General features: G+C 34.6%; 33 protein-coding genes and 3 long non-coding RNA genes across 90 annotated transcripts; 18 read left to right on the forward strand and 18 right to left on the reverse strand.

The window, feature by feature from the left end:
- The first annotated feature begins 1087 nt into the window (after window positions 1-1087).
- On the forward strand, window positions 1088-51183 carry LOC122576384 (hepatocyte nuclear factor 4-gamma). 11 transcript variants are annotated; one of them, XM_043746606.1, is made up of 9 exons: window positions 1088-2250; window positions 3216-3360; window positions 3426-3569; window positions 41072-41273; window positions 42903-42997; window positions 43737-43873; window positions 44266-44536; window positions 47514-47666; window positions 48713-51183. In XM_043746606.1, the coding sequence occupies exons 3-9, from the start codon at window positions 3506-3508 to the stop codon at window positions 49219-49221; spliced, it is 1431 nt and encodes a 476-aa protein (XP_043602541.1). In that variant the 5' UTR covers window positions 1088-2250; window positions 3216-3360; window positions 3426-3505; the 3' UTR covers window positions 49222-51183. The 11 variants fall into 11 exon arrangements, with proteins under 11 accessions (XP_043602541.1, XP_043602544.1, XP_043602540.1 ...); XM_043746609.1 differs by having other exon boundaries at window positions 3477-3569; XM_043746605.1 differs by having other exon boundaries at window positions 1088-2053; window positions 2135-2250; window positions 3216-3569.
- Window positions 51184-53009: 1826 nt separating this feature from the next.
- LOC122576397 (DNA replication complex GINS protein PSF3) lies at window positions 53010-54692 on the reverse strand. 3 transcript variants are annotated; one of them, XM_043746640.1, is made up of 5 exons: window positions 54532-54670; window positions 54265-54443; window positions 53830-53974; window positions 53596-53725; window positions 53010-53322 (listed from the first exon to the last, which is right to left on the reverse strand). In XM_043746640.1, exons 2-5 carry the CDS (start codon window positions 54368-54370, stop codon window positions 53095-53097), a joined length of 609 nt encoding a protein of 202 aa, XP_043602575.1. In that variant the 5' UTR covers window positions 54371-54443; window positions 54532-54670; the 3' UTR covers window positions 53010-53094. The 3 variants fall into 3 exon arrangements, with proteins under 3 accessions (XP_043602575.1, XP_043602574.1, XP_043602577.1); XM_043746639.1 differs by having other exon boundaries at window positions 54505-54665; XM_043746642.1 differs by lacking the exon at window positions 54265-54443 and having other exon boundaries at window positions 54505-54692.
- Window positions 54693-54794: 102 nt separating this feature from the next.
- On the forward strand, window positions 54795-58189 carry LOC122576387 (pre-rRNA-processing protein TSR1 homolog). Its single transcript, XM_043746622.1, has 12 exons — window positions 54795-55030; window positions 55113-55383; window positions 55470-55716; window positions 55790-55987; window positions 56059-56283; window positions 56352-56517; window positions 56594-56794; window positions 56873-57096; window positions 57162-57425; window positions 57500-57610; window positions 57688-57895; window positions 57969-58189. Exons 1-12 carry the CDS (start codon window positions 54919-54921, stop codon window positions 58124-58126), a joined length of 2385 nt encoding a protein of 794 aa, XP_043602557.1. The 5' UTR covers window positions 54795-54918; the 3' UTR covers window positions 58127-58189.
- Window positions 58190-58286: 97 nt separating this feature from the next.
- Window positions 58287-59780, forward strand: LOC122576395. Of its 3 annotated transcripts, none has more exons than XM_043746637.1 (5): window positions 58287-58445; window positions 58557-58655; window positions 58783-59048; window positions 59114-59329; window positions 59407-59780. In XM_043746637.1, exons 1-5 carry the CDS (start codon window positions 58421-58423, stop codon window positions 59578-59580), a joined length of 780 nt encoding a protein of 259 aa, XP_043602572.1. In that variant the 5' UTR covers window positions 58287-58420; the 3' UTR covers window positions 59581-59780. The 3 variants fall into 3 exon arrangements, with proteins under 3 accessions (XP_043602572.1, XP_043602570.1, XP_043602571.1); XM_043746635.1 differs by having other exon boundaries at window positions 59423-59780; XM_043746636.1 differs by having other exon boundaries at window positions 58783-59033; window positions 59423-59780.
- A 1852-nt stretch (window positions 59781-61632) lies between these two features.
- Window positions 61633-64314, reverse strand: LOC122576393 (lipase 3-like). Its single transcript, XM_043746633.1, has 8 exons — window positions 63996-64314; window positions 63724-63922; window positions 63233-63347; window positions 62886-63132; window positions 62647-62802; window positions 62489-62573; window positions 62270-62412; window positions 61633-62191 (listed from the first exon to the last, which is right to left on the reverse strand). Exons 1-8 carry the CDS (start codon window positions 64158-64160, stop codon window positions 62039-62041), a joined length of 1263 nt encoding a protein of 420 aa, XP_043602568.1. The 5' UTR covers window positions 64161-64314; the 3' UTR covers window positions 61633-62038.
- A 452-nt stretch (window positions 64315-64766) lies between these two features.
- On the forward strand, window positions 64767-68637 carry LOC122576389 (pancreatic triacylglycerol lipase-like). Of its 2 annotated transcripts, none has more exons than XM_043746626.1 (10): window positions 64767-65115; window positions 65199-65996; window positions 66068-66148; window positions 66217-66482; window positions 66575-67049; window positions 67130-67381; window positions 67443-67557; window positions 67693-67899; window positions 67964-68430; window positions 68528-68637. In XM_043746626.1, the coding sequence occupies exons 2-9, from the start codon at window positions 65921-65923 to the stop codon at window positions 68046-68048; spliced, it is 1557 nt and encodes a 518-aa protein (XP_043602561.1). In that variant the 5' UTR covers window positions 64767-65115; window positions 65199-65920; the 3' UTR covers window positions 68049-68430; window positions 68528-68637. The 2 variants fall into 2 exon arrangements, with proteins under 2 accessions (XP_043602561.1, XP_043602562.1); XM_043746627.1 differs by having other exon boundaries at window positions 64769-65115; window positions 66071-66148.
- On the forward strand, window positions 68374-69490 carry LOC122576680 (protein SCO2 homolog, mitochondrial). The gene is made up of 4 exons (XM_043747341.1): window positions 68374-68430; window positions 68528-68954; window positions 69023-69228; window positions 69308-69490. Exons 1-4 carry the CDS (start codon window positions 68374-68376, stop codon window positions 69488-69490), a joined length of 873 nt encoding a protein of 290 aa, XP_043603276.1.
- Window positions 69491-69688: 198 nt separating this feature from the next.
- LOC122576399 (transcription initiation factor TFIID subunit 10-like) lies at window positions 69689-70858 on the forward strand. The gene is made up of 4 exons (XM_043746645.1): window positions 69689-69807; window positions 70047-70179; window positions 70263-70327; window positions 70413-70858. Exons 2-4 carry the CDS (start codon window positions 70063-70065, stop codon window positions 70612-70614), a joined length of 384 nt encoding a protein of 127 aa, XP_043602580.1. The 5' UTR covers window positions 69689-69807; window positions 70047-70062; the 3' UTR covers window positions 70615-70858.
- Window positions 70859-70995: 137 nt separating this feature from the next.
- LOC122576386 (GRB10-interacting GYF protein 2-like) lies at window positions 70996-79784 on the forward strand. 3 transcript variants are annotated; one of them, XM_043746620.1, is made up of 16 exons: window positions 70996-71537; window positions 72023-72067; window positions 72155-72386; window positions 72934-73104; window positions 73309-73510; window positions 73594-73807; window positions 73897-74884; window positions 74982-75332; window positions 75410-75721; window positions 75801-75893; window positions 75972-76399; window positions 76495-76696; window positions 76762-76968; window positions 77151-77553; window positions 77633-77862; window positions 77946-79784. In XM_043746620.1, exons 2-16 carry the CDS (start codon window positions 72036-72038, stop codon window positions 78069-78071), a joined length of 4191 nt encoding a protein of 1396 aa, XP_043602555.1. In that variant the 5' UTR covers window positions 70996-71537; window positions 72023-72035; the 3' UTR covers window positions 78072-79784. The 3 variants fall into 3 exon arrangements, with proteins under 3 accessions (XP_043602555.1, XP_043602553.1, XP_043602556.1); XM_043746618.1 differs by having other exon boundaries at window positions 70996-71250; XM_043746621.1 differs by having other exon boundaries at window positions 70996-71250; window positions 76762-76962.
- A 284-nt stretch (window positions 79785-80068) lies between these two features.
- LOC122576390 (phosphatidylinositol N-acetylglucosaminyltransferase subunit A) lies at window positions 80069-82261 on the reverse strand. 2 transcript variants are annotated; one of them, XM_043746629.1, is made up of 7 exons: window positions 82126-82261; window positions 81881-82010; window positions 81583-81762; window positions 81276-81510; window positions 80889-81186; window positions 80453-80813; window positions 80069-80384 (listed from the first exon to the last, which is right to left on the reverse strand). In XM_043746629.1, exons 1-7 carry the CDS (start codon window positions 82251-82253, stop codon window positions 80313-80315), a joined length of 1404 nt encoding a protein of 467 aa, XP_043602564.1. In that variant the 5' UTR covers window positions 82254-82261; the 3' UTR covers window positions 80069-80312. The 2 variants fall into 2 exon arrangements, with proteins under 2 accessions (XP_043602564.1, XP_043602563.1); XM_043746628.1 differs by having other exon boundaries at window positions 81854-82010.
- Window positions 82262-82299: 38 nt separating this feature from the next.
- Window positions 82300-92086, forward strand: LOC122576385 (neuralized-like protein 4). 2 transcript variants are annotated; one of them, XM_043746616.1, is made up of 18 exons: window positions 82300-82437; window positions 84413-84745; window positions 85262-85477; window positions 85561-86010; window positions 86086-86286; window positions 86360-86579; window positions 86668-86764; window positions 86847-87023; window positions 87136-87444; window positions 87515-87708; window positions 87779-88068; window positions 88224-88617; window positions 88692-89013; window positions 89100-89293; window positions 89365-89570; window positions 89631-90979; window positions 91051-91203; window positions 91265-92086. In XM_043746616.1, the coding sequence occupies exons 2-18, from the start codon at window positions 84563-84565 to the stop codon at window positions 91458-91460; spliced, it is 5151 nt and encodes a 1716-aa protein (XP_043602551.1). In that variant the 5' UTR covers window positions 82300-82437; window positions 84413-84562; the 3' UTR covers window positions 91461-92086. The 2 variants fall into 2 exon arrangements, with proteins under 2 accessions (XP_043602551.1, XP_043602552.1); XM_043746617.1 differs by lacking the exon at window positions 82300-82437 and having other exon boundaries at window positions 84607-84745; window positions 85243-85477.
- A 148-nt stretch (window positions 92087-92234) lies between these two features.
- On the reverse strand, window positions 92235-94642 carry LOC122576394 (guanine nucleotide-binding protein subunit beta-2). The gene is made up of 6 exons (XM_043746634.1): window positions 94482-94642; window positions 94196-94341; window positions 93800-94099; window positions 93514-93715; window positions 92934-93150; window positions 92235-92851 (listed from the first exon to the last, which is right to left on the reverse strand). The coding sequence occupies exons 1-6, from the start codon at window positions 94548-94550 to the stop codon at window positions 92745-92747; spliced, it is 1041 nt and encodes a 346-aa protein (XP_043602569.1). The 5' UTR covers window positions 94551-94642; the 3' UTR covers window positions 92235-92744.
- A 1659-nt stretch (window positions 94643-96301) lies between these two features.
- Window positions 96302-107415, forward strand: LOC122576388 (procollagen-lysine,2-oxoglutarate 5-dioxygenase). 3 transcript variants are annotated; one of them, XM_043746625.1, is made up of 9 exons: window positions 96302-96894; window positions 99658-99892; window positions 99984-100324; window positions 100387-100840; window positions 100919-101146; window positions 104708-105029; window positions 105345-105449; window positions 105778-105924; window positions 106865-107415. In XM_043746625.1, exons 1-9 carry the CDS (start codon window positions 96801-96803, stop codon window positions 107147-107149), a joined length of 2211 nt encoding a protein of 736 aa, XP_043602560.1. In that variant the 5' UTR covers window positions 96302-96800; the 3' UTR covers window positions 107150-107415. The 3 variants fall into 3 exon arrangements, with proteins under 3 accessions (XP_043602560.1, XP_043602559.1, XP_043602558.1); XM_043746624.1 differs by having other exon boundaries at window positions 96304-96894; window positions 105585-105924; window positions 106865-107001; XM_043746623.1 differs by lacking the exon at window positions 105778-105924 and adding an exon at window positions 105585-105731 and having other exon boundaries at window positions 96308-96894.
- On the reverse strand, window positions 101179-103652 carry LOC122576398 (immunoglobulin domain-containing protein oig-4-like). 2 transcript variants are annotated; one of them, XM_043746644.1, is made up of 5 exons: window positions 103275-103652; window positions 103068-103213; window positions 101814-102000; window positions 101592-101741; window positions 101179-101512 (listed from the first exon to the last, which is right to left on the reverse strand). In XM_043746644.1, exons 1-5 carry the CDS (start codon window positions 103458-103460, stop codon window positions 101354-101356), a joined length of 828 nt encoding a protein of 275 aa, XP_043602579.1. In that variant the 5' UTR covers window positions 103461-103652; the 3' UTR covers window positions 101179-101353. The 2 variants fall into 2 exon arrangements, with proteins under 2 accessions (XP_043602579.1, XP_043602578.1); XM_043746643.1 differs by lacking the exons at window positions 103068-103213; window positions 103275-103652 and adding an exon at window positions 102089-102826 and having other exon boundaries at window positions 101814-102009.
- Window positions 107416-107471: 56 nt separating the features above from the next.
- LOC122576392 (vacuolar protein sorting-associated protein 37A) lies at window positions 107472-110746 on the reverse strand. Of its 2 annotated transcripts, none has more exons than XM_043746630.1 (5): window positions 110102-110746; window positions 109535-109724; window positions 109353-109467; window positions 108744-109268; window positions 107472-108675 (listed from the first exon to the last, which is right to left on the reverse strand). In XM_043746630.1, exons 1-5 carry the CDS (start codon window positions 110188-110190, stop codon window positions 108329-108331), a joined length of 1266 nt encoding a protein of 421 aa, XP_043602565.1. In that variant the 5' UTR covers window positions 110191-110746; the 3' UTR covers window positions 107472-108328. The 2 variants fall into 2 exon arrangements, with proteins under 2 accessions (XP_043602565.1, XP_043602566.1); XM_043746631.1 differs by lacking the exon at window positions 110102-110746 and adding an exon at window positions 109829-109957.
- A 1412-nt stretch (window positions 110747-112158) lies between these two features.
- LOC122576396 (40S ribosomal protein S2-like) lies at window positions 112159-113817 on the reverse strand. Its single transcript, XM_043746638.1, has 3 exons — window positions 113694-113817; window positions 112774-113122; window positions 112159-112677 (listed from the first exon to the last, which is right to left on the reverse strand). Exons 1-3 carry the CDS (start codon window positions 113702-113704, stop codon window positions 112183-112185), a joined length of 855 nt encoding a protein of 284 aa, XP_043602573.1. The 5' UTR covers window positions 113705-113817; the 3' UTR covers window positions 112159-112182.
- A 1385-nt stretch (window positions 113818-115202) lies between these two features.
- On the reverse strand, window positions 115203-119254 carry LOC122576758. 5 transcript variants are annotated; one of them, XM_043747493.1, is made up of 3 exons: window positions 118042-119254; window positions 116394-117963; window positions 115203-115891 (listed from the first exon to the last, which is right to left on the reverse strand). In XM_043747493.1, the coding sequence occupies exons 2-3, from the start codon at window positions 116560-116562 to the stop codon at window positions 115371-115373; spliced, it is 690 nt and encodes a 229-aa protein (XP_043603428.1). In that variant the 5' UTR covers window positions 116563-117963; window positions 118042-119254; the 3' UTR covers window positions 115203-115370. The 5 variants fall into 5 exon arrangements, with proteins under 5 accessions (XP_043603428.1, XP_043603426.1, XP_043603430.1 ...); XM_043747491.1 differs by having other exon boundaries at window positions 116394-117472; window positions 117779-119254; XM_043747495.1 differs by having other exon boundaries at window positions 116394-116939; window positions 117190-119254.
- A 3401-nt stretch (window positions 119255-122655) lies between these two features.
- Window positions 122656-152905, reverse strand: LOC122576422 (myb-like protein X). 3 transcript variants are annotated; one of them, XM_043746714.1, is made up of 5 exons: window positions 152290-152905; window positions 151969-152225; window positions 129873-130176; window positions 129019-129774; window positions 122656-128307 (listed from the first exon to the last, which is right to left on the reverse strand). In XM_043746714.1, exons 3-5 carry the CDS (start codon window positions 130166-130168, stop codon window positions 127638-127640), a joined length of 1722 nt encoding a protein of 573 aa, XP_043602649.1. In that variant the 5' UTR covers window positions 130169-130176; window positions 151969-152225; window positions 152290-152905; the 3' UTR covers window positions 122656-127637. The 3 variants fall into 3 exon arrangements, with proteins under 3 accessions (XP_043602649.1, XP_043602651.1, XP_043602650.1); XM_043746716.1 differs by having other exon boundaries at window positions 129019-129187; window positions 129290-129774; window positions 151969-152905; XM_043746715.1 differs by adding an exon at window positions 135682-135861 and having other exon boundaries at window positions 151969-152905.
- A 135-nt stretch (window positions 152906-153040) lies between these two features.
- On the reverse strand, window positions 153041-156718 carry LOC122576424 (aminoacylase-1-like). The gene is made up of 5 exons (XM_043746718.1): window positions 156561-156718; window positions 155474-155643; window positions 154620-155123; window positions 154085-154375; window positions 153041-153970 (listed from the first exon to the last, which is right to left on the reverse strand). The coding sequence occupies exons 1-5, from the start codon at window positions 156655-156657 to the stop codon at window positions 153827-153829; spliced, it is 1206 nt and encodes a 401-aa protein (XP_043602653.1). The 5' UTR covers window positions 156658-156718; the 3' UTR covers window positions 153041-153826.
- A 1406-nt stretch (window positions 156719-158124) lies between these two features.
- LOC122576419 lies at window positions 158125-186513 on the reverse strand. Of its 10 annotated transcripts, XM_043746701.1 has the most exons (15): window positions 186238-186484; window positions 176818-178357; window positions 176478-176645; window positions 176015-176188; window positions 168324-170898; window positions 168135-168222; window positions 167854-168004; window positions 167619-167763; window positions 167477-167524; window positions 166741-167389; window positions 164708-166660; window positions 163092-164621; window positions 162761-163004; window positions 162519-162656; window positions 158125-162456 (listed from the first exon to the last, which is right to left on the reverse strand). In XM_043746701.1, exons 5-15 carry the CDS (start codon window positions 170585-170587, stop codon window positions 161999-162001), a joined length of 7668 nt encoding a protein of 2555 aa, XP_043602636.1. In that variant the 5' UTR covers window positions 170588-170898; window positions 176015-176188; window positions 176478-176645; window positions 176818-178357; window positions 186238-186484; the 3' UTR covers window positions 158125-161998. The 10 variants fall into 10 exon arrangements, with proteins under 10 accessions (XP_043602636.1, XP_043602637.1, XP_043602635.1 ...); XM_043746702.1 differs by lacking the exons at window positions 176015-176188; window positions 176478-176645; window positions 176818-178357 and having other exon boundaries at window positions 186238-186320; window positions 186404-186513; XM_043746700.1 differs by lacking the exons at window positions 176015-176188; window positions 176478-176645; window positions 176818-178357.
- A 286-nt stretch (window positions 186514-186799) lies between these two features.
- On the forward strand, window positions 186800-188259 carry LOC122576428 (protein MANBAL). Of its 6 annotated transcripts, none has more exons than XM_043746726.1 (3): window positions 186800-186884; window positions 187718-187900; window positions 187971-188259. In XM_043746726.1, exons 2-3 carry the CDS (start codon window positions 187727-187729, stop codon window positions 188067-188069), a joined length of 273 nt encoding a protein of 90 aa, XP_043602661.1. In that variant the 5' UTR covers window positions 186800-186884; window positions 187718-187726; the 3' UTR covers window positions 188070-188259. The 6 variants fall into 6 exon arrangements, with proteins under 6 accessions (XP_043602661.1, XP_043602663.1, XP_043602665.1 ...); XM_043746728.1 differs by lacking the exon at window positions 186800-186884 and adding an exon at window positions 186924-187062; XM_043746730.1 differs by lacking the exon at window positions 186800-186884 and adding an exon at window positions 186930-187050.
- Window positions 187763-189092, reverse strand: LOC122576429. Its single transcript, XR_006319753.1, has 2 exons — window positions 188930-189092; window positions 187763-188082 (listed from the first exon to the last, which is right to left on the reverse strand). It is a non-coding gene; the product is annotated as an uncharacterized LOC122576429 (long non-coding RNA).
- A 69-nt stretch (window positions 189093-189161) lies between these two features.
- LOC122576421 (integrator complex subunit 5) lies at window positions 189162-193417 on the forward strand. Of its 2 annotated transcripts, none has more exons than XM_043746712.1 (11): window positions 189162-189628; window positions 189712-189841; window positions 189903-190312; window positions 190417-190552; window positions 190611-191280; window positions 191343-191590; window positions 191662-191867; window positions 191939-192085; window positions 192166-192306; window positions 192388-192648; window positions 192727-193417. In XM_043746712.1, exons 1-11 carry the CDS (start codon window positions 189407-189409, stop codon window positions 192937-192939), a joined length of 2784 nt encoding a protein of 927 aa, XP_043602647.1. In that variant the 5' UTR covers window positions 189162-189406; the 3' UTR covers window positions 192940-193417. The 2 variants fall into 2 exon arrangements, with proteins under 2 accessions (XP_043602647.1, XP_043602648.1); XM_043746713.1 differs by having other exon boundaries at window positions 190638-191280.
- A 224-nt stretch (window positions 193418-193641) lies between these two features.
- On the reverse strand, window positions 193642-196928 carry LOC122576423 (protein transport protein Sec61 subunit alpha). The gene is made up of 8 exons (XM_043746717.1): window positions 196754-196928; window positions 196488-196555; window positions 196221-196286; window positions 195931-196141; window positions 195593-195850; window positions 195347-195513; window positions 194888-195277; window positions 193642-194806 (listed from the first exon to the last, which is right to left on the reverse strand). Exons 1-8 carry the CDS (start codon window positions 196758-196760, stop codon window positions 194543-194545), a joined length of 1431 nt encoding a protein of 476 aa, XP_043602652.1. The 5' UTR covers window positions 196761-196928; the 3' UTR covers window positions 193642-194542.
- Window positions 196929-197164: 236 nt separating this feature from the next.
- Window positions 197165-198473, reverse strand: LOC122576430. The gene is made up of 3 exons (XR_006319754.1): window positions 197958-198473; window positions 197550-197617; window positions 197165-197455 (listed from the first exon to the last, which is right to left on the reverse strand). It is a non-coding gene; the product is annotated as an uncharacterized LOC122576430 (long non-coding RNA).
- Window positions 198474-198622: 149 nt separating this feature from the next.
- On the forward strand, window positions 198623-200857 carry LOC122576425 (regucalcin-like). The gene is made up of 6 exons (XM_043746720.1): window positions 198623-198783; window positions 199472-199656; window positions 199745-199954; window positions 200032-200244; window positions 200327-200439; window positions 200539-200857. Exons 1-6 carry the CDS (start codon window positions 198719-198721, stop codon window positions 200767-200769), a joined length of 1017 nt encoding a protein of 338 aa, XP_043602655.1. The 5' UTR covers window positions 198623-198718; the 3' UTR covers window positions 200770-200857.
- A 142-nt stretch (window positions 200858-200999) lies between these two features.
- LOC122576427 (regucalcin-like) lies at window positions 201000-202848 on the forward strand. Of its 2 annotated transcripts, XM_043746724.1 has the most exons (6): window positions 201000-201546; window positions 201626-201835; window positions 201939-202151; window positions 202232-202344; window positions 202451-202701; window positions 202783-202848. In XM_043746724.1, exons 1-5 carry the CDS (start codon window positions 201387-201389, stop codon window positions 202697-202699), a joined length of 945 nt encoding a protein of 314 aa, XP_043602659.1. In that variant the 5' UTR covers window positions 201000-201386; the 3' UTR covers window positions 202700-202701; window positions 202783-202848. The 2 variants fall into 2 exon arrangements, with proteins under 2 accessions (XP_043602659.1, XP_043602658.1); XM_043746723.1 differs by lacking the exon at window positions 202783-202848 and having other exon boundaries at window positions 202451-202775.
- A 1429-nt stretch (window positions 202849-204277) lies between these two features.
- LOC122576418 (calcineurin-binding protein cabin-1-like) lies at window positions 204278-215923 on the reverse strand. The gene is made up of 13 exons (XM_043746699.1): window positions 215773-215923; window positions 213838-215375; window positions 213601-213765; window positions 213349-213537; window positions 213131-213274; window positions 212877-213057; window positions 211424-212808; window positions 210971-211346; window positions 209474-210895; window positions 207201-207364; window positions 206821-207088; window positions 206590-206736; window positions 204278-206330 (listed from the first exon to the last, which is right to left on the reverse strand). Exons 1-13 carry the CDS (start codon window positions 215854-215856, stop codon window positions 204648-204650), a joined length of 7746 nt encoding a protein of 2581 aa, XP_043602634.1. The 5' UTR covers window positions 215857-215923; the 3' UTR covers window positions 204278-204647.
- LOC122576426 (probable uridine nucleosidase 2) lies at window positions 206615-209452 on the forward strand. Of its 2 annotated transcripts, XM_043746722.1 has the most exons (6): window positions 206615-206679; window positions 207533-207634; window positions 208155-208341; window positions 208399-208579; window positions 208671-208921; window positions 209020-209452. In XM_043746722.1, the coding sequence occupies exons 2-6, from the start codon at window positions 207564-207566 to the stop codon at window positions 209329-209331; spliced, it is 1002 nt and encodes a 333-aa protein (XP_043602657.1). In that variant the 5' UTR covers window positions 206615-206679; window positions 207533-207563; the 3' UTR covers window positions 209332-209452. The 2 variants fall into 2 exon arrangements, with proteins under 2 accessions (XP_043602657.1, XP_043602656.1); XM_043746721.1 differs by lacking the exon at window positions 206615-206679 and having other exon boundaries at window positions 207462-207634; window positions 209020-209451.
- A 253-nt stretch (window positions 215924-216176) lies between the features above and the next one.
- On the forward strand, window positions 216177-217990 carry LOC122576255. Of its 3 annotated transcripts, XM_043746272.1 has the most exons (4): window positions 216184-216593; window positions 217365-217499; window positions 217622-217710; window positions 217814-217990. In XM_043746272.1, the coding sequence occupies exons 1-4, from the start codon at window positions 216578-216580 to the stop codon at window positions 217925-217927; spliced, it is 354 nt and encodes a 117-aa protein (XP_043602207.1). In that variant the 5' UTR covers window positions 216184-216577; the 3' UTR covers window positions 217928-217990. The 3 variants fall into 3 exon arrangements, 1 of the variants encoding a protein (XP_043602207.1); XR_006319683.1 differs by lacking the exons at window positions 217622-217710; window positions 217814-217990 and having other exon boundaries at window positions 216177-217060; window positions 217365-217497; XR_006319684.1 differs by lacking the exons at window positions 217622-217710; window positions 217814-217990 and having other exon boundaries at window positions 216177-216873; window positions 217365-217497.
- LOC122576253 (nuclear pore complex protein Nup160 homolog) lies at window positions 217755-223282 on the reverse strand. 2 transcript variants are annotated; one of them, XM_043746266.1, is made up of 10 exons: window positions 223142-223282; window positions 222595-222908; window positions 222389-222518; window positions 221770-222296; window positions 220231-221687; window positions 219426-220108; window positions 218656-219356; window positions 218336-218566; window positions 218158-218261; window positions 217755-217992 (listed from the first exon to the last, which is right to left on the reverse strand). In XM_043746266.1, the coding sequence occupies exons 1-9, from the start codon at window positions 223224-223226 to the stop codon at window positions 218160-218162; spliced, it is 4230 nt and encodes a 1409-aa protein (XP_043602201.1). In that variant the 5' UTR covers window positions 223227-223282; the 3' UTR covers window positions 217755-217992; window positions 218158-218159. The 2 variants fall into 2 exon arrangements, with proteins under 2 accessions (XP_043602201.1, XP_043602203.1); XM_043746268.1 differs by lacking the exon at window positions 223142-223282 and having other exon boundaries at window positions 222595-222716; window positions 222787-222904.
- Window positions 223283-223644: 362 nt separating this feature from the next.
- Window positions 223645-224933, forward strand: LOC122576254 (solute carrier family 35 member E3-like). 3 transcript variants are annotated; one of them, XM_043746269.1, is made up of 5 exons: window positions 223645-224145; window positions 224213-224365; window positions 224440-224522; window positions 224609-224747; window positions 224817-224933. In XM_043746269.1, exons 1-5 carry the CDS (start codon window positions 223654-223656, stop codon window positions 224883-224885), a joined length of 936 nt encoding a protein of 311 aa, XP_043602204.1. In that variant the 5' UTR covers window positions 223645-223653; the 3' UTR covers window positions 224886-224933. The 3 variants fall into 3 exon arrangements, with proteins under 3 accessions (XP_043602204.1, XP_043602206.1, XP_043602205.1); XM_043746271.1 differs by having other exon boundaries at window positions 224213-224215; XM_043746270.1 differs by having other exon boundaries at window positions 224623-224747; window positions 224817-224832.
- Window positions 224934-225622: 689 nt separating this feature from the next.
- Window positions 225623-227488, forward strand: LOC122576244 (ruvB-like 1). The gene is made up of 3 exons (XM_043746239.1): window positions 225623-225852; window positions 226042-226717; window positions 226795-227488. Exons 1-3 carry the CDS (start codon window positions 225712-225714, stop codon window positions 227346-227348), a joined length of 1371 nt encoding a protein of 456 aa, XP_043602174.1. The 5' UTR covers window positions 225623-225711; the 3' UTR covers window positions 227349-227488.
- A 176-nt stretch (window positions 227489-227664) lies between these two features.
- LOC122576243 (glycine dehydrogenase (decarboxylating), mitochondrial) lies at window positions 227665-231945 on the forward strand. Its single transcript, XM_043746238.1, has 10 exons — window positions 227665-227998; window positions 228069-228147; window positions 228632-228767; window positions 228839-229229; window positions 229298-229818; window positions 229883-230162; window positions 230238-230887; window positions 230953-231416; window positions 231503-231648; window positions 231718-231945. Exons 1-10 carry the CDS (start codon window positions 227795-227797, stop codon window positions 231826-231828), a joined length of 2982 nt encoding a protein of 993 aa, XP_043602173.1. The 5' UTR covers window positions 227665-227794; the 3' UTR covers window positions 231829-231945.
- On the reverse strand, window positions 228160-229033 carry LOC122576246. The gene is made up of 3 exons (XR_006319682.1): window positions 228906-229033; window positions 228625-228818; window positions 228160-228538 (listed from the first exon to the last, which is right to left on the reverse strand). It is a non-coding gene; the product is annotated as an uncharacterized LOC122576246 (long non-coding RNA).
- On the reverse strand, window positions 231860-236213 carry LOC122576245 (HMG box-containing protein 4). 4 transcript variants are annotated; one of them, XM_043746243.1, is made up of 5 exons: window positions 234474-234962; window positions 233213-233751; window positions 233077-233152; window positions 232799-232984; window positions 231860-232454 (listed from the first exon to the last, which is right to left on the reverse strand). In XM_043746243.1, the coding sequence occupies exons 1-5, from the start codon at window positions 234592-234594 to the stop codon at window positions 232111-232113; spliced, it is 1266 nt and encodes a 421-aa protein (XP_043602178.1). In that variant the 5' UTR covers window positions 234595-234962; the 3' UTR covers window positions 231860-232110. The 4 variants fall into 4 exon arrangements, 3 of the variants coding, with proteins under 3 accessions (XP_043602178.1, XP_043602177.1, XP_043602176.1); XM_043746242.1 differs by having other exon boundaries at window positions 231860-232523; window positions 233213-233745; window positions 234474-234956; XM_043746241.1 differs by having other exon boundaries at window positions 231860-232523; window positions 234474-234955.
- Window positions 236214-280019: the final 43806 nt, after the last annotated feature.

Consider the following 280019-nt stretch of genomic DNA (forward strand, 5'->3'; position numbering starts at 1 on the left):
TGTATTAAGAGATCGAGTAGTTCGCGAAAATAATTTTAGAACAGAATTTTAAAACACGAAAATTTGATTCATGGTGTAGTTATTGATGTCATTTATTACAGAATAAAGCGATTTGCAAGGTTAACTGTTACGGGTCATGATATATTAAAGAACATTGGAACTTTTAAACTAAATTACATTTTTCATCAATTTACCTTATTTAATAACATATGTACATTCTTTAAATATTTTAATACATATATTCTTCCGTTTTATAGGACATAACACATGAAAGAAAATTGTTATTCTAAAACGATCAAGTTTCCAATAATTTTGTCGTGCTCGTTATGAAAATTAGCAAGAACGTAGATATTCATTTATTTATTCAAGGTAGACGACTCGTTATTTTTTGCACGACTTTTTCTATCGGTCGTGTTAGAATCGTCGAAGATAGGGCACTGCATAAATAGAAAAGCTACGTAAAGAGATATAATTGAAGAATTTAAGAATTACACGTAAGTGGAGAAATATGAAACTAAATAAGAAATATTATATTAAATTCAATTATAATAAATTGAAATATAATAAATTGTAATTTTTTCAAATGTGAATTGTTTTGTATTATTTTTATTATTAATTATAGCGATAAGAATTATCTTCAAAAGTCATATTTTATTTGTTATCAAAATTCCTAAAAACCATTGAAGGAATTAACTGTGATAACTGCAATTTATTAACTGCATAATTTTTCGTAATACAGCTACCATTGTTTATTATAAAATAATATTTTATTATATTCGCATATATGTATTATGTCTTAAATTACCTTATTATTAGCTGGAACTGCAATAATAATAGAACAATAAAATTAAAGAATTTTTCGGATAATTATAGATTTCAATGAAAATATTTTGAACAGTAAATTTCTCTGCTATAATAAAAATGCAATGACATAATGGAGTCTTTAGTAATAAATAGGATCGATACGAATCAATTAATAGGATTAAAGGAATACCACTAAATTTTCTCCATTAATTTAGCTTTAGTTTCTAAATGGTTTCATTACCCTTATAAAGTTACTATAGTGATATAGCAACTTATTAAGGAGAGACATATAAAGTTATTTTTTATTGTTTCCAGACACTACACTTACATATATACACTAAATATACATATAACATACAACATAGTTTAACATACATATAGATAGAATTCATTAATTATAATGAGAAGTCCAATTTAAATGTCTACTTTGTCTGTAATGTCTCCTTCAAATGAAAAAAATTCGTTGAAATCTTGATCTATTATCAACAAATTAAATTTAAGAAATGTTCATGTTAATGATTCTAATACAACGCCGCCATACTAATCAATAAAATTTTAGTACATATATACCCTAAATCATTAACAGAATCATAAAATCTTATATCCTTTTTTAAACAATCTAAATCAGCCAACATCGACACAAGCAGGTTATAAACGTGTTTCATCTTGCCTGCAATTAATCTGCAACGTTGAATATGTAAACATTGTTCCACATGCGATCGTGTAAATTCATCGGTGGATACTAATTCAATATTACGTAGAAGCTATACAATTGACATTCGTGCACAACACACGTGATGCTCGACTGCGTAGCGTTCTAGCCATTCTAGCGAGCGTACATATATGCTCTAATGAGATGTCCAAGTGAAACGTGGACGACGGAACAGGAAACCAAATGACATTGTCCCCACGCGCGCAACTTAAAGGCGCGTCGAGCGTCGGCAACGGTCGACGCAACAGTAGTGCGATTGCTTTCTGGCTGGTCGGATTCACCTGCCGTGAATCGATATTGCGCATGCGCATGATTCGCTCCGTTTTGCCCGCGCCGTGAATTGACGTAGCGCCTGCGCATAGTGCCGTTTCATTTCGCGCGCCGTAAGTCGATGTTGCGCATGCGCGTCATGCTGTGAGTTGACGGTGCGCTTGCGCGTATCGCCATTATTTCTTGTGTATTCATCGGCCTCGTCGCATACGACAGTGGATTTGTTTCACTATTAACATGATATGACGGGGACTACGCGAACGACAAGTGAGAATGAATTACGCCCTTTTTTCGTCCTTTTCTGGGAAAACGATTGCCTGCTGTCAATGGTACTTCTTATCGATGCAGCTTACTTCGGAATTGATCGCATTGGATCGACGTTTACTTACTGAATCCTCTGATGGATTCACGTGTGTAGCATTTAAAACATGGAGGGGACGCCGCTCTTTTCATCGGCGTTATAGGTACATATCGAGGTTTGAGAATGAATAGACTATTGATCATATCGAATTATCCATGAAAAGTACTTGAACAAAAGTTTTATGCATATATTGTGTGTATTATATAAAACATTCTGAGATTTTATTAGCGCTGTAGTGAGACACGACCGTCACGATCATATTAGTAAAATCTGCAATTTTCAAAGCACATATCTGTATTTTATACTCAATCTTTAAATTAGAAATTCCCTTTGGTACCTCAAATATCAACGGATAAATTATGAATAAATTTTCCATCCAAACTGGTTCGTCACAATTATTGAAATAATAAATTTAAATCTATTTCGATTGAAAATTCTGTAAGTAAAGAAAATTTCGAAATAATGATTAAAAAATTGAGATATACACTGGCTCTCAAAAGTATTTGAATCATAGAAAACTTTTATATCCATATTATATGTATTATCCAAAACATTCTGAAGTGTTATTGGTACTGTAATCGTGTTTATCATAATAAACAGGCGTGTACAAATATAACAATAATTCAATTTATTTATACTAAATATTCCGTTCTGTCTACGATGAGAGGGAGGAATACGAAAGAAAATTATTTGGTCTAGAATAATTTTCGACGATAGAATAACGAAGAATTCGGATCAAGGAACGTGTATCAGAAGGTTTTTTCGTGCGATTAAATCGATTGCTTTTTACAGCTGGCATTGATTCGTCCAAAACATTGACCCGATCAGTGACCCAAGTCTTTTTTGCTTCTCTTTTTACAGATCATTTCGTCCATAATACAAGATGTTCCACGCTAATTTAGAAAAATATTTATGCATGCATACTCCAAGGAATTTCTCCTACGAAATGTATTTTGTTTTTTATATTTTTTATGTATGTTAGTCTATGCTTGTTTATAATTAATACAATACATGAATAATCATTGGGCAATTCGTTTCATTCTGACCACCCGTTCGTTTCTGTTCCAGATAACAAATTCCCCCATCCGCGTGTCAACATGGCTGTTGTCTAATCTGCACCAAAAAAAAAGAGAAAAAAAGAAATAAGAAGAACGATTGAGAGGAAAGACAGAAAAATCAAAGCGTCTCTCGACGATAACAAGTCAGGAAAAAAGTAAATATCTTCTATCATAGCAGACATATTTCCGAAATATTCGCTGACCCATTGCCGGTTCGAAGGTAAAATCACGTGTAATATTCGTTGGCGGGTTAACAATCGCGCATGCGCAGATGTGTAGAACATCTCCGGCGACCTTGAAATGGAGGAGCAACCGCAGAATACCGAAGGACCATCGATAAACTCTTCTTCCCCCTCCGCGGACGGTGAGTAATTTTAAGATCTGTTAAAGTAATAATATAATATTTAATTAAATACAACATTTATATGTAACAGAATAAGTATTTTATATGTAACAGAATAACTTGAAGTATTAACGTACACTGCTCTATTCTCTTATATATCTCAAACAGGAATGAATTTGTTTTATTGCACATTCATTCATTCAATACATACGCGATGCGCTCGTCTCATGGCGTTTTCCTTTTGTCTTCCTCTTTTTCATTCCTCACTCGTACAATACAGATGTACACACATCTATTTTCTAACAGGACCGTCTTTTTCTTTTTTTCCTTTTTCTCTTTTTATTGAGTAGATGAAATATTTAACCATGGATAAATAAAGTCTATATAGTATATATAGGTTATGTTTTAAAGGATATAAATATAGGTTGTTTCATGTGATAAGTAGACTTCGGATACTTATGCGTATTTTTATGAGCACAATGAAGGAAGTGGAATCTAAACAGAGATGTTCTTCACTCGCCAAATATTATAGTGAATACTACGCATGTTTCATATATTTTTATTTGTTATAAAAATCCTGTGTATTTTTGCATCTTTAAATTTCCCGTAAATGTATAAATATCCGTAGTCTAATGACGACAGTTTGGTCCTTAATAGATTAATCGGCATCACTTAGTTTTAGCAGACATCGAATCAGTGAATGATTAAGTGCAATAATAATTATCTTCTTAGAATGAATAAATTATGTTATAAATTCAAACCATTTATCAAAACTAATACTTATGTCGAAATTAAATATGCGAGTTGATGTTTTCTGTCAATTCAGGAAATCATTTTTCATTCCATTAACATTATCAGACATATTAGACAACTGAGAAGAAGACGCCGTAACAGATTAATAAGGAAAATAATAATTGAATGCAGTACGTATGAATCAGCTTTTTATACAACAAATTTAAATTATTTATGTCGAAATTTTGGTATAACTGGTGTGGTGTAGAATTTGGAAAGTATTAATCGTCTCGTTGAAATAAAACATTACTTTTATCAGAAGCTAATCACAGAATTGTAATGTAAGTTTTATTCCATAATATACATCGTTGTATAGAAATCGTTTCTGTAGTAGATAGAAAATTTACAAATGAATAATCGCCAATATACTAAATCAAACACCGATTATATTTATAAAACGCGCTTATTTATAGGCATGTTGGTATACAAAACCATCTTAGAGCTCGAAAGATAGTAAAAAATATAATTCCGATGGTATTAATAACCATTAACGAGTTTCATTAATTATGAAAGTGTTAGCGGTGTGAATCGATACATGGTTATGCAATTAACATAGACATCCCATCGGTGTAAGTGTACGTTCGCTTGTCAGACGTGTGCCTTGTAAAAATTCTGTGTGAAACGGAGCGGGACTCGCGAATGATAAAGTTCCATCGCTCTGTTCAGTTCGAACAAGATAACCCGTGGACCCTCGGCTACGCAGCAACCAAGTTAAATTCCCTCGTATTCGTCTTCACCCTCTTTACCTTAAACAAATCCACGCTTCGGACACGTTTATCGATACACGGTATCATCGACGAGGAATCCTTAGATTGGTGCATGTGAAATTGTTGTCTCTAAATAGTTTGAATTTGACGGGTTGTTGACAACATACTTTATGATTATCGAAATCGGTGAGGTGTCCCCCATTCTGCATACTTGTACTTTTTTAATGACTATTTGAATAATAAATGTATTTGTGTTTGGTAAAACTCTGGTTCTTTATAGTTTGAATTTGAATTAAGCCGTTTAACTTAGATACGGCATTGTACAATACTTTGAAATGTTATTAATTAATTAACTTTGCAGATCTCCTCACCTCTTCTCCACGTTTGCATCTCTTCAGATATCTTCTTTCTCCGAACTATTTTATTTACAGAAAGCGTGGAATACACAAAAGATATAAAAGTTCACTCGAATAATAAAACCAAATGTCTAAAGTCTATGTATATTTTAATAATATCTATCGAAATATAACAGCCATTTTGGGTCATAAAACCGAGGAGGACAGCAGAGTTAAAATTCATTATATAGTAAGGGTAATAATGTGTAAATAATTTTTATAGTCATTATATTTTTACTTGTATCTTCATCGTCCGTTTGATATTGTATCACTCTTATTAGGACACTTTAGATCTTTGTGTTTTATGACAACAAAAAATCAACGATAATAACATTTACGTAACGATGGAATTTTAGTCATAATAAGTGTCTTGGTTACGTTCATTTTTACATAATTACATGCTTATTCATATTTATTATTCAAATTCATCATACTTCTATTCACACATTAATGTATTCACCCCAGTGAAAAGTTTTGTTCGAGTTGAACAAAAGTTTGAAATGATTTGTAACGCTTCTGGCGTTTTCCAATACGTAAAGCTATCGATTATGAAATATGTATAAGCGTAAGTAGGTCTTTGGAGAATATTGAGGAGGACGTTGAGCATCGAAGTTTGGTATAGATGAGTATTAGTATCTCCCTAAGAAATAAAATGAAGAATACAAAAATTGCGTTCCAGATTCTATTTATTAATTGTTAATATGTAAAGAGCAATCAAAATCTGTTCCTGAAACCCGGCGAAATACTGTATCATGGACGAATGTTGAGTACTTAGAGCAATGCAAACACAATGATTCTGAAACCCAAATTTTAAAAGATAGTGTTTATGACATTGTCACTTTTCTATGTTATCCAACTCATAAAATTGATTAATATAGCTTCTTACATTTTTTTTCTTAAAAATTTTCAAACCTCCCAGCTTTGCAATAATATCCACGTTATTCAAGTAAAATTTTCAGAAAACAATGAGGAAAAAGAACGAAAAATGCTTATCCCAGTATTACTTTGTGAAATACATATGAATTATAAATACATTGAAAAGGTTATCATTACATTTAGCAAAAAAGTTTTTTTATTGTTCATTATATTTGGGTAAACACAGATATTAGTAATATGTTAGCCAATAATGATATAAGTCATGGTTTGCTTCTAATCTCGTCTATGATGCAAAAACCATAGTTCTTTTGACTATCTGTATAGCGATACGACGAACATATGCTGTTTTCCTGGCCACAGGTAAATATTAATATTTACGTCTTCTCTACACCAATTTGTCATCTTATTCTAGTGTTGGACGCCTGCTTTTGTAGACTGCCTTTTAGTTTCTGCTTTTGCGAATAAATTTAGAAATCCTTTTCACGTGCCTCTACGTGAATAACGTTCGGTATTTCGTTATTTTTCTGCACCTGGTTTTCTACCTAAGAATAAACTTGCATTCAAGGCTGGCAAATGTTTCGCATCTTCCAAAAAAGTTTCATAGAAACAAGATAAAAGTATAATTGCGCGAGAAAAAAACGTAGAATTACATTTTATTTTACAATAGAACGAATTTTTTGAGATTTTTTAAAACCGATGCGAGTAGAATGCATATCGGATTTACCATTACCCTAATCTACATCGGTATTAAAAAACGCTTTATCGATATTTTGCAGTTATTTTTAATTAAATGCTCTTATCGATATCTGCTACTCGGTATTATTTGAAATATCTCTGCAAATTATTATAGCGTAAACAAATGAAGTTTTGAAGTTTCTCTAGATATTTTAGGATTTTTCTACACTGGAATTGCGTCAGCAAAACAAATTCACTTTGTTGAAGCAGCGACATCAATATTAGCAAAGGAGGCTTTAAATAGTCGTTTGGTACAAGAACAAATACACACAATGTACAGGGTATTTAAAAAAGTGGACAATATCTTCAGCGATTCAGAAAAGTAATGAAACATTTATAAAAATCTTTTACGAATATATCACGTGTGTTGTATGGAACATGAAATTTATGGTTCCTATTCGAATGTGCTAAATCTTTTTTGTAATATAAAGCTCGAATATTTTCGTGAGCCTTTACGTATTTTAATATATATAATTAATAGTATAGAAAATCTTTCTGGTTTTATGACTACGTTCCACAACATTCTACAACTATAATACATAAATACTTTTGTCACTCATTTTACACGGAATTTTTTTAATACCCCATACTTAACCATAGCTATCTTTCTAAGACGAATTATCATTTATATTTTACATAAGTTCCTTATCTTATTGTCAGCCGATATGTGTCATTAATTTTTCAAATTATCACTGTTTAGAAATAGAGTCAACCTTGATTCATGAAAAAGTGTACTTTTCTGATTGGATCTGATTATAGTCGGTAAATAAGCAATAGACAGCACTTTATTGGTAAACGAGAAAATAGTGGAAAATTGTATAGGGGAAGCGTTGTGATTCATCGAAAAATCTTTGATAGTCAGTGTGTATTTACTATTTTGGTGCTTATGAAGATTAGTGATAATTTCATGATTAATTTTAGATAAATTTTTCCACTTAGTATCTTTCTTTTTTAGATTACTCGCTGGTGAACAACGTGCTCAATTTCGATCATGATCTGATGAATGAAGGAAGTTTCCAATACAAATATATCTTTTCTTGTTTTTAATTGGAGTTTAATCGCGCATCTACAAAGTTATTACCACGCTATAACAGGATATATTATGTACGAAATATTAATATTATAGGGATTTTCCGAATAATTTGGTTTCCTTGATAAACATTGGTAAATCGCGGGTTCCGTTGTATTTCTCTTAAACGACGGCAAAATACTTGTTATTTAATTTTAGACCCCTTTTTCGTACAATAGATACTAACTTCACTAATGCTATTAATGAAATTTTACAGATCGCTATGATAATAATGATAGAATATTTTTGGTTATTTGTAAAGAAATTTATTTCCGGACAGTTAAAATTAGATTTTAATTTATGTAAATTATAAGCAAGAAAACTAAATGTGACGTTAGTACTTGTAATATCGTTAACTGTAATGAATACATGTTACATCGTGTATCGTGAATTACCAGTTGTTATTTGGCGAGTAGCAGCGATAACTTTCAGAACGAGATCGATTACTGTAAAATTCTAATAATCCTGATATGTTTCAGCTGATTTGATCGATAACGTTTATCGTGCTAAGTCGTTGTCTTCAAGAAACTGGAAAAAGAAAAATAACGATAGAGTAGGATAAACGTTATATGAAACTCAATTACATTATTGTCTAAAAGATATATTGTTTTAATCTTTCTATTTTATATTTAAAGATAGTCGAGATGAAGATACGCGATGGAAATCACGATCCGAATTATTAAAAAAAAAGCCAAGTAATTATGCACAAAAGAGGACCTCAATACCAATTTTATTGCATTTCGGATATGTTATAGACGGTCCTGAGTAACATACACTTTATCGGAAATCATGGTTAAAAAGTTAAGACAAAATAGGAAATATTACTTAGTAGATTACATTTACTTCGATATAAGTGGTTAAAAATGATATTACCATAGGATTGTGACCTCAATAGCGATGAGATGCGGTCAGGTTAGGTTAGATTCCATTCATAAGTAGGGAGGGCTGAACTCTCAGACTCTTCAAAAGACCTAACGTAACGTAACCTAACTTTCGAATCACGATCGTCTCACGCCTCAGACAGAGTACATATTACTCAGGACCTTCCCCTCTATAATATATCTCAAGGTTAAGGTCATTGGAGTTGGGGTCCTCTTATGTACATAATTACCGAAAGCTAAATTACATGTAAAGGAATCAGATATTTTGTATAAATTCATGTTTTGCGATAAAATTATCATTTTATTTAATTTCCCCTTCACAGTTTGGAAATGGTCGTGGTTTTACAATATTTTTTGAAGCTCACACATACTTAGATTTTTCTCAGATTTGGCTTCGCGCATGCAATGCCTCAAATCAAATGAAGTCTATTGTGAATGAGGTATTCTCAGCAGATTGCGGATATTTATTCAAATTCACATTTTTCTGAATATAATTAAAAAAATAAAACGTAGGTAGAACATTGTTTTATCTATTAATAAATGTGGTACTTTGAGATACTTTATAATTTAAATGTATCTTCCACCGTAAGCTTTGCTTTATTATTATAAATTTAAAGCATTGCTTTATTTGTAATGTACTAGTTGCTACCTTCATGTACGTAATTTCTCTACGATACCTGTGAGCAGTAACTTCGAGAAAAGTGAACTGTTCGTAATAAAGAGTCGAAGACGATCAGTTAGTAGCAGCAAGAAAACGTGAACTTATTTTATATTTATGTATCCAATTCTGTCATTCCCTGTAGGTCATTTTTTAATTAATTGCATTTGTTTTTATCGTTATACGATTTCTATAGTCTCAGAAAAAACATTTTAATTCCAGTTTTATGTTAAATAATTTTCTTAAGATATTGAACATATTTTCTATCTTTTGGAATTATGTATCTACATCTAAAGTTACAAAATTAAATTAAAGTCTAAATATAAAATTCATATCATCGCAATATTCTCGTAGATTTATCCCATATTACTATCATTTCCTCTACTTCTTTCATCATACTGATTTAATTATATATATATATATAGACATCTTCCTTTGCGACGTTTAAAAACTTTTGAATTTCTGAGAAACGTGACCTCCACACTGATCTTCGGATAATTATTTTTAATCGACGAGTAGAAAGCGATATTTGGATCGAAATTTAACAGAATTTATATTTAACGACTCTCGGGGTAAAAATACCTTTCTTATTTACTATTTTCGTGAAGGTAAAAGATGCAAGCTAATTAGCTGGGAGAGCCATGTTGGAGAACGCAAGCATAATCAATGTGGCGGACATTCTCCAGGGTTATCGCGTGACCTCTTCGTTTATAAACTTTATTGTAAGCAACCTTCAGTTCGCCATGCGCTCGAAACGTGTCACGATTTGTTAATTCGAGATTTTCCTTCTTCTTTTTGAACAATTCCCCTGCGCTTCTTTTGCCTTTCTTTCGATGATTAAACTGGAAGTTAATTTAACTATATGACATATACAATATGAACAAAGAAGTTTTCTAAATATTTACTTCTTTATTATTTATTATCTTAAGAGTTATTATAATTTTAATTATTATCATAATCTTATTACATTATTGTAATCTTAAGAGTACATAAACAATAATTTTCTGAGTCTTAAACACTTTTGTGAACCAGTGTATCGATATACAAAACAAAACATTTTTAATAAAACAAAGACGAAATGCATTATTAAATAATATTCATTAACATTTGCAATTAACATTTATTCGAAATGAACAAGTGTAAACCAGAAACGATTTCGTTACTCAGAATTAATACATCGTAAAACGACGTTATTAATAGCTCGAATCGCTTTTTTTCTTTACTAAATCTATTGAATTACAATATTTCCAACGTATAGAACAATTCTATACTTTCAGCTGTAAATTTTACCAAATGGGAAAATTCAATTACTAAACTAATTACGGTTACTGATGAGCATAACTGATAAGCAAATTTTAAGAAGTCTGTTAAACAAACAAGCCACTGGAATCTTGTTTGCTTGGGTACTCTATCTCATATTGTAATTGAAAAGACTGTGAGAGCTAACCCACAAGGGACAGGAAGGGTAACCTAGGTATATCGGTCTACAATAAAGAGGCTCTAAAATCATTTAACAGAATTCTTAATGATCGTTGGAACTATTCGAAGAAAGGTTCATGCACTATGTACAATATACATTGTATTGAAAACGATACTTGTCAAACAAGTCATTATTGTTTGATAGGAAATATCAAGTGACCTTATCTAGACTGAAAATTAGTTATGCAAATTTTACTTACTTATTGAAAGAAGAAGACCAACCAATACTTAGCGGATGCGGTGTAGTAAACTCAGTGGAACACACCATCGCATCTTGCCCGAGATATCAATGGGAAAGAAGATTTTATCTTAAGAAATCTTAAGAAACGTTTTGAATTTTGAAGTCATACATGAATGTTTTTGAAACATATCAGTATGGTTCTATTCGTATAATCTAACCCGTAATCTTAAGTAATTAAGTAATTAAGTAATTAAGTAATTAAGTTATATAGGTAATGTGGTTGCTGATGACTGAAATGGGTCGACGTAAGTGAAGAACCTAAGTAAAAAAGGAAAAAACAATTGAATATTTACTAATTTTACTATTTCTACAAATAGTTGCGCTGTTCTTATATTATCCCGCTTCAAATTCATTTCTTCTTTCTTCAAAGTCGTTTCAAGATCGTAATGTCAAGGATCGTTGAACTTGTTCCGATATCAACTACAACATTACGTTACAAAAAAAGCAAGCACTGATATGGAAAAAAATATCGATGACCATGAAAAACCCTTCAAAAAGACTTTGGGTCAACTTTTCTTATCATCTGATTAAGTTCACGTTTTCTTCTTGTCGCTAATTCTTGTCGCCAAACCAATTAATTTTTATATCGTGAAATAATTTTTACGCGCATAAAAATTATCGTATGCGTCTCTCACAGCAAACGTAATTAGTTCTGAAATTCGCGCAAACAATTAATTGCAAATACTACAATCGTTAACTGCGTAATCTTCACGACGTGTAGCGATATCCAACCTGATTTTATCCGAAAAGAGTTATCAAGATGTCCATTTATTTCGTTCAAAACAACTTCTCATTTCTTATTCGAATTATATTTTCGATTTAAGTATCTCATTTTGATCGATTTGACATGAATATTTTTGAAGTTAATGATGATACCAATTGACATTTTCTAATACAGATTGTTTACACGAAACATGATAATAAGTACAACCAATCTTCGAATCGCAACATGTAGAGTATTCCCCTTATCTTATTTTCGTTTTTGAAATAATACATGTAAAATCTTGAAATATTCTTAAGAAGCAAAGAATAACTTAAATATTTAATTTTTCAAAAATACATGAAACTTAACAATATTAATATTAGATTAATATTTTTATTTATTTATTTAGTCCTGTTTGGTCACATCCCCTGATCAGATGTTAGCGACTACAATGAAATTTAAATTTTATACATATATAAATATATAAGTAGTATTTACATGCTTAATTTGCTGTTACCTGTTACCTGTTACCTGTTAGCTGGTAAATAATTACTTAGTTACTAGTTAGTTAGCGAATTAATATATTCAAGTCATTACTTCATGTATATCTCTTCTTAATTTATGTCAGAAGATGTTGTGTTTTTGCCGGAAATTATTCTATTAGCAGTTAGTTATTGGAGTATAGCGTTGCCTGTCTTTAGTATATTTAATATTACATTACGTTGGTATAACTTTTCATTTTCCTAATATAAGTATAAAAGTTATTTATTCTATTTGTCTTAGAATAATACCTTAGCATTTCTAAGAGCAGTACACATGTCACGTTTGTCCTCGTGTGTAATTTTTTGCTCTATGTTTTTTCAAATAATTTGGTTACGAAAGTCTATAAAAAAATACTTATGAAAAAGATAAATATGCAAAAATATCCAGAATGACGTCGGAAAAACTTAGTATACGTCTATTAAACTTCTATTTTAGCGCAATCTTTTTTATTTGCGTTGATAAAAATTTGAATTTTGCATAGGTAATATACGAACTAAGTAATCTATAAAAGCGTCTTTAAGTTTAAAACCGCGATATCTCAGCAATCACGATTCAATCGACAAGATATTTAGATCTCGATTAATTTTTTCACATAAATTCATCCTCTTATCTATTGAACTATAATTGCCGTGACATTCTATATATAAATCTTACATACTAATGTATGTACAGTAGGATTATGTATTTATAAAATCTGTAAAAAAGACTTCACGTAAAATTTCCATAATGTTCGATGTTAAATAGAAATGTGGTTAAAATATCTAATCATTTATGTAACTTTGACACGTTGACCTAATGTTTTATCTTTGAATATTACAAATGTAACGGTAGGGATTATTATGTGGTGTATATTGTAAGCAACAACTTTGTTATCGACTTTGATTCCGTGACTGTAACAATACTAATATCTCTATGATGATAAGGCACTTTATAGGAGAATTTTGTGCATTTTTTTTATCATTTCTCGGCCGATATCTTTTTCTTACTTAGATATCAAATATTAAGATTGGAACAATTTATAATTACATACGTTAATCTTTTTCAAATTGCAACGCTATTTCGAAATAATAAAATTATGAAGTTCGGATTATTAATTATACATATATATGTACTTATAGTTTGTAGAAACAATTTTCTCGCGGACATTCATACATTATTATAAATTTTGTTTATATAATAAGAATATTATAAAAATTATTAATAAATTATTAGCATCAATATATATTCAATATGTATTCGGAGAAATGTCCATCATCTTACTTAGTATCTGTCTATTATTATACTTTGTTACGTCGTAATTATTTTAATTACTAACAATTACGTTTGTTATTTATACCAGTCTTTTTCATTCAAAATAATCTGTTTATATTATTTCTTATTCAGCAAACGTCTTTCGTATAACGATATAATATTTTATCTGAATTTCTGTAGACACAAGTAAATTATCACTTATAATTTGTTCTCATTTAGTGATTAACTTATCGTCATTTGTGCAAGTAATAGATAACAATCATTAACCGATTGTTCAGATACGATATTATCTAATTGTCTTATCAAGTACAATCCTTTTGTGAAAATAAGTTTATTCATTGTTCCAAAAACCAACTTTCTCATAATTTATTCAGTAATATACATATTTCTTGATTAAGTATCCTTTTCATTTCGAATGCTATTAATCGACTGACATTTTTTGTATATGCAATACTAAATGCAAGTTTCGAACAAAAACTTGTGTGTTGTTCATTAAATTACTCACTTGATTGAGTAGAATCGTCGAGTGCAGAATAGCATTACGTTTGAAAGTGAACGAGGAAGCTGATTAATATAATAAATAAATTATGCACGTTTACAAGATGAGTAGATTTAACAAAGATCTAAGAATACTTTCTATTTATTTATAACTAGGAAATACACTTTTTTGATCGAATAGTGGTTTAATCGATTGAATAAATATTTAGTTAATCTTTATTCGCGTGTTAATGTCAATATATATTCGTTTTCATACATCGAATGCTATTAAAATCAGCAAATTCAACAAATATATGGTATCTATTCACCACGTTTATTTCATGTGATCTTCGTGTATTCTTACATACTGCGTACATTCTCCAGATTTTTTCGTATTATAGCATAGATTTTTATATTTCTAAATATCCCACATCGCTATTTAATTGTAAACATCGGAATCTAACGATCGGTATGTTAAAAATTGTCAAACTTGATTTCTACACTTACATGAGCGCAAATAAGATTAAGACACGCTGGAAGACTCGTGAACAAATGCAAAGAGTAAACAAGCAAGCAGTTGAACAAATCGTATCGTTGAATTGGTTATATGCAATATCCTCGTTGAATCGTTCCAGCAAATAATAAACGTTTTTCCCTTTCTTTGTAAGTATTCTTCCCGTATTTCGCTAGTTAGCGCACGACTATAGCCCTCACCACTATTCGCGCTATCCCCACTCACACGTATCTTTCCCTCACCATTAGCACATTAGCGAACGACGAAAGCAATAGTTTGACAATTTGACATTCAGTCGTTTAGCGACCTCCGTGCGCGATGCCTCAAATCCAATGATTTGGTAGGATTATTGTTTTGAACAATAGACCGTATACATAGTGACAGAAGTATGACAGCCACGTGAAGAGAATTATTGTCTGTGTTGTGTTGTTAATGTGTGCTTGCGCACACACCGTTTCCACACTGACTTTACGCGGTCAGTTTGAATTAAAGGGGACACATGCCGAAATGCGGTTCGACGAGCAGCTTTTCGAAGTCCTTGGTAAGTCAATAACATGAATCGATAATTATCGATAATTGAAGTGACTGCAAATTGGATAATTTACACTCTTTGTACATGATTTTGAAGATAAGAGGCGAAGAATATAAGTCTCATTTTCCACGTTTTATAAAACAACATATATTTTTAACAAAGTTTTAGAAAATGTAATAAACGTTATACCAATCGACTCGTTCTAATGTATATCCAGGTTACGAAAATATCAAAATGTTTAGCATTGTGTTTAATTCTTTTTCAATGGCAGACATCTTCTATTTTAACTGACATGGCTTTGTTAGGAATGTTCAACAATTGTAAAATTCAAGACACGTTGTTTATCGATTCGACGCATATAGATATACGATTCCACATTAGGATTGGTTTGATTTTGAGGTTATATCGGATTAAAAGCATAATATAATAGAGGTATTCGGGATAAAAGTATTAATAATAAACTAAAAATTGTTAAATTCTGAATAAGATACAGTTAAAATCTATTCTTTATGGCAATAAAATATATAAATATATTTCAGTACGTTATAGAATAATTAATATTTAATTTTGCTTATAGTATCATTTTACCTATTATAATCACACATCTGCCATTAGTTTTGCTGTGAGAGACAATTATTTAATTATAATTATAGAAAATAAAAGAAATTGAAGAGAGTGAATTATATTTTAATTATAAAACCAATCTAACAAAATTAGAATAAGAAACATTTAATATTAAAATATTTATGTATGAAAGATTATGTTCATAAAACATGATAATTCATAGAAATTCTCTTCAAGTTTATTAATATAAATAAAAATCGATTATTATTTTTAAAAATAATAATTTTTTACGCTCATTATAATGTCTCATTATTATGATTATAAAAATCAAATAAATTATTATAGTACACATGAAAAATATTTGCAAAAATATGAAAAAATATATGTAAAAAGCTGACGATACAATTACAGTCAATCAAACGTATAGCAATGTAAAGAAATCTATGCAAAAAACATTTAAAATTTAATATTACAATTCATAAAAAAGAAAATTTTAATAGAAATCGAACACTACTTCAAAAAATTTTAATTAACAAAATATCTTCTATGTATTTTAGCGTTTTTAATGTTATTTTAATGAATTGTCGTGTATCTATAATATCCACTTAAATGCACTGAATAGAAAATACCAATTAGTCAGCTTCTAATTGTTCAACAATAATTCACAATTAATTACAATTTTTCAGATGTTTAAATAATGATCTATTAGTGTGATTTAAGACTGCAGTAACTTTTAGCCGGATAAGAAAACCGTATAATTTTTTGTTTAAATGTTGTCTTAATTAATCAGACTCGTGGTAACATCGAAGTTAATTAAAGTTAATTTGCTATTATTATCTGCCAGGGTATTGCAAGGATCGCGATTAAGCACGTTTTTTGCCACGGCAAATAACATTTTTTCTCTCTGAAAGTGGAAACGCGATATTAGCAAGAAACTTCGTTTTATTTTTATAAATAATTGAATAAAACGAACGATTTCTCCTGGAAAAAATTTCTGATAATTTTAATTGTTAATCTCATGCCGTGTTTCCGCAACAAGAAAGGAAGAATTTTTTCATTGAAATTTCCTTGATTCTTTGAAAGATGTGGAATAATGTAAACACAAATAATCGTAAAATTATTAAAGTGAAATCGAGTACCACGCACGGTATAGTTTTTTTTTATTTGAATTTAACAGCGATTTCTTTTTAGATAAGTGAAGAGAGATAATATATAATTTCAATCGTTCCTTATTTTTTGATAGGAATGTTTAAAAGACAAGAAATACCGATCAAATAGAAATTATGTTAATTTGATAAATTAATTTGGTAGATTTAAGGTGTTTAAAAATTTAAATGGACAGTTTAAACTTTTTACCAATCTAATTAATTTTGTGCAGCAAAATATCACTAAAAATGGCCAATCTCTTTTACAAAAATGGAACTCTTTTACAAGAATCAGTAATTTTTAAGTAATGAAAATTCGTTTATTATTTATCTACTTTAAAGTGTGCAATGCTATCTGAAGAAAAATATCGAAAAAACAGGATGTAAATCCACTTGAAGGTCACCAAACATTTGCATTTACGAGCCATCCCCGTATTGAAATAAAGAATTAAATAAATTTCCATAATAAAAGCGCTATTATTAACTTCATTCTTAAACAATGGCGACAATGCATGGGCACACGGTATAGAGGCATTGCTATAAATTAAAACAACATTCTGTATTTTCTTTCGGATTAACAAAAAGATGAAAAAACGATGAGCCCCATGAAAGCCATAAAAAGTAAATCATTGTAATACCGAGTCTTTTTTGCTCAAAGTAAATCCTTGCATTAAAATACTTATTTTTCAAATAATTTATTTCGCTCTTGATGTTTTACATTTAACGAAAATGACTAATGATAATTTTCAAATATTATGTAGTATATAGGTAATATTAAATAATAAGTAAATGTACATGTATTTTAATATCAAGTATTCTAATGTATATTATTGTGGTCAGAATGATTAAAATAAGATAAATTTCATAGACTTAAACATTTTCAACAATGTACATTGGATTGGAAAATGCTGATATTTCAGAATTTTTGATACGCTGATAAGATCTGGCTACCATTGCAATATTACACACGATTTAAAAAGGACGGCCACTAAAAAATTGATTTTATGTAGTATATCTTATATGTAACGCAAAATAAATAAGATCGTTTTATTAATAACCAAAAGTAAACGAAAATTTCGAAATGTTTATAGTGAGACTCTCTCGTTTGAGCATAATTATCATCCTGGCAACGTGATAGTCGGGCGAGCACATAAAATGATTCATTTACAGCTGTCTCATTCCGGCAGAAACTGCTTCGTTCCTTTCTGTTTATCAACTGACTCATTTACCAGCTACCGGCTTTGTTACCATTTTTTTCACTTTCCTCTGTCTCTCTTCAACCCTCTGTTCTTCCCTCTCCCTTCCTTTCTCTTTCTCTCTCTCTCTCTCCCTCTCTCCTCTCACCCCTCTCTCCCTCTCATGTTACACTTTCCTTTGATGGAAATATACCTTTGTGGAAAAGCCAATTAATCGAAGAAACCTTTGTTATTAAAAGAGACTGAGCAATGTGGATGGAATGAGTTCTTGAAAATTTGATTACATTCTTGATTACTGATTACTGCACAACACGTGTGCCGATTAATCGAAAGCCTACTCGTTGGACATTGAGTCTATTAGCTTACGCGTTAGTTGTTTCTTATTACATCGAACAATAGTTAAACCTCGTTTTGCGACACCGTTCTCTTTGTCGAACTTGTTTTACATCTTCTCATAATATTCGATAAACAAGCAGGAAACATAGCACCTCTCGAGTCTGCTTGTCCATTGGTTCAAAATATATGACCAATAAAAGAATTGATTTGGCAAGTGTACTAGACAAGGGGTACCGTTCGGCTTCTGGCGGCAGGAAAAATATACAGGATAATCCGCGTAACTGTTTCATGTTATAGTTCCATAACCAGTGTACTTACTTAAACGAAGTTTGGTCGAATAATACACATTATGCCGCAAAATTAAAGAATTGCTCAATTATAACCGAAAAATTGTCGATGTTTGAACTGTCATAAATTTGTAATATACTTGTAGTATACTTTGAATTGGCAAAAGTAGAGGCTTCACCCTTTAACACTTTACCGACCGATAACCGATTAATCGGTTTTCTGTCGTCGACGCTTACCGACCGATAGCCTATTAATCGGCTTTTTGTTTCTCATTATTCGAGCAGTAATTTGTTATTTGGTACTAAGGTACCTTGCTCAGTTGCGTCAGTTGCGTTGCTTTGTAAGCTCCCACAGTTTTATACCAATTTGAAAAACTTACCGTTCGCGATGAACGAAAAGAATGGTATTGGAGTCTAAACCGAAACAGAGCCGGCGCCAGGGAGAATCTGCGCGTAAGCTGCCGGTCGGACGTGCGTATGCTGTTGAACCGCTAGCGGTCAGTGAAGTGTTAAAATGTGCCCGTGCCTAAATGAGATATCGACAATTTCGTGGTCACTTAATAATTCTTTAATTTTGTGACATAGAATATATCAATATTGTGATGTTTGGTGGAATATTAGTTAATTATTTAGTTTTCTTTTAGAGTTACTGTGAAAATTAGCGTTTTTTGAGGTTAGCCCAACAAACATTCGATTTTATGGTGGAATTTTAATTGTGTATTGCGGATGTCTATAGAAATTTAAATTTTTGTGTATTATGTATTACAAAATTAAAATACTAGAACTTACATGATCCGTTTCATTCGTCACTTTAGCACGTACTATAGTGCGTTTACTTCTTTATACACATTATGTGTACTTTGTGCACTTTTGCAGTTTGAACTTTCGAAAAAATAGATAAAATAAGAAGGTTAAATGATTTATTAAATACTCATTTGTAATTTAATTTCGTATGAGCAAGAGAATTTAAATTTTTCATTGCACAAATATGCATTTCGTGTTATGCTATGAATCACTACAGCACATACATACATATATATCGACTGTTACTCGACCTCAGATTTCTTTGCTCTTGACGTAAGATCTTTCAAGCAAAAATGCTATTTGACGATTTTGAATGTCCTTCGTGCGATCAGTGATGCAATATCCTACGATTTTCGACTTATGTAATATTGCAGTCGAGATTCATTTTCTTTCACGTATTGTTTGCATATTTGCATTATATAGTATAGTATCTACTTTTATTCAGGTTATCCTCATAAAATATAATAACCCATTATTTATTCTATTTTAATGGCAAGTTATCATATAAACATGCAAACAGCATCTGACATAAGAAATGAAATGGGAAACTAGGTATTTCCTATAAGTACACATATATATGCAAATATTATTCAAAAAAGTATATACATAGGGGATAAAATCGAGATGTTTTAGAAAATCAATTATTTGATTCAACTTCTTCCTGGATCTCGCGTTATGGTACAAGACAGTGTTATAAAGGTCACTGAGATTTTTTTTTAAATAGAACAGTACGTTTTTGTATACCTACGAATGTACGTAATTCACATTCCGACGAATTCAGCGACCATAGTTACTCAGGGTCAATCAAGGTCGTAGTTAAAAAGAAAGCATCTTCTTGTATCTCTCCAGTCGCTGATGAGAGACATCGTCTTCCATCTCGCTAATGTTTCGTAATAATTCTTCTTCACTATGTGCCTCTCGTGTTTCAAATGCTCTTTAAATTCCTTGAGTCGAATGTACTTGGTGAAATCATTATTGGATATTATTTAAATATTAAGTTGATTGCAAAGTTCTGTTGCTTTTCTTCTTTAGAAAAAGATCGATTGTTTTAACGAAAATTTCTGTCAGTCTTCGATATTTGATAACTTTCATAATAGAAATTTAAATTACACAATTCTCGTGTTATATGGGATCCTGCTATATTCGGAACTAAAAGGATTAACAGTTCTTATAAAATAGAAATCAAACCTTGTTGCTAAATTTATCAATATATTAACATATCAAAATAACATTAAAATAACAACTCTAAATAAAAGAGATTAATAGTTCTCATAAGGAAAAACCAACCCTCGTTGCATTTACGCGCCAAATTTTAACCCCGTTGTCTCCTTCCCCTACTCCTAATCTACCAACAGCCTAGCACCCACCACTTCTAATCTTCGAACGCGAGCGCCCCCCTCATTTCTAACTATCGCCGCGATTCGCGCTATATTCATTCCTATGGTAGACTCGAGTTATCCCCACTCTCTAGCCACGAGCCGAGCGCAAAACGCGCCAGCTGCTTGCCAGGCAGTCGTCTTTGCGACGTTGTCATGAAACGAATGAAAGTTATCATCACGGCGTTTTAGCTACCTGTTTGCTGCGGCTCCATCGTGTTTCAAACCTCCCTCTTAGTTCGTTGCACTGGCTCACTGTACGGAACGGTTTAGGTTAGAGTGTGTTTCCGCTTCGATCGACAGACGATTGTGCGATGGCCGAGAAATTACGTAATTAAAGGCCGCGGTCATACCGTAACGTAATTTGCCAGGGCTACTGTCGTTGTCTCGGTGATAAGAACGATAATGGAGGCCACCTGCGAGGAATTTTTTCCGAGAAAGATCGGGAGAATTCGTGCACGATTGATCGAAGATCTACACGTCTGATAGCGAGGCTACGTTCGCCACTGTTTCGGAAATGGGGCTGGCAGGTAAATGTTTTGTCTTGGTTGATCGCCATGTTTTTAACCGGTTTCGGGATTCTTTAACCTATGATACCAATCACTGTTATTTTTGATATGATGTGTTTTTATGGACATTATATTTTCGCTTCAAATGTTTAGGGAGTAAAATGAGTATAATCAGTATCTTGTCTTTTTCTTTTTTTATGGGATTCATTGAGTCGTGTAGGTGATAGATGAAGGGTTGATCATATAGGGTGTCCTTAAATTTTGTGCTTCCTTATTTTGGAGGAGATTTTGGTAAATAATAAAGTTTATTAGTTATGTGGATTTGTGAATAGCATAAAGGAAGCTGCGAAGGGTTTGTTATACGAGATGTTAAAAAATTGTATATTTACTTATTTAAGAGTTACTTAATTAGCTAACTTAGTTTAGAGAAATCTAAACATTTATTTACAAGAATTATTCCATTACCTGACCTATTCTGAGAATCTACTATTAATAATAATTACTCTACATTTGTTAAATGATAGTAATAACGTATTCTGGCACATCGCGTCATGTTTGTGGAATCGATTATCGTTATTATATAATTGTGTATGCAACTAAATCCAGCACTTGTTTCGTCCAAAGTAGAAAATTTTCAAGACACCCGATGAGTAGGTCAACCTACGTCGCGTAATTAATCAATGCACGCCCACCCATATTTGGTAATTTAGTTTGCTTGATTCTTTACCAATTTTATTCAGTAGCATGTGTTCAAAAAATGTCGTAGGACATTTTGGTAGAAAAATATCTCTATAATAAACTGAATTATGACAAAAAGTACTTTTCACTGAAATTCTGCCTTTGTTTTTGTATTGTTGTTTCTATTTATATGTATACATACAATTGTATTCATTTTTATATTAACTGTTATAGTTGTTTTTATACATATGTATATATATTATTTTTACTTTTATTAGATACTGAAATCGTTTAATTTAATTTATTAGAGGTTAGATTAGAGTTCTTCTTAAAATAGTATTTTGATTAACACGAATTAGTGAAATAAAACGAAATTATCCAAAAAGTTTGAATGAAGCGATGAGCAGAAATAAGGAAAGTCAGGCGCTGAAAGAAATCAATTGTTAAATCAATTGTTAAAGAAACTTTGTAAAGAGCTAAAAATTGTGTAATGACAGTAAAAATATAATGGGAAATTAATGATACTTTTCTCTGTGAATTTTGTAAGGACGACAACTTATTTTTAACAGAAAGCAAAAGCAGCAGAAGAACAAACTGATGAGCTAATGAAAAAATTATGTAATTTTCGACACACATTACTGGCCAAATGTAGGGTGAACGTAAAATTTCATTTTTTATGTGATCTGTTAGTCGTCGCTGAGCACGTGGAATTTTTTGTTTATGTTAATCGGGACGATTTATAATCTTCGGAAAGAAACAGGTACCGATGAGATCTCAGTAATTAATCTTCTGAAATACACGCGAATCTTTTCCCTTTTATTTTCTTAAATAGGACAGTATCATTATTTATACAAAAATTTATTAATTGAGATGTCTCCATATTGTGACATAACGTAATTTCTATAAAACTTCTTTTTACCTTATATGATTTCTAAAATTGAATAATAATAACAATAATACATAAAACAACCCTAAAATAATTTGAGTGCATGGCCCTTCGTTTTCGAGAAATTCTGACAAAATTCAGATAAAAGCTGTATGGTATCGAGGGGGACATATTTGGCCTTGAAACGTCCTGTAAAGATGACATTTAAATTTTTTAATGAAATCTTTATGTTGTATCATGACATTAAAAGAGTAATTAAGAGTGATAGAATTAGGTCGGACACCCTATATATGTGCAATATATATGCACATAAACGTAAACTACAATACTAACACGCTATAATATAATATCAAAATATTTAATTGCTCTTGTGATATATTACTTGACTGCCTATCCTAATTCTTCAAGTAGTAATATTTGAAGTGCCCTATTTTCTTATTTTTATACTGATCGCATACGATACTCGGCTTCACGGCTGCTTGAGTGTGTTGATTTATAAAGTTTGTAACAGTTGAAATTTACGTGACTGTTAAAAATGATTACAACACGGTAAATTACTCTTAAATTATGTAAAATGTAAAATTTTCTTAGAATATTAAAAATATTTTGTTTGGTTGAAACAAAAGCAAGAGTAGGACAATAATCATGAGAATTGCAGTGAGATTAAGAACTGCAAAGGTCTTTTTATGCTCTCAGCAATCCTGAAAATCATAAAATGAAGTTATACATATAGAAAACGATTGATTATATATACAAACTTTGTTCGTTGTAAGAAAAGTGACATAACTTTTCCATGGACAGCCACCACTGATCACAATTCGTGAAATCAAGATAAGCGTTTCAGTTATTGGAGGGTTATTTTCGTGCGTTTCTCCGTTTGCTTATGTTAATGCCATATTCAGTGGACAAACGGAAGGGGAACTGCGAATTAACAAGTAAAAGAAGCTTTTAGTCGGAAGAACTCGCATTAATTATTAATACTGTTAGTCCGTCGCCGTGTCGTATAAACGGGTCTCTGAAAAATACGACGGATGGTTCGTTTCCACTTTATGTACTTCTATTTCTATTGTACGTCCTTGCCTTTTTAATCTATGAAAACATTTACATTTTTATATTGGATTGTTTTAAAAAATATGTTTCGTTTTATTCGATTTTATTTATTTCAATTTTTTCTGAAAACACCGATAAGTATTTAATATAAATGTATTGACTTCTAAATAATTGATTTTTTAATTTCTTAGTGGTTTAAAATACCAATGACATTACTTGAGAAATATACAATTTTTTAGAAATATTGCACCTTTTCCTTGTTGTATATCCATGTTGTATTTCTAAAATTCTTCGGCATATTGGATTCTTTAAAGCTTTGAGAAAGGAAACAGGAATTTTTAGAAATATGTATTATTCTTCTATTTTATTATATTTCAGAATATTTTCATTAGTTGATGCTTTGAACGATACTATCTAATCGTTTACATTGTACATATAACCATCCTATAAAGTGTGATCGTACATTTGAAATTCAGATTAGTACAGTGATTTAATGTGTATAAAATGAAAAGAATTCTTCTATAGTGTATAAGCAGTGGATCTGCCTTTTGTTACATTGACGAAATAAAGGGTAGCCACTTCTATCTTCATATTATTTTCGTGTTAGAATTAAATAGCGACGTTGCTAATATTATTGAAATTCTATTCCCTTCCCAAAAGTAAACCCAGATCCATTTCAAATCAAATTATGTTGTCAAGGGACATAATTTTATTCAGAGTCTAATTTTAATTTCTTATTATCTACCAAAATTTTCGTGCTGCTTTATAATAGAAAAATCACGAGGATACAATCAGGAATTTAGTATGGTTATCTTTGCGCATGCGCATTTACATTGATTGTCATTTACAGATGGCGCCCGAAATCTTTCATTAAGTCTAAGAAAAATCGATGGCCAGAAATTTCGTATATTCGTTGGTTAACCACTGTGTCTAATCGTTATTCTTGCTTTCACTTTCTACATGACGCTTCTGACTGATAATTAAGCAATCTAAAGAAATGTCGGAAATTCATCTTCTCATAAACTCAACTACTATACAGCTTAGAAGGGGTAAATTTTATTATATAGATAATGATTACATTGCAATATTAGATGTTACATGTTTTCAGAACACTATACATATAGTAGATGTTTCTTAAGTTCGAACAGGTAAATTTCCCCGAGAAATCGGAAACGGTGTCTAACCACTAAGAGATAGAATCCACTGGCTCATTTCCCTTACGTAATATAATAGGACACGCACGCGACGTATCTTTCTCTCTAATCTCGCTATACATATATACAATTAGTTCCTCTGTTTGAACACAGTCCCTGTGTCTTTTTTTATTCTCGTCCAAAAAAGGTCCAACTGTCTCTATCCATCGATGCTTTTGTAATTTATATTTACTTTGTGGACGACTCAATTGATCACATAGGTCGTTGAGATGAGTATCATAGAAATCGAGTTTTATGTGAGTCGCGGAGAAGCCACGATCAAATTCATAAATTAAAATACATAGAAGAATGACGATTGCGAACAATATTTTTTTAAATGTTACTTTAATTTTAATTTTCCTTGAAATTTACAATTATTTACGATACAGGTTTGTGATAAATGAATTTGTGAAAATAACATTTCTTTTTCAAAATATCGAATAATAATGATACATCTGGATAATATGAGACGTTAATAACATTATTAACGTTAATAAAAAATTATTTGGATACTTATCATAGATAATCTTTATGTTATTGTTGTATGTGTTATACAATAATTATTTTCTTAATAGATCTTCGAATATTCCATCAATCTTCCGTAAATCTTCAAATATTTTTTCTGGGAAACACTTACACACGTAGGTTTTCGAGTAAAGAAAAAAATCTATAATAAATGCACAAAAAGGTCAAAAAGAACACACGTGAACAATCTACGGTTGTGAGAAGAGAAAATAAATCGTCATTCGACGGGCTAGCCGGTACTCATAATTGTCGTCATTCGAGAAAAAGTAGTTTTACATTTGACGATGGATAATAACACGTAATCGAGTTATGAAAGAAATTAAAAGGATACTCAGTGTTTTTCTTGTAATTTAGTGTTAAATGAGCGAAAAAATATTCTTTTATAACACGTTAGTAATTGCATTATTATATCAATGTCAGCGTAAACTTAAACAAAAAATATATCGAACAAGTAGACATAAATTATTTAAAAAGAAGATGGAAAGATTCGTAATTTGAAAAAGACACGTGTAATAGACGCAAGAATGAAAATGAGCTAGCTCATAGTTAATGTATATCATATTATATTATGTCATAATTATAAAATGCAAAACAGTTTTTAGAAGATTCAGTGACACTTATTAATATTTGGATATCACGTCACCCGAGACAAAGTTTGGTTGTTAAATACTGGGATATCCTGTATAATTTACAAATAACGTCACAAGGTTAGTGAAAAAAGTGACAGAATTCTTAATTCGCATTAATCCATACAAGTTATTTCTGCTTCTCTATAAATGCAATAGTCGGTCAGATAAATTAAAATTTCTAATTTGAATTAGTTAATTCATTTCTATGGAAATCATTGGCATTATTGCTATAAGAAGTACGTAGCTGTGACGGAAAAAATGTAACTTTTTATCGCTACTTGTACGTAAAATAACAATGTTAAGGAAAAAGGTGCTTATGTGTAATATGACTATTTACAATTATAATCCTTCGAGAACGTAAATGCAATTAGCTACCACTTACATAATGAATAGAACGTGTTGATATTAGCGTATTAGTTCAATCGGAGACACTTAGTTGATGTTTGTGAATACATGGAACTTCATAGCCTTGATCCGATTTTGATCTTCACTGGTAACACGTTTTTCTTTTTCCTATTTCGTTTTCTTTTTTTTTTCTTTTTTTTGTACATTTTCATTTCCAGGCTAAGCCAGCGATGCGTAATGTCACCAGTGCCCTCTTACATAGTAATTTATTAAGCAATTATGTATATATTGCAAGTTATAGCTATTATATATTTATGTTTTATAACTTTGTAATTTTGGAATAAATAAAGTCTTGTGATTTATAAAATTTATTAAGTAATAATATTAACTATAGTGTATAGATTGTAAACTCTTCATTTAAAATTTTACAATTTTATGTTAAAAAAGATATTATAAGATAAGATAGTAATTTGTTATTTATAAAGTTTCTCAAATGACAATATCAGAGAACTGATAACTTGCTAATTATAGGCTATAAATTCTTATTTACAATTCTACGTCAACGGATAATTAAATAATTTACATATAAATTGCAAAATATTTTCCAAGCAATAGCTTTTGTTTATTTGTGTAAGGGGGTTCAGACATAAAAGTACAGTCGAATATGTTTATACATAACTTTTTAGCACAGTGGAAAGATTAAATGTTAGAATGAAAATTAAGAAAAATTTCTCTCATCTGTTCCTAACAATCAGAAGAAATTTAAACTTCATTAGAATGTTTACTTGAAATGTATTTAACGTTATAATTAATGTGAATATTCTAATCATTTTTGTCATTCTCACTATCTTCTTTATTTGTAACTTGAAAACTACCTATACTTTAATTATTTTTATTGAATTTCTACTTATATAGGTACTTATAGTACAATATTATTATAATTTTTGTGTCATTAATGGAAATCATAAAACCAGGGTTTAATAGCAAAAGTGCAGAATTTTATCTATAGACTCAGATTTTATGCAAACTCTAAGCATAATAAAATAAAAGTTATTATGTCTAGGAGCTTCTTACTTCGTTTTTGTTCAGACAATATAGGAAACATTGAAATTAGACATAGAAAATGAAATGTTCCAAGGCTTCCCAATACCCAAACATAAAGTCTTATAATAATCACTATTTTGATTATTTTTAAAATATTTCCTCTAAACAATAATAATATACACACACTTATTTCTAATTTATTATTTGTAATTGCACACCAAGTCGTAATTATTAAAATTAAATGATAAATCAGTTTAAAAAATCAAGTTATTAAACGTTACGTTATCTTTGCTTTCTTTCAAACATTATTCGATGAAATTCTACAAAATGTTTCCTAAAATTCCATACTCTATCCAAATTACATGTTAATGTTAAATCATCTGTTTCTTAAATCATAATTATCTTTACCTAACTTATAACTTATCTTCTTCATCACGGAATATTTTTTCGCGGTATAATCCATTAACATTCGTGAAACGTTCCCTAAGAATAATTTCTATGCATAATTCAAGCCAAAATGTGGAACGGTAAATGCAAATATATAGAAGCATACGGTGGATATTTCGTAGCCCGAAAATGAAAGTAGGGAAACCTCATTTAACTTGGAAATATTAAAGTCGTTCTTCGAATGTCGGAGTGAAAAGTTATATAATAAATTAGCCGCTAAATAAAGATCGAAATAACATCTTTTCTTTCATTTTTCTCGCGTCGGTCGCGATTATACTTTCTAAAACATAAAGTGATGTAATCGTTTCAGTTTTCTTGAGGAAGTTCGCGATTCCCGTCTCATTATGCAATTAACAGTTTTCAATTCTGACACGTGTTTCTCTGCTAGATAAGAAAAAAAGGCACACTCCAGCGATTTGTACGCGTTCATGCGATTCACATGTTGTTAATATGTAACGCGCGAACGATCGTAAATCGCTTCTGGTCTTAGAAGAAAATTGATCGACATTTAATGTGCTTCTTTGTAAACGAAAATTATTAGTTGGATAATTTCGTTAAATTAATTATGTCTTTGTTATTGTTAATCTATAGTTTTTATCTATTCATTGGTAATTTATGGCATCATATTATAGCTACGTTTTCGAGAAGATCGAGTTTGGGTGTTCAGTAAGTACGCGCGCATTTAACTAATCGGCGAATCCCATCCCATCTTCTACATTCCATATCTCATACCTCACATTCTATATCATACCATATATATCACAAGCAATACTTCATTTTCCATACCTAAGAAGGTAAGTGCAAGCTTAAGTTAAAAGTTACACGTTAGACTCTACGACCTCCGTCCCTCTTTCCGCGCTATTCACATACTCCATATCGTATGTCCAAAATCTAATACCTACTATCCTATATCTATAGCTCACATTTCATTATGTGGGATGGCTTATTTCGTTTACGGGAAGTTGAGAATTTTGAGAATTGTGGGCTAGAGATACTGGATGTGTGATATGAAATATGAGAAAGGGAATGTGAAGTACGAGATATGGAATTGAAAGATGGAATGTGAGAGATAAGATGAAGAATATGAGTCAGGAATATTCTGTGTGGGGGTATAAGATGTGAGATAAAGTACATGGAATGAGGGATGAAAATGTGAGCTGTGGACTGCATATGTGATAGTGGATAGTGGATATTGGATGTTGGATATGGAGGCAGAATATGCGATAGTGTGAAATAGGATGTGAATAATAGATCTAATAGGAAAGGTAGTACATATTGCACAGATTAATATAGATCACAAATACTTTTCTAAAGTTCTTGGAATATCCTTAATAGAGTAAATATTACTTCTTCTATCTTTATACATAATTAAATGCACAGTACCTTACATAACATTCAAATACGTAAACAAATAACGAAGTGATTATTTTCAACAAAATAAGTTAAATAACCGCATTAAAGGTATATAGCATTGAATATTGATTAACATAAGTTAATATGATATAAGGAATAATATGATGCATAATGCAAGCAAACGTTAACAAGGGATCATTTAATGGACAATTAATCGCAGATCAATAGAAAAACATGAGAACTGCTTCATCCTTCAAACGTGGAAAACTTTCCACGTTTCTTGTTCGTGAACCGCAGTCGACAACGTCTTTTATCTCTTTACTCTTAAGATTTCTTTTGCTGCCAATAAAAACGCCATTCTTCTTTTCTTTTTCCTCCTCTTCTCCCTCTATTTCTCTGTCGTCGATATCCTATATCACATCGCTACTGTTGATTTTCATAATTAGATTATTCCTCGAAAAATTTGAACTACACCACGAGTTCTCTTCCTTTACAATGAGTTATAGGTTAGGAACAGATATTTTTGTAAGGAATCATAATTCCACAACAATAGTTCTTTTTAACTGAAGTAGAATATAGAATTTCGCGATTTTCTTTTTATCTTCTTTCGTCTTTTTTACTTTTACAGGTTATAGGTTAACTCCATTCTTTATTACCTTTTCCTAGATATATACTATAAAGATATATGTACATTATAAATATCAATAGCGTCACGCTGTTCCTTATAATCGCAGTCATTATACTCATTAATACTACATTAAGTACAGTGACAAATATTGAAAAAAGGAAGAAAAAGAATTACACGCCACATATTATAGAAATTCTGGTATGGATCAAAGTAAACATTTATCTGTTGACGTCGTCAGGTTTACATTCATTGAACGAACATGTATATGCCTGACATTAAAACATTATAAAACTAATTTTTATTTGCACATCTTATACTCTTCTTCGACTTTTTATCCGTATTTTCATTGATTGTTGCATAATTTTCACTTTTTGTTCATCATGAATGTTTGCATTTGAAGAAGAATCTTAAGAACTTATCTTTTCTTCCTTTTGAATTGGAAATAATGCTTTGTTGCCAAAGTTGAATAACAAATATATAAGCGTTAATATATCGAATAAGATTTGTAAGAATGATGAACTTGCATATTTTTTTACTCCCTGTATATATCAGGCAGATTAATTGGTATCTCTGTTCCTGTGAGCAAGATAAACTTGTAGAAGAGGAATAAATTTTCAGATAAACTGTTTAGGAGAAAAGAGATTATTTAGTATTCAGAGAACTATGGTAAATAATAAATAATTTACCAACGAGAAATATAGAATTAATTTTTGTAAATAATTACTGTTATTTAAATGGAAAATAATTGAATCCGCATTTGCTAGATATACAAATCTTATAAAGTTAATATTAAATTTTATATAATTTATAAATGTCATTAATAATTAATGCCATCCACGTTTGAATCGACTCTATTTTAAAATAAAGTAAAGTACCACATATTACACATCATTAATTAAGAAAAGAAAAGATATTCATAAAAAATATTTTAATGGGAACTATATGGATTTTCGTTTTTTCTTTTTTTTTTTTTTGGCGAAGATTTCGATTAGAAGGCCACGAATACTTCTGCTGCAATTTTTCCAAGAATCATGGCCGTGGCCCTAAGTAATTATTTGCACGCTAGAAACGTGTTTATTCTTGGACATCTTGGTTAAGTATGACATTCTTGCTGGACATTTAATAATGGTTGCCGAATGATTAGATCAGTGGATCAAATCAGTGAATCAAAGGATCGAAAATTTTTATCTGCTCATTATACATCAAAACAGAGAGGAAATGAATAGAAATTGTACGAATTAATTATAAATAGCATTGATGCCATCTTTTATTGACAGGACGTATTGTTGAAAAAATTGTTCTGCAATTGTTTGATGGTAATACTAAATGAAATTCTTGCATGACAAAAGGCACAGATCGAAGCACATATACATTAAGGAGAATTTACATTGAAATTGATGTTTACGGATTCGTGTTTGAGTTTGGTGTTAGACAGTCCATGCCGAAGTATTGCGTTTTATGCAAGTATGTATGTTCAATCATGACGAATCAGCAAAAACTTCACAAACAAACTACATAAGAATATTCTTCTTTAACCTTAAGACTGAATAAATTATCTATTTTACTACTGTACAATTTTTTGAATGTTTGAATATTTAAATTATTTAAATATCTTTCAATATACAAAATATTCCTACAATTGCAACAGTAAGTTCATTTGATGTTTGTTTTACTGTTTATTGTTCATTTATTATTCCAACTGTTCAAATAAAAAAATCAGTGTTAAATATAGACAGTGGCTTAAGAAATCTCCGAGTAAAATTCCCTTGCAATCATCCTTGGAAAAATGATAGAGTTATTCCAATTCACAATGTCAAATTAATTATATGCTTTCATTTTTGAAATTTCTGAAATTCGTGTCTTTCTTAAAATCTAAAAATCTATAAAATACTTTTTAAAATCTTTTTTTTTTGTTGAAATGAGGATGAAATATAGACATAAAAGTTCAAAGATCTCAGCAAAGTTAGATCGAAATAAATCCGGTATCTGTTGGTTTATTCTTTGTGTTGATTGCGCTCAATCAACTCTTTCTTCATTCTTTCGCCATTAATTTTAGCAGTTATATAGGCTCACATTGGAGTTACGTAAAATTTGTCTAGTGTCGCATATGTGTAAATATTTCTGAAGTGGATTTACGTGATCCTCAAATTATGAAATGATACGTAGTTAACATGTAGACACGTGTACGCCATTTAAATCTAATCTAATTAATTATTCAGTTTCTTGATAATTATTCAGGTACTCGAAAAAATTACATTCTTGAATTATTCAAAATAACAGTAAGGTCAGTGTATTGAGAAGGTCAATAATTCATTATGAATTATTTAATTATCGATTTGATTCTTTTATTATTATTTTCTTCTATTGTTCTGTATACTATTCTGTTATAATTGATTTCATTATTGAATTATTCAGTATTCTGATGAAAATTACCTTACTTGAGGTTATGTTATAATATAACGTTAAGAAAGGTGTTTAGCAGCTTTCTTTTTTAGGAAAAGAGAAAATATCTTAAAGAACATTCATATAAGTACGCTACACAGACTACAATTATGTTGTCAAAAATCATGAGTCATCTCTAACAATTTTTACATTAGCCGAAATTATCCTTAAGTAAAGAATATTTTCATTTGATTACTCGTCTCTTAATATTCAATCGTAATATGAAATTCTTCGAACAACGCTTAAAGATAGAATCTAAACGATTCATAAAACAAAAACATTCTTATCTCTTCCTATTTCACTATGACATTAAATTCTTGCAACATAACCTAAAAACAAGTGCCGAAGTTTCCACTAAAAGTGTCAAAGGTTTCACGAAACAAAAACATTCTTTTTTCTCACCATGACACTACCCGATCAAGTAGCCAGTGACTTTTACAATCAGCCGGGAAATTAGATTCGAGTCGCCAGGAACGAAAAAGTAGATGAGACGCCAGTATCTTGTCCGCGAGATCAAGGTCCGGTCAGCACTCAGTCATTCTAGTTTTTTTTTGTGGTATTGAATGTGGTGTTACAAAATGGCTGGTTTGCTTGCACGGTATCAAGGTGTTACTCAATAATTCCCTACTGGAGGAACAGAGACAAAAAGGGGGATTACTAGCTGACAGGTGTTTTTGCTCTAGCGACACTTTACTTATTCGCTCGCCACTCTCTTTATGCTCACGTGTGCATCATTTGCATGACATGTTGCGGCTCTCTTACAGTGGCGGAACATCCGTAAAAAGATTGGAAACTAATTTCCGAATTCTCATATAATTCTGCGGTATTTTTCTGTACAAGTGTTTGGGAAATGTACATTGTGATTGTTATGAAGGGTTATTTCCACGGGAAGTTAGAAAATCGACAATTGCGTAGTCGTTTAGTTATTGAGGTATTGGAATAATATTGGTATGTTGAAGTATTAAAGTATTTAAAGCATTAAGATAATGATCATTAATTTATTTCATTTATATGATATAACAAGTAACGTAGTACAACATACTATGGTAAAAAATGTATAGAATATATATTATACTCTCTCAAGTGATTATCACGAGCTCGAGGATTAATGACTGGAGTTTACTGCAAGGTTAAGCATAAAGCGAAATTAATATTAATACATTCTCCATTAATATTCTGAAACATACAGACAAATATGAGGATTCTACGAGTATACAAAAGGAAAAGAGAAACGATAATTTATTATTGACCATAAAATTACAAGGTTTTACAACATATTCCTGATTTACTAAATGTCAGTTTTTATTTCTCGTAATTACATAATGTTACATACAAAATACGACATCTAAAGAAGTTCATATCTTGTTTGATTCTTCATTCTTCTTCCTACTATGTACATAATTGTAGAGCTTCTATAACCTTGAAACACTTCATATACATTTCAAACATATCACCATTAACCCACGTGTTTCTTCCAATCCTCCTACAGGAAATCTTGGAACTTATCAATAACTGTGAGCAAAGTGAAAGTTTGCAGTAAGTTTGGAAAGAGCTATTGCCAAATTGTTCAGTCATTCTCACGATCGTTAATTGCAGTCAGAAAACAGCCATTAATTTTAGAACAAATTGGAAACTCTCCAAAATCGTATATTTATACTGGCTTATGTTAGCTATTATATATCTTATATTATTTCTGCTGAATTATTTATATTGGAAGACCAAATTTTTTATTTAAATCTTTTATATTTATATTAATTGCAAACTCAAAAATTTAATTTGTATGTATTTTTAAATTATATTTATATCTATTTAAACTCACTATTTTCTTTGTTAAAGCATTTCACAAGCTTCATTCTTCATTTACTTTTATTTCTAACTTTAGTTTTTTATACAAATTATTATTATACAAATATAGTTTTATAAATAAAAATTTGGAATATTACATATATGCACATACATATACATCAATCGAATGAAATAGAATGGTTACATACAAGCATTGTGGAGAAGATTCAGAGAGGAGGTAGAACAAGCTGCTATACATATAGTAAATCGCGATGATTACGTCATGAGGGTCAGTTCTGCAAGTTCTGCTTGTCATCGCGTGTCAGCAAAATAGTCTAGAGTTAGCGGATGCGTGTTTATAAGAAAGCAAGAACTTTTTTAAACACTATCACCTTTTGTCATCCTCTTTTCTTGTTCTCTTAAAATTCATTTCGTTTACCCATTTAATTTATTTTCACTGAAAAATGATCAGACTAGTTTGAGGTTAGGACAATTTCATTGTACCAATTAATTGCTTAACGCGTGTTTCGATCTCGTTATATGTGTTGTTTCCTTTTTTGGTGATACATGTGTGTATATGTTTGTTACTGATATTCTGTGTGATGTTCATATTAATAGTAAGATAATGAAGGAAGTAGAAATCATTATACTGGATGATCTAAGATGTTTATTTGTGCTCGATTAGTTTAGAAAAGAATATAAATTCAGAGATAATTAAATGAACCAAAGCTTTGGTAATAGATATTTTAAAATTTCATTTAACAATAATTAATACTATAATAAATACAAATTAAATTAATAACAATGACAATGAATTCCTTTTAAATTAAAAATTATTTCCATCTCTCTTTTGATACTTTGAGTCATCAGATTATTAATTGCAGATATGTTGTATACGTTTAGAATGAAATTTGTACTGGCTGGAAGAGTATCGAGACGTATAATCAGAGACACAATCGTCGAAAGATACCAGTGAATAGGGTCAGGAACTAGACTTTGGCTCGAGTTAAGGCAGGTCTCGTTCACTTTGGTATGCGATGCGAAATAGAATCGATATATTATATTTCACATAATCACAGCATCGATGTATTATCGATATAGTTATACTCTGTCGCATATTTATGATGAAAACATTTTCTTTATATACAGGAAGTAAACTGATGTGAAAGAACAGACCATCTATACCGGGTGTTTTAAAATATTTGGATCAACTGCAGATAAGATAATGTATAATTCTAATTAAAATTTCTATCATATAATGGATTATTCAAAATATTTCCTAACTTAAAAACTAACGCTGAGAAAATATTTATTTCTTATTCATTTAAATTTCAGTTGTAGCCTTAATTTGATATATTTACTAAATAATGTTTGCTGAACATGGCTTGCGATTTAAGGAATTTTAAATTTGTATTATTTATGAAGTACATAAATCGTTTCGTAAGCTACCTGATTTTAATAACTATTCTGCTTCTCAGAAACCACGTCAACGTCAAATCGACGTTTTCATCATTTTATATACAGATTTTCTATTTCTTGGTATACTTGACCATACGCGTGTGATAATAATTTGAATTTATTATGAATTTCAAGTAAACGCTTTTAATGTAATTTATCAACTTTCTTTCTTCCATTCCATCTTTACTATTGATTCATTGGCACTTCCTAAATACCGGGAACGTGAACTTGTATGTATATATATTGAACATCTTTTAATGAAACGTCAGTAAATAAAGAATGTCAACCATTTAAGACCGTTCCTTTCACATTATTAATTAATATATAGCAAATAGTTTCAATTTGATTATTACTTGTAAAAACAATAATATTCTTTACGCAATAATATTAGTTGCATAAAAATTTGCTTTTTTAATCTTAAATATTTTAAACTTATTGAACAGAAATTTTATACTTGCATTTCGTTTGAAACGATATGTGTTTGAATGATTCATTATACTTTCATTTATGCTTGCATCATTAAAGGCATATATAAATTATTTTTATAATGAAAATAAAAATTTGAATATAAAAGACTAAACATCGATAACCTAAGGAATTATGCATATGCATGTCAATGAATGCTTGCAAAGAATTTTTTAAGAAACTAATAAAACATAACACATGATAAGTTTGTGTAATACAAAGTTTAAAAATCAAATTTATGCCACACATTGCTGACTTTATTATATATTATAAATGATATATTTGAATGATACGAAATATCATTAATTATAATTATTATTCGTGTTGGATATTAACAAAATTAAATAATTGTTGAATATTGAATTGAAGGTTTGGACGAGTGATATGAATGGCTGATGATTTCCTTTTCATTACCAAGGTCGAGCATTATTCCATAGGTTTATTTTCAAAAAAATAATTCGAATTTCGGTGATATTTATCCGCTTCCCTTATTCATATCTCGAGAATTTCAGCATTTAAAATGCATTTAGAATGATCTTTTCATATAAACAAAATTCCATATGAAAAATATCTCCAAATTTTTAATTGCTAAAAATATAACCTATATATTATCCATGCAACAAAATATGCCTTCATATGCGTATATAACATCATTTTTGTATATGCAATTTTACAGAAAAGTACATAAAATATTTCTTATAAACATTAAAATAAACCTTAACATTTGAATAGCATCATCGAATGATATTAACATTGGCCATAAAACAATTTAAAAAGGAATTTTTATTCGATAGTAAGTGTTAAACAATCTGTTGATCTTCTGGAATATTTCTTGTTAAACGTATTAAACTATTCATCGTCTAGTTGCATGCGTTAGATAGCATCTGTCCGCTGTTTTATTATTCAAAAGAATCCTTTATCTATCACGGCCAGAAAGCGTGGAAAATCTGCAAGATAAGAACGTGAGATGTCACTGGGTCAGAAAAATGAAGAAAAAAGCTTGCTAGGACCGATAATGCAGAACTCGTTTATATCTTATGCGCACGAGACATTGCAGGTATTATAAAAAGAATATATGCAGAAGAAAAAACAGTGAACGGTCCTTGAAATAATTTATCACATACGGTTAATTAATTTTTATTCCTACATCATTTTCCACTGCAATCAGTATTCATTCTTTTTCCTATATCTTGTCTTATAATGAAATACTTTTCCGACGGTCTCGTTTCTCTTCGTCAAGATATTCTTTCTGTTGACTGAACTCTGTTGACAATATGGTCGATGTTTGATAGATGAAGATAATTCTCGGATTAGAGATATTACAAAATGTTTATTTTGTAAGATCCCTAAATTCATCACTTAAAATGTCAAAAGTGAGAGTTCTAAAAATTATAAATGGTATATATGGTTTATGACTGTAATAAAACATGTAGATATAAATATAAATGGTAAGAACGATGATATAAATACAGAAATACTTGTAAAACCTACTAGCAAACATTTTTTGTCAATTGCGTTAATAATATAAAATTGAAATAAATTAAAATTGTATTGCAGATATTAATATTACTTATAATCACGAATTAAAAGTATTTGACACAATTTATTTTATAGTAATTTAATAAACTTATAATTAAAGTAAATTATTAAAGATCATAATAATACAGGAATTACTAATGCTGAATCAATAAGCGCATACTAAGCGAAATTGTATAATTGGGAAGAACATCATAATAAAATTAGTAATTAGATTCAATTATAATGGTAATAGATACTTGAAGATTTAACGTTATCGGTATTTCATAGCGAGCTGGAAGTCTTTTTGCAATAGTTTATCAGGAATATTCAAATATTATCTCAAGGACCTTAAGTATTTTGCATACTTAACCCCGTGATGACCTAACTCGATGTTTTTACCGCGTGAAAATAAAACTATAATTTGTGTGCAATAGCTTCACGTCCCTCCATCGCAATGAAATAAAAATTCAATGCTTTATTTATGAAAATAAAATAACAAACAATATTTTATATAATTTTATTTATTTAAAAGGAATGTAAATGATGATTATTTAATTATTGTTGTATAATAAATAATATATATATAGATATTTAATCATATTGATACCTTTTTTGTAGAGTCATGATTAAATTTGAATAGACAAAAAAATAATCTTTTTAATTTCAGATAATATTTAACTTTCCGCAATTAGCTATGTTGCAACTTTCCTTGTTTACTTCGAGATTATTGGCTTAATTACTTTACTTTTCGGACAAATATTTATTTTTTAAACAATATAATCTTACTTTGTTGTTCGCTTTATTTCACTACATGCACCTATACATCTCGTACCGAAATTATTCAATGTTAATACAGTAGTCAAATTCTTGACTCCTGTTTCAGCAAGTGCTAACACTTCTGGCTCCTTCTTTCGTATTATTCGAATGTTATCCCTCTTAAGCCGCTTGTTATCCCAACACTGATGCCTCACCTATTTTTACGGCGGTATTAGTACGATTCCTTAACGACTATCGCGAACAATCTTAAAAATAACACGAAAACAAGATGGATAAATATTTGAACGTCTGGTCCTGTTCCGAATGATCATTGATACACTCTGACCAGTTGGAACAATAAAGAGAACAGTTTCGAACTTTTTCTTTCTAGTCGCCGCTTTCTTCGTTTATCTTCTTTGATTGTCGAAGAACTTGTATTTTTAATTCAACAGTAGAAAATTTAGGAATCAAAGATTTAAAGAATTCAATGTTCAAGCTAACAAGTTCTTTGGATTTTTAATATTGTTTTCATGAATTTTCTTGAAAATGTTTAATTGCAAAATTCGATATCGTAACACCTAAAATTATGAAAAGTATAAATATTTCATAGTTATGATAAAACTAAATAACATAGTTAAGATAAAAAAAAATAATTGTCACGAAGCTCAGAATTCCCTCAGTATCGTCGCATGAGCGTCAAGTTGAAAAGTTGAACATTGAGAGATTTGAAATTGCTGGGAATTGTATTTGTAAGAAGAAGTTATTCCTGAAAATCATGCAGATCTATTTATAAAGTTCAAATTATTTCCTTGAAAATTTCCCCAGGAAGGCAACAATGTATCTAACTCATGAACACATGTACATCAGTATTCGTGATTGATAAAGAACGCGACTTATCAGTAGGTTTATTGTTAACAGAAGATTCGTAAAGAAAACGTGCTAGAACAGAAATCGACGTATCCGACGCTCTTTATCACTAAATATCGGCATTTATATGTATGTATGTCTCATATCGATAAAGAAATGATCCTCGTTCTCGGAACAAGATTTTGGTTTTATCCTATCTAGGAAATATTATCCGTTTGCTACATTATATTTGTACTGTTGAAGTTATTTTTTTTTTCATATTACTTGAATCGATATTCAGGAAAATCTTTATTGAACTGATTTAAACATAAATAAATAATGATATGATGACATAAATAAATAAATATTGATTTAAACATAATAAAATAAATAAAACATAAAATTGATGTCAAGTTTGTTGGTCGGCAGGATATTTAAAGTGATGTGACATCAGAATTTGATTCCAGATTATCACTAATTTGATAAAGAAATTTGGAAAAGGCCATCGATAAGATATATTTATATTTCTATTTTAATTTTGGTTTTTATATAGATTCAATTTCACTATATATGTAAAATTATGTCCAATTCGTATTTTCTGGGAAGATATTTCTAGACAAATGAGTAAAGTACATAGCAATCTGTACAGCTACGATAGGAGCTATCTATTCATAAGTCTGCTTGAAAGTGGATCATTTATTGTTCGTAGCTTGCAATTAGCTGTCTGGTTTGAACTAGGTCTACAGTGGAATTGTTTCGCTTGTGATTTTAGGCGAAAGGAAAATTTATTATAATCTAACGGCTTAATTTGAATTTTTTCTAACAAACACATCGATTATATTCGTAACAAATACATATTTTTAGTTCCTTGGAATTTTATTTTAACATAGCTTAAATAGTTGTATTTGGCTAGAAATACTTGAGTAGAAAGTTGAAACACAGTTAGCTATGATAAATGACTTGTCGAAGAGATACGAAGCACTAACACAGCAAATAGAAAATGATAAACAGCTGGAGGATTATTTGGATAGTTAGGGAGTGAAGATATGATATATATTTACAATGATTGATGTGTATATAAACAGGTACATTTACGTATTACAAATAAACGTGTAATTTTATCCAGTGTGGATAATTCCTTTCGTTACTATCACGTTAATAAAATTTTTCGGAACAAATTTCGAAAGTAAAATGTTTCATTTTCTTCCTAATGGATTCGTTAAATTAATGAGGAACCATATTCACAGCCATCTGTGCCGTGTGCTAGGAAAAAGGAGTTAGTGACTATCAGAATATGTATAGTATCTTTTCTAAATTTTTGAATACGGTGAAATGATCACCAATTTTTTGTTAAGTTTCACTTATCTACAAATAAAATAATAAATGAAAATTCGTCATGTTACAGATGCCGATCTAAGCATGGGGGCGGGCGCAGCTGGAGGATCGGTCCTCAGTTTGCCAGGATCGGGGGTAGGTGGCGTGCTTTCGCAGCACTGCGCGATCTGCGGTGATCGCGCAACTGGCAAGCACTATGGCGCTGCTTCTTGCGACGGATGCAAGGGTTTTTTCCGGCGATCAGTCAGAAAGAACCATCTTTACACCTGCAGGTTGGTGAAAATCTTCTCCTTTCCTTTAAAATTAGATCTTGATCCAAGGCCGGAATAAATTTTTGGAGGCCTAGAACTACAGTACAACTTCATTTATTTGAACTTGTTGACAGACAAACGGTGTGTTTGTTGGAGTTGATACGTATAGTTAAAGTTCATGTAATAGAAGCATACCATATTTCCCCTCACTGCCTATTATTTTTCCTTCATATAAGAGGAGCTCACATTTAGATAAGTGAATTCAATCAGCAGAAATTCAATTAATCGAGCATTAATTATAATTCCAATAATTTTAGACATAAAATACTTATGTCGTAAGACACAACGGAGGACCTCGCTTTATAGAAAAATGAGCGATTTATTACACTTTTATGAAATATTTGAAATATTGCACTTGTAAAACTCTCCAAACTTATCTGTTTAGAAATCCTGTCTATGTTTAGAACTCAAATATTTTCGCTTATTTTTAAAAGCTGTATCTTCCATTTGAGAAATATCTATGACTAATGAATTTTCGTGATAATTGATAACATTTTCGAATGACCTAATAATGAAAATTTGTTAGTCAGCAAATAAAATCGGTATCATTCTTGGAATTTCATTTATGTTATATATAAATTAAGGTTTTTATTCTAACTTTTTTAAGCAAATTATTTTTTATTCTTAAATACGTATAATATAACGAATTAACAAGTTAACGAAATAATTTTTTAAATTAAGATGTTAATAACATCTAAAAATGATTTTAACAATTTAATTTTTAAATATCAGTTAAGGTATAGATTTAATGGGAAATGTATTTTTAACAATTAGTTGGAAGTATATTTGGAATTTTGGAACTTAGATGACTTGCACTTGAGTTATCAAAAATCAGGCTAATGAGAAATTAAAAATTGTTTGATAATTTTAATATTAGCAGTTTTTGATAAATGTTCTTACAATGTTTTTATGTAATATTCGATAAAAATTGCTCATATTATCAACTACACATTTTCGCTTATAATGATAAATGCTAATATCAATGATATATTGATGTAATACTTCACTCTGTTACAAATTGCATATTTTTCAAATTATTGATTGTAGTAAATATGTTTAGCATCAAATAAGGTTGTATGATAATTAGCTTTAAAGTTATGAAATAGATACAAACCAAAATATTATATAAGTTCGTTAAAGTTAGTTATAAATTTCGAAATTACTCATATTGTAAAATATGATGAATGTGAAGTAAGATTATATAATAACTGATTATGACATACATATATTCGAGATATTAATGAATATTACTTGATAGATTTATTATTGGTAAATTATACTATGTAAGATTATTACGAAAAGTTAATTCTTATTTGTAATCTTTAATATTTCAAAATGGAACACGTGGCAAATTATTTCTTTATTATAATTAATTCTCATTTTTCACATCTGTTAAAGAATACGTCAACTTTAACAATGAATAATTAATTCATGAATTCATTAAATACTTAATTCTGTGTCTCATATAATCCTTAGATTAGTGAATTCTTTTTTCAAACTATTTTCTTATTTCTCCATATATTATACGGTATAGTTGCTATATAATAAAATTTATAAATTATTGAAAATGTAATACTTTTTTTGTTGCAGATTTAGTAGAAATTGTGTAGTAGATAAGGACAAGAGGAATCAATGTAGGTATTGCAGATTAAGGAAATGTTTCAAGGCTGGCATGAAAAAAGAAGGTATGCGCAAAAATTCTAACATCATTTTAATAAATATTCCGCGTCTCTTTCCATATGATCATTAAAAGTAAAAATGGGCAATTATATTATTAATAAAATAAATTATAGCAAGCGATATACTTAATTAGGAAAAAGTTACTATTATTTGTAAGTTATTAGTAAGATTTTATACGACTTTAATATTATTTGTGAAAAATTATAATAGCCACCTAACCGTTTTATAGCCTTTTTAGGAGACTGAAAACTTACCTTGAATCATTAATTAAAAATTCATAGTTTCCAATTTTGTGGAATAATAAACTTGAATATGGAAGCTAATATTACCACTGATGAAACTATTCAAATTCTTTACTTAACAAATAATTTTTTTTAAGATTAACTTTAAATCGAATCATGAGTAGCAAAAATAACTTGAAGCTATAATCTAATTTATATATATATAATAAATGACGTTGCAAAAGTTCCAAAACAAATTAATAATGCTTTTTCCTAATATTTGCAATAATTTCATCTGTCAAAAAATATTTTTTTTTATTTATAATATGACAAAAAAAGAAGTATACGTGATAAAATAAAAAGAAAAGAAATTGCAAGAAACATTAGGCTTCTCAAGCAGTTAATTAATGACTCAAAGAAAATATACCAGTATACAAAAGGGTTTGTAAGAATGAGTCAATTATGTATATTATAAGTCATCACTGGAGTGAAATGAACTTTCTATTTTCTTATTTTGTTTCAGCCGTACAAAATGAAAGAGATCGGATAAGTTGTAGAAGGCCAAGCTATGAAGAACAAAGCAACAACGGAAGTGGACTTTCTGTTGTTTCTCTTCTTCAGGCGGAAATGCTTAGTAGACAAGTTGGTGCTGCTCTCGAGGTCGGTTTGTGTGAAATTTAAGCTTTATTTATTCTTTTGCTTCTTGGTTTTGATGAAACAAATTTAATGTAGTAATTTCAACATTAGAATATCGATCTGCTTAATGCAAATATCAAGGTAGATAAACGTCCGGTTACTCTTTTTCTTCAGCGATAGCTTATGATCTTCGCAGTATTAAAGTTGAAATTATTTAAATTTCTCACCAATTGAGATGTAGAACCGTTATACATTGAGAGTAATAAATTATTATATTTTAATACCTACAATCTCCATATATTCTCTTAACTAGAAATAATTTATTTAATTAATAAACCTACAAAATATATTTCAATATTATTCCATTCAATATACATAAATCACATAATGAGTAATTCGAGATTATGTTTAAACAGCTAGGCAGTCCGAACAGCGATATAGACCTGAGCACAAAACAAATCGCCAACATAAACGATGTTTGCGATAGTATGAAGCAGCAGCTTCTTATCCTGGTCGAATGGGCCAAGTACATACCTGCTTTCAGCGAATTAACCCTTGATGATCAGGTAGCACTCCTAAGGGCACACGCGGGTGAACATCTTCTCCTAGGTGTTGCCAGGCGCAGTATGCAATTGCAAGATGTCCTTCTCCTCGGAAACAATTGTATCATAACCAAGAATTGTCCTGGTACGTTTCTCTGTGGTTCCTTCTTGGGTGGTGGTTCACGTTTTTTTATGATTAATCCCTTGACGATCAAATATTAGTAATAGTAATATAAGAAGTTTGGTTTTGTCATCTAATAAAATATGTATGATTTTTTTTATATTATGCTATACACATATTGTACACATTACATTACTGTGATTACTACTGTAAGATTGCAGTATAATGTTTTATATAATAAAAAAATTTCATATAATGTAATGAAAAATTTATAACAACAAATTTTGATTTCATATAAGTAATATTAAAGCATAAATAAGAAAAGCTATCATCAAGGGATTAAAAAAGGTTATATGGTCAAGCTTATATGATAAGTTTTTTTAAATAATTATATTATTTGTAGATTAACCCAAAATTGTTAACAACAAAATTGACACTAACACAACTATCATTTAAAAACATTCATTTACTAATTACTGTAGTAGTTAATAACATAGCTTTCAGTAATAATTAAACAAAGAATATATATTTAGTGAAAAATATATAAATTGCTTTAAATCAGATTATTTAATTTTTGACACATTGAATAATAAACTTGTTACAAATTTATGCTAAACTTTTTATTATTACTGGATCAAATATTTATTTTGCTCAAATAAGTCTATATAATACATACATATAATTATGGGAATACCCTATCAAAAATATAGTGACATATCTTAATGTTCTCCAAAATAGTTATCAACTGTCCTTTCACTGTTACTAACATAACATACGAACTGTAATACTAAATTTAACTATATCTCTATATGTAATCTGATATAACAGTTTTTAATTGATAAAATAAATGCTCCTATTCATGCTTGATGTATTCTCTACGTCATTTGAACAGTATATCATTCAACCACTAATGATTATGGACCTCATTAAACTATTTATAACACTAATTCATTGAAATAACATATCCTCGATGTTCACCTTGATTTACAGATTTAAAGACTTAAGAAAATTCATAAAACGATTATAAAAATTATAAATAAATATATCTCGGTCATCCCTAACACCTTCATGCGTATGTATAAACGAGATGATACAATATTGTTCATAAAATAATTTAAATAATAGTTTGAATAAAAAGTAGTTCGTGATAAATGTATAATAATTCACTATAGATCACATAATACGTAATACGATTTAGCACCAAAAAATTAAAAGAAATTAAAAGAAATTTTTATATATTTTGTTTGTAAAAAATTATCAAGTCTTAAGACAAGAAAGGAGGGAAAATTTTTTGCCAAGCAACCTTCTTAACAATCGATTATCGTATCAAAATATATTTTTTTGTGACTACTCATGATATCAGTTTGGCGGTATGAAACAACTGAAAGTATTATTATCCCGACATAATAAAGATACTATCGCAATATTCGATCCGTCGATGTCATCGACAGATAAGATTTCATTAGATTGTGAGTCTCGGAAGAGATAAGAATAAATCACATTTGTTTTAAAAAGTTGTCCAAAGGCATAATAAGATATCTTTAAAATTATTTTATCAAAATTGAAATATTTTACGATATTTGTACAACTTCGTTATAACATTTATGTTAACTTTATTGTTAAAATAAAATGTATGTTAAATGTTAAAATGTTAAAATCTTGTATTTCTATTTCTACTTATAATTATTTGTTTCTTAAAAATTGTATTTGTAATCATTTGGAAATTTTTATGAAAAATATTATAAAAAGATATCTAAGATATTATGATTATTCCAAATTTGCGATAACATACTAATCCTGCTACTATATCTTTATCTGAGGTACTTTAAAATTGTTTTCAATCAAATTCGCGAGCGAGTATCTTATTTTGTGTATCTGGACTTTTACAATTCATTCTCTAAAGTATCGAAAGCTTATGATATAATATTTGGAATTTATTTTATGATATTTAAATATATATGTCAAAAATTTAATTACTTAATTTTAAACAGTGTTAATTAAGACTTCTATGATAGATTTACTCAATTGCAATTACCAGCTAAACTAACATTTCTTTAATTTTTTTATTTGCAATCGTTTAGCTTAAATGTAACCAAGTATAAAATAATTATAAGTAAAAAGTAGAGCTTACTTGTGTTTGATAAGTTTCTTAATTGTAATTCGTACTTGTTAAAATAGGTCTGGCATAACTATAGGAAAATATAGGTGAGAAAAATATAAACTATTGCATGATGAATCATCTCCCATATGTCACTAGATGTTAAGAATAAATATTTAATTTATTTTTATGTATTATTCTATTTCTGTTAAAGTTCTGTGGAAAGTAATCGTGTACTTAATACTGGGATAATGTGGAATGAAATCGTTATGGTGAGCCGAGACAATCGATACGTTAATTAATACAATTTATAGTGAACTATAAGATAGCATAAAAAATTATTTAATGTATAAAAAATTATAAGTTTCCCAAAAGTAATTATTCAAACATATCCACAAAAAAAGCTGTTATTAAATACAATTATTCCAATTTTTCTTTCCAATTGATCTATATTATATCAATCATTATAATAGATTATTAGCGATTCAGTTCAAACTGTAGATTAAATTTCCAATCTTTCTGTCCCATTAACATAAAACAAAATAATTAAAATACCTCTCAAACTTCACTATTCCAATAACAAAGAACAACTTCATTATTCTAATAAAAAAAAAGAAGATATTTCGTAAATTCCATTCTTCAAAATAATTAGTTAAATATCTACAAAGCTATCGATAGTCTCGTTGAATAAATTGCACGAACAATACTTGGGGTAGTAGCTAGTAGAGACTGAGTCCGGTCTTCACGTTGCTAGTTGCAGTAGCATGAGTGCAAAGAGAGAATATTTTTGACGTATTGGTTATTGCGGTGTTGTTGCTTTCCTTTAATACTTCACCAACTATAATCCGGGCTCAGTCAAATGGTAATAGGTGTCGATAGGAATGGTTTAACTGTGTTTATCAGTCATATCATTATCCGCAGAGGGCCGTAATCAGGATCTGGACATCAGCAAGGTTGGAATCAGGGTAATGGATGAATTGGTGAAGCCCTTGAACGAGGTACAAATCGACGATACGGAGTTTGCTTGCTTAAAGGCCATCGTCTTTTTCGATCCCAGTAAGTATTTCTTTGATTCAAATAATATAACTGTAGACTGAACTATTTTCCCTAAAATCATTGTTGTCCGGATCATGTTCTTTTGAAATAAAATAAAACATGGTTTAATAAAAATAAATGCTTGTTTCATGTAATAAGTAAATGTAGTGATGTCTAAAAGTAACCGATTTAGGTAACAATTCTTTAGGATAACTTTGTTATTTTGAAGTTAGATTGTAGTAAAATAAGTTTTTTATTTTTGTTTTAAGAAATTTGAATAGCCTTAGCTTCATTTTGGTATATACTTGACATGCTTCTATTGTATTTTTGTTCCAAGAGCTTGAAATTCTTCTATATAGTATAATATTTTTTTAATATTTTAGAAAGTACAAATTTGTTGATATATAGTTGCATTTAATACATTCGTATCTTATTATTTATATCATCTTCCATTCTCACTCATCCCTCGTTCACTTTCACTCACTTATTCCCTATTGAATCACCATTTGTCACCATTAACTCCTACTATAAATAAGTGAAACCCCTTGTTACTCATAGTAACAAACAAAACTTTTATTATGCATATTATAAACAAATCTTTTAGTGTATTTCAATCAATTTCTTATGAAGTCTTAAGAAAACCGTAGTAAAAGCTTCTTTCGACCACGGTTATTCTTGGTACAAGATAATCTTCGATAATATACTATTGATTATGTCAAGTTGAAGAACAACGTAGAATTTGCGTGTCATTCGGCGAAGATTTGCCGGCACGCGAGAACGATTGTCTCAATGAGATTTAATTGATGATCGGCGCGGTCACCGTCGCTATGCCGAAATGGATTGCAAGCAATGCACGCGTGTTCTGCTTTTTAATATGTGTAAATATATGTATAATAAAAGTCAGCCGAAAATATAAAATAAAATTTGTTCATACGGGCTGAGTTACTTTGATATGCAATATGTATATTTATTTCATAAAATTTTGGAATTAACAATTGGTTGGAAAAATCTGATTTTCACTAATATCATTTTTAATCCAATACAATCCAAAATCTTTCTATTAACAGATGCAAAAGGCCTAAGTGAACCACAGCGAATCAAGCAACTACGTTATCAAATTCAGATTAACTTGGAGGATTACATAAGTGACCGACAATACGATAGTCGTGGTCGTTTCGGTGAGATCCTCCTAACTTTACCAGCTCTACAGTCCATTTCTTGGCAAATGATCGAACAAATCCAGTTTGTCAGACTGTTTGGAGTCGCACACATTGACAACTTGCTGCAGGAGATGCTCTTAGGTGGTGCAACAGCAGAGATCAACGGTGTTGCAACTCCAATACCAATTTCAAACGCTTCTGGTAGTTATGTGAGCAGCAACGAGAGTCCTAGTAGTCCTTTGACCCCAACAAATATGACTCCATTAAGTCCTCAGGATCATATGTTGAGTAGTGGAAGTCCTGTAATGATCCTGAGGGATCTTACACCTATTTCGAATCAAGAAGACGTGACTAGTGTAACAGGATTCAGGATGTTTAAACAGGAGCCCAGTCTTGAAACTGAATCAACCTTTTAATGATATTAAAAGACGTTAGACTTTAAAGATTCTGGCGGATTGATTAACAAAATGCATAATTACTGACACATCAACTCTATAAACGTTAAATATCTATACAGAGACTTAAAATATTATGAAAGGATGCAGAAGGACTTTTAAGATCAAATTTAAATGATTAAACTTTATTGGTAAGAATTAATGTATTAATTTTCTCGAATTTTTGGAACAAGGGTGCATTCTACGAGAGTTTGTAGTCTACTTGAACTTCTGAAATTTTTCACATAAAATATATTGCAATATAATGCCACAAGATATTTCTTAAAACAAATTCTTTGTCCGAAAAGAAAATAATTGGAGAGTTATCAGAAAACAAGGAAGAATTTAGTTTGTGTGTCATAAAATGAGGAAACAAGCTTCCTTTGGATGATTGACTTTCAAATGTTTAAATGGGAGATAAATATTGAGAATATATTAAAACAAATTCACAATTTTTAAGATGGATGGAAAAGGAAAGATTCCACATAGTCTATAAAACATAAAATTTTTTTAAATGACATTATTTGTTTTATTACTTCTCAACTTTTTGTGATTTGAGTGAATCAAAAGAACTCGTTGAAGATATTTGAAGATGATACGTAAGATGAAGGACTGCTTTCAAACATTTTTAAAGATCTCGAAACATACGATAAGATTTTCGAAAAGGTATCGGAATTCTTAAGAGATCCTAAAGACAAGAATGGATTTTTAAAAATCGTTATCAACTTTACGACAAGAAACTCAGATTTTTTAACGATCTCTAGTGATCTTTTTGAACAATTTTTAAATGCTAGTGATAACTTTTATTAGATTTACAAATAAACAGAACATTTTTTTATTCACACACTACGTTTATAAATACATTTGTTATTTTTTAAAATGGTGCAACTTAAGTGATCATTTTTAAAAAAGTTTTATCAAACTTCTTGCATTCATATTCATCAGTGTCGTTTGTAGTTTAAGAACACTTTTTAGAACTAGATTAAGGAATATCAGAAGTGTTACCAAATTTCTGATTATTGAGTAAAAGTCGCGCTCAATCAATTGCTCAATTACTCATTTTAATCGCCGTAATCATAAGATTCAATCAAAATCGGTCGATATTTAATAATAAAATACTTTTGTTACTTGGAACTTAAACTAAATATATAATGACATTAATTTACTTCTTATTGCATAATATTTAATAATTGTATTTCATAAATGTCATCGGAAGTAAACAAATCTTTGACTTAAGGCAAAAAGGAAGGAAAAAAAGATATGGCATTTATACAAAATTGTATAATTTTTTCTATTATAGAGGAACAATCTTTCTTTAGATTTATTATTTTATTTACTAATGAGCTATGCTTCATTAGTATTTTCTATTTTTAATTTCATCAGAAGATCTTTTGTTTAATTCGATCTTGTTCTGTGCGATCACATAAATGCAATCATAAATTTTAAGTGTTATATTCATAGTGTATAAGCGTATAGTTATTTATACAAAGGGTTTATTAATTATATTATTTATGATATATTCCTACCAGAGAATATTTTTGTTACCAGAATAAAACATCTTGTTATTCTTGTTATATAGAATATGCATTGTATTATATGTACACGTTAATTGTGATGATGATTATTTTTATAAATGCTTTTGTAAATTAAACGTACATTACATTCTTCTGAAAAGAATATTGGACAATATCGACCATCTCTTTCTTACACATCGATAAATATCCATATAAGTGAGTGCAACAAGATTTTAAATATTGTACATAGTATTTTATAAGGATAAGTTATGTTTGTATACATACTAATTTTTATCTAATCAAATCATCTTAATGTCATTTACAAAGATCAGGGTACAAACATGTAATTATCATTTCAAAATCTAATACTTTCTAGGAAATGTGCCAATATAAAATATATGACTTTCATAATAAATTTATTTTAATTACATTTAGAATTTTATTACAATGACAAGGTTTTTTGTTTTTACCAGTCAAATAAAAGATTTTAGACTTGACAAATACTTTCATCTTAATATCATGCTCATTCGTTTAACACATAGGAGATATTTTTAATCTAAATACTTCTTAATATACATAACAAATTATTTAATATTAAAACCTAAAATCGTTTTTAATCATTCTCTTTATATAAAAAATTTCAAATTTTTATTTTAAAATACCTATTATTTAAACTACAAAAGTAACATGTAACAACATATAATAATTTGAAATTTTGTCAAGAAATTTATTCAAGATAATTCTTTTGTATTATTTGGAAAAAATTCATTAGGAAGTATTTGTAACTTGTTAGGTTCTAATGTTAAATAACTTTCAAATTGAATTAGAATGTTTTCCCTACATTCAGTACATAAAATCTTTAATAAAAAATCGTAAATATAAAAATATTTATTTGAAATGAATGAAATATTCAAACTATCAATAGGCGTCAGTCTCTTCATTTTTGAAATATAATAACAATTATTTTTAGATGTTTCATAGAAATTATTTTTGTTCTTGTGTTATTATGTATTAATGCTTTAACTGACAATACAACTGATACTGTTACTCAAAAACAGTAAAGTAAAAACATGTAAATTAACTCAAAACTTTATTTTTTTCAATCAACTAAAAATATTAATAAAATATTGAAGTTTATAATAAGAAAGCAATATTTTCGTGAATTTTTTTTACCATTTAAAAATGTTTCGCATGGTTTTGTACACAATAAATGACATTCCACATAAAAAATCAAAACTAATTAGCAAGTAGTTAGCACCTCTCTCAACGAAGAGAGGAGCATTCGCCATTGCAATGCAATATTTTTTTTAGCGGAGAACGCGTATTTTTGTTAATGTCCTGTACATTTGGAGTACGATTTGTTTTCCATTTTCATCAGAACTGTTTACCAAATTTATTGTAAAATTATGAGTAAAAAATTTTTGTAGAATTTGAAAATTGATGTTATTTGAAATTATTATAAACACAGTAAATATTTAATAAATAAAATACGCATATTTTTTATATGGGAACATTGAAAAAATAAACAGTCTATAGTAATAATTAATTAGAAAACTAAAATTAATTTTGACAACGAAAATTAAAATTAATTATAAATTACATAACTGTATTATGAGATTAAAATTAATCGTGACAATATAATTAAATATAAATGAAAACTATACGTTGAAAAAATAAATAATTGTTCTACATATACAAAATACATATACGCACAAGAAATATAATATAAAAAATTCTAAACAAGTTGTTAATTCCAAATGTTCATCGCGACTTCTGTTAAGTTTCGTATTTATAACCGTATAAGAAACAATAATATAATTAATTAATTATAATAATATTTTAAGTTGTAACATTATTGTTAGTATATAACGCAAAATATAATATATAAATATAAAAATAGAGCATTTTATGTAGCATGTGTGTACGCCCATACAAAAACTGTAAATTAGTGAAAGTGATAATATTATAATTATAAAATGTATAACAAGTGCGTTTTTTCATAATTTTTTTGTATTTATTTTTTTTTTACTCAAGCAAGTTTTAATTATTTTCTAATTTCTAAATAAATGAAAGAATATTTATTCCAATATCAAATACATTAATATATTTCCAATAATCAGCTTTCTATAATATGGTAGTAATATGCAAGTTCATTGAAAATGTAATTTAAAAATGTTATGTTATATGATTTATGTTATAAAATGTTTTGCACCTGTTTCTCGGTTATTCTAAATAAACTCAGTTTATTCTACAATAGTGATATTTTCAGATTATTTAATAACTTGATAAAAACATTATTCTACAAATTATTGACAGTCGTATGCTTTGTAAAACGAAAAAGCTAATCAAGTTCATATTTGTCCCGTTTCCGTTTTTTCAGATTTGTCGCTATTTCGGAAATAACCATTCCATTTGTACCCATTTTTAACCATTCTGTAAGGCGAACTTTGGCTTGTCGACCGATAAGGAAGAGATCTCTTTCAAGTCGAGGAAGTTGAATTGCTAATGTAGGATCAGATGTTAAATTCTGAGACCAGTCCATTACTAATTGAAAACGAGACTTAAATGTCTGAAAATGAAGAATGAAAAAGCCCCATATAGAAATTAATTCTTGGCTGTGACCTACCTATCATGCTACTTTAGTTTTATAAAGTTATTGAAATTTGTAACTTCAATTCTGTATACATGGATTAATTAGAATATCTTTCAGTTATGAGATTTCCAATGTTTTACATAACACACATGATATATTCATAAAAGCATTTGAATACTTTTGTGAAGCACTATATCTTATTAAAAAATAAAAAAGACATAGTACCTATTTTTACTGTAATTCGCTTACCTGTAGTAAACTTTCTGCAATTATTTCAGAATCTCTGCCACTGAATTTTCTTACATGCATTCCTAATTCATAATAAAATGGATTCCATCTACTTAAAACTATAGCATCAGCATCTGCTTCTAAAATTTCTCTAAAGACACAAATGATATAAATAAGTATACAGAGGAAAGTGTTTGTAAAGATTTGTTCAAATAACATATTGTTAAAAAACAAATAAAAATTTAAAAATCAAACCTGTATCCTTCTTTGTATATATTTGGTATATCGATATTAACTGCTGGATTCTGTAAATTTTTTAATGCATCTGCTAGCCATAATGGAAACTCTACTTTGGATCCAACTTGTAAATCCTCAGATTGACATGAAGGATCCAAAAAACCTTAAACAATGGTATTCATATCTTTAACAATATTATATATCATTCTTATCAGGTATTGTATACGTAATATGAATATACTGTGATTATTATATAGATTATATACAAATGTAATGTCAAAATATAATTAAGACCTTACAAAAGTTATATTATTAGTTTTTATTACTTAATCCAGTTTTCTAGAGTATATTTCTATAATATAAAGTGTATCTCATTTTTTGAAGTAAACTAATTGGAGTATAGTTTTATAGAATATATCTCAGTAAGTAATAAAATAATAAATGAAAAATTACCTAAACCAGGTAAATCTACTTCAATTTTACAAGATATTCGTTCTTCAGTAGATAAAATGTCAGTTATTGCAAAATAATCCGGGATATAACTTTGACAACATGCCATTTTATAAAACTAACGCATGTTAGCATAAGCAATGAATTATCCAAAGCTCGCCTCAATTCAGTGTGACCATTGACTAAGAATAGGGTAGACGTGACATTAAATGGAACATGTGTCTCAGGTTATGAAATACCGACCTGCTAAAGGATCAGAGTGTTTCTTACGCTCTCTGTGGTTCTCTAGGCCAAACATAGGAATTATCACAGACGACTCGTCAGTGAATATAATGCCAGAAAGGACGTGTTTATTATAAATAGTATTGCATCCCTGATTCCAGGCCAAGCCATGTTTTGCCAGCTATCCTCACATGCTCCAAGTTGCAGTTCCTGCCATCTTCTACAGATGGCGTTACAAGCCTTATCGCACAATATTGCATCCCTGGTATATGAACAAGCCATGTGTTGCCACCTATAGAAGGTGGAAGAAACTGCAACTTGAAGCATGTAAGGATGTGAAGCAACACACGTTTTATCGCGGGGTTGTACGCATGGCAAACAGTTAGATTTATTATAAAAATATTTCATTTACAAGAATATATACTTTCAAATAAAATGGGAATAACGAAGCAAGAAGTACATCGACCTGGTGCATTTAAGCAAGTTAATAAACCACATAAAACGGGTAGACATCGTAGTAAAGGATCAATAAGTAGCGAGGTTAAAGGTAAAATTCTTTGCAATTTATATTATTATAGCTTTTTAATATTTTACTGCTCTCTATATTTTCTAATTTGCAACCAATATAGGAAAAGTTGGAGTAAAAGTTTTATCGAAACATGCTACTAAAAATCTTGGAAAGACTGCCCGAAGGCTTCAATCTTCACAAATTAGAAAAAACAAGAGAGAGGAAGTGTTGCAGCAAAAAAGGAATTTTGGTGGATCCCATTCTGCACCTATTCTTATATGCATTATTCCATTACAAGAAGATTTAGATACTGATAATATATTATCAATAATAACAAAAGCTGACGAGTCTGCAAATATAACTAATAGTCCATGTGGTACAATACATTTAAGGTATAATGCTACTATGATAAATGATGAATGATAAATGATATTAATAAAAATATGAATTATTGATTATCAATCTTTTTTTACAACAGTGTACCTAGGTTCAAGCAACGCTTTTCCATTGTGGTCCCACCAGTTGGTAATTTGTTTGCCACATTGGACATAGCAAAAATAGCTACAACTGTTCTTTTTGTTGCATCTGCTACAAATAAGTCTGATAATAGTCCCAGATTTGAAGTACTTGATGACTGGGGAAAAGAAATTATTATGCCCTGTGTTGCTCAAGGTTTGACGACTCCTCTAATAGCACTTACAAATGTTGAAAGTCTTCACATAAAGGTATTGTGTTTTTAATATTTATTATCATATTTTGTACAAAAATAATTTCAATTTAACGAAAACTTTATTACAGAAACGTCAAGATTTTAAAAGCCATGTACAATCCGAACTTTCTAAGTGGCTTCCTGAGGAAAAAGTTTTGCAATTAGATACTCCCACTGATGCTTTTAATGTTTTACGACGTGTTGGTACTCAAAAGCAAAGAACTGTATCATATAGAGACAAAAGAGCTCATTTGTTAGCAGAAGAAATAAAATTTAAATGTAATGAAGTAGGTATTGATGTAATAATTATCTATACTAATTAAAAGATAAGTATATATCCAAATTTGATTTCATTTAGAACTCCACAGAGCTTGGAACTCTTATGATCTCAGGATATCTTAGAAACGTACCATTATCAGTTAATGGTCTAATACACATACCTGAATTGGGAGATTTTCAAATGTCTCAAATTGATGCACCTGAAGATCCATATCCAGTGGAGAAAAAGTTGAGAAAACATTGTAATGCAATGGACGATGAACCATCCACGCGGGTTCTTGAACGTGCAGATCCAGGGAAACAAGTAATTTCATGAAATAAAATAGAACTTTGAATTTTTAAAAGCAATAATCAATTTTCTTAATTTTTTAGGAATCTCTCGAAAGTGAAAATATACCTGACCCTATGGATGCTGAACAAACTTGGCCTACAGAAGAGGAATTAGCCGAAGCTAAAGCTCAAAGAAAAAAAATTGTAAAGAGAGTTCCAAAAGGAACTTCTGAATATCAAGCAGCTTGGATTCCTGATGAGGATGGAGGTATTTGTTTTTTAGTCATAAATTAAATTTGGTTACATATCACAGATACATATCATTCTTTGCTTGTATTTTATAGAGGAATTGAGTGAGTGCTCAAACGATGAATCAGAAGACGAGATGTCTGTTGATGAACCAAATTCTCAAGCAGATAGTGGACCAGATGCAGAAGAAGACGAGGAAGAATACGAGACAATTACTGTGTCCGAAGTTCCTGATGAACGATACGATCAGAATATCGATATGACAGAAGAAAAAGAAGCAATGGAAAACTTGAAGAGTATGTTGTCAAATATATGTATATTACATTATTGAATATGTATTATTGAAATCTTTAATCACAATTTTTCAAATATAGACGCAAAATTAGACGCACAATTTCCTGACGAAGTAGATACACCTCAAGATATGTTGGCAAAACAGAGGTTTCAAAAATATCGTGGACTTGAATCATTCAGAACAAGTCCGTGGGATCCGAAAGAAAACCTTCCTACTGATTACGCTAGAATATTTCAATTTGAAAATTTTGATCGAACGCGAAAACGTATATTTAAAGAATCTCAGGAAATAGAGGGTGCTATGGTATGAACATTTGATTAATTAAAAACTAATTATCTATTCATGCTAAATTATACAAATATTTTTAGCCTGGTTGGTATATCACAATTCACGTTGTAAATGTACGGCAAGATCTTTTTATCACATTTTCTTCATTGGAAAATCATCCATTAATTGTATTTGGTTTACTACCAAACGAGCACAAAATGTCTGTCTTAAATGTGGCATTGAAACATATTAATATTAGTCCACAACCAGTGAAATCTAAAGAAAAATTGATATTTCAATGTGGATTTAGAAGATTCACTGCGTGCCCAATATTTAGTCAACACACAAACGGAAACAAACATAAGGCATGTATTATATTCTGTGAGATTTTAATATATTCTATTTATATCTTGTTACCAAGAATAGAAATATTTTTCAGTATGAACGGTATTTTCGTCCAGAAAACACTGTCGTAGCAAGCATGTACGCTCCAATTATTTTTCCACCATGTCCAGTATTATGTTATGTTCAAAAATTGAATAAATCATTGGTAAGGAAGCAATAATTATATACAAGTTAAAGGTTGATTCTATTCTTATATCATTAAAAGTTACAATATTTTTGTAGGAATTAATTGCAACCGGAAGTGTATTATCTGCAAATCCAGATAGAATAGTTGTAAAACGTGTTGTTCTTAGCGGCCATGCGTACAAAGTACATAAACGATCAGCAGTTATAAGATTTATGTTCTTTCATCGAGAAGACATAAACTGGTTTAAACCAGTTGAACTACGAACGAAATATGGTCGTAGAGGACATATAAAAGAACCATTAGGTAGATAGATCATAAATGTTTCTTAATTTAATTGACGTATTTAATTAAAAAATGACTTATTATTTTTTCCTAGGTACTCATGGTCATATGAAATGTGTATTTAATGGTCAACTGAAGTCGCAGGACACGATTTTAATGAATTTATACAAAAGAGTATTCCCAAAATGGACATATGAACCTTTATTGTTAACAGAGTTACAACATCAAAATGAAAGCATGAACATAGAATAAAATCTGTTAATTAAAGTATTAGAATGTATATATACTAAATAAAATTTTGTTATACATTTAAAATGTCTACCTTATACACGTCTTGTTTTAATATTATGTAAAATGAATTCTAATTTTAATTTGAATGTATGATTTCGATATATCGCGAAATGTATCACGTGACTTATGCTCCAGCCAATTAGCTCCTTTTAAATAGTATCTTGTATACTGTTTGAAAGGTAACATTGTTGTGTGTGATGTAATTAAATAATATTTGATAATAATAGTATTAAGCAAGAATTTTTCAAAGAAAATATGGACTTGGATACTTCTTATATTGGTAATTAGCATATCATATAAATAAGAGTATTGACAGACAAATGTAGATGTTTAATACACAAAAATAATAAACCTAAACTTTCTTCTTGAAACAAATATCTGTTTAATACAGAACCTTTACTTGATGATTGGCTAGAAGAACTTCAATCAACCATTAAAGCACAAGAAAGTTTTATCAAAGCTAAAGACGAATTTTACATGCCATTTGTAGGTAATTATTGCATTTGAAACTGTATCCCTTTGTTAATATTAATTTCATTTTTATTTATATCTTTGTTCCTATTTTGATAGAATATAGTAACAACAAAATTTTCATTCACATTAAATACTGCTTTCAGCTATACCAATTCCAATTATCAATGCAATATTTAAAATAACAGAATATCTCCATTTGGGGCCAGATACTAGATACATTGCTATTCACTTATATGATAAATTTATGTGTAGCTATTTTTGGGAAATATATAGAAATGCTGATCAAACAGAAAGTTCTTGGTCTCAAGTTTGTAAAAAAGTAGCAAGTCAATCAAAATTATACCTCATGTCTTGTTTGCAATTAGCAAATAAAATGGATTCACATTTCAACAAGTTAAGAATATCGCAAGTACATATACATGACATTATTCTGAATTTATCAATAGTGGTATCTTAATGTTTTGTATGCTACAGGTACTTGGTATCTTACGGTGTATAGACAAAAAATCTGAATATACACCCAATGTAATTTTTCTATCTGAATATAAGGTATTTAAGACTGTTGGATTCAGAATGCCATTTTACACTCCGTTAAATTGCGTAGAAATTCTTTTAGCTGCAACAGGACTCAAGGATATTCCAAATATGCAAGAACTTACTATAAATTTATTGGATCTAGTTTATCTGCAGGTTTGAATTTTATTAATAGATATTTGTAAGACATTAGTGATATGTTATAAATGACATTAGCATGGTTAATGAAACAGATATATATGGTTATAGAGGGAGGAAATATATTTTCATTTGCAATGTTTATTACAAGAACACATAGCAAAAACTCAACAAGAAAAGAGGAGTCTTATGATGTTAATGTCAAATATATTATTTTTGGGAGCTTCTATTGTTCTTTGTGGAGCATTCTTTTTGTGTATAGATTGTAAATCAGTAAGAGTTATAGCTTCAAAATTATCGCAATTAATAGATATGAAGATTCATGATATTTGGGATATGGCTAACATACTTCTTATAATGGCAATTCAAGAATAATTCTTAAAAAATCTATGTAAAAGTAAACTTTTGTATATTGTACATTGCATATCACTGCATATCAATAAATTTGTACAAATTATTGAGAAAATGAGATAAAAATTGTTTTTATTATTGATTCATTTTAGAATTTTAGAATTATTAATTATTAAAATTGTAAATTTTTAATGCTAGTTTTAAAATAATTTTATATATGTTCTCTATATGCAATAAAGGAATGTAGTTCTTACATATACCGTTAGGTGAAATGTTTAATTACTACATTCTTATGAATAAGTACTTCTTCAATAGTAGATAACATATACATCCAACTATATGCCCAACTAACTTAAACACTTTCAATATCTCACTCACTATTGACAATACAAAAATATATTAGGGAAAAGAAATTATCTGATTTAGAAGGGCTTATCTCATTTAGATTTTATAGGTTTCAATATTATCGATATTTTTTTAAATGGAACTATATCTTCTTATCATCATGGCATGACAGCTGAAGTTAAGACCAATTGATCACCTATAATGTTTGATAATAACTGCGAATAATGAAAAAGCTACGATAGAAAGATCAATGAAGGAAAATTTATTTCAACAAATGTTAAAAATGATGCCAATTATTAATAGGAGAAAAGTTTCCTCAACATTGCGTTGGATCGGCCTTTCTACAGCCATTTGATAAAGCCTGCGCGTTCGCTTGATCTTAAACCTCTAGGCTTCTTTTTGTGGAGTATGATTAAAGAAACAATTTATCATGATATTAGTATAATACTATAAAATATGAGAGAATGTATTAAATAGAACTGCGTGTGGTAATATTAATCGTCACGTTATACGGGCGGCCAAGAATCATACGTTAATCGCTCACGGAAATGTATTGAAGTGATGTTCATAGTTTTGAACACTTGTAAAGTAAATTTTCCTTCATCGACCTCCCTAAACATTTATGAATTTTTGGTATTCAAGATCATGTGAATGCATAATATTATAAGTTTTTGGATTAATCGTAACTTCAGCGCTGACGCCATGATAATAAAAATATATACGACCACGAATAAATGTATACTCTTTAAAACAGAGTAACTTTTTAAAAATTAGACCAATGATTTGAATTTTTTGGACAAGTTAGAAGGATTAATTTATTAGACAACGTGTAAAAAGATATTAGGAAAATTGCAATTGGCTGGAATCGCGAAGAAAATAGTGAGGGTTACTTTTTACAACTCTATCTGAGCCTATAATGAAAATTTAAAAAGTACATTTTGTAGATTTATGTTAGTTATATACATGTTGAAAATTTCACCGAAATCGGTTAACATGACTATGAGCTAAGAACGATTTAAAATGATGCGAAGTTATAATTTTCTATGACTTTCGGCTTATAACTTTATTAATTATAGATTCTTGTTTATCTTTTGATGCCTGTTATTTGATTCTACACCAGCTGATTTCGATGAAATTTCCAACATGTACATAGCTAACATAACTCTTCAAAATATGTTGTTTAAATTTCCATTAGACGCACAGATAAAAAAGTTCTGAAAGGTGATCTTTATTATTTTCTACGCATCGGTAGATTAATTCTTTTAACTTATCAAAAAAAATTCAAGTCGTTTGATCCAATTTTAAGAATATTATTCTGTTTTAAAGAGTATGTCAATACTTTTGTTCGTGACTGTATGTAATCGTGCTTAGAAAAACAACAATAACCTTGAAATCTCGAAGTCTATGACCCTGAGATAAATTTCATGTTTACCATTATATTTTCCCTCTCAAATCAGATAATGTTTTCCTCTGAAATTTTGTTTATCAATAATAAGTGAGATATCTACGGTACTCGAGTTAAGTGAAACGCCCTGTATGTATTGGATTGGCAACTAAGTGATTGCGGATTTTGTCATTAGGTGGTAATGATATATGTATAAGAATATATATATAAGAAGCCTATATTATTTCTCAATCATAATGCATTTGTTATGAATGTTCAAAGTTCACACGCATTCACAACTGAAAGCATGGAAATGATTCAAAAGCTTATGAATTAATATATTTTAATTAATTGATACATATGTATATTCTTGCTGATCTATGATCATTTAATGTATGGACACATATAAAGAATATAAGGTAATACAAAATTAATAATTGATGTCTTAATAATTCTTATAATCACATAATATGGTTCTTATAAACTGAATAGATTCATTCGATACTTTTCTGATTAGAATGTTGATCTAATTTGTAAATCTTGTAGATCTTGAATTTTGTAGAATTAATTAATTAAAATTAAAAAACCAAATATATGGTCAATCATATTCTTATTAACATAATTTGCACTTCATAGTCCAATAATATTCATTTTTTGTGCTTTTCCATGAGACTTAAAATTTCATTGTATATCCAAACATCTGCATGCTTGCCCCATAAGAAATCAGTATGCCCAAAGACGTCGGATGGAACTAAAAATTTCTGAGCATTTGGTAGTGCTCTGTACAATTGATGCAAGTCCTGTAAAGATATTAATAGGGAAGAGAAACTTGAAAAATTCAGTAGAAACTGAAACACTGCGATAAACAGCATACGAACCTGAATATTGACAAACATATCAGTGGCACCGTAATGCAAATACACTGGTAGCTTAACGTTGGCCAGATTATAATCAGGAGGATGTATCGTACCGTATCTTTCCATGTTGCCGATAAGGCCGTGGTCAAATTTCTGGAACTTGCCTGTGAGAAGAAAAGATGTAATTTGAAAAAACCAAAAGGGTGTACATTTTATAAAATTATATTACTAAATATTAACCTGAACTAATCAATTGTCCATAATGTACGATTTGCCTAACAGATGAACCAGCAGGATCGTATTGCACAATAATAGGCAATAGAGTCTATGAATTAGAATCAAGTTAAATCGAAAACTATTGTATAATGATTACATTGAATGCACATGCATATAATTACCGTATTAAGTTCGTTACTGAAGCCAGCACACAAGAATACGATGTTTTTACATACTGGTTGCAAAAGTGCTTCCTCATCACACATAATTGTTCCAAGCATCTGTATGAGTTCATCCGATGGCTTAAATTCATACATGCCTATCAAATCTGTTATGAACTGTAAAAAGACGAAAAGATGAGAAAAATTCAGCATCGTTTGATTTGGTATCAAAATTAGTAAATGCAGCTTCTAAAGTGTACATTGATATCTTTGGAATGAGGAGCCAAAAAGCGGAATAGAGGACTGTTTGTCCTGGACATAAAGACTGCTGGACCCAAAGCGAAAGAAGCGATAATCTTCTCTTGATACTCTGGCCGTTCGCTAGCCATTACAAAGAATGACGTACTACCCTGGCTATGTGATATGATAAAGATTTTCTCTTTCTTTGTTTGAGCCAGGATATGGTCGATCATCGCTGGCAGATCGTACACTCCGATTTCATGCCAACTGTACAAAAGTATCAATCGTTGTATTATCAGGAAGTAATGGTGCAGAAATTGTATTAATTGCCAAAACGCATTTTAACGAACGATTATTCCAATTATACCTGAACATCCAAAAATCTGACTCTGAAACAGTCCAATCCAAGTGGTTTCGTGAGTACCTGTTGCCACGCACATTACCCAACCATACATCGTATCCCCAATCTGATAATATGAAACCTAAAATTTGGAGAAAAATATTAATCGGATGTGATTTAACCCTTTGCACTCGGCACATTCTACAATTTTTTATTTGTTCTTTTCGTACAATTCGAAGGCGAAACTTCAAGGGAACATATATTTTTAAAAAATTTGGACCTTGTGTGGATTTTGTGCTATATAATCACCGGTGATCTCTTTGTGTCCCTTCAAAGAGAACAGTCGAGTGCAAGGGATTAAAGTTAGCGTAAATTTGTTTTTCCTTGGAAATGAAATACATGATGTAAGTCTATTCCAAAAATCGATGATTTCTCAAAAAAAAAAAGAAAGAAAAGAGAAAACAAATGATAGCACTTAAAAAAGTTTATTCTGTAGACGAATAGTAAATTGGTAATACCTAAACCCTTTTCAGAACCTGGCAAAAGCCACGAAGCCGAGCAGTCAAAAACTCCATGGAGAAGTAATACAGCTATTTTATCGTCAGATGGAGGTATTTTTTCCGATCCTACGATTCTATCCACTTGCAAAATATACCGATCCTCTGTGATGACTCGATGAGTTTCGGCTACGTATCCCGCTTTTTCTGCAAGTTCTTTCTGCAAAAATGCTGACTCTTATTTCAACGTAAATACTAGCAATTATATGACGATCTCAATAAAATTTACTTACAGGTGTTGGAACATTAAACTCAAATGCGGTATTAGTGATGTGATTTGGTTCATGCTGTTGTCCTGTAAATCGCCCTCCTAAAATCACCGGCAACGCGCAACATAAAATAGATATCTTGAATATCATCGTGGGCAGTACGTCTTCAAACAATTCGAATTGTTTCATAGACTTATATAAAGAATCATCCCCAGATGTATTTGTGCAAAGTAACGCATTAAGTCGTTATCAGTTATCGAGTATCAGATCAAATGTTGTATATATATATAAATCACTTGACTATTAAATTGCTACGAAGATAAATCTTTTATCGATATTACAAGATATGATTTATATCTAATTTGTGTTTTTATAGATCTCCAGATTTCTCTCTTTTTCACACAGAAAGGGAATGGGCATGTGCAGACAGTAGCTGATGAAAAACAATGATTTTTTATTTTCGATCTGCGACTTTGATCAGTTACTTGCACGATTTAAAGATAAACACAAGTAAACATGGAAAATATCAATAAATGTTGCAGGTGTTACAACTTTTCAAGTATGAAAAATTCTGATATGTATCAATTCATAATACACTATGAAGAATGAGCATGCTTCTTATCTCACTATTCATAAAAATATACAAACATTTCTAGAAATAGAAGTAGAAAAATAAATAATAGAAAAAACTTTTGAGTTATTATTTATTGTTGTCTAAATATTTTCTCTGGTGGTGAGTGCTCGAATACTTTGTGATCCACTGTACTTGCTACGGATTTGAAGGATTCCTAACTACAAAATAAGGTATTTAGGATAAAAAAGTGCAGTCTGATTGCTTTCTCCCTTTTTGCAAGATGATATTTAGGTAAATTCATTACTGAGTAATATTTAGGCATGCATAAGAAGGAATTGCTACAGTTCAATTTTGTAAACGGAAGATGCTTGGCAAATCTTCGCTGACAAGCTTATTTTTTAAAATACAATCGTGAAACTCGTTCGTCCGGTTTAGTAAAAGATCTTTAGTAAAAGACAGTCCGCGACTCTCGACTTCCTGAACATCAGAGCTTCGCTACAAAATCTCGTCCCAGTTTCGAAACTTCTCTCAATAGGCTTTTACTATGAAATAATAAACCATATTACGTATGTACGTATATAGTTATAATTATAAAATTAATATAATATAATATAATATAATATAATATTATATAATTTTCATCGCAATAATAGATTTCTGTAAACGAGGATTGTACATTAACAAGTTGACTCTTCATTTATCTGCCCGCAACAATTTTAGTGAAATCGTTCGAGTGAAAGTAGAACGTTTCTATATGCAGAAGAAACCGTTATTTGCACACGAGAAAAGTTGGAAATATTGCGTCATATTGAATGGTGAAAAAGAAGGTCATAGTCGTTGCGACTTGAAAGAAAGTATCGTGAGCCGAGCATTTGGTTCAACGCATATTTCTTTCCAAATTCCATTGATACCTATCATTTGACGTATTTAACACATTCTACTGTTCTAAGATGAACTGAGAATTATTAAAGTAATTCGCTTTGCTATCAAAACGTACCAACCGCAAGTAGAGCGACAATTATGAATAACTATATGTTCCATTTAATCCTTATTTAATAAATAATAATTCATACAACAGATATAAATTCAGTGAGATAGGAAGTAAACTGGTTGTCGCGTGCTCGCTAGCGGAAAATCGATTGCGCAAAAGGATGGTACTTTTGCTATAATAGTAAGGTGGAAAATATTCATCCAACCATTTGTACTGCGCTTTAGTTTTCCGTTGTAGGTAGAATAGAGAAGATTAAATAGAAAATCGCGTTAGTAACCTAAGAGAAGAAGGGGAGTAACGTACAAATATAGGAGAACGAGGAAAAGGAAAATAGCTAATAGCCTCCATCGGATGTGACCAAGATTCGAAGAAAACAAATGAAAGATGCAACTCGCGTTAGTGATACGCTTCGTCTTTTTAATGTTTCTTGTTCTTTGGATCGTCGAAGTTAATCATGCTGGTAAGCAAGCTTTTAATGAAGATAAGAATAGTTGATTGTCACTGAGAAACTAAATTCTCTTCTTTTCCCAGCAGGATTCCCTGGAAGGAGTCGAGCGATGGTGCGGCGAATAAGAGTTGGTCTTGAACATTTGAAAGCGAAAATTTGCTTTGGTATGTATAGCATAAGAAGCGGTATTCGTCCAATTAAGTAAGAAATATAAAAGAAGTGGAAATTGCAGAATCAGTTGGCTGCTTTGCGGATCCACCGCCCCGTTTGACGTTGAAAAGACCGCCGGAGCATCCTAGCATAATTCAAACGAGATTTTTATTGTACACTCGCTCCAGACGAGAATCCCCTAAAAGCCTTCAATATGGTGATGATTTGAAATCCATTCTTCAATCAGAATTTGATTTGACGAAATCTCTGAAGGTTGTAATACACGGCTATAAAGGAAGCGGTAGCGATATTGGTGCGGTTCTTTTGGTGCAAGCTCTTCTGGACTTGGTAATTAACAAGAAACGAATGTTTATCGTCGATCGATAGAGAATTCGTTTATCAAAACAACTTACGTAGATAAATGGTGGCATATCCATTAGGAAGACACGAACATCTTAGTGCTTGATTGGACAAGAGGAGCAGCAACGACCTACTCGGCAGCAGTGGCGAACACGGAACTCGTAGGACGGCAATTAGGTCTAGTCCTTTTAGACGCTGTTAATTTGGGTACTCTTGCTGAAAACATTCACGTGATTGGCTTTAGTCTCGGAGCTCATGTGGCTGGCTGTGCCTCAGAGATCCTCAAGAAGAAAAGTATTCTTCTAGGTCGTATAACAGGCCTAGATCCTGCGTCACCCTTTTTCAGAAATCATTTGGTTAGAGAGAAGTCCAGGAAATTAGATGCTACCGATGCTCGGTTAGTAGATGTGATTCATACGGATGGATCCCAGGACTTTGCAGATGGATTTGGTCTTTTAAAGCCACTTGGTCACATCGATTTCTTTCCGAACGGCGGTAGAGAGCAGCCAGGTTGCAAGGATGTGAAGAATTCTGTTGTTGTTAGCCATTTGAAAGGTACGTGATTAGATATTTGTTGACCGACGCGATCCAAGTTATTTGAAATTCTTGGAATTGTAAAAATAATAATGTTTCAGAGGATATGTTAACGAAAGAGATCGCTTGTAGTCATTTAAGAGCTTGGACATATTTTTTGGAAAGCATACGTACAACGAATGAATCTTGTAAATTTATTGCTTGGCCTTGTCCCCAAGGAACGATCTCGTATACGAATGGAATGTGTTTTCCTATGGAATCTACGCTATGGTCCCAAGAAATGGGCTACCGAGCTAATCGCGGTCCTTTAGGAATTTATTACTTACCCACGAGAGATCAAGAACCATTTTGTGGTAAAGTCAACTCGTATGTAAAACATTTACAACTCATTTTTTATTTGTTTATTCTTATTAGGCCAGCCTTTGAGAGCATCGGTGACAATTTCAGAAACGGTGACAAAGACATCGGGAATGTTATTCTTAAAGATTGTGGAACGTGATTCAACAATAAATTTCAAGTTTCGATGCACGTAAGATATACTTTAATAACGCTAATACGCGATCTTGATTCGTAAAAAATTTATCATTACTGTTGCGATGCACTTGGAAATTTCATTCCATATATGTATCTATAAATAACTTTGACGAAATATTATGTGTTCAAGGATACCTACTCGAAGAAATAAATCGACGACATTCTACGATATTGGTGCAGCAGAATTTCAATTTTTGTCGAAAAACCGATCAACGATAGAAGCACGTATTTGGTACGAAAAAGATAAGAATGAAAAAAACGAAGATGCGACTATAATTTCTAACTCGGATATGTTGTTAATAGACACTCTTACTCTTGAGGATAGAAAAGGCAACAAGTACGTAAATGCTAGTTATCTAAAACTAATTAATCTTTAATTAACATTTTATTTGCATATTTAGATGGAAATATTGTACTCGAAATACTGCCCTAAATTTCGAAGAAAATTTGATAATACTTCGTCAAGAACAGTGCGCCTTTTTATAAGAATAAACTCATTTATGTAGAAAAGACAAGTTATTTTAATAAAATATTTATTACATGCAAAATACTAAAAAAAAATAAAAAAAGATTCGAATAAAAAAATACTTGTTAATTCAACAATTTTCTAATAATAAATTTTATCATCAATTTCTATAATGTATCAGGATTCATTTTTTATATAACCCATTAATTAATTAAATCATTTCCGGAAAAAGAAGAAACGAGTATTTGAAATAGCCTTATAAAGTCAGGTGCGATAACATACAACGGAAACATAACCTATTCATGACTTTAAACCGATCAAATTAATTGTATGCAACAAAGAACAATGTCTTGTTTGAAAAATCTTCTTCTTTTAAGATGTTCGAATCAAGCTTTTAGAAGTGTAAGTAATTGTTATTCGAAATAATTGTACTCAAATGGGATTACTTTCATAAAAGAACAAAACAAACACAAAATAACAAAATTAATATTATTTACAGACAATTGCATTTCGACATTCACTAAATTTTGGGCAATGTTATCCACAAGTTAGAACCATAAATATTTTTACACCTTTACATAAATCTAATGAAATACACTCATTATCAAGTAAAAAACAATCCATCTTTAGAAACAGTGTTATCACATGGAAAAGTGTAGCAGTTACGAGCATAGGATGTGCAGTTCTTTTAATGTATATGTATTATCTTCAAGAATCAAAAGATAAAGAAATAGAACGTGAGAGAAGGCGTGCGCTAGGCAAAGCAGCAATTGGTGGAAAATTTGAATTAGTTGATTCTAAAGGAAAAGTATGGAAGTCAGATGATTTTTTAGGACAGTGGGTTTTAATATACTTTGGTTTTACGCATTGCCCTGACGTATGTCCTGATGAACTTGAAAAACTGACAGAAATTGTTGATAAGTTGGGTAGGTTTAAATGACAGTATTTAAAAAAATGTATATGTCTCATCTTTTACATTAAATTACTTTTTTAGAGACCCAGTATAATACAAAAGTTCAACCTATATTTATTTCTGTGGATCCTGACAGAGATACGCCAGAAGTTGTAGGCAAATATGTTAAAGAATTTTCTGACAAAATTCTTGGCCTTACTGGAACCAAAGAACAAGTTGCTAAAGTATGCAAAGCTTATAGAGTATACTACAGCAATGGGCCTAAGGATCAAGATTCAGACTATATTGTTAGTCATTTATCTTCCTTATAAGTAGCTTAAATTCTATCTTTGAATATAAAATCACTTTATTTCTGTTATATTCTAGGTTGATCATACGATAATCATATATCTCGTTGATCCAGACGGTATGTTTGTGGATTATTATGGTCTGACTCATACTGCTGAACAGGTTATACAAAGTATGTTACTAAATAAACTTAAGTATGAGAACTTGAAGAAAGATTCTTGGATTCCATCATTGACACTAAAAAATCCACTACCAACATGATTCATTTATATTCTATTATTATATTAATTATGTTAATAGTTAAATATCAAGTATGTTTTAAGCATTTTCTTGCATTAAATATTACTGTTTACTTATTGTAATTGTATGAAAAGAAAAGAATCATATGAAAAATAAATAAATACTTGCACTATTTATTTGAATTAAATGCGAGTAATCGATCGATATATTCTCTTGACATTTATTCCCTAGGCCCTAGGTTTCCTTCCGGTTTAGAGAATTCTCAAGCACTCGTTCTTTGTTTATATGCATGTAGATTCCTTTAATATATATTTACGGACGGGACGCTGATATTTTAGGTATGTTGTGCCATTATTTCAAGAATATCTTTTTCCATTAATACTCAGAAGAGTCAAGCAGAAGATTTTTATTTGAAAGAACTGGAAACATTTACTGAAAGAAATTTTGATACCTTTATTGTCGGAGGTTATAATTTGTACCTTACAAATCATTTCAATTTTGTAGTTTGGAAAATTATTTGTTTATGAATTTTGTTCTAAGTCAAATTTTTTCTACGTAATGTTTTAATATCGTATAGGAAAAGATAAATCGAAATGGCAGAAGATTTTGGAAGAGATACACCACCTATGTACACAGCAAATGAAGAAACAAAATCTGCTGGACAACCCCTTTCGGATTTTTTACTACAACTCGAAGATTATACGCCAACGGTAGGCAAATGAAACATTATAATTGTAGTTTGTTCATTATTATTAATAGTATAATCGGTAATATCAAATGATTCTTTTAACAGGTACCAGACGCCATCAGTGAACATTATTTACATACTGCTGGTTTTAATACGACAGATCCCAGAATGTAAGCAATTTGCAAAAAGCTTGATTAATATATAAATGAAACTTTAATGATTACTGTTTCATAAATATGTGTATAACGATTTTAGAGTGAGATTGGTTTCACTAGCTGCACAAAAATTTATATCTGAAATAGCAAACGATGCACTGCAACATTGTAAAACACGTGGAGCCAATCAGAATACAAAAACGAAAGGAAAAGATCGACGTTATACTCTTACCATGGAAGATTTGACCCCGGCAGTTGCAGAATATGGCATTATAGTTAAAAAACCACATTATTTTGTTTGATTCAGTAGCATCCTACTTTATCTATTTTTATTCATGAAAAATCTTTATTTATTTAATATTCTTTCACATATATAGAATGAATTTCTAATATGCAGTATATCATTGTACAATTTTTATAAAAATTAAGCGACATGCTGCAACAAAAGACATAAAACTGTAAAAGTAATGTAGCTTGAGGGTCATACATGATAGTTTTAAAATGATTAGGAAATTTAAATATATTATACTCTATCCGAAAAATTAATTTCAATATCTTTTTATTGTATACGTATATTATAACAAATATCTATAACACTTCAGTATTTGATGACATTGAATTTTGAAAATTTAAATCTCAAAGAGGTCGTTAAAATTTAATTTGTCAAAAATAAACAACAATAAGAAGGAACGAATACAAAAAAATCCTTTGCTTCTAACGTACCGATCCAGTTAGAAAGTTAATTCTAAGGTCATAAAGATACATACATATCAAAAAATATCTTCAGCTGATAGTGACTAAAAAAATAGCATATATCGCTAGTAACTTTTCAATACATCAGGTATACCAGCAACTCCGCATGCGCTTTATTCTAAAAAAACTATCAGCCATATTGGTGTGTTGTATCGCTGTCCTCAGTAATTTCGAAGATCAGTGAGGTATTTTTCGCGTTCATCATACGATCTTTTTCATATTCGTTGCTCTACGAATAATCGGGATTGCCAGTATGATATTTAGTCGAAATAGATTGGCCACTTATGGACTTTTATGACATTCATGAGCGGAAAAAGTTTGGTTAATGTTGCCACCTGGGCTCACGGAAATCAGTCTGTTTAAGAACATGTCGTAAATAAATGCGTACTATTTTCACTGAACTGGAATGTTCATAGGATATTTACACCTTCTCCTACATTGTTGTTTCTTCGTTTAAAATAATCATTGTTAGGTATTGGTTGATTTTCAAAAGAATCACAACTTTTATGAATACTTTGCCATCGTCTGCCGTCCTCTTCTACCTTCGCTCACTTTTACTTCATACTTTTTATATATCCCAGTTCTATGCCTTTCATGATAACATTACATTTCATATCCTTGTAATTATTATTGATCACCGTGGTTGCGCGATTTTCGTCGAGCAACAGGTAAAGATTGTCGATACAATTTGCTATAATTATACCAATTAAATTCATCTTGAATATCTGTGATTATTGTCATAAGACTTGCTTGGTAAAGGTAATATTTTCTCACATCATTATGTTTTCTATTGGTGTCATTTCTTAAGACAGAAAAACTAAATATTTGTTAATCATACATACTATTTTTACTACTATATTTTTTTAACTAATTTACATGTGAGTTTAGAAATATAATTCCCGACATGATAATAATCTTTCGAAAACTCTATTCTATGATGAAATATTATGTTTTTAGCAAATAGATCATCATGACGGATTCTATGAAATTTGGTCCAGAATGGTTTGTAATGTTTTATATATATAATACAATTATTAATTCAGTGTATTTCTTTGCTTATACATTTTACTTGTTATGATGAATATATAGGTTGCGCAATTTGTCTGGAGATACTTGCAATAGTAGCGGTGGTGGTGGAGGTACTACAAGTTTAACTACTCCACGTTATCAATTAGCTGAGCATAGATATGGGCGAGAAGAAATGTTGATCCTGTTTGACCGTAATTGTAAACCTCCTGAACCATTGACAAATTTCTCATCATTATATGTTGAGAAAACTCAACTTCCTTTGGCTCTTATACAAATGACAGAAGATGAAACGGTGATTAACCATGTATACTTTTCTTGCATTCACAAATTTGATATTTATATTGAAATTTGAAGGATATTTATATTTATTTATAATAAATAATTTAGTTATAATAAGTAGATGTATCAAGAAAATAACTTTTTTTTATACATGATTGTTAATGTATCACATTCTGCAATATTATGGTTGCACATGCATTAATTGTTATTTAGAATGCTAATTAATATTGTGTATTTAGCAATTTATATATATTCTTAATACATCCTATATTGAGAACTGCCTCAAGTTAGTTTGAATCTAAAAATATAACACACTGGAGCCCTTGTGCCAGTTCTTCATAGCACTCTTCTACCTGTTGTGTATTTTACATAATCACTACTAGTTTATTATCATTCTTTGTTATATCTTCTTTCGATTTTGTATCCATTACAAATTAAAATATCACCTCTCATTTATTGACATACATATAGTATATACATTTCTTAGATATTAATATTAAATATTAAATTATTTGATAAATTAAAAATATATTCATTTGAATATCATACAATTTTTTTAGCGGATGTGGAACGGAGGAATAACTAATGGCGGTCGAGGAAGAGGTGGAAGTGTAGATCGTGGAGGACGTGGAAGAAGTGGAAGAGGTAGCTTGTATTCTTCTCATTATTCCCGTGGCGTTGGTTTCGATGATTCAGGAGATGGATCACGAATTGACAGTCAACCATTTCAAGTATGTAGTTTGTTTCATTCTATAGGAAAGATAATATGTCGATGCAAGTATTAAATGAAAAAAACGAACTTAGTTTTTAAGTACCTTGCAGGCAAAATATGTTTCTGTCATTAACTAATATGATATCCAGAAGGTTGAAAATTTTTTATTTTCAGTAAAAGAAGTATTCTTTTAATTGATCAGTGAATATATTTTGATATCCAGGGAAGAAATCGCCCATTTGATAGGTCGCAAAGTGAACGTGGTTGGTCAGAAAGAAATGGGGCCTCAGATCCAGGTGAATGGAATGGTTCTACTAGTCCTAGAAAAGAATTAAGTCGTGGGGCTAGTGGTAGTTCTCTTATGGAAAGTAATTGGCGGCGTCATCGTGGTGGTACAGAAGACGATGACGGTTGGCGGAAATGGGGTATATAAACGTGTATATTCAACTCTGCACATGTATAATTAAGTAAAGAATATTGCTTATGTAATAATCAATTTGTATTTTAGGTAGGAGTAGTTGGCGCGAAAGTGGGAGTATGGATAGAGATAGATTAGATAGAAATGAAGGAGATGGAGAAGAAGGACGAAGTAGTGGTAGTAGATGGGAACATCGTGGTAGTCATAGAGTTACACACGATTCAAGTCACCATCCGCCCCCTCGTACAACGCGCACTTGGGATTCAAATCATCATGATAATAGTCATGACAATCTTCCCGAGTGGTGACTTTCTAACTGTTTTTATCACTAATATAATCTACTAGGAAACTAAATATATTTTAATCATGTTTAATGATTGAAATTCGTTTTAGGGCTACTGAAAATCCTAGCGAAAGTGGGGGAAGTTTCGATGCTTCAGGTGCTTTTCATGGTGGAATGTATTCAGATGATGATGAAGATGGAGTGATTAGTGCAGGTGGTACTCCAGAATCAAGGACTCGGCGTGTTTCCGAAGGAAGCGCTACTAATATTAAAAAACCTAGTAGCAAACCTTTATCTTATAGCTCAACTCAGGGACAAACAGCGGGTCGCAATTCCAATAGCGGAATTAGTTCAGTTAGTAAAGAACGACCAAAGTCCTTACACCCGCTCGATGATAAAAATGAATGCATCGAGAAAGAAAGGAGAAGCAGCTCTCCAACGAAACTGCCCATTACAGTTTTAACGGATAATACTGCTACTAAAAGCTTGACGTCAACATCGTCTGAAACTTCACAGAAAAGAAATACAGTAGCAGCAAGTACGGAGCATATGAAGACTGAAAAAATGCCATCGTCCGATTCAGGAACTAATAAATCTCCCACTAAAGAAAAGAAAAAAGAAGATATTGAAACGGAAACAAAGTTGGATCCGATTCCTACTACTGCGAAAAGACAAGTTCCGGTGCAAACGGAATCTCAAAAGCTCGTACATAGCGCGGAAACGGATAACGTAAGGCATAAGTCGGAAGATGATTTAGACAGAATGAAGGAAGAAGCGGACGCATTAGTTGCAAAATTGATGGCAGATGAAGAAAATCATAGAGAGAAGACTGCTAGTATACCGCCTTCTATTGGTAACCAATCTTCTACAGTTTCATCCACGAATGGACAGGAGAAATGGTTTTACCGTGATCCACAGGGTGAAGTTCAAGGTCCATTCTTAGCCAGTGAAATGGCAGAATGGTGTAAAGCTGGTTACTTTACAGCAGGATTAATGGTAAGAAGAACTTGTGACGAACGGTATAGCACTTTAGGAGACTTAATGAAGATGTGTGGCAGAATACCGTTTATACCTGGACCTCCTATTCCTCCCTTAAAGGTACAAGATCTTTTTGTAATCTTTTGGAATATAACAAATGCTATAGTGTTAAAGAAAATGCATATAGAAAAAGATTTTTTTCATTTGTTTCTTTTAGTTAACGGATCAGGTAATACCATCTGTTCCTAACACAGTGCCAGCTGGTATGACTGCATTATCAAAATCTGGTATAGAAGATCCAATTCTTCTACTTCAGTATCAACATATGCGATTGATACAAAATCAACAATTACTTTTAAGACAAATGCGGACATCGGCTATAGCAAAACTTTCTCAGTCCGAGCATTGGGCAACGTTAAGTCCTATAGAACAAAACCAATTGATCTTTCAATATGTTTTTCATGATTCAGAGATTCCAGAGATGCCAATCTCTACAAATCCATTCGTACCTCACCTTCCGTCACAAGCTTCAAATCCAGTTATGCAACTTTTCACTCAAATGCAACAGGTACCAATTTATCTCATCTAGAATGTATACTTCTAAAAAATTATAATATTAAATTTCTATAATCTTTTGTTCCTCAGGCTAAAACGCAACCAGAAACTCATTTAACGTCAAATCCACATTCAAGTACAACAGCGCATCCACCTACGGTCGATCCTATACAACAACTTATACAGCAGATGGGTGGTATGCAAAATATATCGGGACTTCAACAATCAAACATAAATTCAACGTCAGCTGCAACGCAAGAGGACAATCCCATAAAATCTTTGTTACGTCAACTCAATGTTAATGCAAATGGCCATCCACAAACACCTCATATCGATACCGTTTGGCCACAACCCCCGCCACAAATAAATCCACAATTTAATGCACAGAGTTGGTTAGCACAAGTACGTGTTAGTTTGAATAAATTTCCATTCAGAAAGATATAGGTTTATAAATACAGCCAATATATTACATACTGTTCAGGTTGGACCGATACCAGCAGTACCTCCAGGCCAATTACCTACATCATTATGGGATCTGCATACTAAAGAAATAAAGACTGAACAGCAGATATTGGTAATTACGGTTTCAAAATTTAAATTACTTTATCGCTTAGAAAAGAATTAAAAACTGAAAATTATTATTGTGTTATAGGAAGAACAAAATCTTCGATTACAGGAAGATAGGAAAAAAGAAGAACTTCGAAAACAAGAGGAATTACAACGACAAGCTGACGAAGAAAACGCGAAAAGAAAAAAGGAAGAGCAGGCTAAGCAAGCAGAAGAAGCGAAGCGAAAAGATGAAGAGAGAAAGAAAAAAGAAGAAGAAAAAAAACGGAAAGAAGAAGAGAAGCGTAAACAAGAGGAAGAAAGAAAGAAAAAAGAAGAGAAAAAGCGTAAAGAGGAAGAGAAAAAACGAGAAGAGAAGCGAAAGCAGGAAGAAGAAAATTTAAGGAAAAAACAAGAGGAAGAAAAGAAAAGAAAGGAGGAACTTAGAAAGCAGGAAGAAAAGCAAAAGAAGGAAGAAGAAAAAAGAAAAAAGTTGGAGGAGGAACAAAAAAAGCAAGAAGAGGAAAGAATGCGGTATATTTTGCAAATAATTATGTATATTTGTGAAATATTAATTATTTGAAAAAAAGGAGTTAATGAAACCTATTTCTCTACTTTTCCTATCGTAGAAAAGAGGCAGAGGCACGTAAGCAGGCCGAAGCTGAAGAACAAGCTCGGCGAGCAGAACAGAGACGGCGGGAAGCGGATGCACTCCGTAGATTACAAGAACGAAGTAAAGCGCCATGGGCACAGGCGCCTCGTACACCAGCTCCAGCTACTCCTGCTGCTTCACTTGCTGAGATTCAAAGACTCGAACGAGAAAAGAAAGCGGTATACTTCGAAATTTTTCTATTCCTGTAGAAACTATATACCAATAGCTATAAATGTTTGTTCAGGAAGAGCAACGATTTCAACAAATGATGCAACAACAATTAGCACAGCAGAAAGCCATAGAAACAGCTCAAGAAGCATCAGTAATGGACTCTTCTAAAAGATTGCAATTTAAATGGGCAGAGAAGGCTACAGCTTCTACAAAATCTGTACCAGTAAAGAGTCTCGCACAGATTCAACAGGAAGAGCAAGAAAGGATCGCCAAGGTAAAGGTACTTATTACTTTTTCCATATCTTATGCTATCGTATATTAATTTTGATATATTTTTTCATTTGCCTTGAGATTTTGTTGTTAAATTCATGAACTTTTTTACATTCCTATAAAAGTAAAGAAAAGAAATACAATTGTTAAATGATAATCATATCTTGCTAATTATTATTGCTGACACTTTAGCAGCAAGAAAGGGAACGCCAAGAGAAGGCGGGACAGAAAGAATCGATGAACGTACTGAAAAACGCTGGAATATGGGGTGCTGCTTCTCAATGTTTGAATTGGGCCAATTCAAGTAGCTCTAATAATAATCAAGTTTGGTCGAATAATAGTGGTACCAGTGGTTTTTGGGACGATCCTACGCCAATTAAACCTACGGCCGTAAAGCAATCTGTTAAACAAACTACTACAGTAAAAGCTCTTACTGCCAATCAACAACAGCAACAAAGTAATAAAACAAATAAAAGTAAGAATAAACGAGAAGAGGAATTGGTTAAGAAATTATTTGAACAAAACACTGCCAAGACAGATGATTTCACACAATGGTGCAACAAAGCCCTAAGTGGTTTACAGGTGTCTGTAGACAGTAAGTTAGAGACTCTTTCACGTACGTATTTTTGTTTCGTTTATAAATGGTTTAATTAGCAAATTTTACGTGTACACAGTTCCCACGTTTGTTGGATTTTTGCGAGATATTGAGTCTGCGTACGAAGTAAAAGAATATGTTCGAGATTATCTTGGCGATAACAAACAAAGTTCAGAATTCGCAAAGCAATTTTTAGAAAAACGTAGTAAATGGCGATCGGCCCAACGACCTCAAGCACAAGCGGATGACTTGTGCAAACCAGCGCCTGCTGTTAATCCTAATGCACCCACGGAATTTCAGGAAGTAAAGGTATCTTGAGTAGATGTAATAAAATCTGGTAATGACGGATGATATGTTTTACAAACGCCTAAGTGCTTAATATAATCTTTCAGGGAAAGTCAAAGAAGCCAAAGAAGGGAAAAATGTACAAAGTTGATAATAGAATTCTTGGCTTTAGCGTAACTGCAGCCCCTGATCGAATCAATGTAGGTGATCGCGATTATGGAGAAGGTGTTTGAATTAATTCTGACAACTTTAACTGTATTATGGAAATTGTGCAACGCTTGGCCCAACAAATGGTTTGTTATTTATTTATTGTAGATGCCAAATAAGTTCTAAGGAACCCGTTACGAGTACTTCGTTAAAAGTATATAAGATTTTTCTATGATTATGCGTGTAAGGATCTTATCTCTTGTATCCTTTACTCGTCCATTAATGGGAGCCTTAGATACCATTATAGCGTGGCATTATTTCCTTTTTAAATGGAACTGAAAGACACTCCGAAAGAAAACCCAATTGTACATACTACTCAAAGAAAGATACTTCTTAAAACAAGACAAACTCATCCCTTATTTACATGGTATACATATAAATATAAATAAATGAATGAATATATATATTATATATATGTGTATGTATGTATACATACTATATACATATATTACATTAACACATTTTGTAATATTTCACTTTCATCGCCGTAAGTAAAAAAATTATGCCGATCGATAACTCGTACACGCGGAAACATCGCAGTTAAAAGCAATATGTGCTCATGAAGGTGTTCAGCAAGCAAAAATAAATTGTTAATATGTGATCGTAATCAAAAGAACTTCGATCAAGCACGATATTGATGGAGTACATTAATATTATCGAATGCACCAAGTATGATAATATAAATCCTATGGATTTCTTTTTTTATCGTAACATCATGATAACAATGCGACTTCGCCTTGGATTACGTTTTGCCTATTACGTTTTAAGAGAATAATCTTGTGTTTAACATATTGAAGAACTTTTTTTTTAATCAATTTATGACCGTTTTTAAGAATAAAGAACTAATAATATTTTGACTGAATGATTGAATACTAGCAACAATTCGAACAATGAATTGTACATTATACGTAGAGCCAATCACTCCTTATTCCGAACTTTTGTTTACATAAAGCAACCATGAACGGAAGAACTTATTAAAAAGAAAATTGTACGTTTCAAAGCAGTAATATTGCAAAGAAAAAGAAGCTCTTGTACTTTCTTAACACTTTGAATACAATGGTATATTTCAAAGAAAAAAATAGTACTTGCATGTTGTACGATTTATAAAGAAAATAAACTATCTTCCATTCTCCTGTTTTGCACCAGAAAAAATATGAAAGTAAGCTCATGTAATGTTAGGAACGTGTACTGTCGATTTTGAAAAATTTACATAGCACATAAGAAAATTTCAGATTGATTACTGCGTGTGCCTACGTGTGGATCTCACTCTCGTCGGCATAGCCTTCTTATTAATATTGAGGTCAATCTAATGATAAATATTTAACAAGGAATTTTATGTAAGATTTTAATTAATGCAACAATTGAAACCAGTATCTTTTGTAAAGTTTTAATTATAATTATAAGTATACATGTGAACTGTCCCACCTCTAACAGGGAGTTAAAGGAGAAAACTTTTAGCAGCTGTATAAAAAATATTGATTTCTTCTTATTCGTTTTTCCTAATTGAACTAATCTTTGTATAAGGTGGTACGAATACTCTGTAAGTAAGCGGAAAATGTTGCGACAGATCTGAGCGCTCTTAATATTATAGTGGTTGTTAATTAAGGCTCATTGGTCTTCTTTCAATATGAGAAGAGTATTTTTAGAAGATCATAGATCCTTACATGAAAGATTTATGTATAAATAGATAAATGTACAGTAATACAAGGATAATTAAATAGAAAAAAACAGATAATTGAGATATTGTATTAATATTATTATTGTATCTAACGTACAGCGTATAATAAAATAAATATTATTATATTTTCAATTTGACCCTATTATTTTAGCTGATGTGAAAAAGGGAATAATTGGTGCAATATATTTTTCATATGTAAATAATCACTTTGTATGTGCGTGTGTATGATTATAAATTATAATATTATGCAAATTCATCAATCATTCATAAAAAGTTATGTACGTAAAAGCATATAATAATTAAAACGACGTTTGACAAGAAAATAATAAAATAATTTTACATTAGTTTAATTTTTTTTAACAACTGTATTTGTACTTTGGACACTGTATTTCTGTTTTTGTACATATATATTTATACAACATGAAAATATGTTATCTCAAAAGAATGTTAGGAAGTATTTTTATGAATAGTTGAACCTCTTGCACGAAAAGATATATTTAAATCGTACTGATAGGAATGTATTTGGTATATAAAACACATACTATCAAAATGCTTATATCACCTTATAGTACATCTTGGAAATAAAATATTAATCCTCTTTTTCGTCTCCTCGAGGCTGTATGACGTTAATTTCAGCATAATCTTTTGCAATATCAATGTACTAGAAATTATTACATTTGTTATTGTTATTATGTTATTATTGTTAATTGCTACAAAGTTTTAACTTACCTTTTGTGGTACAAGGATTTCTAAAATTTGTAAAATGATGTAGCACAATGATACAACAAGTAAATAGGCTAATACTCCACTTTGAACATAACTTGCTAATTGTTGACCTAAATTCTTTTTATTTTCTTGTTTTACTAAATTGTAAACTATTTCAGTCCTTTTAGTAATATTAAACCAGTTATAAAATAAACTTATCCTTCTATGCATTTCAAATGGACATTTAGTATTTCCTTCTTTATAATCTGTTATAGCAGATTCTAGTCCATTAATAAGAGCAGGTACTGTGGGTTCTACTAAATAAATTAAATCAGGTGGCAGTACTTCAGGTATACCACCGACTTTTGTTGAAACAACTTGTAAACTATAATAAATGGAAACATTATACCAATATAAGCAGTGACAACTGTCTTAATGTTATTGAAAAATAATGTTTTACCCGCATGATGCAGCTTCAACAATTGCCATGCAATATGCTTCTGTCAGACTTGTATTTAGGAATATATGACCCTTATTCAATACATGTCTAATTTGAGAATGCTCCAAGCTTCCAAGCAACGTTACTCTATGTTGTAACAAGTTTCTTTCTCGTATTTCTTCTATGAGCCATCTTTTGGGACCATCTCCAGCAATTAGAAATTGCACATTCTTGTATCGACTACAAAGATCGGGTATAATACGAGCTAATAAATCGACGCCTTTGCGATATACTAGTCGCGATACTATGACTATTGTAACTATAATTAATAATAGGTAACGTTAGTAGTATTATGTATCAATTTTATGGCATAATATAAATAAAATATAAAAATAAAAAATAACTTACTAAAATTATCATCTCTTTTACTGATGTCAGGCATAAATAAAGTAGTATCAACTGCATTTGGGATAACAGAAACTTTCTCTTTTAAGACCTTTGCTCTCAATACTGTATTCTCTTTCCCAGTATGTGATACACATATACAATGGTTGCAATCAGCTAACGATATCTCTAAAAATTTATTTGTTAAAATCGCAGAGGCATCCGCAAAACCAAAAAGCGAATGATCTGTGAAAATGGTCTAAAATCCCAGCATACAAGAAGAATGTATTGTATGAACATATATTTTGTCGTTAAGTAACAAACAACTTACTTTCAATCCCATCAGACGGCCAATTAACATCCCTTCATGAGCAAGAGCAGAGAATGCAGAATGACCATGAACTATTTGGATTTCTTCCCTTAGAAAGATATATCTAATGAGAGGGATAGAACAAATCATTGTTGGAAGAACACATTGATTGTAGAATACTTTTACTGGTATGTAATATACCTTAAAAATAAAATATTTTTAGCATTAATAAATATTCTTTGTATAGACTTTATACTTTCAAATTATAAATATTCTTTATACTGTACGTTACTTTTAGGCCATTTGTCATATAACGTACTCCAATTCTATCACCATAGGAATGAGTAAGCACTACAACTTTATGTCCAAGCTCCATTAAACATTGAGACAAATTAAAGATATGTTCCTCAACACCACCCATGTTAGGATAAAAAAAATCAGATACCATACTAGAAAATTGAATAGATGTTAAGTACCTTCTTTTATAAAATTTATTTTATGCTATTATACACCAGATAATGACGTTTCTCCTAAGATATTTTAAATAGTATAATAATCACAAACCATATCTTATGTTTTATGATGTTCATATTGACGATTAAATTGAAACATGTCTCACGTAATGAAATAATACGTGCTATTCGTTGAATATAATTGAGAACATCTGAAGTATTTGATAACTCTCTGTACATTGATTCACGTGCAAATAGATATTCGTTGACAAGTTTATCATATTAAAAACTTTGTTAAATAATTAAATAAATAAATAAATAGTTAAGTACTAAGTAAAACTAACTTCTAAATAATCGTTTTTATCTTTCCGCATAAAACATTTCAATTCAACGAGTGTTTTACACACGTAAGAAGTCAGATAAGGTTAGAAAATTCTTTTGAATTTCCTATGGTACATCTGTAAAGATGAATTGATATCTTTTATTATTCTAATTTTAATTGCAAAGGTCAACGTATTCATATTCTTCAAATGCTCTTAGCATAAACAAATTCGTTGCAAACTCATTATAAACAAAGCAAATAATGGAGATAAATACATTTCAATTGAATAAAAGTGATTCGATTTTTCACTAATATCAATGAGTTTCGAGGTTTTGTATCTCGGAAATCGATATTCAGTCGACGAGAAAATTGAATTTTTTCTCAATCTATTGCATGCCGCAAGATGTAGAAAATCCAAGAAGAAAAAATATTATTTTTCTTTATCATTTTCTTTGAACATGTTAGTTCCCAAAATTTCTAGTATATCGTAAATTGAATTTCTAAAATGATATTATTCCAAGATGTATATAATCATATACCACTGTATATCATAGACTACGGATTTTTATGCATCTTTATATTTTTATGAATTAAAGAAATAGAAATTTGAACAGGAATTTATTTCATCTACCAAATGTTAGAATTAAACTGCGAATTTTTACGCATTTATAGAAAATTAGAAAGTGCAAAGTCGCACAAAATGCACATAGCATGAAAAAATATGTAAAATATTTATATATAATGTTTTCTATAGTAGTGATATTTAGTAGGTACAATACTTTTCTATCGAAGTTCTGTTTTTTTAATTATATTTTCAAAAATATGAATTTGCATAAAAATCCGTAGTTTAACGATAATATATACTATAAAAATAATATGGTAGTAAAGCTTCTAGAAAAAATTACGTATTGCATTATGTTACTGTAAAAATTAAATATGGTTTAAATAATTCAATTCATCAAATATTAGCCAATACATTTACGGATAAGATTGATTTTTTCTGTAGCACTACTTATTATCTCAAGAAATCTTTATATTAAGACTTATTCATTGTTTAGATATCTTTAGATTATGTTTTAATTATGGCATTTTTGTAATTACATTTATATTTAATTTTATGTTGCATATATTATGTAGCTATTACTGCGTTTTTTTACTTTTCGTTTTGTCTTCAATTGCACGGCCATAAGGGATTTTTCAGAATATAATCATAGATTGTTTCTCAGCGCGGAACCACTTAAAGACGATGAGCTTTTTGAAGTCCGCATCGATAAAAAGGTACCGAACCGCAAACTTTGAACTTGTCTAGTTTAGTAGTGAATTCTTCGAATCTGTCAAAACGTTGTTTACAATGTTGATAATTTGAAGTTTTCAATTTACCATTCATATTTACCATTCAATTTACCATTTATATTTAGGAGTTACGCGTATTCCGTGTTCCTGTTAAAAACTGTCATAGAACGCATCAGTAACAAATCAAATTGTAAATGCTCGTACTTTGTTTATTGCTTTTGACTCTTATTTTTAACGATTTAATGTAGGTTTCGTGTCGGATTATCAAATTTAGGATTAATACTCGTTTATGTACCGTAATATACTCTAAATTATCATGTATTGTAATATAGTTTAAAATTATTATCTTTATAAAAATACAATTTTTATTTATTTTTTGCTTTACATATACGTGATACGTAATATATATGTATATATAATTGTATGTATATATTGGATTTATACCTTCAGTTCCTACACTTCTATTCACAAATAAATAAATAATAGTAATATATAATGATTATTTGCATTTATACGCAATGTGTGCATATTGCATGCATATTGTATATTATATGCACACATTACATATAATATGCAAATATCCTACAAATCATACAAATTTCTCACGAACACATAAAAATTCGCAATCTAATTATAAATTTCTTTTTATTTCTATTAAGTATTACTACTTTGTTGTTGAAACATAGAATAAAAGTTAGATTACCACTATCCAATAATAAACTGGTAAAGAAAAGGTTATCGTAATTTATGCATATGACCAAATATGACCGTGCCTATCTTATAGATATAGTTGCAATTGTTACATCGTTCGTGATTGCGCGTAGAGAGAGAGAGAGACATACGATAGAAAGTGAGATAGTGCAGATAGTAAAACATTAGTTAAAAGAAGATAGAGAGATAGTGGAAAGAAGAAGGCAATGCATGGTTTGGTTATATGTCGGTGGTCGGTGCACAACAAATGGTCGACATGTTTCATCAACGATGCGGTCATCGTGTAACTTTAACAAACAACAATTGCACGGCCATAAGGGATTTTTCAGAATATAATCATGGATTGGTTCTCAGCGCGCAACCACTTAAGGATGATGAGCTTTTTGAAGTCCGCATCGATAAAAAGGTACCGAACCGCAAACTTTGAACTTGTCTAGTTTAGTATTGAATCCTTCGAATCTGTCAAAACGTTGTTTACAATGTTGATAATTTGAAGTTTTCAACTTACCATTTATATTTACCATTCAATTTACCATTTATATTTACCATTCAATTTACCATTTATATTTAGGAGTTACGCGTATTCCGTGTTCCTGTTAAAAACTGTCATAGAACGCATCAGTAACAAATCAAATTGTAAATGCTCGTACTTTGTTTATTGCTTTTGACTCTTATTTTTAACGATTTAATGTAGATTTCGTGTCGGATTATCAAATTTAGGATTGATACTCGTTTATATACTGTAATATACTCTAAATTATCATGTATTGTAATATAGTTTAAAATTATTATCTTTATAAAAATACAATTGCACATATAGTATATATCAAATGTATTAGTGAAAAAGTTAACATTTCTATGGAAATTACTAGTCATTTTATATTGAGTTATTTTCTTTTTAAGTTCAAGTTCTGTTATGCAGATGACATCATGGAGCGGCAGTATAGAAATAGGAGTAACAGAATGCGATCCAGAAATAATAGAATTAACAGCCTGTGCTACTAATCTTCGTCAAGGAACTTGGATTATGGTTGATTCTGGCATAATGCATGATGGAATAAGAACGGTAGAAATGTATGGAATGTGTCTAAATGAATTACAAGAAGGAAGTACTTTAGGAGTAATGAGGACATCTAATGTAAGTTTTTTTTTGTGTATTAATGTTGTAATGCTTATTTTAATAAATAGTTTTATTCACTTCTTGTTTTCTTTTAATTATAGCATGAATTGATATTTTATATCAATGGTGTCTCTCAAGGAGTAGCTGTATCTAATATTCCAGAACGCATTTTTGCAGTTGTAGACATGTATGGCGATTGTGTGCAGGTGACTATAACTCACCCACAGGTTGTCTCCACTTTATGTAACGAGCCAAAAGATGAAGTTGAAATTAATAACGACTTCGCTCTTGGAGAAGCATCTAATTCCTCAACAACTAATCTAGTCGCTAATTTGAATGTTAATTTAAATGTTAATGTTAATGTTAATTTACCTAAGAATCCAAGTCCTGCAGCTATTAGGGAGGATAGATTAAGATTTCATGAGAGAGTTGGCTCGCTGGTAAAATTGTCTAACAATGCCAGAACTGCAGAAAGGCGAAGACCCTTAGATGAATTTAATAATGGAGTAGTAATGACTCATAGGCCATTAAGGGACAATGAATTATTTGAGGTAAATAAGGAAAATCTAAAGTAAGAAATGATTTCTAATGCATGAGACATTAATGTAAATTATATATTACTATAGGTACGAATTGATAGGCTTGTACACAAGTGGTCAGGTAGTATAGAAGTTGGAGTTACAATGCATAGTCCAACAGCATTAGAATTTCCAGCAACAATGACTAATATGCGGTCGGGAACAACGATGATGTCTGGGTGTGGAATTTTGGTAAACGGAAAGGGCACATGTCGTGAATATGGGGAATTTAATTTAGATGAATTAAGGGTAATTAAAATCAAAGTGGAGTGTTACTAAGAATGTTTTATATTATATGTGATTCAATAAAATACTTATTTAGGAAGGTGATAGAGTAGGCATGATAAGACGAAGCAATGGAAATCTTCATTATCTAATAAATGGATTAGATCAAGGTATTGCAGCTAAAGTACCTGTAGGTGTATGGGGTGTTATAGATTTGTACGGTATGACGGTAAAAGTAACAATCGTCGATCGTGATGAAAGGGAGGAACAAAACTTAGTTACTAGACGAAACACGTTACAATTGCAAGGTTTAAATGGTAAGAGTTTAGTATCAATCATTTTTCTTATGTTATTGATTTATGGTACAACACCGCGATAAATTTTTCGGATACTTTTGTTATTTAGAAACCGAGGAAGAGCCGCCAGACAGACTTATGTTTCATTCTTGCTGCGGTACACATGTCGAAGTGATTAATAACGGACGCACTGCGCATAGGCCTAAGTAAATAAAAACTTATTTAACAATGTACATGAAATTTTATTAGAATGTGTATGTAATAAATCTATATGCCATTGTTTTTTAGCGTAATGGATGATTTTAACAACGGTGTTGTATTGACTTCAAGACCATTGAAACCAAATGAATTATTCGAAGTGAGGTTGGACAAAATTGTAACAAAATGGGCAGGTTCTATCGAAATAGGAGTTACCACTCATTCCCCAACTGAACTAGAGTTTCCTTTCACTATGACAAACGTTAGGTATGTAAATTAATATTTCCAATTAATATTAATATACACATATACTTTTTCCTAAATTTATGTTAAGTTTATCGCCCGTATTATTGCTCGAAGGTGGTCATATCCCTTGCAGATCCGGTACATGGATGATGACAGAAAATGGGGTGATGCACAATGGTACTATGATAATAGACCAATACGGTCAGAATCTTGATCGTCTACAAGTGGGAGATCGTGTAGGTGTAATGAGAAAGGACAATGCAACATTGCACTTTTATGTAAATGGTGCTGATCAAGGGGCTGCAGCGATGAACGTGCCTGAGAAAGTTTATGGTGTCATAGATCTTTATGGGCAAGCAGCACAGGCAACTATAGTTGACAATACAGACTTCTATAGCCCTACTACAAACAATTCAAGCTTCAGCAATACAACCTTGTATAGGTTCGTAAATTTTGTTCACTTTTGAACATGCGATCGAAGATATTTATTATTAATTATTTTTCCCAAATAGTGACTTGAGGTTTCATCATATACATAGTAAGAATGCAAAGATAATAAATAATGGATTGACTGCATTGAGGCCTAGAGCTTTAGGGGAATTCAATGAAGCTATTGTAATTGCAAATCGTGCGCTGCGTGATGGTGAAATGTTTGAAGTGACAATCGATAAAATGGTTGATAGATGGACAGGAGCAATTGAAGCAGGTATATATTTAAAAGTATAATTTACATTCTCTTGCTTAGTAGGATATTAGTAAGGAAATATTTTTTTTAGGTGTAACTCTTATAAGACCCGACGAGTTGGAATTTCCATCTACGATGACGGATATCGATCACGATACTTGGATGTTGTCTGGATCTAACGTTATGCGAGATGGTGTTATTTTAAGGAATAATTACGCTTGTGATTTAGACAAACTAATTGAGGGAAATCGCATTGGCATGATGCGATGTTCAGATAGTAGTTTGCACTATTATTTAGATGGAGTAGATCAGGGACCTGCTTGTACAGGTGTACCGCCACATGTCTATCCTGTGATTGAATTGTATGGACAATGTGTTCAGGTATATCAAACTTAAAGACTCTTATCTAATCTCAAAGATAAAATAATAAAAAATATGATATGCTATTCGTATTACATATATAAATAATAAATATACGCACATATATATATATGTACATTTATTTATTTATTTATTTATTAATATCAATTCATTAGGTTACAATTGTACAACCGGAACGCAGGGATCCAACAACACAACAGTATTTGCCATCAGAAAACAGTACTAGTCAGCAACCTACATCAGTAATTCAGCTTCAAGCTCAGACAGAGATAATGCATAAATTTCATGAATCTGTTGGTTTAAATGTTCAATTAAATAATGATAGAACAGTAGCAACTAGGTGTAGAGAATATAATAATGCTATATTATTAAGCGAAACACCGTTAGAAAATAATGAACTTTTTGAAATTGCCATACAAGAAGTAGCTCGTGAATGGAGTGGTTGTTTAAGGATAGGTGTTGTGAAAAATGAAAGTGGAAACTGGTTAACATCTATGAATCTTGTACCTGGCATGGGGTCCATTTCAACAGATGCTTGGTACTTAACAGGTAAGAATGTTAGAATAAAATGAATATGATACATATTGTATAATTTACTACAATTTAGAATCTTATATATATAGGTAATGAAGTAAGACACAATGGATATGTTTTATGTATGAATTATTGTCCAAGTTTGGAATGGTTACGTGTTGGTGATAAAATTGGACTGAAACGTACACACGAGGGTAATTTAAAATTTTATATAAATGGAGAGGATATGGGTATAGCGGCATCGAGTATACCGGAAATGGTGTACGCTGTGATCGATCTTTTTGGTAGTACAGTAACTATAAATATAACGAGTAGTAAACAACAAAATAATGTAGTATCTCCAAATGCTAGTTTGAGATTGCAAGATTCTTTGGAATTATTGTTAGATCCAATGCCACCAGTTTTGCGAAAGTATGTCTTTAATTATATATTCAGAGTATGCGTGCTCATCTTTTTGTGATACTTGAAAACATACAATATTGTTATTTCATATATAGTGATGCTGGAATGGACACATCTATAGATGTATCTGAAGGAAAATTAGTAAACGATGCAACACTCACACCAACGCAATCTGCTGCTCATTTTATAGGAGAAAACGATTGGAGTTATGAATTTCATGAAAATCATGGCAGAAACATACAACTCGAAAGTAAGACTTCTGCACGAAGAGTTGCAAGTTATAATCAAGGTATTATTTATTCTCATATCTACACACACTTATTGATTTTAACATTTCTTACATCATATGTTGTTTCTAAGGAGTGGTAATGTCTAGTCGTCCTTTACTGAAAGGAAAGCCATTTTTAGTGAAAATAGAGAAATTGAACAAACGATGGGTTTCTAATATTTATTGTGGAGTTACTTGCATTTCACCTGAAAAGGCTAACTTTCCCTTAACTGCTCTTGGCTTTAAAAAACACTCTTGTATTATTTGTAGCGACTGGATATCACATAATGGTATTAGGGTAAGTATTAAACAAATTGATAAAAGACATGAAACATATATTAACAAACTTTATCCTTAGATAAAGACAAAGTATGGAGCTGCTTTGGAAAGTCTTCACTGTAATTCTGTAGTAGGTCTATTTATCGATGACGACAACAGATTACACTTAATTATCAATGGTGTAGATCAAGGTGTAGCTGCAACGGACTTACCACCTTACGTTTATGCTGTATTTGATCTGTATGGTCAATGCGAACAAGTTTCCATTGTTGCAAATAATATAGAGCCGTTCTCATCTACTACCGATAATAGTATAACATCCGTGGAATCTATGAGAACGAAGCTAGAAGATGCGGAAAATTCGCGAGAGAAAGCAGACTTAGAATGTCACGAAAAAGAAAACGTCATCGCAACTGCTTCTTCGGATTTATCTTCCTCTACCTCACCAAGTGTGCCGAGTCAGTGCAGTTCGAATACTAAAGACGATGATATTGTGGAATATGCAACGTGTAACAACGATAATGTGCATTTAACAAATAATGTTGAGAACAAAGCTATGCCCAGTATCTCAGACGGTAATAATTTGGATTCGAACTCGGATATAAATCACGACACAACACGAAGTATTAAGAACAAGATTTACGATAATTCAAATCAGTTAAATAATAGCGCGATATTGAATGGTCAATCAGAAAATTTGACTATTAGAAACGAATGTACAAATGTAGAGATAAATAATGCAACTAATATTAATATTAAAAATGGCACTGCAAACAGCACCAATAACATAACTAACTTAAATACTAACGCTAATAATGCGATAAACGAAAGCATAGTATCTAATAGTCAAGGAAATAATATAAGCTCCTTGCATCAAAATAATGCATCTGTTAATATGTTAAGCTCATCTCAGACATTCTCGTCTCAAAATACATTGAGTAACGCAATATCTGATATTTCGAACACTGTTTCTTCTAGTTTCAACGAAGTGCGTTCAAATATATCCTGGAATAATACAGTATCTGTTGATAATTCCGTTGGTGGAAATACGATTTTAGGACAAAATACAGTCTCCATTCATAATGCACCATTGCTGCATCCATCGCTACCGTCCATACCTCTTGGAATAAACAATATACCCATGAAAAAGTGTGAATATCTAAAGGCGTGTATGAGATTAAAGAAATCACTGGTTTTACCGGACGAATTCTTTTCCTTAGAAGATGTACTTTGTTATTGTAACAACTGTTATAAAATAGAAGGGGATAGTGCAATTTGCAAAAAGGGTGAACCACCGGCAGAGTTTGCTGTACCGATTGGATGGACTAGGTTTCCGTTGAAACAAAGTATTAACGCCAATCAAATTCCACAGAGTACAACCGATAAATGGCATGTTGCTTTCTATGGTATACGTCTGGATGCAATTAGGTAAACCAACATATTTAGAATTTAACAAAAAAGACCTTTTTGCATAATTCTAGTTTTATGTGTTGTTTTAGACTAATTCTCGACACAGGAGAACTTATGACAAAAGAGCAATTGGATATGAGTAATTTAACAATGAATATAAAGACCGAAGATCAAAACCCTCAGGTAGTCTTTTCTCCTAGTATAAAGTATGCAGCATCTGAGGAATTTACCAAGAGATATCCGTAAGTACTTTCATATGTAGTAGTGATTAATTATGAATTATCAATTTGTCATATTTCATAGATATATTGATACTCAATCAAATAAAAAGTTAAATGCTTCAACGGCATTTCAACTACTAGTAAGGCCTGGTTCATATACAATTAATTCTGGTGGTAAAGATAGCGATGACCCGCAGTTCGAATCTGTCAAATGGGCTACCAAAGAAGCTGGGGCTACGGTTATTATGGCTCTCTTAATTCACCTCGATGAATTTTAATTTATATAACACGAAAGTAATAGAAGAGAGTGATCCAGCGACGCGACGGTTACGAGAGATACACTTTCGTTTAAGGTTGACAATTGTACATAAAGATTATATGCATAACGTAATATAATTACCGTAAGATAAGTTTTTAAAATCAATTTTTTATCTTCAATTATTCCGTCGAATCTTCGCCGTGTATATTTACGTTGAATTTTATGTTAAGTACTTGTCAGTAAAAACGATAGCGATCATTTCGTGAACATCTGTTAAGGCTTTCGTTACCTTGCTCTTAATTCAGTATGCAGTATTAAAGAAAAATTCATGATAGGTGTAATTTATCGACTATGGAACGAATAAATTTGTAATAATCAGTTCAGCAAAGTATACAGTAGCTTGTATATCGAATGCATAGTACATATGTATTATGTTACACGTTTAATGTAGCTACTGGCCTAGGTTCACAGCGATAAGGATTATGTCGAGTAAATTCTAAAGGTTTGCCGCTACATTAAAGAAGCACTTTAACCCTCAAGCTTTACGCCTAACGAATACCAAATCTTTAAATGTTAATAACATACAGGTAAAAATTTCTCTCTCTCTCTCTCTCTCTCCTTTTTTTTAAAGCACGATTTTTTGCAGCATCGATCAAGAAATATGTTATCTGTATAATGTAGAAATAAAGCGATACCATTGTAAATCATATTACGAGGCTACCATAGAAAATTCAAAAATTAAATTCCCACGAAATTGAAAATATTCGGGAAATATAATAACTATATTTTCAAATACGCTGTTTAGAATTGTAATTTTTCTTTGTGGATATCATGTGCACTATTTATAAATGCATACAAATAATATAAGTGGCAAGAAAACGACGAATGTGTCTATCTTTCACAAACAGTTCATTCAATTTGTTACCATTATTTTATTCTTTTCTCCTAATATTAATTGCTTACTTACTTTATAATTACTTTCTAATTGGGAAAGAATAAAATTATTACGAATTTTTTAAGCTTCAATAATTTCCGATGTATATTACGGATATTTATACTTAAAATGATATATATATTTTTATGGTACATCATTTAAGTAAGCATTTAATTTAATGCGTATAATATAGAGTAGTTCTGCAATCTTTCTGTAAAAGCGTAGACCTACTTTTTCGTGTATCAACATTTTGATGACAGTCGTAAAATATGAGCGGAGAACATTTCAACAAAAAATAAGCCCTTTCTCTTTTATTTTTGCTCCATTTTTCTTCAATATTATTGGACAGTAATACTCTTTTTTTAAGTTCTACACCCAAATTCGAACATTTTGGTCCCAGGAGCAACTAGCAACAGCCATACCATTTCCAGAAACGCTGAGCGATGTTACCCGGTTTTCATGACCAGTTAAAACACCTTTGAATGAAAGGTAGAGTCGATTATAATTTACGAAAATTATTATAAATATTTGCTTAGTTCTAATGTCTATAATATTTACCATTATGTTGATTCTTCAATGTATCCCATATGTGAATGGAGTTGTCATCGCTTCCACAGAATATGAATCTTCCGCTAAAAGATAAACCGCAACTTGTGAATCCGGGGTTTGAATTGGGAGGCTTAAATGTAGCTAACTGCTGATCTGATCTTAAGTCCCACAGTCTTGCCGTTTTATCTTCTGATGCCGTTACAAAAGCTTGTCCCGAAGGATGATACTAAACGAAAGTAATTTTTTTCATTACAAGGTAATCTTACAAGTTACTAAAACTATATAATTTTAAGGGAAACTTTCAAGTATACTTGTATTTATTAAGTAACTAATAATAATCAGACTGCGGATTTTTATACATTTATGAGAAACAAAAGATTTTTTTATTTTTTTGAAGATACAAAAATACACAAAATACATATAATATGCAAAAATATATAAGATATCCAAAATACAGTACCTTTTACAATATTTAGTAGATAAAACAATTTTCTACCTAAATTCCATTTTATAAACTATATTTGCAAAAATACTGATCTGCATAAATATCAGCAGTCTCCCAATAACGAAATATACTTTCTATACTAACACAAACTGAGTTTACGTCAGATCCGTGTCCAAAGAAAGTTTGCTTTGCAGTCTGCTCTCTTATATCCCATAGTTTACATGTTCTGTCCACCGATCCGGTAATATACGTATTTACGTCTGGAGATAAACTAATACTAACCACATCTCCAGCATGCGCGCAAAAGTCGGTAGTTTTCTTGTTTGCTTCCAAATCCCATATACAACTAAAAGAATATCGAAATTAATGACGAATAAATAGTGGCGAAAAATAACCATATTATTTATTAATGCTTTATAGATGCGGATACATTTTCATGTCACCAGATCCAGTGATAATCTTTTTGTCCTCCAAGAATCTGCAGGATGAGAGGAAACCTTCGTATCCTAGTAATTCTCGAACGATTTTAGCCGATCCTGTGGCGTCACGATTGTTTACATCATAGATAGTGCACATATTGTCCATACCACCGCAAGCAACGAAGTTTCCCGAGGGTGCAAAAGCTACCGACATGACCCATGCTGAACGTAATGGAATTACCTGAACTTTATTTCCAGTCCACGAGTCCCAAATGATCAATTTTCCGTCTAGTGAACCAGTCACGCAATGCCTGGAAGGAGATATTCATTTTGATAGCTCAAGATTGGACACAATCGTTTCGGTTGATTTCACAGAACAGATCATAGGATCGATGATCAATACTGACCTACTATCACCGCTATAATGTACCGAATTCACTTTGTTGATATGTCCCTTTAGTAACTTTTTTGTAGATAATTTAACTTTCGGTGCATCCGGTACACTACTACATGCTTCTTCCAAAGTTGTATCTTGTTGTTTCTTTTGATCTTCCTGTTATGTAATAAAGTGTTCAAAGTGTAAAAAATATGTTCTTAATTGACATCAAAGTATGAATTCATTACAGCTTTTTCTTTCTAATTACTGTGCAATTAATGCGATACAGGTAATATGTATAATTTTTCTAATACAACCTTGCATTTGTTGATTAAATCTTCCAGCTCTTTTTTCAAAGCTACCGTTTCCGCGTCATCCTTCCCCATTGTTTGGTCTAGTGTTGCTTTATTTCAAAACTACTGTGGCTCTGAGGATGAAACACCGACGATGATAGGTGTATGGATACTGCGAACAAATTTTTATCAAAATGTTAAAGAAGCCTTCGTCTACATTGCTGTCCCACTAATCGTATTAAATTGACGCTTGATCCTATTTGTTGGGCATTAGTTCGGCTCTCTGACCTAACTTAATTACCTACATACACGATAACCCTTATTATTTCAAGTACGTAAATCTGTTTTTATAATGTGATTGTTTATTTTTTATACATATATATAGTAACATAAAATTCTTTTCTTTTCTTCCTCAAAACACGAAAAAATGAACGAAAGAAGCTACAGGAAGAGGAAAGAAGGAAAAAGTACGCGGTTACGGTGTCCGAGTCCTTACAAAAAACTTAATCCGTCGCGCTTTCGAATTCCATTTCACCTATAAATGATTCGATTTGTTTAGGTTCATATAGTTCTATTGATTTATCGATCAAAGTTGGATCTATACAGCATTTTCAATAATCAATTTTCTTAACATAATCTATTTTTTACAATAAATAATTACAAATCTCGAAAATACGTGTAATGTACCGTATTAAAATATTTATTCAATAGTTTTTAAAATTTTTATTTAATAAATACAAAAAAAGATTTACATTTTGTTATATGATTGTATGACGTGCGATGCGTGAAAATCATGATAAACAGAAGAAATATTATACTGATTAGTGTTTTGGTATTAAATTATATGGGTGTTGATGCTTTAGTTAAAGAAGATTATTTTGGCAACGAGAATGCAACATGTGTTGAAGAATCGATAAGCACATTCAAGCAGATTGTTGCTAAACGCTATAAAGCAAATATAAATTTTTGTGACAGGAATACAAAGAGTAAGGGTAAGGGTATTGCATTATATTATATGATTGCTAAAGATACTTATGATATAGAAGGTGGTCTGTAATTCATAGCACAAATGAAATCAGCAAAATTCTTTGGCTCAAAATAATATGAAAATTAAGAATAGCAAAATTGCGTTAGAAGATTCGTTTTTAAGAAAATCGTGTTTGAAAATTTATGAAGTATACGTGAATTTGACTAATTCCCAGCTAGACAGGAATGGACATTTGATATACGGTTATTCTACATGTGAAAATAAGTTGAAAATAAAGAATAAAATTTTATCATTTAAGGTTTCGTTTTGGAGAAATTAGAATTTGAATATGTTAGCCAAGAACTAACTCAGTATACACGTGTACTAGGCACATTTTCAAATTCAAATTTCTTGAAAATAAGATTTCGGAAGACAACACTTTATTCTACATTTTCTATTTATTTTCACATGTAATCTGCTATCTGCGCCTCTGGATCTGGTTGGAAATGAAACAAAATGCATATTCCACAAATTTTCGCTCAATTTTCTAAAAAATGAAATCTCCAACGCAATTTTGTTATTCTTGATTTTTATATTATTTTGTATCATAGAATCTCCCTTACCCCATTGTACCATAAATTACGAATCACCCTGTATCTATTTGATGTTTCATTACTTCAAACAGTTAACAATGAAATCATTTGTGGTATAATAACAGATAATACGTATTCAAATATGTAATTCAGAAAGGATTGCCAACTTCATCTGAAATTTTATTAGGTTGGCACATGTTAAAGAGTGACATCTTCAAAATATTATCGACAATGCACATGACCATTTATGCAGTCGATAACTTTGTAGTGTATAATCAGAAAATCTCTGATATAATATATGCTTGGTGTTTAGTGTTTCGTAATTTTCAGCTAAACATTATTTAATTTTTAACTAATATGTGCAACCTACAGATAGTACAATAAAATCTTGTTTGTACTCTAAATCTACATAAATCAACATCAGAGTGATACGACACGTACCGCCATCCGTGTCGTATGAAACGTATTATTCCTTATTCCCAATGTTATTAAATCGATTAACACTTAAGATACAGATTAATGACTTAGAATATTGAAATCATTATTCGTACATCATATAATCAAGAATGTCCACGAGAATCTCATTTCGTTTCTTTAAAATCATAAATCAGAGTCAAGTGCCGAACGTAGTCGTCGAAGGTAGTAACTTTTGTTCAAAAAGTGTGGGAGTAGCAGCGAACTTGCTTTCCGTCCTTCGAGACTAGTCTTAGTACTCTTAGTCAGAAGTCAGAACAGTGCATTTCATACATTCTTCGGCGCGTTTGCGGTTCCTTTTAGTTGAAAATGCGTGAGAAGAATATTGGATGTTGTCTTTTTTGGAGCCTCTTTCTGACCTACCACGTGTTTAGCGAGACTCTACCATCAATAGACAAAGACGGTAATAGTTACATCCTAGCTCTTTTAATTCTTTCATCAATGTTCCTGAAAAACTCATCTAAATTAATCTGCATGAAGAGAAGATAAATTCGATCAACTGTGAATGTGCTTCTTATCATTCTTGGTTGTTAACGTCTATTTTATTGTATGATCATTTATGTAGTTCGGAGGAAAATATAGGCCGGGATATTGTTTTGCTATTCGTCATTATTTTGTTTAAATTTTACGTATTTTACGAATTATGTACCATACCAATTTTGTACATCTACACAAAACAGTTATTGAAAAAATCATCTAAATTAAATGAAATTGAAAGTGGTAACATCCAACAGAGTGGAAATATATGCATATATACCTTTTAATAATATAAGTTTTATTAAAATAATCATACTCCAATTTACTATATTTTTTTCAACTAAGACAAATGTGAATTTATAAAAAATCGTATTCATCATTCTGGCGTAATTACTATGCGCAAATGAAATCTTGTAATTTTGTTTGTTGGTTCTCTTTTCGTGGTTATTTGTCAGGGAAAGTTTTCGTTACGTTGACCCTAAAGGCGATAAGATTTTACGACTATTGTGGCGTTTAATCGATCGTTTAAAACTTACATATTTATTTAACTTATGTTGGTGGAGCGTAGGAATTATTTTATCTCACTTATCAACAAGTGAGGAAAAAGCATCTTGACTTTTTTTCAATTTATGCGAGATTATAACATCTCTATCCTTGACATAATTTTACTATGGAAGAGGAAACTATTTCATTGTCCTTAATTTGTCATATTGAAATTAATGAACATGGCGTAAGAATTAAGAAGAAGTAGGAGGAATTATTAAAAATTATTAAAGAATTACTAAAGATTATAGAAACCAAACATACGATCAATTTATTAGTAAATTAACTAATCTTATAAATAGTAAAAACAATGATTTATAAAGGTAAATCGTTGTACATTGTCACTACATATTCGTTTATACATTTAATTAATGCACAGTATAGTTACAAGAATAATTGGAACAGTAACAGAGAGATCGTATTCGAAGGCAGACACGTGCACCATTATGTATGTATGTATGTATATTCTTAAATCTCAACGGAACAATTTGATATCTCCTTTAAAGGCGTAGCAAAGAATAAACTCTCTCGAAATATTTATTTTATTATGTATAAACAGTCTTGATTAATACTGTATACATACATATGGCCGTGTGGTTACAGTGGTATACTGTGGTGGCTACAGAAAGTATTTGTATTTATTATAACATTTACATACTAGTTAATTAGACTTAAATATATTAAATTTTGCATTATTTAGTATTTTTATATGACTACCAAAGCTTGATATTATGAAAATTAAATATAGAACACGATAAAAAAATGTTTCATTGAAAAATGAGGGTATGCTTAAATATGTTTTATAATTACAAGAAAATAAATGTATTTTACAGTTATTACGACGCATTTAATACACAAAGAAAGAGCCTGATCGACAATGCCTTGATGAACAATTAAATAGCGTTCGTGCGGCTTGGTTATCTTTCCATTTCCGTTTACATAAGCATATTCTCTGAAGATGCCTCTGTTTCCAATTTTCTGAAACCTTTTATCATTATTATGGCAGCTTTTCCACGAATTTTCTTAATTAATTCTTTAGATTTGTTTATGAGGAGAACAATAAGATTAGACAATATCTGTACAGAAGTCGAAATTTTTTATAAGAATCTTCTAAATATATGCCTACATGATGTCTATGTAGTATGATAAAAGCATCGTATTTTTTAATTCAACCAGTTATTATTCTTATAGAAATAAAATTAATTTTGGCTTCTTAATTTGCAATTGTACCCAAATATGAATAAAAGGGCTGGATTTCAAAATAACACGGCTTTTTGACAATTGAAATTCCGTTCAATATGTATTATGTGAATCCAGTTTCGCTGAGAGCTGACGTGACTGTTAACACGTACAGTAATTCGAATCATGATGTCATGTGGAAAATGTAGCGCTTATGTGAATCGCGTCTGCCTAGCTTTTGCTCGTTCGGTGCATATGTTGATACCTAGTTGCTCAAAATAGATAAACCCTTCCAATATGGGGAGCCACATATGCTTTAAAAAGGAGCAAAGACGAAATAAAATTTTACTCGTTACCAATATTATTGAACTAGCTATTAAATAAAATATTGCAAAACTATGTATATGACAATTTAACATTTAAATTTTTCCGTTTCAACGCTTCATTTTCAAGAAAATAGAGTTTGAACATGTTTAGTTCAGAATCGGGTAATTATAATTAGTCCTAGTACACGTGTATAATGAATTTTCAAATTTATTTTTCTCGGAAACGAAGCGTCTTGTGAACAAATTTTATTCTATATTTTCGACTTCACGACTCCACTTTCTATTATTTTCAGAATAACATTCTGTAGATCGCACTTAACCAAACTCGACTTTCTCAAAAGCGAAGCGTCATATGGATAAATTTTCTATATACAATATTCTATATTTTGTACATGTTATTTGGCCGCAATGTACATTCATATATGCATAAATCTCTGCGCAGCGTTTTTGTAAAGGGCCATTTGGCCTTATGTATTCAGAGTTGAAGTGTCGCGTTCGAAATTCAAATGAAACGGCCAAGAGAAAAATATTATTTTTCTTTTACTCACTGAAATGTGATATATATACAAATATATTACATCAAATTTTTTTCCATTTTTCTTAGAATATGAAAATCTAAATACAGTTTAAATTGTGTACAGATGTATTGGTGTTCACTATTGCTTCGAACGAAACCGATGGCTACAAAAGATATCTCAGATCGGTCAACGTCTACGGATTTCGCGATAATTTGAGAGTACTCGGTTTGGGAGAACCTTGGTTAGGTGGCGATAACATAAAAACCAGCGCAGGAGGAGGATACAAAGTAAATCTTTTAAAGAAGGCTCTAGAAAATTATGGGAACGATGACCAGAAAATTGTTATATTTACGGACAGGTCTTTTGCATATTTCATTTCCTCCTCTAACTTGTTTTATTTGTAATTTTAATTCTAATGGTCAATTTTAATAACTACCTTTATATTTTAGTTACGACGTAATATACTTAAGCGACTTGACTGAAATCATTAATAAGTTTAAGAGTATGGACGCTAGAGTTTTGTTTTCTGCAGAAGGCTCTTGTTGGCCAGATAAATCGCTAGCGTCCAAGTATCCATCCGCAACTCTGGGGAAACGCTTTCTAAATTCTGGAGGCTTCGTGGGCTATGCTTCGGACGTTTACGCGATTTTAACACACGCCCCGATAAAAAACAAGGATGACGATCAATTATTTTATACGTTGGCGTATCTCGACGAGGAATTAAGGGAACGTCATAAAATTAAGCTGGATCATAAGTCTGAGATATTTCAGAATCTATATGGTGCTGTAGGTAAGTGAATAAGTAAAGTAGAATTAAATGAATAAAGTGAATAAGATTATTTTTTTTTATAGCTGATGTGGAGTTAAAATTTGAGGGTGGCAAGGCTTCGCTTTTGAATACTGTTTATAGCACAGAACCATTAATTCTTCATGGAAATGGTTACAGCAAGTTATCGCTGAATTCTTTGGGGAATTATTTGGCTCATGCATGGAGTCCTGAGGAAGGATGTGTAATGTGCTGGGAAGAAACGATAGAATTGGATAGAAGAATACCGGAATCATATCCGATTATATTAATCGCTATATTTATAGAACGGCCGACTCCTTTCTTGACCGAATTTCTATCGGCGATATATCAGCAAGCATATCCAAAATCGAAGCTACATTTGCTTATACATAACAACGTAAAGTATCACCAAGATGTACTTGATAATTTTATGAAGAAGGTTGAAAAGGAATATAACAGTAGTAAGCAAATTTCTGTGAATGATGCTATGAGTGAAGTTGATGCAAGAAACTTAGCCATGTATATATCAAAGATATATTTAACGTTATTACTTTCAATGAAATTTCTGTAAATTTTAAGATAAATATCGTTCTTTAGGGATTATTGCTTGTTAAAGGAATGTTCTGGATATTTCTCAATTGATTCCATTTCCCATCTGGATAACGAACATACTTTGAAACTTCTAATAGAACAGCACCGAGATATCATCGCACCATTACTAGTCAGACCATATAAAATGTGGAGCAATTTTTGGGGAGCTATAATGGACGATGGATTCTATGCTCGAAGTTTTGATTACATAGAGATAGTCAAGAATGAACGCAGGTATGTCTTAAAAGTATTTTACAAACTTGCTATTTTAATGCAACGTACTTTATTTATTGTCTAACTATGCATACGTGTGCAAACATTATACATTTCGTGAGAATCATTTCATGTCCTTTTTATCACTAGTTATTTTAACGAACATCTTAAAGGCAATAATTTTCGATTTCATCTATATTCGTACTAAAGTATTGTGAAAAAGGAAACTTAATCGAAAGCGATGGAAAAGTCAGTCTTGAAGGATCTTCGATCAATACTGTACATATTATCGGCTGTACATTCGTAGACTCCAGCATCCATTTGTGTCGCAGGATCTATTTCCAATTTCGATTTCACTTTATCTGGTCCAACTTGCCATTCGTGTACCTTTACATACAAAATTTTCATCATTATAATCATCGTTTATTAAGACTTAATCATCGCAATTAAGATTATCTATACTAACATGTAGATAAAGATGTGTATAGATCTCAGCACCATCCTTGAACCATGTGATGTGTGGCCGTGGGTTTCCACGTGCCACGCAAAGGAAAGCGATTTTATGTCCTAAAACGTACTCTAAATCAAAGTGCGATGCCAATACTATTTTTGCTCCCTAGATAAACATTTTTAGAAAATAATTAACAAATTAGAAGCGACTTCTAACTTGGTTTAGAAGTCTACGTACATCATGATTGTTATAATATTGATCACTTTCTGGATCACGATACTTTCCAGTGATAGGCAGTCCTATTTGGACTCGCGATCTGGTTTTTCCTCTGCCTCGTCCTCTTCGTCCAAGAATTTCCTGGCTATTTAGTAGTAGTACGATTAACAGAAATAACGTCACCGTAGAGCGTGGCATGATGATTTGAGCAAAGCAACTAGAAATGGATAGATCAAGTAGATGGTTAAAAGTAGAGAAAACAGAGGAGTCTGTGTTAATATGTCGCAGATATTCACCGAGTACAGACAACGTATGACGATCACACGGAACTCCGATGTAACTAACAGTTACCTACTCATTACTCCCCTAGTCTTCTCTCCTATCTATTACAGATGTATAGACAGATACTGCTGAACTGCATGTATTATACGTACATGTGCTAGTTATTCATTCGACACCTATTGCAACTCGGTCATCACCAAATTCCAAATCCTCTAACTTGATTGTTCGTTCTACCTAGTACTGATAATCGAATTGGTTCTAATAAAACAAGATTGAATATGACAAGGCTGAACGTTATTTTAGAAATTTTTTCATTTAATTCGTGAACAAAATGGTAATTCGTCAGACAAATTTGTGATATGTTATCTTATGTTTTATTTTATGGTTTACGCTATAAATATACCACCCTTGTAAGAGTCAATTGTAATTTAATGAGTAAAAGATAGGGGGAACTTTAAATTTCCAAGTGTGCCTTCATGCTTTGAGATTCTTAACAATCTATGGTATTCGTGCATTAAAAAAAATAACGAAACGTGTCGTACATCTTTCTTTTTATTATATTTTTGTAAATATAACGCTTTTGCTGTTATAAAAGTGTTAAATTCAACATTATTAGATATGTTTCGAAGAAAAGTGAAAGTGAAAGTGTATAGCTTTTAAAAAATTAAACTTGCTATTTAAAATTAGCTTTTCTGCTGTTACGTTAAGTTGAAGAGATTGACGTCTAAACTTAAGTATTTCAACTACGACAAAAGTACTGATTTTAATAAGAGATCATGACATAATCCGTCCTAAAGCCACGACGATCAACCGCATATTGATTATCCGCTTGACATTCGTAATATCCCGCATCTTTTTGGGTGGCTGGGTCAATTTCCATCTTTGATTTTAACGTATCATTACCAACAGGCCATTCATGCACCTGCAATACGCACGATTTTACAACTTTCCTCAAATTTCTCTTCCCTTTTTCTGAATAATGAGAATACCTGAAAGAATTTATGATGATACAATTCGATTCCATCTTTCAACCAGGTGATCTCAGGCCTTGGAAATCCAGTGGCCATGCAGAAAAACGTGATCTTCCTACCCAACATGTAATCCAATTCAAAGTGTGAAGCTTTCACTATTCTCGCTCCCTACGAATTTTAAAAGTTAAGCGATCGATGATCTGATATCAATTAATATCTTTAAACTCACATCTTTGTTTTCATAGTAATTAGCACTAGCAGGATTTCTGTGAGGAATCAGAATAGGCATCCGAGACTTGTAAACTCTTCCGCCACTGCGTCTGCCGCCTCCTCTACCTCCTCCACCTTTTGCCGCGTCTGTGTTTACCAATAAACCAGCAAAAAAGAACAGGCAGAAAAGTTGATATATCTTCATTTGTTCTACGATTATATAGTTCTCAATCTTTTTTCAAAGTGTCAATATTTCTATGCACTTTACATAGAGTTGTTACACTTGGGTGTATCTTAGCTTTCAATTGATTTTGATTATTCTAACTTGGAATTAGAACACTTGAAATGTTTTTGAGTAACTTTTGCAAAACATTAAACGTGTTTATACTTATGTATGTTAAAGATAGTCGCTTGTATACCAATCGAACTTCACCGGAAAGCAATTGTTGGTGATAAAAGTGACACAATCTTCAGGTGCTTACCGGCTACACGGAACCGCTACTTTTGACAAGTGGTCAAGCCGAATCTTTGGGCTTCGGCCTACAGCCTAAAATATGAATGGACTATGCACGATGGGCATGTCGCGTCATTGGTGACAGAGTTATGAATCTCAATTGGATAATTATGCATAACCCATTGCCAGTGTGTTCATCAGCCAATCACGACATCAGACTGATTGCCTTACGAAATATTGTCTCGCGGGACTAACAAACAAGTATGCTGGTCCCTTCTATGGTTTCGCGTCTGCTTCTTCACTGGCCTTGAGGTCCTGAGAACAGCAGACCGATTGGATACCCACGTGCTATTATGTATTAAATCGATCGTTCATATGAATTAAGCTGAATCGAATCATTATTTTTCACCACAATAATTACTGTGCTGTATTTCATATCAGTAGAAAAACTTAATATTTAATATAATATCATGCAGGCTAGCCCATAGTTACTTTCCCATTTAAAAGCTATATAAGATTCTTCTTGGTATTATACTTTTAAATTTTTGTTACACATTTTTAAAGTGTGTAATTTGAGTGTAAATAATTCAAGTAAGAACAATTGAATTTTTTTTTAATTAATACTACATTTTTCTAACACTACTCTAATGGCAGATGTGGCCTATTTTCACGACAATCGGTCGGTATGTTAATAAACAGAACACCAGGATTTGGAGTACTGAAAACCCGAGAGTTGTTCATTAACGTGAATTGCACCCTGTAAAGATTACAGTTTGGTGATCATATCAGACATTGTGTCATATCAAAGAGTAATCCTTTTTCTTTTTTTTCGAGGATTTATACTTGTTGCTCCTTTGTGAATTTGGAACAAAAATTTAAAAATATTTATGTAATACAATAAAAAAGAGAGTCATACAACTTTTAAATGCGGAAGTGACTTAGGGACCACCATGTATACATATATATACATAAATATATAGTGTATAATATTATTACAGAGGACTATGGAACGTGCCGTTTATCAGCAATTGCTACTTAATTAATGCAACTCTAATAAGTAACAAAGAGACTCGTCCATCCTATTCGGAAGGCGATTTAGACACGGAGATGGCTTTCGCTTATGCTAACAGAGAACGAAACATCTTCATGTATGTCAGTAATAGAGTTGACTTTGGGCATCTCGTTGATCCAGATAATTATGACGTTACGGTAACACATCCGGATTTCTATCAAATTCTCAACAACAAATTAGATTGGGAAAAAACATACATACATGAAAATTATTCGGAAAATTTTAATCCGAATAAAACTCCGGTGCAGGTAAAAACACATTTATACATTTCTAGTGGTCGGATAAAAGAGACGTAGATACGTCAGATAATACGTCAGAATTATTAACTTTGCCGAGAGGCACTTGTAATATTTAAAGTGTAATGTAAGATCAGGTGTTAAATTTTGGATATGGATTGGTATACGTACTGCGTATATATATGTAGTATAGTGTACTTATCCAATTGACCGATATTGTCTTATACTCTTTTTCCCGCTCATTATATATATTTTATCGAAATGTTTAATATTTATCAAATATATGAATTCTCGATATTATTCAGGTCGATTAAATTTTCATTCTAGGTTTGCCCAGATGTTTATAGGTTCCCTATAGTAAACGAGAGGTTTACGAAAGAGTTGATAGATATCATGGAAACGTTCGGAAAGTGGTCGGACGGATCGAATCATGTATGACTATTTATCTTTAAATAGTTACAGTAACAGTTACACTAATAACGCGATAGTTACATTTTTCAGATAAAACAGTCACAGGATAAACATTTGCCTTATCACTAAACAATAACAATATAATTTTTCCAACAGGATCCGAGATTAACGGGTGGTTATGAAAATGTACCAACCCGTGATATACATATGAATCAAGTAAAATATGAGCCACAGTGGCTATTCTTTTTAAAGGAGTATGTTAGACCTCTTCAGGAACTCGTGTTCGCCGGATATTATCACGATGTAAGATATTTGTCTTTTAACTATAAAATGTGTCAATCATTTTTAGGACCCACGTATCGAAGGTGGATACGAAGCCGTACCAACACGAGATATTCACATGAAACAAATCGGCCTCCACGAATCTTGGTTAAATTTTCTTTATGAATATGTCACTCCTTTGCAAGAACATGTTTTTATAGGATATAATACGAATGTAAGAGTTACCAAAAACAGGATACATATATGGGAATAAGTAGTCTGTTGGTTGCACAATATTTCTCACCCTGATCTACATATAAATTAATGCACCGTTGCACAAATTTTAAATTGCAAGACATTATTTGGCAAACTGATCACATCATAGGGAATGGTGATAGGCTTCGTATTCGGATTCGTTGCACTTTTTTACTAGGTTGCAGTTATATTGTTATACATACATAAAGGATGTTCTATTTAACTGGAAACGATTGAGCATCTCATAAGGAATTAAAGTTATTAAAAAATCCTGCAATGTTGTGTGGTACATAGGAAGACTTCTTAACTTGCAAAAGACACTTCTTAAGCTGACTGTTAGAAACTAAAGATATGAATCTAAGAGACATAAAGGGAAATAAGAAACTCGATCTTTGTCTAATTCATAGCGCAATCATTTGATGGCGTTAGACCATGAAGTCGTGTAGAATTCAACTACATGATTTTCGCTGGTTCATTTTTAGGATTTTATCTATGACATTCTACTACATGAAATGACATTATGTGACATGTTGTTTATATTCATCTAAACGAACACTATCATATTATGAGCGGAGAATACAGGGTTCCATTTAAGAAGGTTAATTTAATATTAATATCTTTTCCACTATTACGCTTAGAAAAAAATTGTTTGTATCGTCTATAATATCTTCCTATACTCGTATACTAAACAATTTTTGTAAGAATACTTTTTTCATAAAATCAATCCCTCGTGAGAAATTTTACCGTCACCAGTTAAACGAAATAGCTTGTTGTAGGTGAAGTATGCATATCATATTGTAGTGAAATATTTCAAATAAATTGAGAGTATCAGAGATTGAATAAAAAAATACTCTGCATTGTTTTGCATATTAATGGAAAATAGCTAACTAATTGAATATGTTCGTAATTGAAATTTACAGCCACCTCGTGCACTCATGAATTTCGTCGTAAGATATCGTCCAGATGAACAACCATCATTGAAGCCACATCATGATAGTTCAACTTATACTATCAACATCGCTCTAAATAGGGCAGGGGTGGATTATGAAGGTGGAGGTTGTCGATTTATCCGTTATAATTGCTCTGTTACGGACACAAAACCAGGTTGGATGTTGATGCATCCTGGAAGATTGACTCATTATCACGAAGGACTTCGAGTTACCAGTGGTACAAGATACATTATGATTTCATTTGTCGATCCTTAATCGATGTATCGAATTATATACACATATTACATGCTGACTGATAAGCAACAAAATAACTGTATAAAAAATGTTCAACTATGTTCCCATATATGTAAATATATGAGACAGTAACATTAGTGGGAAATTTAAAACTGCCGATACGAACAAAGTATGTATTTCAAGAAAATGAGGTTCTTGTATCAATGTTATTTTTATAATATAGGAAGAATATTTGAGACATTTAGTGAATATTAAGTATTTGTATGGAAATAAAATGTTAACCCGCATTTGTATTTATCATTTTGATCATATCGTGATATGGTCATTAGTAAATCAGATTCTATTTTTTTTACATCCCTTTTGTTTTATTGTTATTATTAAAAACTCGTTTTTTTAAGTTATTTACAACTTACGATTTCTACACAATTATCTTTACATTTTAATTTCAACACGAAAACTTTTCTTTGTTACCTTAAGCTGTGTTTTTAGATAATAGTGTCATGAATATTCTAATAAAATTACACACACCACACTGTTTAAAAAAAAAGCATTTTCTCATTTCAGACTTTCGTATCTATACAATTATCAGTATATTACAATATTAGGAACATTCGTAGGATAAGTAATTAGATTAACATTACTGAATAGCAAACTTTGAAAAATCGATTTAATTATATTCTCGCACATTTATTTACACAGTAAAAAAAAGTTCCTTTTTTTGTATCAGAGTGGTATTGATGCAATTGTAATATGTCACAGCACAATAACAGAATAATTAAATTCATTTAAAAGACACTTTCTGTATGGAAAAATAAGTACATTTTAAATTAATTGAAGTATTTGATAGCTTTTATCGGTTGAAACCAACGCCTTTGGTTTTCGTACATATACTCAATAATTTCTTTTCAGAAGTAATTTCAATCAATTCACTCGTGTGTTGCAGTTTCGATTATTTTTCGTACCGAATACCACATAATCTAATTAATTTCAACGCAGCCCACGCATAACAAGCAATGACATAACTCTGTAACGTAGTAACGTATTAATACGTTATAAAAATGTTCTCTGCCAGCGAGTATTTTTACCGCATATATATTTGATAAACACGAATACTATTCAAATTCACAGTATTATTTAATTGAACTAGGCATTATGTACAGTTTGTTCGATTCATAGAAAAAGATAAGATTATACATAATTTTAATAACCCGCTCGTTTCAATTCGTTCAGCTGGTGTGCTAATTTTTCCTCTTTAGTTCTTCTCGCTTGCCCCAGCTTCCTACACTCGATATAAGTGCTGAGGAAACGTTCGACATCAATTTTCCTATTAAGGAAGTCCTCGGCGATTCGTTCGCTTTCTTCGTGACTCTCATCTGCAGCTTTCCTTAAACATTCTTTTATATGATCCGGAGTAAATGCTTCGGACAATTTGTTGTATCGTTGTATAAGCTGATCATATCTAGCCTTTAATGCAGTGACAGTCTGTACTTTATTCGCTACATCAGACTGCAATTCTCTAAGCTCGGGTTCTTTGGCTACATTGGCCTCTAAGGAATAGAGAGAAAAAGATAGATATCCAAAAGAAGAAAATAATCTTTGTCGCAAATAATCTTACCGGCAGTTTTTTGGACCCAATCTATTGCATCGTCGATAGCCGTGTTAATGTCTTTTAAGTCGGAATGTTTATCCAGGAATTCATCTAATCTATCATCATCCTCACTTAACCATCTCAATTCCTCGTTACTCAAGTTATTCAATTCTGGAAACGCTATGCTCTGCCGTAGCTTAATTTGCGCTTGATTCGGCAACGATTGCTGATGGTAATTCGCGTTTACGTAATGCGAATTCAAATACGTTCCATGTTGATTTGAATTGTACCTAGTTACATCTGTATTGTGAAGCGAACCGCTTCGCGAAGTCGCAACATATGCTGAATGCTGTGACGGAGAACCGAATTTTGTATGGCTCTCCGTCACGTACACCGTACCCGAATTTGTATGATTGTAATTATAGATACAAGTATTTGCATTGGCAGATGAATACTGCGGATATTGAGTGTTATAATAAGAATTGTATGACGCCAGTGTAATTTCTGGATACTGTTGCAGGGAATAAGACGGAGAATTTCTTCCTTGTGAATCTGTGATTCATATAATAAAAGAATAGTAACAGAAATTTTGATTTTTTGCAATATAAAATTTTTGTAATATAAAGATGTATGTACCTCTGTGGGACTTGATAGATCCAGGAGAGATTTCTTCTAACAACTGTGGAGGATTTTTACTAAATTCTCTAATGATAGCTTGAACGACACGACCAAGATCACTGTGCACTGTAAACTGATATGTAAAACCAAATGATCTTCACGATTCTAGTCAAATATGCTAGAAATATAAGAGATCTTACATTAAGTAGTCCTGGTGCACTGGTGATTTCGTTGTGTTCATTACACCAAGGGTGTTTTATGGGTGGAGAAACCCTGAGTACTGGTTTTTCCAACGGAAACTCCGGTGACAAAGAGACCATAATAGCCATTCTCCTTTCCCCGGCATTGAATTGTACCTGATATTCCACATCTTCTCTTAACTCTACTACACTGTAACACAAATTATGTATAACAGTTAAGCAACCATGATAAACAGTTACACAATATAAAAAATAATTCGATGGACAACACAGGGACATATATGAAATATTTACTTTTTTAAATTAAATAAGAAATTGAGCAATCGAGCTCGAGAAACTAGGCGTGTATCTCCTTGTATGACGGACGCGTAATGAGCAAATTAAGGCTTAACCAAGTATTTAATGGCAAACGTAATAAGCTTTTTATTTTATTCGTCGTATATGAACCATAAAATGCAGATTTTACGTGGATAAAAAATAATGTTACACGGAATTGTTAGATGATATAGACAGATTAATGCGAATAAGGTTAAGCAAGAGAGGTTACAATCGAAAAAATCTTCTTACTTGTCGTTAAAAATTTTCAAGGTGTCGATTTGTCGTTTTCTCTTAACTGCGACATTCTCATTTTCGCCACGGAATATTCGCGATATCATTTAAAAGGGTTAAATCTAGATAAAACATTCGTTTTATCCTTCGACTTCCCTGTCAAATTAACCATCCAACAGCAGAACAGCTGTTTCGGCCCTAGTCAAACTTCACGGGAGAAATCGAGATCTATCTAGCGTTAGCAATGTTTTTTTTTACACTATACTTTCGTTTAAAAAACGTCAGTTATACATATCTATTGTGTTTTGAAGTCGATTACTTTTAAACACGCCGATTCAAGCGATCGATAAGATTGACAGTCGTTCGAATAACGTCACGGTGACCATTTATTTTATTACCTAAGCTAAAGTTAATCGCCTTTGTTACAGTACTAATGTGGAATTTTTTGCGTATTTCGTTAATCAGACAGCAGAAAGAGATATACAATATACAACTGGCTATCTCTTTACATGATAGATGCATAGTATCCATAAAATCATACAAAAAAAGTTGCATAAGGATTGATTTGTAATAAAGTATAAAATTTGTGTTAAAGTAACACAAACCACAAAAATCTATTTAAAATATAGAATTGCATTCATTAAAAATATTTTATTTAATAAACACATTCATACAGTTACTTCCATTAATATCCGAACAACCTTTAAAACAGAATAACTTCTTTGAAATTGGATCAACTATTTAAGCTTTTTTGAAAAGTTAAAATAGTTACTTTACTAAATGATGTATGAAGAAAATTTTGGGAAAATTGCAATTGGTCGGAATTGCGAAGATGATAGTAAAGATCGCTTCTTACAACTCTTTTTTATTAAGCCTGTAATGAAAATTTAAACAATACGTTTCATCAATTATATTGTACATGCTGAAAATGTCATAAAAATCGGTTAAAACTGGTGAAGATCGCAGTTTTTGACAGCTTTCGGCCTATGGCCTATATAGCTATAATAAATTTAAAAGTTTTTAAATCCTTCGATACCAGTCAATTGTTTCAGTATTAATCGATCTCGATGAAATTTTCAGAATGTAAATAACTAATATAAATCTACAAATCATATTGTTTATATTTTCATTACAGGCTCAGATAAAAAAGTCGTAAGAAGCGACTTACACCATTTTCTTCGCGATTTCAACCAACTGCAATTTCTTTAATTTTTTCTTACGCGCCATTTATATATATAATAAACTAGTAATATATAGTATATAGTAAAACTAAATATATAGTAAATATCCTAACTTCTCCAAAAAACTCAAAATATTTAGCCCAATTTTAAAAAAGTTAGTTTGCTTTAAACGCTATACAAATATTAACATAAGCGACTCTTCTGTTTAAGAAAAGAAGATTTTGAAATATTCGTACAGGATATACATAATTTTCGTAACATTATCTACGAATTGTAATTATTAATGTACGCTTTTGCAACCGTGTAAAAGTAAGTAAAATGTGTGAAAAATCGAGTAAACGTGGATAAAACGTTCTAAAAAAAATCGTGTAATTGTAAATAAAATGTGTTAGAAAGACCGTGTAACTGTCAATAGTAAAAAAGAAGACCCACCAATAATTAGGGATCTAAGCGAAAAAGAAAAGAACTATAGACATACAATTATTTGTTACATTATAGGATTATAGGATTTGCGATCATACTTATCATAATGCTTACGCACAGTTTAAGACTTCTAGAGATGTGTTGTAGATATTATTTTTTACAAAACTGAAAATCGAGTGAATTGTAGTATTTTATAACTAATTTAACACCTATGACTGGGAATGTTTATGCAAATTCATGTTTTTATGAAAATGGTTAAAAAAACGAAAGTTATATAGATCTGCCTCACCTACAAAATATTATATGTTTTACTTTGGACATTTTATGTATTTTTATATATGTATTTTCCAGGTGCTAACTTTTGCATCTTCCATAATTAACTTCCATAAATGCATAAACATCCACAGTTTATTTACGAAATATGAGATGTAATAAAAATAGGGAAGGAAAGGCAAAATGATTACGATTAGATACTTTGCATGGAGGTTTATTTCTTTAGGCAACTTCAGCAGGTCTCTGTCCGCCTACAACTCTATGATTCTTCGACAAGTAGTCCGCGAACTCTTGATAAGGAGCTTTTCTTAGCGCCTGATCATGCCAGAGATCCGGTGTTAAGTATGCGTAGGTTTTGGCAATAGCTGCATAAGTAGCTTTCGCAAAGTTGCCAAGAGTACAGGTGGATCCTCTAGCTGAGGTATAGCAATCCTCGATACCAGCCATTTGTAACAATTTCTTCGGCACAGGTGCTGATACAATACCTGTGCCTCTTGGTGCTGGAATTAAGCGCACCTGAACTGACCCACACTTACCAGTAACTTTACAGGGTACAGTATGAGGATCACCGATTTTATTTCCCCAATAACCACGACGTACTGGCACAACTGACAGCTTGGCAAGAATGATAGCTCCACGGATGGCAGTGGCCACTTCCTTGGAACATTTTACCCCTAGGCCAATGTGGCCCTTGTAGTCCCCAATTGCTACGAAAGCCTATAATAATATAAAATGAGAATTACTAATGAGATCTTCAGTGCATTAATAATCACACTACATCATCATTTAAAAATTACGCTTGTATAAAAATACCTTGAAACGAGTACGCTGACCAGCTCTGGTTTGTTTCTGTACTGGCATAATTTTCAGTACTTCATCTTTTAATTCGACTCCAAGGAACTTGTCAATGATCTCATACTCCTTGATTGGTAAGGAAAAGAGGTAGATATGTTCCAAAGACTCAATCCTTCCATCTCTAACAAGGCGTCCCAGTTTTGTCACTGGAATCCATTCCTTGCTATCCTCTTTACCACGTCCACGACCACGACCTCGACCTCTGCCCCCGCGACCTCTACCTCTTGGACCTCCACGATCACCTCCTCCACGAGAACCAAACCCTCCACGAAAACCTCCACGCGCGGCTGGAGCTGAGTCCGCCATTCTGTTTGAAATTAACCAAGAAAAATGGAATTTATAGACTATTAAAAAGAAAACTGAATAATTAAACGATATATGTAATAAAATTCTCTTTTAATAGTCTGATGCGTAACTATCGATAATTATGCAGTTTATCGACTTCTTCCAATTTTTACTATTTGATTAGTCTTTTTTTTAAGAGATAAAGAAAAATTTTAAAAATTTGATATTTTCTCGGTTTAATCCACTCAGTGTCTAAAATTTACCAAAAAGGTTAGGTTAGATTTAAGTTACATTTTTAAACAATATTTTTATTTATCAGTCACTAAATTCCATAATTATCTGATATGTAATTAATTTAACGTTCCTGGAATAGGGCTAGTTATTTATTATAGGTCACTGCCACGCTAACCTCGAAACACATGTTTCTGATGACTAATAGGCATACTTAAAATTTTTAATACAAAATTTAATTTTTAAGACATTCATTTGTCATAGAATTTTTTACATTTCTAAAAGTATAAAATAAATGCGGTTTAAGGAGAATTAATATTGATTAATAATGTAGTTAAGAAAGATATTTGCAGTGCACTTACGATTTTTCCATCTTCTTCTTGGTATGTAGAGTTACGGAAGGAAGACCATTATTTCTCGAATTCACCAACTCGAATATATATCGATTATATCGATATCTATCGACTACATGTCACATCCGGTATTTAAATATACATTTAAATAAAACACGAACTATTAATATTTTCATGTAACTCAGTTTTTAATTAACTTCCCTTTATCCCTTTTTAATTTCTTAAAACATTATTTTCTTATTGTTCGAAATAGTATATAATCAGTGACGACCATTCATGTATACAATTGCATGAGATATGTATTTTGATGTAAAGAAACTATTTGAATATTTATTGTATGTATCTGAAATTTAGATTAATGTATAACAAAAGAAATTTCTTTTGTTTGAAACTATAACAGAATACGGAAGAGATTTTGTTTGGAATAACAACATTTTGGCGAATGTATACGTATAAAGACGTATAAAGATTTACCTATTTTCATGTTTTATTTAAATTTCAAGTATATAATCTTGATATCTTTTATTTTATTTTAATATCTCATGTATAATTTTTTTATTTTTTAAAACCGTAATACATTTACATTGCATTGATTTGAACAATCACATTACATCTTGTTACAGAAATTGATGAATCATATTTTTCAAGAAAATCGAGTTTGGAAATTTTATTTTCTTGAAGACTGTTTTGAATAGAAAAAGCTTTTTATTTTACGTGTTCGACTTATTTTTGCATGTCTAATGACCTCTTGTTGATTGTTTACTCGTATCTAGTTGGTACTTAGCCAAGTTTAGCCATGTTTGGCAAATTTTCAAACTCAATTTTCTTTTTCATATAAAAGAGTTTTATTCTATATTTTCAAGTTATCTTCTCACATAGGTTTTTCTAGTTGTACCAACCGGCCGGTCTCACGCTGTATATACATATATACATAGTTAACTTATGGTTAACGGGATTTAAAGGATAATTTGGTATAAAGCGGTAATTAGAAGAGCTAATTTTATTAATAATTATTTCGATATTTTGTAAAATAAAGCTGGGGAAACACGAGCGTTATAACGGACGTCAATTTTGACGGACGTTAGAACTATACTCGCACGAGCGTTGGTTTGGTTCTCCGTAATTTTCTCTCATCAATACGCTGAGAAAGATATTCATGTGACCAAAATTAACGCTGTAGAATTCTCGATTTTCGTTTACGCTCGTTTACGTTAAAAATTCAAAAGAAAATATAAGTGAGGACAAGAAAGTAGAAAAGAATAGAAAAAATATTGTCTATATTAATGCATATAAGCTAATTAAAATAATGTAATATTAAAATAATGTAATGGAGAATTACATTTAAGATAAATAAAAAGATAATAATTTATGGAATACGAAATAATAACAATAATGTACATTAATATAGCATTAATAATAATAAAATAATGTAATATTAAAATAATGTAATAGAGAATTACATTTAAGATAAATAAAAAAATAATAATTTATGAAATACGAAATAATAACAATAATGTACATTAATATAGCATTAATAATAATAAAATAATATTTATAATAAGTAATGTTACGATGATATATTTTTGAAGGAATTTTCTGTTATATCTACCATGAAAATTTGTGGTTCGAAAGAGAAATTTTCTTAATGAATTACCATAAAAATATCTAACCGGACAATTTGATGTGCTACGTATTATATTTTGATGGTGTGCGTTGAACAGACGAATTTCTAATATTCTGAATTAATTGCATGACTTGCATTCTGTATTGCATTTTTTGTTCTAAATTAAAGGACTTAATTAGTGGTAATGTCGATTTATAAAATGCCATGTCGTCATCGTCGCCGTTTGTATTTTTCTTATACTCCGAAAAATTAGCCACCTCTTCTTCTGCATTAATTCTTTTTCTTTTTTCTCGTGGAGGGTATCTGAACTCATTATTCGTTTCTTCATTATTAAAGATTGATTCAAATTCATTACTAATGTTGGTTCCTGAGTCTGTACTTATTGGATCATTCTTTTCTACCTCCGTGCTACTACCGGTATCTTGTGGCTCCCGACATTTTTTCAAAAATCCTAATTGTTCTTCATAGACATATCGTATCTTTTTTTTTGCAGCAGAGCCTGACTTATTATTTCCGTTTCTTTTTCTTAAAGTACGAATATAATTATCGCGTACGCTTCTCCATTTAGAAGTTACCTCCTGCACTATAAAAAAGATTAACAATAATCCAACCAATTAAGTGTCAGTAAATTAATATTTCTTTGTACATTGTTTTTAGGAATTTGAGTAGTAAAAACAGCATCCTCGATTTGCGTTACCAATATCGAATAGGTTGATCTACCTCGTGTAATATTATACGTACAACCTACACTGCACAAAAGTGTCGGAATTATCGCATGCAGAATGCATGCCAATAACAAATGATAGAAAAGTGGAAAGAAAGTGCGGTAATTATTGAGAATAGGAGTGAACTCATCGATTACATTGATCTTGAAATATATTCTTAAGAACAAGGACAAGGAAGATACGTTTTTAGGGGCGGATTTACCTTGAGGCCAATGACATTATAAGCATAGCATATTGCAAACGATGTTGGCCAAGTACCATGGCAAGATGGAAAAATATAATTGCGTCGTGCTCATGGTGTACTCATAAAATAAATAATGAAAATGTATTAAATATATTACTCGTTATTTTCTTACTTACCAATAATCTTCTTATCAGTTTCCATCTTTTGCATAAAATTGGGGGTTACAATACTCGCCACACGCAACCACGCTTCGTTTCTTTTTAATTTGTCTTTGTATTCAAGATTGGAAATATCCCATAAAACGGGATGTTTCTCAACTTCGGATATCAGTACCTCGATGTCCATAATTTATTATAACGGTTAATATACGTTAACTCGCTGTGTGACCAGTCTCATAGGAACACAAAGAATGCGGCAACGTCCGTGTTAATTGCTCGACGCACGTTGCGTCTGTATCATAGCGATTGCTGACTGCGTCGCGACGTTGCCAACGTTGTTTTACGTACGTAGGAATTGACGGACGCAATTCGTGTGGTGTGACGTCTGGTTGTGTAACTGTGTGACGGTAATATATACATATGTACCTACCTTTGCGAAGGTTCGGAAACTCCCGTGGTGGGGACGAGGCTCTTAATATCGAGAAGTGTGCTTTACAAACCGGCCGCTAGCCATAGCGCTGGGATCGATTTATTAAACTTTTACATTCAACGCCATCCTTACCACTGAAGATAAAGAATATAAACTATATTACTTTTCATAATTTTTCACAATTTATTTAAAGCAAACATCCAGTATTTCATATGATAGAGAAAATGTTCAAATAAATGTGGATTTACATAGTAACGTAAAATTCAATTGCGGACACGGTTGTCTTGCACGTTGCAGACATAAGATCGCGCTGCACGACAAAGCCTAAGAAATCGATTGATGCGCCTGACTTGAGAAACATTTCCTGGTCGCTAAGAGCTCTACCTTCACTCCAGAAGTTTCCAAACTTCAGTTCTGTTATGCTGTATACACGTCATTTCGTATTATATTCCAAGCACTATTGGCAATCCATGCATCGTACGTTGACAGTGGCGCACATTCCTAGATGTATGTGTGTTCTAATATGTATACGACAATATATGTATATCGCCGTCCGTTAAGGAGCCGCCTACTATGTAGCCGTTCGGAACATCTCTCGCTCGCACGCATTTCTCACACAGTTATACGCATTCTTTTCTGCCATCTTCGTTGAAGCTGCATTGCGTGGCTGCGTATAGAAATGCATATATACATTTGCATTGTACGCATAACGCTCGTATAGCCCCGGCCTAAGTCCAAGTCTAGTTATTTAGGTTGACGAGCGAAATGCATACGGTGTTCCATTATGACTTCTTGCTTGTTATATTATGATTGAGGAGATGAAAATTAATGAATCACCGTGTGCGTGAACGCAAACAGAAACCGAATAAAGGATAAACAAACAGCGGGGAAAGCGCGTACGTCATTGGCTATCCGATAAATAGCCGTTTCCTAAAAAAGCTCTTTTTTAAGAGTCTCTAGCGCGGTTACTTACCGGACAATTATTGTATTTCTACAATGGTCGTCGGTTCAAAGCTGTATCCCAGTGTCTCTAGTGTCTAAATTGACGGACGTGGTTTGCGTAACTGATCTTATACAAAATAATATAATGGCTGCGACGATATAACATTGCAACGTCCGTCGTAACGTACGTCGTTTCTACGCTCGTGTAATACCAGCCTAAATTAAACAAATAAATGCTAAAAAAGATGTAATCTTCTCTTTTTGTTTCCGGCAGATTTCCTCTTTCTGTCTCACATCTACTTCCATGAACTTTTTATTTTTATTTTATGTATATCATATTTTCCACGTTTCAGTTCTAGTTTGATGCCTCCTGATTTCCATCTGTTCCCCTCACTTTATTTATTTCCACACTGTGTGCAAGAGGTCACGTGCAGTGGGACTGAGACTTTGACATCATGCACATCGTAAGTTTATAGCATGCTTTAAGGAATTCTTCCGGACCGCGATCTCAGGAAGAATCTTTTTCGACTACGAAGTCAGTCTTTGCCTACCCTCGCGAATGAAGTAATACTACTCCACTCTCAAGTAGTTACACATTGGATAGATTATTGTACACGGTCTTTAATATATTTTAACTAACACATCTTTTCCTTTCGTTAACAGATTTCGAGTTTCCTTTATCATTTTTACCAGTTTTCAACCTACTTCATATTTCATTTGTATAACACAGATTTTTTACAACGCTGTGGCAAATCTTATAAAATAATTCACTTGTTATTTACAGGGAAATAAATAAGCAAAGACATGTATTATATGGAAATTGTTGTATTTCTCTTTGAACTCGAAATGTGCATCTGTCATTGTTGCACACCACCGCCCTCTCTGTCTAGAATCGTTCATATAGACTGTCCCTGTCGCGCAATCTTGCGTTCTTTGCGTACGGATAAATCATGTAATGCCATCTATCCTTACATGCTCCAAGTCGCTGTTCCTTTCGCCTTCAATAGATATCAGAACGTGGTTTGTCCGTAGACAAAAAACGCGATGTTGTGCGACAAGCACAGACGATATTGCCAATCTATCTTCACATGTTGCAGTCGTTGTTCCTTTCGCCTTCAATGGATGTCAGCACATACTTTGTCCGTGGAACAAGGAATACATTAGTATGAGATAATGTGTTACGAGATCATAGACATATTCATGTGTCAGACAAAGGGTGCCATACTGTGCAACAAGGACAGATATATATCTTCTGTTAGATGAAAACAGCGATAGTGTGCGACAAGGATATACAATATGAGCAATACTAGACGAGAAAGTTTTGCAATTCTTAAAGTTATTATTGTATTATATCAGTATGTTTCGCAGTATTTAAGATTTGTGACAACTGTATCAGTTGTACATACCTTACTAAACTTTTGAATACAAATGCTCATTAATATTTAAATTTCTTGTTGCCATTAAACAAGTAAAAAAGACAATACAAAATTATTGATTTAGTTTGCGAATTTGTGTTACGGAGACCATCACTGCCCGCAACTTTTGGACGATGCAGTAGTGAGAGCAATCGCAGGATGTTGAACCCATTCGTTCGTTACAAATTTGAGCTTCGAGGATTTTTGCATAGACGAGCCAGTGTACGACATAAATTTTAGACGACGCCCTGCCGTGCTACGCGCCTATTACTAGGCAACCAACCACGCAGCCTTCATTTTTCTTCCATCCCACACATGTAAATATCTATATATACACTTATATAGTTTTAAGGCGGATTGTAAACGGATTTGTAAACGTAATTTACAAGAATTTCATTATAAAAGTTATTTTTAAATAGAATTGAACAAAGTACTAATCTATATGAATGCCATAAGACGTGCAGAGTTATTTAATTAAGATATATTAATATTCGTAATAGAATTATATAATTTACATAATTTACTGTACATTACTGAAAAGTTTCAATAAACGTTTAATTAAAGTTAATCAGCTGTTTAATCATTTCATGGTCTATTCAGCTATCCTAGAATGACCAATCCTAATTCTTCAACGAAAAGTAGAGTGGCAGACTTTTTAAACAAAGTTCTAAAACTCGAAACGTGAAAAATAACCCTGTTCACCATTAAATTGGGTTTCTTGGAAATAATATCATTTTCCAAGAATTCTTCGGAATCAAAATTTCAACAAAATCTTTGATCTGTTTTGTGATTTTGTGCCAGGAGAACATAACAGTATAGGAAGTGGCACGAACACGACGATTCTTGGAATTTGTCATCGTCTCTGAATTTTTCAAAGCTATATCGTAGTCTTTTTTAACTATCTTTTTTAACCATATGCAAATTTCATATTTTTTACTTTTTGGAAGATTAGATAATGAAAAGGATAAGTGGATATATGATTGTAAAATGCTGTTAAACTATTTAGATTTACTGAAGCCCTTATAAAATACATTTTGTACAACAATTTTGCGATAGATAATGTCAGTTTTTATTGTATTATATGATCATTTCCAGGAAAACTGTTGCTAATTGTGAGTCGAACACAGTTATCTATAATCAATATAGAAAAAAACAATTTATACCTAACAACTATATATTCATACCTAATAATAATAATGAAATAATAAATTATAACAAAACTTCTATAACACGGGATTCGTGATTTCCAAAAATTGATTTTAATTGAAACTGATTGATTTTCATAAATCACGAGTATAATAGTATTACTAAATGGCGTAAAATATCTTCATTTTAATTATTTCAATAAATGAATGATTTAGAAGTTTCATTACGATATTTTTTATTAAGAATGTAGGAAGGGAGTTGGGGGTGAAATTCAAAAGATGCAATCACAAAAGTTCAAAAATGAATCCACTTAAATGAAATTTTTGCAAATGCACAGTTGGTCAAGACGTGGACCCTTAGAGGCTATAATCGCCTAGCGGTAAAACATGGAACTAATATCTTTATAACGAAATTAAAAGATGGAACTTCTTAGTCTATAAGCCAGGTTCTGAAATAATGTAGGAATTAAATTAAAGCTGTAACTCTCAGAAATCTTCTTTATAATACTTCCAGTTTTCAAAGTAATTAATTAATTACATGAAATAGTTAATATGGCCTATTTTAGCCTCTTTAACGCTATCTATCGAAATTCTCTGGTACTAAATAATTAAAAAAATTAAGTGGTAATGGTAAACCTTACTATATGATAAAATTCTAAATGTGTGAAAATTGATCACAGAAAGAGAAAAATTCGTTAATTTTCAATGGGGATTCGATTTATTAGGAATTACCAAGTGCACATAACCATAATTGATAACTCCTCTATCTCTATCATACTTCGTTCATTGTCTCTCTTTACCCGTGATATCACGCGAAGTGATATCAACAACCTCTTTGGGTACCCTATATTCCTATTAACAAATCACGATTTTTAACCCGAAATCATGCTTTTGATAGATGGCGCTGATCTCAGGATGGCTTTCATTGATTGTGACATCATAGCGTTAAATTTCGCTGCCGATTTTCGGTAGGTAGCATTAGAACAGGTCTGAATCATATCATAATGGTTGAAAACAAAAGACATGTGTACATATTTTAAAAGATGATATTTCAGGTATCTTTAGAAAAAAGTTTGGTTAGGATATATTAATTTTTGTTAGTTTCATACGCTGTTAAATGGAAGGAAACAAAATGCATCATAGGCATTTGATGCTTTTCCTTTACCGGAAATGCAAGAATGCCACACAAACCAAACAAGATTGCGCTGTTTATGATGATGACACTATAGCTATAAGAACTGTGTGGAAATTGTTTGCCAGGTTTAAAGCTGATGATTTCAATCTTGAGGTTTAAGAACACTCGGGTAGGCCCTCTAATATTGATTAAGATCAGATGAAAACATTGATCCAGAAATGCACGCTATACGACATCTGAATTAGCGGAAATGTTAAAAATATCAAAATCCATCACCCACGAGCATTTTGCGAAGCTTGGCTATATAAACCGTTTTGATGTATGGGTTCCTCACGATTTAACGAAAAAAATCTGAAGAATCGCATTTTCATTCGTGACTCGTTGTATAAACAACGAGACACCATTTTTGAAGCAAGTGATATTTGAAGATAGTGACGAGAGATGAAAAATGGATTATTCATAATAATGTTGAAGAAAAGATCTTGAGAAAGCAGATTCAATCACCTTTAGCCATCGCAAAAATCGATCTTCATCCGAAGGAAATCATGCTTTGTGTCTGGTGGGACTGGAAAGGAATCCTGTATTATGAGCTTTTACCAAACAACCAGACAATATATTTGGAAAAGTATTGCTGCAAAAACGTGCAGAACTAACAAATCCGAAGGGCATCGTGTTTCGTGAGGACAATGCGCGGCCTCGTGTCTCTCTGACTACTCGATAAAAGCTGTTGGCCATGGTTGGGATCAGACATTGTACCCTTAGATTTTCACCTATCTAGATCAGTACAAAATTCCCTTAACGGCAAAAACTTCAACTCTTTGCACATAAAAAATCATATTCTAAAGTTTATTGCCGAAAAACCTGAGAAGCTCTGAAAGGATGGAATATTCAAGTTGGATGATAGATGGATAGAGGTTGTGTAAGAAAGGGAACAAATGGTAGGCACCTATATAATTCGATAAATGTATATCGAAATTTAAATGCGCTGCGTTTGAACTTTCCTAAGAACTACGACCATCTAATTTGTTTATTTCATATCCATGACGTTAATTTTATTAATGATCTCCCATCGCCCTTTTATTAAACTTTATCCGACAATGACAAACTTATTTTATTGTAGAGCAGAATACGCAATCATTTTGAAATTATACGTATAAAAAATACAGTTAAAAAAAATATAAAATACATTTCTTAACGTTTTATTATTGAAATTTCTCATTGCACATATACATTATTGGTACAAATTGCTTTGCTGCATCTACACGAATGTTACATACACTAATAATATCGTATAGAAATATTACAAACAGGTACAAAAGCTACACTACTTCTTTATTGTACGTTTTATTTTTTTATTTTTTTTATTATGAATTATAAATATAATCATTCACTAGAGTTTAACCTTTTATCGATGGAATAATGTTAAAATTGAATGATCTTGCCATGTGTTTTACTTTAATGATTCGTTATATAGAAAAATAAGAAGAAATCTTCCAAATCTTTTCCTACTCTTTTTTACAAAAAATAAAGGTTTAATAGTTTCTTCGAATGGAATGCAGGTTCTGCATAAGTAATTTTTCAGCTAATTAATCGAATTGATATATATATTCATCACAATGAACGCTATTTGTATTTATGTACAACATATTCATCTCGTTACTTAATTAAAAAAATTGGCTTATTATCTCCCAGCTGCTTAAAGTGACTTTATTTTATTTTTCTCCTTTATCTAATGAATATGTTATTTTAAAAGTAAAGTACTTGATTAATTTGATGAATTTGTTACTCAACTGGTGAATTATAATACTTTCACGTTATATATAAAAAAACTTGATACTTCAATCATACCTCTAGTTTATCATATATAAATATCATCAATGGTGCGGAGAGATCTATGAAACAATGCTAAAGATTTTGCAATGCTCTAACCACTAGTTGGCAGTGTAATTTTTCATTTCACATTAGCCATTGATTACAGGGGGGGGGGGGGCAGTAGAATAAAAATTTCGACAAAAATTATCGTTCACAATCAAAAACGGGTAGAAGCACGATTTCTACACTGCAAGTACTAAAGAGGATGATAAAAAGGTACGTCTAGACTCCTTCTGGCATCTGAAATTCTAATAAGGCATCATTCTATAAGTTTAAAGGTGTCGTAAAAGTACAATCATTTATGATAAAGGTAATGAGAAATTGTGAAAAATGTAGATGCAGGTGACGATGCATTAAATGCGAATTGGAAGTTTCTGACTTTAAATGATTATAGCTTCGAAATGAATGCATGAAATGCAAGAATTCAAACGTTATTTTGTTATTATTATTAAGGAAAGTCGATACTTATACGGTACGTAAAAGAAATATTGCTGAAATTGTGAATTAATAACAATAAAACGCGACGAATTAAGATAAGATATTATGATGCAAATAATCCATGATAAATATTCCTAATTACATATACTATAACTTACGTCTAAAACAAGATGGAATGTATTAAATGCATTTCGAAGTATCATCAAATGATTGTATTTTTATATGTTAGGACTTATAAAATGACGATTAGTAGAATTTTAGGTACCTGAAACTGTACAAGGGCACCGTTTGCTCATCTTTCTCCGTAATGTATAACAGCGTATTTTTGTCAGTGCTAAAGAGACTTTACGCGTACACTGAAAATTGACTAAAGAATAAATGAAAACTTACAACCTAATTTGAAATGTCCTTATTTAAAAAGTTTGGAATTTCGATTGATATAAACAACAGAAATCCTGCATGTTTAATTCGAAAAAAAGTTGAACACTCTCGTCATATAAAAAGATTCAAACGTAGTATAGTGACCCGCAAAAGTATTCGTGTACTTATCATAGAAAATTTTTATGTGCATATTATTGTACGTGTTATATGAAACATTTAAATATTTTATTAGCACTATAATGAGTAGATTGCCAAGATTATATTGGTAACTTGAATCCAATCTAAAAATATATACATGTTACAACATATTTACTGCAAACTTATATTTAGTAGAAAATTAATAGACAGTATGAATAGTCGCTTTAAGCATATAATCACTGTTCAAAATAGTTCTATTGAATACTAAGAATTCGCTAATATTTTGGATGATTGCCTGTTTAAATATTTTTTTGATCAAAATATGTATAAACTTGCACTAAATGTCTTGTAACTTCTATACATTTTTTCAGAATAGTTACAAATTTTACCAATATGATAATGATAGTCGAATATCATGACAGTACTAACGAAATTTAAAAGTATTTCCCATCATACACGTAATATTTTCATAAAAGGTATCGACAACTGTGCGAATACTTCTCTGAGCCGCTGTATATCAGCTTATAGCTGATATCAATGAAAATACTTTTTCGATAATACTAAGTTTTTCAGATGCGGATTCAGTAATTCGAAGGCGGCTACACTATTCGTACAAAGTTTTTTAATTACAAAGAGCCTAAAAAAAGTGACTTATACACACTTGTATTTATTATTCGATTCTCGCAGCACCTACCGCTGAAAATGCATTAAAAAAATACATCCATTATTATTATGGCATTCTTCAAGGTGTACACGAGCCAAAAATAATATCTAATGTCAGATTTTATTTTTAAAGAGTGACATTTACCCGTTTGTCGAGATCAGACAGTGCGTTAAGTTAATAGATGCTAAAGTCAATCGATCAATTAAAATGACGAAATACATAATTCTACATGTTTTTTTTACTTGAAGTATCAAGTCTATGAAGAAAGAAAATAATTTCCATTAAATATTCTAATATTAATCTTTACGCTCATTTTTTATTAAAAAAACTTCGACATAATCGTTATTTCATTTTTACGTAAAATATTTGTCTTTCTAAATCACGTAGTTCGGTCGGAATTCATTGATCGTACATTAGAAATGAAAGGGAAAGTATTTACAACGGCTGTACAAAAATATGTGTGTTCAACAAAATCTTCACAAACAGTCAACAGAAAAAATAATGCGTACAAGTTAAATATAAACTTAGATAAACTCTAAATACGATTGGTCCCATATCTCGAATCGTTTTTCGTTTTCTTTTTTCTTCTTTTTTTATTTTATAGGAAAAAGGTAGCCTTTGTACACCTTAAAGTAACATCTTACAACGTCTTCGCAAGGCGAAGCTACTATAACTGCGTAAAACTAGTTTGTAAAAAGACGATGCTCGCCGTTATTTACAAGTTTCGATTGAATCTACTTCGAACATTCCAATATAAGATTTATAAATCAGATTTTCCAATTTTACTACTTGCTTTTGCGTTGCTTTTTTATAAATGCGTAAGAATATAAAAACAAATTTCTGCATTGCGAAACACACCTGAGATAAACATAAAAAAGAATGAAAATATGATTCGAATTGGTTGCTAATTTCGTTCAGCTACGTTCAAATTTGATTGGGTACAAGATAATTTGCTGATTACATTTTGCAGGTTGCCCTTAAGTGTGAAAAAACATCGTTTTAGATATACGTTGTATTTCACTCTTTTTACTTTCTCCGATGTGTTTTCATAGCGAGTTTCGGATTTTTGCGCACAATACTTAAAACAATATAGAGACGTTTCGCATCTTAAATTGTACAATGAAAGAAAAAAAATGCGCAGTTTTAAGTAGATCCGTTTTTCTTTTACTCTCGGAACGAATGACTAAAAAATATACATATAGTCATTGCTTAAAAAAAATAATTACATGCTCGACGTGAAAGTTACCTAGTTCCACTGGCCTAAAATTGGATATTAAGGAACGTTTCAATGCTATACTTAAATAAAAAAAAATATTAAAGAAGCAATGAACGAAATGAAAGAAGAAAAAACACGAGATTTTATCGGGAACTTAAGATACTGAATCAGGTATACGATTCCCAACTGTTTCTACATATTCTACAAACTTTTACAAATTCAGATCCTCCTATAGCTGTCTCATCTTTGTACTCTACCTGGTTATGCGAATCTAAGTAACTTCATATTTGTCAGGTATACAATCGCGTAAAAATTTACAATTATTACTTAGTCCAGCAATGTATAAAAAAGTATAATACATCAGTCTGGCCACTCATTGACCAAATACTTATAGATCTATATTGTTAGCTAGCGTTTTATGAATATTTTTTCTTCTTATTTCCTCTTTATCTTTGTCTCTGTTTGTTTCGCAACAGTCATGACTACGCGAATTGATCATATATAAAAAATTGCCTTCCAAAGAAAGCTAAATGTATATTTGTCGTATCTATTTTACACGTTAATTGAAAAAAGAAAAAATTTAGATAATGTGGACCAACATTTGTGATTATAATGAATCTAACACTCGTCAGATAGCCGACGACCGCTAACAGAAAATATTTGATACAAAAATATTCCTTCTGTTCAGATGATTCGTCTAAGTCAAAGAACAAAACGCTATCAAATTAGATGGAATTACATAAAATAAATTAAGTATATAGGTGAATATACGATTAAATGGGAATTGTATGAGAAACCAGCAGTTCAATATCATTAATTTTTCATCTAAAATTCTACAAATGTAATAAAAAGATATAAATAAAATGAATTTAACTCATATATATTCACCGGCCATATATATTTTCTACGAATTTCTACGAGTCAAAGGACTCGCGTATTATCAAACTAGAGAATTATCTGGAAGCGAAGAATTCTTGTGTGAAAAATTACAATTGTAATTATTGCATAATTATATAGCAGTCAAGTATTTGTAGAAAAATAGAAAAAGGTATGATTTATATAATCAATTCTTTAGATCATAGAGCTTCCCGATAATTCTCTTTGTAGCCATTATTATAATACAAAAGTCCTCTGCATAATCCTAATATTCTATTGGAATCTATTTTCATTTACTTACAAATTCGTGTTTTATAAGTAAATGAAAATTTGTCGTGTAGCATAGAATAGCAGGATTATTGATCGCATTAAGAAAATAGGAAAAGAAAAAAGAAAAAAGAGAATAAATTAAGTTGTTTAGAAGTGGAATGTTCCTTGCGTATCAAATATTTTCCTGAAGCGTTGTGCTTGTCGATTTATCTACATATATGTATATGTATATACATACATTAGTATATAGTATATATGTGTGTATATATACATGTATATATAGATAGATAGATGGATACGCATAAAATTAGTAATTTATAATTCGACGGTGAACTTAAACTTAATCAATTTTAAGAAATGAACTGCTTCCCGTTCCGGCTCGTAAAAAGAGAGGTGTTTTTCTTCGCGAAGTAGTCACAGGTTGATACACGTAATTCCCTTGTATCGCACCGGTTAATGTCTTTTGCCTTTTCGTACTGGAACTAAGCTCATACTCGAACGGTTCTTGCTTTGAAATATTTAAATGCATATGTAAAGCGTCTTTATTGTCCTCGATGTCAATTTCGTCATAAAGATGCTCCTGAATATCTACATCACAATCTTGGCTGCTCTCATCGTAACTATCTGTTACCGAGTTCGCAGCTATATGACCGTGAATAGATTCCTCGTACGTCGTGTTTTCTTCGACTGCTTCGTCACCTGAACTTTCCGTTTCTTCAGATACGTCACCGCTGCCAGCGTATTTCATTTCACCCCTTTCAAGTAGTTCCAAATGGTCTGGATATATCATTGCTTTTTTGATAGCTAAAGGATCTTTTCTAGACCATTTCTGTACCTCTTCATCCATTTTTGCTACTTTGGCCGGATTGATAGCCCACAAGCAACCTTTTCTCTGGTTTCCATTTCCGGCAGGTTTTTCAATTTTTTCGAAACACTTGTTCAACGATAAATTGTGCCTAACTGAGTTCTTCCAGCCGTTGGGCGCAGTTTTGAAGTACGGAAAATGCTCGCTAAAATAAAAAATGGACAGTTATCGTCTGACAATTATGATCGTGTAATTTTCTAAGAAATACATCTCTCAACAATTAAAAAATTAAATTATATCAAATTTATATTCCGCTGGTACTGTTAGAAACTGAATAAATATCAGAATAAAAATTGTTAATGTCAAAGCATTATTATGGCAACAGTGTAACAATGGATTGCAGCGAGGGGAATGGAAACTCGTTAAACAAAGAATAAGCCCCACATTTTCTATGGGGACTGTACCCAGGCATGCACCTGGAACACGGAGGGCCCCATACAAAATGGCAGCTTCCCCCTTGTGTAACCTGGGAATAAAGAGAAAGGAGGACAATACTTTTTCCCCTCGTGGGCCAAGTACCGGAGGGTTTCGACCAGCCCTTATCCTTCCGGCCAAATGGTCGAAAATAAGCGGCTGGCGACACATCGTTTGTCAAATAGGAATCTACCCTATTGTACGTTATGTATCAAAAAAATGTTAATCTCAGTTGAATTCTATCGGACCAATCTCCATTTTTATAAAAGCATCTCCCTCTCAATTTTACTAGGTTTATCGTCTAAAATTCGCATTTCAAACATCATTTCCTTTGATTTATAAGTACTACACATTCAAAATATATGCTATCGTTTTTATAGGAAGACTATTGGATTTCAGAATATGTATCGTCATAGTCGTAATTGCTGCAATTTCGACTTACCACATAAAATTGTAGATCTCTGAAACTGGCAAAGAACCCGTTTGGCTATTTTTTAACGCCATCGCTATCAGGCAAGAATAAGAGTAAGCTGGTTTAGGGTAGGGTTTGTCGTCGTAGTCTGATAGATCGAATTCCTTTTCTCTTTTCACCGTCGAGACAGAGGTGGCTCCTGAATTGTTGATATGCACATTATTGTTATAGATCTGCTTACGCACGTGCTGATGTGTCTGGTTGGGACTCTGTAACACCTTGAAGTTCTGAATCCTGATACCTGTCATGCCGTTCATTTTTGGTGTGGTTTGTGCCTTTGGGTATTGTGGAGAGGTCGTTCTAGCGACGGATATCGCGATCGTTTTTGACTTAGAAGGTGTCACCGACTTTGAGATCTCCTGCTCGTCCTCGGAATCCTCTTCCGTTTCCGTGATATCATTCTCGTATTGTTCTTCCGTCTCGGTGTCGTTCTCAATCTCATTTTCCTGCTCGTTCTCGTTGTCGTTGTCATTGTCGTTCTCGTTCTCATTCTCATTCTCATTCTCATTCTCGTTTTCGTTCTCGTTTTCTGTATAACTGCTGCCCTCGTTCTCCGTCTCCTCCTCTACATCAATCTTCTCTCTTATATCCTTTTTCGATGAAAACGAAAAGTGCCTTCGACCGTTGTTTGGGGTGGGACTTCGAATTGCTATGTGAGGCATTACCGAGTTAGGATTCACCATAATGGAGGCCGCATCGCTTCCGCTGAGATCGAGATTAAAATTACTGAAATCAAGGGATCGAATCAGTCTCTAGAAACATTTATTTCCTCCGTTAGAAGAAAGTCATGTTATATTTTGACTGGTATGGTACAAATAAGACACCTGTTTGAACTGTTGCTGTTGCCATTGAGCAAACTGGTGGAACCAAACCATCCACTGAGGTCGTTCTGGCATCCAATGGGATCGTCGTCCATTTCTAAGCCGGACATGTCGGTAAAATTGAAACCCAGTTCTGTATGCCCACCGATAACACCTTCGATTTCGCACTTGATGTCGACATCGAGCATCTCTTGCAAGGATAGACTGTCCGTACCGAGATAGTAATCCATCGTGAGCCAAGGGTCCCTCGTCGGTCCCTGAACCAGCCCAGTACCGTGTCTACTCTCCGTATCCAACATTCACCTGACTGGAATAAAAAAAAAAAAGAAAATTGTTTTTGAATTTCTATGCAATATCATAATATTTGTCTTAGAATAATGATATTCTTTTTTATAACGCGGTGATCAATGGAACGTTACTAATCGTTATAGGGAATGATCATTTGAAATTGCATACTCGTTCTATTTATTCGAAAAGAGGAAGCAAAATAGGAGCCAGCCGCTGCCTGGTCACAGAAACTATATCGGTTTCTCGTTTATTCTCACATAGATGCCTGTCCCAGCTGCATCGAGCTTAATATTCTGTTCGCTGCAACTGTAGTTTAAAACTCGAGTGGATAATACGCAGTAGCATGACGAAGTTAAGAAACTTGCGAAATATTATGCTACGGCATTAACGATCGACGTCATCGTTCCACTTTGAAAAATATTTTTACGAGCTTAACCGAGGGTGCCTGCGTCGAGACGTAAGCTGAAAGCCGTCTATCTTTGCTTCAGTAAACGAAAATAAAGAAAAGGAAAGAAAAGACAGCGTGATACCGGCGTTAATATATTTATCTTTAAAAGCAGCGAGACGGTAAATTTGGATGATTTTATCGAGTCTAAGGATCATCCTCGCGATCTTTTGTAGCAAGGCCAATAGATTCTCGACCGTGTCCGTACCCGCGTGACCTCGCGTACGCGCGCCTGTGTGCCGTGGTGTACACAGTGTGTACAAGCGCGCAACGAGGGTCTTGAACCCACAACCGGCTTGTGGGTGTGACTGACTCATAGTACTATAGTCGATTTACTATAGAACGCGTGGACTCGTAGTATATGTCCCCCGTGCTCTCGCTCTCCTCTCCTAGCCCCACTCTTGCTCATTTAACTATTCCACTCGGCCCTTCTCTGTCAGCTTCGTTCCGCACCGCCGAGCTTTCTCTCTTTCTCTCTCCCTCTCTCCACATTCTCCCCACGTCTCACACGTTTGTTCATTCTTTCTGTTCCATTCTCTGTCTTCGTCAAATTGACTCGTCCCGTCTTCGTCTGGTTCACGACTCGAAGCAACCCGGCTCGTTCTACTCTTTAATTCTTCTTCTTCGTTCAGAACTCTCTTTTTCTCCCATCTTCATCCAACACCACGTGTTTTTATTTGTTAACTCTTTTTCCTGCGCGTTTCTTAGCACGTTTGATATCCTGTATCGGTTTTCTCAGCCTTCTCGAGGCGTCTTTCTCTCTCTCTGAAGTCCACGAATAATCTTTATCGTCCATATTTCATATTTCCCATCGATTTCACGAATTGTTTCGCTGAAATTTGACCTTGGCGCTTCTGCAAAGGAGCACGGTGGAAAGGTAAGAAACTCGTGCCCCTTTAGCTACTTGAAATTTTGACAATTAAATCGCGCGTCTTTATGCGTTTATAGGAAATTTAAAGATGTAAAGAAGCGCAGAAATCTCGTACAATGGAAAAATATATAAAACATCCAAAATATAGTATTTTTCACTGCATTTAGTTAATACGATAATCTTCCGCTTGAGTTGGATTTTTTAAATTATATTCGCAGAGACGTGAATATGCATAAATATCCGCGGTATAACGGTAAGACGTCTTTCTGTAAGTCCTGTACAGCATCGTAAAAGTACGATCACTTATGAGAAATGAGGTGGAAAAGTTGTGAAAAATTTAATGGAATCGACGGTGCTGCGAAAAGAAAATTGAAACTTCCTGACTTCGGTTGATCGTAATTTCGAAATGTATGCATGAAGTGCAAAAGAATTCAATGCTATATTGTAGAGGAAAGTTGATACTTATATAGTACGTCAAAACGTGCTTCTCAAATTGCTAATTAATAAACGATAAATTAAGATAACGTGTTACGGTGCAGGTATCCCACGAAATGTATTTCTAGCTACACTATAACTTACTTCTAAAACAAGATGGAATGTATTTCATGTATTTCGGCACATCGTCAACTTTACATCTACAGTTTTTACAACTTTACGATTGCACTTTTACATCTTAGGATTTATAAAACGATGACTTATTAGTAAATTACAAAGTTTTATGCTTTTACAGAAAATTTGAAAGTGCAAAGTTACAGAGGATGCGTATAATACGAAGAAAGAAACAAAATATCCTACAATAACCAATATAGTTGTTTGTAGCTGGTAGGTAAAACAACTTATCACCAAGCTTCTTCTATTGTACCTTCTTAATTATATCCTCGAAAATATGAATTTACATAAAAAGTAGAATAGTGAATGCCCGAAGCAGCGGAGATTTGTCACTTTTTGACGTTTACGTTTTGCCATCAATGGCAGTTTTTCATCTTCTTGTTGCATACGTTTCTCTTTCGAATTCGATGTGCCTCCGCTGCGAAGAAGTCTTTGCCCTTATCTTTTTCTGTCCGACGTGTTCTTCTCCTGGATCTGTGCTGGTTTGACGAGCTCGCGATACTAAGCTCTGGTTTACCGAACAGACTACTTAACTTCAGTTCAAGTATATCCATAACTTACTATTAAGGCAACCGAATCATCAGCTGGCTACGAGATAAAAATTTCTGGACGAATCTAACGATGGATGTGAAGTTTCTTGCGCGTAGACCAACCATATTGTTATCGTACTGTGGATACATAAGTATTTGGACATTTTCTAAATTATTATGTATTTTACTGCGTACAAAATGTACTTCAAATAAAGCTGCTTAATTCTATTTTAGATTTTAATATCTCTGATATTATCTCAGACAGACATAAGTACAAGTGATATGCAGATAGCGATAAAACTAAAATATTATTATAAAATTAATCGGTATAATCTGTTGAGATGTTAGAATGAGTGAGATATCGGAAAGAGAATGCTTGTAGACAACGCTAGAAGTGGCAAAATTGAAAAATTTCGGTGTCTTATTGCTGCATATTTTACGTACAGATGAGAACACTACAGTATATTTGAGTGCAAATTCCCTTTCTAAATAGTTATTAATAATGCTAGAAGATGACGTCATAGCGTCGCCTCAATAAATAAAAATATAAATGCTAATAATTAGTCAATCGTTTCTTGACCTTTGTCTATGCCATCTATCTGAATGAATGAAAGATCGAGCTTCCTTTACAACTAAGAGCTGCTACGTACAAAGTCCTCTACAAATACAATTTTCTTTTTCACGAATTTACGCTGCATTAACGCGTAAGTTGTCTTTTACCGTGAAATACTCGTTTCTTGGCACTTGCAGCGTTTTCTACGAGCATTCTTCATCGAGTTTTCAACTACACTCTAAGAGTTTCTATAGATTTGAACAAGTGTCGGCTATTTATCAGAGACAGATATGCAAATCGATCGACGTACATTGCTTGCTTCAGTTTCAATTTGGCAAAACATTCGGTCGCATTTATGGCAACGAGTAAAGAATTAGCAATAGAGAAACATTCCTCTATCGTAACGTTGAAAATACAATAGAAATATCGATCTCTTCGTTGGATCATAGCAAGTGTCCAAATGCTTAGCACAACACGATACTTACAACGTAATTCATAGACTCAGATTGAATGCTAATCGAATTAAGCTATGGAATCTGAATCTACGATATAGAAATCTTCTTGGTGTGTTTGATCTGGTACAAAATGCTGTTCTAAAAATATCCGTACGAAGCGAAAGAAATAGACGACTGAATCGTCGGTCGCGAAGAAGAGAAAAGAGAGACAAACGGAGAACTGACCCTGCTCGACGTAATTCCCATCGTAGTGTGGCCTTTACGCGCGCACGAGACATTCAAGTCTCTACGTGACTGAACGATATTCTTAGACGTGGAAGTGTAATGGAACTTTGTTCGATGCACTTACGCTTCGAGGCTCGCCAGTTATGTTCCATCGGCTTCCAACACACCCACGCCTCCCTCCTCTCCACCTATGAATAACGTTAGCGCGCACTTGAAATAAGTCGAGGAAAATGAAAATAATTTCGCGAGGAAAACCACGAGTAGGAAGTTACTTTCTCAGAAGTGAGGAAGTTAACGTGCATGAGAAATTCATTTAAATGCTGCGTTCCGACTAGGAACGAGCTGTGCACGTTTACATCGAGAATTCCAGCAGATCTGCGGTTAGGCGCAATACCGTATGCGTTACTTGCATGATTATCCACGATGAATATACGGCAAACTGTTTGGCCGTTTACGAACAAAATTTTCGTGATTTAGATACGTAACAGGTAGACATAAGGTATATATGTGGTTGATCGATGAGAAAATGGGAAATGTGTTCATCGATGGGTCATCGACCTGTCGAGATCAACAAGCGGCAGCATTTATAAGGCGATAAGTTAATCTCACTGTGTGAGAATTCTTTTAGTTAAAATTCGCACCGCGTAGGTTGGAGCTGTTAAATTCCTTTCGCGTTCAAGTGTTCCCGAAACACCGAGCAGACGGATAAACAAAATTAGCTACGAGACAAACTCTTTCGAAAATTCAATTGCACGTTAATTTCCCTTAATTGAAATGGCTAACTTGTCGAGGGGAATCGCGTTATATACAAAAACGTTAATAAAACTCGAATCATCGAATTTACATGAGAGAGAAATTTCTCTTTTGCTCTTTGCTTTAATAAGAAGCGGCAGAGATAAATTAATCTCTTGAATGAAAATTTCTAAAAGAAAAAAAAGAAGAGGAGAAACGTCGAGGGGGGCAGACGGAAAAAAAAGAAGAGCAGACACGCTTGACGCAATCAGACGCGATGGGCGCCACGTTGAGTGCTCAAACATTTTAGGCAATGTCAAACACGAAGGCTAACCAGATTAAAACGGTCGAGGATTTAAAATTGTTATTTATTTCTTTCTCCTCGTTTCCAAATTCTTATCGTTAAATTACGAGGACGTTTATTGCAGCGTCGAGTAAACAATTTTTGATTGAAAGCGAAACGTGAACCGGGTCGGGTCAATGTCTTTGGCGAAAACTTGACCGAGTGATACGTACAACGAAGAAACAGAACTTGAAAAAGAACGACCGCTTGTCTGTAATAATATTATCGACTACTAAATGGTTCCAGTCAGTCGTTCTCATAAAAAACAGGTTACGCGGAGAAAATTAGACGATCAAATACACTCGCTCATAGTGTCAGTACCCTATCGATAAACCGAAGTGAAAAACGGGAACGTACGAAGAAATTTACAGTTACTTTCCAACACCCAATACGTGGAATTTCCGAATGGAAATTTTCATGGAAAGCGGCCAAATATTGAATTACCATCTTTTCTTCCGAATATCATTTTTGCAATATTAATCGCAACAAATAAAATGTTTTTATTTTATCCAGTCAGGCGGCTATTATATTTTTGCGTGAAGAACAATTTTCGATATTGAACAAGCAGCATAAAAAGAAAATACAGAAATCGTAGCTAATATGGAATAGGTAGCTGAAAATGGAACACTGGCATCGGGTACAATATTTTCATAGAAAACGAGCAGAAAATAGTTTTATTTCTCTTATCGATTAAAGTATTTTGGTTATAAAATAACATCTTTTTTAAATTACATAAGAAGAAAGCTATTTATAATAATCACGTATCCAAGTGTCAAACTCTGCATCAGCACATTGGTCATGTGTCCAGAGTCTGCACATTATGCGCTTGATGCATATTTCTCCAGCAGAGTATTGCGCAAAATGTTCTTGGCAAAATAAACGATGCCAAAGTGAGTGAGTGAGTGAGTGAGTGGGATAGTCTATAGCCATTTGACATTCATCTGTAACATTTTAAAAAATGACACTATTGCATATTTTATTCCGTATTTCGCCACTTTCCTCTGACTGAGGAATTTTCAGAGTGACGCGTTAATTCAAACCGAATCTGTGGGACGACGTAAGCGCGTAATTTTATGCCTGTTCATTTATGGAAAAATGTATCTCGTTCCTGCAACAGGATTATCTTTCTGCCTCGTTGCCTCTTTAAGCTCAAATTCCGAGAAGAGCCCTTCCTCCGGCGATAGACGATCCTAAGTCCCTGAAGCTATTCAACCAGAAATCCTTCGCAGGTCATAAAGGGCCTCTCTCTTTGCAGCCAGCTCTATTTCATCCTAGTCGAACGCGATCCAATGCCAGATTTTTCATCGAGTAGTTAACTTACATCACGGGCCGATTTAGAAGACCTCTTTCTATCTTTTGGAAGATCGTACTCTCGCCTTAAGCCTCGTTTCCACCGAAGCAACATCGACCAACTTTTTGTCGCTGTATGTTCCAACAAGAAGTTCTCAACGAAACTTAAAGAAAAACAAACCAAACTTATAGAAACGTTTTATCCACGCTGAAACGACACATTTCCGAGGAACATTTGAGTTTTATTTCGGTTTCAAGGCGACGTATCCTCGCTCTACTAGCTCTTTTAATCGTCCTATCTCCACCAGTTTGTAAACTGAGGAAACTTGAGTTTCAGGTTTACGACGTTTAATATTATTTTCTGCAGTTGGGGTCTGTTGCTTACTAAGTAGAATTTTCATCGTATTATCGCGAATCTGTAACTCCTTGTGCCAACGAGACGTACATGTGGATTCGTCGATCACGTCCTTTTGGAAAATCCAGTTGGAACAGTTAAGAACTAGGGAGACGTACCGAAAACGCTACACGGACTTTTCCAGGAAACATGGCACAGCGACAAAAATTTCCTCCACGTTGCTTCGGTAGAAACGAGGCTTTACGCTAATGAACGTTATGTATAATACCTTTCGTAAATACATGGACGTAACGTACGAGAGGAAACTTTCTAAAAATGATTATTATCCAATCTTCCGCCAAGATAATGAACATTATTACGGACCGTCCACTTGGTAATGAAACAGATATGCTTCCGAGTATCTATTCTCCAGCAATGAGAATAACACAGCTTTCTGGAAAACTAGCCATTTTCTTACCGTTAAGTTAATTAATCTACAAGCTACTAAGGGCAAACTCTATGAGACGTTTAAAAAAACAGAGACCTATTTCTCCATGTACATCGAGCAACCTCCACTAATTGCGGCACTAGGGTGCATATATTTGCACGTTTAGAAGATAATGATCCCAGCAGGGCGTAAATGTGCAGCGTTGGTGGTTAAAGGGTTAAAAGAGCGGCAGCAACGGTGAAACGGCGTTACATCGCTATAAAACTCAACTCGAGCACGATAACTCCTCCGCGTTACAACAATCGACGAGATTTCCCTTTCACCGGGCTTCCGTAACTGTGTGCGCGTGTACGTGTATGTGTGCATGCACACGGGCGCAGCTGTGTTGCATGGAACACCTGACGAAACGTCTGTGGCAAGACGATGCAGCAATTGATAAACATGAGCGAGTGGGAGCAGCAGGAAGACCTACACCGAATAAAGGGGGAAGGTCTAGTATTTCTTCCTTCTTCTGGAAAACCTCGCCAATTATAAAACTCGTCAATCCAGTTGTACGTTTATCGAGTGGAAGATGTGTACGAGAAAATATGATGCTGAAAAGCCTACGTTCTAACGTCCATGAATAAGTTATCGAGCAAGCTGGAAAGACGAGGGTGGTGGTATTGTTCGAATTCGACTAGCCGTCCAACGAGTTTAGCCAACTTCTTTCTACACTGAAACCAGTATGTACCGAAGTAAAAAGAAGCCGGGGATCGGTTGTCTAATCACACAGGTGGAAGTCGAAGGAGAGAGGGATTGTTTCGAAAAAGAACCCCTTGAAAACAGTTTCCTCGCGAGGTGATACTAGAGAAACTGGTTAAATAAATATTGGTCCCGAGACGTGGTCAAACAGCCTAAACGCGCCTTCCATGGGGCAGGAACACGTGTTCCCAGTTGTGGAAAGCGGCCACATCTGCACACAGCCCAATCATATATAAGAAGGAGAAATATTCCGCTGAACGTATACAGTTGACAAAATGTAACGAATGAAATGCACTAAAATTATCTCGAATACAGTGTAACGCGGATCTAAGCAAAGAAGGGGGAAAACTAGGAGGAAAAGCGAAATCGACGAAAGATTTTTTAACATTCGATTTCGTATATTTGTTTTGACGAAAAACTGATCAGAGTGGAAAATTATTTTGACAAATATCGAGAGGAGGCGAAGTTGGCCAATCGACGGTGTAGGTTTGCGTGCACGTAAAACGTCGGGATTCTTTGTGATCGCTTCTCGAGAACCGGTTTGAATCACGCAGAAGAGGGCTTATGAAGTGAGTCGAATGTGAATCGTGTTCGTCTAATAAATGGACTTTTGTCGACCAGCTCGATAACGACGATCTAAGAGCTTTCCGTCTGCTGTGACACGTCGCTCTGACACATATTATGCAACTATTCCAATGTTTTAAATATTTTTTTTTTAACGCCAAAATTACGACAAATTGCAGTAAGAAATTATACACAGCATGCGAATAGTGGATGTGTTAGCAGATGATTTCTTCTAAAAAATAAAAAAATAAGAAGACAGGATAAAACGTTTTCATATGAGACTCTGCTTTTGAGAAAATGATTTTGAAAATTTGTCAGGTATTCTTGGTAACTTGATTAATTAGCGACTGACTCAAACCATGATTGTACGAGTAAACAACGAAATAAAAGAAAAACGTGAGATAAAATTTACTCCTTTATAGCTTCATTTCCAAGAAGACAGAGCTCGAACATGTTTAGCGAATAATGACGAACTTTTAAACCTGATGTCTTTGGAAACGAAGCGTCATACGAACCATATTTATTCGTATTTTCCATATTTTATTTTTCCATGTTTTCTTCTTATTTTTTCGTAAGGAATTACTTCGTGTTCGCTTACACACATTCGATCGCAAACTGTGTAGCAAAAAAATATAATATCTTTCGAGATAGCAAGCGAGATAGATACGGTTAATTTCATGCCGGCGCGGCATTAAGACAACGGCAATGCTTTAATTATTTAATTCAGTTTACGATGCATATAATTTTGCGATTCGTGTGTATGGGCAATTTACGGTGCACGAATAATTTTACGATTCGATGAAACGGCCTCTGATCAATCGTATCCTTTCCTATCGTTACGCGTTAATTTACTTTTATTCGTCTTACTGATGCAAGTAGTATACAGGGTGTCCCGCAATTTAATATACAAACTTAGTGTATTCTATAGATAAAAATAAGAGTAAGATGTCACGCGGCAAGAAGTCCATAAATGCGTTATTAAAAAGTTAGTATAACGAGAATATTAAATGCGACAGATACGTATGTCGATACTTTTTCTCTTCAGTTAGTTTAAATACAGGATAAGATAAGATACATAACGTTAAATGGCATACGTAACGATGAAATTCAGTAGCACACGGATATAAACTTTGCATTGACAAAGGCGGACGATATTTCAATATGCTCACATAAATATATATAGCTTCGCGTTTCACGTTATCGTTTTAATGAAACATTTTAATGAAACATTTATGAACTCCTCGCTACTTAGTCTTGCTTTAGTTTTATATCTACGTATAGAACGCACTGGCAATGTTTGTACACTGTATACATTTCTATTCACAGATATCCTTTTTCTTTACTACAACCAGCTTGCTCTAGAGACAAATCTCGTACGAACGTTGGCTATAAATTTGCAATGCCGAATACAGTTCGACGTGTTTTTATCCTTGCTCGGTATTACTTCTCGTCGGCAGCCAGCTGCCGGGAGCAGTCAATTTCATTACGTGTCGTCGAACTCTGCAGCTGGATTTTCTTGCAGGCACTCGCGCCCCTCTCGTCGAGCTTTCTCCCCCTGTCGTTAGCGAAAATTCGACCTTCAACGCGCCTCTTCCAGCCGTCCTAGTCTCCTTAACTTCGTCTTCAGCGGTGATCAAGATATGGATGACGATGACTATAAAAGGAAGAGCGAAAACTGCGCAAGGTGTAATAATACACCTGAAACGATAGCGAAGAAACAGTACGAGATATTATCAAACAAGATCCGAACTATGTTTCTAAATGTTTATTAATTATTTGTCGAATGTTTAAAAAAAAAATTATTAACGATCCGATTTAAATTTCGTGTCCGTCCTCTTCAAGGTAATCCCTTGATTTTGCATTGATATAGCGATCGGGTCAGTTCAGCTATGTCCGAAATGATTTTTGGAAATCATTTTCCCCATCCGCGTCGACCGCTTGTTCCTCGGGGAGGAGCGCTTGCGAGATAATTTTATTAATATAGTTAAAACAGAGAGCTTCAATCTCATTTTTGGAAATATAGAGAGAAGTCGTAAGAGCTTAATATAAAAATTAATTACTCGTACTCACCAGATTTAGCTCCTTACGACTTCTTTCTATTTTTACAAAAATGAAATTAAAGCTTGAGGGACACATTGAGAAAGGAACGCAAACTGGACAGCAACTGGCGCTCGACGCGGCTGGGAGAAACGATCTCCAAAAATCATTTGGAGCATAGCAAAGGGCCGATCTGATCACTATATTAACACTATCACACCAGTCGAAATGACTGGTTTTACAATTTTATAAATATGCCAATCCTCGTTTAGGGGTCACAGATCCAGATGGATCAATGGATTAGATGGACCCAACCTAACCTCAAAAATGTACGACATAACGCAACGAATTCCTTTTGCAGGAAAGTAACGAATCAATAAATATAAAAATATCCTATTATTAGGTATTTCTTAATGTCATCTTGACTGGTTTTTCTAGAAGAAGCTTCGTCTTAACTGTAGGTAGTTTTAACGTTAATACAGGACGAGACCTATGGGATCCAACTATGGAGAACAGCGAGTAATTCCAACATAGAAATTCTTCAACGATTCCAATCAAGAACTCTAAGATTCTTAATAGATGCACCTTGGTATGTTAGCAACGAAACAATACATCGCGACCTTAAGATACCTACAGTTAAAGAAGAAATATCCAAATTCAGTAATAGATATAACATAAGAATTAACAACCACCAAAATCCACTAGTTAATTACGTGACACGACGGATCAGGTTCGCAGGCTAAAAAGACAGTAGCCTTTAGGTTCAACTAGAATCAAACATACGATAATCATTTATTATTCACATTGTAGTACGACGCCAGAATAATTTACTTATAATTCTCAACGAGAATTGATTGTAAACTTCTTTCAAATAAAAAAAAAAATACAAGACAAATAGATCGTTTCGAATAGAACGACAGCCAAATTTTGATCGATTCATCGACAAAACTATTATCTTTTATTTAGAACATCTCGTATATCAAAGAGGTACAATTGATTGACGAAATTCATTGCTGTAGATTAGATGAAATTTTGGAACGCGCGCGTTCCTCCGATTGTTTCCGAGAATTTGTGAAAGGATCCAAAAAGGGGCTCTTTGCATCGTATGATGAGAACTTCGAGGTGGACCAATAATTCGCAAACAGCGGGAAGTCGCCACTTTTCCCAGCCCAAGAAATACTTTTGTCAAAAGGGAATGGAAAGACCAGGGAATCGCTTTTGCGGTATTTGCAGGGTACAAGTGTAAAGCTGGCCGTCCCTTTGTTCTCGAAACTACCATTACAGCCAAGAAAAGAGTCGATGCGTGTCGGACAGCGGAAGTATTTCCTGGCAGGTAGCTACGAATTTTTAGCGCCGACTCGATTACTCGAGCTTTCTCATGCTTCGATACCCTAACTATTCTTCTCCTTTGCCCTTTATTAACTTTTCCCTTCGCTCCACCTGCTTGCATGATACAACTGTCCGATCGATGCCACTTGCCATGGGCATTCGAATCTCAGCTTCGAAACGACTCTATGTTTCTCAAGATCGTTGAAATTGAATAGGACTCGAATAGCCTAAAATTCTTGAAAGTCTTGAAAGTTTCGACGGATACTGAATGTTCCATTGGTATTCGATATCTCGCAAGCTTTTCGATTATTTTTCTGCAAACAACGCTATTAACGTAAAACGTCGAAGAAAGTCCGGAAACTTTGAATTATCGTAAATATATTTATTTACATGCTTCATCTTTACAGCTTGCAGTATGCGTTACAAATGTATCGCTTTCGATAAAATCTTCTGACTAAACACGTGAATGATAGAAGCGTATTATTGTATTAATTATTAATTTATTTAACTATGACAATAAGATAAATCTTAAGAATTATATGCTTTATTATTATTCATAAACTTACAGCATATGCGTGCTCGGAGGAAATTCAAAGTCGATTTTCTCGAAAACAAAGCCTCGAGTGAAAAAAATGTATTTTATATTTTCCACTTATTTTTTCATGTACCATCACCCCCTCCACGGTCGTACCATCGATACTGAGACACCCTGTATAAAATACTACATCAACTTCACATAGGATTTCGTTATTCGATACGTAAAATGCATACTCGAGCGATAAGCAAATTTTTCCACGAATTTTCTCCCATCATCGGGAAATTTGTTCCTTTTTCTTTCATTTCAAACCTACATAGACTTTCAAGACGTTCAAGATTTACAAGACTGTGTGAAATATCAGCGATATGTATATATCGATCGTCTACAAGCCGTTTAAGTTTTGTAGGTCACCAATGTCGTAACGAATGATCGCGTAAATGGATTTCCGATATCTTGAACTTTTCAGATTTTCTTTAACATCTTCTGTCAACGATACTGTTCGGATCGAAGCGTTCAAAGCGCTCGTAAAATATCGATTGAACGCCAACCTCTCAAAACTTACGAAAATAACAAAGAGCCTCGAGACTTTCACGAGCTTTTGGGGTATGAAATCCTACTCGAAGAAATTCGCATTTTTCGCCATGTAAAGTAAAGCGATGTGATTCGAAGCGCTTGGCAAGCCATCGCTAAGTGCCGCAGTGAACTTCGTAGCCGTCTCGAAACTCGAAAATTATTCCAAGAAGAAATACCGATTCGCTACCGTGATACGCCGACAATTTTTTCTCCGTGCTTCTAACGAAGAACAGAGCAAAGAGGGGAAAAAGAAGTCGACTCCGACGACGTACGTTCCACGAGAACAACTCAACCTTTCAACGTACACAGGGAATGTGTAAAGCACGTATACGTCGAACGTCGGTTTCACGGTCGTGAAAACACAAGACATCTCACGGCAGATCTTTTCCCATGGCCGCGGTGCTTACCGGCTACTTCCTCAACGGGCCATACTTCCGCCGATAATGTTCGCGATCCGGGAATTACTCGGGGGTATCGAACGATGTTACGTTTTTTCTTCTTCTTTCTCCGCTGTTGTATGCAAATAGGTCACGCAATTTCTCTCCCCTTTCCATGCATCTGTGTAACGATGACCCTGATGGAACTATTATGCGAATAAATCGCGGCCTACCAATTTAAAAAGAATATAAACGCAACTCACAGACAAACGCTTCGGAGACGGCTATTATTATCCGGAGCTTTTGTAAGCGTTTGTGGAGCAACATTTGCATGCGAGATTTTATTGCGGCATCGAAACAATGTGAAATAGCTAACGGGTTAATAGTATTCTTCGGCCAATAAGCAAATATCGGTCTTAGAGTGGCGAAAGGATGCACCAACGAATCGCATTGTTTCGATCAAACGATTTCGTCCGACTTTGCGATATCTTCCCATCGATCTACGCGCCAGCCTTTCAACGAGCAAGTTCCTCTATTCCCAATAATAATTCCTTTGAATATTTAATAAATAGAGAAAGAAAAAAGGCAGATATCCACGAAACAGACTCGAACGAACTTCTTCTTAATATAGAAATTACCGAAATACGTCGGTCGCTCGTCACGACGGCAAAACGCTTGAGAAAGCGGTGATCTTTTCTTCGAGCTCTCCTCTCCTCTCCCTCTCTTTTTCTCTCTCTATTGGTTACATAACCGATAAAAAGTTTAAACAAGGCCACGTGAACGAGAACACTGGCCGATGTGCGAACAGGTATCACGCGCTGTTCCGATAATGCGCTCCTTTTCCTTTTTTCTCGTCAGATCCGAAATACAGAGAGCGTCCGAAAGTTACGTACAAACGGGTATCAAGTGATTCCTTATGACAGAATGAGAAGAAAGTATAGAATAAAATTTGTTCGCATGACGCTTGGTTTTTGAGAAATTTGAATTTGGGAATTTGTCGAGTATAGCTGAACATGAGTAATTTCGCACTGAATGGAAGAAAATAATCGATAGGACGTTGTTCCACGCGTGAAAATAAGTAAAAAATGTAGGATAAAATTTGTTGTGCTGTGAAAATAAGACACTCTGTTTCTGAGAAAAATACATTTGAAAATTTATCACACGCGTGAAGCAATTCTTAACTAAAAAACACGTTCAGACTCTACTTTCGTGGAAACAGAAAAATCTGATTCCACATTTTTTATTCCTTCTCACGCGTAGGATAACAATCTGCTTTCGATTCAAGTTCAAGTATACGTGACAGAGACTCTTCATGGTCAAATTGTATTAATAGTAACATTGTAGATATTTTATTGATAGGCCAATTATCTATCTTGATACTAATCTTACCAGATCCGATCAAATGACCAGTTTCAAAATTTAATTTAAATTCATCATTTCTTTTGTTCGCCTAACTTTATGTAAATTCTTATGTTATCTGATTGCTCGACTCCTCAATTTTTGTTGATATGAGAATTTACTCTTACCAGGTGCGGTCAAACGACCAGTTTCAAAATTTAATTTAAATTTGTACGCTCATCGTTATTTCTTTTGTTCGCCTAACTTTATGTAAATTCTTATATTATCTGATTACTCGATTTCTCAATTTTTGTTAATATAAGAATTTACATAAAGTTAGATGAACAAAAGAAATAACGATGAGCGTACAATTTTAAATTAAATTTTGAAACCGGTTATTTGATCAGACCTGATAATAATAGTCTTAAATGTTAATTTCTACTACGAGGAGACCCATCTTTTTTGTCCTACCTACACTTTCAAGCGTCATTTACTTTCTGCCTTGCTTACTTTACTTTCTTACCATTAAGCTAACTGTTCTTCCAGTTGTAACTAACGATATATACTGTAGAGTGTACAGTCTGTATAAATAAATAAATAAATTAACACATTGAATGCCATGGGGGTCACCGGTATCTGCACCAAGATTTGTACAAGACAAATACATAATTTGAACAAATTAACAGTAAAGTAAGAAATGGTAAATCCTGTAACAGTTCTTTAGGATTCTTGCGGGGCCGAATAAATATGACCGAGTGATGGATTATGATTTATGAAAGGTCCCGGGACGTAACCACATAGAAAAGGGCATAACATATCTCTTGCAGGTAATATTTCAACATTATACGTATCCCATAATAAAACATTCATCGTGGGGCCACGGCCAAACTTTGTCAAACTGATCTGTTAATAAATAAATATATAAATAAAAGGGATTTTCTCAAAAAACGCAGCGTCATACAAAAGAAATACTATCCTATGTTCTTTTGTTACCTTTCTATGAGGAATTATCTTCTTGTTACCAACTTGTACATAACTATTGAATGCACATTGTACGCTTTGCTGTCTGGATTTTTGGTATGCCATAGCAAAAGGATCGGTTAGTACGGCTCAACCAGCTGCTGACAAAAACACTCTAAACCCAGGTATCGGAATTTTTGGCCTTGGAAATTACCCTTGGAATTTTTCCATTTCCTCTAACGATGGGCTCCCCTTCGTGACTGTATATGGAAAAACGTGAGGAGAATATTTTCTGTGGAAAAGGGCAACGTCAGATGGCATTGGAAGAAGTAACAATTTTCTCGTCAACCGAGGAACCAACAGTTTTACTCAAACTCGAGTTCATCGAAATGATTTGTATGCGGGTCTCAATTACGAATCATTGGAGAAGCTTCACCGAGAAGTAACTGGTACGAGTGCCAGCAGCTCGTTTCGTTATACAAAATTACTGTTATTGGCCCACGAAAGTATTTGAAATGTGAACATTTACCATAGAAAATTCGTCCACATTGTATACATTATATAAAACATTTTAAGCATTTCATTAGACTATAACAAGTAGACTGCGGATGTTTATGCAATTTTTAATTTCTATAAAAATATAAATAACAAATTTGCTTCATCTATTAAATATTATAAAGAGTATGTCTTTTTAACTTTAATTTATGTATTATATGAATTCTGCAGATTTTTTCAATCTTAAAAACAACTGTCACGATTGTATTGATTAAAATTTGAAATTCAATCTGAAAATGTACATAGGAACTACGAGATATTTATTGCAAGTATATATTTAGTGAGAAGCGAGTATACAGTATGAATAACCATCTTAAACATGTAATAAGTATTAAACATGTCTCCAGCCAATATTCAGGTAAGTAATTTGCTGTTTAAACACTTTTACGATACAAAATATATACTTGCAGTAAATATCTTATAGATTCCATGTACATTTTCAAATTTGTTTCAAACTTTACAATCATGATAGTCAATATATTCATGAAAAGCGTATAATCCTAAAATACTTCATTTGTTTACTTTCCTCCAATATTTTCTGAAGCCTGTTTATATGCAAAGATCATCGCTTCGCCGAAGACAAAGAGAAACGGCGCAAACAAATCATCAAGCGACTTGTACGAAAACATTTAAAAGACGCACAAACGAACTACAAATGACACGAGTCGGTGAAGAGCGTCGACGTTAGCGGTGACATAATTTTCATGGTTTGAAAATAAATCGCGAAGGACAGGCATCCGCGTGAAAACAAGTTCCGTATCGCGTAGAACAACGTGAAAGTCTTCTAGCCGTAAGAGGCGTACAATGCTGATTGTGCCGATCTAGCCACGTGTTTCCTGATACGATTTTCGCGCTATAAGGTTGAAACGATCGAGAGCACAGCTAGCTTCTTTTTCCTCTTGGCTCCAGAGATTACCCAACGAGGTCAATCAGGCTGGTAAAAAAAGAGTAACGCATGGAACTTCATAGCGAGACGAGAAGATGAACCGCTTCCGCCTGAGCAACATAATCTTCGCTTTCCTTATCTATTCGGAAGAAATACTTTACCTTCCGAGCAGTGCATCACTCGCTGCTCTTCAACGCGATACTTCTTCCAAACGAGATACTCGAATTATTTCCATTTTGTCACTTTTCTTCCCTACGTTAATAATACTTTATAATACTATAATTATACAATTTATCTTCCATAACAAAGAGCGGTAATGCAAACGATGAGTCATCGAGCAATTGCAAAGATTTACCTCCTCCATCGTGCAGCGTCCCACTCCTTAGGAGCAACGTAACTAATCCTTTTCCTCTGTTTGTCGAAACTCGATGTGTCTAACGACGAAAAAAGAAAAATGGAAGACAGAAGAAGAAGAAGACACCTTGCCTGTTTTTCTCCAGTGTACACTACCGTGCATAATAAACTAGACGCTCGGACTAGTCCAATCAAAACATTGGTATTTTCATAATATTTTCAACACTACGATAGAAGAATTATTTCTCTACTGCCAATTCTTTACTTCTTGGGATGCCATATGTTCTGGCTAAATTGTAACTGAAACAGGGAATACACCTGCATCGATCGAGTTACATTTATATCTCTAATAAATAATCGACGCTTCATAAAATCTGTAGAAACTTTTAAAACGTACTTGAAAGTACATATCCATCATTCTAAGATCTCAACATTGAACAGACACGCTTAAAGTCACAAAACTTGGCTATTTCCGTAGAAACAATTTTCATCTACCTTCGATGATTGCTTTCTTATTTATACTAATTAACATCAGCTATTATCTGTAACAATATCCACTATCTGTACATGATTGCCTGAAATAATATCAGAAGCGAGAATTAGATTAAGAAGCTTTACTTCAAATATATTTTATATAATTCCAATAGTCTGCAAATGTGTAAATACTTATGCACGGTAGTGTATCCTGCCGGGATGCTAAATAACGTGCAGATTAGTAGAGTGCATCCGACGAATTTGCTTGATATTAAAAGGATGGTGGGGCGTATCCGCGAGCGCATAGGGAGAGAGAGAAAGAGAGAGCCGGCAGTCTGCATCTTGCGATGGACCAACCGTAGAGATATACGTATAGCCGTGCTCTCCTCTCCTACCCGCGCTTTTCGCCGAGTATCGATCTGATATCCCTGCCGCCGCGCCGCGCCGGTCGACCAGTGTTTGCAAAAGAGCTATGAGCGTGTCTGCACTCCCTGACGCCGTATGCGCGTGCACGCTCACTAACGCACGACAAAGCTGTCGTTAGTGGTGGTGCGCCTCGGTTCTTGCCTGCCGCAAGACAGTTTGAAAATACACCGAGCCACTACACAGCCTTCCTTCTTGATTCCTGATACACAGCTTTTTATCCCTGTCAACCGTTCGATCGATCTTGATTACTCCTCAAATATTTTCTACAAACCAAATATTTCATGAATATGATTTAACGCTTCGATTATTCTGCGCGGTAATTCTCTAACGGAACAGTGTACCCTCTTATCCTATAGCAAGAAATTTATCGCTATCTTTATGCGCGTGTATCAGTTGGAAATAGACTGAGAAATAGCTTGCGAGAGTTGGAATTGATGGGATCAGAAACACCTTGTATCGCTTCGAGTCTGTGTACGTAGCAAACAATTTCAAATCAGGTTTGATTCTTGACAAGGTTTGAAACGAAAGAATGAGAATGGGAAAGCTTTCCTGATGATTGAGACAAAAATAAAAAAAAAAAAAAAATAGGCTTATTGCTTATGCGTGTTATTTATTGAGTAATGAAAATCCTATTTAAAATTAATGTAGTATTCTATATAATATATGTAATAAGTAGTAAAAGTTAAATAAGTTAGTAATTAAATAATAAAAATAATGTTTTTACGCAACAAGATTCTATACATTCTATACAAGAACTGATAATGTGTACTGCAAGCTACAAAAATGAGAAAAGTAAACACGTGTATTTATGATACTGTCCGAATAAAAATAGTCGGAAAAAGATATCGCGTATGTACCCATCAAACTTGCCAAACCTGTCGAAACTCTCAAAACTTCTAGGAATTTTAAATAAATAAATGTATATATTATATCTTTATAGATATATTATTTAATTTCGAATAGAAATTCGAAGTAATTCGAATATTGACAGTCTTGAAAAGCATCGAATCGTTTCGAAGTTGAGACTCAAATGCCCATCACTAACTGGAAAATTAAGTTCGTAGTAGGTACTCGATACGATATTGCACATCGACGACGAAAAGAGAGGGAGAAAGACACACAGATCGAACGCGGGAACCTCATGTACACGTGGACGTGTGCCAATGGCAAATTGGCGCGAAAAAAATCTCTCTCGGTTTATCGTTACGGGCTCTATTTCATTCGTAATCTTCGTATATCCTCGACGACTTAGAAACAGTTTTGATACATGGAAGATAAAATGGCAATAATTCAAAAATGCGTCAGTTATTTTTTGACCTTCGATAAGAACTTTAAGCGTGAAATAAATTCGACCGAAGTGCTCCTTCTATTTGAATCATTTTGCTTTCACCAAGAGAACCGATTCAGTTTCTTGAAATATTTCGCGTGTTGCTACGAATGGCACGCAATCTGCATTCGGCAAAGCGAATTTCTCTGAACATACGTAAGCTACAAGTTGTTGCGTGTTGTAATATGGGAGCGCAAAATCGATTCTCGATCTCGATTAGATTTAACCGTAATAGACCAGCAGAGCCACCATGAAAATGAAAACACGTACGAGCGAATAAACACTTTTCAATTTGACGGTATTTTCTACTGTTTACTAAAACGTGTAAAGAAACATTCATCGCGTTATCGTTGTTTCGAAAAATTACGTTACGGGAGAGTTCTGCTTGATAACCGTAGGAGAAGCGAGGCTATAAGCATCGCATGAAACCGTAATTCACCAACTTTTTTTACGGTTATCTTTTCACATCTTTTAAAACAACTTTCTAACGCGTCCTAGAGGCACTCTCTCAGTTTCGTTTCTAAACAATGGTGCGAATCAAATGTTCATCTCCGACCATCCTTTGGTAAATAGAAAAAAACGAGGCAAAAAATCGTTGGAACGTGTAATTACAATGTTTTTAGTAACTGACGAAAACGGATTCCGATTTACTTGTGACGTGTCTAGTTTGGAGTTTGTAAAAATGCTTGTTTCGCTACATGTGTTAGAAAATAAAATAATAAATTAAAATAAGTGAATCGATATTAAGCGTAATTGTACTTTTGATTCGTAAAACGATTACATTTGTTCGAAGCATATTGATAATGAAAGGAAAAGGCATGAAAACGGGCAGCACACGGTCATGGCATCGATTCAATTACCAAGAAACAACTTTTCTTTAGCGCAATGCAGAAGAAAAAATACTAAATGAAAAAAAATGTATTGACGCGAACGAGGGAACTCTTCTCAGTGACAAATAATAATAACTCGTGAACACGAAACATGGCGAGGTAAATTTCGGTCGAGCCTGTAGGATATTTCCTGCGGTGGGCATATGGCGAGGGGTAGAGTTCCGAGAAGGTTCCCACGGTCAATAGCTTTCGTGGCGGTGAGGCTTGAAAGTGCTCGAGGGGCCCTCCCTACTACTCGTTATTCTCAATATTTTCAAAAAATCTCCTTTTCTGAGACCGCAAATCGACAAAAACCAATAAATCTTCTACGAATGATATATCGTTACGAACATTTACTAACATTACAATTAGTTCATTATACATTCTTAATAACATCGTGTAAATCTTTTTTTCTTTAAAATCAATAGATTATTTCCCATAGATCTTTCTAATCCCAGCTGAAAACGAGGGCTTTTAATTGCTACTCCTGTTATTGATTACTTGCCGCCAAGTCGAGGGAAACTTTCGGCTAGCTCCGTTAATTATTTTAAGCGTAGACTGCAACCAACGTTAATAAAAAAAAAAATAACTCCGTTATAATAAGCTTTTTAACCATGAATCAATAAGTCTCGATATACACTGTGTAAATCGCTTAATTTGTTAATCTTTCGCCATCTTTGGTGGTAATTCTTTCTTGATGACCATACGTAAAACGACATTGTGCAACATGCAAACGTCGATTAAAGCAGTAAGAGGTATAAGATTATAATTTGATGTGCAATTAGAAATCCATAATTTATGTGGACACGAATATCGTGAATTACTTACAAATTAATTCTTTTCGTTAAAAATGATGTATCAAAAAGAAGAAAATACTAGTACGAAAATAATTTTTGTGCACAATAATTATTCCCTCTCTCGTCGCTAGCGAACACGACCCCGAATCAAAATGACGATTCGTCGTACGAGTGCAAACGTGACATTGCACGGAGTGCATTGAGCGGCAAAACAATGGCTTTCATCACCGGAAATACATGTTATATCAGTGAGGTTTCCCGGTAATACACTCACTCTCTTCCCGCCGAAAGTTACGTCGAGGTCCATTCTGCTTACGATGAATCACTCATTCAGTTCGATTTGACACACGAGCCAGCCAACCGATTGTTTATTTTTTACGAAGCGTTGTACGCTTGATAAATAATTGCTATGGTGATGTGCTCACGGCCGCCTACGCTATCGAATCGACGGAGCGCGGCAAATGTATGAATCTCGTGGCCGATCGTGAATTTATCGTGTCCAAGCGGTCTAAAAATACCGGCAACGCGCAGGGGCAAAAAAAGAAGAAAATATCGTCGAACCGCTCAATTACTGACAGATTAATCCGCTGCTATTAACAGTCGTGTGCAAACACGAACGTAAACATAGATGTATCGTAATACTCAATAAACTCTGTGCAGGAAGAAAGGTAGAAAAAAAAATTAGAGTTGAAAGCATCATGACTGCCCCCTTGTACCTTGACACTCGAAAGCTAGAATGGCTCGGCGGGCCGGCTAAGACGAAATATTTTTTCATAATTTTTCGTTGAGGCTTGCATGAACGGCACGTAAATAAAGCGTAATTAGACCTACCGTGTATTTGACAATCCTTAAAGCACGTCGTCCTTGCGGGCAAGCACCACTTTCACACATATATTTACAAGAGAATTATGCGATTTTTGGCAGCGACCATGTATAAACGGACACCGACACAAGACCCCCTTTACGGAACTGAAGTAACGTTGACGGGAGGCTCGTGAACAAAGACCACGCACGATTTCAAATCTCGTCCTGACGATTGGCCGGCCGCAGTCACGTGGCTTTGCCGCCCTCTCCTTATTGGCTGTTCACTACGGGTTGCGAGGACATTTTAAACGATGTACTTATGCACATGGCTGACAAAGGGATACGCACCAGGGAATTTTCTTTTCTATTTTTTTACAGAATTATTATCTCCATTAAATGTAATAATTTTTTACTAATAATTATTCGTTAAATCGGCAATCAATCAATAGACACTGCAGTAACCGCGTTAAGAATGGCAACAATTGTACGACTTCTCCCTTACCTTCCCCACTTCAAAATGGCCGAATCCAAACAATGCACAGAAAATCATTCACTCTCGTTATATTTCGATATGTTTTAATTTCATGTGCGACTTAAAAAAATCTTAATATTTTTTATCATTCCCTAAATGTAAAATATTTTACAATCTATGCTGGAAACGCGAAAATCATTCGTGACAGTAAATCGAAAACATTGGACGAGTCCATCGTTCTAATTGGGAGGGGAGCGCGGCAGTCCCGTCAAGAATGAACCACAGCATAATGGCGGGAATATACACATACGCATACATATTTATCGACTTTATGTGGAAAAACATAAGTCAACGTTACCCTGTGAAACAGATTTGTACGCACTGCATCGAATTAAATATGACACTAACGTATATCAATATGATTAATTTGTTGCAGAATTTTGGGCAAAATATTAATTCTATAGCCCATAGAGATCAATAGCTTTGTTATATCTATTTTTTTTAATAAATACATATATTTGAGAGTCGTTAATGATCTCGCAGTCAATGTGATATAAAGCGCAGAAGAAAAAGAAGAAATATATTTGTTGTATTGTGCATAAAAATATATAATTACCATAGACATAGTTTTTGTCATGGTTTATATAAAATATATTTAATTATTTAAACATTTATGTATATATGTGCATTATGTATACATAATATATGTATATAAAACTTTTTTCAGCAATTCTACGCTTTGCAGATAATAAGGAACATTAAATCCTATGGTCTCAAATGCTGCTACGTACAATTATACAGTCAAAAATAAAACATATTCATTGTTTTTTAGTATGGTATTTGACCTGTTATAACATAACTTGTACTTAAAAAAATAGTATCGATTGTTTTCGTACACTGAATAACATATTTTGATTTCAGTTAGTTCACTAGAGAGATTGATAAATGCATTTCCCAATACCTGATTCAGAATGATTTGACTGTTGTGTTTTGTTCCTCTCGATGAGATCTTCTTTTCGTTACTCTTCAACGACGCACTTCGTTTCTAAACCATTTGTTCATTTTTCTACATTCTCTCAGTCTTGTTCCAAGTTATTCCTTAATCATCGAGACCAATTGCGTGTTAATACATTTACTTCCACTAGACAGTTATGGCTTTCTATAAATCTTTCAATTAATAACAACTTGATAATAATAAAAACATATTTTTGTAACAATTATAAATATTTGAAACATATAACTTTCTAAATCTTTATGAATTATTGCACTATGTTTCGTTCATTCAGGAACGTTAGTAAACTTCTGCACTTCTTCTTAACTCCTATTATTAATCTTAATTTTTGACTTTGGTATTTGAAATAAAGGTACACAATCTTAAAAAGCGTGTGATGTTAGAGACTTAATATCATCTGGTTAGATATTTGCTACTGCTTGTATTATTTTCATATATATATCAATACCCTTTAAGAATATATCTTTGTTCAGATATTCATCGTGATCGTGAAGAAGTATTTTCGTTTTATTCATGGGTGAAAAACCAATGGAAGGTATTCCAACCTGAGGTAGAAAACAGACTTTTAAAAATTTGTTTATCGTTTTACACCATTGAAAGTTGACAGAATATCGTTTACAGTTTTATACCAATAAAAAGTTAATAGAAGTGATATTTACCTGTCTTATATAGCGACTGTCTGTTCCGCCTGGAAAGATCCCTATTTGCAACTTTATTTTAAGATCGTCACAAGCTTTTTTAAAAGCGATCCAGAAGGGATTAGAATCGTCTAACTTTGTGTTCTCGATCTTGGGATCTTTTTGTTCGAACGAATACGTAACATCGGCACCAGCTTCCTCACACCATCTTTTGATCATAGCTTCGAACTCGGTGTGATCGACGGAAGGCTCAATTCGAATATCAAAAATTGCCGTTAACGAAGTAGGTACTACGTTTGTTTGCACGCCACCCTGAAACAAATTATATTTTTCCATTATTAGTACAACACGGAATATTCTACTTCGTTGTTTTTAAACATCAAAATTTAAAAAACTGACTCACTGTGTAATATTTTCCTAAACGCGCAGACATGTAATATTTAAAACACAAATTAATTATGCTTCTTCAAAATATAAGATAAAAGCATGAATAAATAAAATTATAATGTGAATGATAAAATATAAGCCAAGCAATAAATCCCCAAAAACTATATACCTTCAATTGTGTTAAGTTTATGGTTGTAACATCGCCCATCTGTACTTTTGGATCTTTCAACTTTTCTTTCTCCTGAGCTCTATAGTCCATAAAACGATCAATTATAACTCTTATTTTTTCACCAGCTGTATTATCATGTAAAATGGATCCATGACCGGGAGTACCCTTACATTCTACTTCGACATGCCAAATTGCTCTTTCACCATAAAACATATAAAAATATTCTTCGGGCGAAGCTACACCTTCATCCAGAGAGAAACCAATATTTAACTCTTTGAAGTCCTTGGTATGTACAAAATCTTTCATGCCAAGATCTCCTCCTATTTCTTCATCAGGTACAAAAGAGATATGAATAGTTCTCTTAAAATGTTGTTTAGCAAGTTTTAAACGGCGAATTGCTTCCAAATATTGAATTCCAACACATTTCATGTCCTGGCTACCACGAGCATAAATGTTTCCTTTTTCATCCATATGAGCACTAAAAGGTGCATAGGTCCATTTATCCTGAAAAGTTTTATTTGTTAATTATATTTATTCATTTAGGTTTTATCTTTAATAATAATTTCTCAGATCTGGTATTAGTTCACTGTACCAGCATATGTTCCCTCAAGTTTGATGCACTGATGTTTACAACTTTCTCAATACGTTTCTCATACCATATCAATATGTTTTATATATGTTTTATACCATAAGATAGACTGAAAATCACTTTGTGGTAATGAAAGGTTTGGTAGCGAAAATACTTGTTTACTTATAAAATACCAAACAAAAGTCAATCGCTTTGCAGACCATACGAATGGAATAACAGAATTCTGAGAAATTAAAAATTAACACATTTACGTTATCATACGTACTTCAAATACAGGTACAACATCCATGTGACTATTTAATAGAATAGCTGGTTTTATTGGTTCTGTTCCTATCCATGTTATCACAACAATTGGTTTATTCGCCTGGACATGATACACTTTAATAGGTAAATTGAGAGATTCTGCCTGTTTCCGAAGGAATGCAACACAATCATCTGCGAAATGAAAGATTTGAATTAGTGTCAATTAATTAATATCATATATCTATATTTAACACAAAGATGTCAAATCATCCTATTATTTAAAACTGGAGCAAGAATTTCTGAAATTCTTTTACATATCGGTTACCTTATTTTGTTTATAATAAACAAAATTATCTTATCTTTCGCTATGTTCGACATTTCTTACGAAGAGATTTACGAAGATACAAACAGTTAATTACTCTTGACGTAACTGCTTTGATAAATTATAAAATCCAATATTTACAGCGGAATCATCGTTCCGACGACTCGTTATCATCGGTAAACTGAATTAGATTGAACAGACATAAAAAACAAACAATGCAATACGAGAATTAGAAAGAATTTCTAATTACATGTAATTTAGGTCAGTCACGAATCGTACTTGCGTAATGATCATATCCAAGCCAAATTCATCCAAGCTAAATTTCAAATTTTTGCCGGAAAGTAAAACAGAAGTTCGGAGATGATTTTACAAAAGGTCTAGAGGCACACCGTCAGTTGGATAAAAAGATACAGAGATAGAAATAACATTCCACACAGGGTGGGGCATGCAATGGCTGGATAGCGTCTCCGACGCTTCGAAGTTGGGTTGGTTGGGCTAACTGGCAGATCCGTTCTGTCCCCATGTGAAAACGTGCGAGCATCGTGAATTAACGTGAAGGATTTAACATGCAAACCTAGAAATTCTGTAGTTCACCAGAAATGCGTAATTTGTTTAATAAAGAAATGACGGAGTCCGTATTCCGGCACACAATATGCGTGCATAATTTTTACATGACCGTACGTGCTTAAAGGTACACGCGTGATGACTGAAAGAGTATTCGCGTTGTTTATCGTGGCAAATAAATCAGGAAAATAAAATTAGAGATCGAATATGTAAAATTGCTTACCGTAATTGATGTTTGGTTGGACAGAAGGTATCCGCAAATATTCGCGAAAATTTTCTACAGCTGTTGTGTTCAGCTGAGCTTGCGAGGACGAAGACATTGTACCGTCTGCTGATCGTCGCGTCGGATGCCGCTTAGTCGACTGTCATACCTAGCACTCATAGCAGACGCCTGCCGCTTGTCTCGGCCAATTGCCGGTGATTATCGCTAGTGACGTAAACAAAACTCGATCAATCGAAATGTGTGGACAGGAATGGCGGTTTCGCAAGCGTTTCTTTGAAAAAATAGATAAGATTAGAAAACGAAAATATTTTGTTTGATCAATGAATACGTCCTTTCTGTGCGGAAAATTTTTGCGATAAACCATCTGATAACAGTTGATGTACGATATGGTATATAAGAAATTTGGACACTCAGTACAATTGAATCAGGACATTGATATTTTTGCTATATTTGGAATATTACGGTAGAAGAAGGTTTCTCTACTATTAATTCTTTAGTTCGTGACGTAAATGGGATCAAGTGTTCTGCTAAATTAAAATTGAATCAAGGAATATACTTGTATCAATCACGTTTCATATTTATCTCTAATAAATAGCTGACACTTTTTAAAATCTATAGAATTTTAAAATGTGGTTGGAAACACATTTGTATTCCAATTATTTTAACATGTCAACATTGAATAGATACACTTAAAGTCAATTACCTTAGGTGTTTTCGTAAAAGCAATTTCATCCACATTTAATTATTGCTTTCTTATTTATGTCAATTAATATAAACTATTTTTTTATCAGTATCTACTAAATCGTATATAGTTATCTGAAATAAAATCAGAGACGAAAATTAGATTACAGAGCTTTATTTGGTGTATTTCTTATATGTTTGTAATAATCTGAAAGTGTCCAAATACTTATGTAATGTACATGTACAGTAGCTCACCAAAGTATTCGAATACTTCTAGAAACTTTTTACCTATATATTTTGCAAAACATTTTGAAATTTCATTATTATTATAACGAGAGACGTTATTATCGTAATTATATTGGTTAAATTTGAAACGGATCGAACTATTTATTGGAAGCATATATTACACTATATAAATCAAGCATACAATTCGCTATATTAATAAGCCAGAATATGTAATGAGACGATCTTTAACGCTATTTGTATATTTAAGACTGCTATTCATACTGTATAATAATATTTTATTAAATTTATGTTTGCAATAGATGTCTTGTAACTTCTAAGTACATTTTCGGATTGGTTTTAAATTTTATTGTTATAAATACGATAGTCGTGTCTCATGATAATGCTAATGAAATTTCCAAAAGTTCCGTGTAACGGACATAATATACTCATCAAAATTTTCTATAATAATAATTCTAGTTCTATATATCCCAGTATTTTCGTGAGCCACTGTACGTATACGACGGTTGATCTCATTATCAGATAACGGACCACATATATAAAGACGATGATCGAAAAACAAACTTTGAATACACGTGGATACGAGAGAGGATACGAGAGATCAAGGTTGATACACATGGAAAGAGATCGTTAAGACTTGTTAATTCGTAAAATGTATTCCGATTTATTAAATTTCATGTATGCCTAAATATGAGCTCTTTACACGTTACGCCATAATATTATATTCATATAGAGGTTGATATCGGAGAGCTTGTTACATCCAATAATCGATAGTACGAATTAAATTATTATACAATGTAGAATATACTGCAACGTGGCTAATAACTAGGCACATACATGTAACAATGAATTGCAAATAAAAAAATTATGTGTTCAGGTATAATTATAGAGACGAACTTTCTCTTTTATATATATATGTATATGTATATATATATGTGTATGTATATATATATATGTACATATAATAATAATAATATAATAATAATAATAATAATAATAACTACTACTGATCTGTTTTATTTACAACATTGAAACTATTGTACTAACGAGTTTTTTGCTAAGTTTTTCGTCTTCTCATCTCTATAACACGGCTTACTTATATCTTTATATGTAGCAACAGAACGCCTTTGTCACTTTATCAGAATGTCCATTATACAGATAGGTTAGAGCAATCAGAGAGAGAATTATACAACGAATAGAATACATTATAAAGCTGAACGTATGTGTAATCGCAAAAAGCAATTTCATTACCATTCTTCTGTTTTTTTCTTACTTTTCCTTTCAATTTCCGTTCTCTGTTTTTTTTTTCTGTGGATTTTTCCACTCGCCTCTTAATAGATGTTTCCTTTTTTCTTTCGAAAGATCTCAAAGGAGACATTCATACTTAAATTTATCTTACAAAAGTATGTACAAGTTTCACAGTACTGCCAACCAGGTGATGAACATAAAGCTATACACACCCCTATCTCACATTCGCACCTGGTTAACACAAGTAACTTACACTAGTATACATGTTTATTACAAAATATCGGCTAAAGTATAAAGGAATACCAAATGCCAAAAATATCGCTCGTTTAGCTCTCCCCATAGCGTTTTTTCTCCAATTGCAAGTATTTTTCCATGTCATTATTTTGTTTATGCTCCTTCTCTTTCGTTTTCTTTTTTTTAATAAAATCTGCAGTCAAATAAACACAAGTTAAACAGTAAGTAGTTGAAGAACTCGATACACTGTAGTTTTATATTTTTTCTATTACTAGCGAAATCCATAGAATGCAGTGGGATTTCAGTAAAATTCATTCTTCTGTATTCCGTTTTTTTTTTTTTTTTTAATATCTTATTCCCTAGTTACAGATCTCTCTAAACTTTAATGTCGTGTTTAAAAATTTGTGTTTTAAGCATGTTACAACAGTAAAACGTGGCTTTGTCGTTTGCTAAAACCTCGCATTTTTTGTAACTACATAAATTTACCAATTGTGATCACTTTTTGACTATTCGTTTGAAACTGAATGAATACGTAAAAAAGTGATGAACAGATTGATCTGTTGGCTCGTGAAAACTCTTCGAGAAACTATATGTATACGTATTAAATATATTTTTCATTTATCCGAAACGTTGTTATCGAAATCTTAAATTGTACATAATTTCTCACTTCATCGTTATTAGAAAATACTTTATTTTTCTTTGTCTGTGCGAATAAGTAAAATTTAGTACCTCGAAAAGTTTTCAGTTCTTTAGACATCAAGTATATCGATCAAAATGCTTTTCTTCCTCTAGTACTGTGTTTAATGTTTGATTCGATAATTGCTTCCTATATACTATGATGTTTATAATTGTTGTTGCACATGGGAAAAGATCAGCGGAAAGTAAGAAATATTTATGGCCTTCAGATTCAGCAAAGTTTAAACTCTTTTCAGCTAGAAATTTTCCCTTCGACCGAGAAAAGTAATTCGTTGTGTGTATTTCTTTTGGGTAGAATGTTAACCATGAGTCTAAAATCTGCGAAATATACAAAAGCCGGACAGTTATAACTCATATTACAACAAGGAACTCCCAATAAGAAATCGTAATTAATTAACGCATTTAATATATATATATGTACACACGACAAATACGCGAGAATTCCGATATGAAATCTTTGTACAACACGCTAATCTTAAATTACACCGCTGTGTACACTGGGAGAATTGTCCTTAATCAAATGTACCATTTACATTCGTCAAATAAAAATACAACAAAATTAATGATCACCGGACTAAAAAGGAAGAAAAGAAAATAACGAAAATAGATTTACAACACAAATAAATAAACTTTTAGAAAAACAAAAAATTAGATATCCTTTTTAATACGCGTATAGAACAACTAGAACAATTTACAAATTTCGAGAACGAAAAAGATGCACTCTACCTATGTATTCGTTAATTCGTTTTCTCACTTTTTCGTTTACAAAAAATAGCTTACGATTCTCCTGTCATACTAATTTCTTCTTTCTTACTGCAACTTATATTCTCTTCCTCTCTCTCTCTCTCTCTCTCCCTCTCTCTTTCTCTCCCACTCTTTCTCTCTTTTATACATTCTTTCTCTAAATCGCCTCTTAAAGAGCTTTGTACTTCAGAATGAATGTTTAGTTTCAGGACTTCCACAGATCGTCAAATAAAAGATATTTGTCGCGGAGACGCCTCTCAGTATCAACTAAAAACATGTTGTACTGTCGATCGTGTTATAGAAAAACAACGAAGAGAAATTAGAAAATTTGAGCGCAAAAGAACAATTCTTAAAAGAAAAGATGTGTCAGAGTGACGAAATCGATACGTGGGAACATTCAGTCTAGGACCTGTACAATTTTACCCTAAACAGGCCTGTTTCCTTCCCATAGAATCGTCACAATGGAATCAAAAAGCGAAAACTCCAATTGTCCTATAATAAACCTGGCACTATACAGTGATATCATCACTTGAATTTATTATTTACTTTTCCTAAAATTCCGATCAAGCCGATACTCTTTCCTTTTTTGTTCTTTCTATTAAGAAAAAAAAAGAAAAAAGGAAAAAATAAAACATGAAAATAAAAATAAAAATTGCAACTCACAGCACAGTGTTTGAATTTTTTCTGTATCTCTCCCTCGATCTTTAACTTAAATGTACATTTCGATACCGTTATATTATGCATATATGCAAATGATATTTACAGAAAAATTGTATAATATTGGTATGCACATTTTGTGTATCTGTTTTTGTGTATGTGTGTATACATATATAATATATATAATTGTCACATGTGGGCTCCGAATATCACGATTATCGTTCGGATTAATTTCATCTTTGTTATAATTTCGCCATAATTGGACTAGTGCTATATATAAACGTTTTTTAGGGCACCAATTCTCCGATATAAAAAGTGTACGCGGCGTACAATACACTTTTGGCCATAATGCTTAGATGCCAGTAGTTTCCTTAAACACGGTCGTATAATGCGTGAGAGCACTACGTTTTATTTTCTTTTATTCCTTTCGATTTCTTTTTTTTCTGTTTAAAATACTTAATTATCACTTTAGGCCACGCGAATTCCATCGAGTGCGTCTCCGAAACCATCAGTAGTATTAATATTCCTTGTTTCTCCTTTCACAATCAACGATGTACGCGCATTAACGTTTTTGATACAAGAGAGAACAGTGTAGCACCTGGTATCACGAATCTCTTCTGATTTACTGTCAGTTGCGTGCGCGAATCATCATCTTATCATATAACCTAAATACCCTTTTGCTAGAACACGAATGACGTTAAATAGAAGAGATCGTGAATTTATATTCTGTTCCACTCAAGATATCTTGTTTCACCCCCTTCCCTTCTCTCAGGCCAGGGAGGATAACTTAACACTTTAATCTAATGGAATTAAGCGACCAGCTGCGAGTTTCGCTTTTGTTCGAAACCAATCGACAAATTAACTCGCGATTCGACGAAGTCTAATAAAAATTTTTCCAGCTAAAAACTTTTCGACAGCGCTACCTTTTATGTGGGTTAAGACCTTGGTGCCGGGTGATTATAAAACTGTTTCTGTGATTGGCCAGATGGAGGATACATTTGATTTCCAGGTGGCGGTGTAACAGGCGTGTACTTGGAGATCGATACTGCTGTGGTAGACGGCGGAATAAACTGGGGAGGATACGGATTTGAGCCTGGTGGTGCTTGAGACGCTTGGGGTACTAAAAATTGTTGTGGCTGTTTATTCGCAGATGTCTGAGGTGTAGCGTTCGAATAGACTTGTTGCGAAGAATTCTGTGGAACTGTGAAGTTTGGGTACTGAACGGGACAAGGTTTAGCTTGGAACTGAGAATAATGAATGGATGCAGATCCTGGAGGAGGTATATAGGGTTGAGGAGGCAATTGAGGTACCGGATAACCTGGTGGAGTATTTGATACAGTAGGATGAGGCGGAGATGTTTTACGCGCTTTCAGTATTGCCTCTGCCGTTAAACCTGTAACGATTTACAGTCATGTAAAAAGTAATGAAATGGCAAAAGAGAATAGTAATATTTACCATGTTTGCGAGCTCTTTCCTCTTCGTCGTCGCTGAGGAACAATCCAAATTCTCGTTTCAATCTTTCTGTAAGATTTTCTCTTTGACGTTCAACTAAAGTTGGCGCGGCAGACCAACCAATTGTCCCTTCCTCACCACCTATAAGAGTATAAAATGTTTTAACAAAATATTTTATAACTTTTGACGCTTAAACCTATTGTTATTATCTCAACCTTAAACCTCTTAGTATCCTCTATATTAACCTTTCTTTTCCTCGCCTTCCGTGTTCGTGAAAAGCGGTAATGTGGTTAAGGTCGGTACATCAAGAGATAATGAGATTTTAGAACCTTCCTCATCGGAACTGAGCGACGAAGTTCCACTGCTCGCACTGTCTGATCTACCTCTAGCTCCTCCCTTATCTGTTGCAGAAGCATCACTTGACGGTTCAGGTTCTGGAGGCGTGCCAGACGATTGCTGTTTGCGTTTACGGTATTCGGATATGGACAACTAGAACAGCAAATTACTTTTGAATAAACAAGAAACACATGGTAGAATAACTTCGAAGTAGAAATTTTATTCTATAGTTATTCTAACCTTTCGTTTAACAGGAGGGATTGTTTCGGGTTTAAATGCAGGAGCTGGCATACTATTTGGAACGACAGTTCTCGGGTCCTTTAATCGTTTAATTTCCTTAGGCGGAGCTTCATCCTCTTTTACTGGAGTTTCTTCATTGTGAACATTTTGAGGGGTTGGTTTTGTCGTAGACTCTTGTATCTCTATAATCTGCTCAGAAGTTTCAGACTTTGGCTCGATGTATGGTGTATTATTTTCTTCGATCACTTCTTCTTTAGCGCTCTCGTTTGTTAGATCATCCAACTTAGCTTCCAGCAATTCTCTTAACGCCGTCGAGAGCATAGACTTTTGTTCACCATTTTTGGATTCATCTTCCGTCTCCATATCAATGGTAGATTCGATAATAGCTGCTTCAAAATTCAATTGGCTTTTTGGAGCATTTGTTGCTTCTGTCTTTTTACGAATTCGTTCACTTAATGGTGGAATGGAATGAAAACTCTTTGGTGGTTCTGTGATAGATTCTGTGTCCATATTGGAAGATACAGACTCAAAAATGGATTCTTCGGATGAAGTAACGAACGCGGACGGCTGTTCAATTTTCTGAGATTCCTGGCTCTGTTCGATTTCTTTAATGCTATTCTCAATGATACATTCTGGTTCGGGTTTACTTCCGAATTCTTTGAATAACTTTTCCTCGTGGTTTAAATTGAATGATTTGAACGATGGCGACTCGTATTTCACATCATCTATTTCTTTATCGTCAGATTCAGAATCTTCTTTGGAGCTCTCCATTAAACCCTCAATACCATCCATGCTTTTATCCTTCTCCGAGCTAGTGTCTACTTTTTCCTTATAATCATTTCCATCGTCGCCAGTAATTTTCTTCATTTGAGCTTCGACGTCAAATTCGTCGATCGACATGTTGTCGTCAGATTTCATTTCGCACTTCACGTCTTCGAATCTTTTATCATCATCACACTTATCATCTTCAACTTTAACCATCTCACTTATATTACCTCCGAATTCCAGTTTCATCTCAGCCACGCGTTCCTTCAGAATTGCATCCGATTCCATAACAGCGATCGGAGAGCTGAAATCTTCCATTTCTGTATCTCCTTCGTTTTGATCGACTATCTCGACGGTACCCTTTTCCATATCCAAATTCTCTTCTTTCTTTATAATATATTCCTTTTTGCTCTTATTTTTCTGATGTCCAACCAATTCGTTTTTAACAGATTGCAATTCATTCTTGATAAAAGATTTTGACTCCAAGTGCATGTAAGTGTCACAATCCATTTCATCTTTCTCTTCTTTCTTCATCCCGATGTTCTCTTCTTTCATTATCGAAGTGTCTATCACTAAATGTTTCTCGGATTTTACAGTTTTAAGATGAAAATCCTGTGGAATATCTATCGAAAGTTTTTGTCGTACGGCCTCGTTTGAATTCGCGTGTTCGTGTGAGGCAACCTCCTGCTTTACAGATTCTGTTGTCGTGTGACCTTCTTCATTCTGATCAACCAACGAGGATTGTAGGTGCTCGATGAAATCGTCCTGAAAAAAAAAATGGTTTAATTAAAAAATCAACTTCCTATTAATTTACAAAAAACATTTCAACATACAATCAAACAGCAACTCACTTCAACAGGACACAAAGATCTATTGTTCGGAGTGGACTCAGGGACTAACATAGTAGGTGTAGTGGGTGGAGTGTAATTGTCTGACGATAAACTTTCTCTAGCTATTCTTCTTTTCTTCGGTGGAGCTACCATTTCACTGGCCGGCGGACTCTCCGGTCGACTGTTTGGTGAATCACATTCTTCAGAAATGGCTTGACGTAACCATCTTTTCTTGGCAGATCCCGTAGAAACAGGGCAAACCGTATTTCCACTGATTGCCTGTTGTTTGCGTTGTGGCGGTGAATCGCATATTCCAGATACCGAATTCGCTGCCTGCACAAGAGTGGCTAAACTTTTGGCTGCATAACTCTGTGTTAAGAATTCTGCGGATGAGTCTGTCGGTAAAGAAAAATCCGAAGACCTGCAAAGAGGATTTATCGAATTCGTCGCAGAAGCCGGTGGTAATGCTGGCAATGGTGATATCTGAGATATATTGCTTTGCGGTGGATCGGGCGACTCTTTTAACCATTCATTCATTAGAACTTTCTTGGTTTTCGGAAATTTGAAGCCAGGAGCTAGAGGACCAACTGCTGCTGCGACTAACAAGCAAGCCGAGGATAAAGGAGTGGATGGAGTTGAACTTTGGGAGCTGCTGCTTGCACCGCTGTCACAGGTTGGACTTTTAACTGGCGTTGGTTGTTGCAAAGGAGGTGAACTCGGTCCGGGTGCGTTAGAATTTGCTAAAGCCAACAGTAAACCAGCAGCCGTTGGTATTCCTTGATGAGCAGCTGTAGTCACGCTCTCGTTCGTATTTTTGGCAGAAGTATGCAGGTGATAAGGAACATCTCGACTTTGCGAATGATTTTGACTCAACAAAGGTGGCGATTGCATCGAATTGCTTTCTTCTCCGGACGATTCGTCCGAATCCGCGGAGTTCAATCTGGTTCTTCGACTGCTACTTTGCGATTGAGAAGTACTAGTAGTTCTTGCTCTACCCTTTCTTCTCTTCCGCCTTAAAGGTCTATCGGAATTTTGTTGTTTTTGCTTTGTTTGTATCGTGACGCTATGACTATCTTCGTTATCGCTATGCGTACCACCAGACTCCTTCCGCTGTGCATTTCGTGCTTGAACTTCTTGTTTCCTTTGTTCCGCTTTCTCGAGCCTCTCGAAAGCTTTCATAATAGCTTCCATCTTTCTCTCTTCTCTCGTCATCTTCTTCTTGTCTTTCTTAGTCTCTGGCACTATTGGTTGACTTAAATTCGGAGAAGTTTGCGGCTGTTGCACTAACGTCAACGGTTCTTCTTTAGGTATTTGGCGCACCGTATTTGCAACGGTGGTTGTAATTGTCCTTCTTGGTGGCGCGGATACCGATGATGACACTGTCGTCGGCGGTGGTGCAGGTTGCGTGATGACAGTATTATTGGATATCACGGTTGAGGAATCGCTGTCCTCGCAAATTGTGTTTCGTCTACCCCTTCGTCTCCGCTCTCGGCCATCTGCATTCTCAGCCAATGCTCCGTTGCTTCCTCTTCTATTCAACTGATTTAGAGACACTATTTGACATTCCCTTGGGTTATTACACGCACAGACAATGGGCATCATGGGGCCATTTGGATTAGGCGATAACAAGAGATCATGCTGTTCGTGTCTGATCGTAATTTCGGCATTTTTCTCAATCGCGCTTGTAGTCACAATATACAAATGTAACGTTCCTTTTTCTATACAATGTTTCACTTCCGCGTTAGGTTTACAACTACGTCGCACAAATCTAGCATCGTTTCCATACGTTCTTGTGTCTACACAGACTTCTGTTCCGTCTCGTGGTAATCGATAAAAGAATACAAAGGGTCCGGGCCTCTGGGTATGATGCCTTCCTTGAGGATAGGACGGTCGATGTTGCGTACTTAACATATACTTTCCTCGTAATTCAACGACGGGTGTGTTTGGTGGGAGATACATCGTTGCTACCAGAAACTATATAAGAAGAGTAAAAAATTTTTTAAGATATTTATTTTCATTAAAAAATAACTGTTCTCGTCTGGAAAAATACTTACCCTAACGTTGTTACTATGTACGTTGAGCCTACACTTTCCGGTGGCAATGACATTCATGTTACTCTGTCTCAAATCGCTGTGTGTACCATTTACTTTGATAGATGATATCCTGGCTCGTAATTCTGGACTATAATGATTTGTCACTGCTTCCTCGTAACGTTCGATCCACTGTCTTAGTGGCGCGACGTTGGAGCTCCACGTATCTTGAATTTCCTCTTCTTTATCTTCCAAACTCATTCTCCGTTTAGCTTTGCGTTTACCCGGGCCTCGTTTTGTAGCTTCCTTTTTACGAACAGCACTGGATTGTCTCGGATGAGAATCTCTCCTCTGCCTTTTCGCGACGTTATTATTATTGTTGTTGTTATTGTTGTTCAGTCGTCTTACTTGCGGTGGTTCGGATTTTCGTCGAGGAATTTGCTGTTGCAAAGTTCGTTTCTTGGGGATCGTACTGACCCCAACGTCAGTATCTGCCGAACTGGTGGACGATGTATCGGATGATGTATCTGAATTTAGTAATTCCTCGCGTTTACGCATTTGCAAAGCACGAGCTCTTTGCCTATCTACTCGTCGCGGTCGACAAATCTCACAGAGGTATTCGTCAGGAATGTTAGAACGATCTATACCCATGCAATCAACGTGTTGCCAAACTCTGAAATGAAAAATTTACACTTGTTATGGCAGCGCACTGAGGTGAATTCCATTAAATATCTTAGACGTCATCACAATTTAAACTTACAAACAACGATCACAACAGATCATGTATCCATCATCATGTTCAAAGTCGCTAGAAATGGAAAAATTTTTTAATATGAATATATAATATAATATACAATATATGAATATAAATTAATATATTTTTTTTTAATAAAAATAATTACCATATACATCTAGTAACACTGTCTTCATCATCCCCTTCACCCTCGGGAGCAGTTTCGGTTTCTTCGCCTTCCAGTTCTGCGTCCCTGCCTATTTCGCTACTGATAGCACTGCCTGCATCGTCGTCCATATTAGCGCCACTAACAACTATGATGAAGAACACAATGTCGCATGAAAAATACACGTTATTTTCATTGTTATTGCGAGTCTAATCGAGTACCTAGTAGGACTTTGTACCTTTTCCATAAATGTAAGGATGCTGAGAAGTTGTAGACGAACTTCCGGCACCGTTGATAGGCTGTTTTGCATGAGATGGGGGTGACGGAGGTGACGGTGTTCGTGGTGGTGGTGCCCCATAATTGTGATCCTGTAGGACGTACTGAAGACACTATAATCAAGAATTACGTGTTCTAGGAACAACTATACAGACTACAAAATGCAACAGTGTACACTGCAAAAATGGCACTAAAGATTCGTTATTAAATTACGCGTTATGTTTACTACGATATATGTGTTACCTCGTAAGGCGGAGGTATTCTTATAATTGGAGTTATAGGACGTTGTTGACGTTCGTCTTCTTTAGATTCACGCAGCTCGGGTTCAATTCTAGGAAAATAATAAATTTAATTATTCAATTGATATAGAATGTGCGCACCGGATGAAATAAAAGATCAACGAATATATAAGTGACAGAAATAGACACTAACTTGTTCTCAACATCTTTGCGAGGTTCCATGCTAGTTACTGGTAGTAACGTCTTTACTTGTCCAGATTGTTGTCTAACTTGCTGGGAAAACTGTGACGTTGTAATAAGTTGTTTTTGTTGTATAGCCTGTTGCTGTATTTTAATCGGCTGATTTTTATGCATCAACATATTCGTGGCAACAGTTTGTTGAGGGAGCAAGGTTTTGATGCTTGCCTTTTGTGCGATCGCAGTTGCCGAACCTTGACCTTTCACCGCAGCTACGTTCGTATTTAGAGAGGTCTTAATACCGGCTACTTTTTGCGTGTGATTCCTTTGAGCTGGTTTTTGAGGAGGTATCGTTTTGATGCATCCAGGCTGTTTTTGAGCATTCTGCGGCCCTATAACATTCTGTTGTTGCTGAATTATTTTCACTGGCTGCGCATTCGCATTTCTATGCAACGACTGTTGCACGACGTTCTGCGAGTTCGAAGTTTTTACGGTATTTGCAATTTTCTGAGGTACACTACTTTTCAAGTTGCTCTGCTGTAAATTTTGCGCTTGATTCTTCGTCACACCTACTCTCATGACCATTTGTTGTTGTTGTATCTTAGAGTTAACTACCTGAGTTCGCTGGTTATTAGGGATGGTCGCGGCGATCGTCGCAACCTTTTGGTGAACATTCGTAATACTGTGACTTTTCTGTGTTTGTGGATTCGTATTCGCTTGTTGTTGCTGCTGAGGCTGTTGTTTCTGCGCCGCTTGTTGCTGCGATTGTTGCTGTGCTTGCGAAGTTTGCTGTAGCAACTGTTGTTGCAATTGGGACGAGTTCTGGATATGTACTTGCTGCGATTGTTGTGGCTGTGAGATCACTGGTTGTTTGTTTACGGTTAATAAGTTGGCGTTCTGGAGCGTTTTATTGATATTCGGAACGCTGTTACTCTTGCAAGCGCTCGCGAAAGATTGTACTCTGCTGGAATTAACCGTGGTCGCAGTCTGAGACTTTTGCAAAGCCGTCGCAGTTTGTGATCTCTGATGCTGCGTCGACGGCTGAACTTGTTGCACATGTTTCTGAACCTGCGGTAACTGTTGCTGACATTGTACTTGCCCCATTACTTGTACCTTCTGCATACCACCTACGGAGTTGCCACATTTTTGGGCGTTATTCACCGTCGCAGCGTTCGATTGCTGCCTAGGCACAGTCACGGTCTTCTGCGACTGAACCTGTAATTTCTGTAATCCCTGCTGTTGATTACCCGGTATCTGTTGTAGTTGTGCTTTATGATTCGGATGGCTACTTAACATCTGCGACGATACCTTTTGGTTATTGTAGACCTGCGCTACTTTCTGCGTGTTCGCGGCGTTTGCTTGCGCTTTTTGAAGCGTCGAATTCCCTTGTTGTTGGGCTCTCTGTACGTTGGTATTGTTCGTGACTTGATTAACAGCAAACTGGGTGGTTTGAGCGGTACCAGTCGACGACATTTGGCTCTTCTGTGCGGTCTGTATCCTAGGTACGGAGTTCCTCTGCACGGTTACCCCTTGACTGACATTCGTCACAGTCTTCACTTTCTGCAAGTTAACCGTCTGACCCTGTCCGACGAGATTTTGCGTTTTCACGTGTATCCTTTGAATGTTGGGTAATGAAGTCGCGGTAGTGATGGCTCTAACCGCGTTGTTGCTTACGACAAGCTGCGAAGGGACCGGTTGGACTTTTAAAGGCATGCTAGCCTGCAAACTAGATATCGTGGTCGTCTGTTGCTGTTGTTGCTTGCCCTCACAGGTGACGACCACCTGATTTCTAGTTTGCTGTTTGCTCTGCGTTGATACTGTGGCATGCTGCAAAGGATACACATGTGCTACTCCGCTACCTGGAGATGATAAAGATTGAGCGTTTACCGGAACATGGGTTACATTGGAGGATGCGTTCAGCGTTAAAGGCGCGGGCTGTGTTTGATGGCTAGACGACGGTAATTTCTGAGAGATGACGCGAGTCGACAGCACCTGGGTGGTATTCGTTTGAGGTCCAGTGATTCTCTGCACCTCCCTAACGGCCTTTGCTACTGGATAGGTAACGCTAACTGATTTCACGGTGGAAAAGGAAATAACATGACCAGTTGGAATTTCTGCGGCACTCTCCAAACATTGAAGGATCTGTGGTTTGCCGCCGGCATCGTCGGTTCCCGTCGTATTCGATGTTTCTTGATTCACCGACGAGGACGGCTGACTACTGCTAGAATTCTTCTTCTCGAGGGATGTTTCTACGGTGCCCAACTTTAAGACGAAGCTCATGGTGGTTTCAGCGCTCTGTGGAAAGCTGTCAATGCGTTTTGACGTGGCGGTGGCACCATCGTTCTCGTGAGCATCGGTATGCTCGGTTGGGGACGGTGGGGGAGGTGGGCCAGGCCCTGGGGACAATTGCTCCCCACCTCCACCTGTTCCACCCCCCGATAACTTGATCACCGACGGAGTCGACGTCTTGGAGGCCTTTCAATCACGCCAACTGGAAACTCGAGAGAGTTAGGATGGGATGGCTATCCTCGCCCTGCTTGACGGGATACCACGCTCTTCGATTCCGCTATTTGAGGATTCTGAACCATAGGCTGCAACATATAATCGGCGATTCTTTTGTTAGTCTTGAGATAGTAAGTCTCCGTCGATAGTAAGTTTTCAAAGATATTCGGTTGAGCAAAACGTATAGCGTAAGGGCTCGTCTTCGCTGAAGCACCATCGAGCAATCTCTTGTCACTGTTCCAAGTTTCTTGAAAAAGTCACCGCATGTTGCTTCAGTGCAGACGAGTTCTGAGAAAAGATTCCTTGAAAAATTCTACGATAACTTTAGGAGAGCGATACGTGTCGTTGGCTACGTACCCTAATCCAAACATCTCTCAAAAAGTATTAATTATTCAGCGTTCATGACGTGGCCATGGAATATTTAAAGATATTGATCCAGAAAAACGTTCCCTTCCAATCGTTCGATAAAACTAATGCTTATCTGATAGATATCGTTTTCGACGAATCTGTATAAAGATCTATCGAACCGGTTCACGATTGTTTCGATATCGTGAAAGCTGAGATACTTAGCAACGGTGAAAAGGAAATGGGAGAAAGGAACCAAGCGGTATTTAATATCTTAAGTATTTAATTACGATGGCAATATCGACAAGAGAAAGGGAAAAATGATCGAAATGATAATTTCTGATCGCGCTTAACAATGATATCCCCCGCTGTGGAATCGGTTCGGAATTCCGAGATAAAATCAATTTAGATTAGACCGCGAATCGATGGAAAGCGTTTAATACGTTTAATTATCATGTCTTCTATTGTTTAATATCAGAGTCGTTCATCGACTATCGTTGACAAAATTCACATACAATGGCTACAAAAAGTATCTGTACATATCGTCACTTTCTAATGAACTGTTCCTCTTTTTTCTTTCATCAGATTCTACATTTCACTTTCATGGTATCAAACTTTGATAGTCGTATGAAAGTATCTACCATTAGATAATACTAATCGTAAGTTTAATATACTTGAAACTAATTAATTAATTAATGTCGATGGCTTACTGCACAAATATTGTATGTCCACTTTTAGCGTTTTCTAAAAAATCAGTCTTAAACAATAAATAAATATTTTTTGCATTGTATTTATTCTTATCAACGCCATTGTAAAATTGGCTGCAAATCGTGCATTGATGCTTCTTGGGAATATAAAATGATCACAATGGATCATGCTCATTGAAAATATCTCTATATAGGTACGCTATATGCACTAAACAAAGTTATTATTTTCAACAAATTTATGAAGTGGATATAATAATAATATATATAAATATAAATAATATATATAAACTATTGCATAAAAACTGAAATTTCACAAGAAGCAAACGTAATTTATGCAATATAATGATAATGAGATAATATTAATATTCGACTAATTTACCAATATATTGTAGTATCATGTGTGTAATATGTACGTAGTATATTATAGTACAATATCCATGATACTGTGTTATTATTTGTATTATTCTATGTGAATCTTTAAAGTAAACTGATAATTTTAAGCTTTTAAGATCGTTCGTACGCTATTCGCACAAACTATTATCACTTTCTATCGTTATAACTAGACTGTGGATTTTTATGCAAATTCATATTTTTGAGAATATAATGAAAAATGTAAATTTTTATATATTTTTTCATATTATGTGCATTCTGTTTGATTTTGCACTTTCGAATTTCCTATAAATGCATAAAATCCGCAGTCTAGTTGTAATAATATACAGTAAACACTTGAAGGTGTTCAAAGTCGTTCGCCGATTGTCCTGGACAAAAATTCATATATTTAAAAAGATTAAAAGACAAACAGGATGATGAAAAGACATGGGGATACACTGATATACTATTGCGATCTGTTACGGAATTCGCCATTGCTAAAATATCGTTGCATATAACAGCTGCGAAGGAAACGACGCAATTTGCAATCGTACGAACAACGATGAATCACTTGGTGTTGCACTTTTCTGTCCTAACGATAACCGAGTTTCCTGGCCGTAAGAAATCGTATACCCTAAGCAAACAGAATAAAAAACGCAACAAACCGAGATTGTTGCGTGCGATTTCGGAAGTGGCAAGAAAATTCCTTTTGAAGAAACGTTACGAGCAGTGCGATACGCATTTGCCAGCTCGTGTCAAGTCCGCACGTGCGGCTGAACTTGCGCCAAATGTGTCTGCGTGTTCTACCACCTTGTGTGTACGACGCGCGCACCTAATAAATTAGTATTGTCAATATCCTCCATCGAACTCGAATTGCGTAAACAGCCGATCGGATATAAAAGATACGAGGCATTGGCCAGCCGCGGCGCGGCGGTGGGAGCTATCGCCAAGCTGAAATCGTTTCGTGCAACCATCGATAAAAGAGAAAATATAACGTATTCAAATAATATGGAAATACTTTCAAATATGCAAGGGAAAGTGAAGGAGAAGCGAGCTAAAAGTGAGAGAGCATGTACGTATTTTTCTTTTACTTCCGTTTTTCTGCTCCGTAATTTTAGAAATATTTCAACTGTAGTTTAAAGTGTAGTTTAAAGATACAGATTTGTGCAATTGTAAATGAATTTTAACTTGGATTGATTAATGAATTGGTTAAAATTGCTTAATAAATAAATACTAGTGTGGCTTATAAAATCGTGCGTTTTTTAAATACATCACTTCGTACTATCTTTCGTAATGAATAAAGTCTTCTGAATTATTTTAGCAGAACTTCGAAGCGAATTTCTTTAAAAAGAAAATACTATATTTTCTTCGCTGCTTTTGCTACTTTGAAGTTTCGCTGCAAGTAGTGACACAGAAGTACACGAATTTCCGACTTTTCCATGTTCCTTCCTAAACGAACAATGGGATAAAATAGAATTAATTAATCAAAATGAAATATAATCATTTGAAGGGCTATTAAATGATACTATAAAATAGTACAAGGAAATATATTAAAATAACGCACGAACTTACGGATCGCCCTAGTAATTCAATACGACTTACAAATGTAAGGAAGAGCGGTTGTATATCCGCTCTTTACTCGTATGCAAATATCGCAAATCAGCCGAAGCAATAACGATAATCTGCGAGCTCAGATCAAGACCGTTCTGTATAACGATGTTATCGTTTGTCCACTTTTTATATATTTTTTTACGCTTATAAGCGTAATCATAATTTTCATTCCTCCAACTTTGAACAGCATGTTCTATCGTTGTCTCTTTTTCTCCTCCTTTTTTTGTTTTTTGGTTTAATTTACAAACCAAATATTGCTAATTACTTGATGAAGTAACGCGAATATACAGGTATCGCGAAATGAAAAATTCCACGGCGAACGAAACTAGAGTCAGGATCACGTGACGAATGCGTAAATAGGAGGCAGTTTGTCCGATGCGTATGCTACCTTTTCTATCGCACTCATTGTCAGTGGCACGTGCTGCTACTACTGAAAACCATTAACGGCAGTATAGTCGTTTCCCAGGCTTTTGTCCCCGCATTCTCAAAAGAGGTAGTTTGGACGATAATTGGACGAGGCTTTTTAGAAACAAGTTGATATAAAAGAAAAGACTTGCAACTAATTAGCGTCGCACGAAAGAAACGCAGTATCCAATTTTATTGGATAACAAAAAACAAATAGAACAGCTTCGTCCAAAAACGTATAATTTGTAATTCACCGATGGAAAGTAGGATCGTGTGATTTCCTATAATTAACGCGATCTTCCATTTACAATTTACAGTGGTTCACGAAAATACTCCAACACTTAGCATAGAATTTTTGTTTATATATATATGCACATTATGCGCATTAAATACACCCAACTTCCAGAAGTTTCGTTGGCACTGTAACGATGCACGAATATCATGATTATGATGGCAAAGTTTTAAGCCGATCTGAAAATATATACACTTACTAGGTAAGCTTCAGAGCTGGTCTTCTCGGATTTCAACGATAGTTTTATCTGTGAAATAAACGCATCTGTAATTTTGAACAAATTATGAGAGTCTGAAAGTTTTATGAGAATTATGATAATCTTAAAATTATGAGAAAAATGCATATAAAGTTTGAAAAAATTACATATTCCCAGATATTGGAACTGATCATTTATTAATGACTGTGGCGTAGCAGTAAGCGTAAAGGGGTTCGAATTGTTTATCCCGGGTTTACATTCAGTTGGGAGAACTTTACTTCAGAACAATTACCTTTAGTGTTACAATTATGGAAGCCTGGATTATTTCATGTCTTCTCTGTTATAAATATTATTTTGTATCTATTATCAATAAAACAATTTATTAAAAAATTGGAATATACATAATAGTTTATCCTACTTTGTATACTTCAAATTATTTGTATATTTATTTTTAGATTATATTGTTTCAATTTATACAAGTATTTTAATTGCTTTATTTATAATATTTACTTTAACATGTAAATCATTCTTACAATTAACATTCTGATTAAACAACTATATTAATAAAGTAAATTACATTTTATGTAATTGCATTGAAGTAAATCCATTTTTCTCATAATTGGTTGGCCATCCGAGGCTAAAATTACAAATACGTACGTTTATTTCACATGTAGACCCATCATCACATCAAATTTCATTGAAATCCGTGAGGATCAGATCTAAAATTTTCTTTGTTAGTGAAAAATTAGTATACAGCATGAATAATAACCTTGAATATACAACTAATGGTGAAGGTAATCTCATTACGTATTGTGGCTTATTACAATGAATGATTGTCTGTATTAATATTTTGGTAATCTTTATAAAGTGTATGCTTCCAATAAATATCTCGTAACCTCTATGTATACATTTCCAGATACGTTTCAAATTTTACCAATATAATAGCTGTGTCTCGTTACACTGCTAATAAAACCTCAAAATGTTTTGTATAATATATGTAATAAAGAGTTCCTAAAAATGCACGGATACTTCCGTGAGTCACTGTATACATAACCAGCAGCATGCATTTCCAGTAAATTCTGCCACGCTCCTGCTCTGATGTCTCGATCTACATGATGCATGGGATCGAGTTTAACCCTCGATTCGCCGATTCGTCGGGTGTTGTCGTGGTCGATTTGACGAAAGCCATCGTACGTTATACAGCTATATAGCTGTCACGTGACTGGTTACAGTGTAACGACGTTATCGGCACTGTCAAAACGCCAATAGCAAGGATTCACCTTTCATCGCGCAACCACGCAGGCGTCTGTTAACCGAGGTTATGCACTCTGCAGTTCCTCGTTGTGTGCTACGTTCGATTTAATGTTAATCGAATCTTGTGAAATTCCGAAGAGATTTCGATAGTTTTCATCGTCCGTTTCACCAGGCAACTCTCTTGCCAGTCCTCGTTTTTTCTGAAAAATGCATTTTTCTAAGTACTCGCTTAGAACGCGCCGAGAACCGCTTGAACGCAGTATTATTTCAGATGCTACGAAATCAGGGAAATTGCCAGAACCAACTGCAGCATTGTAACAGAAACAAAACTATATTCGCGTAGCTAAATATAAACCTTGCTTCAGCGGTTGCGTTCCATTGCGAGCTAGCTAATAAACGTACCGCGATGCACTTTCGTAAAATGCAATTTACATTTCACCGAGAATAACATCGTCTTATAAAATATTTAATCATCCTACGGAATAGTACCTCAACGTAGAGCGTTTTCTAGGCGACTGGTTTCTCCTCCGTGTGTAACTATGATTTCCTAGAAATATCATATCGATAAATGTCTTTCCGATGTTAACGTCTTTAGTATTTAATCCGTGCGTCACAAAGCCAACACTGGAAATGGATAATGCTTCGAACTTGGTCAATCTGAATTCGGATGTGGACAAAATAACACATTATTAATTGACTGCAAACGTTTGCGCGTTTTTGAGAAATTTCAAAAATCTACAAAATACATATAATATGGAAAAATATAAACAAGTATTCAAAATGCAGCACTTATTATAATATTTAGTAAACCAAGCGAATTTTTATTTACCTTCTATTTTCCTAATTACGTTCACAAAAATTATATAAACATCCACAGCCACACACTATGGTACAATATACCGAATAAATGTATCCAAAATTCCTAATTCGTTGTACCTCCCTCGTTCGTTACATATCAAACTTTAACACTTTTGCTAGGTATTGTGAACACTCGAAGGATTAACCAAGGTATCTCTAGCATTATCGACAATTTAGGTGGTTAAGTTTGGTACCAATTTGTCTAGTTTACCTAGACTGTCTAATTGTTTCTCTCCTTGTGCATTTGCTCTGTTTGATTAGTGATTGATTTCATTATTTCTGCGTAAGATTTATTGGTTGTTAATGGAGTTGAAATTTGTCTGATGTGTGTATCTGAACAGGCAACAGTTGTGTATTTAACCATATTAAACAATTAGGAATATTAAAAAAAAAGAAGAAGAAAGCATCTTTTGTTTGGTTTCATTGTTGCGGAGTTACCCAAGACTTGATAATATTGCGAAGGTAGTGTATCTTTTCCGGAGGGTAAAGGATTAGTTGGGTGGTCGCAGCAGCGAGGCAACTATCGTCGATGTAACAACGGCGGGTGTTCTGGCCGCTATTTTGCCGCGGTGTTTCCACCAGTCGCGAAGTTAACGAGGTTCCGCGCGCGAGCGTGCAGCGCTGCACGGGCTGGTTTGTCACGTTGGCAGCAATGGGATTTGTGGCGACCTACTTGGCGTACCTCGACCCTTGCATTGATTCGATACGAACCAAAATTATTCCTGAACGATTATCGCTCGATGTTGACCTCTCCTTCCACGTCCTACCATCTTGCTTCTTTTCCATCCCTGATCACATCTATTCACGGATATTTGCCATTCTAGTTTACCTGCTCCTGTTAAGCTATTATATCAATTTCTCCTACTAGCTCAGCCAGATAAAACGTCGTTCGTTGTTTTATGTAGTTTGCCCGCTGCAAATTATCGAAGAATCGTGTATCGGCGGCAGCAGAAAGAAAACTCATTGGATACAATATTACGCTGTTTACAATATTATCAATCGAGCACTGTTACTCGACATGGGTCGACAGCGTCTCCAACAAGTTGTTTGACGCTTCCGTTGACCCCTTCTCAACCACAGGGCAATTCAACGTTGCAGGAAAACGGCGTTGCTCTCACCAGCAACCCGTGCGCAGTTGGAACGCGCATTCTACTGCCATGTAACTAGCCCGATTGTAAGCAATCGTGCGGATGAAACTGGCAATGATATCCCGATTCCTCTCTCTTTTTAAATCAACCGTATCAACCGTACAACATGGTGCTCCTACAACACGGACTCGCTCTAGCACGGTTCGAGGATTGAGTAATTCTTCCAAACCGGCGCGTAATCAGAATTTTTAAGTGCAAGCATCGTCATTCGATATCTTTCATTGGAGTCAGCGTATGTGTATTGCCTCAGATTTTCGCAATTTTGGAATATTGAAACTTTTAGTCCATTCTTAGTTTGTAGAGTATTAATCTTTTTCACTCGAGAGTTTTTGCACCATAGGGAAGCAGCAGCTCGAAGCTCCTCTGATAAAAAAATTGATAACATTTTTCATAACTAACAAAAATAAAAATCGTACATAGATTAACGAACGTCGTTTAATAGAATTTAGCAGTGATGAAAAAAATAAATATTATGTAACATAAATTTATAAAACTTTTGATTAATTATTGACTGTTTTAATAAACATTAGTACACTTTTGTTAATCTTTGGAACATAACCTTATTTTTGTATCAGTTCTTTGTTCCGTATAACACGGCATATTTTCGGAACTTAACTACGTACTATCGTGTTATACGGGGGATAGTAGTAATCAAAGTAACTCGATCTCCCGTAAAAACGTATACAAAGAATCCTATCCAAATTGATTCTTTTTATAGCATGCTTCCCATTTTGCTTATGCCCATCGAAAATGACGTTGATTTTCTCCCCTTAAAAGTAGCATTAATTCCATCCACTTTCTCGTCGTTCGTTCGAAATACGCGTAGAATCGAAGAAAAGCAGCGAGACCATAACGCGACCTCCCACCAACGACGATACTAACCATACCTACGACTAGTTCTACGCCGTTAAATAAACGTTCGACTTCTCTCTCCCTCTTTCTTCCTCTGTCTCTCTCTTTCTCCCCGTCCAAGCCCGTTTTTCTGCGAGTCCATCTTTCGCTCTGCTCTCCGTACCTCCCTGGTAAGGGAGAGCACGAGCGTGTAACATACAGTAAGCCGTATACAAAGGCCTGATTGCTGGACACTCGGTGAAATATGCCAGTTCCCCGCCAATAACCGGTATCGCGCTGTCCTCTCTTCACATTTGCGCTGTCTTTGCTACGTTCACGGCAGATCGGTGTGGAGTGGAAGGAGGACAACGCGGCGCACACAACATCACGTGGAGAAAGAGAAAGAGAAACAGAAAGACAGTGTTGAAAAAGGCGAACGAGAAATTGCTAGTGGAAGTAAACCGAGATACGAGACAATACTATGCCCGAGACAGATGCCACTGCGCGAAGCTTTTCTTTCGCGATAGTATGTTTCCACGATTAACTTTCTAAAATATCCGTTTCTTTCTCGGAACTCTTCTGCTTTTTTTCTATTACGTAGACAGTACATTGGATCGTTACGTGGATAATTCCACAAAATTAAGAGACACAAGAGACAGAGGATGGTCAGGGAACGAGGAGGGATTTAAACGGCACTCATGAAGAAGATGGTTGTTGCGCAAAGAACAAGCACTCCATTCCGCGAGAGTTTCGTGCTACTCCGCTCGATCATGCATGTAAATGAATGGGAGCGTCACGAGGCCTGCGAATGTGCTCGTGCGCGCCGCTCCGCAGTTTTGCAATCCCTTTTCGTACTTTCGCGGCGGTCGATATGCAACACACCACCACGGGAATCGCAGTCGTTCGGCAAACTCCTAAAAGATGGCTTGGCGTTTCCACGAAATTGCTGCTCTTTATCCTCTTCAAATTTTACTATGAACTCTCTTCTACGGTGGCTCGCAAAAGTATTCGTACACTTCCCATAGAAAATTTTTATGTGCATATTGTGCGTGTTACATGAAACATTTTGATATTTCATTAGCACTATAATGAGACACGATTGCCAAGATTATATTGGCAAAATTTGAATCCAATCTGAAAATATACATACAAGTTACAACATATTTATTACAAATTTATATTTAGTAAAAAATAAATATATAGTATGAATAATCACTTCAAGCATATAAAAAGTGTTAAAGATGGTCCCAGTGAATGCTGAGACTTATTAATAAACTGCCGATTTTTATGCATTTACAGGAAATTCGAAAGTGCAAAATTGTACAGAATGCACATGATATCAAAAAAAGTATAAAGTATTAAAAGTATAGTACTTTCTATAATATTTAACAAGTGAAATAATTTTCTAGCAAAGTTCTACATTTTTAATTATATTGCCAAAAATATGGATTTGCATAAAAAGCCGCAGTCTACTTACCAATATCGTGGATGATTGCCTATTTTAAATACTTTTGTGATATCAGCAAAATATATATTTTATTTATTTATATCTACTAAATACATATCTTGTAACTTCTGCATACATCTTCAGAATTGCATAAAATTTTACCAATATAACCACAACAGTTGAGTGTCATTACAGTACTAATGAAATTTCAAAATGTTTCGTATAAAACACGTAATATGCGCATAAAAAAGTCTCGCCCAGCGTACGAATACTTTTGCGAGCCACTGTCGTTGATAAATCTCTTTCTCCCTTTTTGTTCCTTAACCAACTAAAATATAATCTTGAATCGTTTCAACTTTCTAACACTTCTCGATCGGTGGTTAACAAGAGAGAAGAGCGCGAGTACAGAATTGGCTAGAAGAGATTGCCGCGGACAATTTCGTTCTATTTGCCGACAGCTGCGATAGCGAACAACTCTGCGGATTAATCACTTAGGAATGCGACCGCACTATGGTTAAAGAAAGACCCATCCACGCTAAACCGATTGGAAATCATCCCATTACCCGATAATCATCCTCTATTGGCCGAGGTTCAAATTCGGGAATTCAATTGGAATTCCTATCAAAAGTAAGAAATATCGATGGATAAAAATATCTTGAAAAAGCGTTCGTTAGCCGCGAAAGATCGGACGCGTAACGTGGCTCTGTGCATTACGTGGGAGTGTTGGAAGATAGAGGGGACGAGAGACGAAGATTCAGCATTGTGCACCACCGCTATTAAAACCAAGGTTACCGAGAAGCGTGCATCTTTCTTTCTCTCCTTCTCGCCATCGAGTCTGCGAGTCTCCAAACCGGACTAAATCTTATTATTATGTATACATTTCGTTGCACCGTCGATCTGGACGTTTAGAAATTCTCTCTCCTTATCTCTTTCTTCGAAAGATGTCCTCGTCTACTTCTACGATTGCATAATCTTTTCCTAGCGCGAAAAGAACCATCTCCGCGTGGAAACTATTGGCGTTCGCTACTCGGTAAAACGGATTAAACATCTGTTTAATCGCGCTTCAGATAAAACTAACTACACGCGCGGGACAACCTTATCACATCGGAATTTTATGCAATCGTAATCATATGCGATAAACTTCTATCCCCAACGTAGAAAACACAAAGTTAAGGGAAATGCATCGATTCAACTGTGATGAGGAAAAATCGAGAATGGTTTACTTTCGTGGGATATATTTTATGGCTGACCCAGCACGCCTGTATTCCTCTGTCAACAGCAAAAAGTTTTGCCACGGTACACGCTCCTCCGTTTATCGTGTGAATACGTCGTAACCCATAGTAACCGCGAGCACCATTAATACACTGTGATGTCATCCCGAAGAAATGCATCGGTTCTTTGCGGCGTAAATCTTGCGAAATCGTTGCTGGTCTCGGTATTGCGTTTGATTTTCCAGCGGAATTAACCAGATGCGTGCAACTACTATAGCTATATATAGTCCCAGTATTGATGGTACAAATGAGACGGGGATTATTCTACATGAAAGAACAGGCCGAAAATATAGACTAAATATTTTCATTCGAGGCTTCGTTTTCGAAAGCATCAATGTTTTCAATTTCAATCGTTTTCAAGCATTTTAGCACGCGTCAATTTGGCTAATTACCAAACGAGTGCGAGTAAACAATCATCAGGTGTTACTCTACGTGCGAAAATAAATGAAAAATGTAGAATAGAATTTGTCTGTTTAAGGGCTTAATGGCTAGTTCTCAAAAAAATTGAATTCGAACGTACATAGTTGAGAATAGGCCTAATCAAATTTCATTTTTCCGGGAACGAAGCGTCCTATATAGGAATTTTGCTCTATATACCTAACCTCCTGTCGGTTATTCACCCCTATACATTCCGGAATTAGCCAAATTCAAGTATGCTTGACAAATTTTCAATCTTGATATTTTCAAACATGAATGAACAAAATTTATTCCGTATTTTCCACTTACTTTTCATGTAGAATCACTCCCATTTCGAATATACCATTAATATTAGGATTTCCTTGCCGAAACATTAATTTTTTGAATGAATCCAAAGATAAATTCTTATCATTAGACAAGATATTATTGTAAATCAATTAGTACAGGATATTAGTAGTTTGGTCTCGCTCTCGAGCAGCTTTCAGCAAACCGCTATAACTTTATATGTACCTAGTTTTTCGCCTGATACGAAAACGATCAACTTGATCTTTATATCTTATTTATACTTTAATTTCCTGCTAGTTTCTTTGTTATTAATCTTGAAATCTTTTTACAATTTTTAGTAACTCATTCTTATTTGTTGTAGCTTAAAATAAAGAATATTTTAATATGTACTGTAGTTTGTGTAACATCTTGCTTTTTTTAATAATTTGGTTTCCAATTACACGGTTAATATAATAAATAAATCATTGTTTTTATAAGCTTCTTTTTATTTGGCTTGGTAATAAAATTTTTCTACAATGTCATTTTATTAAAAGTAGAATGCAACTAAGTAAAGATGTATTTTTTAAATATTTACTTAGTAACTAATGTTACTAATATAATGTAATGTAATGTAAGTAAGCAATATATAGACTAAGCACTCCAAAGGTTAAGAAATCTCCGAACTTTTTGATCTAAAAACACACGCAGAGTTTATCCGGATCATATGTTTGGATTCGTTCGATTGGCAGATATCTTGCCGATAATCGATATAACCTGTCCTAACTATTGCTAAGTGATGACACGAATTCGTCCATACGATGCGCCACCAACCATTACTTTACGAATAAGTTGCGAGATAGTAGTGTGCATATGCATTGACATCGTCCTATTGGATCTTTCTCGATGACGTCAGTAGGGTTGACCAATGGTAATAGTCACGAAAGAGAGACAGAACACTAGCAGCGAACAAATCCGTTACTATTGTTTTAATATAAAAAAATGAACAAATGTTACCCGATATGACCCAGATTTCTGGAAGTAACCTGCTTTGATATTGGCAGGTTAAAAAAGCCAAAAATCATCGAGCTTTAAAATAATCAAAGTCTTAAATGTTATACGTAGGAAAAAAATGTAAGAATTATCTATTAATAATAATCATAATAAATATTTAATTGAATAGGAAAATTCAATTGAAGTTTCTAGTTCCTTATAGTTTGGATGGAAGAAACGATAGATCTTGCGAATGACTTCCTTTTGATTCTCTTGTGAATAAAGTATGTAATATATTGTATATGTCGCGCGTGCCCGTCACTGCGCGCGAACTTCCCTTGGTTGCGGTCGATACGATTTCACCTCGTAGCCAGCAAATGCTACCACCAAAGGCGTACCCCACCAAACTAAATTTCGAGCTCGAGCATTTAAACCTCTGTCTTCTTTCCGTTCGCATTCGATCGATTTAACTTCAACTTGTTTCAACGATTCGATCGTGTTTTCAAACACTTGAATTCATAAAAAAATGTTCTTTTTACAAAGCTATATCAGGCCTAACATATATCTAACGTATAGAATAACATAGATTAGTATAACTAATATAGAATAGTATACATAATGTATAGAAAAAGAAAGTTTAAAGAAAACAATCAATGTTGTCAAGATCAACATACTGAACAACTTCTTCCGCTCGGCTTTAGTTTTTAAATTATGCAGAAATTTATTACTATTATTATTATTATATTATTTAATGATTCATTTTATAAATTTTTGTTCCGTAAACAGTCTTTCAATGATGGTAGATATATCTGTTACATGTTTGACCAATTTCAGATTAGAATAAAGTGCAACATTCTATATATCAATCAATTCATTGAAAATTGACAATGCATTTCAAGGTCATTAAAATCAGGTAAAATACGCAGAGTTATGTAATTAATTGAAAATTATATCCTATAAGAGATAAAAATGGAGGAAATGATTACGATCGGCCAACTGAGGAAATTCGTAGCGACGCTTCTGGTTACTGATAGCTACCCACGAGCACCATATCTACAATCGTGCCATAGCCTACTACGAGAATTCCAAATTTGACTTTATAACTTCGAGCGACTTCCTTCCCGCACACATAACTTGATCTGACAAACAGAAACCATTCAGCTCGCTTCGAGAGATTTATATATGTGTAAAGATCAACTTTTCCACAATAATATCTTATCAATTTCGGTTGAAATTCGGCTGCTATAACTTGATATTTGATGAGATGCATTGAATATTTCTCGATCATTCGATTAAAATGAATGTGGCAAAGATATTGATAAATTTAAAATTCTCGGGACGCAAAGTAAGACATACGAATGAGAATTTGACACGACAGGAAAAGAGATGCGAAGAATTTTGCGAAAGAGCAAAGTGACGAAAGAAAATAGGAGAGATAAGATTGGGATTGGAAGAGATCGCGAAAGGATCAAGAAAAAAAGAAAATGACAGTGGTCGATGAAAGTAAATGAAGGAACAAGAGAGGAAGGAAAGATATACGTATATACATACATATACGTCTGTATATTATATATATGTGCAACGCACGAGGAGGGAAAGAAAAGAGAGATAGAGAAACGCGAGAAGGGAGGGGGCAACAATATGGCCGTCTGGGAGAGAAACCAGCGCCGCCTGGCTGATTTTTCCATTCCCGCCGTGAAATAGTTTTCAATATACAAACTTTCTTCGCTTGGTTATGACCATTAAATAACATTCATGAATTATTTAGTATTATACGTTTGTAAATTTGATAAAAACTTGCTAAAAATTGTCATATAACCTTATGATATCATATACCAATGCACTAGTATATATTGGAATGTACCAAATGTATTCAAAATAATTATTTCTGAAATCGTGAAAATAGTATTTTATAGTAACATAAGATGATCATTTAATTATGAAAAAGTTTGTAACAGTATATGCAACATTATTAATTGAAATACTGCCTGAATGGAACATATTTGTTATTACAACCACACCATACAACCTTAGAGCATCTGCAAGCAAATTAATTTTAGATTTGACGTCTATTCATTTGAAATAAGTAAATGTGCTAAGCAAAATCATTTTGAAGAACTTTGTCACTCATTTATTTACTTATTCTTCCTACTTTTACAAATAACATATAACAATTATATATACATATATAAGTAGAATTATAAATTTGTCAATCAATTATGAAAACCTCTAACATGAAATACTAAGAATATAACCTCATGTTCTTACATATTTATACAGCAATTTCGTTAGCCATTTCTTAATATCAACAGGTATAGTAATTCGCAAATACACGATTAATTCTACTAATCCGAATAAAATCAAAAATATATCATATTAGCCTAACAAAAAGAAGTAGAAAAAGATTGCATAGTTACAAAGTAATCATTCGTATAAAATTCGAGTAAAGACGTAAAAGAAAAGATGAAGAACGCAGGATAAATGTTTAAACATTACACGAAAGTTAATAATCACGTAAGTTAGACAACTTAAGTAGTATGTGTACGATGTGGTTGACCTGTACTCGCTCACCATTTTACTAATCATTGTTGCCACCATTCGGAAACAAAAATTGCAATCAACAAATACTTTTTAAACCTCTCTCTTGTTGCAAAAAGACAATGAAAAAATTTCAATCGAAATCAATTTAAAACGCCGAAATCGAAATTTCGCGATGTAGACATTTTTTTTTCTTTTTTTATTAAGTCAAGTACAGTAGCAAGCGGTAAAACAAGACAGATGTCAATAAAAATTGTGAAAAACTTCTCGGTAATAAAATTACTTTATATTTTCGAAAGCGATTTGTAAAAAGGCACGAAATGCAAAATAATTTGAACGTCACAAACGATTCATAATATGAACAGAATGGAGCATTACACTTGTCTTTCATATGACAGTTCGATTGAATTTTGAACATTTGTCACGATAATTGCAACTTTCTACTCATTTGGAGCAATAGGAATTCATAAAAATGTATTGCTTACCTTAATATGACAGGAATACAGAAGCTCACTTTAAACTTGGATGTAAACACAAGCATTTTTTAATAGAAGTCACACCAGGGCAGCTTAAATAATAAACGAAAAAACACTCTTTACATCGCGGGAAACGTTATTTCACTATTCGAGATTTTATTACGTTATTAAATACCACAATAAATACGAGAATTCACGATCTCTTCGGAAAACATCCATCGAAAACTAAAGATGGCAGCCATTCTTCTGTACAAAACAAAGGTTCACATCCACGGACTCGCAAGCAATGAAGCCTCGAAACCAGATAACTTCCGGCGCTACCATCAGCCCGCCATTTTCAATCATTCGAAAATGTATCAGCTTGTTTTCGATAAATGTACAATAAGATTTAATTCAACACTTCGATTGTGTTACTTCATCACCGCAAGAGTATCGTCTTGACTTTCATTTATGAAGACGAAGAATATACTTATTTTTCGTCGCATTAGATTTCAGATGTTAATATCATATGTTACTGGTAGCTGGCGCCTAAATCGAATCGTCAGGTTAGAATGACATCTGGTTTGAAATATATGAATAAACTTTCTGCTGCCAACTTCAAGTAAAATAAGCATATACTTATTTTATGTTCGTCTCTTTTCCTTCGTCAAAAAAAAGTAAATAAAAATTACAAAATTCACTACGTGTCGTTTATAATAGAACGTCGTTGTGTTAATAGATGAATTAACATTTGATTATTTCGCTCAACTGTTTTTAAATGTCAGTTATACCTCAATATCTTAATGAAAGTCAATTGACATTTAAATAATTATTGACATAAACGTCAGTGAGAAAGTTGGTAGTATTTGTCAAGCTTGCATGCTATGAAAATTTTACGATCGCTATATTGCTTAGATTATTGATTTCTAAGTATTTGCTATATTTTAGAAAAATAGTACTTACCCATATTTCACAATTAAAAATATTTTTAATTTAGTAATAGTGTAAATAGTATAAATACAGTGTCCCACGAAAGTTTTCTAATACTTATTGCAGGAAATTTTTATGACTATATGTGCATTATATGAAAATTTCTGAAATTTCGTTAATACTGTAACGAGACACAATTACATATCGTGATCATAATAGTAAAATTTGATATCATTTCGAAAATATATACAGGAGTTAACGACATATATTGCAAACATATACTTAGTGAAAAATTAAAAGATCTGTTTCAAATTTTATCAGTATAATCACGATAGTTATGTCTCGTTATAATGCTAATGAGATTTCAAAATACTTTGTAAAATATACATACATAAAAAGTTTGTAAGGGTGTTCAAATACTTTTATGAGCCACTGTAAATTGAAAGTAGACTATGTTTATGGAATATCGGTTGTACTAATTTAATAGTATTAATCTTTTATGTGTTCCTAAAAAAATTGTTGAAGAATAAAAATTAATTTCTTAGATTAAAGGAATTGAGATAATCATCCCTTTTTTTAGTATCTGGAAATGGCAGACACTGATCCACAATTAAAAGAACTTTTATTCCCAGCAGAAGAGACTTTATTTGAACAATTTTTAAGGTTTGGATTATATATTAGTGCATTATACCAAATTATATGTCTATTGGCAATACTAGTGGTTTTTCAAAGGGGCCCTTCCGATGGTATAGCTGCTTTAAAGGTATTGCATATATGTCTTATGATTAATTTAATTGACTTATAGATATTCTCAAGTTATGAATTAATAACAGGATGATCCAAGCGACGTAGAGTGTTCAGAAAATAGTCCTCAAGTAACCCCAAGGAGACCTCATAGACCACGAAAGCAAGAGAAAAAAAAAAGACGCTGAATTTCTTCTTTGCCTGTACAAAAAATACCTTATTGAATCATTTTTATATTTCTTAGGAAAACTACATTTATATATTATTATTTGTACAATTCTGATAAAATATTATATGTTAAATGTATCGATTACATTTTAACTATTTAAGAAATATTTAAAAATATGAATGAAATAAAATTGTTTTTACAAAAACATACTTTAATTGTCAATCATTTAATATTTGTATAAATTATTGTATATTATTATATCATATATCATATTAATATAAATTCGTATTTATACTTTTAAGAAATTTTGATATTGTAAAAACAACGTATTTAAATAATATTTTTGCGTGAATACATTTATTTATTATCGTAAAACTATTGTTACTGAAAAAAAATACAAACGAAAAATAAATCCCAAAAAGATGTAATCTGAATACATGCAGGAAACGCTAATAGCTTATAAAATAATTTATAATTATACAGGGTGATACATAACAAACCATAATTTCTTTTTTGCCGAAATTAGAACAAAATCTTAGAGGAAGAAGATGAACTACATATACACGAATGTTTCTTTACAAATGCAATAATAGATGTGCATTTTACTACACATTGCGGTATTTTTTAAAATAGAAACATTCATTTTTTATATACAACATAGATTGAATCGCTTACTTCACTCGCTCACTCTATTTAAAAAGTATTAGGATAACATGATCGAAAACTGATTAGTATAAAAAATATTTTAACTTTAATTTTGTAAAATTTATCATATCAAAATCAAAAAAGATATAACGCAGTAAAGCTTATATTTATGCTTTTTTGTCTTTCATATGATAAATTCTATAAAAATAACTCTATATTTAATAATATACTTACATTTCATTTTTTTTCATATTAATACACATATCACATGCTATAATTGTCTATAACTGATTCTCAATGTTTTAAATATTTTATTGAATAAATGCTCTCTTTATCAAAATTTAAAATTTCGATTAAAAAATCTATCTTTCTATATACCAATGTTGATCAAAACGAAGTGCGCAACCTACAGGCAACAAGTAACAACTCTATTTAAAGGGAGTGACGAAGAAGCTATATCGTTGTATCTTATGCTTTAGCGTTATAGGTTATTCTATTTTTGTATTTGTTTAGATTTATACTTTTTAATTTTAGGAACGTAAATAATAGTAACAATGAAAGTATAAAAATGGTTTTTATAAACAGTAATTGTCAAGCTTTACTCGAATTAATTGGTTCTAACATTATGCTTTAACCCTAAAAATATGAAAAAGTAAATATGATCATATTTCCCAAATTATATCTTCCGCTTCATTAAGAGAGTAATACAAGATGTTGCATTCAACGGGAGTATTGTCACCACAAGACATTTTGGTAGAAGTTAGAAAATTTATTTCCGGAGCTGTTCGGCCGAGTCATAGTACGAGCACGCTTGATGTAACGCGAACAGCTTTGACTTTACTTCGAAATGTACCTGCCGCAAGAGATGCAGTACTTGAATATTTCTGCAATGTATTTTTCATTGCAGTTACCAAATATGTTCGTCAGCTGGAAGTAAGTTTAGTAGTTGTGCAACGATTGCACAAAATGCATGATACAGTTAAAGATTTCTATTAAATTATATCTCATTTTTCTAGACAAATCAAAACTTACCAATATGCGAGGAATCTATAATAGCAGAAATCCACAATGTTTTAAGTAGCTTTATTAATGGCAATCCAGAAGCATGGGCACCAATTATTTCAGCATGGTCACTAGAATTATTAGGTATGCAATCATTAAATTGTTTGAAGTCAGATTGTTAGAAATAATGTTAATTTTATTACAGGTAAACTTTCTTCAGAATATGCAAAACGTGGAAATTTACCTGCAAATGCTGGAATTAACGATTTCCTTCAACAATGGATGTCTTGTTGTGCTACCCGTACTTTAATTGATATCACTGCTCAATGTCTTCAATGTCTTATGCATTCAGATACAGGATCTTGTATTAAAGCACTATTAGATACTAGTGTATTACATAGTCCTCATTTTGATTGGGTAGTAGCTCATGTTGGAAGTTGTTTCCCAAATACAGTTATTACCAGAGTGTTATCGTGTGGTTTAAAAGATTTTTGTGCAGTGGACCATGAACATAATGTTAAAGATCCAAAATTAAATTCAGTAGTTGGAATTCTGGGTCATTTGGCTGGTAGTCACTTTCAAGATATTACAGCAGCATTATTAGACTTATTCAAGGTAAAAACTGTTCTACATATTATAATGTTAACCATTGCTTCTTCTCAAAATACATTTAATAATAATATTAGTAATAATAATAACAACAACAATAATACCTTCAGTGGAGTCTGCAGGAAGATGTAAATATCGATGAGGATACAAAGAATCAAAAATTGGCTACTGTTCCATTTCTTTTAAATCTGGCTTCTCTTTCACAAACTCTTTTAAAAGCAATAACTAGTGATGTATTACAAACATGTAAGTAGATGTATCTAACGTTATAGAGATAAAGTATAATTTATCTGTTTTATTGTAGTAAAGCCAGATATAATCCCGCAGTTAGCTTTATTTGCTTCAGACTGGTGCAAATACTTTGATAACCAACCTGAAGCCCTGATAGATTTAACTGTTCATCTGATATTAGGATGTGAACAAGGAGCATCTCAGCTAATAAATATTTTACTAGATGCAAGTTTAAATACAAGTAATGTTGGGTATCATAGTGTTAACGCTGCTCAAAGTGTAAAAAGCGTATGTTCTGAGATACTAGAGTTGGTATTGCAAGAAATAGATCTACTTTTGAGGACGCATGGACCACAATCTGCAAATATTGCCTTACTAAATTCAGTCAAACAAGAATTTCCAGTAATATTACCATTACTTTTGAATCAAAATCCACTGCGAGTTCAAACAGCTATCAGACTGCTATGTTTTCTTGGAAGTCAAAATCCTAATATGTTAATATCTGCAGCATCGTATATGTTAATCAAAGCTGTAACTACTTTCCATCTTGCCGCTCTGATTCGACTTGTTTCTAATAACATTGTATTATTTTCCTCTAATAACTCTGAAACGGAAAATGTATTAGCCAACTACAGTTACTTTACACAAGTAGTTGAACAGGCACTTAGAGAAATAAACTACAAAAATGTTATAGAAAAACAAGAAACAAGACAACTCTTTCAAAATCTTACAATATTGCTAAAGTAAGTACATTAAGGTAGTTGTGTTATACTTTTTATACATTTGTATAACTTTGCTTTAATAGATGGGAGAAGTATAACAAGGCAGTAGTACTCCGGTCAAAAATGATAACTCAAGCTATAAAATCCAATCTGCACCAAATCTCCACTCTGTTAACAAAAACAACTGACTTTGATTTGGCTAATGATATTGCTAAAATGTTAGACTTATTTAGTATGCCTGAAAAAGATAATTTTTCCCCAAATGTAGAACTCACTTTGAAATTAACGAGAGCTGTGATACAGTATTTCTTTTTATGTATAACGGAAGATAGTAAGTATTCAGTTGGTTTCTTTTTTATCAAAAATTTATAAATAAAATTTTGATAAAGTTCTAAATTTTAGACATCACACGAAAACAACAGGGTGTGAAGATCGTTTGTCATTTATTAAAAGATTTAACTTTTTATTCACCATGTGCTCGAGTTTTAGCTCTAAGAGAAATTCTGGGACATAGTATCAATAATAATCCTGCAAAATATTTTGGTGCAAAAGAAAAATTTGAACCAGAGTTTGAGGAAACATTACTTTTGCATCAAAACCACAAACAGGTAATGGTTTTATAAAATATTTAAAAATTAATAACTGCTATTGAGAATTATATGAATCTTATTCTACTTAGGTTACGAGTACGATGTTAGCTCAGAAACATTCTTCAGTGTTTCACGCCGGAGTGATTGGACATGGTCCTCGGAGACCGCCACCAGAAAATAATATCGATAAAGAAATTATTGCTCTCAATAAAATATTGCTAATTGATGTAATAAAGGTAAAATTTCTAAAAATATATTGGGTAATAATTATTGGATAAAATTATTAAATAATTTATTTAATGCCTAAACTCAATAGGCATGTTGTAGTAATCGTGAGTCGGAACGATATCCTGTGAACCTAGATGCTTTAACAATGGTCAGTTTATTGTTAGTTGAGCTGGTTTCACCTGATGTTATGTATAATGGATTACCATGGCCTGATGAAGAATTTACAAAGGTATCATATTAATAATTTTGAAGTATTATAATTGTAATGCTAACAGTTGAATTTAATATAATGTTTCAATTGTTATATTAGGTTACTATAGAAAGAGATTTGCAAATCCATCGAACATTCAAGGATGTCCCATTATTATGGACATTATTAGAACTGACAGCTTGGTACAGACCAGCCTTAGCTTACTGCTCAGTTCTATTGAGAGGTATTGCTGCCACAGTTATGGCTAACTGGAATATAGAAGAAGGTATTTTACTCGTGAGTGTTATGGCACTTGGTCAGTTATTACCACCTCCATTAGCAAGTATAAGGGATGTTCTGCCAGTTTTAGAACCGCATCAAGTAGGTTTCTATGATTAAATAATAACCTCATACACATACATAATATTTGAAATTAAAATAAAACATATCTTATTGTAGATAAATACTATAATGAAAGAATGTGTATGGGCTTACATGCGTGAAAATGTTCCATCACCTGCTCTTTTTACACGTAGCGAGGGAGCTAACATAGCTTGGCGAGACACGGACACCTCTACTCCAAATTCACGGTTTACAGAAACACTTCGCTTAGTTTTGTTATCCAATATTCATACATTGGGTCCACTTTATGCTGCTCTTTTCTTACAATAAAAATAAATAGTTAAATTTTCTACCATATGTACATATTTTTGTGAATAATATGATATAAATCTAAGAAATTAATGTTATATTAAGAAGATATTTAGAATAAGTATTAACGCATACTTTAAATTTACATTTTTGTAAAAAATATTTCTAGATTATTTTGTGAATAAAATGATATAAATCTAAGAAATTAATGTTATATTAAGAAGATATTTAGAATAAGTATTAACACATCCTTTAAATTTACATTTTTGTAAAAAATATTTCTAGATTATTTTATTAAATTACATTTGTAGAACAACTTCTCAATTAATATTGCATTAATATAGTTTGTATTTATTTAAAATGATATTGTGGATTAATGTCTAAACATTGGGTTCGCCATTCACTATGCTCGAAGTGTATAACAATAAATACATTTTTAGTCATGTTTTCATAACAACTCTATGTATAAAATAAAAGGTACCATCTGTATTATATAAAATAGGAATTTTTTAAGTTTACTAATATCTGAATACAACTAAATAATATACAGTATAATACGATATACAAATACAATGCAGATAACTTATAAATAATTTTCTCCAATTTCATCTAATTATGTCGAATGAATATTACTTTCATTCACTTAAATGTAGTTCGCTACTTTCAAATGCTAATAAAAAGAAAAATTAACACAGGTCAGACTAAAAAGGAAAACAAAACAAATAATATATTTTAATTTTTATAAAAGCATATTCACCTAAATACATACAAGAAAGAAATGTTACTTTGTTTTGTATCATTATTAATATAGGAATGATGATATCTATGATGAGCGAACACTGTACGAATTAATTGGTAGTACGAATACCCTAGGTGGGTGTCTCGTCCTGACGAAATGATTATACATTATGCAATGATTCGATTCACATAAACGTCACGATCTTAATCGCCCGCTTTGAGAGAGTCTTTTACATAACCCCGTTTTATTCGGAGTATAAAACACTAGTAAAAAATGCTGAAAATATTTAATCACTTTCTTCCTATGTACACTGCTCGTTGTCTGGAAGATATAACATCTTGTGTGTAAATCCAGAACATTCAAACTACACCGAATGCCTGTATTTACATTCGAGCATTTTACATTTTACACGTTCGAGTGCAAACTTCTACGCTTTGTCAACGTGTTACATTATTCAAAATTCCATTTGATATAGATTGACACAGTGTAGAATCACTATTTATATTTCACATATAAAAAGAGGTATTATTTTTCATGATGTACAAATAAACAATATTAATTGCAAAATCTATAGATGGTAGTCGCGAAACTAATACATGCTTGCGAGCAACTGATACTTAATTAAATATTTTTGAGTATGCTACAATCATATGTAAAAAATAAAAGAAAAAACTATTACGTAATATGTACGTGTATTTATATATGTGATCTTCTCAACGGCAAACAAAGAATAAAAATGTGTGATTTGATTCATATTGAAGACCTTCCATTACTCTATCAAGTAATTAACAGTATTTGACGTCAAATGGACTTACTTTACAATAAATTATTATTCAGTTCTTCAGAATTAAAAAAGTTCACTTTTAAAGTCTATGTAAATTGAGTTTAGAAAAGTAGTGTACTCATGCCACCCATTTCACTTTGTTCTTTAACGAAGATCTCGAAGTACTGGTATATGATTGTGACGGCGAGTAAAATACCAGTACCTGAACCGATTGCACCAAGGAAATCAGCCAGTACAGACAGAGCACCGATACACAATCCACCAAATGCCGCCGCGGTCGGAATATATCTATTCAATTCATGAATCATAGAATTGTCTCTATGGCCTCTCATTACCATCTGTTGTTCTTTTAATTGTTTTGCGACCTGTAGAATAATTTTAGATTCGATTAAAATACAATATTTATTAAAAACATAAAGAATGAAAATAATATAATAAATTCTTACGGCTTTTGCTGAGCTGCCAGAAACCTCGATCCACGTTTTTGAAAAGAAAGCACAAGAACCAAGCATAAAGAGAATATAAAGAATAGCATGAATGGGATCCTGAAGTATATGTCCCACAGATTCTGGTGGTGACAAATAATAACATAATCCTCCAACGGGGTAAGATCGCGCTGGACCACCACCGCCAATGTCGGACCATACTCCCAACAAATTCACGATAATATTTCCTTGAAATTTGACTGCCAACATTTGTGAAATAACATATAAATTTGACACCAATGCAGATTGGAGAATGATAGGAATATTGCTTGTATAAAACAATTTAATAGGGTAGCTGCTGTATTGTCCTCTGTATCTGGCAGATTTAATTGGCAAGTCAACGCGGAATCCCTAGAAATAAATACATAATTAGAATTTTAATTGATATTTTTCAAATTAAAAATAATTTTATTCTGTTACCTGGAAGTAAATTACAATAGCAAATACTAGGATTGTGGCAAGTAAGTTCATAAGATTAGGAAGGTTTTGCCTGTAGAACGCCTCGCGGAGAGCTCGAACTTTGTCTTGTCTTGTAGCAAGTAAATGAAACAATGCGATTACTGCACCCTCAAATTCTGTGCCACGTCCTAATGACAATGAAATAAAGACGTTGTCATAGATACAATATTCAGGAATATCAATAGAAAAATGAAAATAAGATCATACCAGTATTAACAGTAGCTGGAGAAAATGCTTTCCATACAATTGTTTCACAAATATTTGTAGCAATAAAAAGAGAGATTCCACTTCCTAATCCATATCCTTTTTGGAGCAATTCATCCAATAATAATACAATCAATCCAGCAACGAATAATTGAATAATAATTAATAAACAAACACCAGCTCCAATTTCTGTTGGATCACCATACATTCCAGTCATTACATATACAATAGCTTGACCAACAGTGATAACCATTCCAAATACTGCAAAAAGTAAAAATTAGATTGCATGTTACAATTTACAGACATACAATATTTTTGAAGGTGCATTGTGCTTTTCTTACATTTTTGAGCACCATTGAAGAGAGCTCTATCTTTTGGAGTATCACCAACTTCAATTATTTTCGTACCACTCAACAGTTGCATAATCAGACCAGATGTAACAATGGGAGAGATTCCCAACTCCATAAGAGTTCCTCTATTTGATGCAAGTATAACTCGAATCCAATAGAAGGGATCTGCACTGTCCGAAGACATAATTCCAAATAGAGGAATCTGGGAAGACAGAAAATGTTTTGTTAAACACAAAAATTTCATTGAATAGACACAGTGCTTATTACAAAGTAACTCTTACCTGACAACATACTAAGAAAATGAATAAGGTAATCGCAGTCCATAATACCTTCTCTCGAAATTGAATCTGTAAAAATGTTTGATCTCTTAAATTACTGTTTAAAGCATAAAGAAGCTAAAAACATTTAAAAGAAAACATTTAAATGAAGCTGAATTTGATTAATACATCAATAGAAAAACCTTTTTAAAAGATCATAAATAAGATTAATTTTAAGCGACTGGAATACACTACATAATGTACTACAAAAATAAATTGACATAGACTTACTTTACGTTCCGGCTTCTCTATTTCCGGAAGTATACTGCAAAACGGTTTTATCACCTCTAGAAATTTGACTGAAAAACATACGGTGGAAAGTTAATCCTCACGTTAACAAAATACCGAACTAGGAACTGAAATATTAAAAGTTCAACGAAGCGAACAATATGTTGTACGAGAAACGAAATTAAGAGGTTACGGTTATCGTTAATCATAGCAACTGTAATCCTAAATAAAAGATTTTCTGAATTTCTGACTGGGAACAGTGTACTTACATCCCATTTTGAATCCGAGGTGTAACTATTCTAAAGGATCACGATTCTACGACGCTTTCCACTTACTCTATAATCAACAATGCCGCGAAGACACTAGATTAAAGTAAGAATCCGAGCAAACTCGGCTGCGTATGCTCGATTGGCAAAGCGTAGCGAGTCGTGGCTCTCTTCGTCGACACGTATCAATATGCTATTGTCACGTGACCTGATGATGTTGGCCGGCACGAGTTAGAAATTCTTGGAAATGATGTTAGATGGCGCTGCAATTATGTTAAATGCGCACGTGCGCATTGTCAAATGTTTTTTTTTAATTCCTTTGATTTAACATGTTTCTTGTATACTTCTTGGATGCAAACTGGTAAATAATTTTTCGATAAACGTGTGACATCAATACAAGTATAGAAGGTAAATTAAAAATCATGAAACTTAGACAAATATTTTTGTTACAATTCATGAATAAGATACATATACAAGGTGATATAATATAGAAATAAATGTTATACAAAAATTACTTTTTAACATAGTGCATTTTCTCATCTAAAAGTTGTATAACATTGTCTTATTGTATATTTTTAATTCTCGTTGATGAACAACTCTTGAGTTTTGATGTCATAAAGCCTGGTATTCTGTTTATTAAAGTACCTAGATGAAAATAGGCTACATCTCCTATCAGAACAGCGTTAGAAAGATAGAGCATTAATTCTGAAAATAAAATTCAATTATTTTTACTTGTTACTTCGTTATGAATTTTTCCATTAAGAGTTTTCAGAAAACAGAAATATGACTAATGGATTACCTATCGTACGGAAGAGAAATTCAACGGTGAACGTGTTAAAACTTCAATATTTCAAATTTGAAATCAGTCTAAAAAAATTTATAAGAAAGATAAATTGTTAGAAAATTTATAAACATAATTTTGGAAAAATATATAACTATTTATCGAAATATTGTTGTCATACGAATTTCAATTTACAATTACAAAACAAGATATAATTTAAACATAAATTTCATGTAAATACAAATTAAATCAACAAAGAATATAAAACTTAAATATTTCAAATTTTAAGTTAGTTTAGAAAAATTACTAGAAAAGATAAATAATCAGATCTATAGATATAATTTTGAAAAAATCTAGTTATTTGTCAAAATATCGTTATCGTTTAAATTTTAACTTGTAATCACAAGACAATTTATATTGACTTACATAAATTTTCCATTAGGAGACGATGTGTAAGAACTGCGAGTTGCATAGTTTGTTGTCAAGTGTTACATAAATACTTATCATAAAAACGAAGACAACGAATTTGCATGCGCAATTTGCAAATTATAATATATAACAGGCATTTTCAAAATCGACAATAAAATTTTTAAAAAGATTTAAGTTACAAATTGCAGAATGCGCATTTTAGTATAAAAACCGTTCTTGCTGTAGAACTATTTTTATATCTTTAGATAAATAATCTTTGATTTATACTTGTACTTGTATACCTGTACGAACAAATTTATGTTTCTAAAGAAGGAATATATTTATTCAAAAAACTATAATTCAAATTTTTATTTCTGGTTTGACCGAGGATCATGTATATATTTCTAAGGGAACATTACCTAATTTTTTTGAAGCGACATTATTGCAGAAAACTACTCATAATTGTCATTTACGAAGAAAATAAATAATAATAATAGTAATAATAAATAATCAGCCAAATTTATCTTTATATAAATATAGGTTATCCTAGCATCAGACATAATAGCGATATTGATTTTATTAGCAGTTTATGTTATTGTCTACTAATATGTACATTCTAAATAATTTGCTATCAGCGAGGAGTGAATGGGGAAATACTATATAAGGAGCAAGCAAGGTAACTGTCGGAATTATTTCCATATTTTTCCTTGGGAAGTGTTTCACGAAAATTATCAGTTTTCGTCTATCTTTTTGAACATATTAGCATTGTCTCATATACAATGCAAAGTATTGTTGGTACAGTTTTACTTCTTGGACTGTATCTTGGCTTCTTCGTTCATGGCGGGTAAGTGAAAGGATTCTCCCGAAACTCATAGAATGTCAGTCCTTTGCGCACAAAGATTATAGATATAAACAAATGATTTTTTTTATTGATCTTCAATCAATTGTTTGCTTTTAAGCATCAGAGAAAATATGAACTCTATTATCTATCTATACTAATATTATAAAAAGAGAAAGTTTGTACGTAGGATGTGTGTATAATTTCAGAAACTATTCAACCGATTTGGATAATTCGTTCACAGTTGGAAAGTACATTTCTTCCAAATGGACACAAATTACATTTCATTACGCTTACTTCTTTGGGCTTAGAGAACCTAACAATAACCATAGATAAGACCCAAGTCTGATTAATGTAACTTTGTTTCCATTGTACGGTTGTGCCTCGCTTGAACGCAGTCATTTCCTATAAATATTTCTCGAATACTATTTACTATATTGATTTCTATTCCGAATAAATGACAGGGATTTTAGAATTGCGAAGTTAAACTCATATTAGTTCTTAGTTATGCGTGGACGAAATCTAGGTAACAACTAGTATGTATATATATAAAATACGAAAATTATAAAAGCCGCGTGAATAAAAATATTCTCTTATATTACAAACTGTATTATAAATGTGAAAACTTCCGATAGTTCGTGAAAATTATTGTTCCGTATTATTTGAAGTAATTGCCTTTTTTTGTTATTCGCAGAGAAACTCATGGAAAACGAAAAGATAACCATGGACTAGTTATTGAACCAATAGTTGGCAGGTTTCAACATAGTGAAGGTCCTTTATGGAATCATCATTCACAAAAACTTTCTTTTGTTGATATTGAAGCACAAAAAATATGTAGGTTTGACCCTGTAACAAAAGATCTTTCCTGCATATTCATAGGTAAATCATTAATATTGTATATCTAGAGTCTGTAAAAAAGAAGATTTCATTTTCATAAATTAATATTGATTTCTGAATTAATGATTAGAAAATGGACCAGTTGGATTTGCTATTCCTATTAGAGGAGAACCTAATAAGTTTGTAGCTGGTAGTGGTACAGATTTCATCCTAGCTACATTGGATAGTCATGAGAATACTACAGAATCACTTCCTGAAATACTTGCTGTTGTTGATACAGATCGCAATGGTACTAGGTGGAATGACGGAAAGGCGGATTCTTCAGGAAGATTCTGGGGTGGTTAGTTGAAAATTATCAGTCTAATAGATAAAAATAATAACTTAAGCATACTACATGTTTCATTTACATTTCTATAGGAACAATAGGACCAGAAGTAAATGAAGTTGTTGTTCCTAATCAAGCATCTTTCTATTGTATTAAGTCTGATCTCAAACCAAAAAAGGAATTATCTCCTGTTACTAATAGTAATGGATTAGCTTGGAATCTCCAGGATGATACATTGTATTATATTGATACTCCTACACTTCAAGTAGCTGCATTTGATTTTGAGCCCATCAGTGGAACTATATGTATGAAACTTTTGAAAAACATTAAATATAAAGTACAAAACTCACGTTGAATTAAATTTGTAATAAATATAATTCATTTCAGCTAATAAAAGGATTGTATTTGATCTTAAAAAAAATAATGTTTCTGGACTACCTGATGGTATGACTATAGACATAAGTGGAAATCTTTGGATAGCTTTATATGATGGAGGTGCTGTAAGTATTGTTGTAAAAGTTTTATATATAATTAACAATATGTTTATGAAATAAATGTAATATAAAACAATAATATGAAAAAAATGTATTATATAATAGGTGGTCAATGTTAATCCTCACACTGGCAAAATAATACGTTTTGTGAAACTTCCAGTATCAAAAGTAACTAGTTGCACATTTGGAGGGCCTTTGTTAGATACTTTATTTGTAACAACATCTAGCCGTGGTTTAAGCAAAGAGGAACTTAAAAAACAACCATATGCAGGTTATGTTTTTGCTGTAAAAGGCTTAGGAGTACATGGCCTTCCTACAAATTCATTCAAAGCATAATAATTTTTAATAATGAATATTCTTATGCACTTTATAATCATTCTGCACAAACAATATTAAAAAAAACAATAAAGATAATTAAGTAAAACTTCTGCATTCTTTCATTTTTTAAATTTTAGGAACAGTAATAAAATGATTAACCTAGCACTAAAAACACATCATTACTATTAACGATTCCGTAAGTTAGTTACATTACATTGTATGAGTGTAATATAATTACATTATGTTGCACAATCAATTTTTATGTCGTTAACTTCAATTTCATTTTTTATCAAACATCACTCAAGAGTATAATTGTTTTTAATCTTGTTTACTTTATAATAAAATGATAACCTTAACATATCTGTATCGTAATAGATCACCATTATCAAAGTACTAGATACTGTTACCAAAGTTCATAAGCCATGATATATAATGAAGAACTCTTGTGTAGCATCTCTTTATTCTCTAAAAATAATTCAACCTAGCAAATTCTAAAGTTTAGAGTTTACTGAAAGATTAAGTGATTTTTACTTCCTGTATTTTGTACTTTTTGTGTTCTAAAAGTATTTGTTACTATATAAATCATACGTGTGTATAATAACTAGTAACCAACAATTAATTATTAAATCAGACAAATGTCAGAAGTAACTGTCGAACCACTCGTTGGACCATACAGTCTCGGCGAAGGTCCTCATTGGGATTGTGCTTCTCAAAAATTATATTTCGTTGATATACTTGCCCAGAAAGTACTCAGATTTGACCCTGTGACAGGTACTCTTACATCTGTTTTCGTAGGTAAGTAATTAAGAATTTTGTATTATGTAATTTGGTATTTATAATCTATTTTATAAATATATTTTTATCATTATATTAGAAAATGGGCCAGTTGGATTTGTTATTCCTGTTGAAGGTAGCACCAACAAATTTGTTGTTGGATCTGGTATAGATGTAATGCTACTTTCTTGGAATAGTGAAAAAGATCTTGCAAAATGTACACCTCAAATATTGAGTACTGCAGATGGTAAGAGAACAGAGATCAGATGGAATGATGGGAAAGTAGATTCTTCTGGAAGATTATGGGCTGGTTGGTTAAAAATATAAATTATTTTATATGAAAGTATATTACTCACATAGTATAAATTCTTACATATAGTATAAATTCTTACGTAATTTTTTCTTCTTCTTAGGAACAATGGGTCTTGAAAAGGATGGAGATATTCCATTTGATGCGGGATCTTTTTATTCTATGGGTGATGATCTTTTATTGAAAAAACAAATATCTCCGGTATCCATAAGTAATGGATTAGCCTGGAATCCTGATAATAATATATTTTATTATATTGATTCATTTACGTATCAGGTTGTGGCATATAATTACAATTGTCAGACAGGAACCATATGTAAGAAATTTACAATGTATTTGGCATACATTCTGTGTTATGTTAACCAAAATTTACACTTTTAAATCTCTATTTTATAGCAAATAAGAAGATTGTTTTTGATCTTAAAAAAAATAATATACCTGGATTACCAGATGGTATGACTATAGATACGGATGGAAACCTTTGGGTTGCTGTGTTTAGCGGAGGTTGTGTAAGTATTACTATATTCCTATGGCGATTCATAATTATTATAAAATACATTGTAGAGGAAATAATTGACATTTATTTTCTGAGAAGAGAATATGTTTAATGTTTAGGTTCTTAATATTAATCCGAGAACGGGCGAATTGTTGCGTTTTGTTAAAATTAACGGTGCCAACAACGTAACAAGTGTTGCTTTTGGTGGTCCTAATCTGGATATCTTATATGTAACAACAGCGACCGTGCAATTAAACGAAAATCAGTTAAAAGAGCAACCACATGCTGGTTACTTATTTGCCATCAAAGGTTTGGGTGTTCACGGTTTTCCTGCAAATTCGGTTAAACTACCAAATAAATTAACATAGATGTACATATAAATATTTAAAATATTGTATAAATATATAAAACATTTTTTTAATATTAAATTACTAGCATAATGAATTTGTAGATTATATATATGTCGGAGATGAAAGAACACCGGAGCCTTCCTTTGGAACTTTGGGAAAATCCCGTAATATTGTAATCTAGATTCTACCATAGCCGTAATTAATCAATTGCCATTCAATCCGATTGTATTTATTCGAGATTTGTAACAATGAGCTTGGGCTCGAGGCGACAATCAGTCGTCAACGTAGCCGCGGTCAAGGGATGAACGTTTGTCTAACAAAGGTATGGAGTAATAGTATAGCTCTCCTTAAAGAAATAGTTGTAGCGACACTCGACAGTAAACATCCCGACGGTCTCTGTCCCGTGACTCGCCACACGCAGGCTCTATTCTCCGGGTAAGATGATTACCAGATGTCGATGCATCTCCACAGTACATATTCAGTTAGCCTGAGGACCCGTTATATATCTTAAGATTTAGTTAACTAAAATCCTTCAAACAGACAAACAGTCTTTGTCCCAACTACGGGAAGATAGGGGAAACCTACTTTCTCACGAACGACGCTTCCCGCTAGCAACTTTTCCTCAAGGGTGGCTAGCATCCTTTTCTAACCACTAATATGGAAATTGACCAATTAACAGCAACGTCAATTTCCCTCACCTTCTGAACGAAGGCATCGCTCCACGAATCCGATGATCTCGTGCCCTTAGACACACCCCGTCATAGTTTTCCTCTGTGGCATCATCGCGACGGAAAGTCATTCTTTCATGCGATCTCATTGACGAGAGAGAATAACGTCTTTACGATCAGTGAATATTTCACGTTTTGTTAACCAAGAGTCGGACTTAGAGTTTGTGAGAACATACATCTGTTATCCCGTTGACCGCGGATTCGTTATCCAACCTAGGATCATTGTCATTAGCGTCTCGAGTATCTAATTACCACGGTTACTTGTCGATATTTGTAACAATCATATTTGCTCTAGTCAATATCTTCTCTATTGCATAACGACAACGTCTAATCACAACGAAGATTTGTTTCACGCCCTTAACCCCAACTCTAATCATAACGCCAACCCGACATATATATAAAAGTTACATTTTTAATAGTTTTTGCAAAGGATCAAACTATAAGGTAGAAAAAGATTATTTTGAGTTTCTTATTTGAAATAAACAATACTATATATATGTACAGATATATTGTTTTTTAATAAAACAGATGTTTATAAATTATTCATTAAAAATGTACAAGTGTTTTGCTAATGTTTAATTATACTTGGCTACCCTTCTTTTTTACGTACAAAGAAAATTGTATCGATTACTGAATTTATAGAGTAGAAAAATAATATATCGTTTTATTAATATGCAAGAACGTTTCCTTGGAATTATAGTGAAATTATATTCGTCATTGTGTTGCTATTTCGATCTTTACGAGAACTTTGTGAAAAGTAGTGACATTCAAGCATTGTCATCCTGAGGCTTGTCATCCTAACTAGTGAAAAATTAAACTTTCACTACTTTTTTTTGAGATACAGGTAGTCTCTTAGATATATGTATAATTTATGGAAAAATTCTATATCAATTATTTTCATACTTTAGAATACATCTATTATTATCTATTTTCACGTGTGATAATTAAACCGTTCATATAGAATGATTTCATTAGGCACAGAAGTGAGAAGGCTAGCGAACGAAGGCTATTTCAGTCGTTCTTGATGGAAATAAAACTGTACACTGCAAAAACGTTAGAAAATATTATTTGCATGACTATGTACCTTATCATTTATATACCACGTCAATTGTAAATTGCGGATGACAAATTGCATTCAGCATGAACAATACATCAATGAACGAAACTCAAGAATGGGATGAAAAAAAAAATTATGAAGAAAAGGATGAAATACTAAAAAATGTTTTCATAGCGACGATTTAATCGTCTAATGTTATAATTTCAACACTATCATTAGTGGATTTGTCTCCTTTCTTGCTAGAAACATTACTCGACTTTCCTCTTGGTAAGTCATATATATTCTTGCAGTCTGATGGCCTCAAAGATTCTGACACTTTTTGCTGAACTACACTAACTCCTGAAGACAAATTTTTCGCGTATTCCATAGCCGTCTTCATTTGCTGAGGTTTTTGTTGAGGTATAATTTCTAAATGCGAATGCTGTTTCAATTGGGAAAGCATCGAGAAAGCTTCTACGGAATTTCCTTGAGAATACGAACTCGGCAAAGAACTAGAAATATCCATTGATGCTGATTTCGTTTTCGTAGAGGACTTCTTGTATTGTGAATATTTTGTACTTGGACTTTTCAAGCTAGCTTGAGGATTTACCGGACTTACAGAGATTCCACTCAATTCTGGTGGTATGTAAGGGGATTGCGTCATTGTCGAGTTCCCAGGCATCGCACTCATTATATTTGATAGGTTACTCGGCAACGCAGACATTGTTTTAGCTGGTTTTGTTTTTCTAACTACATTTTGTACATTCATCTGCGAATACGATCTTTGTGAATTTTTCTTTGACAATAATTTATGTTGTAATGAAGTTCCTGAGTGCGAAGTTGGTACATTCATAGATAGCGTTTGTTTCATTCCAATCGACGGACTTAGTACTGTGTGTACAACTTGAGGGATCACAGATGGATTTGTTGTGGCACTACTTTTCAGAGGAGAATGCGATAAGGAAGGATTGTGCGCTGGTTGAGGCTCTGTCAATGACTTTGACACTCGAATTTGAGGAGCGCTTATTTGTTTTGGTGGGCTAGTCTTAACGTGCGTTTGTATAATGGATGGCTTCAACAGAGACACTTGCGTAGTTGGTGGTTGTAAGATAGGCTTCGATGGTTGTGATATTTGTAGAGATTTTGGAAGTTGAACTGGTAGAGAGTCATTTTGTGGACTCTGTTTCGATTGCTTACTTTTAGGTGGTACTGTATTTACTGGGGTTATTGATATACTAGGTCTATCTTTAGTTATTGACACAGTGGTGGTAGTTTTTGTCGTGGCTGCTTGTTCATACATAGGCGTGGAACGCACTGTCGTTGCCGTAGAATTACTTAGACTTAGTAATTGTTGCACAGTCAAATTGTTTAAGTTACTCAAATTGCTCATAGTAGGAGCAACATTCATACTAGAACTGGAGGTACTCATTGTAGGTACACTGCTAATATTAGGTGCAGTGGCAATAGTATTACTTAATCCACTGGTTAAATTTGACAAAGAAGTAAGATTATTCTGATACTGTCTCAGAATATCCTGATAATTGCCTATTTGATTTAAGTAATTCATTGCCGATAAAGGATCCATCATACTGTTGCCTAAGCCGCTTGTTAATAAAGCGGACAACATATTTGGGTCAACTAATGGATGCATAAAATAGGGATTCATCAAGGAACGATTTCCTGATGCCCCCATATAATTAGCAAAAGTAGGTTTCGCGTTGAATTGATTCATTGCATTACTACTTTGCTGCATGGCTTGTAGGTATTTATTTACATTGGGTGGACGTCCTCTTGGTCGACCAGTGGATGTTAGATTTCGATATGGTTTTCGATTTTGAGAAGATTGTGGCGACGTAGCAGTCACTTGCGGTTGGGACGCGACTACCTATACATATCGCAAATAACAATTGTATTAATATTGACATATTTGTACTGTGTGTTACTGGAAAGAATACTAGCGGGACGACACAGATGCAAGAGAGTATAGTATCTGTATCGTTCACCATCACATATTGTTATATTGTGTATATATACGTGATACTTAATGCGTCATTACGCGTGCTTATCTTTATGATTATATCGAATTCTTTCCAACAACACTTTATGATTGATAACATGAAATAATATAAAAGCATAAAATTTACAGGAGTTGGAGACGTCGCTTGAGGCTGTGTCTGATTCTCTGTAGCTGGTTTGTCAAGGCTGGAGAAGAATTTGTTTAAAACCGTCCGATTGTAATTATAATCATTACAATACTTTGTAGCAGTTTCCAAAACATTTCCTTCCAAATTCTATTAAAACAGGTATAAGATATCAAATGAAATAATTATGTACTAACGATTATAGTATATGTTCCATTCAAAATCTTCACTTACTTTATTGCCAATATACGTTTTATATGTATCTACCAGCAAAGAAGCAAGTGTTTGTATAGTTTGCTCCTTAGTTTGAAAACTTTTTAAAGCTCTCTGATAAACCCAATATGTGTCAAGAAGTACTTGAGTTCTAGCATCTGCATTTGTATTGGATGCAAGATCAGAGGTACTTGTTCCCATTAATTGCATCTTAGTTCTAAGAGATTGTAAACAAAGAGTCAATGCTTGACGAGATAATTGCTCTCTTTCCGAATCACGTAAATATTTTCTAGAAAAATGAACCAATTTTATGAATTGAAACGTTAAAAAACTTCGCTGGAAAAAGTGTTGTTGATAAATGTGTGTATAGAAGATAAAATATATTTTTATCTAAAATGTACTTGTCTGATTCTGGAATTTTCCCAAGTTGCACGCTCAATTGCATTAACATTCGACCATCGTTTGTCTCTTTTAGTACTTGCATTAATAATGTTACGGAACGGGACATATGAAATGCGAAACTTCCTGGTCTATCAACTTCCCTATTTGGTATGTGCCAAACTCCCTGGAAAAGATAACAACGTGACAATTACTATAAATATACCCATTATCCTATATGATAAATATAAGTGAGCATATTTATCTGACAAAATAACATAGTTATGGAAGGAAATGTTAAATAAATATATGCTTCGTTATTTTCTTGCTTACAATTGTTATCGTTCTCATTTAGGTAACATTTTTTTTTGCTTGAAAAAAAAAAGATGAAGAAATGTATGTTCTGTTGCAACCTGTTTGTTATAATCTCATTTTGTTTGTTGCTGTACAGTGTCAGGTAAAAAATTAATAATTTATTTAAAAATTGATATAATGAAGTCACAACTTTGATCGGGAGCCAAAATTTACGTTCCGAGATCGAAAAAATTAATTTACGACATTTGGAGGAACATGAGGAGTTCAAGTCTCATTCAACATTGATGGCAATTTAGAAATATCTCTTCCTGTTTTTTTCCGAGAATATAATCTTTAATAACTGCGTTATATCAAGTCTTAAGTTAATTTGCGTCTTGTAATCTTATATAAGATTAATTTTTTTATTAATATGAACGAAAGTTAAATGTAATGAATGTTGAATGAAATATGAATCTAAGCGAAAATACTACATATTAATTCACAAATGACTTTTGCAATCTAGAATGTAATACAATGTAGACATAAATAGCTCTATGTATAGCTAAATTACTGATGTTACTACTTAACGCTTTAATTTATGATTTTGTTATATTGGCTTTGTCAATTATGTAGGTTATAAAAAATTTAAACGCAATTTGTTGTAGTAGTAAAATTTTTTTAAGGTCTGTCAATGTTTCGAAAAAGATTATAATAGACACAGATGCCGGGGCAGATGATGCAGTAGCTATATTTTTGACTCTTAAGTCCGAAGATAATATTTTAGCAATTACTTGTTCTTATGGAAATACATATATGGAAAATGTAGTTATTAATGTACTTAAGATTTTAACTGTCGCCAACAGAAGTGATGTAAGTATATCATAAATTCTACTTAAACTAAACATTCTATATTGCAATATCTTCCAGATACCTGTGTATAAAGGAGCACATAAAGCATTAATAAATGAATATAATAAATATGATAAAGATAATTACTTTGGTTCCGATGGTCTAGGAGACTTTAATTTTACGGAAGAGATCACTGCTAAAGTTGATGAGAGTAAACATGCAGCTATAGCTCTCATAGACTTAGTAAAACAATATCCATGTGAATAATTAATTATTATCAAATTATTTAGTGCAATAAATTCAAGTTAATTTAAGACTTTATATTCAATTATATTTATTACGATTTATAGATCAAATAACTTTATTAAGTATTGGCCCATCAACAAATGTTGCTACGGCAATTGCATTGGAACCTCTATTTTTAACGTATTTAAAAAATCACATCATACTAGGTTCCAGTGTTAGAGGAGTTGGTAATATTTCACCTAATATTGAATTCAATTTCTATCAAGATCCAGAAGGTAATTATATGATACTGAATAAGAACACTACAAGTGTTTTATTTCCATGGGAGACAGCAATCAATAGTTACATATCCACGGTAATTATTTTAAAATAATATAATATTATTTTTTTTTAATATAATATAATATTAATATTAATTTATATTTTAAAAAATGATATAAAATTTTTGAGCAGGACTGGCGTATAAATGTATTAGGAAAGATAAATTCTTCTATTGTGAATTTCTTAAACAAAGCGGAGCGGAAAAGTTTAACAAAGTCCACTTCGTGGGGTATTTCAGATGGAATGGCTGCTGCAATTATGCTACAGCCACAACTTATAACAAGATCTATAGTAACAAATGTGAGTCCTGTAATCGATGGACTCGCAAGGGGTTCGATACTTGTAGATTATACTAATCTAACTGACAGGCCAAAAAATGCAAAAATTATACAAGCGATTGATACAGATGGCTTCCAACAACTGTTATTGAACAAATTTTCTTAAACGCACATATTTCGCATGCAAATACTTAAAGAAGGATAAATATTATACTAAAGATATTATACTATTATAATACTATACTATGCTATAAATATTAAAAATATTATACTATTATATTAAAAGAAGTATAATAAAAAATACTTACATTGAAAAAATTAGTGCTTTTTCTATCAGCAAATAGTCCTTGAAATCTTTCCTCTCGATAAAATTGACAATTATAACTGTCCAACAAAAGATTCCTGCATTTTATTATGTCCTTAGCAGTCTTATTGTTGAAAAAGAAATGCGATAATCTGTAAAACGATTTGTAATGCTCCGAAAATCTTAAAACACATTGTTCTAAACCAGCTAAACAATATGTTATTAGAGTTGCAACTTCTTCTTCAGTCATATTTTCTTCTTTTTGTACAAAAACCGAGTCCTCTTTCTTTTTCTCACTTTCACTTTCACCAGAGTCGCTCTCGGTGTCACTTGAACTATCACTATCAGAACTATCATCACTACTGCTTGATTCATCGCTGCTACTAGAGCTAGAATTATTCGTTTCGGTCGTTGTCGTAGTTGTTTGTGTAGTTGTTGTACTTTCTTGCGAGCCTCTCCTACTTAAAGTTAGTTCTTCCTTCGTAGTACTTGCAAGTTTCTTTTTATCGGGAGGTTTATCTTTCATTTCTTTATTACCTAATTGCAGATCTTCGTTTTGTAGCCACTTCCCTTCAAACTTTCTCGTATCTTCATCTTCAGGCGAAGATTGTCGGGTTTCCTGACTAATCTCCATCGCTTGTTTCATAAGAGCGTCCATTAAATCTTGAACATTTTCCGATTTTCCTTCACTTTCGAGTACAGTGCCAATTTTTGAAGATGTTAATGAACCTTTCTTATTGTCTTCTGATTTTACCTTTATCTTTTCAATAGTTTTCTTTACTTTCTTTCTTTGTGATTTTGATTCATTACTTTCATCGCTCGATAATACCATAATCTCATCGTTCTTTTCTTTTTGTGAAACCATATCACAAACTTTTGTGATTACATCATCTATTAAAGCTACAACGTCTTGCATTAATTGCAAATGAGATACATTACCTAATTTTATCCTCTTTGCATTATCTTGTGATAATTCTGCGAGAGATCTCTTACGTGCTTCTGTCTTCCCCTGTTCAATACGTTGACTCGTTCCAAATCCTTTATTTGTTCTGTCTATGATTTCAATCTCCTCAATGCTATTTGAACGTCGACCGATCGTAACAATATTTCTGTCTCCTTCAGCTGTAAATTCCACTTCTCCTCCAGCATTTTTATTACTTGTAAAAAGATTTTCCTCTTTAACCTTTTCGTTTAGTTTTGAAGTATACTTCATGAAGGGCCCTTTGGCACATTTTTCAAGATGAAATTGGAGCAATTGTCCTAAAGACTTCTTTAGAGGTTTCCCCTCATGCTGTTCAAGATATTTTAATATGCTCGCATGAATTCGATAGTGTACTTCTAATGCTTCAACCGAAAAATGCTGTGGACATTTATGACTTATTCTACGTGGGTATTGTGCATTATTGTGATATAATAATTCACTAGCCTGCAATTAAATATAAACAAATTAGAATATATATCACCTATGACCAATATAAATGGTATACAGATTTACAAATACCTTCGCATAATGTTCCAAATATATAGGAGGATCTTGGTTTTTCTTTTCGGCTATCTTTCCGAGCATATATTGATACAGCCATCTTTCATCATGCGGTATTGTTCCATCTTTAGTACCAATAAATAAACGAGCACATGCTTGAAAACACTGATAAGCGATTTCCAACATTTCTTCTTTTCTAGTTTCTAAGATTTCAAATCGTTCCATACTTAACGTGTCTGTTTCTTGTTTTAATAATCTTGAACAAAATGAATGAACAACATATGCGAATGTCCCGTATTCAGTCCAAATAATATGATTACAAGAATCTAATTCGACAGCATGTCGATAACTGGATTGGGTTAATTTCGCTTTTGCTAAAAGTGAGTCTTCGTTTCTAAACATAAAATAAACAATCATTATTATTAACTTGTGTTATATCATATTAATAAAGAAGTTTGAAGCACTACGCACATTGGTTTATATTTATTTAACCAGGTTTCTATTACGGTGCCGGATGACATCGCTAGTCCAGTCCAAGAACTCAACCTTGTTGGATGAAAACATAAATCCAATAAATAATATCGAATAGCTGGGCTCCATTTACAATTTTTGAAACAAAAATCTGCTAGGAGATAATAAATAGTGGACATGGAATGCGGCAGAAGCTTCTTAACGGTCGGCATTGTGTCTCGTTCACCCATTATATAAGCCATCATTTCATCAATTACTTGATTCGGATCACTTTCTTGAGGAATTAACTTTATTATACGTTTAAACAGATCTTCCGTGTCTGCATTAATTGTTAAAGTCCTGGGTGAATGAAATTCTGGTATTTGCTTGGGTTTATAAAAATTGAACAATAACTGTGCTCCCTCCCAAGTCACTTTCATTTGAGGTACTCCATGGTCTTCTATATGTTTTGGTCGGCCTTTGTTCACTTTATTATAATGACCATATAGACAATAAAATATTTGTTCTAAATATTTTGAAACTTTACTTTTTATACTGGAAAATTGAGGGGTTTCCAATTTTGGGATAACTAAATTTAAAGTGAAAAATAAGAGTTTTGCTTCATTGTAGCAACACCATGAGTGTCTTCCCATAAAGTCATGGGCAATAAATAAAATCATGATAGATGCTGGAACACCTTCATCCTCATCATCTGATTCAGAATAATTGGAACTATGCTTATTTTTGTATGACGATTCAGCTTTTGCTCTCTCTTTGTCTTCTTTATATTGCAAAACATAATGCAATAAGATCCAAGGCAAGACAGTTTCAAGTGGCATCTCTACAGTATTTTCCGATACATCTAATTGATTACAAACAATGTGAACCAAATTTTGTACTAATCTCGAAAGACGTGCTTCCGGTAAATACTTTACAACAAAAGTGCTTACTTCAATTGTACAAGCTTCTAATTTTTCAAGCGCCATTAGGACGGACCTCGTCCATTTCTTTTGTTCTATATCATCGGAAGCATTTAAATAATTTTGCCATGCTTCGTTGAGGCAGGCTTCCGCCCATACATAACATTCTTCGTATTGTTGTAGCTGCCATAAGCTATCTAGTAACATGGATAACTGTTGTACTCTATCAACGATGTTATCATTTACGGATAAAAATTTATTTCCTTGTTTTGCGAACTTAAATGTATCCTGTAATATGTAGGCTAGCTCAGCGTATTTTTTTTCGTCATACAGATTTTGTATTTCTCCTAATTTCTGTCCTCTCTGAATAGACTTAAGTTTCTTCTCCACTATTTTAATACTGATATTAGAATGATATTTACAATTAGGCAATTTTAAATAAACCATTTTGTTTTGTTTTGCCAATTCTTGCATATGACTTAGCAACTAAAAAGATAATATCTGATTAGATAAATTAGGAAAAATCTCTTTGTGCTGGAATTGAAGTTACTTACCAATTCTAAAGTCTCAATGACGATGTCTGTGTCTCCTTGGCACAAAAAGATATTAGCTTTGAGCCACAAAACCCTTAGAAATATCAGAATATTTTCTTCATTTAAAATATCCCTCCTAACGCTTGTAAAAATTATATGCCCCAGTTCCTCAGATGGCATTCCTGTACCAAGTTTATCTAATCTAAAATAGACAATGGAATTCATTAATTATTTTAATTGGAGAAGTATAATAAAACAAACAGAATAAAACATACGTTGAAAACGGTACTATGTCTGGTTTATTGCTTAACCATTTATCTGTATGCAGTTCACCAAATAATAAAGTCATTTCAGTATCTAGTTTCAAAATATCATCATCTATATCTTCTTCAAATGGTGATGGATGTGGAATGTGCTCCCTGTAGAAAAGAAGAAATGCATTTTATTATCTGAGACATGTTTACATAGAAGAGCTCACATTTATTTGTTATACCTCATAAATGTATATGCTTGCAAATATATTTCTAATATTCCTTTAGACCATTCTTGGTTCCATTTGGTGCTTAAAAATTCCGTATATTTTGCTATAATTATCATTAAATTACTCTTACTACTATGTTCATTAATGAACATATTTACTTCGGCTATCTCAGATTCTGTACCGAAATAATTTTGTTGTTGACTATAGAAAAAAGAAAATTAATTATTGCAAAAACTCAGTTGCTCATCCTTAAATAAGACCTACCTTGTTTCAGGACTCGGAGATTTTGAACTGTCAGAACTTTTAACTGTTTCTATAGTATTGCTATTATTTTCTTGATTAGCAAACAATTGATATAAATCCATTGTATCCATAGAATCGTCCATATTTTTAGGATGATCGTCTTTGGTTAATTTTACTGTATCTGGTCTAAAATATTAACAATTTATATAATATTGATTATAAGTTACATAAGTATAGAAATGTTTTATAAATACATACAATAAGGTACTAGGAAATATTCTTCTAAGAGTTTCTTCTAATTGAACATCATCTCTTTCAGCTTCTCTTCTATTCGAACTTCTTACTCTTGCAGAACGTCTCATACTGTTGCAACTCCAAGCCCATTGTTGCAGAAAGCATAGAGCACTTCTCCTCCTTTTTTTCACCTTTTGTACTTCTTCCTTTCCTTCAATCTTTTCATTTAATTTTTCTTCTGCCTTACATTGTACCTCTTCTTCTTTCTTTGAGTCTTTTTCATCATTGGATTTGTTACTATCCTTATCACTAATATTATCATTCTGTGCTTCATTGCCAGCATCATCCATTATTTTCTCCAATTGTAATTTATCTCTATTTTCATCTACTTCAAAGTTATTTTGCTCATCTAAATCATTTTTTACTTGACCTTGTTCTTCAAATTGTACAGCATCAGTATCTGAAATTCTCAAAAGGTCTTCATCATCTATTATTTGTACATCGCTGGAACATGATTTTTTATCATCTTCTATTTCAATATCCATCATAGATTCAGCACCACCACATTGATTGTCATCAAATGTTTCACATGGAGAATTTGCATCATCTATTTCCATCTTCATTGATTTTTCAACCTCATTTTCATTCTCTGTTATGGTATTTTGCAATACTTCCTGATCAGTATTAACATCATTATTTCCCTGAGTATCTCCCTCAGTATGAGTTTTGACTGTTTCTTCAGAATTATGAACAGTTAGATTAATTCTACTAACAAAACTCAAATTATTTTCTGTAATATATCTATGCATATCCAATAAACATTCTCCTAAATCTAACCAGGTATAGTTTTTTATGGGTTTTCTTAGTGTTAAATCTGGCAATGGTTTAGGACAGAATTCTACTTTGCATGTTTCTGCCCATCTTCTAGCAATATCCTTTGCTTCTGCTATTAACTTATCTCCTATTCGATGATCATATTGAGTATGTAATGGTGGATCTAATTGCCAGTCACTATTGTACAATTTATAGCATTCTTCAAGGCATGGAATGTCTTTAAATATTTTATCACGAAAAGCTAAACCTTTTACATAATTGGGATCACGTTCTAATGCCATAGAAATGTACAAAAGACAATTCATATAGTCAGGAACTGCATATAAGGCAGTTATCATATTATCTAAACATGGCCAATGATTTGCATTGCATTTTAAACCTTGCTTAAATGATGAACATGCCAATTCTAAATTTGAGGTTTTCATAGCTAATATACCTATTCTATACCATAATGTTACATCTGTATCATCTAAATTAGCTGCTTCCCAGTAATTTTCTACAGCTTCATCGTAGTTTCCCAACATGGCCTGTATAGCCCCGATATTCTTGAAACAAGAATATTTTAGTGACAACATTGGCCTAGATCTACCATCAGGTATTTCAGGTTTTTCAACTTCATCCAGCAATTCAGTTTCTAAAAGATCTTTAAAAATATTCAGTGCATCTTCTCGTTTATTTTCTTTTAATAATACTAAAGCTTTATTATATTCGGTAAGAGCTATTTGTTCCTGAAACAGATATAAACAAATCAAATTCTTTAGATTTTAATGAAACATATGTTATTAATAATGAACAATAAATCTTAGTTCCTCTGAAGAATAAAAATTCAAAGGAAGCAGATTCAAGAGTTTACATGAATCATACATGACTATTTAACTAAATAATGTGTTTTTCGATTATAAAATGATCTATAAAACAAAACAACCTTATATAAAACATAATTAATTATAGTAAATTAAGACAGATTATTGTAGATATTTAATTTTCTAAATAGATATGTAATCTGAATGTTCTCTGTGTATAATTTTATATAAAATTTGAACACCGGTAGAAATTAACCATAATAACTGACAAGTTTATAGGTTAAGTTCTTAAAGAAATAAAAAATTGACTGTTGATACGTACTTGAGCTTCTTTCGTGATACTCGGTAAATCTTCCTCTTCACTTTCTTCGCTGGATTCTTCGTTTAAAGCCGATATCTTTATCATTTTTAGAATTTTTCTTATAAGTTCGATCTTACATATAAAATATCAACAAATCAAGCACTTCCATTCAATGTCGCCATGCTACTGAAGGTATACAACGTGCTAGTTCATATGTATACATCTCATATAGGGTATTAAAAAAAAAACAAGCATGTATTTTTTATAGCTCGAACGTTTTTTTATTTAGTTTTTAATTTCTTTATAGAAATTAATTTAAATTAATAATTTCTTTATAGAAATGTAATTCAGACGCGTGTGTATTCTTCACGCGTATATTGCGTCGTTTACTCAAAATTATTCTTTATACACCCTGTATATGCATTATCTGTGAACCTCGAGATAATTTAATGTACGAGTTTTGCACATATTGTAATGTTAATTCTCATTTTATATTAGTAATAATATAAATAAAATAATAATATTATAGTTGTTTTATTTGATTTATTTAACATTTTACAATCGTATAAGCTTTTATAAAACTTCTACTATGTAAGTTTGTTGACATAACATAGCTTTAATCATCTTCCGTTTTTCTTAATTATCTTTATCATTAGAATTACGATTTAATTATTCATTCGTTTATCCCAATTGTGAAACGTAAATAAAATACATTCAATTTTCTTGCGCGAAGTAGAAAATTGTGTTTGAAGGAATCAAACTCAGCAGTTTTTACAAATCAAAAGATACACTCAGGTCATTGAACTGTTGTACTTAATATGCAATAATGTTTATGATTTGGGGTAAGTATTGCTAACACACATTAACATTTTATTGTATGTACTCATTTATAAGCTAATAAATTTAGTTTTTAAAAACTTAAACACGGCATGTTTTACATAAAACATCAATAAAATAATAGTACTTAAAATCTAACTTATACGCGAATACATACACTGTTAACACATATGAAAGTAGATGTACCTATCTATAAACTAGTGTTTTTTTCGTGTTTAGTAACAAAGTTTAACGAAAAATTTAATGTAAAAAATATTCTACATAAAAACACCAGTTTATACAAATGTAGTTATACTATTTCCAACATGTTGAATACATTTTTATTATAAATTATATAAAAGTATTTTATTTTATGGTGAACAGCTACTATAAATTTGTATTTACCTCTTAGTAGCTTAGTAAGACCACAGACTATTACAACAAATTAAATAAAAATATCAGTGTAATAGGCATTGTTGGAATAATAAACGAGGTGAAATACAGCTAATTATGATTACAAATATAAAAATCAGTTTTATAGAAACAGCTTGAGGAATATGATAGTAATTCTTTGTCCCCAAATATGTATATCCTAACTAATTCTACAATATACAATAATTATTATTGTTGGCACTCGTATACTGTAGTACAAATAATGGCTTTTTATTGACGCGAAATGTTGATATTGGATTATAGTTATATAGAACCGAACCTGCTTTCTTAATTGCATTTACATTAACGTTTTGAGCACGCGAAAATAGAGATAAAACTTGTTATAATAACTATGTACATTGTAGGAGACTGGTTCGCAAGTGGAGCACGATCTGTAGATACGCAAAATCTCCGTGATTCTGTAATTATAGCAAATAAGAGTATCATAAGGAGAATTCGCATACCTCCTTACGAAGTATATAAAACTCATTGGCGCAATGGTGAGATATCTTCATATAGGATAAAGATTAATAAGTTCCGATATTGTATCTTTACACAGTTTTAAGAAGTTAATTTCTCTTTCATAACTTTGTTACCACAAGTTGTTCATGATTTTCTTTAGATCCCGAAATACAGAGACATTATTGGGCAGCATCTTTTCTTCTACCTGCCGGAACAATTTTCGTTCTTGCTTTGATAGTTATTTTGATGGTAATATTCTGTTCATAGTTTCTCATATATTCGTAACAAAATAATCAATTGTTATAAATTATATTCATAAATGACGGTCATTTTAAATTTACAATTATTTCAGGTTTTGTTCAAAAGATGTCCACAAATGGTTGCCGTGATTGTCGCAGCGATTCTTGGCGTTATTATTGTATTTACGACGGTGATATCAATTAGTCATGCACCGATTTATGCTTGACAATCTCTAATATTATTGTTCCAAATATGTGACATAAAATTTTATCTTTTATAGTATAGATTTTCCTAAAACATTATAGATAAAGACTAGTGTAAAGATAGTTGTATCATCAGCGGAGACAATTACACACACATCCGCACATATTAAATATTTTTATAATATGTATATATTTTTATAATAGAAAAACAAAGTATTATTTCATCAACCACTAATATAAGTACTCTACTTACTACTAGCAATTCTTGTTACTTAATTTTATTTCAATCATATCCTTTGACACCCTTATCACTTTCTGTTCGTAGCTTTGTAATGCTCCTTGTAATCTTTGATAGCTCTAAAATTGGTATTAATATTTCTATTAATGTTTTTGTGAAAAAAATACATGTATATAATAGGAAAATTACGTACCTCGGAAAAGGTAGGATTCTCTTTGACTTCTTTTAATTCATATAATAGTACTTCTAAAATGTTAAGTGGCAACCAAACTGGTGTAGTTACGGATGTTAAGTGCGTTTTAAGACCGAAATTTTCTTTACCATCACCCATAACAGCATTAATGTATTCAACTCCTAACTCGCTAGCTTCTAATATTCTACCAGCATTTAACATAAGACGAAGAAGTTCGGCAGCATTTCGTTTCTATAGTAAATACCAAGTGATCTTTTACTATACAATATAATATAACAATATATTATACAATATGATATAATGATTAAAAAATTATTTACCTTGTATGATATCAATAACCATTGAGGTATAAACGCTCCTTCTTGAAGTAATTTCCGAGTGACTGCTTTATGCAATTCACTGTATCTATCTTTTTCATGCTTCAACGTTAAATATTCTAACAATCTCCAAGCGGTGTTTGTAATATTTGTATTCGATAAACCAATGTCAAATATATCGTTTTGAATAAGCCAGTCCCATGCGTTTGGATCTTCTCCTCGACTTAAACGTATACACTGTGAAGCAAGACTTTCAAGCACGGAACTTTTATTAACTTTAAATTCATCGCATAAATGCAACGCTGTCGTGTATAATCCAATAGTTGGTAGTATAATAATAAGCTCCGAGGGTCCAGCATGTGAAACAATATGCAACTCCGAATTTATTTTCGATACTTTCAATCTTGCATCCACAATGTAGTATTCCCTTTTTATATCATTTAATTCAAGAACTTCGACTTGTTTTTTTATTTTATAATGCAAAATATCTTCGTTACTGATGCTTCTTCTCGTTTGTACTTCATAATCCATTTCCTCCAAATAGTTCTGATCAATTACAGGCCTAACGATCCATCTATACTTTTCAGAGACAAGATGTAATGCATTAATACAAGCTAACAAGCACTGAGCTTGCCTTGATACGATCGCAACAGATTGTGATTCTTGACTTAATCGCATAGCTTGCTCGTACATCACTGACGCAGCTGTAAAACAAATCAATTACTGTATGAAAAAAGGTTTAACACTGATTTTATAATAAGTTAAAGTAATACCTTTCCGCATGTTCCCTTTATCTATGTGAAAGCTATATAAAAAATTGTAGTAATTATTTTCTATGAGGTCCACACTCCTGGCCCTACCTTCTACTATTCTCTCTAAATCTTCATACATATCGACATACGGAAATGAAATTAAATCTATTAACTTTTTACGTTCAAAGAGAGTCACTACCAATTGTCTCAAACAATCTACTCTACGTGCAACATCCGGATTCGAATTCAAGCAATTGTAAGCTTTTATATGGTGACCCAGGTTCAAATGTTGCATGAATACTATTGAGTGAAGTGTTGGCAAATTAGGATCATCTTTATCAGCCATTAATATAGCTGTTTCAGCGAGCTCTATGATACAGTCGGAAGCATTATGTTCCTCAAATAATTTAATAACTTTCAAGTAATACTGAATTAACGAACTATTTTCGGATAGTACGCTAGATTCGAGTAAGGCATCAGCTAAAAATTCATCTGTCAAAATTCCTCTAGAAGCTCGAAGGAAATGATCGCAAGCTTTATGCGCTTCTCCCATTTCAAGCAACGCAACTGCTAATATAAATTTTCTCGATGCACTGTTCCACTCGCACCATGTATTCAGAAGCCTCACATACTCTTGAACCAGCAAGAACTGACAACTAGACAATAGCCATTCGGGGAAGATAAAATTTCCCGATCTCGGCCATCTAATATATTTTTTATTAAGGAAATATATAGAAATTTTAAGACAAAAAAGAAACGTATACCACGTATATAACTTATAAATACGCACGTGCATAAATAAATCGATAGTTTTATGAAAGGATACACGAGCTGTGCGATAAAAGTAATATGCGTTAACATCCCATAATGCCATGGAATTAAACTAGTCGCATCTAAATTTGTATGAGCCATCAAATTATGAGCATGTTTTGCACCACTCTTTTCTATAAATAATTCTAATAATGATGAAGATCGATGTTGCTTGAATCCTATATTTGCTCTCGAATCAACAAGTTTCAATAATGCTAGACGCTGAACACTAGAATCTAATAGAGATTGTACAGGCATTGGTAATGCTGTGGATTCACATATCCACGTCACAACATAATAAGCTTGCATTAACACAACTGTCTTAGGTGCTAATGATGATTTTATGGAATGTAATGATCGTGAATCAAATAATTCAGGTCGTAGTAGTATCATTTGTTGCAAAATTAATAAATTTCTGCAGATCGCGAATCTCAATTGTGTTATTTGTGCTACACTTTTCGATATTGCCGAGATGCCTAAGTGACTACTAAAAAAGTGATTTATATTGAGTAAGAGTATCGAGGCATCATGATTATCATTAAGATGTACTTTGTTTGGTTGTCCAAGATCATATGTTAATGTTTCTAGCAACATTGCCATAGCGCTGGATATATCTCTAACATTTGATAATTTGTGACAGCTAAGATGATGCGTGACAAAGTTACTAATCGGTTCTTCCGACTCCAACATCAGTTTTGACAATAAATCATCGATAATAGTGTCTGGACTTTTTAAATGATACAGCTCTCTCTTTACCGCTGTTTTAGTTTCTTCGGATAATTGTTCTTCTAATAGTACTAATGCTGACATTAAAGTAATAAGATCCTGACATATATCTTCGTCTTGTGATAAAACCGGCGTTGTTTTGAATCGGGATGTATATGATCTTTCATTACAAAACATTAAATATTCTAAAGCTTCCATTGGTCTCAAAAGCGAGAAGCACGACTTTTTAAGTAAAACTACTCCATAAACGCTAGGCAGTAACAACAATCCCACTGGCCTTGTACTATTGGCATGATACTGTATAACCCAAGAATAAAATTTTGACCAACAACGATTGGCAATTTCTAAATAATCTTCATCCATAAGTTCGTAATCCATAATTTCAGCTTGTATCTCAGCTTCTACCGCAATACACACGCGTTCTTTCAATTCCGCAGCAGAAAGAATTTTATCTTCCAAAAAATTAGATCTTTTGTATATGTTCAGTGCTTTTGTTATATCTGCCAAAGAGAACTGACCAGGGTGAAAAATGTAATTGATATATGCTTGTCTTGGATCAGTATCAGCATCACTAAGAATGTAGTCTCTGTCTGGCATTTGTTCTAGAATCGCAGCTTCCCATTCAGAGTTAACGCGTCCACCGCTCAATGATAATTGAGCATGCGTTACTTCAACTGTATCCATATCAGTGGTTCTCCAAACAGCCCATAATCGAGTAGTGGTAAAGAAAAAGTCAACTAAATGTTGCTGTAAAGATTAATACATATAAAAGTTGTTTTAAATGGCAACTAATTTGTAATCAATATGAATAAATGTGAATAGTACATACATCTTGTGCGAACTTGGTACATAATCTAACAAATTTAAACATCCCATTATCTTGAATTGGCTTTAAAATACTAAATTCACACCTAGTACTAAATTTTAAAAAAGTTCCCAAGTATAATTCATTATTAGGACCCAATGCTTTTCTTAATGTATGGCCCTGTGCACCTTGCGAAGCAATGCGATTATCTATCGCTGTATCAGTCACAGCTACGCATTGAGCTTTGTTACAAGACCACATACGGATATTACCTTCACGACACAATGCAAACAGATACGTATCACTTTCACAACTATGTATTGTTAATGACATAGCCACATGGGCTTCAGAATTGCGTCCTCTGAAAGCAGTTGCAATACCACTAAGAAATCTTGGCACTATTGAATCTTGTTTTAATTCACTGCTGTGCACAAGGCCAGTTTTTGTATCTAGCCTCAGGAGAAGTATAGTTCCAGAATTATAAGCAAGAGCAAACAGTGCTTCTTGTGGTGGAATAAGCCATGATGCAGCTGCATGAGGAACTGGAGAATCTATAAAAGAAAAAAGGAAAAAATTAAGATAATTGCTGTGGATACTATATTTAAAAAATGTTATTTTTTAAATTCTGTCACGAATTACTAACTTGTAGTTCCTGCATTTGTGATAACATGAAACATATGTGGATCTTCCTTAGTTCTTTTCACATTCTGTGCAGACATTTCGCTAAATATTGACTGTGTACCTAAATCCTTATATGTACTTAATGAGTGTTCCTATAAAATAACAATTTGTTAATGTAATATCTAAAATCATACAATATTCAATTATTATCATCTGGAAGCTACTTACATTTTTATGAATTCTTTCAGGATGAGGAAATGATAACTTATGAACACTAGAAACAGTTGCTATTAATATAATGACTGAATTAATTGTTTCATGTATAGAAATGCCATCCAAAATAGGTGTATCTGTAAACTTATATCTTACTCTACAGTTGGCTAAATTAATATCTAGACTATGTTCAACCAACTCAAGTACATCATGACAAATACGCCAATAAATAAATCGATTCCGTGTAAAATATTTCGAGCCATCATTGTATGAATAGCCCCCTGCTCTCTCTGGAACTTTTATGTCCTGTAAGGTACTTTGGCTTCCGCCTATAAAATAATATAATTACAGAGACAGATACTGTATAACTATTTTCTATTTGAAAAATAAGGTTAGGAATTCAATTTATACGGTTTAAAGCGTAACATTCTCATAATTAATACATGCTTTCATAAATGGAAAATAAGTATCTTTGATATACAATAAAGAAATTGATTTTAAATTATTTTTGAAAGAATAATTTCGTGTGTTCCGCGAAACTAAAAAGGTTATGGTTACATACCCGTGTTCAACGTGATTTCGTTCCATTTCTCTGGTACAGTTTGATCAGGCACAACTTCTCGATATCCCAAAGGAAATTCTTCCATTTTTTACTTTGTTTATGAATAAGTATTATGTCAATTTAACTTTTAAATCATATTGCACTATTGCTCAAAATTTTAGCGGGCATCAAACATCGGTGCACCGAGTGTCACGCTTCTTCACGCTTCGCGCTTCTCAGTTTGGCGCCCTCGACTTTACCTTTTGTTGCTAATTTGCATAATTCAGTGTTTTTCCCGGTACATATCGAAATTTTAAACGATGATGTATTTTACGAAAAATTCGATCAAAATGATGCTTATAAAAAATAAATATAAATGAAAAAAATTTACGATACGAATAACGATGTAATGGATTTGATTAGACCTGTTATCAAAATTAAGATGCATAAAGTATCATTGTCGCATAAAACATAACCAATAACAACTAGCTTACCGATTATATATTAATAATATAAAACAGTGAAAAAAAGACATGAATAAAAAAATGATCACGGCATTTTATTTGATACTGAATATATTCTTTTCCATTGTAATTGTATTATTGAATAAATGGCTCTACGTTCATACTGGTTTTCCAAACATTACGTTATCTATGATACACTTTGTTATTACTTCTATCGGATTAACAATTTGTGAAAAGTTTGATGTATTTTGTATAAAAGATATTGCGATTAAAGAAATGCTTTTAATTGCAATGACATTTTGTGGATTTGTTATGTTAACAAATTTAAGTTTAGCTCACAATACTGTTGGAACTTATCAAGTAGCTAAAATGCTAACTACACCTTGTGTGATAATAATGCAAATAATATTTTATAATAAAAAATTTAGTATACTTGTTAAATTAACATTAATTCCTATTATATTAGGAGTAGTAATTAATTTTTGCTATGATATAAAATTTAATATTATCGGAACAGTATATGCTACCATGGGAGTATTTGTAACATCCTTATACCAAGTGGTATGGCTTATATTCTTTATACAGCACTTATTAAATTTAACTACTTAAAATATCTTAATGTTTCTAGATGGTAAATATAAAGCAAAGAGAGTTTCAAATGGATCCAATGCAATTGTTATATTATCAAGCACCCCTATCTGCTGTTATGTTATTCTGTATTGTGCCATTTTTAGAGCCTATAGAACAAACATTTACAAGAAGTTGGTCACTTGTAGATATAGTTATGTCAAAGAATATTGTTCATTGGATTTGCAAAGGAATAGAATTAAATAATTGAGTGTCCCTTTTTTGTAGGTCATGGTTGTACTATCATCTATAATAGCATTTTTTGTTAACTTAACTTCCTATTGGATAATTGGAAAAACATCTCCATTAACGTATCCTTCCACACTACTTTATGAAACAAGAGATCTAACATCTTATTATACTTTATTTTTCTTATTATTCCTTATTTATTAATTAGCTATAATATGGTAGGACATTCCAAATTCTGCCTATTACTTTTAGGTGGTTCGTTAATTTTCCACGAAACACTGGCCATAAATCAAGTAATTGGTATATCTTTAACCTTGGTTGGCATTATTTTGTATGCCCATGTTAAGGTGAATACAATAAATTTATAAGCATAGAACATTACAAAGAGTAGTTTACAAATAAAATTTCTATTTCAGATGAAGGATACTCAGGTCATAGTACCAGATTGTGAGGACAAAGAGAGAAAACCATTGTATAAAATATGATTTTGTATGACTATTCATATACGATTTAATAGAGATTAAATTGCCTGATTACATAGTTTTCATTTTCCTTGTTATTTTAATTTTTTTAATAAATAGAATATATCTATTGAGAGATAAAAATTAAAAAAAAAAGATAACATAGACCAAAAGGAGAGGTCAACGTCACACCTAGGAACTTGTGGTGTCTGTGAAGGAACACAACTCAACGATGTCAAATCAATGGGAAAACTTTTAAGTTATATGAACTTGCTCGAATATTGTGCCAGGTGTATCGGACCCAATAGCTCATGTCTTATAACATCTTTATATAGAAACTGACTATCTATGCGAGCACTTTGGAGAAAATGATGCGTTTATAAGACATCTATTGTTGAGGAAGAGAATTAATCGCGACCTTCATATAAGTTGACTCGGAGCAGAGATAAATAGGGAGATCGTCAATGTAATATTAGAGAGGAACTTCCTCTCTGGTATTCTACCAACCATATATATTTATAATATATATTTATAATAATATTCATTACATACTTCGTACGATATATTTCATAAATTTTTCACTCATTCATGCAATTTTTAATTGATTCAGTATTATGTTGTTATTATTAATTAGTTAAATGGAAATGAGATTTAGAGTTCTAGAGAAAAGATTTAATTTTCGCGGTACTATGAATTTTAACGTCTCCAATTAGTAACGTTCCCTATGTGCCAATCCCTGAAACTTTGTTGCCATGACGATTCAATGTAGTGGGGGTAGACGTTGTATCAATCAAACAAGTATATATGCAACGTGCTTTCTGGTATTAAGATCTTTGTATTTACAAGAAAAATGAAAATCGAAGAGGTAAAAAGTACCGCAAAGACTCAAAGAATATCAGCTCATACACACATAAAAGGATTGGGTCTTGATGAAAATGGAGTTGCAATACAAGCTGCAGCAGGTCTTGTCGGCCAAGAGGAGGCTCGTGAGGTTAGAATTATTCGCATATCAATAAATAAAAAAAAATAATAAAAATAGTTTTGAACATCTTTTTGTTGAAATATACCGATGCTAATAATTAATTTTTAAAATCAAATACTTTCGTATGAGAATTTTGTTTTGGTACAATGTTAAAAAGGCGCTTATAAGAACGATTTTTCCTTATTATATGTGTTTTAGGCAGCTGGGGTAGTAGTTGACATGATAAAATCAAAGAAAATGGCTGGTAGAGCAGTGCTATTAGCTGGTCCCCCTGGCACTGGAAAAACTGCAATTGCATTAGCTATCGCTCAAGAGTTAGGTAACAAAGTACCATTCTGTCCCATGGTAGGCTCGGAAGTCTATAGTTCTGAAATAAAAAAGACAGAAGTTTTGATGGAAAATTTTAGAAGAGCTATTGGTCTCAGAATCAAAGAGACTAAGGAAGTATACGAAGGAGAAGTTACAGAACTAACTCCATCTGAAACAGAAAATCCTATGGGTGGATATGGGAAAACAGTATCGCATGTAGTAATTGGGTTAAAAACAGCTAAAGGTACGAAGCAGTTGAAATTAGATCCCTCCATATACGAGTCCTTGCAAAAGGAAAAAGTTGAAACAGGAGATGTAATTTACATTGAGGCAAATAATGGTGCTGTGAAGAGACAGGGCAGAAGCGATAATTTTGCTACTGAATTTGATTTGGAAGCAGAAGAGTATGTTCCTTTACCTAAAGGTGATGTACACAAAAAAAAGGAAGTCATTCAGGATGTAACATTGCATGATCTGGATGTTGCTAATGCCAAACCACAAGGAGGTCAAGATATTATGTCTATGATGGGTCAATTAATGAAACCTAAAAAGACAGAAATTACAGGTAACATAATTTGAAATTGTTAAGAAATATTCGTGTATTTTTATTTTAAATTAAACGTAAATTAAAATATATTACAGATAAATTGCGCAAAGAAATAAATAAAGTTGTAAATAAATACATTGACCAAGGAATTGCGGAATTAGTTCCGGGAGTTTTATTCATAGACGAAGTACACATGTTGGATATAGAGACATTTACATATCTTCATCGTGCACTTGAAAGCGCAATTGCGCCAATAGTTATCTTTGCAACGAATCGTGGTCGCTGCATAATCAGAGGAACTGAAGATATCGTATCACCACATGGAATACCTCTTGATCTCTTAGATAGATTGTTAATCATACGAACGCTTCCATATTCTAGAAAGGAAATAGAACAAATTGTTAAACTAAGAGCCACTACGGAAGGGTTGCAAATCGAAGATGAAGCTCTGTCAGCTCTCGGTGAATTAGGTACAAAAACAACGCTTAGATACGTAGTGCAACTTTTAACTCCTGCAGCATTAACGGCCAAAGTAAACGAAAGGACAATAATTAAAAAAGAAGACATCGAAGAAGTAGGATCATTGTTCTTAGATGCAAAATCCTCTGCGAAAATTCTTACACAAAATAAAGATAAATTTATGAAATAAATGTGTTCGATTAATTGTTATTGAATAAATTGTTTCCTGTAGCTTAACAAATTCATAAAATATTTAGTTGTAACATACATGCTTTTATAATTGACTTAATTAATTTACCATAAATAAAGTTTAATTTATGTGAAATATAAGTATTAATTTTTTTAATTAAACCTTATTTGCTTGGATAAAGTGTAAAGTAAACATACATGTAACATATTACATGCGCAAAGGTAGTTTTCCAATATTGTTCAAGATACTTTGCAACTTAGGGTCACAAAAGATAAAGCTGTAATCAGAAGTTATGACATCACTAGATGATGAGTCTTAGGGTATAAAGGTTCTGCTTCCTTTAGTATACTCCTTAGTTGTCTGGAATCTACCAAGCAATTATAGTGTTTAATTCTACTATTAGAAAAATAGTTAATTATTATCAAATCTTTATTTTGTAATTTACAATGTCATATCTTTTTAAGCTAGCAAAGTGTACAAGATTGTTGAATAAACGTAATACGTATCGACACGCACATGGATTAACGTTGAATAACTTACAAAAAGAAAATGTTAGTGAACTTTTTCTGCAAAAAGATGAATTTCAAATTAGACATATCGGCCCTCGACAGTATGAACAATTGGAAATGTTAGAAACTATTGGATTCAAGGTAGTATTTTAACTTAGTAATAGAAACATTATTTTAAGATAGTCACTAAGTTATTTAATTAATTTAATAGAGTTTAGAAGAATTAACAAACGCTGCGGTCCCAGCAAAAATTCTTTACAAGGAAGAATTAAAGATTGAACAGTCAGTCAGTAAGTAAAATATGTAACTTATTTGAAATGATATACTACAGCAGTTGAAAAAGAAACTATTACGATACGTAGAAACGTGTGAAGTCACGCGACTGTTGATATGAAACACGTGTAAACTGATAACCCCATGATATTGAAATGAACACAGTGGATGAGTAACAAACATTCTTGAAGTATATTCATTCATAATTTATGAAAATTTTGCACGTTAAATATTTTAATAAGTCGATGAATTAATTGTGTTAAAAAATGAGACAGTTTTTTCTGTTGGAACATGCATTAGCTTCATTATGTTCCATAAATAAGATGGCCTTTCATTGTGAAATGAACGTATCTTGGGTCAGAGGTCAATCTCGTGCGGTCAGATTAGCATTCACGTGATTTTTGAAAGCTGAAAATTAATTGTAATACTTTCATTTAAAATGTTAAATATATCCTAATATTCTGATAGAGCAGATTGTATAAAATGATAATTACATTTTAGCTGAATACGAATTGTTAAAGATGATTACACAGATTTCGGAAAAGAACGACGTATGGCGTTCGTATATAGGCATGGGATATAATAATTGTTGCGTTCCTCACACCATTATGAGGAACATATTCGAAAATCCAGGATGGTATGTTTCTTAGAGTGCAATTTATCGCTGATTTTAACGCGGCTACAGCAACTGAAAAAGTTCTATTATAGGACAACACAATATACTCCATATCAACCAGAAATTTCGCAAGGTAGACTCGAAGGTTTGTTGAATTACCAAACGATGATATGCGACTTGACTGGGATGGAAGTAGCCAACGCATCTCTTCTGGACGAAGGTACTGCGGCGGCCGAAGCTTTGGGTCTTGCTCACAGGAGCAACAAGAGAAAGAAACTGTTCGTTTCTGACAAAGTTCATCCTCAAACAATCAGCGTGATTGCAACGCGTGCTACTTCTTTGGGTCTCGATCTTGAAATCGGAGATATTTTTCGAGTTGATACCAGCTCAAAGGACTTTGCTGGTATCTTATTCCAATATCCTGACACAACTGGATCTATCTACGCATTCGAAGATGTCGTGAAGAAGGCACACGTAGACGGTGTATGTATTTACAGATCTGAAATCCTTGAACAAATAAATTCAATTACGTTTGATGCGTTTCATTGTAGACGCTCGTTTGCGTTGCTGCTGATTTGTTGGCGCTGGCCATACTCAAGCCTCCAAGTGAATTTGGAGTTGATATATGCGTTGGTACCAGCCAACGTTTCGGAGTTCCACTTGGATATGGAGGACCTCATGCTGGATTCTTCGCTTGTCGTCAAAGATTAGTTCGTTTGATGCCGGGAAGGATGATTGGTGTTACGAAGGACTCGAACGGTCTGGATGCATATCGCCTAGCCCTTCAAACACGCGAGCAGCATATCAGAAGAGATAAAGCTACTAGCAACATTTGTACTGCACAAGCACTACTGGCAAACATGTCTGCGATGTATGCTGTGTATCATGGACCTGAAGGAATAAGAAATATTGCAAACAGGGTACACTTCTTCAGCCTGATCCTAGCAAAAGGTTTAGAAAAAGCAGGGAATAAGGTGGTCAATGAGTACTTTTTTGACACTATAAGATTATTACCTACAGTGCCTTCAAAAATTATAAAAGAAAATGCGACTGCGTTTAAAATCAATTTTAGGTAATTTACCAGAAAATATTGTAAACGAATAAAATACAGGTATCACGAGAGTAATGTATTTCAGGTATTACGAGGACGGAGTTGGAATATCTCTTGATGAAACTACTACGGAACAAGATATAAATGATATCTTTAAAATATTCTGTGCGGATACAACCGTTGAAGAAATGTGTAGAGAAGACGTTTGCCTAGAAAGAAATCTCAATAAATCCCATTTCGCTCGTTCTACGCCGTATTTGCAACATCCTGTATTCAATAGCCATCAATCCGAAACAAGGATAGTTCGTTACATGAAGTCCTTAGAGAATAAGGATGTATCTCTCGTACATAGTATGATACCACTGGTAATTGAATGGGTTATATGAAAATACATTCTACACTATCGTCAACATAGTTAACATTTTCGGCTATTTGAACAGGGATCCTGTACGATGAAATTGAATTCTACGACGGAGATGATGCCCTGTAGCCTACGCGGATTCACCGATATCCATCCTTTTGTACCTATTGAACAAACCAAAGGATATCAACAGCTATTTGCTGAACTGGAACGGGATTTGTGCGCTATAACTGGTTATGATAACATAAGTTTTCAACCGAATAGTGGAGCTCAGGGTGAATACGCCGGTCTAAGAGCTATACAACGTTATCATGAGTCAAATGAAAACAAGAATCGACAAGTCTGTTTGATTCCCATTTCTGCTCACGGCACTAATCCTGCTTCTGCTCAAATGGCCGGTATGCAGGTGAAGCCTATCCTCATACAGAAAGACGGCTCTGTGGATATCGTACATCTTACAGAAATGATCGATAAGTACCGAGAGACATTGTCTTGTCTGATGATAACATATCCGTCGACGAACGGCGTATTTGAGGAGACCGTCGCTGATATTTGTGCTATGGTTCATGAAGCTGGAGGTCAAGTGTATCTGGACGGTGCTAACATGAATGCTCAAGTTGGTCTATGTCGTCCTGGTGATTATGGCAGTGACGTTTCGCATCTAAATTTACACAAAACATTCTGTATACCTCATGGCGGTGGAGGACCTGGAAGTGGTCCTATTGGAGTGTAAGTAACGTTATTTTGATATTCTAATGTAAATATGCAATACAAATGATGACTTTTACGTATAGGAAACGGCATCTTGCTCCATTTCTTCCATCTCATCCTGTCATTAATTGTTCGGGTAATGGTCATAACAACGTAAAACAAACTGGCGCTGTATCAGCTGCTCCTTTCGGATCATCAGCTATTCTACCAATTTCATGGGCCTACATTAAAATGATGGGTCCAAACGGGTTAAGAAAAGCTACTCAAGTTGCTATTCTAAACGCAAATTACATGAGTAAAAGACTGGAAAAGTATTACAAGACACTATATAAAGGAAAGACAGGATTAGTAGCGCATGAATTCATTTTGGATATAAGGGATTTCAAGAAAACGGCAAATATCGAGGCCGTAGATATTGCTAAAAGATTAATGGATTATGGTTTTCATGCTCCAACAATGAGCTGGCCCGTAGCGGGTACATTAATGATCGAGCCAACCGAATCCGAGGACAAAAGAGAATTGGACAGATTTTGCGATGCTTTGATTCGTAAGAATACTAAATATATTCACTAAAAATGTTTGTTTTCCTTTTAAGAAAGACATCAATAGATATTCAAAAGTTTTGTTTTGTAGATATACGACAAGAAATTGATAATATAGAAAGTGGTAAATTAGACATTATTAAGAATCCATTGAAAATGGCACCACATACTCAAGAACAAGTAATATCAAGTAAATGGGATAGACCATACTCACGAGAATTGGCAGCATTTCCAGCTGTAAGTGACTATACTTGACTTTCATTAGGGAGTGAATAATAAATAAACTATATTCATATTTATTTACAGCCATTTGTAAAAGGAAGCAACAAAATTTGGCCGAGTGTTGGAAGGATAGATGATATATATGGAGACAAAAATCTATTCTGTACGTGTCCCCCTGTCTTACCACATGAATAAGTGATTGTAGTTATTTTTCGTGTACAGTTAGTTATAGAATTATTCAAATGTTTATTGTAATTTTTTGTACAAACATATTATTTATATAAAACTTCTTACTTTTATAAGCAGAGAAAATATAACAAAGATTTCACTTTAAAATTCTCTCCTTTTGTAGCAAACAAAACTATATCATTTCTTCGTTATTCTTAATCCATTTAACAATTATGTACGTCTATTCAATTTATCGATATATTTACATTGTATATTATTAGATTATCTTTTTCATTATTTTTACATATATTACAAACCAGGCATGAGATACGCAATATTGTCGAGCATTTGTGAAAGTGTTTCGTGTTTAGCTCCATTAGTTTCTGGTACCTGTTGTGTTAGGCAAATTAAAGGACCCAGTGCGCAAAGTAGAGAATCTAGTAAGACCGACAAACTGCCCGATACCGCTATTTGCCCATCGTGTTCCTTTAATCGTTCACCGATGATCGTTAAACTCTCACCGAGAAGCTTGAGATGAGCAGCTACATCGATAGGTTGAGTACCAACAACTTTGTACATTCCTGTTCCTATCATTGGTTCGTTAACTAAATCTTTCCCACTTCGATTTGACGGCGGCGATACCGGAACATTTCCTACAACCGAGGGTAGACCTAGTTGAATAGTTTTTTTGGAGGTAGCAGGTTTTTGCTCTTTCCCATTACCTGTAATACAAAGAAAGACAACATAAAATGTTACAAATGTTATTGTGTTGTTCGATTTGCCTATCTCTAAACGAGATGCATGCATACAAAACAAATGATAATAAGACATCTACTATATAATTCTTAGAGGCATAAAACATATAAACGATATATTATTTGAAAGACTTTTGACTAATACGCGTGCACGAGAAGCAAATCAAGATGAATAAACTACCATATAACTTTTAGAGATATACTCGTAAAAATGATGTATACATGAGAACCAACAAACCCACCAATTTTATTAATGAATTTTTTTCGCGAAGCAGGCGGCGGCATTTTCCAAACAGGCTCATCTTTACTTGCAGGTAAAGAATGAGGTTTTGCTGCCAAGCGTTTTGCGCGTCTGCGCCAGTTATATTTTTCCAGATTTGGTACTGTAGCCCACAGTTCTCCTAACCGTTTAGAAATTGCTGCAAAATCTACAAAAAGCAACGTTTCACGAATAATATTAGCATCGGTTTTCTAAACTGACCATACATAGTATGGAGAAACAAGAGTGAAGCTTATATACCCATATAAGGACATTGCTCTAGTAACTCTTGCCTAATTTCTTTAGCCCACAACATGTACGCGGTAAATCTCGTTTTCTGAAAACATCATCGAATTGTGAAATAATCATCCCCTTAGTAACTTTCATGTGTACATACCCCTTTGTCTTTACGTTGTGCCTTCATTCTACCTATTATTTTGCCATCTTTAATAATTAGCTTTTTCTTACATTTCTCAAGCATGTACAAACTATTTGCTTGTGAAGGTGTTTCTTGGCCAGGTGGTTCAAGCTTTCTAAAACCTGCTTCTCTATCGTCTATCATAAGAGGGTCAACATCATCGTCGCTTCCAGAATCCATGCTATATCTTTCATCCTCGTTCAACCCAGAGGGATCATCAGACTCTGACCCTGAAGACTGCCCTTCGTTATCTGACAATGTCTCTTGTTTAACTCTTTGCTGTCCAGAGTTGGAATTTGAATTCTTCCTTTGTCTTCCACTACTTGCATGTTGGATCGACTGATTTGGTGACATACGTTGGGAATCATATCTGTCCAATAATTGTTGATTTTGTAATTGCTGTGCTTTTTGACGTTTGTACTTGTTATCCGTAAAATCATCTGGCGATTCAAAGTCAACGAGTTTGGAAGATTTCTTTCTCACACGGCCACTGCGGGAGATACCCGTGACCTCTAGATCTGAAAGATAAAGCGGACTGCACCTTGCCAAGAAAGAGAAAGGGACCAAAATACTTTGTAAGATCTAACTACCACTCTCATAACCTTCTGGGATTCAAGATCATTATTTCTATGCAAATATACTTTATACGAAGAGTGTGCATGGGTATCCAAACGTAGTTCACTGTATACTTGTTTGAATTATAATATTTTTGATCGATATTTTGAAATTTTTTAAACTAGATGTGTCTGATACCAATTATTAGATCTCGTGGACGCGTATTATGTGTCACATAAATTTTACTACATACACTTAAGTACAAAGAACTTTCTCTATACCTGATGTACATAAACATACTACATATTGGAACGAACATAACGAGTATTACAATTACGTCAGATTATGAGTACAAGACAATTGTCATTTATTCGAATAAAATTTTATCTGTTTGTTTGTTTTTTGTAATAATCGTTCTCTCATTGGAGCCTGTCTCTGTTTCATGAAATTTCTCAAATTTAAAAAAACCTGACTACGAATGAATTGTACACATCATTAGTTTAATGACTCTCCGCTACGGACAAAAGCGCTAGTAACCAAAACGCAAATTGGAGTAAATATTGCAAAGAAATTGATAAATTTGCTACGAACGCGCGCAAATCATGCGGAATACTGCAAGCGATACGAGCAAACAAGCAACTGGTCTACCAAATATCTCTCCCTATAAAGTGAAAGCTGATCTCACCGTCATTCTTCTGACGTTTCGGAGTCACGAACATATCCATAGCGTCGTTCCGTTGCTCTCGAGGCTTCTTGCGCCGCGGCGTTTTCTCAGATTTCGCGGGCTTACGAACATTGGCGCGCATCACGCGCTAATAAGTTCTTGCTTTTTTGATGCAAATGCATCTGTTCAAATCTTCAACACTCTTCCCAACAGAAATTACTCCTCAAACCCCAAACTTTGTTTATTTTTATGGCGATTTTAAAAACAACTGCTACGAAGGAAACCAGAATGCACTGCGCAGCGTGAGTTGCGCATTTAGGACGCAACGCGCGAAATTTAAAAACAGGTGTTTGATTTTAGTTTTTGTGGAAAACATAGATTGTTCTAAAACTTGCATAAACTTTCCAACTTACAAGATATAAAAGTAATAGTTTACATTATTTAAAAAGATAAGAATTTAGAATAATAAATTTAGTAGATCTAATAATAAAAAAATAATAAATCTAGAATATATTATAAAAAAATGTATTATTTACATTATCAAATTCATTAAAATTAATTAAAAGAAATGTATACAAATTTAAATATCATCTTCTTGTTGCCATCCATCTTCGTTAGATAAAAATCTTCTCTTGTGGCTAGTATTCATGTAAGGTCTTAATGCCCATTCCGTATCAGCTGCTGCTTCTGCATCCAAAGTACCTAATTTAATTTGATATAATTTTAATTGAAATCTGGGACCAACTTCTACCAGTTCGATGTCCTTTCCATGAATCTTTTTATAAGTGTGATGCCTGAAGGATATGTAGTCATCGTGATTGGCAAAAGTAATTATTCTTTTGCTATCTTCTTTTGGTACTGGGAATAAATATTTTAAAATACTCATAACACGTTCACCTAACTTTGTTTTGAAATTGTGAAATATAAGGTGAGGATATTGTTCAGACATGGTTCCAATATCAGGAATATCGTGTCTCATAATAACGTCCGACATGGTGAAATATGCAGTAGGTCCATAGGGAAGATGACAAACAATAAGAGAATCAGGCACACCTCTGTGTTCATGCACAATTATGAAATCCGTAACGTCATTTGCTCTGCAGGCATGTATCAATTGTTTCATTTCATAGTTTCCTCGATTCATTCTTTGAGAATTAGGAAATATCAAACGCATTTCTTTGACAAACATTTTCAATCTGGAACTTGGGTCACGAGAAGTGGTAATCACAATTTTTGGATCTTCAACTCCAGCCCAATGATATTCGTCATCTTCATGAGATCCCACAACACCTCCCATTTCTGTTCCAATAGCAACAGCCATTTCTGGTCCAGCATCTTCCCAAGCTAATTGTTTTTGTATGTTCAAAGCATCTTTTCTTAGATCTGGATGTATAGGTATATTTTGCTCTAGACTGCGTTTAAGTTTTTCCTTCTTTTCTTGAATGCTCTTTAACTTATCTTGAACGGATTTTCTGTAGAGATATTCTCTACGAAGCCTCGCTTGTCTTCGTAACATTTTGACGTTTCAATAAATACCTTGTACTTTTCAAAACTAATTATAGGTTATAGGATACAAGAGTCACACACGTCCTGATGTAATATAATCAATAATTATAGCTGATAGAAGATAGATTGTGCGATAATAAAATTTAATTTAACGTATTATTAAGTTTTTATCATCAAGTTAATAAAATTATTATTGATTAATTTATTCCAAATTAGTTATAGTCTCGTGTTGTATATTTTCTCGCTGTTATATTCAGGCGGTAACACGATTGGTCGAGCTGGTGATGGCGAGCCAATTAGGCGAGCGTTCAAGCGGTGATGACGTGTTTCAACGACTAAGTTTCGAAATTAGTAAGTAGTTAATAACTTTGCATTTTCGTGTACTTGCAAAAATGAAATTTGTGCTTGAATTTGTGTCGTTAATGAAAATAAGTGACGGTGAGTTTTCTTTCTCTATTGATAGTTATTATAATCATAAGTAGGCCGAGGATTCTTATATATCTATAGGAAATTTGAAAGTGCAAAATTGCACAAAATTTACATGATATGAAGAAATGTGTAAAATATTTAAATATAGTATTTTCTATAATACTTGCTGGGTAAAACAATTTGCTAGCTTCTGTTTTTTAAATTATATTCTCAATGAAATATATGATATTATAGGTTTATATTTATCGGCATAGTTTTTATTGTCAAACTTTTTCGGAGCATATGTGTCTAACGAAAAAGAATTTGCTATATGTATACAATAGGATTAAATTTGTACGAGAGAAGAACGATCATTTAGAACAATAATGAATAATGAAATATCTTTATTGTGATTTTATAGATGATATACGGAAAAATCTGTATAGAGAACACGTTCAAGTACCAGCTTGGAGTCGACTAACGGAATTGGTACGTAAAATATAAATCAGCGTTCACTTTTCTCTATTCAAATTATATTTTACCATAGTTTACAAAGAACATGTTTGGATAATCCAGAGAATCTATATTAGAATGAGTGTATAGGATAAACAACGAGTACAAATTTTGATAGTTGTCAATAGTAGGAACACTAGAAAACTTTGCATGTTGCAGCTTCCGATATATTTATAATCATTATACGTGGTAGAAATTATTCATTTCTTGCTTGCGAATGAAATCTGGAAATTAATTGCGCGCGAGATTTGAATTTGACTATTTAGTGGCATGTACGCCAACGATAAATATTTCCCCTTTACAATGTCGGTAACCTTACCGACCAATCCTTTGCATCTCGTCCGCGTCGATAATAAGTAATCGACGTACTCGCGAGTAGTAACTAGTTTCAAACATCGACGTCAGATATCATATGAATTATTTCTTTCTGCCTATAAATGTAGAAAAACTTAAACAACGAATAGACCGAGCCTTTATATTATTCGATGTACTCATGATATGTCAAAATTTCTTTCCGACGATATTAAAAAGTAAAATAAAATACGTAAATGGATTTAGAGATTCCATAGAATCAGAGTTCGTTCGTTGGCGATTTATGAAAGGATAGACGCGAGTCGGAGGCTTTTTTCCCCCCTGGTTAATTGCAACCAGCTTGCGATTTCCCTGCTGTCTCTTTGATCGAGCCGCCCACTTGCTATTTCTCTTCGCGGAATATGACTTTTCAGGCTGCGCTTAATTAGCGACGAACTTTGAATCATAATCACAAAGGCATTCTTTGTAAGCGTATAACGCGTGCTACTGCTTCCTACTCAGCGATTTACAAGAGTTTCCAGTTTCTTCCACTGAAACCAAACGAAACGAAACGAAACGAAACGAAAGTTGAAAGAAAAAATGACGCGAAACGACGAAGAAAAAAGAAGATTCTAGTAATGGACGCAGAAGAATCGCGGTGATTTGGGAAAAAAGTGTAATGGCCCCGGGGATAGGGCTCGTGCCGTGCACGGCGCCTCGTAATTCATTTAGACGGTAGCTCGACGAGACAGGCTCAATTACAGTCGCGGCAAAAAACCGCACGGGAACGAGTAGCTTCTTCGTACGACGTGCGTGGTCCGTGTTCGTTGCTGCTTCGTCTCGGCGTACACGCGCGCTCGTTTTCTCGTCTCTTTCAAGGAGGAAAGAAGGGCCGCGGGCTCGTGTCCTGCGTCACTCAACCGAGCACACCGCGGACATCGTTAAAGCCTCTTTGTCATCCGTTTTACCCGACCGGCTGCCATTATGGCCCCTCGCTCGTTCCTACGTGCAAAACGTTCGGAATTCCTCGCGCGTACCCGCTCCTAGGAGGTCTTCCATCTACAGCCGAATCTACTCTCGGATCGTTTACTTTTTGCGAAACTCCACTTTCTACGCGCAACATTTTACTTTATAAATTTCTGCAACGTGATATTTCTGTCTATTTATCGTTGCTGTACCGCATCGTACGATATTATTTAGCGATATTTTCGAGAACCACGGCCCACCTTTGCCACTTTATGTTTCGAAAATGATCGTACAATAGCATCGATGGCGATAAATACGATGTAGCAATTAAAAGAAATATTTACTTGCGACATTGTTGTTGTTATCATTATTAGTCGTAATGGTATTATCGTTATTATTATTAATTGTAATTACAATTATTATTATTATTCCACTGAATTTTTGAAACTTTGTCTGGGAAAGGCGAGAAGCGGACGCACCGTGTCTGTGTGTGCTGCAAGCCACCGACATTTTCACTCATCGCGGATGATTCATCGAATGTGAAAGATGAGAGTACTTATTTACCGAACGAATTCGTTTCGCTAGTCTTGAAAAGTTTGATCGCATCCAACTGATGATGAAACGTGCCGAGGTATTCTCCATTCGCTTCTCTCAGACAACACGTTTTATTCCTCTGTTCGATTCTCTTATTCGCTTCACAGTTTGCTTCGATTAATTTTGATTATGTCGATACAATTGATTCCGATTATTTTGATTAATCTGAAGCGCTTGGATACAGGACACTGTTCAGTTCGTACTTAGAAAAAACAGTAAGAACTGCTTGTCCGAGTACACGTTTGGCACATTTGTAGCTGGTCGTGTAACAACAAACACGCGCGTCGTAAAATATGCTTTGTATCTCGTGGCGTTACGAACGAATCATCGTTCGATTCATCGAAGGAACTGTTGTTTGAGAATCGTCAGATACAACAGAGAATCGTTGTTCCATGTTTCTCAGCGAGTTATCCTCGGCGATCGTCCAAAGCGGAAACGTGTAAAATTCCTCGTCGGTCGTTGGCTCGTTTCGTCCTCTCGCTGCTTCGCAGGCCAATTTTTCTCAGCTTCGGTTTGCACGCGATTTTCAATCGCGCGTACCTACCTACGTACATTTTCGCCCCTGTAAAATTTCGAAGAACCGATAGAACCGATAGCGGGATATCGACAAATAGATTGGAGAGGAGAGGCGGCGGTGGCTGCGGATGGCCGTGGAAGATGGTTTTTGCTCGGCAGAAAGAAAATGCATCTACTGTTCTCGTCGGAGGGATGTCGGGCAGGGTTAATCGGCCGGTTAAGCCGCAAGACAATGGGCCTCGGTGTTGATGGCAATATTTTAATGAAGTTAGCAAGTTCCCGGTAGCGGGTCGCCGTCGCGATTCCAGGAGCGTGAACGAGAGGAGCCCTTAAGGGCAGAGGGCGGAGGCGCCACCCGGCCACTGATTTCCACTTAGCGATATCGTCCCACAAAGCAGCCTTCATCTGCCACAGTTTCTTTTCTCTCTATCTTTTTCTCTTTTACTCTCTCTATTTCTTCTTTCTGCTACCTTCTCTTGCTTCGTATTTGCTTCTTCTTCGTTGTCGAATCTCGGATGGAAGAACTTTGGGGGAAAGCGAATGGAAGCGAAGTGGAAGATTGGGTTTTAGCGATGAAAACGCGCTACGTTTTGCGATGGTTGCGTGGCGTCGAGTGACGCACAGGTTTGCCAATCGACAAAGATGTTTGATCGGATTACGGCTCTCGATCATTCTCCAACGATTTGCATATATACGGTGGAATAGAGCGTGCGGCAGGAGGATCGCGATGATCGGCGCGCGTCAGTTAGAAACGGCGCGGCCAAACAACGAGTCGCTTTGCATACGGCCGGATTAATTTGATCGATGGCACAGGGTATATACATCGGAGAAAGCGATTACGCTGCGACGATGGGATATTTTCTGGCCGATTTTGCAACCTTCTGTATCTCTGTTTCCTTTGGAACGGGGCACGCGTTAATCGATTCACTGTGCAGGCTCGTCTGTAACGTTATTCCTTTTCATACTCGACTCACTTTCCGTCGAACTTGCTTCACCGCGCGCTAACGAGACGCGTTCTCCGGTTTCTTAATTAGTCGAGCAATTAATGCGGAATCAGAAACTGTGAAGATAATTTAGCGGCCGCGGGATTCGCGGCCACGCTACGCCAAATCCACCATCGCCGATTACGACTCGAATATTCGCGTACAGATCGGTTTCGTGCATTTAGGTGTACGCCAGGCCGGCTATCATTAGGGAGAAATCACATGCAAAACCTGAGACGTTAAGATCGCCCCGTTCGGCCGTAAACTTTCGTAGATTCTAATCGAGCGCGCGTAATTAGAGCGGCAGCAATTGTCGGTAATTAATTGGAGGTAAATTAATTAGCTTAGATCGAATAGAAAGTGGAAAATTACAAGGTATTCGGTGCAAGTCGAACTGCGTTTCTCGGCTCGCCGGCCTAAACGCTGTCGTTTTCGTCCTCGAATCGCGCTCCAGTCGTCCGAAAATACGCTCCAAACCTCCTCCCGACCGAGCAGTCTGAAAGAAGATGTAAATCATTGGAAGAGGAGCTACCGCTCGTTCGAATTCCACCAGGTTGACTGGGATAACGCGAGGCTAGCAACGATAGTAACTCACACGCGAGATAATATTTTACTATTCGAACAATATTTACTATTATTATTTAATAGAATAACAATGTACAAAGAACGTTCAATAGGAGTGCGTGTGTGTTCAATCATTCGTTTTAAATCTCTTCCTTTTAAATTCGAAGGTTATCGACGAGCAATCGAAGGCTTAGCGTTTTAACGCTTTTTGAATGGGAGAGAAACGGGAACGAATTCGCGTCTTACATACTTGATGCGGTATCCTATGAAAATGTTAACTATTGTTAAATGAAACAGTAAAAAGGAAGCAATGGATGCTATAAACGAAATGTTACGAATGTGTTTTTACATTACATAATTGAATAATACGGAATTGTTCTCAATATGTTGATATAAAAATAAATAAAATTATAAATTAATAAAATAATAAATTTTGCTTGGTAGCTTTCCATTTGGCAAGTTGCTTCCAAGCATATCGCACTAAAAAACATTACAAGAAGCATTTTTAATGTGGTGATTGATTTTTAACAAAATATTGCAGTTGTTAAATGCTGCTCGGAAAGTTCGTTCCGATTTTTGAGGAATTTAATAAAATAATAAATTTTGCTTGGTATCTTCCCATCTGGGAAATTATTTTCAAGTATATCGCATTAAAAAACATTACTAAAAACATTTTAAAATATGATCGTCGATTTTTAACAAAATATTACACTCGTCAAGTGCTGCTCGGAAAGTTCCTTTCGGTTTTTGAGAAAGTTAATAAAATAAAAAATTTTGCTTGGTAGCTTTCCACCTGGCAAGTTGATTTCAAGCATGTCGCACTAAGAAACGTTACTAGAAGCATCCTTAAATGTGCTGATTGATTTTTAACAAAATATTGCACTTGTGAAATGTTGCTCCGATTTTTTAAAAATTTAATAAAATAATAAATTTTGCTTGGTAGCTTTCCACCTGGCAAGTTGATTTCAAGCATGTCGCACTAAGAAACGTTACAAGAAGCATTTTTAATGTGGTGATTGATTTTTAACAAAATATTGCAGTTGTCAAATGCTGCTCGGAAAGTTCGTTCCGATTTTTGAGGAATTTAATAAAATAATAAATTTTGCTTGGTATCTCCCCATCTGGGGAATTATTTTCAAGTATATCGCATTAAAAAACATTACCAAAATCATCTTAAAATATGCTCATCGAGTCAAAACATAAATTTCGAATAACCGTTGTAACGTTTTAAAAGAAATTTTCAAACTTTATAAAAGAAGAACTTTCCGAGTGTTCTTTTGAATCTTTTCAATCGCTCGGAAAATACGCGCGATTTTCGGCTAATTTATGCTTGTCAGAGCATTCTGCCCTCAAAGTGTTAAATACAGCTACGTACTTATTTTACACTGCGCATCACGGCAGATTCAAACTTCGAATCAAGTCGTGGGATACCGCGACAACAAAGAACCGTTTAAATAAAAGACGTTCGTGGCAAATGAAAGACGAAGGACCGCTAGCTATAGCGCGTAGCTCGAAGAATGCAAAATGGTAGTCGAAAGGTTAGCAAAATCTGTGTCCCGGAGAGGGACATGGAGGTGGAATATATCCGACGACGATTATAGTCGTATCGTCGTGTCTCTCGATCCCTCGAAACTTCACCCTTCGCATCTCTTTCTCTTCTGTCAGCGGCAAGTTAAATTGCCGTATCGATCGACGAACAAAATTCCGTGTTTCTCCGGTGGCGATCGATGGGACCAATTTGAACTATTAAGCGCTCGCTTTACGATTCTACTCTGCCAGAATAGGCAGCTATCGACAGATTCGAACGGTTTCAACCGACTTTTCACAGACGAAGGCGAACTCGAGGAAAGTAATTTCTTGCTTCTCTCATCAAACTCGCCTTCTTTCGAGGATAAGCTATCGTCGCAGGGGTCGCTTTCGGGATAAGGTACAGTTTACGAGGGATTACGTGGTTTATGAGTTGGAGCGGCGCTCTCGCGCTTTTTAACCCTCGGTTTCCTCGATTCTCATCGGTCGAATCTCCTCCAGAGTCACGGTCCTTCCTTCCGTCCAATTTTACGAGCGCGCCTCTCTCGTGCTGCTGGCTCGCAAGATCTCTATTGTTTTCTGTTCTTGGTGCTTTTCGTCTGGAAAAGCGGAGGTTAAGGTCCCCGGACGATCGTAACTCCGGGGTCGTCGAATTCGGTGCGCGGAAACTCGATTTCGTAACTCGCGCCGCGCGTTTCTTCGTCTCGCGGCGAGAGAACGCGCCCCCCATCGGAGTTGCAGGGAGGTAGCCAGGTGTGCAATGCCATTTTGTTTTTCAAGCGTCGTCCCACGCGAAATCGATGGCAACGAATTAAACATTTTTATGCTTACGCGTTGATCGCAAACTTGGCCACGTTTCGTTCGAAATAAAATGGAAATAACGGGTTACCGCCACTATTTTCATTTTGCAAATAAAGAGCAGGCTCGTTTCGTCTGAAATTCCAATAAATCATTTTCAAATAATTCCTCCGTCCAGTTAATTACATCGTTCGAATAAAGTAAGAGAGCTTGTAAGCAGGAGATTGCGAGATTACGTTGGTAGCGAGGCCGAACTCGATAGAAACATGTTTCGAGAGAAACGCGTTTCAAACTTCTTTTTAAGGGCCAACTTGATGAATGCAGCTCGACGATATTTCTCGATGATCTTCGATTATTTTGATGCAACGACGACCATGAAACGCTTGAAAGTTTCTCGAAACCTCGTTTTCATACCAGCAAAATCGAAAAGTGTACACGTTGGCTACCGCAGATCGAGTCGATGAAACGAGCAATTTTTCGCAAAATGTCGACTTCGCTTCTACTACCCGCGACACTTATTATCTGTTATTCTGCTCGAATCGACTAATTTCTATTTCGCCACGATAAATCCCTCGACTTGGAATCCGCAGACTCTCACAACGTGATTTGAGTATCGTTTCGTCAGGATCGTGGCAAACCCGTCATAACAAACGAACAGCAATATGCGCGCAGAGGCAGATGGTTGCAATTTAGCGACATATTTGAGAAAGAAACTTCTTTTACGCGCGTACTGCGGGTACTCGATCGACATTCTTCGTCTCTTTCGTGCGATCGAACCGGTTCGACTTTCGAGAAGCGAAAAGTGTGGTGCCGGTGGTCCAACTTTTCCTATCGCTCAAACTCTCACCGTGAGATATAAAAATTTAATTGGTCTGGCGGAATGACGTGCCACCCACTTCGACTTTCTTTCAAATTCACCCCTGGCTTCGTTCTTCGTCTTCGCCTTGCTTCCACGACACGAGATAGCGATGGCCTCGAGACACACCTCCGGTATCAATTCGGCTCGAGTTTCGCCCTTCTTCATCTTCGCCCACCTCGTCCTCCGAACGTTTTCCAGCGCTTCTTGGCTCGGTCACGGGGAGGAAAAAACTTTGTCGATTGTTTGGGCCGTTAGCGGGATCGTTGCCGGTGGAGAACTCTTTCGTAGTAGATGGTATCGTAAATATGGAGGCGAGAGGGACGTTATCGAATTAATTTGAAGATCGCTGCCAGTGTAGCGGCGCTCGTTGGCCATTTTTCCCCCGTAATTTCGTCAAGTCGGCCAGGTGTGAATTTGTTGGACCGTTTATATCGCGATAGAGCGGCGTAGAAACGGATCGCTTCGGGCCGAGTTTTTGCGAATAACGTTAATAATAACGGGCGAAAGGGTAGATAATTTCGGGCGGGCGTAACGCTGACACTAGCAAATTAAATTGCCCGGAAGAAATGAAGTCGATAGTGGGAATGAATCGCCCGGAAGCTGCCTGTCGAACCGATCCCGATAACTCCCATCCTCTTCTCTTTCGCCCTTGCTGCGCGCCCTTTCGTTCCTTCCTCTTCACAGTTGCCGGCCAATCGATACGCCGCGATTTAAAGAGTCACGCGTTTCCTTTCCCAGCTACCTTTTAACGAATCGTCGCGCACATTGCGCGCATCGATCTCGCTCGATCTCGGTCCAATTTGCAATTTGCGGCGCGATTTACCCTCGGCGGGCATCGATTTTCTCGTCGCTTTTCCCCGGCGCAGACTCGCCTTTCCGCGCCGGCTGAAGCGGCCGAGGCGGTTCAAGCGGCAGCTCGAGCGTCGAAAGATAGCTCGAACGCGTTGCCAGGGTTTTGTAAGCAACACAGGCAATCTCTGTCTGCGTTAGATAACGCCGACAACGCCGCTATAGATGGAGGGGGTAGCTTTTCATCTTAGTAAATCGCACCCTCTACGATTCCGCGCGCTTCCTCGTCTGCTTCGCTGTGTCCTGTTCGTCGGTGCATCTAAACAACAGCTTGCACCGAGTGTGTAGCCGTTTCAACGGATAACGAGAGAGGCGCGCAAGCCGTTGCTTCCGCGTTTTCGTAGGAATTTCCGCGAGTCGGAGGTTTGGCTCGCCTGCACACGATACGACTCCGTCTATTCGCATGGCTGGAAGAAGGTCCGAGTTGCGGCGTGTCGGCCGTAAATCGAGCGCCGAGGCAGCCTGTAGCGTAACGCAGACCGGGCTGGGCCACCGGCGTAAAGCACCAACGCCAAAGTCATTTCCTAGAGCTTTGGAGCAAGTTACTGCAGCAACATCGGCAACTCCTCGGCGGAGGGTAATAAAGCCATCTTGCCAACGGGGTGGTTTCGCCTCTTCCACCCTCGCAGCCCGCCCCTCAGGAGGTGGCTGGATAGCGATCTATACTGCCGGGCACCCCTCTCGTCGTTGCCAGGCAACCGTCCCTCTCTCTGTCTCTTTCAACCCCTTCTACGCCCGAGAGTTCTTCCACCCTCCCTAGACAGAGAGGCACAGAGAGACCGAGTTGGCCTCTCGATTTTCCCTCTGTTTCGGATTTTTAACCGATTTAATCGCCGAAAAATTCCGCTAGGTATTTCGCCTGTTTCCTCTCTTCGTTGCTGTTGAATGCACGCGTGAAGGAAAGTCACGTCGGTGCAGGCGCAACCGGTCAGCCTGTTACCCACTTTTCTCTCAGTTTGCTTACCATTTTTCACGTGACAAGTAGCCATCGAGATTAAGAAAGAAATTTCGCTCTTATCGATGTCCGCGGTTTCGAGTATTTTAGCTGGAAGGCGCGGTTAAAGAATCGTATATTTTGTAACCTAGGATATACAGGCCATTTAAGCCTGACGCGTGTTTCGTGGCTTTAAAAATACCTGGTCGAACGAAACTGGCTATCGCGAACATATGCAGATGTAGAATCGACTCGCACGAAGTGTCCCGCAGTTTGCTGTACAAACCCTGCCGGTGTGTTTTGCAGATAAAAATAAGAGCGAAACGCCGAAAACTTGGTAAATGCTTCGCTCGAAAGTTGTAACAGGAATACGAAGCGCAATACGAACACGCCACGTCGATACTCCTCCTCTCGTCGTTCATTTAACACTGACCTTAGCAGGCTCGGTAAAAATTCGAAATTTCATTTAAAATTGCTATTTCTTTCGTCCATCCAACTTTATGTAAATTCTTGTAACAACAAAAATTGAGCAACTGGTTAATCGGATAATATAAGATAATAATTATATGTGTGCGACATAAGGTACACACAGGTGTGTTTATTATTCTTCTGCGTGATTGTATCATGCGATTTCTTTTCGCTCTGGTTACAAAGCTAATCGCGAGAATGAAACTCTACGAGAAATTCGATATCTTTTCATCGATCAAATATTAGGTTGTTTGAAAAGTGTCTTTGTTTTACAACGATGCATCTTTATACAAACACGAAGCCTAATCCGTCGAACGTTGTGATCTTCAATTTGATAGAACAAAATGGATCATAATTTGATAAAATAATACAAAACGGAAATTGTTGTGCATCCATTATTTCGCTGTAAAACGAAACTTTTCATCGATCAAATACGTATCTATGTATAATTTTACGTAGCATACTTTTGTTACAACTTTTTAACGAATCATTCGTCGAGTTGCTGCTACGTGGTGACGTTTTAGTCTCATCTTCGCCTGTAGAACACGCTTGGAAAGTTGGTTCGTGGAACGCGCGGACACCCTGTACGAAAGAGGAAAGAAAAAGAGAAAAGAGGAGGAACGAACTAGAGAAGGAAATTCGGACGCGGAAAGGTTGAACGATTTCTCGAAGAATAGGGGAAAACGCGTTCCGAGAAGGAGCGAGGGTTGGAGAAAATTTGATCTCTCTGAGAGGGACGGGGAAGAGGGTGGACAGGGAGCAGAGATTGCGCTCTTATCTCGTCAGATACCGACCGCCTTCAGCTTCCGTTTCGTCCTCCTCCTTCTTCTTCTCGTCCAGACCTCTCCCCTTCCTCTCTCGACTGGCTTTTCCTGGGGGAGGATTGACAAGCACCGAGGGCTGCATGCAACGTCCGATTCGATCCGCCGCAATAAAATTAGAACCGCTGTTTGGACTCTTGCGAATTTTTCCCCCTCCCTTCTCTCCTTCCTTATCCTCATCCTGCGTTTTCTCGTTTGATCGTTCACGGAAATTACGAGCGCACGCACTCACGACATTCTACGTTTCTGTGTACATTCTGCAATTTCCTTTTAAACTAAGATGCAACGAAATTAAGTAGTCCGGAAAATTTCGTTCGTTTCATAAGGAAACAATCGACGTACGCCATTTTTTTCTTTTCCATTATTTTACCGAATTACGTACGATCCAATTTTCCTTTATTATTTCCTTATAAAACGAAAGAAACTTTTGGCTCAGTCTAACATTTAACGTCTATCGGAGCATTGGCAACTTTTCCATTTTACGCTTTCCCGACGCGTATCCAACGATCGTACCTGTACGACACTCTACGACTTACAGAGCGACGCTTTATTCAAATTTTCGGTGCTCGAAAAGGTACAAATTTCGCGCTTTTTCATCATCGTCCTTCACGCGCGGATAGCTTAGCTCTCTCGCCGCGTCGGTCCACTCTTTCTCCATTTTCCACTGCCTGCAGGCCTCCCTTCGAAGAAAGAAGGGAGGCGGCGTGCTGATAACGAGTTGATGTATGACCTAGTGACGTCACCGACGAGACAACCCCCTTCCTCGACGGTCGAGAGTAGATTACAAAAATCGATAGCGCGTCGGGGACGAGAAAAATGCGCGAGTTGGGCGATTAACGTGGTGAAAACCAACAAAGAAAGAAAGAAAGACAGAGAGAGAGAGAGAGAGAGAATTGGGAAGAAGCTTGGGAACTGAACGATCCGATTGTTCTAAACTCGTTAATCGGCCACGACGTCGACGACGAGATCTACTTTGCGACAGAGCGAATACGCCGATAGAGAGACGAAAGCGCGAGCAACTGTGTGGATTTCTCGGGGAAACGATACGAAACGGTGGCGAGAGCCTCCTCCTCCAACCCCTTTCCCAGCCCCGTTTTGTCATTACAACAACGGAGCAAGGGGCGAAGTGGCGGAAAGGAGGAGGCGCGGTTAGAAGTTTAATAACTGCTGGAAAGCGATGCCGTGGTGCGGTGCGGCGCGGCGGCGGTTGGCGTGGCGTTTTCTCACGGAGAATTCCGCCAAGGCGCGCACCAACTCTCCGCACAACACCGGAGATGGAACCCCAGACGTAATTTCCGGTTTCGCCGCGGCACTGCCGCGTTAGCTGAACCAAAAGACGATCGCTCAGCGAACGAGATAGCCCGAGATAACTCACTCCCTCGCGGTTCTCCTTCTACGTTTCTCTTCCCGTCCCTCTTCCTCCCTCTCGCCCGTTCTCTGTCTTCCTCTCGCGCCTCGTCCTCATCGACTTCGAATCTGCTCCGCTCTGCTGCCGTCTTCTCAGCTTGCAAGTCGAGACGCACCTGCCACCGATGACGATCACTCGTCTCTCTATCCTCTGTGATCGATCGTGCAGCAGATACGCGCGTTCTCTCGTTCCACGGACAAACAGTTTGAGCCTCAGTTTCCCAACGATTCGTTGCTTTCTTCGAGATCGTTCGAATCGCCTCGGATAGGATTCGATAGAACTGGCGTACGTCTCGAACGTCTCGAAGATCTTGCGAGTCTCGCGAGAATATTTCGAGGTCAATTGCGTTTCCGGCGTCTCAAACTTCCTGCACTCTCTTTCACGTGTTATGCCAGTGATGCTGTTTTTTGGGTCAGTTCCACGTGTCTGTGAAATATCGACCGTACGCCGAGCTTCCAACACTCATCGAAATAATCAAGATCTTCAAGATCTTTCGACGTTTTTACGACTTTCAGCGGCTTTTTAAGCGACCCTCGGACAACCAATATACATGCGTATATCGCCAATACCTTTTCAGGCTTCTCAACATTATCGTACGTGCGGAAAGGGAGCCTTGATATCATCGATAAATATTGAACGTACGAGGAAAATGCACTTTGTCAATAAGAACGTAACGACGATATCGTATTGGCAATATATATAAACATTTTTGCGAGTCAATGCGTGTTTCTAATAAATGTATCATAAGTCCTTCCTACGTTGTTGAATCCTTTTCAAATTTTATTGACATAATCTCAAGACTTTCATCTTCCTATTGACATTCACTTGTCTGAGCAAATTACTATAATGTACATTATTAAGGTCATTCACTGAGCCACTGTGTATATATATATATTAACACTAGAACTACCGTTAGTTAACACGAAGCTATTTCTACCGAAACCAGTGAAAATGACTGGTCTTTCAAAAATACCTAATAATGGAATATTTTTATACGCCAAAGAAGAGTCACCAAAATACTCAGAAGGGAGGATGAGGTGGAAGGACAGAAAGATATTAGCGAGATTCAGATGTGGAAACGAGACCAAAGCAAGGGAATACTGGAAAGAAGAGGGAGAAAAAAGATGCAGGCTACGTAAAAGGAAAGAGGAAGACCTGAGACGTGTAATGGAAGAATGCGAAATAACGGAAGGACCAAAGGACACAGAAAAGATACTAAACGAGACTGGAGAAGGACTGGCAGAGCTAAAAACAATAATAGAGAAGAGAAGGGCGATACAAGACGAGGAGGAACGAAAATAAGGAAGCGCAGCAAGGAGGCAAAAGCCTAAAAGTTGCCATAGTTTTGCAGACAGAATAATTAAGGGCGTGCAATATAATAGAGTGGATAAGAGGGGAGGTAGATACATAAGAAGCGAAATAGGTAAACGAGATGTAAAACCGAAAGCTCGTCCAAAGCCGAAAGGCACGGACTAAGCGATAATAAATAATATTTTTATATTTATTGATTTATTGCTTTCTTACAGAAGCAATTCCATGTTATGTGGTACATTTTTGCTATTATTAATCCATCTAGGATCCCTAAACGAGGGTTGACAAATTTATAAAATTATAGAACCAGTCATTTTAACTGGTGTGGTATTTATAGCGTTAGCATCTAGCGATCGATCTGGAATTTTCCTGATAACTGATATCGTCATATCGAATGATACGCGGTAAAAATTTGAAAAATTATGGCAAATTGTAGAAACGAGGAAACTGGTTAATTGAGGTTCGATAAACAGATTGCAGCACCCTTTTACACTTTGACAAGTTCCAGTCATTTTGACTGATATTGGTACAAGTAGCCTCGATACGAAATTATTTCCAGTTTGAATACACAGAAAACAAAATAAAATTCATTATATTATTCTTTTAGTTATCCTTGCGAAAATCATTACATCATTGTGGAAAAACGTATAACATGAAGCAGGAATTTTAAAATAAAATTGTAAAACCAGTCAATTTGACTGGTGTGGTAGTTCTAGTGTTAATTTCGAGTGTTTTCAACGATTAGATCAAAATAAGCATGATCTTTTTAAGGCTCGTCAGAGTTTCAAGAGTTTCAGGATATCGAACCCTAATCGAAGTTATTCGCATTATCCGCCGCGTACTCGTATTCGTACAGCACTTAAGGACCCACCGGTACGAGCGAATATTTCGTTGCTCGTCATCGATTCGAAGATGGGAATTTTCCAAGCGAGAAAAGGACATCATCGTCGTCATCCCCTTTCGAAACGCATTCTCGCAGCAGGCGTATTTCGCAAGCGAGACGGCGATCGGTTCGCCATGATTTCTCGCGGTGATTTGCACACAAACGCTTTCGATTTCGCTTTCGATTCATTCCTAATTCAATTCAATTACGCAACACCGCGGTCCGCTTTCGATCTATGAGAATGCCGGGACAAGCTTTCCTCCGCCTTGTCGCCGTTGGAAACGGCGCTGTTTTTCTCGCTAAATCACCGCTCGCGAAGAACCGCTGCCAACATCCCATCATGAATAATAAACGAAAACATCCATGTCGCGTGATATACGCACTTGTGCAGCAACTGGTTCCAACTTATCAAACCTTCCTTCTTCCTTCTTTCTTCTTTCGCCACTTTGTTCACCTTTCCTCGCGAATAAACCTCGTAGGGATATTATCAGGAATATTCGTTGCATCGAGTCGTCCGCACATAAATCCGGGCGATTCGATTTTAACGCCAGCTTCTCGACGAATTTACTCTCTTCCTCCCTTTCTCTTCTCTTTGCCCGTCTTCTTCCTTTTTCTTCCATCTCTACCGTGAAAGATGATATCTGGCGGCCCGTTGAAATCCAAAGACGAGGTCTCTTTGGAACGGGCAAAGATTACCATAATCTCGTGTACCATCGGCGCAGTGACTCCCTTCTATCTGGTTTGCAGCGTTTTATCAAACAGGATACGCTAGCCTCCACGTCTCTCGACTTCCGTTAGCGAGAGCGCGGTCGCGAGCCATTTCCATAAGGATTTCCGCTCGTCCTACGCGCGGAATTTTTGCACGGCAACCTCTCCTTTCCTCTCCTCTCCTATCCTCGCGTGGCGTGCCTTTTCTCTTTTCTTGTCTCCTCCGCGTTTTTTTCCTCTTCCCCTCTGGCCTCCACCCTTCAGGCCACTTGAAATCTCTCCGTTTACGTTTGAACGCGGGGTCACGCGCGATACCATCGCTCGATTCGAGCACGAAGGCCAGAACCTAGCTGTCCGTGCTTGTTAGAGGGAAACAATAGCACGGTTTTGTTCTCTCGAGCGAGTTCCCTGCGAGTCCACCAGTCGGACTGAATTTTCCTCCGGTTTTCCGCTCTGGGAAACCTTCTGCCGGCTACCAACGTTCGTTCGCTCGCTCGTGGAACCTCGTTGCATCGACCGTTAACCGGAATTTCCGTCTATCCGCTCGATACGCGCGAACACGCGCACGGATGCAGAAGGAGAATGGTGAAAGAGCGGCAAATTCGTAGCCCTTCGGCTCAAATTCCAATAAGTCGACTGCGGATTTTTATGCGTCCGTGCGATATTTCAAGACGTGAAAGGGCAAGCTCGTGATATGCAAAAACGTATAAAACACCGAAATTACTTTTTACAAGGTTTAGTAGATCTTCCACTCGAGCGCTTTTTTTTAAATTATACTTGTTCGTAAAGGCACGAATTTGCATAAATGTCGGCAGCCGATAAACGTATAGTCATGGGAAAGTTGTAAAGTATATAGATGTAGTCGGCGATACTCCGAAAAGCGAATTGGAACACTTTGACTTGAAATGATCGTAACTTTGAAATGGAAGCGCGAGATGGGAAAATTCAAACGTTATTTTACGAACAAAATTAAATATTTACATAGAAGTTATGTATCGCTCAAATCTTTGATTAATAAAAATAAAAGGCGAGTGTATTAATAAAAATAAAAATATCACGGAACAAACTGCAATGTATCGAGTATGAAGAATCGTCGTTACGTTTCACCGCCTTCTTCTTCTCAGACATTTCTTTCGTGAAATATTCGTCCTGCTTTTACCTTAGAACTTATAGAACGATGCCTCATTAGAATTTTGAATTCCCAAAGGGGATTTTGAATTTCCCGCTCTGCGATTACCGCCCTACCAAGACTACTCTCTTAAGGTAAAAACATAGCGAGCAGATGTAACGGACTGTTCGGTTGACTGAGAGAACAAAGCGAGTAAAACGAGTGCGTAATGACACAGAGTGATAGCGACGATTATAGTGTCGCGAGCTGATTAGTCTCTGTGCGATGTGGCGTTTTTTTCACTTGCTTCGTTCTGTCGAACAACCCTCTGCACCGCCACGAAAACCTGTTCGCCGTGTTTTCACCGTTGGAAATTTCGCGGCGTCCATGGCGTGGTGGCAGGAATTTTTATTGCAATTTTACTGTTCTACGGGAAATTTTACGAACGTATCCCAGAGGCCTGGGATAACGTCTCCGTCGTGAAGCTCTTGCATGAAATTTCCATTTTGCCTGGTCGATTCGCTGGTGCAACAAAAGGGCGCGAGATAGAAGGCTCGTAAAAACAGACGGCGCCTCACCGTGCTCGATGCTGTTCTCTGGCTCTCGTCGTACGTGCGCCAGCGAGCTCGTAAACCGTAGTTAAAGTTTTAAAGGGCAGTTAAATTTCGAGCGAGTTCAGCCGGAGCATTATAATGGCGCGTGCCGGTCGGGGGTTGGCCGTGAAGGGGTTGCCAACGGAGATGATGGATGTAGAAATTTCGTACGCAACCCTTCCGCCGAAAGGGCTTTAAAGTGGGCGTAGTGGGAAATTTGCTTTTTCTATCCTTTTTCCAGCGACTACAGGGTGGCTCGTAATTCGCGGTACAAATGGGACCAGGGCGAGTCTATGGCTCGAAATAAAACGAAAATCGGAGATAAGGATAGCGCGTCGGAGATTTTCCGTTTTCAGAAAATACGGTTCGAAGGTGTGCAAAGTGTACGTAAACGTGGTCAATTCCCGCTTGGACAATCGATGGGAGGTTACTCTACGTGTTAAAAGGAAGTTAAAAACGCAGTTCTCATTCTCATTCTCCAGAGAATCGAATCTCAAAATTTGCCTCTGCTCGTATCCCGATCATTTGCCACTGTTCTATGTAATTAAATAATTTATTTTATTATTTACTCTATATAATAATATACACATTCGCTGTTTAAGCATCGCTCGTCGTATCCACATCCGTCGTCTTTCTACCTGTTCAGAATATTTTTCTCAATCTGCTTTATAATTCGAGAATTAACCAATTAGCTGCGTTTCACGCGTATGCTTGTATTTCCCTTGTATTTATTTACTCCACGACCTAACTCCATGAGAGATTTCTGAAACTAAAATCCACAGTTACCTGGTTAAAGAATCTGGAAATGAGGAGCTTGTTAAGGAAGAACGTTGTTTCGTAAGCAATTCCGCGGCAATTACAAGGGCTGCTTTTATTGTTATATATCGACTTTCGAAACTCAATTCAAACGATAACATAGTACTATTTTACCATAGTATTATTATTATTATTATTTAGTCTGTACTTTTCGCCTTTGGACGAATTTACATCTCTCGGTTTTACGTCTTTTATACTTATTTCGCTTCTTATACATCTACCTCCCCTCTTATCTGCTCTATTGTATTGCACTCCCCTAAATTATTCTATCTCTAAAAACTAAAAACTAATGACTAAAATCTATTGCCACTTTTGGGCTTTTGCCCCCTTGCTGTGCTTCCTTCTTGTCGTTCCTCCCCGTCTTGTATCGCCCTTCTCTTCTCTATTATTGCTTTTAATTCTGTTAGTCCTTTTCCAGTCTCATTCAGTGTTTTTCTATGTCTTTTGGTCCTCCCGTTATTTCGCATTCTTCTATTGCACGTTTCAGGTCTTCTTCTTTTCTTTTACATAATCTGCATCTTTTTCTCCTTCTTCTTTCCAGTATTCCTTTGCTTTGCTCTCGTTTCCACATATGAATCTTGCTATTATTTTTCTGTCCTTCCACTTCATCCTGCCTTCCAAGTACGTAGTAATAGTATAGTACTATATAATAATATACATACACTATATAATGTACTATCACGTACTATTGTAATATTATTATATATATTATTATATAACTATATATAATAATATAAGTATAATTATTAATAACTATATATTAATCTTCATAAGGTGATAATAGGTGAACAACAATTTCTGTTTTATATTATTTTATTGAATTAGCTGTGATCCATTTCGCTCTATTTCTGTTATTATGTTCGTGCATAATTCAACAAACTAATATAAAAACAAAAAATATTGTGCGTCTATCATTTCCTTATAAAACGAAAGAAACATTGCGAACGACCTAATGCATAGAAATGTGCTGTATAACGTACTATTATACATCGCCAAGTATTATTTCTTTTTTTATTTGGCAGACTTTTTACAATCAATTCTCATTGAGAATTATAAGTAAATTATTTTGCCGTGGCTCTGTAACTTGGATTATAAGAGTTTATAGTATGTTTGATTCTAGTTGAATCTAATCCAAGTATTATGAAGAACCAAATGATCGCCGTTTGATCGTAATTTTGCAATGAAAATATACCTTGTGAAAAACAAAACAATCTTTCCAGCGTGTATCGAGTTAATTCTTCGCTAACACGTTCAACCGCTATTTCTCCTGAATTCCCCGGAACGGGGGCTCGAACGACGAAACATCGTTCTTCATTTTCAGTTTACTTTGGCGCGTGCAACAATCTCCTGTTAATTATTCATTCCTATGCATCCGAGAATCGGTCGAATTCGCATACGTCCGCCAAATTTCCAAACTAGACTTTCTCAAGAACACATCCTGCGATGCAATTGCTGCTTTTCGTGCCATTTCGAGCCATAGGATCTGCTTGATACCATTCGCAGGAATTGCGGGCCATCCTGCGTACCGCTCGACTTTCCATCAACGTTAGGGCGCTTTTTCACGAAGAAACGCCGATGTATCCGTCGACTAGTCGATCGGTCGGCAGTTTTTCCGCGATAGGCTGGCATTCTTCCATTGACAGCGAACAAACTCGCTCAGCCACGGGATTCTCATGGGTATCGGGTGTGCGGTGTTACAGTTGTCACTGTCACCGTCGATTGGAGCATTGAAATGGCAAAGAGGGGCGGCGGGACAAGCGTGCCGTGCCGCGAGCACGCCTCCTGTCATTTCGATGCACGCGGAAGCGAAGCGGATCCGTCTTGTATCGGCCATCGTTTTTTGCTCTAGGACAAGCGGCGTCCTGCTTCCTTTCAGTCGTCGATGAATGCCTGCGCCAAGGACGGGGAAAAACGACGAGCGGAATCGTCTCTGCGAGCTACGGCAGCGTTGACTTGCTGATTTCCAGCTTCACACTTCTCTTCCGTACTCCGGCGGTTCCAGCGTCGCGGAATCTCGTTGCAGATTCCAGGCTGTCCAAGTATATCGCATATTAACACGGCGAACGTGGCAAACGGACCCGTTGCATTTACCTTTCGATTCTGTAGGAATCTGAGAAATCCTTTCGCTTAAAGAGCTGTTTACAATTGCGTGATCGTAGCTGAAGGTAGAATACGCTGCGGTCTTCTTATCAAACAAAGTACGTTCGGCTTATTGGAAAAGCGATTCGAAGGACACAGAGGACACCGTATTTAGCAAAATGATAATATGCTAATACTGAGGGAGGCGGGGAACGTTGGTGATATTATTTTTATATTCAAAGTGATCGATAACCTTGTTCACTGTTTTCTGCTACTTCACTTGGCTTGTTAATTTCAATGGTCGCTCGCGTCCTTACGTAATACTCCGGTCTTCCGTGTTCGCTTCTTTATAAATGATATCACGATAGATTTAGCGTGTCCGTGACAGGAACACGCAATTACGTAAGCAAATAGTATTTCCGACTGAGTAGAAGCTTCTCTACTTCCTTTTGTAAATTCGGACGACCAGCTTCCCAGTTATTTAACTCTCATTAACAAATTGTTGCGAATCAGTTTTTTTATGCTCCTTTTGCTTGTGTATTTTACATTGTAATTCCTCTTATTTTTTTTTTTATTATTTATTTTAGTCCGCGCCTTTCGGCTTTGGACCAACTTTCGATTTACATTTCTTACATTTATTGTATTGTACTCCTTGGCATATTCTTATCTCTAGTCGCTAAAACTAATGACTACAAACTATTGCAACTTATGACTACACATTATTGTCACTTTGGTCTTTTGCCTTCTTGCTGTGCTACCTTCTTGTGCTTCCTCCCCGTCTTGTGTTGCTTTTGCCCTTCTCTTCTCTACTATTGCTTTTAATTCCATTAGTCCTTCTCCAGTCTCATTCAGTGCTTTTTCCATGTCTTTTGGTCCTCCCGTTATTTCGCATTTTTCTATTACACGTCTCAGGTCTTCCTCTTTCCTTTTACATAGCCTGCACCTTTTTTCTCCCTCCTCTTTCCAGTGTTCCTTCGCTTTGGTCTCGTTTCCACACCTGAATCTGGCTATAATTTTCCTGTCCTTCCACTTCATCCTCCCTTCCAAGTACTTTGGTATCTCATCTTTGGTTATATTTGTAATTCCTCTTTCCTTCCTGTGTAATATGTCGGCTATGTCGCAGCTATGTCGCCAGTAAATCAATCAAAGGAAATTGGATATTCACTGAACGATAACCCATAGGTGTATTGTAGGTATTTCAACAAGCAATTTGAAGGAATTAAGAAACACCAGCGATTATACGTAATAGTTAGCAACAAGATACAAATAATTGCGAGATTACGAGACAAGCGTAAGGACAGTGAAACTAAGACTAAAGGCCCGACCCAGAATTTTAGATCAGAAGAACGTTGCCATATGAAAGAACATGTGTGCAATCATGTTAACACTAGAACTACCACACCAGCCAAATTGGCTGGTTTTACAATTTTATTTTAAAATTCCTACTTCGTGTTATATTTTTTCCACAATGATGTAATGACTTTCGCAACGATAACTAAAGGAATAATACAATGAATTTTATTTTGTTTTCTGTGTATTCAAACTGAAAATAATTTCATATCGAGGCTACTTGTACCAATACCAGTGAAAATGACTGGAACTTGCCAAAGTGTAAAAGGATCCTGCAATCTGTTTATCGAAGCCCAATTAACCAGTTTCTTCGTTTCGTACAACTTGCCATGATTTTTCAAATTTTTACCGCGTATCCTTCGATATGACGATATCAGTTATTAGAAAAATTCCAGATCAATCGCTACATCGCTAAATGCTAACGCTAAAAATACCACAGCAGTCAAACTGACTGGTTCTACAATTTTATAAATTTGTCATGGTCCTAGATGGATTAATAGTAGCAAAAAAGTATTACGTAACATGGAATCGCTTCTGTGAGAAAGTAATAAATCAATAAATGTAAATTTTAAAGATCAGTCATTTTCACTGGTTTTGGTAGAAATAGCTTCGTGTTAACTGTCGGTAGTTCTAGTGTTAATCGTGCGGATTTCCAGGTCTACCGGCTGAAATTAACTCTGTATCGCTCGTAAATTACTAAATAAATACATAAATGAAAATTCGAGCGAAAACTAGTTTTCGATTGGCTTGGAAGGGTGTTACAAATTCGACCGCCCTCCTGTTTGCCCGGCGTCCACCCCTCTCTGGACCATATTGTCGGTGTCTCGAATCGATATACTTGAAACGTTTCACACGCGACGACCGACCGACCAACCCTTCCCCTCTAAAATTTTAAACTCGGAAAGGGTTGCGACTCCGGTTACTTATTTATTAGGCCATTAGCTTGTTATCGTTATTGCGCGAGGCTGGTTCGAGACTACAGCGATTTATCGCCGCGATCTCATTCCCAGCGGCGCGTTTCCTCCGCCTCCGCCGCGATATTATTCGGATTTCACCGAACGAAAATATCAACGCGCGTATATACTTTCTAAACTGCTGTGGTCTGAGCGCCACGTCGGACGATGCTCGCGTCCCCTTTCCACGGCTACGAAGATGATGGACTAACTCGCGATCGGTTCATTATCTGGTTAATGGAGCGAGGGCAGACGCGCGCAGAGATGCTCGTTTCCCATGTCGTCGGACAAAAAGGAACCGCAACTGGTTGATGGAGGATGGCCCTCTGTTCGCGCTGCTGGATAGTCGATTAATCGCGTTCCTGCCAACTGGACTGTGAACGAGGCGTCGACGAGCCACGTTACCCTCCTTCTCGTTCGTTCGCGTTCCACCAAATTCTGCGTTCTCCAACGAGAAGTCACGGCGCGTTCTAATCCGATCGAAGAATATGGAACGCACGCGGAACGACACGGACGGGGGCGTAAGGTTTCAGCGGACAAAGTTAAACGACGTTAGGGGGATGTATAATTCCTGTAGCCTGTGAGAATACAATGGCAAACTCGACGAGACTGGTGGGTGTGTTTGTTTTACGTGGACGGATCTAACGGGGATTACGCGCCCCCTGTCGATTTCCTAATCTCGAAGCGTAATTCCCGTTCCCATGACGAGGCCACTGCGATGACAAACTGAAAAATTATTCCGCGCCGATCAAACAGCACGATTATAATATTAAGAAAATAGCCGGCGATTTGTCGGACACCGACGAGAATTCCCGACAATTTTCGACCACAAATTTCTCCAGGCCCTCATGAATATTTCGATCGAAGAGGCACACAGGAGCGTCCCAGTCTCCGTGTACCGTCGTCTTTTGCGCTATGCTTTCCACGATTATCCGAAAATCCGGCCCATCTTTCGTCCGTGTTATCCGTCCAGCTACGCAAGCTAGCAGCCAGCCTAGCGAGAAGGCGACGTCGATCGTAGACGGTTTTAACGCTGCACTGACGTAATTCATGCCTTCTTAGCGTGTCGTGCGTCGTAAATTCCCGGCAAATTCTCCGGAATATGGTTCTTCGGAAGAAAGCACGGCCGTGTTCATTACGGTTAATGGCCGCATACATTATGCGCTTACAACCTGGAATTAACGATACGGTGGGGCCCGGTGGCCCGATCGGGGAATCGCCTCGCCTCGTCTCGCCTCCCTTCACCTTTCCTCGCGTTGCTTCGGTTGCTACTCCGTGTTGCTCGCTGCTAGTTCCGCAATCCGGCCGGGCCGTGCACAGCCAACGAATATTCGTTGCCCGGTAAATTAGAATTCGAGCAGTCATCGGGCCCGGCCAGCAGGTGATACGCAACGTCCGCTGAATATCCAATAAACCTGGGGCCAAGACACCTTTGGTTCCACCAGGACTGGGCATTATCGAGATAATCGTTTATTCAAGTAATTACTCAAATATATCAAATAAAATAATACCTGTACAATGTGATGCATATACAAACGATACTATACGATGCCATACGAACCATATGCCGTAGGTTTATGGGTAATAAGAAAGCATGCAATTCTTATAATGTACTTTATTAATGGGAAAATTGTTGAAAATGCTGGCCATCGTACGCTATGCACAGGTGTATTCTCCGAATGAAATCCTCGCGCACGTTTCCCAACGTATTTTAATTATTTTCTCGTTTTTAATTGTGGAAGACTTGTCTTGTCTTTGCAATAAACTTTTGATTCTGTCGAGGTTGTTATATGTGTGAACAGAGGAACGCGTGGATAAATTGTAAAGTGGAAAATATATTTTAAATACAGAAGTGTAAGTACAAGTAGGAATATAATTTGAGCTGGTCCGCGTGCTGACAGTGTTACCTTATAATTGAAAACCCCGAAGCCATCGTCGCCTGTTAACTGTCTATGGTCTGTCTTCGTCCTAGTCTATTGTCTATACGCTGTCGATGCTTCAGAAAAATGAAAAAGAACAGATGTAGAGTTTCCTTAGAAGCGGTGACCACTTCAACAATTTTCTCGTTTTTAATTGTGGAAGACTTGCCTTGTCTTTGGAATAAACTTTTGATTCGATATGTACGTTCCTGCGTGAATGGATCGAGGTCCGTTTACCAAGAATACTATTTTTAACGACAATTATTATCATTTAACAGTAGTCAAGTGCATGGGTACTCGGAGGAAATTCAAGGTCGATTTTCCCGAGGACAAAGCCTCGAAAGAAAACGATTTATTCACGCGTTATACAATCTCCTCCTCCACGATTGTACCATCGATACTGGGACACCCTGTATATTAATTAATTGTATACATATAATGTGTTGATTAATAAAATTTGTATCTATTCGTTAGTTGCTCTTTCATCTTGGACGATATCAATTATCCAACGGCAAATAATGAAAAATAAATTATCGTATTACTCGTTACCTCATTTGAAATTTAGATATTCGCTGTTTGACTTTGAACATAACGTTCGAAACATAATTGTCTTTCTATCGTAGTATGAAACTTCCGTTTCAAAATTACAGACTTCCGATACGTGTGATCGCTGGTACCGTCTACTTCTATCTAATTAATTTCGTTTTATATTCTAATTATATCATTCTTCTTATATTCTTAATCAGATATAATACGACTAGCATAGTGCGTACCCTTTCAAACATGATTGATCTTGCCAACAAGTGCTCTTCTTCCATTATCAGGTCCAGTTGAACGGCTGTTTTCTTCCTCTACTGTTATATTAATGATCATGCAGTCCATTATCTGACGAAGTGTTTGAATGTGGAATGCTATTAACAGCGAATAATTTACAATAATTAGTACATCTATTATACGTATATAAACCAAAAACTGTTATTTCTTATTTTATTATTATGTTACTATTCGAAATTGTGGTTTGAAAAAAACCTAATTATAGTAATATATAAACTACAAGAATTATTACATTTTTATTTATTATATTTTTATCATAAACTACACGACTATAATTAGTTTTGTCAAACAAGGTAATGGAACTCTTTATCTTCGAACAGACTCATTTGTTATTGAATTTCGTCTAACTGTTTGTCATATTTATTTTAAATAAAAAGACTCCGGGCTCTACTGGCGCGTAGGAAGAAGCGGAGGTCACGTCGTGTCGTGTCGCGTCTCGTCGGTGTGTCGTAATGCCTGGACACGGTTCGATGTGACGGCTCGGAGGAAGAAGCTCGTGTTGCGTGCTGGTTTCTTCGTGTTCGATCGCGGCCCGAGATACCGCGCTTTATTGTTTCTTACGGTTTGGCAATATCGTGCCGCGTAACGCGCCGCTGCGCTGTGCCAATCTATCGATACACCGATCCTGGTGCTCCGTAGTAAACAATTACAAGTTGGCGAAACTTGGTTAGAAATGAAGGGGGCAAGGTCGACCTCTGCTGGTTTTTCGACAGCCAGTGGAATCGCAAGTCCTCGTCGGTCACGTCGATCCTATCGAGGCTGATCGACCACGATGTCCACGCGCCTGCAATTACAGTCCGACTACTCGTGACCTGGCGTATCGTTCTCGTTGCCGCTACTCGGAAGAGACGCGCTTGTCCGTTGTAAAATTTTAATTGGCCCGACCACCTCTAATCTCCTCTTAATGATCTCATTCCGATAGGCCGCGGCCATCCGTTTCCGGCGTAAAGACACTGCGCAACTCGGCGATTCTAAAGGAACAGCCCAGAAAAGACTATCGCAAGAAACGCACAACTCGGCAAGAATATGTTAATTTGAGGAAAAAATGCGAACCACTTGACCGCGTGGCTGAAATTCCTCCACTAGGAGATAAGTATACTCGCGACCTTTTTATTTACCGTGTCGTGTCGTAACCAAAGGGGCGAACACGACCAGGAAGGTAGTTTTGGCGGATGGTTTAAACCAACACTTGCTTTGCACTGAAATTTTATTTCGTTGCATTTCAGTTGATTTAATTGGATTGAAATTCATGTAGTTTATTAAACTACGGTCGAATACCTAGCACGCGCAATATCGCGTACAAATAAAGTCGTAAACGTGTACGAAGTAATAGAAATGTACAGAGTAAGTAAGTAACAATTACCCGGAAACGAGGTATAAAAGAATAATAGCCGGAAATATTTTATGAACTCTCCGTTGCGGGTAATTTCTACAACCCCAGGGATAAAAAATAAGTTACATTCACCTTTAGTCAGATGAAAATAAACGGGGTAGGTCTTCATTAGTACACGCACAATTAGCAAATACCATGTTGCCCCAAGAGTTTCCTTCGTTTTGTATTAATAGAACAAGATGGATCAATAATAAAGAACAGAAAATATCAATTATTTGCCCGCGGCAAAGTATTTTCAAGCGAGTTTCCGAGATTATAAATATCAATGGCAAAGATGTGGAATTTAGCGATTCCAAGCTCAGTAGCGATGAGCGTTCGTTACGTCAAAGCGAAACGAGACATGTAGCGACTTGGAATCGCGACAGCTGATTCTCCTCGGTCGCGATTTCACGTGCGGGCACTTGTGTGTCCCGGGGCGGCGTTAAAAGGGCGGTTAACTCGGGGATGCTGGTTATTTAATCTCTAATCCCGACACTCGAGGGTGACACCGTCATCGATAGGCCAGATTTCCGTGCTCACCCTACGAAATCATTTTCGTAGGGGGTCAGGTCTGGGCGCCGTGGCGCGGGGTCCCGATCGATCTCCTCGCCCTTCCACCCTCCGCTCTCGCCGGCAAAGATACTCGCGTACGACAAGGGTGTAACGATTTAGCGTTCGTCGTATCGTACATCGGTTATCGTCGTTGTAACGTGGAACAAAGCGGTTGATGTAAAACGTTTTCAAGGATCGGGTCCTACGACGGTTTCGACGGTTGGCCGCGATGTAGAGTATGAAAGTCCGATCGAGAAAGTGTGACTAGCCTACGGGCGAAAGTGGTGCATAGCCAAATAACAGCTTGCACCGGCCAGCTCTTCTGGCGTGTTATTAAATCCTGAGTTGCGACTCGCGAATGACACGGAGCTGAGATTTACGAGGATACTCCCTCTGTGATTAGTTCTTTCCTCCTGCACAGGATTTACACTCTCGCTAGTAGACCAGCGTGCACACGCTTTTCGAGTCTCTCTCTCTCTCTCTCCATTTTGTATCGTCGTTGTTTTACGTTTTATTGGTGGAAGGAAGCGGCTCTCGTGCACGCGCGAAGGAAATGGTTTATTATACTTTCCAGACGCGATTTATAATGAAAGAGAAACCGTGAAACAGGATCTGTCGGTTGCTCGGGCTCCCGGCGAGAAATGAATATTCACTTGGGAAAACGTCGATGCGGTTTAATTCCGCGATCGGACGAGTTTCTAACGAGAAGCGTTTCGTCTTCCGTAGCCACCGTATTCTTCTTTGCTCTTGACGGAAACGTTTCCACGTTGCGAACTGAAAGACCAGCGATCTTTCGTCCCTGCGACGCCATAAAATTTAATCGCAGAAGCTACAATAGTGCGCAACGAGAAAATCGTGGCACCTGCAAGCGTCACGCATCAGCTTTACCATTTATGGACTTTGTTGTTCTCGTATCGATATGCAGCATAAATGCGATGGAGAGGATTCTGTTAAATTAATAAACAGACTGTCGTGATTCTGGCAATGGTATTTCAAATTAGTTGGCACCTGGACGAACGCGTATTTCATTTAAACGTGTCATCGATAAGACTCGAAATAAGAATATTTATCTCGTATAATCTGTACGAATCGATTTGAAAAGAAGATAGCGAGTATTGATTTCCATCTTTAGTCCGCCATCGATTTATAGATTTTAACGATACTCGCGTATTGTTATCGTAAATCGAGCAAGCTGTTCGCGCAACTACCTACGAGTGACAGTGTACGAATTTAGCCGGGTTCAGCGAGTTAAAAACCGGAGCTCTGTCGATTGGCCGGAATCTCGTCTACAGCGATCACCGAGCGATCGGTGATTACGAAAGGAATCGTAATCCGTGGAGGAAGGTGCGAGATAAAAATACAGCCGGGGAATCGTTTACAATGGCCTCGAACGCGTATTTTCTCAGCGGGTTGCGCAAGAATTTTTTATCGAGGCGCAGTTTCATCGTTCCTTTAATTAGACTGACGTAACCCCGACGCGGCTTGGCGCGGCGCGGCGTCTGACCGAGCGCGGCACGTGAGAAAACGAAAGTCTTTTTTACGACCTCGTTCGCCCGCGGGTCGCATTTTCCATTTTTCACCGTGCTGCGAGTTTCCTTCTTCCATCCGTGCCGTATGATCGACGCGCAAAACACTCTCGTTAACGCTGGCGCACCGCGCGGCCAATTAATTTTTGCCCGAAATAATGAACGCTCTTTTTAATTACCTGAGAAAATGGAATGTTTACTCGTCGAAATCGTGGCTGATTAACAAGAGGCACGGAAACGCCGCTCGGTCGAATTACGACGATGCAACGTAACGAGTAATCGTGAATTATCAAACGACGAGTCACGAGACCTTCCGTGCCGCGGCAAAACGATAGATAAAAGTCGATTCTCTCACAGAGATCAGCCGCTTACAGGATAATACGTATAATCGGATGTCTGGTGGCTAGCGTAACGAAAGGCGACTAACATATTGTCCTGTTAGGGATCGTCCGTAACGTCTATATGGGGTCGTTCTCTTTTCTTCGGGACCCCCCATGGGAACATTTCACACCGGTAACCACCGCAAACCCTCCACCTACCACCCTCCCCAATTTTGGTTACGCAAAGTCGATTTAGTTAGGGATGGTTTGCCGACTGATTTATAACGAGCCAGCGCCCAGAGTATCGCCAACTTGCACGGTCCAGGCTTCCACCCTTTATCGTTCCTTGGCATCGTTCTTCCCCCGTGAACAGGTCAAGTTGCTGCATCGATAAACACCGTGTATATTTATCTTTCGCGTTTCACCGCTCCACCGTGCAAATAAATTCCACCGGATTGCGACACTTTCTTTCTTTTTTTTACTTTTCGTTTCTTTCAAGCCTAACCCTTTCGCAGGTTCAAACCGTAATCGTACGTTCTACGAAATCTGCCTGAACCTCTAAATTCACGAGTTCAAGCTCCATCTGCTCGAAAACTTAGCCTCGTTCAATTATCTTCCTTTCTTCTCTTCGTAAACGTTTCTAAGGAATCGCTTCGAGCTCGTTCGTACGCGTCATTCGGTCTGCAGGTATATTCGCCATCGAATAGCTGGCCTCTTTCGCCAGGTTTTTAAAGAACGGACCTTTGTTTCGCTGCGTTAATCAATTCGTCGAGACGCGGAAGAGTGTGACTTTCAGCGACGCTGGCTCGTTCGCGAGTTCTTTGTCCTCCTCTCCATTGGTTGTGCAAGTTTTCAGCGGAGAAAATGGGCGAGCCAGGTGACAGGACACGGTTAAGGATAAACGTAAAGTCGTGGTGGTGTCGAAAAGTTGCGAGCAAAAAGATTGGAATGGCCGTTACCGAGGACAGTCACTCTCGTTCCCTCTCTTCCTCGTGATTGCCCGTGTTCTCCGCTCGTTCGTTCGAGCCGAGAGGCACGTCCTCCGGCCGAGATGAAGATACTAGAAGTGGGCGGACTTCTCCGTACATAAATCGTTGCTCTAGCGAGAGAGGCCGAGGTGCTAGGTGAACGCACTGCGCGGTCTGCAGCGTGTAGAACCGCATTGTTAAACTTTGCACCTACGACGTGCCTGCCTCCGGCTCCTTTGCACCCTTTTCTTCCCGTTTATCGGCCTCCCTTCTCCCTCCGACTCCGACTTGCTTTTTCAACCGTCCGTATCTTTGCTTTCGTTTCTTGCGTTTCTAAGAGACGCTCCGATCGATCTCGCCAACTTTTCGCGCACGATTTCCATCGAGCGTGATCCCGAGTGACGGATCTTGATAATTAAAGACGATAGGAAAGACGTAGCTCGGCTTAGGTTCCAACAAACTTCGTAATTGCATGGTTAAGTAATGACGCAAATTACGTGTGTGCGTGACGTAACGTACGTAAGTAGCAGCATATTTACAGCGGAATAAGATATTCTGATAGGCCGATGATAAATAAAATAAATCTGATCCGATACCAGGAACTTGAAACTTCTCAGCAAGATTTTCGTCAACGCCATTGTTTCCAGCATTTTACCATCATTGTAGCTAGAAATCTAAGAAACCTTCGATAGTTGTCGCGATTGCACTTTTGAAGCCAAAGAACTCGCACGTTCGACGTTATAAAAATCTTAGCAATTGCACGTTTCTCGTTTACTTTCGTTGTTTATAGGTCGATTCAGCATCCATATCAGTATCTTCTCGATTATATTTATATTTTACATTAGGTCGCAGCAAAAGTTTCTTTCGTTTTATAAGAAAATAACAGATGCACAATATTTCCTGTTTTATATTGTTTTATCGAATTACGCGTGATCCATTTTGTTCTGTCACGCTGTTCTAGTTACGTTTGACATTTCTATTTGATTTGGATCTCATGTTTGTATAAACATCGCCAGATAAACGTATCATATTTTACGTTAATTGTATTCAGTGTTGATTCGTTCATTAAATTATCAACGAGGTATAATTCCCGGGATTGTGGATGCCATCGCGTCAATTCGTCATCTTTAACTCAACTCTACCAAGCAATTTTTATTGTCTTCTTCCACGAACTTTACGTCGTTACGTCGTACGAATGGAAACTTCCATTTGATTAATCGTTTTCTTAACGATCTGGATCGATTATCGCGTTGCAAACAGATAAGACAAACGATGGAGTGTGTACGTGTGCACGTACAGAAGGACGCGAGGTACTCGAAAGTAATCCGTACAGGTTTGATATTGCCAACACAAAGAATTTCTCTGGGTCGATTAGATTTGCTATTTTCTCTACCTGGAAATAGCCCGGCGAACGTGTCGGATACGCGAAAATGTACACGATGTATGCATCGATAAGCAGAATTCGGAGCCGTGTATCTCGCTCGAATTCCAATTAGTATGCGATTGGATGGCTGAAAGGTCGTTTCGAAACGCAGTTTCGCTCGTGTCGTCGATTTTTCCCTCGACGAAGAGGAGCCAGTTGAAAAAAAAAGAAGGGCCGGCGGGGAGGGAATAGTTTGGTGACGAAAAATAGAGAGAAATTGAACAATCGACGGTTTAAAGTTACAGGAGACGAGAGTGGTGCAGGGAGATCGATTCACGGTAGATTTGATCCTAACACCCTGCCCTAAATGATCCCACAGAGATCGGCACGTGGCTGTCGCACCCTCTGACATCGGTCTGCATAAAAGTCGGGGGCTTCCAGTCCCCTCCCCCGGCGACAAGCCTCTTCCTTTCGACAAGCAAACTCGGATTCATAGGGTAAACGGATGCCAAGTCACCGACGTCAACAGGGAATCAGATTTTTCGAGTATTTGTTCAGGGAGCACCGTTTGTTTCCTTAGGATCTGCCGATCGTTTGTTCGCGTCCTTGTTCGTCTACTCGAAACTGTTTGCAAACAGACTCGCCGTCCGCCCTCCTATTCTTTCTTATTTCGTTCGCAGCTCGAAATTTTATTCCAACTATGCTGTGGCTAGGGGAAATATTTCCGCTTTAAGTCGCGCGCCTCGATTCTCTTCGACTTTGCTGCGAGATCGGTATCGGTAACGTCGCCTCCTCGGTTCCCATGAACCTGCTGCTGCTGCTCGTGACGTAATTCCGCGAGTGGGCTGGAAAGAAGCGACCGGTTCCCATATCAGGCATGCAAAGCTTGATGTATCGATGCTGTATGACGCGACGTCGCCGAACACAGACCGCCCACCCCTGAAAGGGCAGCCCCGTGCGCAACGTCACCTCGGCGCGGGGTAAAGTCACCCTAATGGTCGGATTAGTTTCCGATAGCGGTGCTCGAGGAGGCCGAGCGAAACTACGTTAAACGTGGCCCGACTACGTTCCCCCTGGCGTTATTAATTATTCATCCGCGCGTCGTACGCGCTGTCACATTCCTCTTCGTCACGTCACTCGTTTATCGCTGTCGAAATTCATGGATAATTCTTTTTTCCGGGCCCGGGCGACTCTCGACGCGGAGAATTCGGAGACGCTGGCTCGGTGACCGGTACAAATATTCCCGAAGGAAGCGGCCAATAAGTTTCGCCCTGGCCATGACAGGCTTCTGTTATTCAATGTCCTAGCGGAGGCCCGGACCCTCGTCGTGGATCTCGTACGGTTCTCGGACTAATAGCTCGAAACGTTGACCGTGTCGAGTCAATATCTCAATATCGTTATCTGTGCTGTCCCGAAACACGAACGTCAGGCAGCCAGAGAGACAGAGAAAAGAGGTCTCTAGTCCCAGAACCGGGATCGAATCTCGCAACGATATCTCGTGGAATATCTTCCTGGTCGTCGAAGAAAGCTGTTCCGAATGGGGCTCGGTTCAGCCCCTTCGAGAAGTTCCCGGAGAACGTACCGAAATGGAATCATCGATCGATAAGCGATCGGCTCGCGAGGCCAACCTTTCAATCATGCGACACCTATCAAACCAGAAGGCTTCCAGTGTTCCAAATGAGCGGCCGCCGCGCTCTCGAAACCTACGGGGCGAACGACGAGGACGACGACGGTGGAACGACGATTGGTATCAGTGATTCATGGCCAATGGCTGCGTATTTATTTGAATCGCCGTTTCACCGGTTCCTCCGCGAAACGCTTACCAGACGAGGCACCCAGCTTTATGATCGATTTATCGAACCGGGCGTGTGGATCGCAGCTGCCGCTACCGGAATGCGTCCACCAAATTCTCTCGCTTTTGCCACGTTCGGCGCGAATCTCTGGCGTTCGTGAAACTCGCACGAGTCGACGTGGAAACGTCTAATTGGCCTCGTCGTTCGCTTGGTTCTCGCGCGCGTGAAATATAACAGTCCCAAGAGAAGGAGAGGGAAAGAGTATGCGCGCATGTGTGTGTGTTAGATTTTTATTAAAACTAATAATAACAACATTTATCGAAACAGCGCGTCGCTAACGTCGTGTAACAAACAAAAGAATAAATAAGTGTGTCTTGTGATCGCCTTCATACCTCGAGGAGGTTGCTCCAACTGACTTTTCCAGCTTCTGAAGAAACTACGGATCAAAATCCCATCTTGGATTCACCGTACTCATCCGAAACCTGAAGGAAACTGGTGAATAAGTCTTGAGATAATCGCAAATGTCGATATCCTATTGATAACGCGAGCCACAACTACATAACGTGCATCACGCGATAAAATGATATCAATCGATCAGTTTGATAGCATAATACCTGTTAACCGATCAATAATAGATACTACAATCGGTCAAATAAATTTTATACTAATTTTAATTTAGATCCATCGTGGGTAGCTAATCATCGAAATACTTTCTGCTAACCCGTGTGTAATTCTGTGAGTATCATCGTTCATTGTACTTCGACATACAGAGAAAGAGAGAGAGAGAGAGAGAGAGAGAGAGAGAGAGCGTGTCAATTAACGCATCCTGTGGACTGCAGCGGACATTCCGTGGCACAAGTGCTGCACGAAATTCTGTTGACGTCGCTGGATTCGCGGAGAGCGGAGATATCATTTGTTCGCCCGGCTGACAGTAGGTTCCTCGGTCTTATAAATGATTTGACGAAGAGCTCCTTCTCGAGGAAGGATGATCGGCGGAGGAAACCGGGCAGATGGATGCCCAGACAAGACTGGGAGCGAATTATTGATTGTGCCTGTCTTCGGCTACCACTCATAACGGATTAATCGTGGTGCGCCGTTATTCTCTGGTTCGGCCTCTTGTCGCGAAAGCCTCTCGTCCCCCCGCCCCGTTTAATTAAAAACCGGCTGAAATCCTGGGCACCTTTTGATTTTTCTTAATTAACGTGGCGCGTTGTCTGGCAGCGAGGTTGGGCTAAACGCGAGCTCGCGTGTAATTCCGCGTGTCGTGGATCTTCCCTCGGATCGGGTAAAATGGCGGTGTGTTGAAGCCGCGGACAGAATAAAAAGAATGAAAGAGAAAGAAAAAAGAAAAGGAAAAAGCAGCGGGACGAAAATGGTGGCTGGGAATATTGTCACCGGTCACGAGAACTCGTCCCGCGTGCGTGCGCGGGGGCGTTCACGATCTTCTTGGAAAGGAGAGCCAATGGGAGCGGAGAACACATTGCGTGACACAGGATGGTCTTTTTCACACTCCGGAACGCGCTCCACCCGCGGCCTCCAACGCCGGCCTGGCCTCGGCCGATCCGATCCTCAGAAACTTGGCTGAGCTATCGCTTAAAAAACGCTTACGAAAATCCTTCGGTTTTCGCTGGCCGACGGAGCTGGCGGGTTAACGAAAGGGGGCGCCCGGGCCAATTTCGCCAATTAGGAAGTGCATCTAAATCGCGGGGTGGCAGCGCGATTCATCGTGTGTCGAATATCACTTCGGTCTATCTTTGTCGGCCATAAATCTCAGACGATATTGCACGGTTCGCGCAGATTCGAGCCGTCGCAGGCCCGACAACAACACCGTTAGTGAGATTATGCCGCGGCGTGTGTCACAACGCTTGAGGAATTTATGCTTAGGCCGATATCTGGTGCTCGCGTTTTGCATACCCTCCACCCTACATGCCCCGCTAAGATCGCGCCGCCTGATTACCTCTGAAATTTATAATGCCCCCCAAAGACGAATAATCCTCGGCCCGCCTTCGCGGTTCCCTCCGTACCCCAAAACCGATAAAGTTCCCAATACCAACGAATCGGTGAACGATCGGATCGAAATTTGATTCACAATCGTCCGAGACGTTAGATCTGAAATGGAAAATTTTACCTTCGATGAATCACGCGCGTTACAGATACAGAATCATATATATATATATGTCGAGTTAGCATTGAGGTTAGGGGCGTTTAACGAATCTTCATTCGGACTAGCCATTATATTTACTGGTATAAATATGATTTTTACAGAGTTGGACAAATAACCGTGGTGATTAGACACTCGAGATGTTAATGACAATGTTCTTTGGTTCAATAACGAATCCACGGTCAACGGGGTAACTCTTTGTTAAACGTAGAATATATTTTGAAGCACAAAGTAACGTTTGCTGCGACGTTCGGTATAAACTGCACGTAAGGACGATGCGAAAACTCTCCAAGGTGATCGCAAGAATAAAAGACTGATGAAAACTTTCCTCTCCTTTCGACCGCATTCGTTTTGTTGTATATTGGCCGGGGTTATCAACAAAATTCCAGCCGCCTTTGCTTGGCGGTCCCGCGTAGCGGCAACATTGCTCCTGCCCGGGGTTTGATTGTTAATACAACGTGTGTCCCATAATATTGGCACTTCTCTGTTAGATAAAACGTCCATTCCGTGACCGTGGCTGCGTTCAACGACCAGTTGTGCCACCTCGAGCCCAAGCCCACTGTCACAAATCTCGGGCAAACGTAATCGGGTTGGATCATAACAACTACTTCTAAGTTTTATTATTTAAGTTCTGCTATAATAAATTGTCTAGACTAAAGTATTGGGGATTTTCCCAAAAATTCCAAAAGGGAGGCCCCGATGTCCTTTCATCTCCGACATATATATATGTCGAGTTAGCATTGAGGTTAGGATGTTTAACGATCTTCATTTGGATTAGCCATTGTTGTTAACCAATATAGATGACAGTTAATGGTACAAATATGATTATTACAGAATAAAGTTCACTAGCAATAAACAATTTCACTACGCAATAATAAGTTCTCACTAGAGACTTATATTCATTGAGATGTGTATAATTCTATGTGCTAGACTAGGTTAGGTGCGTAGTAGTGATACTTGTATGTGAATATCAGTGTGTGGAAGTACGTGTGTGCGCGGCGTCTCGAAAACAAAGGAATGTGAACTGTTCAGTTAACATGGAAGAAAGTGCTGAGACACGTGCAAGTGTGTATCGATGAATATCTTTGAAATCGTTTATCAAATAAATATATAACTATTCTAATATAAATTCTAAGTGTAAATTTAGTGTTCCTATACCATTATTTCGGCAATTAAGATCCAAAATTCCCAACGATATTATAATAACAATGATTACTTAGTCACTAAATGAATATAATGATAAATTCACAAGGTGATTATATGACTGTTACAGAATTTGACAATTACCCGTGACGATTAGATATTCGAAATGCTAATGACAATAATCTTAGGTTCAATAACGAATACAAGGCCAACAGGAGAGCAAATGCGCTTATTTGTCAAGAGTCCAAGTCAAGCTGAACTTATGAACTTTCTATGTACCCCTTGGGTCAACTATCTTTTTAAGGAGAGTTATAGAACCACGTCACACCTCTGTTAGGCGAAAACGTCCATCCCGTGACCGTGGCTACGTTTAGCGACCAGATTTGTCACCTCGAGTCCAAGCCTATTGTCACAAATCTCGTGTTAAATCATAAACAATTATTTCTAAGTTTTATTATTTAAGTACAGCTGTAATAAAAAGTCTAGACTAAAGTATTGGGGATTTTCCAAAAATTCCAAAGGAAAGGTCCCGATGTTCTTTCATCTCCGACATATATAATAGATCTTCGTTGTCGTTAGGTCGCGTTGACGACAGTGTTTTTGCTGATTCGTCAAACAGAAACCGATGCGGATAGCCTTCTTCAACCAGTTAGCTGTTGCGTCCTCTTTGAGAAGCGCGTGCCTAAAGTGCGTTACAAAGAAAAGAACAACCACTTTGTTCACTCTATGCACAGTCTTTTCGTAATAATTATTTATATTTTTTATTCGCTCATTTTCTTTCGTCTTGGCCTGCGAATATTCAAAATTAAATTTACGAATATACTTTAGTTTTCAGTGAAATCGCGATATAAACGGCGAGTTGTAACTATTTTTTATTCGCATGACGAGTATACTCGTCGGAAACAGCTAACTGATGAAAAGAAACTGACCTGTTTCTCATTCGTCGAGCATTTTCAGCTTCTAATATAATAATACTATGTTTGATAAGAAAATATATGTAAATTACAAAACTGCAGTGAAATCAAACTGCGGTCATTTGGTTCTTCGTAATCACCGCAGCTACGTACGAGTGCAACGATACCTACGGTAAAACTGCATTTAGCTGAACGAAATTTTAATTAATGCACGATTAACGAATATTCGTTGAATTCATCTATCCGAACAGCCGCGTTTATTACATGAACGAAAAATAATAGGCGGCGAGGACAATCGGAGAGCTCCTATTGTATTATACGAACTTCAATTAAACAGGCTGTAACAGAACATGTGGGACCCACTTCGTACATTGTACACCTAAAAACAATGAAAAAAGTTCGTATGAACGTACGTTCTTATCTATCTTCGTTCACGAGATACAGCGGATTTTCTCTTTTAATTTTCTGTTATCTAATTACCTTCGCAGAGGATGTTCAAAGAGACCACCTTACGTTTCAAGGCGAATCCGTAGATCTTCGTCTTGTTCCTGGTTCCTGGTGTTTCCCGAATTCGTCGAAAAGCTTCTCCTATTCTCCGAACCTTGGTATTTCTACATTTTCCATAAGCATCGCTTAGACAGATTAGAAAGCGTATTCTAAATACACAGATAGGGTGACTTAATCGATGTTGGTACAACCAGTGAAATTTATTAGAAGCAAATATAACATCATATAAGGTTAACTGTGGATGCACGGGGAAAAGGGGAAATGTTAATTTTATCGAATTTCGAGTTTAACTTTTTTCCCTGTGCTCCTGCGCACGTTTTTGTCACTGGTCGTTATCTCGTATTAATTTGAATAACAATTCTCCGAGTTTCGCGCTGGTTGTAAGAAACCGACGTATACAACGTAGCTTGTATTTTCTTTACAATTTAATGCGTTACGTGTTACTTAAAATTAGAAGCAAAAGTTGGAAACGATGCGGAATAAAGGGAAGAATGACATTTTTTAGTTTTATTTTGATATAATGTCTGTGAGGAAAGACGAAGTTGCAGAAGAACGTTATACATACACAATTTGCTTCCGTGAGAAATGCTGAAACTTAACGTTCCCCTTTTCCCCTTAACGTTGTCCCTTCGTACGTTATTACAGTGAATTTATTAAAATTAATTATCTCTATGCTTTTTAATATAGTAATTAGCTTAGATCAGATGGAATATGTAACGTATCAGATTTATATTCCGATGATTTCAGAGAAAAGTAGTAAGCGTTGCTCGTAATTATTAATTCATCGTTGATTCCTACACTTTTGATCAAATTCACATCTTGTTAAATACTACAAATTGACCAAATCTATCTAGATACTTGTGAACGATAATACACACACATATATATATTTATATATCACTCAACACTTACATTCATACTTATATACATAATTCTTTCATTGATATATTAATTAATTGCCAAACGTTGCATCTAACGGCAGTAAAAGTCTATTATACAGAGTGTGCAGTTAACTACCTTCATCTTCAACATTTCCGTTATTTGTAATGATATGCGAAACGTTCTGTATGGAAAACTTCATTTTTTTTTTTTTTTTTGGAAGAATTTTACAATCAATTCTCATTGAGAATTATAAGTAAATTATTCTGGCGTGGTACTATAACGTGAATAATAAGTGTTTATCGTATATTTGAATCTAATGTTTAAATCTAAAGCCTGCGGATCTGATCCGTTGTGTCAAGTAATTGAGTAACTAGTGGGTTTTGTTTGTCAATTGTTATGTTATATCTATTACTGAATTTGTATATTCAGGTAGTTTTTGATTGGAATCGTTGAAGAATTTCTACGTTGCAATTACTCGCTGTTGCCCATAGTTGGATATATGGAAAACTTGAAATACTTTTTGCGTGGATAGAGGCGAAGCAGAGATTTCGAGATCATCTCGACAAACATGCGCCGTCGATCTTTCGCGTACGGCCGATTGTCATTAGGTTTTAGAGAAAAAGGGCAGATAAACTCGTTGGATGCGAGTGTGGCCTGTGGCCTCTGGTGCGTTGTGTGGTCTGTTCGAGGGGGATCGAAGGCTCGGAGGATCTACGGTAACGATAAAATAACCGGAGGACGATGGAAGAGTGCTCGAGCTACGAGTGCGCATTGTGGGGCACGCGCAGCTACTACAGATGCCGCGTGCACTTCGCTTCGAGTACACCGCATATGTTTCGAATCAGTTGCGAAACTTATCCGGCCGATTGTCTGCAGGCGTGCACGCACTTCGTGCCGGCAGCTATCGGCCGCGAAACTTCCTCTTTCGCAGCGCGTCGGCACGCGGCCATCCTTGCGAAATTCAATTCACAGCTCGCCGAGCATGTCGCAGATTATGGAGAGTAACTGACCGTGGAAGGACAACTTTGGAAACGGCGTTCGTTAATGCAACCGCCAGAGGTTTCCTTCCCCCGCTTTTTCTGCCAATTTCCGTTCGAGTCGCGTGCATCTTCCACGTACACATCACCTACGATAAACGTTATTCCACGATTAACACTAGAACTACCTATAGTTAACACGAAGCTATTTTTACCAAAATGACTGGTCTTTAAGAAATACGTGATGATAGAATATTTTTATATTTATTGATTTATTACTTTCTCACAGAAGCAATTCCATGTTATGTAGTACATTTTTAGTATTATTAATCCATCTAGGACCACGATCCAAGGTTATAAAATTGTAGAACCAGTCGTTTTCACTGCTGCGGTATTTCTAGTGTCGGTATCTAGCGATCTAGCGATCGATCCGGAATTTTCCTGATAACTGATATCGTCTTATCGAAGGATACGATTTAAAAATTTGAAAGACGCGTGGGAAGTTGTAGAAAACGAGGAAACTGGTTAATTGGGCTTCGATAAACAGATTGCAGGACTCTTGTACACTTTAACAAGTACCAGTCATTTTCACTGATGTTGGTATAAGTAGCCTTGATACGAAATTATTTTCAGTTTGAATGCATGAAGAAGAAAATCAAATTCATTATATTATTCTTTTAGTTATCGTTGCGAAAGTCATTACATCATTGCGGGAAAAAATAACACGAAGTAGGAATTTTTAAATAAAATTGTAAAACCAGTCAATTTGACCGTGGTAGTTCTAGCGTTAAACCAGTTGGCTGTTTTTCACGGGTATACTCGTCACGAATAAATGGCGATATTTCGTGTTACGATCGGACTTGTCGGTAATGCAATTAAGAAATAAAACAGTCGTTTCGTTAGAACTTAATTGTATATTATAACAGCCACAGGTATTTCGTGTTGGTTGACGAGTATACTCGTCGTCGCTTACTCTTTGCGACACGTTTCAGGTACACGCTTGTCGAAGAGGTCGCAACAGCCAACTTTCAATCTTAGTTCAATTTAATGTTCGATGTCAAGTTCTCCTCCGTTCTCGTTTGTACCATCGATACTCAGACACCTTGTATTTCGATGGAACGTATTAATAGGTGCAACGAGGAACTCGGAATGGAAAGCTCGGAAAAGCAAGGAAGCGGGTTTCGGTCGGCGCGCACCAATAGGCGTTAACTGAATCGAGTGGCGGAGATCCGAGCGGCCAAGACAATTACGAACCGAATCCCGCAGCAGTTTCAAGATCTGGCTGCACGGGGAGGCGCGCGCGCGCGCCTAACAATGGGGGCGTCCATAGTTATATTATTGGATGGTCGGTGAGGGAGTTTGCGAGCTAAAATTGAAAGCATTGTCGGCCGACGCGGTGTGGTCTGGCCACCCCTCTCGTCCTCTCCCTCTCGCGATCTTCCGCAACGAACGGTAGCCTCTATAAGTTGAAACAATAAAGCTTAACTACCACCACGACGGTACTCGAGTCATCCCTGAAGTGTTCTTTGTGAGGGCACGCGCCCCTGTCACACGAAGCACCGGCGAGGCTGCGGTAGGTTTAGGGGCTGCTGCCGCCGTTCCTGTCGCACACCTCCACCACCAGGCAGGAGGCAGTCGACACACACGTTTCTGCTTGGCCATTGTGTCCAACTGCCTAGGCAAGGGCTGACAGTATGCTCGTTACTCGTGTGTCGACGTCGGGAACAACGACGTCCGTGCAGGGGGTTGCAGCACTTTGCGCGGACCCGGGGTCGAGTTCGAGTAACAGTTCAACCGGTGCTTCATCCCCTTTTCTCGATTTTTCCGTGGAAGCTGCCAGGCCGTGTCCCCGTCAGGGAAAGGAAACGTAGAGAACACGTGGACCGCTGGAACTTGCATTTTGCGTTTCTTCTTTCTTCGTCGTTGATAACGATAACAGCAAAGGCTACAGCTGCGACGAGCGAACGTTGTCGTTTGTCGAAAGTGTTCTGGAAGGTGCGGCAACGAGAGGCGACGAGAAGTTGCTGGTTGTTGCTTCACAGCTGTACACCTGTTCCAGTCGTGTCTTTCCTTTCCATTCGAACGTCTTTGAAATCGCAGCGAAAATCCATCCTGTTCGTTGCTTAATCGCCCCCTGTCCGGCGAATCTTTTAGCTTTTTTACTTCTGTTGCCGAGTCGCTGGCCATATGATTTATTTGCAAGTTTCTGCCTCCGGTTAGTTTTCTTAATTATCGCGGCAAAAGTTTCTGCTTAGCCAGCCGTTACCACGCTGCGCAGGCATTTCGTTCAAATTAGTGGAAATTAATATTCGTTTCGGCGCTGACAGACGAGGAAACAGTGACGCAAACTCACACCGAGGCGGAATATTCTTTGCCGAGCGAATACGATTAACGAATATGCTTCCCGTGAAGGTGATCGTTGCAATTAATTCGGTCGGAACCGGGAGGAATCACGTTTCACTTTCTCGAACATTTCGCAATACTTTTTCGAGCAACGTTTTATTAAACACACGAAATATCGACACTGTTTGTGTCGACTCGCTTCGCTCGTTCCCGTTCAACGCATTCGACGATCCTACGCTTTAGCCTTGAACGCGCCAGCGTCTTTTGTTTATCTTCGTTCCTCGTCGAGTCTTTTCGTCCAACGAAAGCCTGTTCGTACGTGGTTACCAGGCTGCCGACGTTTAACAATATTTATGCATTTATGGGAACTATAACGGCGTGAAAATGTACAATCGCGTAGCAATTCGTGGATTCGCACACGGTACGCGAAAGTACCTAAAATACCTGAAATAAAGCGCTCATTGTAATATTCAGTGGGTAGAACAAGTCTCTATATAAATTCCACTCTTTTTAGCTACATCCATAAAAACATGAAATTGCATAAAAATCCGCAGTCTAGTCGTTACATTGTGCGTGTTCGCTAGCGCACGTTACACTCGTCCTATCATATTTCATTTCTGTATCGTATACAATATAATTAGCCGTTTCGTTAAATGAATTCTAACGTCTTCTGCAAGCCGAACGAATTCGCAAACCAACTCCGACACCGACTTTCGTTCGACCGTCTCTGCGCTGAACGTTTTCTTCGCGCAAAATTCTTGGAAGAAAGAAAATAAAAGAAGAATCTCATCCGTGAAGATCCGACGGTCTAAACGCGTTTCGAAATGGGCGAACGATCCGAGGAGGGTGTTTGGCGTCCGCGTCGACAAAGGAGCCGGTGAATCGGAGAACGAGAGGAGGTCATCCCCGAAGGAATGGAAACCCTCGAGTAATCTCGTTAATTTGCGTGCTGGTGCGGGCTGACTTAGGCAAGGGTTGCCAGGGGGATGGAAGGAAACAGGACAAGGATATCCTTGGCGGAATCCTTGCCGAGATTCCTGGCCGAGAGAGAGGGTTGGAAAAGCCAGCCAGGGTACGGTTATATAGAGGAACGATAACGGAAGGCCTTGGTTGTCTGATGGCAAGATGGCGTCCCACGATAGTGACGTCACAGGTGGTGGGTCGAGATGGCCGAGGGTGAGAGGACGAGCGGGAAACCGGCGCGAGAGGCACCGGGATGGAAGGCAGAAAGAGGGTGGAACGGGGAGTAGAGGATGCGAGGAAGATGCCGGAAGGCGGAGGTCTAGGAGTAGCGATGGGTGTCAGGCTCTCTGCGTCGAGAAGTTTCCGCGAAACCTGAAATCTAACAAGTCGAGAAACTGGAATCTTGGCTGGGAAACGACCGCCATCGAATACGTATAATAGCTTCTGAAAGCGGTGGATGGAAATTCGTTTGCCGATAGATTCGACCGGTAGATTTTTCCAACTCGTTTGGATCTGTGCGCGACGAAATTCCACACTCGGCTTGTGTTCGAATCTTCGACGATAGCTGGATCGTTCGTAGAGGATAGAGGAAAGAAGCCCGTGCCACGAGTTTCAAGCGATGGCACGCGTTTTGAGGCCATCACTAGCGCGGAAGCGAGACGGCGGGGCGGCAGCCAGGGAAGAGGTTGGTTAGGGGATGAGGGTGGAGGAACAGAGAAAGCGAGAAACGGTAGAGAACGGTGGACGAGGAGGAAGCAGAATAATCGGCCAGAGAGAAACTGCGCTGCGAGTGGGAACGAGGGTGCTGGGGACGGGGGAGGGAAAGAGGGAGATTACGAGGGTGAGAAGGAGAGGGTGGAAGTGAGAGAGAGAGAGAGAAGCATAATATTGATCGCATCTCCGTGGCTACAGACAGCATCTACCCTCTGTTGACGGGGTTGTTACTTGGAGGATTTAACTTTGATTCGTCGTGCCGCGTCGCCACGAAGATCATAGGCGTGACTGCGTCGCTTGCACCAATATGGCGTGCATCTGGCCTCCAGAAAAGAACCAGCATGTCCGATCTACGAAATATAAACGCTTCGTCGAACTGGTATCTATCGTTTCGCGGAATATCGCAGCGTTATTCGACGTTGATCTACGGCGGATGGGGACTACGGTGGCCGTTTTCGTCGGTCGGACGTGGCGTTCGCGTTTGCCCGTGGGCGATCGCCGAGCGACGTT

This window comes from Bombus pyrosoma, linkage group LG16, assembly GCF_014825855.1.
Source record: "Bombus pyrosoma isolate SC7728 linkage group LG16, ASM1482585v1, whole genome shotgun sequence".
Classification (NCBI taxonomy): domain Eukaryota; kingdom Metazoa; phylum Arthropoda; class Insecta; order Hymenoptera; family Apidae; genus Bombus; species Bombus pyrosoma.

Excerpts from the sequence above, each read along its gene's own strand:
- LOC122576384 (XM_043746603.1), top strand. The coding sequence starts at position 15,302 with ATGTGTGCTTGCGCACACACCGTTTCCACACTGACTTTACGCGGTCAG. Across the intron at positions 41,274-42,902 it reads AACCATCTTTACACCTGCAG|ATTTAGTAGAAATTGTGTAG; the intron begins GTTGGTGAAAAT and ends TTTTTGTTGCAG. Across the intron at positions 43,874-44,265 it reads AAGTTGGTGCTGCTCTCGAG|CTAGGCAGTCCGAACAGCGA; the intron begins GTCGGTTTGTGT and ends ATGTTTAAACAG.
- LOC122576397 (XM_043746640.1), bottom strand. The coding sequence starts at position 54,370 with ATGGCATGTTGTCAAAGTTATATCCCGGATTATTTTGCAATAACTGAC. Across the intron at positions 53,975-54,264 it reads AGTAGATTTACCTGGTTTAG|GTTTTTTGGATCCTTCATGT; the intron begins GTAATTTTTCAT and ends CCATTGTTTAAG. Across the intron at positions 53,323-53,595 it reads TTGCAGAAAGTTTACTACAG|ACATTTAAGTCTCGTTTTCA; the intron begins GTAAGCGAATTA and ends CTTCATTTTCAG.
- LOC122576387 (XM_043746622.1), top strand. The coding sequence starts at position 54,919 with ATGGGAATAACGAAGCAAGAAGTACATCGACCTGGTGCATTTAAGCAA. Across the intron at positions 55,988-56,058 it reads TAAAATTTAAATGTAATGAA|AACTCCACAGAGCTTGGAAC; the intron begins GTAGGTATTGAT and ends GATTTCATTTAG. Across the intron at positions 57,896-57,968 it reads ACATATAAAAGAACCATTAG|GTACTCATGGTCATATGAAA; the intron begins GTAGATAGATCA and ends ATTTTTTCCTAG.
- LOC122576395 (XM_043746635.1), top strand. The coding sequence starts at position 58,421 with ATGGACTTGGATACTTCTTATATTG. Across the intron at positions 58,446-58,556 it reads CTTGGATACTTCTTATATTG|AACCTTTACTTGATGATTGG; the intron begins GTAATTAGCATA and ends TGTTTAATACAG. Across the intron at positions 58,656-58,782 it reads ATTTTACATGCCATTTGTAG|CTATACCAATTCCAATTATC; the intron begins GTAATTATTGCA and ends TACTGCTTTCAG.
- LOC122576393 (XM_043746633.1), bottom strand. The coding sequence starts at position 64,160 with ATGAAACAATTCGAATTGTTTGAAGACGTACTGCCCACGATGATATTC. Across the intron at positions 63,133-63,232 it reads TCAGATTTTTGGATGTTCAG|TTGGCATGAAATCGGAGTGT; the intron begins GTATAATTGGAA and ends ACTTTTGTACAG. Across the intron at positions 62,192-62,269 it reads ATATGTTTGTCAATATTCAG|GACTTGCATCAATTGTACAG; the intron begins GTTCGTATGCTG and ends ATATCTTTACAG.
- LOC122576389 (XM_043746626.1), top strand. The coding sequence starts at position 65,921 with ATGCAACTCGCGTTAGTGATACGCTTCGTCTTTTTAATGTTTCTTGTT. Across the intron at positions 67,558-67,692 it reads AATTTCAAGTTTCGATGCAC|GATACCTACTCGAAGAAATA; the intron begins GTAAGATATACT and ends TATGTGTTCAAG. Across the intron at positions 67,900-67,963 it reads GAGGATAGAAAAGGCAACAA|ATGGAAATATTGTACTCGAA; the intron begins GTACGTAAATGC and ends TTGCATATTTAG.
- LOC122576680 (XM_043747341.1), top strand. The coding sequence starts at position 68,374 with ATGTCTTGTTTGAAAAATCTTCTTCTTTTAAGATGTTCGAATCAAGCT. Across the intron at positions 68,431-68,527 it reads CGAATCAAGCTTTTAGAAGT|ACAATTGCATTTCGACATTC; the intron begins GTAAGTAATTGT and ends TATTATTTACAG. Across the intron at positions 68,955-69,022 it reads AGAAATTGTTGATAAGTTGG|AGACCCAGTATAATACAAAA; the intron begins GTAGGTTTAAAT and ends TTACTTTTTTAG.
- LOC122576399 (XM_043746645.1), top strand. The coding sequence starts at position 70,063 with ATGGCAGAAGATTTTGGAAGAGATACACCACCTATGTACACAGCAAAT. Across the intron at positions 70,180-70,262 it reads TCGAAGATTATACGCCAACG|GTACCAGACGCCATCAGTGA; the intron begins GTAGGCAAATGA and ends TTCTTTTAACAG. Across the intron at positions 70,328-70,412 it reads AATACGACAGATCCCAGAAT|AGTGAGATTGGTTTCACTAG; the intron begins GTAAGCAATTTG and ends TAACGATTTTAG.
- LOC122576386 (XM_043746620.1), top strand. The coding sequence starts at position 72,036 with ATGACGGATTCTATGAAATTTGGTCCAGAATG. Across the intron at positions 73,105-73,308 it reads TTGACAGTCAACCATTTCAA|GGAAGAAATCGCCCATTTGA; the intron begins GTATGTAGTTTG and ends TTTGATATCCAG. Across the intron at positions 74,885-74,981 it reads CTCCTATTCCTCCCTTAAAG|TTAACGGATCAGGTAATACC; the intron begins GTACAAGATCTT and ends TGTTTCTTTTAG.
- LOC122576390 (XM_043746628.1), bottom strand. The coding sequence starts at position 82,253 with ATGTACAGAGAGTTATCAAATACTTCAGATGTTCTCAATTATATTCAA. Across the intron at positions 81,511-81,582 it reads GCCGTCTGATGGGATTGAAA|ACCATTTTCACAGATCATTC; the intron begins GTAAGTTGTTTG and ends CTGGGATTTTAG. Across the intron at positions 81,187-81,275 it reads TAAAAGAGATGATAATTTTA|TTACAATAGTCATAGTATCG; the intron begins GTAAGTTATTTT and ends TATTAATTATAG.
- LOC122576385 (XM_043746616.1), top strand. The coding sequence starts at position 84,563 with ATGTCGGTGGTCGGTGCACAACAAATGGTCGACATGTTTCATCAACGA. Across the intron at positions 88,618-88,691 it reads AGATGCTTGGTACTTAACAG|GTAATGAAGTAAGACACAAT; the intron begins GTAAGAATGTTA and ends TTATATATATAG. Across the intron at positions 89,294-89,364 it reads AGTTGCAAGTTATAATCAAG|GAGTGGTAATGTCTAGTCGT; the intron begins GTATTATTTATT and ends GTTGTTTCTAAG.
- LOC122576394 (XM_043746634.1), bottom strand. The coding sequence starts at position 94,550 with ATGGGGAAGGATGACGCGGAAACGGTAGCTTTGAAAAAAGAGCTGGAA. Across the intron at positions 93,716-93,799 it reads GGATCTGGTGACATGAAAAT|TTGTATATGGGATTTGGAAG; the intron begins GTATCCGCATCT and ends ATATTCTTTTAG. Across the intron at positions 93,151-93,513 it reads CTGACGTAAACTCAGTTTGT|TATCATCCTTCGGGACAAGC; the intron begins GTTAGTATAGAA and ends ACTTTCGTTTAG.
- LOC122576388 (XM_043746625.1), top strand. The coding sequence starts at position 96,801 with ATGCGTGAGAAGAATATTGGATGTTGTCTTTTTTGGAGCCTCTTTCTG. Across the intron at positions 105,030-105,344 it reads CGAATAAAACTCCGGTGCAG|GTTTGCCCAGATGTTTATAG; the intron begins GTAAAAACACAT and ends TTTTCATTCTAG. Across the intron at positions 105,925-106,864 it reads TTATAGGATATAATACGAAT|CCACCTCGTGCACTCATGAA; the intron begins GTAAGAGTTACC and ends TGAAATTTACAG.
- LOC122576398 (XM_043746644.1), bottom strand. The coding sequence starts at position 103,460 with ATGAAGATATATCAACTTTTCTGCCTGTTCTTTTTTGCTGGTTTATTG. Across the intron at positions 103,214-103,274 it reads ATTACTATGAAAACAAAGAT|GGAGCGAGAATAGTGAAAGC; the intron begins GTGAGTTTAAAG and ends TAAAATTCGTAG. Across the intron at positions 102,001-103,067 it reads TTGTATCATCATAAATTCTT|TCAAATCATCATGCCACGCT; the intron begins TCAGGTATTCTC and ends TAGTTGCTTTGC.
- LOC122576392 (XM_043746630.1), bottom strand. The coding sequence starts at position 110,190 with ATGATATCGCGAATATTCCGTGGCGAAAATGAGAATGTCGCAGTTAAG. Across the intron at positions 109,269-109,352 it reads ATCTATCAAGTCCCACAGAG|ATTCACAAGGAAGAAATTCT; the intron begins GTACATACATCT and ends TATGAATCACAG. Across the intron at positions 108,676-108,743 it reads TTGGGTCCAAAAAACTGCCG|AGGCCAATGTAGCCAAAGAA; the intron begins GTAAGATTATTT and ends TCTATTCCTTAG.
- LOC122576396 (XM_043746638.1), bottom strand. Across the intron at positions 112,678-112,773 it reads GTCAGCGTACTCGTTTCAAG|GCTTTCGTAGCAATTGGGGA; the intron begins GTATTTTTATAC and ends ATATTATTATAG.
- LOC122576758 (XM_043747493.1), bottom strand. The coding sequence starts at position 116,562 with ATGGACATCGAGGTACTGATATCCGAAGTTGAGAAACATCCCGTTTTA. Across the intron at positions 115,892-116,393 it reads AACTGATAAGAAGATTATTG|TGCAGGAGGTAACTTCTAAA; the intron begins GTAAGTAAGAAA and ends TCTTTTTTATAG.
- LOC122576422 (XM_043746714.1), bottom strand. The coding sequence starts at position 130,168 with ATGTTGGATACGGAGAGTAGACACGGTACTGGGCTGGTTCAGGGACCG. Across the intron at positions 129,775-129,872 it reads AACAGCAACAGTTCAAACAG|TAATTTTAATCTCGATCTCA; the intron begins GTGTCTTATTTG and ends CCTTGATTTCAG. Across the intron at positions 128,308-129,018 it reads GAGATCTACAATTTTATGTG|CGAGCATTTTCCGTACTTCA; the intron begins GTAAGTCGAAAT and ends TTTTTATTTTAG.
- LOC122576424 (XM_043746718.1), bottom strand. The coding sequence starts at position 156,657 with ATGTCTTCGTCCTCGCAAGCTCAGCTGAACACAACAGCTGTAGAAAAT. Across the intron at positions 155,644-156,560 it reads CCAACCAAACATCAATTACG|ATGATTGTGTTGCATTCCTT; the intron begins GTAAGCAATTTT and ends TTCATTTCGCAG. Across the intron at positions 155,124-155,473 it reads ATGTTGTACCTGTATTTGAA|GATAAATGGACCTATGCACC; the intron begins GTACGTATGATA and ends AAAACTTTTCAG.
- LOC122576419 (XM_043746702.1), bottom strand. The coding sequence starts at position 170,587 with ATGAGCTTCGTCTTAAAGTTGGGCACCGTAGAAACATCCCTCGAGAAG. Across the intron at positions 167,390-167,476 it reads ATCTGTTGTGATCGTTGTTT|AGTTTGGCAACACGTTGATT; the intron begins GTAAGTTTAAAT and ends TTTTCATTTCAG. Across the intron at positions 164,622-164,707 it reads GATCTTTGTGTCCTGTTGAA|GACGATTTCATCGAGCACCT; the intron begins GTGAGTTGCTGT and ends TTTTTTTTTCAG.
- LOC122576428 (XM_043746726.1), top strand. The coding sequence starts at position 187,727 with ATGGCAGACACTGATCCACAATTAAAAGAACTTTTATTCCCAGCAGAA. Across the intron at positions 187,901-187,970 it reads ATGGTATAGCTGCTTTAAAG|GATGATCCAAGCGACGTAGA; the intron begins GTATTGCATATA and ends AATTAATAACAG.
- LOC122576421 (XM_043746712.1), top strand. The coding sequence starts at position 189,407 with ATGTTGCATTCAACGGGAGTATTGTCACCACAAGACATTTTGGTAGAA. Across the intron at positions 191,868-191,938 it reads TGCATCAAAACCACAAACAG|GTTACGAGTACGATGTTAGC; the intron begins GTAATGGTTTTA and ends TATTCTACTTAG. Across the intron at positions 192,649-192,726 it reads CAGTTTTAGAACCGCATCAA|ATAAATACTATAATGAAAGA; the intron begins GTAGGTTTCTAT and ends ATCTTATTGTAG.
- LOC122576423 (XM_043746717.1), bottom strand. Across the intron at positions 196,142-196,220 it reads TTTTCTTAGTATGTTGTCAG|ATTCCTCTATTTGGAATTAT; the intron begins GTAAGAGTTACT and ends CTGTCTTCCCAG. Across the intron at positions 195,278-195,346 it reads CTATTGTAATTTACTTCCAG|GGATTCCGCGTTGACTTGCC; the intron begins GTAACAGAATAA and ends ATTTATTTCTAG.
- LOC122576425 (XM_043746720.1), top strand. The coding sequence starts at position 198,719 with ATGCAAAGTATTGTTGGTACAGTTTTACTTCTTGGACTGTATCTTGGC. Across the intron at positions 198,784-199,471 it reads GGCTTCTTCGTTCATGGCGG|AGAAACTCATGGAAAACGAA; the intron begins GTAAGTGAAAGG and ends TGTTATTCGCAG. Across the intron at positions 200,440-200,538 it reads CTTTATATGATGGAGGTGCT|GTGGTCAATGTTAATCCTCA; the intron begins GTAAGTATTGTT and ends ATTATATAATAG.
- LOC122576427 (XM_043746724.1), top strand. The coding sequence starts at position 201,387 with ATGTCAGAAGTAACTGTCGAACCACTCGTTGGACCATACAGTCTCGGC. Across the intron at positions 201,836-201,938 it reads TTCTGGAAGATTATGGGCTG|GAACAATGGGTCTTGAAAAG; the intron begins GTTGGTTAAAAA and ends TCTTCTTCTTAG. Across the intron at positions 202,345-202,450 it reads CTGTGTTTAGCGGAGGTTGT|GTTCTTAATATTAATCCGAG; the intron begins GTAAGTATTACT and ends TTTAATGTTTAG.
- LOC122576426 (XM_043746722.1), top strand. The coding sequence starts at position 207,564 with ATGAAGAAATGTATGTTCTGTTGCAACCTGTTTGTTATAATCTCATTT. Across the intron at positions 207,635-208,154 it reads TTGTTGCTGTACAGTGTCAG|GTCTGTCAATGTTTCGAAAA; the intron begins GTAAAAAATTAA and ends AATTTTTTTAAG. Across the intron at positions 208,580-208,670 it reads CTTAGTAAAACAATATCCAT|ATCAAATAACTTTATTAAGT; the intron begins GTGAATAATTAA and ends TACGATTTATAG.
- LOC122576418 (XM_043746699.1), bottom strand. The coding sequence starts at position 215,856 with ATGATAAAGATATCGGCTTTAAACGAAGAATCCAGCGAAGAAAGTGAA. Across the intron at positions 213,538-213,600 it reads TCTCCGAGTCCTGAAACAAG|TCAACAACAAAATTATTTCG; the intron begins GTAGGTCTTATT and ends TTTTTTCTATAG. Across the intron at positions 207,365-209,473 it reads AAAGCACTAATTTTTTCAAT|GGAGTTTGGCACATACCAAA; the intron begins GTAAGTATTTTT and ends TATCTTTTCCAG.
- LOC122576255 (XM_043746272.1), top strand. Across the intron at positions 217,500-217,621 it reads TAAAACTCATTGGCGCAATG|ATCCCGAAATACAGAGACAT; the intron begins GTGAGATATCTT and ends GATTTTCTTTAG. Across the intron at positions 217,711-217,813 it reads CTTTGATAGTTATTTTGATG|GTTTTGTTCAAAAGATGTCC; the intron begins GTAATATTCTGT and ends CAATTATTTCAG.
- LOC122576253 (XM_043746266.1), bottom strand. The coding sequence starts at position 223,226 with ATGGAAGAATTTCCTTTGGGATATCGAGAAGTTGTGCCTGATCAAACT. Across the intron at positions 221,688-221,769 it reads GTACCAAGTTCGCACAAGAT|CAACATTTAGTTGACTTTTT; the intron begins GTATGTACTATT and ends TAATCTTTACAG. Across the intron at positions 220,109-220,230 it reads ACTTTTATCGCACAGCTCGT|ATGGCCGAGATCGGGAAATT; the intron begins GTATCCTTTCAT and ends AAAATATATTAG.
- LOC122576254 (XM_043746269.1), top strand. The coding sequence starts at position 223,654 with ATGAATAAAAAAATGATCACGGCATTTTATTTGATACTGAATATATTC. Across the intron at positions 224,523-224,608 it reads GGAAAAACATCTCCATTAAC|CTATAATATGGTAGGACATT; the intron begins GTATCCTTCCAC and ends TTTATTAATTAG. Across the intron at positions 224,748-224,816 it reads TTTTGTATGCCCATGTTAAG|ATGAAGGATACTCAGGTCAT; the intron begins GTGAATACAATA and ends TTTCTATTTCAG.
- LOC122576244 (XM_043746239.1), top strand. The coding sequence starts at position 225,712 with ATGAAAATCGAAGAGGTAAAAAGTACCGCAAAGACTCAAAGAATATCA. Across the intron at positions 225,853-226,041 it reads GCCAAGAGGAGGCTCGTGAG|GCAGCTGGGGTAGTAGTTGA; the intron begins GTTAGAATTATT and ends TATGTGTTTTAG. Across the intron at positions 226,718-226,794 it reads TAAAAAGACAGAAATTACAG|ATAAATTGCGCAAAGAAATA; the intron begins GTAACATAATTT and ends AATATATTACAG.
- LOC122576243 (XM_043746238.1), top strand. The coding sequence starts at position 227,795 with ATGTCATATCTTTTTAAGCTAGCAAAGTGTACAAGATTGTTGAATAAA. Across the intron at positions 230,163-230,237 it reads TACATAGTATGATACCACTG|GGATCCTGTACGATGAAATT; the intron begins GTAATTGAATGG and ends CTATTTGAACAG. Across the intron at positions 231,649-231,717 it reads AATTGGCAGCATTTCCAGCT|CCATTTGTAAAAGGAAGCAA; the intron begins GTAAGTGACTAT and ends ATTTATTTACAG.
- LOC122576245 (XM_043746241.1), bottom strand. The coding sequence starts at position 234,594 with ATGCGCGCCAATGTTCGTAAGCCCGCGAAATCTGAGAAAACGCCGCGG. Across the intron at positions 233,752-234,473 it reads GAAACGTCAGAAGAATGACG|ATCTAGAGGTCACGGGTATC; the intron begins GTGAGATCAGCT and ends TTTATCTTTCAG. Across the intron at positions 232,524-232,798 it reads AAAATTCATTAATAAAATTG|GTAATGGGAAAGAGCAAAAA; the intron begins GTGGGTTTGTTG and ends TTTGTATTACAG.